The sequence below is a fragment of the Leptinotarsa decemlineata genome, unplaced genomic scaffold (assembly GCF_025532065.1).
Source record: "Leptinotarsa decemlineata unplaced genomic scaffold, Ldec_3_MD MMD2_tig00000505_RagTag_RagTag, whole genome shotgun sequence".
Classification (NCBI taxonomy): Eukaryota; Metazoa; Arthropoda; class Insecta; order Coleoptera; family Chrysomelidae; genus Leptinotarsa; species Leptinotarsa decemlineata.
Window position 1 is genome coordinate 5360618 of NW_027412549.1, and position 258572 is coordinate 5619189.

Consider the following 258572-nt stretch of genomic DNA (forward strand, 5'->3'; position numbering starts at 1 on the left):
TTATGGTTTGAACCACTTGGAATTGGCCGCGGTGGTAGTGCGCTCGACTCACGATCGGAAGACCGTGGGTTCGATTCCTGCCTCGACCAGGTATTTTTCTCGAGGATTTATCTGGTTGAAGCTGGGATGATTCTGCAACCGTGTTAGGAATCACACGTTAAAAGGTAAGACCTCGTTAGTCCTTAGCTCGCACAAGTTTCTCAACTTTTGAGAGTTGTCGTTTGTATGGGGGCGACAGCTGATTAACGGAAAAACAGATTTTAAACAGAACAGATCAGATGGCCTACTAGAATAGCAACTAACTCTCTTTCAACTATCGATCAAATATTCACAAATATATCAGATCCATGTATACCCTGTATCGTGGATAATACCCCAACGAATTACAATGTACGTCATTTGGAACGGTCATTCAACAGAAGTGCTCTTAAAATTTTTTGTCAAAATCTAACTAACGACAACTGGTCGGCTATTCCGAATTTTTCAGATTTTAATTCTGCCTTCTGTCATTTTTGGGAAATATTCTTATATTATTTCGATAAACATTTTGCAAAAAAAGTACGTGTAATATCGCAGTAAGAGAAATGAATGGTTTACAAATGAATTGAGGAAGTCTAGTCAAAACCTCAAAGATTTACATAAATTAGCACTGAATAATAGATCCCTGATGGGATTTTACAAAATATCAAAACGAAAACATGACGCACTTATAAACACAACAAAAAAACAGTTCTATCAAAATAAACTTAATAATTCAGAAAATACCACAAAAACAGCGTGGCAAATCGTGAACGCATTGAATAACAAAAATTCACTTTAATTGATGAAGATGTCCCTGTAGAAGATCAGAAAGAGGTTGTGAAATCATTCAATACATATTTTCAATCTACAGTGTGACCCATTTTTAATGGAAACACCCCCCTAAAATTTGAAGTTGTAAACCGATTTTAATATTTTTTTTTTTGAAATGTCAAGTACTAAAAGGTCTACCTTGGGACAAAATTTGAAACGTTTATTAAAGTTTCAGGGCATACTATGATATTTTTTCTTAGTCGAAAATCGGGATTTTTTATTAGCGATTTTTTATTGAAAGAATCACTACGCCACTGGATTCAGAGTGCCTCTAAACAGGTGTGACCAAAATTTCATGAAAAAATATTCATTATTAACAAAGTTGTTCAGCCAGTTCAGCCTTCTTTCACTATGTACGCAGTTATTAACAAAGTTGTTCAGCCAGTTCAGCCTTCTTTCACTATGTACGCAGATGATACGTCACTGATCATTTCAGATAAATCTGACAAACTTCTGTCAGATAAATGCAATGCGACTTTCTCGTATGAAAAGGATTGGTTCAGTGCAAACCTCCTTCACCTGAACATGGAAAAAACGAAATCCATTAGATTCCATAACCGTCAGAAAAGCTGTTCCGATGTGATAATATCAACAGAAACTTGCGTTAATGTAGAAATTGTTCAAAAAGTCAGGTTTTTAGGCCTTGAAGTGGATGAGTGTCTCACATGGAATAATCACTGTCGAACACTACAATCCAAATTTAACTCCTACATATCAATTCAGAAATCTCAATCTTGTCCTTAACAAGGAACAACTCCTAAAATTATTGGGAAAGAAAGTTTTTTTTTCTCCACATGGAAGAAAGCCAAAAACTTTCTTTCCCAAAAATTAATCACTCCTAAAAAATATAACCGCTTCAATTCAAATCCTAAAATTATATTATGCTCAAATTGATTCCAGGCTAAGATACGGGGTGCGCTTCTGGGGTCTATCCACCTCATCATCAGATGTTTTCATTGCACAGAAGCGCATTATTCGTACTATAGTTGGAGTTTCAAAACGCTCATCCTGTAGAGATCACTTCAAGAATCTAAAAATCCTTAAGCTTCCATCAATCACTGTTAATTTTTGAATTCTGCATATACGTAAAAAAATCGTAGTAACTTCACACCGAACAACTCCAGATACGAATAGAAAACACGCCAACAACACCATTTTTATATTCCTTTCAGTTGTACAAAAATTCATTACAATTCTACTAGAGCAATGGCTCCCCGGATTTACAATTCATTACCCGACGAAATAAAAAAGAGTGAAACACTTTTATTGTTTCAAAAACAAATTGAAAGACTTCCTAGTGACGAAGTGTTTCTATTCGTTGAAGAAATATTTACAAACTTAACATGTTATCTTCTCATTCCTTTCTTCTTTTTTTCTGATGTAATTTTTTTAGCCTTAAATTATTTCTGTGTTCAATTTTATTTCATTTCAATCTATTTTATATTTATTTCATTTTGTATTGACGAATCCAATACAATCTTCGCATCTTCCGCTATAGACTTAGCCTTTTGCACGCCAACGATTTCTACATCACTGTCTTGGTATCGTATACATCACAAGTATACGATAGTATACTTGTGATGATACTTGATTGAAAGCAATAACTCATTTCAGACACCAATATATCTTCCCACATGGAAACTCAAGAATGTATAGCATGACAAATGGGCTCACTATGAGAACCTCATTGACTCCAAGTTATCAGATATTTCTTCTACAAATTTCGATTATGACGTGAATACGCTGGCGGAGAAATTCACCAAAATTATAATCGAATCGGCATCCACTGCCATAGGTAAAAATTCACAATTAACACATCACTATCCAGTAACATGGTGGAAAGACAAATGTCAGGCAGCAACAATTGAGTGCAAACGTTCTTTCAACAGATTGAAACGACATTTCTCCCTTGAGAACAAAGTTGAATTTAATCGGCTCAGAGCTCGCCAATGATTTTTTCTAATTGATGATGATATCGTCGTATCAAATAGTAGCGAGATTGCTAAAATTCTAGCTATTAAATTACAGCAACAGTCTAGTGACGTCAACTACGATATTAACTTTTTGGAAAGAAGGGAAGTCATAGACTCCAATCCTTCTGTAATTGAAGACGATGATGAAAATTTACTAAACATCGATATAACCATGGATGAACTCGAAAAGGCATTGTCTAAAGTGAAAGGCCATAAACCGGGGCCAGATGACATCCCTTATATATTTATCACGAAACTGCCACAATCCGGCAAACTCCAACTTCACACTTAATGGACAGCAGTTAGAATTCGTTGAAGAAACAAAGTTTCTTGGGATCAGATTTGACTATAAACTGAATTAGAACGCTCATATTCGCAATGTTAAGATATCTTGTCAAAATGGTTTGAATCTAATGAAGGTCTTGTCAAATCACACCTGGGGAGCGGACTGCAATACTTTGTTAACCATCTATCGGGCGTTTATAAGATCTAAAATAGACTATGGATGTACTGCCTAATCTACTGCAAATAAGTCAGCACTTAAACAGCTGGATGTCATTCAACATGCCGCCATTAGGATAGCCTTAGGAGCATATCGTAGTAGTCCAGTGGAAAGTTTACTTATCGAAGAAGGAGAACAGCCTCTCGATCTTCGCCGTGAATACATGACCGTGACGTATGCTGCAAGAATTATAAATAAATAATAAATAACTCATCACCCGAAGACAATTGTGGATACTAACAATCGAAACGTCGTGACATAACTTGGTTTGGAATCTTTCAATTTTTATTTTTTATTTTTGTTAATATTTTTTAATTATCAGCTTTTATTGATATTTCAATTTTTCATTTTCTGGTTGTAGCTTGTATGTTATTTCCTTGTAATTTCAGTTTCTTTGTTTTAATATAATTTTTATTTTCGGTTAAAATCTTTTATTTTTTTCAGGGATTTCAAATCAATTTATATTATAATAGACAATGGAACTCCGAACTGATGAAATACACCACGAAACATTGTCAACCACCTTCAAACAAACACATAATTGACAGTTGTTATACTTAACTTCATAGAAAATATTTACTATTCACTAAAATGAAATTATCATTTATATTCATATTCTGACAGTAGTTCATTTAACAGACTATACAATGTTTTCTATTATTCAACTGAAACAACAACAAAATATGAAACACAAATGTGTTTATTTCAAAGTAATTGCTCGAATAACGACTATCCTACAGAATACAAAGATCCACTCTCTCTAAAACATTCAATTAACATTTAATAACATTTGAGGCGTCACTCTTCGAAAAGCAGCTCTTATTATCTCCTTTGTATTTTTCAGTGTGGTTGGAGGAGTGTAGTAAACCTCAAGTCAAATCTGGCGATCTCGCTGATCAATTTTGTGGTCTTCCCCTACCAATTCATTTATTCGGAAAGCACACATTCAAAAACTGTCAGACACTGAATTTGAAATGTGCCGGAGATCCATCCAAGTGTAAACACATCCGTTGTCTGATATTCAGCGACACATTTTCCAGAAGTTCAGGCAGATCATCTCGTGAAAATTGTAAAAAAAATTAACCATTCAAGTTTCCATTAAAAAAGTATGGTCCTACAACTTGTGTACTTATAATTCCTCCCCACACGTTAACAGGTCATCTATTCTGGTGATTCAGAGTGGTGGTGATTCACTATAATAATGGTAATTGTTTCTGTTCACTAAGCCATTGATTTGAAAAGTAGATTCATCGGAAAATGGAATCCAAAAAATGTTCATCCTCACTTAACTTGTCCAGAACCCATAGACAAAACTCGATTTCATATAATTCCTGGTGCATCTGAATACGGTACGGGTTAAATTTGTATTTTTTATTACCCTAGAAATGCTCCGTCTGCTTATGCCTGTATCTTTCCCGATCTTACGTTGACTCATATGAAGGGTTTCTATGATTTCCAATGATATGTTTTGGTCCACTTGCATTTTCATAAGCTACACTTCCAATCCTACGAAATTCATGTAGCAATCGTTTGAAAACCAACTTGATTGGATGATTTCGGTTAAGATATTTTTGGGCATACACCCTCGACGCCAAAAGACAATTCTCTAAACACTCTCAAATCGTCTAAATCATATCTATTCGCTCTTGAATAGGATTAGTTTTCATTTTCAACGGTGATAATTTAGTGAAAGTCTTGAATAACGTAAAACATAATAACTGTTAATAAGAATTTTTTCAACAAGTTGAATTAATGTCGATTCAAAGCTATCATGATTCAAAGAATGCATTGAAATAAGAACTACTATTTGAAGAAGCCAATGTCTGAAAAATTATTTGGGAACCCCGAAATGAAATATAATTAAATTTTATATTGTTCAGACCAAAAAAATACAGAGTGTTCTGTTTGAAATAACAAAGTTATCTTTGTCTGAAACTATAAAAAAGTGACAATGATTTTTGAAAACTCTGTATGATATTGAGAAACGGGTTTCATCGAAATCAATAGCACAAAACCTCTTTTATGCTTGGTCAGAATTCGAAGGGATGCTTTTTATATATTTCGATGTTATTTAGTTTCCACAACTTCGATATGTCACACTTTTTTGAGCCACCCTGTAGACTCCAAAATAATTTCCTTTAGCAGCCTTAATCAATATACATATAATGAAATGGAGAAATTCCCGCAAAAACAAATGGTATATGTATGCTTCAAGTTCAGGTGAAAACACCTCTCATGTAGACATACAACTTTGTAGGTACGTGTGGCAGATATCCAACGGAAAAATAACAACTAACACAGTTAATGCCGCGCAGAGAGTTGAAGTAAAACCATCAGACACCTGTGCAACGTCTTCGATTTGGAAGATTCGGCGCAAGTTATTTCTCACTATGAAAAGCAGAAATTGATTTCATTTGGTCGATACGACCAACCGATAGACCGATTTCGGGGTACTTGTCCCTTCATCAGTACCGGGTATGGTCTTTTCAGAAGGTGTGCACCGTCTGAGTATTACGACCAAGTAAATATAAATCCAGCTAGTCAGTCATGAACTCTTTCTGCAGTTGATTCAGTGGGATGTCCACTGCGCTACCTAGAGACAAAGGTAGGAAACAACTCCACAAACACATACTCCGGGGTGGGAGTCGGAATAATAATAACTCTTTCGGAGAGGTGCATATAACATGCTCCAGTTTCAGGTGAAAAACATCTTACCCCTTGCCTGTCATGTAGACCTACGACTTTGTAGGTACGTGTGGCAGATACCCGACGGAAATACAACAACTAACCATTGGGATTAAGAAGCAATAAAAAAAATTAATTAGTTGGTGACATAAATTACCAAAGTTGTCTAAACGTCAAGTTCTTGCATTACTTTTTATTAGCATTCGCGAAGTTCAATTGACTGTTAGTGAATGCGCAAATCTTGTCATTCGAGAGTGCATTATATATTGAGGGAAAACCAGAATCCCTACCAGAGATGTACTCAGCCGTGTAAGAAAAAGTCGTGGATTTTCATCATGCTTGGAGGGTATTGCAAAAATATTCAAAAAAAATTCAAGATGTTCACAAGCGCCGTGAGGAGAAGTTTCAAAACAATTTAGAAAATTCATTCAACACGCTGATGGTTTGGAATGGATGAAAATTGAAGAAGATAACTTTCATATCTATAGAGAAAAAGGAAAGTTTATCGTCATTGTCTACTACTCAACATTTTATACAAGCGCAAGAAGATGACTTTCAAAGTACCAGATCTGATGAAAGGCTCGAGGAACCCTTGCCATCTACCTCTCAAACAGTAAGTCCTGGAACTACTATAAAAAGAGGGAGGAAAGACCTTACTACACATAAATTAGTTGTAGCTTTATATATATGTCAAATGAGTATAAGGGATTCTGTTTATATACTTTAGACCTTAGCTGTGATGATTTTCTGATAAAGAAATCTTCCATTCAACGCATTCGCATACAGATTAGAAAAGACCGAGCGGAAACTATAAAATCAGATTTTTCAGAATCATTTGTCTGTAATGGTGACCTGGAATGGCAAATTATTACCTCAACTGTATTTGGAAAAAAGGAAAAATTTGCTGTACCCAAACTGGAGAGCTCTTCCGGGCAAGATCCAAGCTGAAGCTGTGTTAGACGCACTTTATGATTGGAACCTCGATGGCAAAGTACAAATAATGTGATGTAAAACCACAGTCTAATACAGGTCGATTAAACATTATTTGTGTACTTTCAAAACAGAAACTTGACATGAAATTAGTACATTTTGCTTGCCGCCATCACGTTTATGAACTGGTTTTGAAATGTGTGTTTGAAACAAAAATCCCACATATCACAAATAGCCCTGATATCCCAATGTTCCAGTAAAACATACACTGATATCGTCACACAACATTTCTGTAATACAGCAAAAAAAGATTGTTGACTTTTTATAATAAAGAACTGCAGAAAACCATTATACGCGACGATTACCGGGGACTGATTGAACTGTCTTTTATTTTCTTAGGAGGAGATAATTAAAGAAAAAGATTAAAATCAAACCTCGTGGAGCGATGAATCAAGTAAAGTAGATGGCTAGAACTATTTACTCATCAAAAATGTGTTTGTTGCAATCCCAGTTCAAAATTAGCGCTAAAGATTAACGAGCACTTCAAGAAGTTTATTCATTCATTGTGGTTATGTATGTGAAACCATGGCTTCATGTAGTCTGGTGGTGAAGGCACCAAACCAAAATGTATGGTTCTTGAAGAGACTTAAGGAGTATGAAACTGTTGAGTGATCCGGCCAAGAAGCCCTGAGTAAGTTTAATCATCATCGTTGGTACTTCTCAGAAGTATCACTCTTTGATGAAAAACGCGGACACGTGTTTCTGGCTATGGGCCTTGTCAGCTAGGTGTAGCAAAGTGCAACACTTGTTTATCGAAAACTATACATATGCACGGAGTCACCAACAGGAGCCAACCGCACAGGTTGATTGTTGCCTATATATGATAGAACCACAAATGTGCAGTTGGCTCCTGTTGGTGACTCCATACATATGCGTGTTCGGCAAAGAAGTGTTGCTCATCCTTACACTTGGCTACACCGCGTTGTCGAGGCCAATAGCCAGAAACACGTGTACTTGGTATTGTTTTATTTTCAACAGATACATTCGTTAATATCTTTCTGTGTATTTGTAATATTTATAATTCAGACCCGGATGTCACGCAGGTGATATAAATGACTACGTTGGTTGTTGCCCATACATGAGAGGTCTCCTAACGGGATCCACAATAATTGTGCAGTCGGCTCCTGTTAGTGACTCCGTGCATATGTGTAGTTTTCGGCAAGCAAGTGTTACCCATCCTTGCACTTGACTGCGCTGACGAGGCCAATAGCCTAGTAAAAGCGGTTTTGCCCCATTTTTGAGTGTTTGGTCCGCTAATTCACCTCTTTTTTTATTTATATCAGATACACTCGTTAATATCTTTTTGTGTATTTATATGGTGCAAACCCATTTCCTTGCAATTTGAGGATTTGTAGAACCATTTTTAATTCAACTTCAGTACCCAGAGACCCCTCTGGTCATAGATGCAGCTTGTTCGTTTTCCTGTCAGTAACTGTCGTTTGAGCATATTTTTCGGTATGCCATGAAGGTCAGCCGCCAGCTTTTCATTATTTACAACTGCTTTCTTAACTCTAGTTAGAACGTTAAATATTGTCTTTATTTTTGTGAACGGTAGGCATTTTGTATCTAAAAAATACCATGAAATTATTAGGTTAGGTTAGGTATTCATTCATTCATTAGGTATTCATAGTAGAGAGATTAGCCCATTTTCTTCAAAATGAAGCGTTTGCCCGTTTCATCTCGAAATCATAGAAAGCAGTCCATCTCTCTATTCCGTAGAGGTGACATGGACCAGTTTATTATAGCTGTTCATTTATCAAAAGCATGCTCATGGCAAAGGAGAGTCCATATTCAATCGAACTACCGCAATCCTAGGTTCCTAGGAAGACAAAATACCAGAAGTAAAAAAACGAATAACTCCGTTTTCACTAACGAAAATTGAATAATACTAAACGTCTACAAACTTGTTTGTCCGCCATTACATACGAGACAGCTGATTCTTTGTAAACAACTGACTGGTTCATCTACTCTCGGCTAGAGGGGTGGTGGTCCTTCAAAATCGTGCACAATCTCTCCTCGATTTGCATTGAATTTCAGAGGCTGCAGTCCTAAAGTTTCGCAAAGCAGGAAACTAACAGAGAAAGCAATTAAATATTGGTTGAGGAGAGCAAAGGGATACATTTCTTCTTAAAAATATTATATAGGAAAAAACCGATAATAGTGCATATTTTTTCACCTTAAACTTTATTTCATCGCCAAAAACGATTCCATTTGAGCAGATCCCGAGAAAAAGTGAATATTAGATTTCAAGTCTACAGAAGTTCTTTCTGCTCGCAGAGCAAACTTTAAGTTGATAAGAACCTGAAATTCACTTGACCAGATCGATCCTACTATTAATTCACAGTGATTTTAATTGCGAAATGCAGCCTTTGGTACTTCTATATTCTTTAAATTCCAATTTTTCTTAGAATATCATTACTTATTCGTACAAAAAATATGCAAAGCTAATTCTCAAAGTGAATCAATTTTTCCATAACGTCTCTAATATTTTTAATTAACACTGATGTGTATGACAATTTTTAGAAGCATTTCATCAGTTTGGACTTCCATTGTCTAATATGATATAAATTGATTTGAAATCCCTGAAAGAATCTGTAAAATATTTAAAAGATTAGCTGAAAATTATCAATTATATCAAGCAAAAAAACTGAAATTACAATGGAATAAAATACAAGCAACAACCATAAAATGAAAAAATTGAACTATTAACACGAGATGAAAATAAAAAAATTATTAACAAGTAACGTGGCTTGGAATCTTTTAATTTTTATTTCTTGTTAATAATTTTTCAAATTTTCATCTCGTATTAATAGTCCAATTTTTTTATTTTTTTTTGGTTGTTGCTTGTATTTTATTTCATTGTAATTTCATATTCAACGTTCCCAGTCTTTTTCAGAGAACTTCAAAATGAATAAAAGCAATTGAAATTGAAAAATGCAAGGGCCTTGATGTATACATTATGGACATTTTCTATGGATATATTAAAGATGACCTTGATGTATATCTCATGGACGTTCAGGTAAGTATTGCCCGGACGTCTATTAGATTTTCTTTGGCTGTAAACTTCTCCAATTTTTTTGGGTAATAATATTTATAAATGTTTTGAATTGACGTTATTACTGGAAATGGGGAATAATCATTAATAATATTCAGCTTATTTGAAAATATTAACAAAAAATACAGTAATATCTGTTAGAATCTGAAGTATAACATTCAGAAAGAAAATACATTTACGTCAAAATAGTAAAAGCAAATTATAAAAATAATATGATTGGTTTAATAAACTCTTTTTCACAACATTTATTAAAACACTTTTTCTTGCTAATACTTTCTACATTTTATATAAATCATTTACAATTTTATAATAATAGTTAATATTGGAACGTAATAATATTTATATTTTAAACATTCAAATTATGCTGAAACAGTTTCAACCATAGACTTCTTGATAATTTCTCCGAAATTTTCATCACACTCGCCCATGGGATTTTCAGCATTTTCGGAACTTTTTTCTGTTTTTTCGTTACTCGCCGAAGTTTGACCAGTGCTCACAGAGTTAAAATTGGCGCTCTCTTCAGCCCCCGAATAAGAGTTATACTTTCCTGTCAATAGGTCAGTGAATGATTCAATTTTGTTATTGGCCCCTACGGAATTTAAACTTGTGTATTGGTTTTCTTTGGAATTCACGTTACCAGCTGAAAAATTATCACTAGAAAAGTGTTCATATGTCTGCGGGAAAGACCCTTCTATCGGTTTTGTTGCGAAATCGGGCGGATAGATGCCCCCGTAGGGGTTGAATACCGGTGAGAAGTCGCCGAAACTGCTCGGATACGGCTGAGTGTATTGATTAGACGGAGAGGGGTAAGGAGAACCACTAGCTGGGAAGCCGACATCGGAGAATCTGGGATCGGGGAAGTGAAACCCCTGCGCGACTGGAAACGCCTGTTTCCTTTCAACCGCGGAATTTTCCACTTCGGCGTAACAGTTCTCGCGAAAAGTATACAAATCCAGAGAGTCGGCTCGATCCGGTAGGTTAGAGAACCCCGGGGGATTGTGTCCCGGCCCCTCCCCGGGGCGCCATAATGTAGATTGGTATAGCTGCCGATGTGCACGCAGTTCTCAACTTCGACGTTGGCGCCCAAAGTGACGTCCCTCAACAAGTTGCTATTGAATTTATTTACACTTGATTTACTTGCCACTTCTTTTTCGCTCGAGTTTAGCCGATCGTTATCAATCGCATCCGTTTCCTTATTATCAGACTTCATGTCCTCCTTCTCTTTCTCGAGCTCGAGACGCATTAAAGTGTGTATGAAATGGGTACGGACCCGTACGGGATTGAACTCTATTCGTCCGCTGGAGTTGCCGCAATTGTCTCGCGAACAGCCGCACGGAAAATTCAATCTGTCCACTTGGCATTTGATACCAGCCTGGCTGCACGAACACGTATCCGGATCACAGTAACCTTTGCATCCGCAGCCGCAAAACTCTCGAGACGATCGTATGTCTCGGCATTCGTCTTTCTCTAAAGCGTCGATTTTCCTTACCCCTGCGGAGCGCAGTAGGGCCCTTCTCTGCCTCGTAGGGACCGGCTGCAAGAAGTAATAGTTGTCGAGATCCATCTCCGATTCCGAGGCGTCGCTAGGTTCATCTTCACTGTCACTTTCTTCGCTTGACGACACAACAGTGCCTACCGTCGCGTTCCTTTCCGATCGGAGTTGTTGCAGCAGTTGGCGATGTATCCTTCGCTGCTCCAAGGCATGTTCGGATAATGAAAACTTTTTAACGTGGCTATGTTGCGCTCCCATACCAAGTGTCGATCCTCCCTGTGAAGGAACGCAGGTAAACCCCTGCGCCCGTGGAAAATAAAAGACCGTGACGCTGTCAAACGTAATCCCACGTCGTTTCTTAGCCTCCGGTTGTTCATGGTCATCTGTGGGTAATTTTCTCTTCAGAGAACTCTTCGATGGCTTGGGGGATTTTGATTGTGTACCACTCAGAATGTCACCTATGTCACTTTCAATTTGCGAATCTTCCTCACACCTTGGAAGTGCTACTTGACTAGCGAATTCCTCAAACTGGGTATTAGTTATAGTTCCTTCGTTCAATCTATACAAGAAGGATGTTTCGCTGTCGCTCTCGATGATTGCGGCGTTCTCTTGCGGCCGTTCTTCAGATAGTTCCGAACCTAGGCCGGAATCAGATCCATCTGACCTATCGTGAGGTTCTTCTGCCAACTCCTCGGTAGTAGGCGGGAGGCTTTCTGTGGCGGAATCTTCGCCGGTTTCTTCTTCCATTTCTGTCCTTTCATCACTAATGTCTATTGCTTCTTCGTTTGATTTTGGCTCTGGTTTAGAAATATCACGCAGTTCGTTCAAGTCTTTGTAGTTTGTACTTGAAAGATTTTCAACAATAACATCAACAGAATCAACAATTTTGGATTGCAATGGCAGGGAAGCCGACGGCTTCTCATCTGACATCGCTGCGGCTAGTTCCATGGTGGATGACTCGTTAGAACCCATTGGAGATGTTTCTAGTAGTTTGGTTATTGTGGACTGAGAATGGAACCATTTTCACCTGAAAAAGAAAATTATATTGAAATATTTCAATTTGTTGTAGTTTTGAATAATATAAGATTCCCAGGGGCATTCGAAGTATTTTACAAAATTCTCTGCCATTTATAATTTATGACAAAAATATTTTATTTTTTATCAAAAATAAATCGAAATTTATTGAGAACTTCGCTGTCAAAGTTTGAATAATAAAATAAAGGCGAGAATAAAAAACTTACGTTTTATGAATCATAAAGAAAAATTGATGACATTATGTAATTTCGTTCTTTTATAACTGGATGACAAGTGACATGTATTTAATGGTTTAATAACATCATATAAAATATTCTCGATTCAATTTATGATAATGGTAGGAATATTTAAAATACTGCTTCAATTTCTTGGAAAAGGCACAGACGAAAACTTGGCATACACCGTTTCTTTAATTTGACACTAGAGATGACATAGTGACATTTTCCAAGATTCATAACATGTATTTGTGAATTCGTTCCTCAAATAACACTCGATATATGGCTTAGTTAATATATGACGACAGTAGTTCATCAGACTGCCAGTAGCTCATCCAATATTATAATTGAATTTATATGTTGCATGGATTTCTATAGTACAGTCAAAATAGTTGGAAAATATTGAAATGATTCAGAATCAATATAGATTCGAAATAACGAGAATAAGTTCATTTGTATATTAATTTAATTGCATCAAGCTTTGTTTCATATTTTGGAATCACATAATGCTCATTCATTTTATTCAGGAGTGTTTGAAAATTTGTGTTGTTTTTTAATGTTTTATCAAAGAAATCGAGAAGGCCTTGGGGTATTATTTATATACATTTCTGTTCTATGCTGATTTTCAAAAATTATCAGTATCTTTAGATTTATCGTACTCTTGAGAATGTCTCATAAAGTCCAGTAATGACATTTTTCGCGTATAAATTTGCCAAACATCACTGATATTCAATTCTTTTTAACTTATTCACGAGAGAAAGTGAATTTTTCAACCAATTAACCCACGTTTTCGAACGGTTTTCACGAATTACTTAAAAATTGAGAAATTCATTGAAAAAATAGTTCTTAGTAAAAACATGTAGCTTATAAAGAAATAAGAGGATTTAAGGTGTCTGTAGACCCAGTATAAAGGGGGTACTAGTTTGTTGAAGGTTGATTCTTATCAGGCAATTGCCAAAAATGAATGATTCAATGTGAAGTAATGAAAAACACAATTTATTTCGCTGGGGAATCTCACAGTGCTTGAAAATTTTCAATTTTAATTTTTATGAAAGTCCCTAGCAACAAAACTAAGTGAACTATGACGTAAATAATTACCCCCCAATTACCATCCCAACGGAAAAATAATCGGTATTATTTTTAATTTACTTCATTTGTGTGCTCTAGAAGTTTACTCGGTTTAAAGAGCTTAGTTATGAAATAAATTGAGCTTGAAGTGAAAGGAGCATTTTTGTAATTTTGCAAAAAAATTGCCTTTTCTACGGAATAACTCAGATACTATTGCAAAATATTGCTATAATATGTATTCAATCAATTTTGCGATTGAACGTTTTTGAGCAATTTTGGCAAAATTACGAAAACATGAACGAAGGTACATGAATAAAGTGAACTGTGAAATTGAAAAAATTATTTTTCTTTAAAATAAGTCAAAAACTATTAATGATACTCAAAATATTGCCATAGTGTGTATGCAATAATTCTGAAATAGAAAGTTTTCAAGTATTTTGGACGGCAACTTAGGCAAAATTACAAAAATACTCTTTTCACTTCAAACTCTTTTTTTTCACAAAACCAAGCACATCAAACCAGTCAAACTTATGAAGCATACTACAGGTACAGGTATGGTAATTACTACGCGATTTTAATTTTTTTTTGTTGCCGGAAAAGTCAACATTGTTAACGTTATAACTTATAAGTTTTATAAAAATTAGGAATTGAAAAAAGGTTTTCAATATGTGTTTTTGGTACCTTCATATTCAAACTTTCACCTTTGGCAATTGACGAATAAGAACCCACCTTCAACAAGCTATTACTCCGTTTGCACAAGTTGGTTGGAATTAGTCAATATATCCATTCTCCGATGTATTTCCTGTAAAAAAATTTCACCCCCGAAAAGGGATGGTATCTACCCCAAAGGCAAAAGCAACGCCTGGTACAAGGTCAACTTTGAAGTAGAACCTAAATCCAAATTGTGGTGCAAACAGGTGCTGTATGACAAAATTATACAGTACCGCCAATGATTAGACTGACAGAGAAATCAGACAAGAATTGAAGGGAGGGAAAACATCTAGAACATTGTTGATATTAAAAAATTAGAGATTTTGACAGTTGATCTCTACCTGGAAAAAATTACTTCACTTTATGCCTCTTTTATGACCAGGGGGGAATAAAGTCGGACTTTTCTTTGCAAAATATTTGATGGAATCAGCCGATACTTAATGAAAAACCATAAAGCATTCAAGAAATACGCGTTTCGCCATAAAATGGCGTCCACAGGTATGTCTTTACTCTAAAGAAACGCGTGAAGAAGCCATTCTATGGCGAAACACGTGTTGCCTTTTTGTAAAACTGTTTAGAGAAAATCTCACAAAAGCTATAACTACAATATTTCTATAGAGTGAAACATCATTAAAAACGTTTTCTATCGTTACCTTGCTTTAGTTGAATGAAAGAGCGGACTCTGATTGGGTTACTTCACAAGTGGCTGTATTTGATAATGAATTCTGCCGTATGTTAGGTTGTTGGGCGAGTAAATTGTGCTTGTTTGTTTTTCTGTTGTACGTACTTATTCACTTACCCGTAACAATATAATCTATTATTATTATTAGTTAATTTTTTACCCACGGGAAACCAAGAACTCCTCGTGAGAGTCTCACCAAATTTCTTAATTTTAGGCATAATCTTTCGATGAATTATAATTACATCTAATTATGTTATGTTTTGGAGTTTTTTCACTTGTCTCAAATCGAAGAATACAACAATTTATTATAAGAAATATACAGAACTATAAATAATTAGAACTCTCAGCATAGCAAAGCCTGGGGTACGCTTTGCTGTGCTGTTGAAAATCTCAAAAGAACTGTATATGACCTTCCTTCAACAAGCACGTTAAATAACAAAATAAGAAAATCGTTGACTGGAAGTTTTTATTTAGGATTCAAGAATTGTACTACGTACTTCATTACTTTATGGTATACTGTTATGGTCACGAAAAACAACTACATTAAATGGAGCGTACTTTTGAAAGAGACATCGTTATTATAAAATAAAACTGTACAGGGTCATCTTAATGTCTAATTTAATTTGACAAATTGTGAGAACCAACTTTCTTTTTAGGAAATACCAACAAGTTAAAGCAGATAACATATCTTCGTTATATTTACGAATGTATTATTACTCTAATTATGTGAATAAAACTAATGAGTGACTACTTTCAGAATATTCGGGGTGCGATTTCTTGTCATATTTCATGAAAAAAATTTCATATATTCGTATGCGTTGTTTTCGAAAATTACAGCGTCATAGATTTGACAAGAAATCGGAATTTTATTAATTACTCGGAAATAATTCCGCCAATTATGATGAAACTTAGTAAGTTTGGTATGTTTGCATTCACAAAGGACTTGTTTTCATTAAATTGGATTTGAAGAATCATTCCAGTGGCGCAGTAGAGTGAGAGGGAGAAAAAAGTGATTTCTCAAATACCCACAAAGCATAGTAAGTTTTGTCAAGTTCCTCTTGATTCATCTATGTCTCTTCAATTCAATATAAAAAGCATCTGGTTTTTTCCTTGTCGGATATTTGAATAATTAAAAATTATTCCATTGTAACTAGTGTTAGCAACTTTGTTCATTAAAATTATACGTTATTTATATCTTTTTCTCATGCATTCCCAAACCAACCCTTTGTTAAACTGCCAATTTTAAAGATTTCTGTCTATTATCTCAAAAGTCTTGTATGTGTTCTAGATTCTTGATCAAATGAATATTTTGTGAACATATCACACACAGACAGACATTCATTTCAAATTGAGGCAATTCTTTTGGCAGCTGTTTGGAGACAATTGTAATAAAATGTAAACTAATTCGTGCATATCAATTATGTTTATTTAAATCTTCCTTGTTTTCGAATGTTTATATCAAAAGGTGCATAATATTCAAGGCACCTCGAATCGGACTGTACAGTTTAATGACTATTTGAACTGATACCACTTGAGGAGTTATTTCCTACTGAATTGGATCTAATATGTAGATGATGTTTGCTATTGTCGACACAAAGAAAAGCATGGAAGAAGAATTCGTGTTGACAATGAGTCCACAAATTTTGAATCTGTATATGATATTAGGAATCGCACGTTAAAAGGTAAGACCTCGTTAGTCCTTCCGAGGGTTGTCGTTCCTAGGGGTGCGACAGCTGGTTAACAGAAAAACCGATTTCAAACATTTTTTTAAATGAAAATAGAAAAGCTGCTATTTTTAGATATTTCAGTCATTTCTCATTTAGCGGTCGATGTAAAAGCTTGGTAAACTTATCCAATTCATCCAAAGTATTATTATAATCACTTTGATGAGATGAATAAAACACTTTTGTCTAATTACCACTAGTTAATTTTATTTATACGGCCGGTTTCGGGTGTAACCACATTATCAAGTATATACTTTTATACTTGATAATGTGGTTATATCAAATGGCATCGTACCATACTGAAGTGAATGATTTTTTTGTTCAATGTCTATCTTTCAGCTGACGAAACTTGTATAGTATACATTGCAATTTTTCTACAATAGGAACTTAATATGAAAGTCCCATCTAATAAGGATCTATGAGAACCCCTAGCTGGGGACTTGTTGAAGGAGATTTGGATAGTTATTTGATTGAATTGAGGAAGTGTAGATTTGTTATTACAAAATGGCAAAATGGCTGTAGTTTAATGAAAGGTGTTTATGGTCGAACTAATCTTTGATTTTATCTAGATATTTTTCTGCCATGTCTTTGAACTCAGACCAAGATTGCTCAGAGTGAAGAACCACAATATTGAATATTCAGCATGTTAAAATTCACAACAGGTTCCCTTCATCTATTAGGATATTGAAGCTCTGCTGAACAGAATATATTTTGACAAAATCTGAATTTTAAAATGATTTGTCGTATTTCGTAAGAACATCATGGATAACGAAATTTGGATATATCCGACTGTACGATTATATAGGCAGTCATTCAAATATTCAAATATTGAACCCGATTATTCTTGGAAGTATTTTGATTACATTCAAGCATTTTTTGGTTAGTTTCGGTATTCAGTAGCTTCCTTTCAATTTTTCATCTTTCAGTAAAACGTTGAATGAATGCTTGTATGTATGTTTGCTTGTAACTCCCAAACTCGGGATCTGTATTTGACAGAATTATTTCTTGATCTATTCACGGGCAGATGGCGCTGTACGTAACCTCCTTGATAGGTTTCAAAAGAAAATAAAAATGGATCTTAAGAATTATGAGTGTTAACGAAATTTTGTACTACATAAAATATTTACATATTTAAATATTTTCAATTACCCGTGATTTAATACAGAAAAAAGTTTTGAAAAACGAAAGATACATTTTAAAATCTAATTCGATTATTTGAAAGCAAACCAGAATATGGATTTCAACAATGAAAACGTTATCGTAAAATGTACACCTCAAAAATTCAGTGACTTAAATATTTCAAATAATCGAAAAATCAGAATTAAGGTGCTTGACATTACATATCGAATCAAAAGATTGATTTGAAAAATAAATATAGTTTGAAAAACTAAAAAACACGCTTTTATAGCATATGAAACTAAAAAGTAAAAAATTTATATAGTTCAAAAAACTAAACACGCTTTTAAAGGACATCGAACTAAAAAGTTAAAAATAAATGAAGTTTAAAAAAACTAAAAAACACGCTTTGATAAAGAACATCGACCTAAAAAGTTAAAAATATTTTTTTTTAAATAAGCTTCAAACAATAACGAACGAAAAATACTAGTGTTGTTGTGAAAAAAATATGCGCTTACAAAAAATATGGCACAAAATACCCACGCTTTTTTCACAATAATACTAGTATTTTTCGTTCGTTATTGTTTTAAGCTTATTTTAAATAAATTATTTTTAGCTATGTAGTTCGATGTTCTTTATTAAAGCGTGTTTTTTAGTTTTTTAAACTATATTTATTTCTATAATCTAAGATGCCTAAATTGTTCAATTAGATACCTGAAAATGTAAAAAATGGGTTGAAACTTCAAATAAAAACTTGCGACGTATTTAACTTTCAAAATAGTATGTTTCCTATTATTGAAAATTTATGTAGAATACATAAAGAGTAAAATATTCTTTCAACCAGGTTTGAAGTTACGAGAAAAATATCATTTTTAATTTTGCAGACAAAAAGTTTCTCACTATGATTACATGTTTTGAACATTCTGCACTCTATCGCTTTATTAATAAACAAATTGACCTCAACAAAGTTAGTAAGCCCACATGCAGTGAAATTGAAGAAATATAAATTCTCAATGACGAATCGTTGTCAAAAATTTGTCTTGAATGCCAAATAATAATTGAGCCCCCTTTTTTATAAGGTTATTAGAAAGTATGTTAACTTGATTCCAAGTTAGCATAGCTACCCTAGTAAAATTCTTGATAAAACTCAAATGCTAAAACTTCTGTTAACAATATTTGTCGTAAAATCATCATATCTCTGTCGATATCAAAAAATCCGTATGACGCATTTCTCTGGAAATTATTTCCTGTCATACCTTGTGTTGTATATTTTCTAGCATGTGGCAACGATAACGAATATTATATTCTTTATCACTTTTTTCAAAATATCATGAAAGAAGTCGGAATTGATTTGTAGTGTATCTCATTGAAAATATCGATATCAAGAAAGAGCAATTATAAATTTCTCCTAGTTTGCGAAGTCCTGTAAATGTTTTTTTGCTATATATAACGTTGCTTATATGACTATTTCCTCACAACCACCACAGATTCGGATCCTTTTCTTATCAATATTCATCGAGTAATTAATTGTCGATATTCAATAATTTAACCTTTTTTTTTGGAAATTATCATGGGAACTATCTTCTATTGTGCTACGTTCTAAATATTTTATTATTTAATGTGCATATCTTTAATGTACACCTTTTATTTTTTGAACGGGTCACCTCACAAAATTGAAATTTGGGATAATGAAATTAATGCAAGAATACTTTATTTTGAAGTGAAATTAACAGATGAAACTTTCAAGATGGCGACTGGAGGCCATCTGGGAAAACAATTAAATAGAAAAGGAGGTCTCGTGACACATCTTTTTGAAGCTCCTGACAAATGTTTTACAACCCTAGAATATAATGTCAATGTCTTCAACTACTACATAATGCCGGAACTTTTAATGATTGCCTGAATACATTGACATTCAACTACATTATATGAGGTACCTAATGAGCTTGAGGTCAGTTCAGAAGATGCTCAAAATGGTTGCCTTGAACTTCTTGACATCTGAATAGCCTATCCGATATTTCACGCCGAACATTTTCGAACACAGTAACGTCAATATCTCTACAAATATATACTATTCTCTGTCGTATATTCAAAGTTTCGTACACATTTTGCTTCAAATAGCTCCATAAAAAAAGTCCAAAGGTTTCAAATCTGGCGAGCGGACTGGCCATTCTGTAGGATCTCGACGGCCAATCCAACGACCGGGAAAAGTAGTATCCAAATAGTTTCTTACTTGTCTGGAGTAATGTGGTGGTGCTCCATCTTGTTGGAATACAATGTCCATATCGAATTCATTAGGATTCGCTTCGACGATTTCAGTGATGAGAGGGTCAACAGTAGTTTCCAGCATATTCAAATACAGTTCCCCTGTTGAATTTTGATCAATAAATAGAGGTTCTACAATATGGTTTCCCAATATTCCTGACCAAACGTTAATTTTTTTCTGGATATTGGGTATGTGTTTCCGGAAAACGCGAGGGTTGGTGTACATTCGTCGCTAAAACAAATATTGTGGAGATAGGTTTCCGTCATGATGGTTTCCGTCATGCTTTCGCAGAATTTTGTTCTTCGATCAGGGTCATCTTCAGTTGATTGGTGTACATTTTAATTTTGTATGAATGATATCTATTCCTCTTCAAAAGTCTCCACACAGTAGAAGGAGACACTTCACAAACATTCGCGACGGAATTAGTAGACTGTTCAGGATTTACTACCATCTCACCAATTATTTGCACTTATTGTTTTTCCGGCATGGACGGATGACCTGGGGGCTTTTTTTATGTACACTATCAGTAGTTGTGAATTTAGATACAAATTCCCTCAAATATTTTCTACAGATAGGACGATTCGGAAAACGTTCATTGAAAATCCTTTCGGTCTCGTGAAAGTTACGCGTCGCACCGTTAATAAAAATCGCCTCAATTTTTTTTTTCAATGGACGAGAATTGACCATTTTAGAGATTGTTGACGTGGTACCTTTCTACTACCGAAAACTAAATGAGAACATTCTAACTGAACAATGTAACAGATGGCGCCCAGTCGTCATCTTGAAAGTTTCATCTGTCAATTTCACTTCAAAATAAAGTATTCATGCATTATTTTCATTATCCCCAATTTCGATTTTTGGAGTTGACCCGTTCAAAAAATAAAAGGGGGGGACATTAAAGAAATGCACTATATAATAGGCACAAACAAACCAATTTTGGCTTCTTTCGATAACGACCTTCTAAAAAATGCGATAAAAAAGACAAATAAACGTATTGCGGTGTTGCCACATGGTACAAATCATTTCTTCTACACCAGGTGTGACTAGAACAACTCAATAATTTCCACAGAAATGCGTTTTACTGAATATTGGAAATGAAAGTTTCAACATTTGAGTTTTATTGGGAATTTCATCAGGGTGGTTGTGATAACTATCAAGTTAGCAGAACTACCCCTTAAATAGTAGCGTGACAAACAATTTTCTTTAGCAACAAATTCTTGACAATTATATATTTATTAATTTTACTACAAGTGGCCTTGATAACTTTATGGAGGAAACAATGTATCAGGCTTGAAAGAATGAGATAATAGAGAAAGTTCGAGCACCGATGTACCAGATGATACAATTCGATATTCTAATAAAATAAAATATAGAGCATGCACCAGTAAGAGTATAGATACTTTCATATCTAAACTTTCTCCCCATTAGGTTACATTTATCAACATTGAATGTAGCTCATAATATGATTGAAATTATAGATAAAAAACATGTACTTAAATCTTCTCCAATGTATCAGTCTTTTTATTATATAAATTTTTGGAATGTTTGGAATATAAACTAAGTAGAGAAAAGTGTTTTTTGTATAATTCAGTGTTCATATAAAAGTAATTATTTTGGAAGAATTTTTCTTTTGTGTAATTCAATGTTTATATGAAAGTAGTAGTTTCAGGACGGCTTTTTCTTCCAGTTTGTGTCTCTGAAATTTACTTCTTTGCATGATCTACACATTTAGTATAGATTTACTTCAGTTGAAATTGATTGCTTCCTTCCTTTCTTTGGAAGATTCCCACATTTTTTTGTATCAAGATGTCATCGATGACATGAATAGATCAAATTCATTCAGTGACATAAGGTCGTAATTTATGAATGAATTGTGTGTTTTCTATTATGCTATCTAGATTGTACTGAAGAGCCCTAAGGCAAGTGTCTTTCAGCGAAACATCGATGTCTACCAGTGAGGATGACAGTGTTCCATGTAAGTGAAATTTTAATCATTCATTTGGCATATTGTGTAAGAATCCTGTGAATTATATCTGATTCAATTCCATAATGAATGTTTAGAATACAGATTGAGTAGAGAAAAGTGGTTTTTATATAATTCAGTGTTCATATAAAATTATTTGTTTCTTTCGTGTTATATGTGTTTATATGAAAGTAGCTGTTTCACGAGGGCTTTTTCTTCCAGTTTGTGTCTAAAAGTTACTTCTTGGCATGATCTACACATCTATGTATAGAGTTACTTCTTTTGAAATTGATTGCTTTCTTTGGAAGATTCTCACATTTTTTTTCAAGATTGAGTAGTAGAAAGCCAAAAACTTTCTTTCCCAAAAATATGATTTTCTTCTGATCTACAGATACATTTTTTTGGGAAATAATTATTTTTTGGGAAAAATCCTCGGAAAAAGCAGTATTGAAGTTATTACCAATTTGGGGCCAGAGTATTCACAGTGTAATTCCAATTAGCTTTCACGGAATCAATGTACATACACATTCACAGACTTTTGTACACTATCACGACCTATAAAATTTGAATTAGAATTTTCAAAAACTTGCATAAAAACACAGATAAAACATAAATTAGTTTGGCATACGATTGTGAAATCACAAGAACATTGTGCTTGATTGGTGTGAGGTTTTTTCTAGTTATTCCCGATTCTTCTCATCAAAATACATTTACTCATAAAATAAGTTCAATTGAGAAATAATTTCGAAGAACATCTTCGTATCAGTATTGCTTTAGAAGTGGGCGTATCAGATGAAAATCTTAATTAATTTTCAGTCGTCATACATAGCGGAAATAGCTACTAACCCAACCCCTTTCAAATCGGCTCTCTATTGTTCATAGTAGAGCGAAGTGAATAAAGACACATAAACATCGAAGAAAAACAACTAATCTACACCAGGGTTGTAATACATGACCTATTGAAAGGTAAGTGGAACGATGGTTCGAGCCCGACGGATGCACGATTGATTGTCCCTGCGTTTCGTCAACTCGTGTTGGGAATAATCCTTTGCTAGCACACGTTTCGATTTTTTCGAAAACAGGAAGCAGAGAAGAAAGATGGATAGAATAAACCGAGAGACAAAGAGTAAAACAAAGAATTGAAACCAAAACAATGAAGAAAAATAAATTATTCATTTCAATCAATTGGTTGACTTTTATAAATAGTGAATTTGATTGAAACTAGTTATAACAGACAGAGAATAGAGTAAAAAGAAAGCAATAACACTAATAACTTAAAGAAAAAAACACAGAAGAAGACAGTATAAAACCATATCTTGCGAAAAGTCAATCACCCTGTCTCTGAAATGAACTGTTTGATGAAGACTGAAATTACTATGAAACTCTCAGATTAGGAAAGTATTTTTATGAATGTCATGTCGATGATCTCAAACGAAGTCGTTAAAAGTTCGAAAGCAGCTGATTTTATTCATTTTTAGTGTATTGCTAATGAATAAAAATAAGATGATTATTTTCAATACCTCTATTTTAAAAATATATATTTATATTCACAATATATAATTTCTATTCTTAGTACGGAATATAGGTGTAAATATTGATTTCAGGTTGAATATGTATGGTTTTCTGTTCATGAACAGCAGCTTAGTATCCATGAAATACAATTTTACAACCTCAGGTATTACTAACCAAAATGGCGTCATCAGAAAATGAACTATACAAATTCATTAACTCTAACTTTGTTTACTTATACTACAGTGCATTTCTTCATTGTCCCCCCTCCTGTTATTTTTTGAACGGGTCAACTCAAAAAATTGAAATTTGGGATAATTAATGCAAGAATACTTTATTTTGAAGTGAAATTAACAGATGAAACTTTCAAGATGGCGACTGGGGGCCATCTGGGAAAAAAATTAAATACAAAGGGAGGTCTTGTGACTCATCATTTTGAAGCTCCTGACGAACACTTCACAACCCTACAATATGAAGTCAATATCTTCACCTACTACAAAATGGCGGAACATTTAATAATTTCCTGAAGACAAACACATTAATATCGATATTTCTAGAAATATTCCTTTTTATCTGCCATATGGCAATTCCAACAATCCGATAAGGTTATTATTCGTTTATAAAAACGATAAAAAATGTCAGTACGACAATGAACATCATTGTTCAGTTAGAATATTCTCATTTAGTTTTCAGTTTTACTAGTAGAAAGGTACCACGTCAACAATCTCTAAAATGGTCAATTCTTCTCCATTGGAAGAAAAAATTGAAGCGATTTTTATTTACGGTGCGAAGTGTAACTTTCACGAGACCGAAAAGATTTTCAATTAACGTTTTCCGAATCGTCCTATCTGTAGAAAATATTTGAGGGAACTTTTATTCAAATTCACAACTACCGATAGTGTACATAACAAAAAGCCTCCAGGTCATCCGTCCATTCCGGAAGAACAGCAAGTGCAAATAATTGGTGAGATAGTAGTAAATCCTGAACAGTCCACTTATTCCGGATGTTTGTGAGGTGTCTCCTTCTACTGTGCGGAGACTTTTGAAGAGGAATAGGTATCATTCATACAAAATTAAAATGGTACACCAAATAGCATTCGTGAATCTGTTTAAAAAAAATCTGTTTTTCCGTTAATCAGCTGTCGCCCCCATACGAACGACAACTCTCAGAAGTTGGGAAACTTGTGCGAGCTAAGGACTAACGAGGTCTTACCTTTTTTTAATGTGTGATTCCTAACACGGAAGCCAGCATTTCTTTAAATTATCAGTGTTTTCTACTATATTGTGCATATTATATCCATATAAACCTTTCTCTTGAATCACTTTATCTATTAAAAACCCGCATAAAAATTCGATAGGTAGTTTTAAAGATCTAAGCATACATAGGGAGAGACAGCGGCAAGAGACTTTGTTTCATGGTAAGTAGGAAAAAGTGACTTATCTTTGTCTATCTGTTGATTCGTGGAAACTAATGTCAAAAATGGCTACACCGATTTTGGTATGGTTTTCAAAGTTTTTGGTTTTGGTGTTTTCTTAAGCTTTATTCAACAATTAGTGATTGATTTATTCTAATCGTAAGCACTTTAAATATTTGTTTGAATGTGGTTGACAATGTTTCTTGGTGAATGTTACACGTTCGGACTTGGTGTTGACAAATTTAAAATCTTGGAAGAAAAAATGAAATTAAAATAAATGCAATATTAAAACTGTAGGTACTAAGAATAAGTAGACGGGAATATCAGGTGAATAGTTAAAACTGAAATAATGTCCAAAATGAGGTGAAAAAAACAAGAATTAAAAAAGTACAAATACGCTAATTTGTGATGAAAACAAATTATTGTGATCTAAAATTGAACTGAATCAATAAATTGATTAAACAATAAGATAAAAATAAAAAAAATAAGGAAATGAAATAAAAAATGACGATAAACGATAAAGAATTAAAATCATAAAAAAAATAAACCAAATTACTTAGTATCCAGTATCCATAATCCGAGAAGTTTATTTTCTTATTTCAACTGTGAAACTTCAAAATTCACTTTAATTTTTGTAAAGGGGAAGGTAGGGTAAAACCGGATATATAACGGTTAATGAATGGCTTTTGGAAACTTTAATTTGTGGCTGAAAGAACTAAAGCCTTTGATTATGGGCGCATCCTTATATAAAATTAAAATGTCATGAGTGTTGAAATTTTTCTTTAAATAATTTTTAAAGAAAAAAACTCAATCACCTCTACCCTACCGGTAGGGCAAAACCGGGTACATATATATGTAAATACTATGGGGAAGTGAAAATTATTAAACTTTTCTGAAAAACAAATATTTTACTTTAGTAACACTGACTATTAAATGTTCTGTGATAGAAATATAAAACAATATTAGGTCCATTAAGTCCATTGTATGTGTGGAGTGGCCATCAAGAATCAGAAGCACTGGGTTTTCCGCACTTGGACGGGAAAATTCAATCAACTTTTGGAACCAGTATATACAAATTTCGACGTTCATCCAACCACTCAGGTGATTCTTGGCAAAACTTTCTGGGGTTGTGTCATCGAGAAGAGGATTGTTTGTCTCTTGCTCGGGGAAAAATAAACATTTTTGGCATAAAATTATCCTAGGTGATCATACAAATCTCCGCATTTAAAAGTATCCCTCGCTCAGCAGATGATAATGCACCAACCTGCTTCTTTGCTCGACAGGCAAGCACTTTTGAGGGTTTGTTAAGCACTGTTGTAATGCCCGTTTCATCGACATTTATGACTTACTAAAAGTGTAACTGATCGCTTATTATTGGGCATCTTTATTAACGTAATTGAACCCAAAATAATGATTTTCAGTGTCGAATTGTAAAAATTACAATTCAATATTTTTCCGAACGTCCAGGATTATATTTGGTACGAAATTTTCCCAGTTCAGCTTCCTTTCTCAGGAGTGGTAGCCATGACCGATATTTATTGAACATGATGCCATTTGCGACTCTAGGGGAGTGGGAAAACCATAGATTCCAGGAATAACATGTGTAGATTCCAGCCGAAATAACCTGGGATATCACAATTTTTTGCTGAGCTAGAAGATTTTTGAAACAAAAAAACATGTGTTGAAAAACAGTGTCAACACGGTCCGGTTTCCATCTCCTACGTATCACCTTCCAAAATTAGTTTAAACTCGAATTACTTACACCGAAAATAACTTGAAATAAGGGGACGCCCGAGACATCATTCGATGTAGAACCGTTTGAACAGGATCGGATCAATAGAGAAACCGCGAACGGCGCGAATATCGATCAGTTTGCCTTGTGTAACGTCACCGGCGGGCTTGGATAAATTATTATTAATTTCCACTCAGCTAAAGCATTCGCCTACGAGTTGGAATATTAGTCACGTTCTATAGGACAGAGAGATGGCCTTGTCCCATACAAAAATAATGCTTCTATAATTTTGCTGAATAAATTGGAATACACTGCGAATAAAAAGTTAGGATCCAAAGTTTGTGACCTAGTAAGAAGACGGACTTACCAAAAATTCTACAACTTGAATAAAGAAAGTATGAACATTACTGGAGTTTTTTCTCAACACCAAACCGTTATTTTAACACCTCGACACGTGTTTCGATCACCAAGTGATCATCTTAATGTGGAAGATCAAGGAAGTTTGATCTTCCTCTTGAAGATCATCATTCGATCAAAACTAAAGATGAATCACTGAGTGATACAGTTTGAAACGAGATTAAAAATAAATAATAATGATTGAATTGAATAATGAACACATGATTCGCCGGCGAATCATCAAGATGAATGAATCTCTGAAGAAGCCAGCCACTCGTACTGGCGAAACGTTAGGATGCAGTTCCAAACTATGACGGCCTTCAAACCCGAATGAAGATAGTAATACTGAAAATCTCGGCCGCGAAAGCCCTAAAAATTTATCTTTTCTGGGTAGTTTATAACTTTCACAATCTGAAGACAATTTCAATTTGCTTTGAGAAAACCAACATACTTGTAATGCACTGTTTGCAACCTTTGGTGTAGTAATGACTATTACTGGAGTTTTTTCCCAACACCAAATCGTTATTTTTAACATCTCGGCACGTGTTTCGATCACCAAGTGATCATCTTCAAGAGGAAGATTGAACTGGAAAAACTTGCAAGGTAAACCCTATTTATCTATACAGGTGTACCATACAGGTATACCCTACAGGTATACCAAACCTTTGGAGTCTTATATTAATTTTACAATTTGCCTTATGTAATAGTTAGTTGAATCTAATATTTAAAAGTTATAGCTATATATATATATATATAAAACCATTCTCAAGCTATATAAAACTTAATTTCACAATATTGCCTATCTACTTGTCCTTAATTTATTTTTATAATGTGTCCTGTAATAGTCAGTAAATCTAATAATATTAATTTAACAAGCTATATAGTATGCTATTTGGTATTGGTCCGTCATCGTTATTCATAATATTATTGTTTACTTATTTCTACACTCTCATAGGCATTTCTACACTCTCATAAGCATATATTTATATATATATAGCTATAACTTTTTAATATTAGACTCAACTAACTATTACATAAGAACATATTGTAAAATTAATTTAAGACACCAAAGGTGTGGTATACCTGTAGTGTGTGCCTGTATGGTACACCTGTATAGATAAATAGGGTTAGCTTAGCAAGTTTTTCCAGTTTAATCTATCTCTTGAAGATGATCACTTGATGATCGAAGCACGTGTCGACGTGTTAAAAATAACGATTTGGTGTTGGAAAAAAACTCCAGTAGTATTCAAAACCAATATAACAAATCCGAAATGCCGAATTACCAAATAATGGCGACTTTTTTAAAACCCAAAATTCAAATTTGAGCGCAATATTATCAAATTTTATTTTATAAGTGATCTATTTATCTCAAAAAGCACTTTAATTTTCAATCGTTAATTCTCATATGCAAATGTCTGTTTTTTTAAAATCGGTGTACTTCTTGTTCGTTGAAATTCCTACTCTGACGGTGTAAAGAAAATACATTAATGTTGCAAATTTTCTTAGATAATGCAAAAAAAATAAAAATTCAAATCATCATTACGTAAAATTTTGAGCTATTTATTAAAATGTTCACTTCAACTCTAAAAAATTTGGAATGGTAGAAAGGATTCTTAATCTAACAAGGTAGTTATTTCATTCAGTAGGTGTAAGAAACTCATACATTTTTGGAGCTGTGATTATATTGCTGCAGAATCTGTTCAATAAAATCTTTCTCTAACTATAAACAATGAATGGTGGAAAAATATTTTAGCAGTTGACAGTATTTGAGCCCTTTATGTTGGAAATTAATTATTCCATGGCAATTCCTTAGTAGAAAAAATGAAAGAAATACATCTATATAAATTCTGCAATATTGTCTATTATTGGTCTTGTTCTTTCAAATGTGACATTATTATATTGTATTTCTACTTTTACTTCCTTGGCTTATGGATTTATATCACACTTAAAGTTTTATTCGCTAATTTGTTAATTGGCTCTCTTATAAAACATGTCGCACCTATTTCAACCGAAATTTATTATGTCGCTATCTCAATTGGCGTGATTGAGCGTTATCTGATGAGATGCGATTATTCGCTACCTAATTTTATTTCATAGTACTTCAATTGTGACTTCAGTAGTGAAAGCTTATGTTCTTATATTATTTCGTTTTTCACTTTCAGAAGAAAATGATGGTATATAAACCTATATGTGTTTTATCGAATATTTTATTAATGACGAAAGTGTGCCGATTCGTCGTTCCGAGTTTACAAAACTAATGTTCTCTTCAGTTTTTGAAAGCATATTTTATGATGTCGAGAGGCAACGTTCTTGATAAAAATGTATTGAATTTATGCAAAATGAGGGAACAGAGTTACAAAAAAGTAATCTTAATTAAAAATTATTTAAAACACTGGATCTCATAGAAACGGTATGGAAAGTGAAATCGGATCTTTTGAATGAAAACAAAGAAGTTTCACTAACCAACTTGGCGTCTTTAGAAGATGAAGAAAAATCAACTTCATCTCCTGACACATGGGTGGCAAGTTTTTCTCCATGTTGGTATTAATACGAAGCCTTGTGTGTACATCTGAAAATTACACATTATCATGTCTAAAGAAAGATCGAGTATGGCAGTATTGAAGATTCTAAGACAATTCAACTTATTGAATAATTATACTACATGGGCTGAAGTGTCGGGCCTACACATAGATAGCGCCAATATTATTGCATTCACCGCTTTTTCAGTTAGTACCAACCTTCAAAAGAAAGCTGTTTCATGATATTCTACTCATATGTTTGTGAGTAGGTAATTGTGCCAAGAGCGACACCACTTTTATTATTTTCAAAACAATGGATCAAAAACAATTTCGTGTTTCTTCTTGATGGAAAAAAATAACGTTCAAGAGAAGCATTGGTTTGAAAAGTGTTATAAGGACTCCGATTTATCAGAAACAACAACTAAACGTTGGTTTGCTGACTTCAAACGTGGTCGTAGAGACACCGATGATGCAGAACGCAGTGGACGTCCAAATGAGGTAGTAACACCAGAAAACATGAGAAAAATACAAAATCTTTTGAATGATCGAAAAATGAAGTTGCGTGAGTAAGCTGACATTGTAAGGATATCAAAGGAACGTGTTAGCTTTATATTGCTTGAGTATTTGACTATGAGAAAGCTCTGTTCAAAGTGGGTGCCCCGCGAGCTACAAGTATGTCTTGATGATTCTGACCATCAGTGTTTGACCATGTTTAAACATAACAAACAGGAATTTTTGCATCGATATGTGACAATGAATGGAACATGGATCCATCACTTCACTCCGGAATCAAAACGATCGTCATCTGAGTGGACAGCAACAATCTGGAGAGCAACTGGTGAACCTCGTCCAAAGCGCCCGAAAACACAACAATCGGCTGAAAAGGTTATGACCTCGGCATTTTGGGATATGCGTGGTGTAATATTCATCGACTATCTTGAGAAGGGAAATACCATCAACAGTGAATATTATATAGCGCTATTGAAGCGTTTGAAAGCCGAAATTGCGGAAAAACGACCCCATTTAAAGAAAAAGAAAGTACTGCTTCATCAAGACAATGCACTATGTCACAAATCAATAAAAACGATGGCAAAATTGCATGAAATGAGCTTCGAATTGCTCCCGTATATACCATACTAGTACTATGTTGCTGTAGCGCTGCTGTTCCAATGTTTTGACAGAATCAGAATCAATGAAGTTAGGCGTTCGCAGCGCTATAGAACAGTACTTTCAAAAATTGTTTTACAGCGCCATCTAGCGGCGGGTTACAGAAAAATTGATAGCCTAAAAACCTTCTCCATGAAAAATTACTTATACCTACATGTCAAGTTTCATCACGATCGGTTGAGCGATGTAGAAGTGTATCACTTACCAACCAACCAACAAACATCCATTTTTATATATTAGATTCGCCAGATTTGGCTCTCAGCGAGTACTGGCTGTTCGCAGACCTCAAAAAATGCTCACCGGTAAGAAATTTTGCTCGAATGAAAAGGTTATTGCTGAAACTGAGGCCTTTTTTGAGGTAAAAAATGAATCGTTTCACAAAAGTGGTATTGATATGTTAGAGCGGCGTTGAAATTATTGTGTGGCTCTTGCTGGAGATTACATTGATGAATAGAGGCAAATAAAAAATATATGCGTTTTCTTTCTTAGGCCCAGGTCACACTATACTTATATACAGTAGTCGCACTTAGCGTCGGTCCCTTTGATGTTGGTGTCCAGGAGTTTCAGTTTTTACAATGCTGACGTATTTGACAGTGACATTTCTCCCTACTACAATCTCAACCAAAGCGTCTAAACACTGCTCAACATAACAACTATTCATATAAACTGCTCAGTCGAGGAAAACCATGTTGGGAATCTGAGAAAATTGTACAAATGATAATTTTGCATTCGTGTAATATTAAAGTAACCCAGATCATTTGGACAATGATGAACTATGTTTCAAGTAGATTTTAAAAATTCATGGGATTGGCAGATGTTCATATTCAGATGTGACAAAATATATTTTCATATCAACAAGAAAAAAGACAAGATGAAGAATGAGTTTTGTTATTCATGAACCATGGTACGAATCCATGCGAAATTTCTTTGTAGTGATTTTTGGGGCCAAATATAGTATATGAATTTATTGCTTTGAGAATGCAAGATGGCGGATGAGTTTGCCGTTTCGATTATATTAAGGGCCAATTATTAAAAATATTCCTAATCGAATTCATCACTCAAGATTTAAGAATCTGTAGAGCCTATTCTTTTTAAATTATGTGGTACTATTTAGGACTTGAAGAAGTAAAAAAGTAATTGTGTAGTGTTCAACAAACACATTTTTCAGTAGGTTGGGTGAAACCCATGAAATTCGACAACTATGGAAGGGTTGCGTGCCTATTTTGAACCCGTCGTTTGCGGAGACCTGAGACTTCAACTCCTGGGTCTGCGTGTAGAAAATTCAAACCAAAAATCACCCGAAGTGGGATTACTGTATATAGTATACTGTGCCCAGGTGTTATTGACAAATAATGAATTGTCAATAGCTTGACATTTCGTTAAAAACTTATAAACAACATCAGTTTGAGAAAAAAAATTACTAAATTGATATCATGTCTCTGTCAGGTCCGTAGAATTTTTACCTTGCACTGCGAAAGTTTTTGATCACCTTTATACCTATTCGAAAGCAATCAATCATTGATATATCAAAAAATCTGAAGTAATTTTGCAATGGAACCAATATATTAAAAACGAGATAACCTTGTCAGATAAATTCAAATTGGCCTATTATTAAATTTTGCAACTGTTTGGATATTATTTTACATATCAATAAATTTCTGCATGATACACAGCTGATACATGAGTGATATGTTAAGAAATACCTTCATCTATATTGCTTCCAACTATAGGTGATCTATAAAATTTTCAATGTTTCTCGTTACAAACGACGATGATATAATCATATTAGTTATTGTTTTGGTATTGTGACACGAATTATAGCTGAACAAAATTCAGTTTATAATAAAGCTGGTTTATAATATTTACATTCAGTTAATTCGACCTCCATGAATAAGAGTTTTCTTCTTCGAGCGAAATTTATTTGGAAAAATATTGTTCATTTCTTCATACTTGGTACTCGTTGACCCGGAAATTTTAGGAGGCCTGGATACAACTATTCAAAACAATGAAGATGATGACAAACATATTTTTAAACGCCCCGAAGATGACAATGATGGAGAAATAGAAAAATTTCAATTCACTTCAATTAAAATAGTCAGAATTATACAGCTGCTGAATAAAGATGAAAAGAAAACGTATCAAGTATTCGTTTTATTTTTACTTGAAATCAAGTTTCAATAAATCAATATGATATTGAAATCTATGTATTTTATTTAAGAGTTTTCAATTGTACAAAGTAGACAAGTATTATTAAATAAATATTAGATATATGTAAAATGTTATTGAATACAACTTTTTAACAAATAAATAATATAGATTATTCATTGTTAGTGATTTAATAGTTTTATACATGGGATTATTCACCGATATTTACAGTTCACTTGACATTACAGAGTGTTGTGTGCTCTTCTATCTTTATCTCAAAAATGGTTGATTGTAAAGAGGAATTTTGGAGCTATAGAAACCTAAGTAATCACGAAAAATCGATTTTTGTAGACTTTGACCTCGAATAACTTACGAAACAGGCTCGAGATTATATGGGACTTGAGACGAACGGCAAAATAAAGGTGTACATGAGTTTCCAACTTATTATCTCTTATTTCGACGAGAAACCTCTAATATGACTAGACTACTAAGGTATTGACATTGAGGGAACTAATAAGAAGGAAACTTATGAGCAGAGAAGTCCTCAACACCTCTGTTTGATGTAAGCGGTAGAAAGTTGTGATCGATGCAAAAAATTGTCACTCTGAACTCGTTATTGATAACTAGTTGTTGCCCGCGGCTTCGCCCGCGCAGAATTTGGTTTGTCACATCAAGTTTCGTGACAGACCATTTCAAACAAATAGTTACAATATTTTTTTATTAACCCAAAACTTCAGTTTTACAACTTCAAAATTGACGAAATTTAATACAATCTTTAAAACCCATTTTCCTCCTTGGCGTTGAATATTCCTGATTTTCTTTCTTGGTGCTTATTTACGCTATACAAAGGACCAACCTGCATATTTCAAGATTTTAGGTTCGGTAGCTTCGGCTGTACGTTAATATAGGAGTATCAGTCAATCAATAGGTACCCACTTATACAATATATGGTAGGTTTCCAGGGTAACGCGGGTGAAACAGCGGAAATAGCTAGTATTGTATAAGTGAGTACCTATTGATTAAATGAAACTCTTATATTAACGTACAGCCAAAGCTACTAAACCTTGAATTTTGAAATATGTTTAAAAAAATCAGTTTAAACTCTGTTTTTCCGTTGAACAGCTGTCGTCCCCATACGAACGACAACTCTAAGATGTTGAAAAACTTGTGCGAGCTAAGGACTAACGAGAAAAATATCTGGCCGAGGCCTTCCGATCGTGAGTCGGGCGCAGTACAACCGCGGCCAATACCAATTGGATAGGTTCTTTGTATAGAGTAAATAAGCATCAAGATGTATATCGTAAATAAGCATCAAGAAAGAGAATCAGGAATTTCCACCCCCAAGGGGGAAAATAGCTTCGAGAATTGAATTATGAAGCCTATAAAGAAATTTCTCAAAACTAACACAACCGTCTAAGACGTCTGCCTTCACGCGTCTGCCCGCGTTCTCGGCGATGGCGCTTTATTGCTTAAACCGCCTCACTACCCCCGCGCATCGTCCCCCGTCGTCTTACAGTAGACCCGACGCGTAATGGCTTACTGTGTTACGTCAAGTTAATCTTATCTTGATAACTTTTGAACGATTCGTCCAAATTACTTGGTGTAACAGACAAAGTTTATCTATATTAAATACTTGAAACGACAATCGTATCAATTTCAATAAGAATTTGACAGATATTCTAAAATGTGCATTGCAAAAAAAGTTTCCAATTTAATTGTACTTATGGCTCAGTTCTTTGCATATAGTGACTACTACATAAGAGATAGATATATGCCATCGCGGACTTTTATTTAGAACTATTAAAGATAGACAATCTTACGGTACATTATCTTCATGTAACAACAACGGTATAAACAACGAACGCCACGATATCTCTCAGGGAACAAGAATTTTTTCGATTTATCCAATACTTATTGTTATTTTATGACCAGAATTACACAAAACCTTTGTAATTTGACAATCATTATATATATATATGTCATTTTGATGATGATTTATGTCAAATTTCATCTAAATCCGTTCAGTCGTTTAGGCGTGAAAGAGTCACAAACATACATACATGCATACATTTATCCATCCTCACAAACTTTCACATTTATAATATCAATATAAAAAACAAGTAAACAACTTTAGTTCTTTATAATTTTTTGAGAAAGTCAATACTTTTCTGCTTATTCGCGAGTGAAAGTGTCAATTTTTCAGACAAGTTATGACAAATAACTCAAAATCTATTTCTTCTGAATGAAAATGTGGTTTTTAAAAAACAAAAAGATTATTGGGATACAACACAAACGGATTAATAATAGCTTGTTGGAACTTTCAAATTGTCGAACGCTGTTACAAATAATTGAGTCTCACCGAAATTACTACAAGTTACGGCATGAACATAGTTTAAGTATTTGTACAACGATGTTGATCTTTATTCTAAAATAGTTTAACTTGCCTCGTATAATTTGTGAACCAGATAACTATCTGCCGTGAAACTAACCTCATAAAAACCATCAGGATTTTATTGAAATGCAATAAACGTTAAATTAATGGTTAGATAAGGATATGTACCCAACAAACCACAGCTAATAAATAGATATATAATAATCTATGATTGCACGAGTGATTAAACTGGATATTGTTAAAAACTGTATATACAGCGCGGATCTGAACATAATGGAAACATTCATGTATGATTTCAATATAAACATTTGTTGTAAGTATACAACAACAGAGCAGGTACAGCTGTCGGAGTCATGGCCGGTGACAAGCCCCTCCCTCGAAATGTGCAGTAGATGTGTAGAAATCTGTTATTAGTCTGTTAGATTTTGAGCCGCACTACGTAAAATTGAAAACAAAAATTTCTATTATTTTTATCCTAATACTTCCTTTGTCATACACCGACCCTAACTTTACGCAGATACGATTTTTCCCACCGGCCATGACTCAGTCTGGTAGCTGTACAATATCGTGATGCAAAAGCCATGAATTGTTTTTTCACAATATCGGACGTTTTCTTCTTATTGTTTCTTGCAAGCGCTGCACAACTTCACTTTCTCAGCATTTTCATCGAGTGTGTTGATGTGCTGGGGTGTCCAGGGCCAGCGTCATCATTCCCATCTTTTCTATCTTCTGTGAAAACCTTGTACCACTTGTAAACATTTTTCCGACTCAGAATACAATTACCGTATGCCACTGTCAACATTTCAAGTGTTTTCGAGCACTTACTTCCATATTTTACATATCTGTGCCACAGTTGGCACAGATATGGCACAAAAATTAAATTTACACTTGAAATAGAAAAAGACAATAAATTAAACTTTTTAGATCTTACTATAACAAAAACTAACAACAAACTAGATTTTTCCATTTACAGAAAGCCAACCCAGACTGATCATGTCATTCCTTTCAATTCATTTCATCCTATGCAACATAAAATGGCTTCTTTCAATTGTTATGTTAACAGATTGTTGAACATTTCCTTATCTCCCTCCAATTTCAATTAAGAATTGAATACTTTAAAACAGATTGCTGTCAACAATGGTTATCAACCATCCATTATTCACAAATTAATTAGTAAATTTAAACTCAGATCAGATAGAAGATTGGCCTTCAACTCTACCACCTTGGTTAATTCACCTTCTGTGAGATATTTTTCCTTACCTTATTTTGATCAAAATATGTGTTCTGTTATTTCCAAATTTATAGAAAATACCATACCTGGTACAAACATTTCTTTCAAATCTCAAAACAACTTAAGTAACTTTTTAGTCAATTCTAAAGACAAAATAAACAAATTACACAGAAGTGGAGTTTATAAGCTTGACTGTTCTGATTGTTCGGCATCTTACATTGGTAGAACCTGTAGACCTCTTTTCACTCGTATTAATGAACATTTAAAAAAACCTGACAAATCTGCTTTTGGCCACCACATAAAATTTCACAATCACAACTTTAGTCCCAATAGAAATTCCAAAATATTACATAAAATGGATAATAAAAATTTCCTTAGACTTGACTTGTTTGAAGAGTTGGAGATTTCTAAAGAACTTTCCAACAATGATCATTGTTTGAATACTCAAGTAAACTCAAACAGAGATTTTCTTCCCCTTCATAAGGGGATTATGAATTATTAATTAATCACAGTTTATTAATATAATTTATTCAATATTTTTCCTCTACATATTCAATCAAATCCATAATGGATCACTCCTCAAGTTGGTACCATTATTTTAACATGACACCTTGACACATTCTGTCTCAAGTTGTCCTTCTTCATATGATACTTTGACTAAACCACATGGCCTCAATCAAAAAATGTATTTTCTTGGCTATGCCTATTTTGTTTTATATAAGTCAAATATTACAAATGTGCAATTTCCTTAATTTGATACTTCCTGTTGCCTGACTAGTAAGTAATCTCAAACAATTTTTTCCAAATTTCTTAACCTTAAAAAATTTCACAACTTCAATTATCACTAAATTCCCTTTTCAACTAGATCACTTACTTTCAGGTGAGCACTGATGATGACTAAAGTCGAAAGCGCTTTGCAAGAATTTTAAAAAATTATACACTTTAATACAAAAACCTCTTCGATTCATTAATTCAAATAAGTGTATTCAGCTTTTCCAAATCTTTTATTACTACACTATTCGAGCCACAAAACATTTTTCCTCAGAGAAGATTTTTTTGGTGTTTTTTTTTGTATTACGAACTCCTTGAATTAATATTTATAGAAACCTTAGTGAATTTACCAAATTCTAGTTGTTAGTCGCCGATTTTTTTCTTGAATCACTCAAAAAGCATTTGAATATAATAATGAAGTTGAAATGACGACTATACACATGTATAATAAGTAATAACACACGAAGTATTACTGGGTTAATTATTCTTATCAATCATTTTACTGATATTTACATTCAAAAACAGATCACAACTTCGACCTCAAACTGATTAACAATATTACATTTTATCATTGAACTGATACTGGGTTATAACCTATACCGCGAAAAGTTTGGTACTACAGATCCACTTAATGGGAATACCTTCAAGATCATTTCGAAACTGCGACAGGAGTTTAACTATACAATAGTTTCTTCAGAGTGTTCAGTCATATTTTATTTCAAATTTTCTTGGTGAAGCTATTCATTTCAATATGCACGTATATGAAGTCACTAAGCCTATAATATCGGACATGGTGCATATATTCCTTTTCAATGAAAGTTGCAAACTGTAATTTTTAAACTTCTCGTCTACCAACAGTAGCGCCAAAAAAGTATCATTGCAGTCCAAATATGTATTCTTATACATTGATATTTGCTCAGGTACAAATGCATTCATGATGTGCTTTGATCGAAATTACGTTCTAATGTTATACTTAAATTCCATTCTTCTTATCCTCTCCAACAAGCCTTCGGCACAAGAAGGGAATAGCACGGGTTGTAGTGGTTTCTCTTTCACACCAGGCTCTTGTCGTCTGCCGACTAATATCTGCTCTACCAGTTTTTGGAGTAATCTTCTGTTGAAGAAATTTCCTGATGTGGCCCAATTCCTTGTAGAAATTTCTCTTCGTCTGCAGAAAGGCCTTTCCAAATTCCATAATTCTCATATAATATGTTGGTTTGCGATAATCAGTTCTCGAAATGCTAGTTCTGGATGAAGCATCTTAGGAATTCCATGATTACTCTTGTTAACCTCGTTCTGATTTCAAGATCCTCGTCTTTGGATAGCTTTACCTGGATAACCCGAACTCCTTTCTCGATACGAACTGGTGTACAGACTTTCTGTGTCTAAACTGATTAGTCGATCTAGTTGTGCGACTTTAGTTTCTACTTTTCATTCCGTCTCAATTAAAGGAAACCTCGGAATGAAGTGATGGGGAACACGGAATTAAAGATTGTCAAAAATATAATTCTTGAAGCTAATTTCAATTCAAACACGAGGTTGTAATAAGGTCAATAATATTATCCGTAAGGACTTTTATCACACTTTTGAGTAATTAAACAGTAGAGAAATCAGTCTTATGAATAAAACAAATTATAGGGTTGTATGAATAATTGATTGAATACCAATATTTTTGTTTCGATCACTTAGGAACTTTTTCAGTTGAGAATAAAAGAAAGTGATATTCTCATCTTCAAAAAAAGGTGTATCATATTTTGTAGGTCATGAATTAGTTACATAGTTAGATAATAATAATAATGAATATTGACATGTTTTGTGCCATTCTGATACTCTTTCTTGTACTCTAAGAAACTATTTTTATTGCAATTATGGAAAAGTGATCATTTTCTATTGATTACAGGTTGTCTCATATTTCATAGAACCTAAGTTGCCTGCCGAAATAATGACAATAATGTCCATAATAATGTTCTGATACTACTATTACGTTTTCAAAAAAGTTTCTGATGAATAATGATATCTTCCTTTCGAATATCGTTTGTACCTTATTTGCATTTCTGGCATTCTGTTTACTTTTATAGTGTAAATGATGAATAATCATCCTCTTTTTCGATAACATGTTGTCCCATATTTTATAGGTAATAAATTACCTGGTTCAATAATATTGTACCAGGTAATTTATGAAAACTTAATTCTACGATGAAAACTGTTCTTATTTAAAATACAGGTTGTCTCATACCTATTTTTGTGCTAATTGTTTTTTCGTTTTTGGTGTTCTTTCTGGGCCTTTAAAAGCGCAATATTGTTTTTCGCATATTTCATTATCGAAAATGGTACAATCTTACTGGTCTTAGTTACAATACCTTGTTTGAAGTGAAGTTAATCCCACAACTTCATCGACCGGACTATCCGTCAAAGCTCAAAGCACTTCTGTTTTCACACCAGTGGAATCTTTACACTTTGTTGTTGAGTTCGGGTTAATCCGCCTCTGTAATTTTGTGTTCGACGTTTCGGCTCAGATTTTGTAGCCTTTTTCAAAAAATTGATGTGACTTGACGCCAGAGTCTCAAATTCGAAAGAATTTTTTTCCTTTCGTGTAATTCAATGTTTATATGAAAGTAGCTGTTTCAGGAGGACTTTCTTTCAGTTTGTATCTGAAAGTTACTTCTTTGCATGATCTACACATCCATGTATAGAGTTACTTATTTTCAAATTGATTACTTCTTTCCTTTCTTTGGAAGATTCCTTATCCTTTTTTGTATCAAGATGGAGTAGTAGAAAGCCAAAAACTTTCTTTCCCAATAAAATAGTAAAAACAATAGATACGTATCTAATATTTTGCCCGATCTTGATATATCGTCCTATTTCAGAGTAAGTAGGGGGGTACTGTTTACGTCCCACAGTCATAGATAAGTAATAGTTATTACATTTAGTTAAAACAGTGAACAAAATACTCAATCTAAATATACTTAATCTACCTAAAACCTAAAAGTAGATTCCATTGAATCATGTAGATATATTCAAGTACTGCCAGCTAATAGCGTATGACTATGTTCTTAATAAGAAGGAGATAAACATGCATTTTTGAATTAGACCTTGAGAAGACCAGTATTCTAAATTTACATAGAGAGTAGTTTCCTATGCCAAGTGAATGATTTACCTACTTTCAAATTTGCACTACAATCGAATAAGAAACACTTTTTGCAAAAAAGTGGCCAAGTTACTTTTACATCTGGTTCAGCGTAAGTAGGTATACAAAAATCTAAGTTGACGTGTCTACTCCAGATTTAGGGGAGGCTTTGATTAAAATATTCACCTGCACAAAACGGTTGGAACACCTTGTTGCATCTTGACCAATGACCGATCGCACTCGAACGTTCAAATATTCGGTTGCTCGTTTGTAAAACTTACAGTATGTCACCCAATATCAGACCACTCGAGATCACAGTATTTATTTACTCTAGGAATTGTCATTTACAAAAGCAAACAATTTAAAAATAGTCCCGGAACAACACTGCAGATTTCAACTTTGAAATGAAGCCAATTTTTTGAACTAACCGCTTCGGAACTAGTAACGAGTAACTGTTCCAGATTTTCCACAGTACGTTCGATTGTATTGTTGAAAAATAAGTTCATTGTACGAATTAAACAACTTCAAGCGGCACATTTGACTTGCCTACTGCCAACAGTTAGTATGCAGCGAGAAACCAATCTTACAACGCATGCGCGTACAGTGATATGGGAGTTCAGTTGGATGACGTCTAGGTAGTTCGACGAGAATTTCAACATAGAGATGGGAGCGAACGATCAGATTCACGTTGGGTTAGTAATGTAGAGGTGGGTGTTCGACATTTACAGGGTGTTCAAGTGTGTGGGCGCGCTGATTTCGAGGGGTTCGTTTTCAACACATTTAAATACTGGTACCATCTGAAGGCTATTTTGGCAATGTTATCGTTTTCTCGCAAACAGTCACTGAAAATAATAATACCTATTATTAGTTGCAAATGTTCAGAAACTTTCATAATAGGTACTTATCTTCCCAGTTAATAATAATTGTATAAAATAGCATCTTCGTTATATCAATAACTGAAGGTTGATATGATAAAAAATCAATATTACTGGAGTTTTTTTCCCATCTTCGTCTTGAAGATGATCACTTGGTGATCGAAACACGTGTCGAGGTGTTGAAATAGCGATTTGGTGTTGGGAAAAAACACCAGTAATATTCATTACTACACCAAAGGTTTCAAATAGTGCATCACAAGTTAATAGTATATGTTACTTAGAATACTAGTATCTTCAGAAATATTCCTGGCGGTTTCAACCATTGTCCGCCACAAAAAGTCATGGGACTTCACTCACGTGTTTATCGACTCGTATTTATTATTAAAATAGATAATACATAAAATTAAAATGAACAGTTCAAAAATAACTTTACAAAACGCTCAAAGATGCGAACTCGTTCCCTCCTTTTCATAAAAGAGGATGTATGCATCTCCACTCACAAATGATTTTGGACTTTGCAATTGGTGACACTTGTGAATCATTGTATTCGTGTCACGTGCCATTATAAAGATGTCTGCAGAATGCTGTATAATGTCCGCTGTAGGTAGACCCACTGTGATTCGAAAGTGCATATAGATTATAGCGACAACGAGTCACATTATCTGCTGCATAATTGTTCATTATGCAGCAGATAATGGAAATTCGATGGCAACATTTAACTTGCCTCTAAATCTTTCTGTTAGAGAAAATCTTTTAAAATGAATAACTGAAATATGGGGAAACTTATGGATTGATAGAGACTTGTGCATTTTCTTCTTTCTTTGCAATTTGAACACGTCGGTTTTTCATGTCCATCCAAAGTTTCTTCTCTTGTGAAGAAATTCAAGCACTGTGATAAACTCAATTGGTTAGTTATTTCTGGTATGGGGAGTGACAAATCCCAGAAAGAATCGAAGGTTACAGATGAGTGTCCACAATGTGTGTACTTCATCGTGGATTTTAATTGACCAACGAAATTATCTACAATCTTAGAGTTATATGTACTCAAATAAATCAGCCATGACTTTTGTGCTTTTTCGCTGTCGCTCAATTTTTCGTTAGTCTCCGTTAAGGTCGGTTTAGGTTTCTCAATAATTCTATTAACGTCATCATGTAAAGCTTCTAAAAGATAACGAAGGAACACCTGGGCGTCTTGATGCGCATGACCCATGAATCGAGGGGCAAAACTCTGAATCTGACTTTTTAAGGAGACTGTGTTCACTGCTCTATCAGATGAATTTTCTGACCACAATTTCTTGATAACTTCTGCAAAAGCTTTGATTAAAGCGCCCTCCGAACTAGAAATATTAATATTGATATATTTCATGTACTCATCTTTTTTCAAATATTCCAGTAACCATCTCGTATTAGATAAACATTGGATTGCACTGTTCATGAAACAGGTGTTGCCAATATTTTTCACTGAGGAATGTATCACTGATCTAATTGTGTTGTAGCTGTTGGTGATACGTTCGCCACCGCTGTTTTCTTTCCAGTAATCACGGATGCAATGATTCTTCCCATCATTGGACCAACGGAATGATGAATTTGAAGTTGAATTTCTTGAAACTGAATCAGATATATTCATGGTGGTTTTTCCGAATTTGGGAGAGAAAGATAATTCCAGAACTTGTTTATTTTCCTCTGCATCTTCTGAGACAATTGGGAAGTGATCAATCTGCTTACTCTATTTTGCGATGTTCATAGGAAATTTTGATTTGATTTGTGGGTTCAGGAATATTTCATCTAATTTTTGAGTAGACGGAAGAGTACCCAATATCGATGTGGCATTACCCCTTTGGATTGCGATACTGATTCTTTGAATTAAAAATGAATAGGCTCGGTTGTCACTGGTAGAATTCATCATTCTTCTACCAATTTCTTTCAACAATTCAGAAGCATGAGATTCAAAAACACCAAAGGTTTCAATAGCAACAGGAAAGAAACAGCAAAAACTCAGCAAAGTCGAGTATTTCCGAAATTTTAATTTTTCTGCAATCATAGCAGCTGCACCAGTGGAATTAGACGTAGCGGCAAGGTGTGAAGCTGCAACTGTATCCACGCAGGTGAAGTCCCAAACTAGAGGCTTTCCAGATTTTCTGGACATAACAGCTTTGAGTCTAGCCATTTGAATTTCGGAACGTTCAGCTGACTCAAGAAGTTGATTATGAACCAAATTGATCATTGGATAATCCCAGGCTATCTGAAACTTTTTATTTTCGGGAAGGGTATTTTTCGTTTGAGATAACCATTTATTTTCACCATTCAAGTAATACGCATCAGATATTTCAGACAAAGATTTGGAAAGAATGGAGTTTATCAAATGACGAGAACTTTTATAAGAGGAAAGAAATGCTGGCAGTGAGAGGGATGAGGCTAATCGAATACCTAAACCACCAGAGTTAACTGGGAGAGTAGCTTGACTCCAAGTGATATCTTCGAATTTATTATTGGTAATTTTTTGTAAACATTGGCGTAAGGTGGAATCGAATTCTTGTATCTCCTTTTGACATATCCAAGTTGGACTGCATGTCAACAATACAATAATTTCGGAATTGTCAAACAGTATTTCAATAGAAAATATGCCATATGGGAAGGAAGACTATTGAGACGAAATGACAGTAGAATTAGAGACCCTGTTTTCTGTGTGAGACAACGTGATAAAGACTCTACAGAGAGAGGAGCTCACAGTAAAGACCAGTGTGTTTTGGGGACAATTTTAATTTGTGGAGAAATTATTGTGAAAGGATTAGTAAGCATCTGAAAAGGGGCAAACATTTCACATTTTTCGAGATTCAAGTCCAACATCATTAGAGAGATGAATTAATTTTTGAAATTCTTAGAGAACAGAATCTATATTACCACCAATTGAACCATCGTCTAGGTACCAGCAGTTAAAATTGGTGTTGATAGACTTTGCCAGTACATTCAAAGTGAGGCAGAAAAGAGCAGGACCTAAAGGATCGCCTTGTTGAACCCCTCTCTGAGATAAGATAGTATTTTTTCAAGTTCAAAAATGTTGAATTTCGATAACATTGGTTGATAAAAGGAAAAAGGTGAGGAATAATTTCGTGGGTTTTCCGTAAAATGATATTTCTGTGAATCATGTTGAAGGCGTTTTTATAATCTAGTTTAACTCAAATTTGAGAAGATGGATTGGGATGCTCATTTTAAAAGAGACGTGCAGCATGTGTAACTGCTTCGCACCCCCTGGAGTTCCGAAACCAAATTGAACATGACGAAATAAATTTCCTAAAAAACCAGAAACATCAATACAAGATAATTTCGCTACAAGGCGACGAAAAATGGTACCAATAGCAATGGGCCGAATGCCACCATCTTTTTTTTAATGATATCAAAGAGGCACCATACAAAATAGGACAAATATCGGGATTCAGTCGACCGCTCAGCAAAAAGTTACATAAGGAAGTCGAAGAAGACAGAAGCTTTTCACCTTTGCAACCAGAATTTTTTGATGTCAAGTCTTGTAAATGGGAAGGTCTGAGGGAGTCTATTCCTCCTGCTGAACCAGTGCGAAATGATCTGATTGCTTTTAAGACTTGTTTTTCATCAACTTGGAGTGGAGTACAGTTTGTGTCAGGTATAGGTTCTTGACAGACGTCAGCGGTATGTTTAGCTTGAAGACGTAATATCATCAAAATCTGCAAAACAGTCCGTTGAAGTCAAAATACGGATTGCCGAAGTGAGATCGCCATCCGAAACTTTATTCATTACAGATTTTCAGAAATTTGTTTTCTTTTTAGATCGACTCACGAATTTGTTAATGGAAATTTCAGGACAGGCATTGTCTTCTTGATGAGTGAAATGAGAGACTTTTTACGATTTTCTTTATGTGGTGGAGGACAAAATCATCTGTATGCAAAACAAAGCAAATATTCCCAGTGATCTAACGAATTGTTTTGAATGCCTTCATCAATTGCTTTGCTCAAAGCGTCTGCGGCACACATTCTTGCTCCTTTAGGAATTCTCTTCAATATGTGAGAATGGAGTTTGTAAAGAGAAAGTCTATCATTGATAGCTTTGGTAGAACTTGCACCAGATTTCGATTAAACATTCGGACTTATTGCACAGGTTTGGATGGAAGAGGAAAACGTTGTTGATTCAGATTTATGACTTTTTGAAATTGCTATTGCAATAAGACAAAACGTATATTTTGTATTTGCATCGTGTTAAGTTGTAGAAGATAGTTCCTCTGTGGAAGGTTCTTTCGTTTAATGTGATTTCTTGATCTGTACATCATGACTGCTAGCTAAAGTATACTTTTCATCTCTGAGAATTCTATCCTGAAAATTATTCTCTACAGCAGGCCTTGTAGTTTCAGGTGTAGTACATTGCATTTTCATTACTCCTCCGTCTTCTATCCAATGTTCAACACATTTCTTCGATGGTATTGACAGCATCAGTGAATCTCTCACAAAAGATGTGTGCTGTTTGGTGAAGGGAATTTGTATTTTCGACTATCAATAGAAAAATGGAGAAACAGGGACTCAGGAATCGGAGAAGAATTGGTTTTTAACGGATTGCATGAAACTTGACATGTCACTTTGACATGTCAAAGTTATGGTCCGAGGATAAAACACACTGGAAATAAAAGAAACGCGTCTAGCACACCTAAAACAATTACAAACTCCCTACGTGTCATCTACCTCGTAATGTTTAGAAAAGGTGACGAGTTTAATATTATTACTATTCTGTACGAATCAAGGTACACTTATGAATTGGATCCAAATTGCAAATAAACTAAACATAAAAGTATCTTTCAAAAAATGAACATGAGAGTATATTTCAATTCTGCTCAATCACTTCAGTAATATGTCCATATGTGATTTCGTAGCCCGAAAAGCCTTGAGTAACATTGTTCGAAATTGTTGGCACTGAAACATGATATCATACTTTGCTATGCTTTTTTAAGACTGTAAATAGCGACCGATAATTTAGTGAAGTGAAGAAATTGGTCCAACTCCTAGAAGTCGGTAATTGATAGAAGATTTCCGTTTTTCAGTGCAAAAAAAACGGCTGTCTTTTTTTCTTCTGTATTATATCAATATAGAACTTCCCAAAGTTTCATGATTTTTACGTATACGTTTAATATGAACGAAATTCAAAATGATTTATTGCTCAAGCCATTTTTAATACAATTGATTTATATCAAATTTATATCGAACATTGAAACCATTTTTTGTTGCTGAAGACGGGTATGTTACGATTCTCAGTTTGAATTAGCGCCGAGAAATTCAATTATTTGGATATTTTTTCACAAAGAGTTTTAAATGTGCTAATATTAATATAGATGGAGTGCCTGTTCTTTGGGATGGTTCTCTTCAGGAATGCCGAAGGATGTCATTGTTACCTCTGAAGTCATTAAACGAAATTACCCCTATAGGTATGTGAAAAACGTGTTTCAAAAATATTAAATGCGTAATGAATTATTCCGTCAAAGAAAGATCTCCATGAATTCGTTGACCTTAATATCTTTCATCACACACTTCATATTTTATGGATTTCATGTGATGCTGACACATAAACAAACTCTGATGTGGAATATGTTCTCATTTACTGAAATCAAAAGAGAGAGTATGGCGTCCTATGAGATGAATCGTAGTTTTCCAGAAATGTCGGTACAGTGTGAATCTCTATTAATCTAATAAGTTTCTGAAATATTTCAGAATATTCTAAAAAGTTTTTCTTATACCCAGATTATTTATTTGTTGAACGTACCTAGTCATTTTAGAATTTTCTAACTATCTAATTCCACAAGTGGAATGTTTATAAATTTTTGTAGTGTAAAAACCCACGGAAAAACAAAACGTGTGCGTCTCGGAACGCCCGGCAGAAGTGATAAACTAATCTAAGTCGAACTATTTAATATTGCAATTGTTCAACTTGAGAAAAGCTCAGGTTATTACTTAAATTTTATGTATATCAATATGATAATGTAAGGAAAGGTTATTTATTGATGAAATATTTTATTGATCATTTTGTGTATGTTATAGATTATTTAGAGTCAATAAATTATTTATATTCAGGTCAATATGGCTTTCGCAGATCGAGTGATACTGAATCTGTAGTAACGAATATTATTTCCATTATTCAACAACAATTAGATAGAGCTATGAAATGTGATCTATTATCTCTCGATTTGCGAAAAGCATTAGACACTGTTAATCATAATATTTTATTGAAAAAATTGAATAGAATTGGTATTTCAGAGATTATTCATAGATGGTTTGAAAATTGTTTATCTAACAGAAAACAGTTTGTGTGTCTAGAAAAAAATGCCAATACATTGGAAACTATCCCTTGTGGTGTTCCACAAGGGTCTATTTTGGGTCCAGTTTTATTTTTGATTTACATAAATTCTATTTCAAAATTATTGTTGAAAATAAATTGAGTTGGTTATACGTGGATGAGACAACATTACTTTATTCTATATCTATATCTATCTATCTATATCTATCTATATCTATATCTATATCTAGTGATACTAAAGAAGTTTACAATAACATGATTAATGACATTATATTGTTAACCTCTTGGTTAAATTATCATAACTTTGAATTATGAAAAGTCTTTAAAGTCTTTAAAGTTTTTAAAGTTGATAACTGAGAACAAAATCACAAAGAGAATTTGGCTTTTAACAAAAAAATTATTAAATATTGGCAAAATACACATATTTTAGGAATATGCATTGATGAAAGTCTCTGACGCATGACGGAATACCGCGAAAGAGCGGGAAGGATGCGGATGAGTCCCGAAATCCGCAGAGGGATCCGGAACGTTCGTTGACAATATAAAAACGTCGCTCTCCGTCCCGAAGGGTAGTCTGTACCAAGAAAGCGAATCGAGCGGTTAACAAACGGTGAAGATAAATTAAGCGTTAGTTACTGAGTGGTGTAAATAAATTAGTTGTGATAGTGAAGTATTGTTAAAATAAATTTGTTTAAGACAGTTAATTCTTTAATTCGTTACAATTGGTGATCAGAAGTGGATTTTTAAAATAAATTTGTGAGCGCTTGGTGGACAATTTTTGTATTACGGTGAAATTGACTATAAAACTTTCGCACTTTCGCGCAGATAGACTGGTGATTCATTGTGTTTCGCGAAGCGGACAGTACCGGACGACGGAAATATAAACTGATAGACCTTTCTCGCGAAAAATAGACTTGTGAAAAGTGTTTCGGACTCTATTAAATAAATGGACATATTCAGTTTTGAGTAAAATAGACAGTAAGAGATAAAATGTGTTCAAGGAAAGTGCGCCTAGTGGACTTGAAAGTTGCCGAATTGAAGCAAGAATTGGAGGAGAGAGAACTAGATTCTTCCGGAAAAAAATCAGTACTCCAGAAGAGACTATGGGACAACTTGATTGAATCAGGAGAAGATCCCAAAACATATTCATTCGAAGTTTCTGGGGGTGATTGGAGTTCAATAATGAGCAAACTCGATGGACTTCAACAAAATTCGGTAAGTCTGGAGGAGAAGCTTCTGGAAAATTCGATGAGTTTAAAAGATGAATTTCAACAAAATTCGAAGTGCCTGGAGGAGAAGCTTCTGGAAAATTCTAAAAGTTTGGAAGATAAATTTCTAGAGAATTCGAATAGCTTGAAGGAAGAACTTCTTGAGAATGCAGAAGGCTTGAAGAAAGAGCTTTGTAGTGTGGCGAGCCTACTCGAAGAAAGAATAGGAACCATTGAGACAGAGATAGATGAAATCAGGAAGGAAATGAACACAGAAGTAGAAGAAATCAAAGGCGGAGTTCAGGCAGAAATCAGCGAGATAAAGAAAACAATTAGCAGGTTGCAAAACAAAATTGTTAATTCTGCCCACCCCACAGAAACGGTTACTGAAAACTCAATTCCGGAACTGAAAGATGTCAAACTCAGTTCCGAACCAGGAAAGCTCTCCATGAAGCCGCCCCAGTTCGACGGAAAAACTCCTTGGGCAAATTACCGCCGACAATTTGAAGCTGCGGCCAGAGCGAATGGATGGAATGCAGGAGAAAAGGCGGTAGCATTAACATTGGCGTTGCGTGGAGAAGCAACGAATATCCTGCAAACCCTCACGGCCCAGGAACAGGAAGACTATAACCAACTTGTAAAGCATCTTGAACAGCGGTATGGACAGGCCCACCTAGAGCACTTTGGAAAACGGAGTTGTGAAGCGGGTGTTGGAGTCTGAAGACGGTGCAGAAGAAAGGCACCAGACAGTGGTACCCAGGAGCAGACGACGGGAGGTGCTCAAAGAAATCCATGATGGAGTCACTGGAGGACATCTGGGAGTAACGAAGACCCTCCAGAAAGTAAGACAACGGTTTTACTGGGTTAATTGTCAAGCCGACGTCAAGGACTGGTGCAGAAAGTGTGCTGTATGCGCTGCCAGTAACGGACCTAGGATACGACCGAAAGCTCCAATGCGCCAGTATAACGTGGGTAGTCCTTTCGAGAGAATCGCCATCGATATTGCCGGCCCGTTCCCAGAGTCCCACCATGGGAACAAATACATCCTGGTAGCCATGGACTACTTCAGCAAGTGGGCAGAAGCCTATGCCCTGCCCAACCAGGAAGCCTTTACCGTCGCTGACGTCCTGGTAAAGGAATGGATATGTCGATTCGGTGTCCCATTGGAGCTGCATTCGGACCAGGGCAGAAATTTTGAGTCCAACCTGTTCCAGACTGGGACCAATACCTCCACCTGTTCCTGCTGGCTTATCGTTCGGCAGTGCACGAGTCAACCGGCCAAACCCCTGCCAGTATTATAATGGGACGAGAGCTGCGGCTTCCTTGCGACCTAAAATTTGGGATGCCTCCAGAACAAGACACTGCGGGGGAAGACTATGTCAGCAAGCTTCGGCAGAGAATGGACGACATTCATGAACGAGTCCGTCTGAACATCCGGAGTGCCAGCGATAGGATGAAGGAGGCCTATGACATCAAGGCGAATGCTGGAGGATTCGAAATCGGCGACCTAGTTTGGCTGTACAATCCTAAGCGCCGCCGTGGTTTATCACCGAAGTTGCGGAACTCGTGGGAAGGTCCGTACACAATTATGAAAAAGATTAATGACCTCGTCTACCGAATCCATAAGCCACCTCGAGGAAAGCCTAGGGTCGTCCATTTTAATAGACTGGCTCCTTATGCTGGAAATCACGACCAAGTTCGCGCCCTCAGACCACCAGAGGATGAAATGACGTTCCAGCAATTCATGTCTTTATACTCGAACGGACAGAAGGTCGTACATGGGGTAACTCGAGAAGAGCCACGAGACCTTTTCAAGGTTCCAGTTGATTACGCCCTAGCGCACTGCGTGGCAGAGGATCTCCAAATGTCCAAGGGCATCGCTGTGGTATTCAACAAGAAATTCGGTCAGCTTCAAACGTTACGAGAACAGAATCCAGAAGTCGGAGGAGTGCTACAGTTGAAGAAGGGTCAGAGAAACATCTTCTACTTGGTGACCAAAAAGCATTCTCGAGACAAACCATCCTATGAAGATGTCTGGAGGAGTCTTACTAGACTGAAGGAGACGATGCTCGACCAAAATCTCGTGGAGTTGGCGATCCCGAAATTAGCCTCTGGGCTCGACAGGCTGGACTGGAGAATTGTGAGAAGCATGTTGGAAACGATCTTCAGATCCAGCGGCATCCAGATTCTGGTGTGTGGTAACCATCTTCCACGACCGAGCATAAAGACTGTGGAGTGTTACTTCCATCGAACTTCACAGTGCAAATATGGAGAGTTCTGCAGGTATCGACACACGCCAAGGATGACATTTCGGGACGAAACGTCTTTAAGAAGGGGGCAATGTAATGAATCTGAAGCCGGCCCTGACCGACGCATGACGCATGACGGAATACCGCGAAAGAGCGGGAAGGATGCGGATGAGTCCCGAAATCCGCAGAGGGATCCGGAACGTTCGTTGACAATATAAAAACGTCGCTCTCCGTCCCGAAGGGTAGTCTGTACCAAGAAAGCGAATCGAGCGGTTAACAAACGGTGAAGATAAATTAAGCGTTAGTTACTGAGTGGTGTAAATAAATTAGTTGTGATAGTGAAGTTTTGTTAAAATACATTTGTTTAAGACAGTTAATTCTTTAATTCGTTACACTATTTATCATATGCGAGAGCTTTCGACAGCTGGTCGTATATGTATACACATATGTATATGTGTATATATGTGTTGTGTTTATGTATTTATGTGCTGTATATTCTAATCGATATGTCAGTATTGAAATAATTTATTTGATTATTACTTTAAATTTTATCTCTGTTATAAACATTCTTGTTTGTTGGGACTAATAAATATTATTATTATTATTATTATATTTATTTCACGCCAGAGGTTTCCAACATACCTATCAAATTTGGGAAAGAAAGCATGTATTATGTCAATTGGTTACTGTATTAGTTATTTTTTCCACCTCCACATCAATCATCAGTTTCATTATGAACAACCATTTTTCAAAAGCAAGCAGTATCTATAAATCAAGATTTTGACTGAAGAAATAGAAACAGCGAAAAATATGAGGTGAATTCTACTTTTATTCAATCCCTTGTTATATTCACCTAGTAACTGTTTTTACACCTAAAGCTTGTCGCCCACTTGTCCGGCACAGCACAGCACGGCCCGTCCCGTCAAAATACGGGTAGTATTGGAACCATGAGAATGAATGGACAACCGCCCACTATAGCCCGGCACGGCACAGCCGAGAGCGTCCGCCGCCGGAAAGGATTCCAGCTCTCCGATACAAACGGTACGTGCTGTGACGGGAAATTTCTGTCTCTCTGTTTCGCTATTCCATTAGTTGACAGCAGTGTCAGACGGTACCAATGAAAATGGACGAGGAAAAATTGAGTTGCTTGTTAAGGCGGGCTCTAGAATATCTAGAAGTTCTAAAAATTTGCCTGGAGTCATTCGGAAATCCTGGAAATATTTCTCCTAGTCTTCTTTCAGGTCGTTGAAAAGATGATGGAACTCTCCCAGATTTGCCCCCTTTTGATTAATGGGATGGACCCACAATATTCTTTTTTGTGACTATTTTCTTCTACATTCAATAATGCGACCACTATAATGACAACTTCTTCGTCAGAACTGCTAGTGATAGACATGTTTCCAAATTTTATTTTTAATCATATTTGAAACAATATTTCTGATTTTCAGCTTCGTGGGAATTTAGTTAGCTTGGAATGTCTAAATTGGCCGGACTATGAATGTTTGATTGCAAATTAAAATTGCATAGAAAGTATTTGTTTTAGTGACGAATTCGATTTTCAATTATCGGAAATCATCGACTTTATGTTGATGATAGACACTACCTTGCACTGACGAGTGACCAAACAGCCCGAAACCGGTCTGCAAATGTGTTCCAATAATTGAAAATCTATTGCGGCAGTTGTATGGCCAACATGATATGCAGCAATAACTTCAGTGAAGAATCCTGCACTGACACCTGTCGGATATAATCCAACGCCCTTCTTTGTGGTATCAGCCAGGGGAGTAGTTGTTTTATGATAGGGTTGCGAGTTGCGGAGTTACAAAATTCCTAGTCCCAAAATCAAAGATCATTACTCCGCAACCGGTTATTCAAATGTAAAGAAATGAAGATCATTGTATAGATAATTTAAATACTTTTCATACGAAATGCCACAAGACCCCCCTTTTCCATTTGAAAAAAAAGTTGATGGTGCCCTTTTGGCAGTAAGTGATGTCACACCATTGGTTTATTAAAAAGTACAAAAATGGTTCCTTTTCACGGAAATTCTGTCCGAATCTGGCAGCTTGTACGTTGGAATGTTGAATGAAAGAGGGACTATTTACGTCCACACTTTATACTATACAGGGTGTTTCAAATTCGATCCTCACCATTGGGATCTCGGAAACTATGAGCAATAAAAGATGGTTGAATTGGGGCAAAGTTGCGCATTTTCCTGAATAACAATATGCCGTTAAGAAAGTTCTGAAATTCCGACTATATCTGGAGATATCCGGAAAAAACAAAAATAGCGGAAAATGGTTTTCATTTTTTTCTAGATTTTTTTTTCGAAGGATTCGAAAATAAATTGCACTTCCACATGGCCACTTTTCCCTTGCTACATAATAGTGTTTTCAGATTTGCTATCCGACATTTCCTCTTCCGACCACCATCATCCACTTAATTTTTTCTTACAGGAGCTACATTGGAATTCTTTCTGTTTTGAATAGAACCAGATTTTACCTTTTGAATGATGTATCATAAGTTATCATTCTTTTTCGAAAAATTGGAGATATTGAAAAAAATTAGTTCTTATCATAGTAGGCTTTGACTTTGATGTTTCTAAATTTGACTTTCAATTTGTTACACTCATTGACATTTTATTATTGTACAAGTCATTGAATTTTTGGCGAAAAATGGCTTTCACGAATGAAAAAAAAAATGGTACCCATTTATTACAAATACGCTAAAAACAGGGTTAGGACATCGGATTTTTATTTTAAACTTGTATCTCGAAAGACGACCACCACCACAAATGAACCACATTTGCTTCATTTGAAAAGCCGAGGAGAAAATACGGAGACAGAATGGACCAGGAAACTAAAAGAAAATTTGATAAATGTGGTAAGTTAGACATTGTGTTCTTTTCAATAAAAATTAATAATATGCAGATAAACACGTCCAATTTCCTCCAAAATGAATATTTGTCATACAAGTGACCTGATTTTCCTGTTTTCTTAGAAAATGTAATTCGGACAGATGAAAGCACTTTTACGAATTATGGAACATAAACAACCTCAGGCAGTTCCGAGAAATTCGACCTTTAAGTGCGATTTAGTAATAACGTGTGGGCAGGAATTTAAAAAGATAGAATTTAGGGTCCTCATTTATTTGACAGAATTCTGAATGAAGAGACCTATCACCTATTTGGATGATCTACCTTTGGCTAACTGTAACAACATCCGATTTCAACATGATGGTGCTCCATCGCACACTACCAGACGATTATCTAATTACCTGACTGAGAGGTTTGGTGATAAATGGATAGGGAATAAAGGGCCGGAGAGGTGGCCAGCAAGGTCTCCATACTTAAGTGTTATGGATACATCCTCATGGAGTACACTGAAAAATAGAGTTTATGCTCAGAGGGAATATCAAAATATTGAGGACCTTCAACCCAGTATTGTGGATCCTCCACTGCAACCCGCGAAGGTTTATTATGACTCACATCTACTCAAACTGAACCAAATGAATCTAGCTTCTCAACGAAATCAATTACTTATCTGTTGAGTAATATTTCAGGTCAGCTGGCAAAAGTGAAACTCTGCTAAACGCTAAAAATCTGATCCGATCTACGGCGGCGTAAGCACGGAATAGGTATGTGCTCTTTTGCCGGGACCTGAAATGTCCTTGTGAAGAATAGTGCACTTTAGGATTGACAGACCATAGTATAATTTCCTCAATCTAGTGGTCAGTCTGTGATCGGTGGTCAGTCTGTAACTAATTTCGTCAGGTAGGTGTGTGTACTTGGAAGTAGGTCTCCTGTTGCGCATTTAAAGGAGGATGTAGAGTACTTACTGCACACTATCTAGGAGAGGCTTTTCTGATCCTTTGAGTCTCTACGATAACCTGTAGATCTACACAACACACTGAACAGGGATGATCCCAGATCCCGACAGAGGGACAAACACAGGAGGCCAACGCAGCAGAACCAGAGACTACCCCTGAGAGTCGCTGTCAGACGGCTCCGGTAAGTATAAAACTTTCTTAACCAGCATTTTAATTCATGTCATTTTCAGACTCACTGAGAAACAAAAATGCTCGCGACAAAGGACACTCGTCTCCGGTTAGTTTTTGGGGACCCCATGCAAAAATTCAGTTAGGAAAGTTAAGACAAAAGCAAATAACAGATTAGAAATCGAAAGCACCTTAAGGCTGACTTAAGACTAATAGAGGTCATATGTCAATCTTGCTGAAGTGTCCATCAGTAAGTTGAGGACCGCTCCGGAGGAGCGTTGGTGGATGAAGTAGATGGGATGTTCTGCACATAATAACCGTGTGGAGAAGTTTCCAACTCTGGGCACTCAACCCGGGAGGAAGCATGGGGGGATAACCTGTATCCAGGCCAGAATAGGAAATCGTACTTCCGGACCATCTACAGGAATAACCTCTACGGCAGAACCCTTGGACTAACCTCAAACATTGGATGTACTCCATATACATCTGAATCATTTAAAAATAATGTTTTTCAACAAGTTGAATGTCTTATGAATTCAGTATTCTGAAAGATCTAAAATATCACGTCTCAATGGGACCCTCACTACAAACCGATCCAAAATGAGTTCGAATTCTCATCTGAATAGTCTATTGTATGTTTTTGCCTTCCTGGCTTTTTGGTAATCAGAAGACATTCCTTAGATTTATTCAAACAAACATTGACATATAATGGCTTACTATCTTTTTGATAAGTTCGAACATCATTTCTTTAATGGATTTCTAGCGGCTTTGAAGTTTTTTTTAATATGATTGACAATGTTTCTGAGTGAATGTTAAGAAATTTGGACCTTCGGTGCTTGAAGAAATGATTTGAATCACCTAAAAATATTTTGTCATTGATAATAATCGAATGACATGTCTTTTCAAAACAATGAATTTTTTTCCCAACATCAAACCGTCATTTTAACACCTCGACACGTGTTTCGATCGACAAGTGATCATCTTCAAGAGGATGATCACTTGTCGATGATCACTTGGTGATGGAAACAGGTTTCGAGGTGTTGAAATAACGGTTTGGTGTTGGGAAAAAACTCCAGTAATATTTGAATGGTTTCAACAAAAACTCAAATGATAATATCAATTGACAAAATGTATAGAAGGATATTTTCTATTGACTCCATTGAAGTGCCTATTTATTATTACAATCAATGGGCAAATTGCTGTTTTACCAAGATTCGCAAATAATGGTTGTGATGTGTTTTTTATGTGTTTTTAGGTGAACTAATTTGAATTTGAATTTCGATTTTTTTCATTTAATTAACTATAGATTTGTCAACTTTTTGTTGAATTATATGACTGTGCTGATATGCAAATATTTTTTGCAGTATACCGAGTAAACCTCAGATACTGATACCCGTTCTGGACATTCCTGATAATGACCAGGCTAGAATAAAAAATAACTGAGTTGTCTTTGATATTCTTAGAAATCGTTGAATAAAATAAAATCGAAGAAGCCAAGAATACCTCAAATGACATAAAATCTCGAAGAACCGATAGTATCAATGTAAAAATGGGAAAAACAGAAATCGTACCTTTAACTATTGATAATACACTAACACACTAGAATAATTATTCAGTTTGACATGACTTCATTGATTTTGTTCTGAAGAAACACAGAACGGGAAACATTCAAGATGATCAAAAGATTCATGTGAGTTTTGTATAATAATCTATATTTTTTCCGATCAGACTCTCTTTCCGAAAGTTCAACGCATGTATACAGAAGGTGATCATTGGGTGCGATAGTTATGGGTCCTGAGATGATGATAATTATTATTTGTTGTTAATAAAGGGTCATTGGAACGCCTAGCGTGAGAATGCTTATTTTCGTGAATTTCCTCTTCAAAAACGATTCATGAATGTTCCGTTCAATTAACTGAAATACTCACCAAATGTTTTGTTCCCATCTTGCTGATTATGTGCACAACTGTTGCTGTGCTCTGAAAATAAAAAGTCAATCAATATTATACCAAAGCTCATTTCGTTTTAATTCTACGAAGCAACGTATATTTATGGGGTGGCATTGGCTAGAATACTCAAATTTGATATGTTGAACCTCTAGGGGATTTGTATGAACCCCTCAAAAGCGCAAGATGATCTCCAAGAATCGAAGAATTGAAATTTATGGATTGAAGGCTATCACAGATTGGGGTGAGTGCCGAAGGTGGGAACTTTTTGATGATCATAAGGGACATCTAAAGAAGAGACCGGAATCACAGAAATTCAACCTCTCACCGCAGGGGAGAACAGGGGGCGTCTGTAAAAGACAAAAATATGATGTAATGTAAGTACTAGATACAGTACACGATTTAATGGCTCGAAGTGGTTACGGGTGGTTTTTTGGGGTGTCTCAAGGTTGAGGGGGCAAATCTACCCAATTTTCATCCCTTTGAGTTGACTGCACGAGTTTAAGGATTCTTCGTAGACGAGAAACTAGCAATAACCAAGGCTCAACCTTACTCCAACTATTACATTTCTTGACGTCATGCCCCATTGACAATGGAGTGTTCAAAATTTTTCTTTGAGCTTTCGCAGGCTTCACACCATCCTCGTTGTACATATTAAATTTGATTATGCCACTCTGAATATACGTGTGGTGATTTTGTGTGTTACTACATGTGTTGCTTCCATTTTGCACGGAAATATCTTTTTTTGGAATTGAAAGGGGTCATATGACATCGAACTACAGTCTCAACACGAATTTCATTGGAAAACTCTCAAACAGTAAACAGTAGATGCTGTCGAAAACCTGCTTGGGAAGTAGGAATTTAAGGCGAAGCAGAAAAATTACATTACTGCCTACAGCTTGGTCAATACACATACGACTTTCAGGCGGAAATGCGTATTATATTGCAAAAGTTTTTTTTTTATTTGTAGGTCATCATTTTTACAGTTTTTGCAGTTATATTTACAGTTAATATTTCCCTCAGTGTGAGGATGGATGCACCTAAGTAACTAAAGTACTTGTGTTGTGCTTTCCATCTACCACTCAGGGTATTCAATTATATACAATTGACTGTCTTATACCTATATCTATATACACACGCTTCAATATAGTTAATTGATTGATTTACAGAATTGATGAACATTAGGAATGATGAAGAGCTTGCTGAACATTGTTTATATTTAGCCGAATAAATCGAGAAGTTCGGTATTGGACATAATGAACGTTTTGATGGATTTTTTGAATGTATTGAGATTGGAATTGTTTCTTATGTTAGCTGGCAGAAGATTGAATAATTTTGGGCCGTGATAGAAAATACATCTCTGTGTGTGACTTTTATTAAATGTTGGTATGTTTATGGAAGAGCTAGTAACGAATCTTGTTTGTTTTTCTTTGTTTGTTGATTGAAGTGTGAGTTTGTTTGTGTACACCCAAACTAAACATTGGTGGATATAAAGTTCTCTTGTTTTCAGTAACTGCGTTTCCTTATATAAACATTTGGTAGAGTATATTTTAGGTTTCTTGAATAGTATTTTCAAGATTGTATTTTGAGATATTTGGAGGGTATTGATGGAATTGTTAAATGTACCACCCCAGGCAGCAATACAGTATCTTATTACAGATTCTGCTAAAGACTGGTATATGGTGATCAAATTTTTGTATTCCAGAATATTTCTCAATTCATAGAAATTTTTTGTTAAAAGTCTGAGCCGTTTAACAACATAGTTTATGTGGTCATCCCACCTCATATGCCGATCCACTATAACTCCCAGATACTTAATCATTTTCGTTCTTTCTATAACAGCACAATTGCAATTTGTTGTATTAGTACACTCTCTGTCATGTATATGGATTATGTTATTTCCAGGTTGATCATTCTGTAATAGGGTGAATGTGATAAATTTAGTTTTTTTCACATTCAGACTCAGAAGGTTGTGATTAAGCCATATCTGGATATCTTTCAGTCCTTTTTCTGATTTTTCAAATGCCTCCTTCCAATTACTACCTGTGAATATGAGTGCTGTATCGTCCGCATATGATATGAGATGACCCCCAAAATTGTTGATGAAACAGATACTATTAATGTAAACAAGAAAGAGTATGGGACCTAAAACTGTTCCCTGTGGTACTCCTGTTTTCACTTTCATTGCTTCACTCAGACTATTATCAACTTTGACCTTTTGTGTCCTATGTGATAGATAGTCTTCCAAAATATTATATGTTGGGCCACGTATACCATACCCATGTAATTTTTTTAATAACATGTCGTGATCAACAGTGTCAAATGCCTTAGCTAGGTCTAGAAATATAGCTAAACATTTTTCTGATCTATCCAATGCTCCAATTATTTTTTGTACGAAATCTAGTACTGCTTTTTCGGTATTGGAGTTGCTAATGAAACCGAACTGTCTGTCTGTTAGTATTTTTTTTGCATTGAGGTAATTTGTAAGTCTACTTTTCAAGGATTGTTCAAATATTTTAGCAAAATTATTGATAACCGATATTGGTCTATAGTTTCCAATGTCATCACGCTTACCTGATTTATATATGGGGGTAACGATTGACTCTTTGAATTGGTGTGGTAGTTTACCATTTTTATAGATCAAATTCATTATGTGAGTTAATGGAGATATAACGAATAAATGAATATTCTTTATGAGTTTCGAGGAAATGCCATCAGGACCAGATGAACAGTTGGTTTTTAGTTTGAATATAATTTCAATCAGCTCATTTTGTGTTACTGGTTTCAGAAACATGGATTCTTGTTGCATGGTGTTTTTGAGGAAATGATCAGGTAAGTTTCCTGTTTTTTAAATGTTTTTTGCCATTTCAGTTCCTATGTTAGTGAAGTAATTGTTAAAATTAGTAGGATTATCTTTTTTATCAAAGATTGGTTTTCCGTTTTGATTTTTGAACGTTATATTACCGACTTTTGTTTTTATTGATGAGTTTTTTCCAGTAATTTCATTAACAAGTTCCCACGTTTTTTTACAATTTCCATTTATTGTACTTAATCTATTTTTATGATATTGATTTTTTGTTAACTTTATAATATTATTCAATCGATTTCTGTATGATTTATATTCATTTTCCCTTTCTGAGGTATATTTAACTAATAATTTCTTTTTCAGGTGATCCCGTTGCCGTATTGCGCTAATCAGGTCAGTAGTGATCCATGGTTTAATTTTTTTATATTTTTTATTTTGAGTATTGTATGAATATGATGCTGCTCTCAAATGAAATTCAAGTTTTTCAATAAATTTGTCATAACAAACCTGTATTTCATTAATCCTCATCACTTCTTCCCATTTTTCCCCTTTTAATGATTTGTGTAATTTATTGAAATTTATATTTTTTGCAAATGTATTTGATTCATTTTCATTTTCAGAAGGTGACTTTATTGTTCCTGATATTTCCAAGTATACTGGGTAGTGGTCGGTGATATCGATTTTGAATAATGCCGGGCTCAATAGTATGTTATGGTTCGCATTATTTTTACGAACGAAAATATTATCTATTATGCTTTGTGTATGAGACGTAACCCTGGTTGGCTTATTGATATAGGAGAAGTAACCATTTTCAGCAAGGATGTTGAGGTATTCATTAACAGAACCGGAATTTTCATCCATCAAATTAATGTTTATGTCACTTATAAATATGTCAATATTATTTTTTTTCAAATCATAGATGTAGTTTTTTATGTCGTTCAGATAAATTTGTGTATCAATGGAGGGTAATTTATAAGATGCTATTATTCCAATCTCAATACCATCAATAGTCGATGAAATTTGTATTAATTTGGTTTCAGTTAGTGACATTATTTCGACATCAGCAATAATATAATCCTTGATGTATACCAATAGACCATCATTCTGATTTACCTTTGAATTGTTGTAATATGCTGAATAACCTGGTATTGAATAATCACTTACCGACTCGACATTCCATGTTTCCGATATAATTATTATGTCCATATGCTTATTCACCTCTTCTAGATAAATAAGGAGTTCATCAAAATTTTTGTTAATGCTTCTGATATTAAAATGAATAACGGCCAACGCACTCTTCATATTCCCTTTTCCATCAAAAAACACCCGAAAATCATGATATTCTTGTGTTTCAATTTCCTTCTGATTATCTAAAATATCTAAAAATTCTATCATTCTGTATTGAATACTCAAAATGAAACTGAAATATAGTATTCGAGTAGAGACGTGTGTGTATATAGTAATAATTGAATAATCTAATATTATTCGAAATGAAGATAAAAAATAACCTAAAAATAATGTACATAAAACAAAATATAGTTTCTTGGTAGGCTAATGAAAATAACATTGTTCGAAATCTCCTAAGTTCCTGTTGATAAAGTGTGATTACTTATCTTATTACTTTCTATAAAGAAATTTAGGCTACTGATTATTGAATAACATTTTGGTTATTCTAAAGAAATCACAGGAAGTGTATTATTTAATTTCATTTTCTTCTGCACCAAATAATTTATCAAAATCCTCATAAGACTTTAAAATACATATTTTATTATTATAATTGACAAAAATTTGTCCTTCGTAGGTCCACACGTTTTGCAATGACGTTTTTTCAATAGCTTTATTAAAAATGTTCAACCTAATATTTGTTAAATCTTCCCTTACAACGATTCCGGTTCCTTTCAAAAACTTTTTCTTGTCATAAATTATTTGCTTCATCCCATGGGTTCCAAGTCTCATAAAAACTCCTCTTGTTTTTCCTCGGGTTTCTGATTTTTTTCCAACTCTATAACATAATTCTATATCCGAATTACTTATCTCAATTGCCATTTTCGTATTGAAAAGTTTGATTATGCCTTCTCTCAAATTTTCTCCATCAGTTTCCTGGTAATTGAAGATTCGTAGGCTGTTTTTCTTCATGCTTTGTTCCCTATTGTCAAGTTTTTTATGTATCACTGAATTTTCATTAATTATTTTTCTTGTAGTATCTTCAAGATTTTTTATTTGGTTTTCAAAGTGTTGTTTTACCTCTTTCATTTCGGTTTTTAGTTCGCTGACTTTTTCTTCTAACATTGAGAGTTTTTTATCAAAGGATAACGTGACCGCCTGGGCTACACTATCAGTAATTGTTTTTATAAAAAATGTCTGGTCTCTCAGGAACTTCGACATGGCATTATTTACTACCGATTTTATTTCATCAACAACATCTCGCGTTAGAACGATTTTCTTAGATTGCACTTTTCACCAGGGTGTGATACTACTTCCTTTCTACAAGTACACAACTTTTCAGATTTTTTTATCTTGATTTACACACAATTTGTAATGATATTGTAGGAGCAATCGAACACACGACTATTCACAACATACCATGTTGCCAACTGAATATTATGGAATGAGGTATGGCATGGAATATTAGTTTGAGGCCTCGATGACATGTGTGGATTATTAGTTTTATAGTCAGCTGAGCTGCACTCGGGGCATTGACAAACCCAAGAGTAACATCCAGACTGGTCTGGGAATGACATGAAGAAGTAAAGAAATTAGCGGGCAGGAATAGATAAATTCTATACTGAATGGTAATTCTGCTGTAAAAATATTATTTCGTGAATATTATAAATGATTCAGTGTGATTAAAGAATAAGTGCTACGCTTTCAATTAATCCCAGAACTTAATGAAGTGAGTCATCAAAACTCTCAACACCTGCCTCCTTGCTCACAATGTATGCCGCAGGAATCATATACTCGTTAAATGCCCTTATTAGTTTTTTATTCTCAGTCTCACACTTTATAAATAGGATTATACATGATCTGACATCTTTAAATCTGAAGATAAACTAATTTGACGGTAAAGCAGCATACACATTCGCAAGTTGAGTAGGTACATCGCCATTAGGATCAACTATTTTTGAAAAAATGATATGAAAACTCATTTCCACGTGAACTCATAGCCATTTTTGGATTTTTTCATACCTTAGAACAATATTGTCTTCAACCTATTGGGAGCCCTGTTCATCAGACATGTTCAGCTTTGTCATAACTTTGCCCTCGGCAATTTTGAATGGTAATACGTGATACGTTGATCTTATAAGAGGTTCGCTAAGATCTCAGATTTATGCTCTTTGGAGCATAAAAGTCCACCATGAAAGATGGTGGACTGTTCCTTCATGCATATCCATGATATGGATATCAAATGAAAGGGTTCGGAGGGAAGTCATTAAAATATCGACCATAACTTTAAATATTCATAGCTCGACAAAGATTAGAGATAGATTGGTGGTGTTCAAGCAAATGTTTCAGGGACCGACTCTCCAACGAAGACATATTAAGTGAAATAAACCATCTGAGGAACATATCCAGCGATAACTAGAAAATGAAAAAAAAATGAAATTAAAAAACCATTTTCATAAATAATCTTTTCATCGACATGCTCTTGAAAAGAAAACATAAAAACATAAACATAAACATAAAGCTTTTCGCAAGATTCACCTATGTAGATAAACAAGAATACAATATGTAACTAGATCTTGACATAAGTATTGTCAAGAAAAAATTAATACGAGTGTGTCTAGCGACGAGATTTCATACTATATCATCGAACTGGTCGGATGTAACTACTATTATTGGAAACAAACGTACCTTGGAAGACCTAAATATGAATATTCAAATGAATACCGAAAAAACAAAATTTCAAAAATATCATTTGAAAAATATTGATTATATGTTTTCTTCATTTTTGAGTAAACGATATATTAACATTGCATATAGAACAAGTAATACATTTTTGAAGTGTGGAACGTGTCCTGAGGTATACATTGGTCAAACTGGCAAAACATTTAGGAATGGAATCCAGGAACATCATATGAGCTATGTAAATAAGAAAACAAATTCAACATATTCAAATCACCTTTTAAAAGAAAGTCATATCTTCAACGAAGAGTTCGAAATTTTACACATAGAAAATAAAGGTTTGAAACTGAATAATTTGGAAGCAATAGAAATTATTAAACCTAAAAATTCAAACATTCTAATGAATGACCAGATCAGCAATATTGAACTTGTTTTCTTGAAAAAAAAACAAGGAAATATTACTATTGATGTAGAAGTGAGGTAATATGCTTCAGGTTATCATAATTGAAGAGGTACCTAGGAATAATTGTAGAGGTTCAGGTAATATGATGGAGGTAGTTACCTGTGTTATATAAATATTAGCGTGAGAAGCAACTTGTAATATTCAAATCAATGTTGAAGAAGCTACTATGTTAGCGAAACATGTCGTGATATATTTCTCAAATAAAGTTTGTGGAGATCAAATCGTAAGGTGTAGTTTATGAAATGACTATGGATCTTCATTAAGTAACGGCCGAATCAACTAGAAAAAAAGTTTAACAGATACATTGATGGTATTCCCACTATCGCTTCCTTAAAAAAGTATAAGACCTAAATATTTGTAAACATTGGTTTTTCAAATAATTGTTTCAACATATTCAAATATATCATACTTTAAAAACAGTTCGCAATTGTTGGTGTGATACATATTTCTATCAACATTATAGAGTAAAAAATAAACGGAATTTACCTTACAAACAATTAACACATATTTTTTTCGCCCATAAAGAGCACATGGGATTTTAACACAGAGCACAATTGATGTTTGTTTTTCTGTCTTGTTTAGCAGGACATAATGAACATCGTTTGCGTTCGGACCTCGAAACAACTTCTAAGGGTTCAAAAATATTTGAAGCCATTTCAAGTAATTTGTGGCTTACTTTTGGATTGGATACTCTAAGTTGGATAAGTGGTTGACATAATAAAAACCCAAGTTCTTTGATGTATTCAGATTTCTCAATTTTTTTTCCATGTGGAGAAAATTGATAAAGAACTTTGCCATTGACAGCTGAAACATTGAGAATCATGGTTGCCATAGGCCATCTATGGGTTCGCCTGGATGTGGAGTAATTCGCACATTTTTTATCGAGCGCATCGACACCTCTTTTTGTGCTGTCATAAAAAAAATTATCTCAGGTTTCTTAGTATCCCCATCAACTACTTTATCATTGTACATACTGGAAAGCAATACTATGGATTTATTTCGCTTTGGTACGTAAGAAACCAACGTCAATTCTGACTGAAAACCAAAAACGGATTCCTGCTCTTCTCTTGTCTTTTGAGATGAAAATTCAGGTGGAATAAATCTTTTTCTCTTATTTACAGTACCAACAAGAGTTAACTTTTGCAATAATAGTTCATTTGCAAGTTCAACAGAAGTGTACCAGTTGTCTGTTGTGACATTTTCTACCACTTATTAGTTGTACTAATCTAAGTAAAACTTTGGATGCATCACCTAATTCAGTTTTCTTTTTTTTTGTTCCACCAACTGCTGCACCTGTATATGGTTCTGCGTTTATCATGTAATGAATATTTGAATCTGCCATAATTTGTATTTTCAAATCATATTTAGTAAGTTTATTAGGTATATATATATCTTAAAACCGCATCGCCCTCTAAATGGTATTAACATTTCATCTATAGTAACATTTACCCCGGGGTTAAAATTATTCTTGCAATTTTTCTCAAATTTGTTGAAGAGCTCAGAGATTGGTACAATTTTGTTAACCATTTTCCTCTCTCCTCTTGTTTGATCATCAACAAAACGTAAGCAGCTCAACAAAAATAAGAATTTCGCTAGAGACATCGTGCAGCGATGTCCATCCGTATCATCCGTTGCCCAAATTCCAAGTTCTTCGTGACCTGATTTGAACTGCGACTAAGCCGAATGAACGGGCAAACAAGAAACGAAGACTACCGGAAGACTTTCCTCCTCTTCCTCCTTCTTCAGAACCAGCCTCTCAGGCAGTAAGAAATACCGGCGCTGAGCCAAAAAAGATTGTTAAAAAAGTGACAAAACTACGTGATGAAGCTCGGAATTTCTCAGAATCCAAACTTTCAACTACTGAATCATCTGTCAAAGTTGAGCCCCAACACCAGAAGACACTAGTAGGGCAGGATTATCGCATGAGATCATGCACGGGTTGGAAAGCCTTCAAGGCTCACCAAGTGGAGACACGCACAGATCGTGAGGCGCTTCAAACTCGCAACGGTCTCGACGCGGCTGTGGCGGATTTCGAATTGTCTGTGAACAACGCTTTTCACGCAGCCACAACCAGGACAGAGTGTCCTCTGCGAAGCTACAATGAGTTTTCCCACAGGATAAAGAACCTTATCGGGAAGAAAAATGGACTCAGACAAGTTTATCAGCTGACTCTCTACCCTCTACCCTGGAGACAAGGCTGCGGCTAGCAGGATGGCTAATCAGGTCAAACAGGCCATCACGGACTACAGAAACGAGAGGTGGAGCGAGTGTTTGGCATCGCTCGACCTCGAACCTGGGGATAATGAGCTCTGGCGAGTCATTCGCAGGCTCGAGAAGAGGAAAACCGCTTCCTCCCCTCTTCACGGACAGCGCGGCATCTGCTACTCCACCGCCGAGAAGGCGTTGGCCTTTGCAGAGACAATGGAGAGTCAGTTTCGACTTAACGTTGATCCGGATGATGATATTGACCGTGATATCCGGCTGGAACACCGAGTTCGGCGCATCCTTAGGGAAAATGATGACGACATGATCCGTCCAGCTTCGGAGGAAGAACTGAGGGGATACATTAGAGCCTCCAAACCTTAGAAGGCTCCGGGAATTGATTCAATCAACAATAGGTTGTTGAAGCAGCTCCCGGAGAACTTCATCAGGTACCTGCTGGATATAATCAACAGCTCAATCGCCCTCAGATACTTTCTCCGGAAATGGAAACATGCCGTAGTCGTCATGATTCCAAACAGGGCAAGAACCCGTTGTTTCCCCAGAACCATCGTCCGATTAGTCTGCTTTGCTCAACGGCTAAGTTGGCTGAACGTGTTGTGCTGCAAAGGCTAATAGAAGAAGTTGAAGACCGAAATGTTCTGCCTGATGAACAATTCAGCTTCAGGATGGCACACTCCACCGAGTTGCAGGCCCTGAGACTGATCGAAAATTCCATCTCAGAGCTTAACAACAGGAAGACAGTTCATCTAGTCCTCCTGGACATTTCGAAAACCTTCGACCGAGTGTGGCATGAAGGCCTGCTACACAAAATGCTCGATTTCGACGACCTGCCTCGGGGCCTGATCCGATGGATTAGGTCCTTCCTGAAAGGCAGAACATTTCAGGTCCGAGTTGAAGAAACCCTGTCTTCCGTCAGGGAAATCCAGGCTGAACTGCCTCAAGCAGCAGTGCTGTCTCCACTATTGTACAGCTTTTACGTGAACGACCTTCCGAGGTTTATTCATGTGAAGGTTTCCCTTCACGCCAATGATACGGCTCTCCTCGCTCCTTCCATGGGACGAGCTTTGGCGGTCGTCTACATGCAACGCACATTGGATGACCTCGAACGCTGGTACCTTGACTGGAAGATTCGAGTAAATCCAGATAAAACCCAGGCGATATACTTGGGGAGACGCAATGTTTCTACAGACACAAGGGTCACGATTTCAGACAGGGAGATCGAATGGCAAATACGAGTTAAGTACCTAGGTCTGTAGGTAGATCGCCGACTCACCTGGGCAAATCACATTGATTATATCAAGAGCAAAGTGCAGTCGAAGATGGCATAACTCTATCCTCTGATTAACAGAAACTCAAAGCTCAATCTTAAAAATAAGATTCTACTATACAATACGATGTTCAAGCCTGTCATCAGTCAGGAAGGGGTACACTAGGCCAGGACGGCATAGAGGTCATTGATCTTTATGTCGTCACCACAAAACACCTTCAGTTATAAACCACTCGTCCTCCTGATGAAAGACAGTTGAAAGGGTAAGGGAAAAAAATTCCAACCTGGGCACCCAAAAAACGGCAACAGTCAGCACAAACGCACCTCGACAGCACAAACGCAAGTACACTAAAGAATAGCTAGTAGCGTGAGAGGCGAGGACCGGGCGAACACCTCATTCTATATAAATTTACAAATCGATGGGTCCCGAGGACCCGTGAAAGTAGTTACGGGTTAAATGAACCTTATATCGTCCATCAGAAACTAGTGTCGACTTATGTCTCAATGATTTTTGTGAAATGTTGAAAAAAAATTCAACATAAGGGGTCATACTTGAAGACTGGCTGTAATCAAATTTCATGTTGATGATGGACACTACCTTGCACTGACGAGAGGCAAAATAGCCCGAAACCAGTCTTCAAGTGTGTCTGCTCCAATAATTGAAAATCTATTTCGGCAGTTGTATCGCCAACAGAAAATGCAGGAATTGCTTCAGTGAAGAATCCTTCACTGACACCTGTCGGATATAATCCAATGTCCTTCGTGGTATTAGCCAGGAGAGTAGTTGTTTTTTGATAGGTGTCAGTCCATTAACCTACAAAGTAGGTGAGTTGAGACTAGCCTGAATGAATTGTTCTTTTAGATAGTTGTTGTAGAGTGAAACACCTGTTGCGGTTGTTTGCGGCTTGGTGAACTGTCAAATGTAAATCTCAAAACGAACTGTTACTTGAATACATTATGAATTTTCATCGAGAATTGACCAGTTCCATCACAGAACAAAGTTACTATGGAATGACAGTTGTAGTTTCAGTGTGTGATATTAATAATAATTTCGTGAATGTACGCTCTAACAATGGGTTTGGAAGTATTTCTAACAGCTATCCTACAAGATCGGCTCAACGGTCTGTTATGCTCATCCTTTCAGGAAACTTTTCCATTTTTGACTTTCTTTTAGTGTTCTCCTAGTACGACGTATATGTATATTACTATCCATGATAATTATTATGAAATTTTCACTAATAGTTATTTGTGAAAATTGCGAGTCAGTATATTCATAAATACATTTATGTGTTGTTGACTTTCAATTACATCTGTCATGTCAATCCACTGCATCACCAATTCCTACGTGGATTTGGAAAATACACTTTTACTTTCCAATAATCGTGACCTTCGAATAAATCCAAATAAAACAGCAGACCTATGCTCAGGATCCAACCTATAAAATATGGAGTAGTAACAAATTTCGTCTTCATTTTGATAATTAACCGAGTGATAGCGTGGATTCTTGAAAAAATAGTTGGTGGACATATCTCTCTCTCTCTTTTTCAAAGAACACTTGACACACATTTACAAAAATGCATCTTCATACTGAAATCCTTATACAACTTCCAGTTTTCTCAAGCAACAAAATTAAAATCAGTTCAAATAATTGATTTATCCTCATTAAGTATTACTGCTCAGTGTATTACAACTCCTTACCAGACTAGAACAAACAACGTATGAAAAGCTTGAATAACATTTGTGTACTGTATAAGTTACCGTGAATATGTAACTCCATACTTATTGAGATTCAGATCAGCTGAATATTGAGTTTAGAAGTTGTTGTCTCTTGTGTATTCTTATAAAAACTATTTGGAAGTAAAACTCATATTATTCATACACATTGATAAGAAAAGATACATTTACTTTTCACATCACCACTAGATTTGAGGGATATTTTTCCTACTTTGGTCCGAATTATCTGAATATTATATTGCCGTATTCAAAAAAACTTTGAAAAATCATTCCTAAGAAACGTTTGTATTTTTTCGTTATTTTTCTTTATTACCATTTTCTTATTGTTTCTCTGACTATTGTAACTGTTATGTATAGTCTTACTGTTTTGGACGATTAACCCATTTCCCTTTGTGTAAAAAAACTTGATTCTGTAGAAGAAATGTCTTTATTATTATTAATATTTTTTTCACCGTAGTGTGCACTGGTCAGGCCCTATCCTCCGATGCCCCGATACATTCGGGAGGGCGCGCCAGCATTATCAACCAATGACCACTCCCCACACCGTGGGGTAAGTGATCACTGGGTCCGAGAATTATGTGCCCTGAGTAAACGCAGTGAGCCAAGAATAACAGCCTTCTGCATCTGCTCGGCTAATATTTCTGCCTTAGTGCAGCAGGCCGGTACGATTTTGAAATTTGAGAGTAGAGAGGGTATCAGTTCACCAAGGACTCCAATATTCAGAACAATCATCTTGACAGAGTGGTCTTGATAGAGTCTGTGGAGTTCGAAGAGAAAATCTCCGTTTCTCCTCCTTTTTTCGGACGATATTTGTCTCGCCAGGAGCTAAATCAGGCGTATTAGCTTGTATGAGCCTGAGGGTGGGGAACGAATAGTTCCAATTAATTCGGCACTTCTCGTTCCCCACAACGGATTCAATATCCCCGGAGCATAGGGCAACACCGGTGTCTCGTCAATACCGTAAGAGTGCCGTAGATGGCACTCTAAGGGCCACGTTATGTCGATGGATATAGGCCGAGACCGCATATGCTGGACATGCTGATAGCAAGTGCATTAGGGTCTCGGGCGCCTCGCGGCAGGCCTTGCACCTTGTGTCAGGAACCTCTATCCTTATAGAGGTTGAAGACACCAACCTGGCAAGCCATGATGAACCCCTCAGTTTTCGACTTCAGCCCACTCGACCTGAGGAAAGCAGAAGTCTGGCGCTTTGATAAGCCAAGGTCTCAATGTTATTGAAGAAGACCCCATGCATTGGCTTATCATTGTGTTTCCGCAGAAGTAAGGTCATCTCTGCGGCTTTTATATGAGCTTTTTGCTGAAGGAGTTTCAACTCCGTGACAGAGTTGTGGTCACCTCGTTCACTGTCGAAAGCTATACCAAGTTCATCAGCTGCTCGGGCAGCTACCCTGAAGAAAAATGCTCCAATTCCTGCTCTTTCATGGTGACGGACCATGCAGAGAAGGGGATCCGAACTCCTGACGACTTTACATGCTGTATCCAGTACCATTCTGTTATGTAGACACTCCAAACTCAAAAAATCCACGGCCTCTCTTTTGTCGGGGGAAGCACAACCGTGGAAAGAACTATTTAGGATGCACACTCTTATGGAGATGCATCATTTTTCGGGTCTTTACGTGGAGTTGATACAACTCTTCCCGAGTCTACTTCACTACTCCAAACGAGTAGAGTAGGATTGGTACGGCAAGCAAATTTGTTGCAGCAACTCTGTTCATCCCCGACAGTTCCGATGACCAGATCTGTCGTAGTTTGTGCTGATATTTGTCGCGGAGAGAGTTCTTCACTGCTGTTACCTCTTGTGAGTGGCGTTGTTCCACCCCGAGGTAAGTATACGTCTCTCTCCGGCATCCAAATGGTGTAGGATGCTTCCATCTACGAGCTTAACATCCTCTACGTAGTCCCCGCATCGTCCTTTTTTGAGATGGACCATTGCACATTTTTCTATCCCGAATTTCATATCGATAGCATGCGTATACTCTTCCATCACCCTCAAGGACTAATGGAGATCCTTCTCTCCAGAGGCATAAAGTTTAAGATCATCCATATAAAACAAATGGGTGACCTTGTGCCTCCGGTTTCCGAGGGTGCCACAGTTATACCCTCGAGTATTTCTGAGCGCAATGGAAAATGGCAATAGTGAGATGCAGAAGAGAAGGGGACTGAGGAAATCACCCTAAAATACACCCTTCTAAAAGTGACCCACTCTGTTTGGACTCTTGCTTGACCAGATGTTATCAGTTGTTCAATGCATCTCACTATTTTGTCGGGTACCGCAACGCATCTGAGCAAATGCAAGATGAGCTCATGCGATATTGTATCAAATGCCTTACGGTAATTATTATTATTATTATCATTATTATAATTATAACTATTGTATGAATACAATGTTTACCTGCGTGCAGATTAATAACAGGAAGAACTCCTAACAAAGATCAAAGTTCTTTATGAGGAGAGATATATGATAATCAATGGCGGCGCTGCATATCCAGCGTTCGTTATTCTGTTTTAGTGGAGAGCTTTGCGCTGCAGCGAACTTTGTAACTTATACCGCCGTATTTTCTCATTTTGTTCTGTTTCTGTCTACTCCCAATTATATCCCCACCTCTGGAAACCGTAGAGTGGGAGTTCACTCACACCAAAATCTCCATTTCAAAAGGGTTTGGGGATAATATATGGGGAGATCAATATTTTCAAGCTCGGATTTGGACGGAAAATGCCGATTGCTATTTGAAAGAAGTGAATGAAGGATTGATTATTTACGCTTAAAAAATGTTCAGATGTAAATTATTATCAACTGAATGACTTGATATAATTACGATTCCTAACATCAAGAAGGTAAAGTGCTCTCACTATAACGTGTTGTCAAGCTAATTGGTATAATGCAACACGATGAGCAGTTATCATATTCTGAAGTTATCAACTTTATTCACTTACCGTAGATCTGAAATTTGTAGTGTTAATTCAAGAAAGTATAATTTTCATTAGGGACACGTTTCAATTCACGTAACCTCATTATACTCATAATTTTAATGACCCACGTGATCCTTCGACGTACAGATAAAATTGTGGCATTACAAATGTTCATGATTTGGAATAATTACTAAGGATTACGTTAAATTTCAAGTTAGTTTTATAGATTACCGGATTACAGTGCATATAGCTTGTTCAGTAGATATGATTGAAACAAATTCAACGGAACACCTCGTATAAACCAAAAGTGGTGTTTCTCAATGAGATCAAAAGAGTCACAATTGAACGCCTTGCAGAGGATGAACGTGTACGAACCCCTATCAAGTCCCTTGAATTGTTTTTATTAACAGTTTCCATGAATTTTTGAAAATCCTGAACAAAATCCGAAGTGCACGTAACAAAGGGTGTTTTGAGAAACTAGTAGATCAGGTGCAGACAGACGTCCTCATAATTTGCAGGGCATCTGTACCAGGTTGCAATATCATTCCAGAAATACTGTTTGAAATAATTTTTTTGACAAATTGAGTGGACATACTCAGAGACTGACTGTAAATCAAATTATCTGAAAGAACAATTCGTTCAAGACAGTCTCAAATTACCTACACTGTAAGTTAATGGACTGACACCTAACAGAAAACAACTACTCCCCTGACTAATACCACGAAGGGTGTTGAATAATATCCGACAGGTATCAGTACAGGATTCCTCACTGAAGTTATTCCTGCATATGCTGTTGGCGATACAACTGCCGCAATCGATTTTCAATTATTGGAACACTCTCGCAGACCGGTTTCGGAGTGTTTGACCACTCGTCAGTGCAAGGTAGTGTCTATCATCGACTTTATATTCTACCTATATTGAAGGATCCATCAAAAGCTCGTCATTGGCAACTAGCCAAATCGAGGCCAAGTTTACCTAGCTCTTGTAAAATTGTGTGAGTCAAGTTTTCACCACTGAGAGCCACCACATCCACTTCTACTTCTTCAATCTTGTATTCCTTGGTGTTAAAATAACTTATGCAAATTGTAAGTTGTTCTTTAACAGACGATTTTGTGGTGTCATATGCCATATGAAAAACTTAGACTCCTTTATTTTATTTACAATTCTGTCAGTGATAACTTCGCCACAGCATTCTGTTATTTCATTCTACGCGGTTTTGCTGATGTAACTGGCATTTCTTTCTCAATTTTGGTTTCCGTGGTTTCAAGGGTTTGTTTTGGGCACCACATAAAGTGACCGTTTCATTAATTGGAATAAGCTTCACACGGTTTTGTTCAATTGTCTTGTTTTCTGCTGCATTTATGCTGGCTACTACTCTATTTTACCCTCATGAGTCATACGAAAGTTGTGATAAAGCACCGTATATTTTATGATATTCTGTATTGGAATGGTTTTTCAAAATTTCTAGAGCTTTCTTATAAGTTACCGTTGGATTGACTGCTAATTTTTCTAGTTCCACATCGTTAGTTGCACCTTCACAGAGACCCCTTTGTAATTCTTTGGAGTACGTCAATCATTCATATGTGCTGAAAATAAACGAACCGTTATTTTCAGCACATATGAAGCTCCTTCCGGAGCCATAAGAAATTTGAAGTTTTCTGGGGGCACCCAAGATTTTTTCAGCCATTGATATATTTCGTCATCTGAAAGGGATACCAGGTCATCTCGCTTTTTCAAAAGTTGGCCAAAGTTGGCCAAAATCACGATCTTGTAAAAGGTGACCGGAAGTTCCATCGTCAGTGTTAACTTCCGATAAGTCTAATGTAGTGTGATTTGTGTTTGATTCTTTATCTAAAAAAAAATTGTCTTGCATAACTTCATTTTCAAGTACTATCTGCTTCTTTTGTTCAGAATCCGACGACGAGGCTACCTAAAAAATAAACAATGATATGAAAAACCAAGCTGAAAATTTATTATATTTTTTAACATTTCAAAAAGTACATTTTTCATTTCAATTAAACTTTTCAGTTATATACACACAGTTATACACAATGTCAACCTTTGTTGACATTGTGTTTAGATTTTATCGATGGTATTTCAACCACTTCTTTCTATTTAAACTATTTAAACTCAACCGTAGTACTTGTTTCAAGGGGGACAAAACAATTTTCGTACATTGTAATAAAAATAATAAACACCTCAAAGAGAAATCAGTGAAAAGGAAGAAAATATTAAGTAAGTACGTACGCGAATATGTTGTCAAGCCTACCTTTGGTTTCGAAAAAAAATCCCTTTTGTTTCCTCCTCTGCACTCATCTCGTATCAGCACAAACCACAAGATTCGACACTTTTTACTTTTTCACAATAAACAGAACAGAATGCTTGTGCGATAAAAGCAACAGTATACAACTATGATGAAACCTCTCGATCTCATTGCTGCTCCTGAAGAAAATATTACACATCTACAGTACAGCAAGCGCCAAACGCGATGGAGAGCGCGCACCTGTGCGCATAAATACATTTTCAATGTAATCCCACTACAGCTCTTGCAAGACATACAAATGCTCTGTACAGAGGCGTATCATTACTTGTCCTCCAATTATGTTGACGTCTGGCATTGTCTGAATAATTTGTGTTGTTTTTGAAAAAATGTCGTCGCCTAAAAAAAGTCACGTGAAATAATTTTAAAAGTGTTCAATTATATTGAAAGTGTTAAATGTGAGTCGGATACGTCATCAAATGTGAAAAATAAAAACATCTCTCGTTACAGGTAAATAAAAAAATTTTAAAAATAACTATTTCAATACAAATCTTTATTTTGTATTGGGTATTTCAATAAGAGCCATTGAAAGAGTGGTTAAAGAATGTAAGCAATTAATTTCTGCAAATAACGGAGAAGTAAAATTTTCCACCCTAAGAAAGAAGCAGCCTAGAAGAGCACCAGTAACTGACATTCCTGAGGATGTGTATTCCAATATTTGCGACTTTCATAAGACAGAAAAGTGTCGTATTACGGCAAAAAAGTTCCAACACAAATTTAATGATATTTTGGGCTTCCGAAACATCTCTTCGTAGAATTTTAGATAAAACAGTTTTCAAATGTCGAAGGACTGATAATAATAGAAAAATTTTAATAGAGAAAATGGACATTAGACCATTGAGGATAAAGTATTTACAGAAAATCAATTATTTTCGTAGCCAACAGTGACCAATTCTGTTTCTTGATGAAACATACCTTCATAGTAGATATGGAACTAATTCTTGCTTAGAACAACTCAAAATACTTTTATTAAAAATGTTGGTTTTTTAATAATCAATTTCACAACCTGACTTTCCTTATTTTGACAACCTTATGCTACTTTGTTTTTTACAATAAAATATAGGAACACACATACAGAATGAGCCAGAATGGTCACCACAGTACTCCCCCTCCAGTGAAGATGGCTACTCGAAATGAACAACTTTTTTGGTGCTTCTCTGTAACTTTTGTGTTTCGCATGTTCTTTCTCAAGTTCTTTTTCTCTCGTATTCTTCAACAAAAGCTGGTTTCAAACGGTCAATACTGATATTTTTATGTTTTCCATTGACTAATAGAGTGAAATATTTCTCGTTTCTGTTAATCAGCCTGAATGGTCCATTCTAAGGTGTTTGAAGGGTTTTTTTAACAGTGTCAACTCTAATGAACACATGGGAACAAGTTTTGCAAGAATATTTTTCTTTTATTGGGATTAGTTCAAGGCGTTGCTCTCATTTTTATCATGTTTTCTCTAAGATTCTGAAGAAACTGTTGATAAGTAGTGAAAGGAAAAGTCCTTTCTATTATAAGTTCTCCTGGGATCCTGAGGGTTGTTCCATACACCAATTCAGCACTTGAACACTGCAATTGTGCCTTTACTGAAACCCTGATACCCAGTAAAATTTTAGGAACAAGGTGTTACTTCGTTGAATCACTAACTGAAGTGTTTTGTATAAAGTGACTCATAAAGTTTTCATACATTTCCAGCTTTTTATTATTGTTATCTAGTTTTTCTATTAGCTTTGAACATAATATTTCTAAACCGTTCACTTTATTAATTATTTCGTCAGTGGTAATGCAGTTATTAGCTTTTTCAAGAGCACTTATTGAGTTTGCATCACCGTTAAGTTCCATGTTAATTTTTTTCTGTTCAATTTCTTTAAGGATATCAATGAAATTAAAACTGTGAGCATTTACATTTTCTGGGAAAGCTTGATGGATGTGGGCTTCTAGTTTAAGTTTCAGGTCAGCTAATGTTCCTCCCGTTTCTTGATTAAAGTGCCGTAAAATTTCGGTCAGCTGCTGTTTATTCAAATTCTGCAAGAACATCTTAACCATTTTGAAAATAAAAACCGGGGTCACCAATTATGGAATCAATTCTTGCTTAGAACAACTCAAAATACTTTTATTAAAAATGTTGGTTTTTAAATAATCAATTTTACAACCTGACTTTTCTTATTATGACAACCTTATGTTACTTTGTTTTTTATAATAAAATATATCGACAGGTATAGGAACCACTACCGTGGTGACCTTCACGAAACTGGGCAAAAAAAATCAAACCTGAGCACGATATTCAGTAGGAATACAATGGGTCAATAAAATTGCAGTCACTTTGGAAGGAAACTATTCAACGAAAAACCAACGTTTATCAAAGAAATTGGGTCTTTGTTATGTATGTTTGAAAATAAAGTAGAATTATGCATTTCAGATAATAAACCAGATATTTTTCATAGAATTTTATTTGGTGACTATATTTCCTAGATTTATGATCATCTTTCGACAGTAATTATATCTCTGAAATTTAAGGAGAACCTAATTTTCACTTTACATGTGAATCAAAATATTCGAAAACTTATCACGCTAGCTCTTATTCTGCAAAAAAATATGAATAATAGGATTATATTCTCTTTATATCGAGTATGATTATTGATCTTCTATATTTTTTATGTATATCAAATCATCATTTCAAATTAGAATTTTATAATAATTTTTATCTATGAATCATACATACACACGTGTACTGCGTGTATTAACTAATATCAGTTTAAATGCATCCCTTATACTACGCACAAGCTGGTCAATACTAAAATATATGTGGTTCCCCTATTTATTTTTATTGTAAAAAAAGGAAAACGAATTGACATTTTTATTATTGACTGATTTTATGTTCATAATACATGATTTATTTCAACACTGAAGAATTCAACACGGAATATCTTGTATTCCGAAATATTTTCCACAAATACCATGTACTTGTGATGCACTTTGAAACCTTTGGTGTAGTAATGAATATTACTGGATTTTTTCCCAACACCAAACCGTTATTTCAACACCTCGACACGTGTTTCGATCACCAAGTGTTCATCTTCAAGAGGAAGATCAAACTGATCATACTTACGAAGCTATCTTTATTTATAACATAGACATCTGTTCTCGGTACCTGCATATTGAGTGTCTTAAATTAATTTCACAATATTGCCTTGTCGATTAGTCTTTAATTCTTTTTCATTTAAATACTCTGTATATTAAGAGAGATATAGCAAGCGCCAAACGTGATGGCGAGCGATCGCGCAGGTAGAGTCTGCCAACTAAATTCCTGTTGGATTACGATAAGCCCCATGCTGGCCAGTGTCGTACCTATAATTAGTTTTAATTAGGGTTGCAAAGGGATTTTGTAATTTTTTTCCATATTTTATTGAGTATTATAGGTAATAGTACATTTAATTATAATGATACACTATTGATGACTGGTTTTTTGTTAGGCGATGATATTATCTGAAACAACACACATTATTCAGACAATGCCAAACGCCAACAGCATTGGATGACAAGTAGTGATTCGCCTCTATACAGAGCATTTGTATGTCTTTCAAGAGCTGTAGTAGGGGTTATATTGAAAATGAGTTTGTGCGCATGGGGGCGGGCTCGCCATCACGTTTGTCGCTTGCTGTACTACTAGTAAATTACGCACCCAGGGAGAAAAGTACGGCACTCTCGCCCGCGGGAAGGATGCCGTACTTTTCACTCGTGGTGCGTATACGATTTTGTCTCACTATGGAATGAAAAGTTCGATCCTTTATTTGATTTAGCGTTCTCAAATCACAAATTAAAAATTTAACTGTATGTCGTCACCTATTTTAAGTTGTCATAGACAGTTTGATAGAAAATTCTTCGCAAGGTTACCGACAGGAAAAGTAAGTTATGAGCATGCGCCTTAGTGTTAAAACAACCGGGAGAGAACGAGGCACTTTCGTCCCGCATAATGGAGACGAAAAGCGAACTTTTCATCCCGCAGTGAGAAAAATATATGGAACGCCGTTTTACTTTTTACTGTCACAAATATTCATTCCTCAATTTATTCAACTAACAATTTATTTGTTTGAATTTAATTGATTCTTCTACTTATTTATTTAAAATGTTACATGAATTAATTTGTTTGATGAAAAGTTGCGAACAGTTATAATATAAATTCATTATTTGAAATTTTTGGAAGTAAATGTTTGTCATATATACTTTTTTTGTAACTATCGAATAACTTACTACAATTTCTGTGAAACATAAATAAAATAGAACTAAATAAAATAAAAATAAATAAAATAGAAGAAAAACCGGCTTTTTCAGTTCAATCACTTGACGAATTTTAAACAAGTTTTTCTCATCTAACAACCAAGCAAAGAAAACAGTAAGTTAAATTATATTGGAATGAAAGTATCGACCGAAAACGATATTGAAAATATCAATGTCGATGTGGAGCATTTAGATGAATCGAGTCCCGAAAAGGAATCTCCAACTTCAGTAAAAGAAAATCCTTCTCCTAAACACAAATTCCTTCGTTTGCCGTTAGCCAGAGTAAAGGCTATGATGAAAATGGATCCAGATTATACTGTGATATCACAGGATTCAGTGTTCCTGGTGACAAAAGCTACTGAGATGTTCATTGAATAGCTGGCCAGTTATAACTGGTAAGCGTACGACGATGATGAAAAAAGATGTTAATTCTGCCATCGGGGCAATTCCTCATTTGTGTTTTTTAGAAGGAGCAATCGAATAACTAGTTAAATTTGAAACTAAAAGTTTATGTGTCCATTGTTTAATTTGATATGTCATCTATGTCTGTTACCAACTCAAAGATTTAAATAAAATTGTTTGTTGATAATTATAGTTACATGAATTAAAACGATTGTTGATAATTTTAATTCGGCGCTAGCGTCGAGCGGATACTTGCAGAAGCTGAATTTTTAAATTTGGCAACATGATAGTCTAGTGATAGTAACACAATATTCCGTCCGACCACAGCGCCGAATAAAAATTATCAACAATCAATTTAATTCATGTATCACCTAAAATCAACAATCAAAACAATTCATTTTTACAAAATACCAATAGAAAGTGAAACGGGGTGCCACGCCTTTTTATTAATATTCCTTTGAAATGAGCTGGATTATTTTGTTTGTTGAATTTCAGTGATGCATGAATTAAATTGATTGTTGATAATTTTTATTCGGCGCTGACGTCGGACGTATTTTTGTGGAACTACTCGACTGCATATATGTATGGCGTTGGTCATAGTACGGTAATAATCCGTTCGACCGCAGTGACGAATAAAAATTATCAACAATCAATTTAATTCATGTATCACCTAAATGCAACAATCAAAACAATTCATTTTTACAAAATACCAATTATTAATATTCCTTTGAAATGAGCTGAATTAATTTGTTTGTTGAATTTCAGTGATACATGAGTTAAATTGATTGTTGATTATTTTTATTTGGCGCCACGGTTGAACGGCGTTTTGTCGTACTATAAATGAACTAGCATGTTGCCATATGGAACACTTGAAGTTCTTGATAAATCCGCTCGATACCAGCGCCGAATTAAAATTATCAACAATCGTTTTAAATGTATCTTTCAAATACAACAAATTTTTTAAATCATCAAAAAATTTAATTCTTTGCCAGAAATTAGCTTTTTAAAAAGATTGATGAAATTAAATGATACTTGCTTGTTGTATGTGTATGTATGTTTTGCACAAAAGTTGTAACCAAATTTTAAATTGAATGCATTGAAGTGAATGTTGTAAATATTCAACACTTTCAATAAAATTGAAATATAACAATATTTATTGTTCATAGAAACATATCTAGTATGGAAAGTTAATTTGCTACATTTTCAGAAACAAAAGTTTTTTTATATTACCAACAATGTTTCATGGGAAAACTTTGACAGTCATTCAAATATATCTATTCATTGAAATTTTATTCCCAAATTTACTTTTAAAAAGTGAATTTAAAGTTTCATTATAATTCAACAGTCATATAAATAACTAACATTTTATTCAAAGGTCAAAATAATATGCGGAATTGAAACGTTTGTTGAATTTATTCGAATAATACATTCCATTGACTGTTGAGTAAATATGTTTGTTCATTGCTGAGTTGAACTATATGTATATAGATTATTTTTCAGTATAATATATAGTAAATTGGTGTTCCATTTTCCAATACTCTGAAACAATTTTTTTTTTCGGAATCAATAAAAGCTTCAAGTTATTTCATTAGTCTTTTTTATTCAGATAAAAATTTAATTCATGTAACATTTTAAATCAAGTGTTATTTAAAATAGAACAAATTTTGGGAACAATCGTTTTTAATGTGTCCAACAAATGCATGAATCAATTAAATTCAAACAAATAAATTGTTAGGTGAATAAATTGAGGAATAAATATTTGTGACAATAAAAAGTAAAAAGGCATTCCATAAAATTACTTTTTTTACAAGTATCTTTACTCATTTTATTTTCATAATACTGAATACAAGTTTCAAAAAAATCAAAATGAGAGCTACATACATATAATGAATAATTTGGAATGGAATTAGAAATATCCACCTCTCTCAATGTTTCTACACAGTAAGATCTATTGGTTGATTCATTTCAGTAAGGTCCTGTTTTTGAACAAACGAGAAGCATCTACAAAAATTTTCTCTTCTATAATTCAATATTAGTTTGGGAAGTAGTTGTTTTACGGCAGGTATTTGCAGGTCCTGTCATGCAGGGGCGTTGGGAGATCTGAAAACTTCGAATTTTTGTTCGAAATATTTATTTTTTCAACCAATATAATCAATTTCTGATTGCATTTTCATTGACCTTATAAATATTTTAGTTCCATTCCACGACTTGACAACAAAGTGTAATTTTTCAAATTGAAAGAGGTGTAGTTTTGGGAATGGGAGATTTTGGATAAAAGAGAATTGAAACTTTCTATGCAGTAACTAATGTTACTGCAGTTTCGTCCAATGACATTTTCAAACTTATACATTACTGTATACAATAATGTATAAAAGTTACAAATAAAAGTATTAATGTATAAGTTTGAAAAAGTCTTTATAGGACGAAACTACAGTAACGTTAGTTACAAATAAAAGTGGTAAAAAACATAGAAATTTTCAATTTTCTTTTCTTCATTATGATTTCCTACCACGTAGTAACGGCTACAACAATCAATTCATTGAAAGGTTTTGGTTCTCTACTTTTCCATACAAAAAAATGTGGAAATATTCCCAAGAAACACAGAAAGCTATCAATTTCAGAATAAACTCTCCTAACAAATATGTGTAGATCATGCAAAGGAGTAACTTTCTGACACAAACTGAAAGAAAAAGCCCTCTTGAAATAACTACTTTCGTATAAATATCGAATTAAACGAAAGAAAAAAATACTTCCGAAACAACTACCTACTTTTATATGAACATTGAGTTATACAAAAAAAATTTTTGGATGTTTCCCACATTTTTGTATGAAGATGGAGATGTGGAAATATAATTTTTAATCATCACTCTACCAGAAGCAAACAATTAGTGCATTATGCTACTTAGAAATTGTCTTTCAGGAGTGGCAATTCTAGATCAAAGATTTTTGTTACGTGAATCCATGTATTAGCAAAAATTACCGTGATGCTTTCACGTAGCTGGGACTGATGGAAAAAATTAAGAATGGTAAGGAAATGTTCATCTTAGAAACAACACAAAAAATGGTGAATGAAACACAGTAATGAATGAATGACGTATATTTACAAAAAAACTGTTTTTCTATAGACAAGAATCCAAACAAAACTGTCTTATAAATGAGTGCACAACAATTAAATAACACAAGTGCATGTATTTATGTAATATAGAGAAATGACCAAAATTATAAATAACGGGATGATTCAGTTTCTAATTTACAAATACAATAAGGTTAGATACACATAGGCAGATTATATTTTCTTCTTCATGTGTTTTGCAGATGATACACGTTTTTGGTAGGTAATACAAGAACATAAACCCTTATGAAGTTGACAATTATGAAATATAATGCACATACAATTTATATTTTTTAATGTAATAATTGAGTTCAGTGGGACATATTATGAAAAATAATTCAGATTTTCATTTCAACAGAACTGAACTGAAAAAATGAATAACAACCAATGAAAGGGTTTGACAACAATTATGGAACAACGATGAGAGAAAAGCCAGCTAGATAAATATATAAATATATATTGCGACATGAAAATTATTATTAGCAATAAGAGACTGAACCACGCCAACATTTTTGAGTATGTAACTCAGTTATTCATTAATCAATATGGTTATTGATTTCCACTGAGTTCCTTCTGATGTTTCTAAAATATGATGATCATAACATAAAATGAATTAATTGAAAGAGTTTTCAGTGATGGGAAATAATATTTTCTTCATTTTGCTATATGCTGGTCTCAGTGTGCTGAGTATCTAAATTTTACATTTCCTTCAAACAATCCAGTCTGAGAAAACAATAATTTTAGAATTTCTCAAAGAAATAACAAACAACAACCAGAATCATTAAGGCATCACTTGAGTTTGTTACAATATAATTAGAGAATAAAGACGTGTAACTTGTATGACTGTATATCCGAATCAAATCTTTTCTTCAGAGTTTGGATATAATATATCGTGATTTCATCAACTGCAGATATTGTTACAGATGCGATAACCTTTGTCAGCAAGGTGTAACCAAGCATAAAGTACGAACAACACATGGGTACAACAATCGCAAATACGCGGAAGTCATCAACAGGCTATAAACTGCGGTTATTGATATCCCAACCCTGTATTTCCAATGAGGTTTTCCCAAGTCTTATTACTTCCATAAGTTTGGAAAAAAAATCGAAATTTCACCTCCATTTCCACTCTCGTGGTGTTCAATGCCCAATAGAGACCATGACTAATTCAACATATGAATTGGGGTTTTAAAAACACGTTTGTGTTTGTGTGTGATATGGAGTTTCTGAGAAAGAAGTTATAAAGATGTTAATATCAAAGTAATATTTAATTTCGATATAAGATATATTAGAGAAATAAAAGTAGGCATCCACTTTCATTCTTTTATGAATACACAAGTGATGGATGAGTCATTTGTATTTTCATGAATAAGATTTAATTTAATTTAATTTTTTCTGTGTGTCTTTCTTCTTACATTTTTCCTAACTGGGTGTAATGAAATACTTTTTATATTGATCTCTTTCTAAGAACTTCGTAAAAACTTTATACTGGAAAAGATGAATCAATCTACATCTCATCTACAGCTCATTTTCTCCAACACCGATTTTCATTTTTTATATTTTTCGATAGTCTTAGGATGTATTTTTTCTTGATTCAATAATGCGAAAGTTTATAATTTAAGCTCAAATTTTTCTTGACATTGTACCACATCGGCAAACCTCACCGCAAATACAGAACTGGCATATCAATACATTTACTCTTTATTAAAATAATGGAGTGACAAATAATGTTTTGACAATCATCCGTGGCGTATTATGATATTGTTGTAGTGCTACCATTCATGTGATTACCAGGAACAAAAACAATAATTTTTTTTTAGATCGAGCAATGTCTCGATAAGAAGTGAAGAAATTATTATCGATATGGATTTACTTCGGATTCAATTAATTTCTTGGAGAAATTGTAAAATAAGTTAAAAGAACTGAACAAGTATCTATTACATCTACCCCGCGATAAAATGTGATAAGTTATATATAACACTTAATAATTAAAATACAATTAACAACATATATTTATCTATTTCCTTATTTTCTTTGTATTTTTAGGTCCCGCTTTGCAGTATCATTAGTAAATTACTGTTATTTACCCGCTTCATACGTTGTGATGCGCGAGAAAATATTGGAAAATGCAAACCTATAATGAAAACGGACCTAATTTATGTTTCATTCATTCAATTTTTATCCATTATAATCGCAAACAATGCCATCGATATTGCTTATATCATATCTAGGGTTATTGGCCGAGTAATCGATATGATTAATAATAAAATATTTTATCATGTTTGATAATACATTACATGAAAATCTATTATAATTTATGCTTATCTTTTTCAAATAAGGATTGTCTTCTTTGAGGGATTTGTAATCGAAACTTCCCGTGTATCCCGTATAGGTGTTGTCAAAATTAATTATTTGAAGATTTGGTTTAAGACCCCATGTGTTTACAAAAGTCTCCCTTTGAAACAATCGAGTATTATCTGAAAGGTCGAGCACGTGCAAACTCTTCAAACCTCCGAACACATCGACATTCAAATTGTACAAATTATTTCCATTCAACCGTAGTTCTCGAAGATTACTCAAATTTCTGAACGATCCGTATCCAATTATTTGAATTATATTATTCTGCAAATGCAATGTTTCCAAACCTTCAAGTCCTTGAAAAGTCAAGTTACTTAGACTTCCTATTCTGTTATTATTCAAAAACAATGCCTTCAATTCGGGGTACCGGCCATTGATACTCAAAGAATCGAGACGATTATTACTCAGACGTAAAGTTTTCAAACTTTCTGTTTGATTCAAAATATAAGACATGTTAATGTAACTGATTGAGTTGTTGGACAAATCCAGAAGGGTCAACGATTTCAACTGATCAAATATGTTACCATTCACTGAGCTCAAACTGATGTTGGTGAGGTATAATTCGTTTAACTTTTTGAGTCCAGTGAAAGCTCCTTCCTGGATTTCAGATAGATTTGTGTTCGATATCCGCAGGCTTTTCAACCTAGACATTTCACTGAACAATCCTGCCTCTAAAACTGTAGTACTACTAAGTAGATTTGAAGCGTCGAATTGCTTCACATGGAACAACCCATTTAGAGCGCCTAATTCAAAGGAATTTATCAAGGAATTATTGAGATATAATTCTTCTAGCTCGAACAGACCCATGAAGCAATTATTCATTAGTTCTATTGATGAATTGACAATAAATAGTCTCTGAAGATTGATGTAAGAAATAGCTCGTGGACTGAGAATTCCGTTGAGAGTCAAATGCAATTCTTTGACTTCTGAATTATCATTCATAGCTGAAATATTCGATATATTATTCCTATCCAGAAAAATTGTAGTGGCAGTTGTATTGGAAAACACATCTTCTCGTATCTCAGATATATTATTGTTCCTCAAATCTATCGTTCTAACTGATACTCCAGAAAATGAAAATGGTTCAAGCAAATTTATGTGAAGACTAGAGAGATTCAGTACTGAGTAATGAAAACTTAAGTTCTCAAATGCTCGTGTTTTTATGATTTTTATTTTATTGCCATCTAAGTACAATTTGGATAACGATAAACCATAAAATGTGTTACTTTCGATAGTTGTTAGGTCATTATACCTCAAGTCGATCGTCTCTAATCTCGGTAAATTAAAAAAGGAATTGGGTTCCACGAATGCAAGGCCGGTATTTGAGAAATTTAAAGTTACCAGGTTATGTAAATTATTGAATGCCTTATTTTGTATATACTTTATGGTGGTGTTTGTAAAAATTAGATCAGTCACACTCAGATTGTGGAAGACGTTAGTCTCCAAGACACCCAAAGTATTACTGGCCAAATCAATTGTTTGAATTTCATATAGATTTATAAACGCGTCCTCTTTGATATTCATGATATTATTATTGCTCAAATCAAGGTAATATAATGAATTCAAATCAGCAAATGAACCTGGGTAAATATAAGTGATTCCAGAATGGGAAATATTCAGAAACCGAAGTCTACTGCAATTCACAAAAGATTCTCCTCCAATTCTATCAATTTTGTTGTACGAAAGATCGATCGTGACAAATTGTACATGGTTGCAAATATTTTCCACCGTTTTCAAAAAGTTTCCTGTTAAATTGACAGTTTCGCAGTATTCCAAACCTTGGAATGTATTATTAGGGAGATTCGATAGCTTTGAAAATGACAGGTCCAAGTAACTAATACGAGAATCTTCAAATATAGTTTCGTTGAATTTGTTCAAGTTATTATGACTCAAATTCAACGCAGCAAAATGAACACCTTCTAGATAAAAAGCAGAAATATTTGAGATCTCAGCATTAGATAAATCGATGATGGGCCTTCTAAAACCTTGCAGCAGACTCATATTAAAAACATAACTATTCAGTGACCCTATGCTCGTGTTGGCTAAACTGAACACTTTGGTAACGAAAAATTTTTCAGGAAGATCGGTGGGTATATATGTTAAATACAGTTCATCACAGGTGAATGACTGATTAGCGTAAGGACCTAATGAAGTTATGTTATTCCCTTTTAAATTCACAAGTTTTTTAGTAAAGGTCTGATACTCAACGTATTCATCCAGAATGGTTATAACTTCTAATTCATTATGGCTAAGGTCTATAGACGAAAAGAAGCAATTCAGATATGACTCATTGAAAACGTTGATGCGGTTGAAGCTCAGATCAATGGTAGTGAAAGTGGCGAATTCTTTGAGAGGCAGGATTTCTCTTATTTGATTGCCTTTCAGAATTATCTTATTTGCGTTCTTTATAGGTACTAGGATATTCAAGTCCAAAATCTCAATTTTGTTGTTTTCTAAATTCAAACCAGTTAAATTCAAATTTTCGATGAATGAAATATTTTTAATGAAGTTTCCTGTGAAGTCCAATTCTAATCCACGGAATCCTTGAAAAGCACCTTTGTCAATTTCGTGAATGGAACAGTTTCTGAATGTTAATTTACGTAAATCGTAACTGAATGCTTGAGGCACAGAAAACGATTTGATATAGGAAAAATTTGAATTCACAAATTCAATGTTGGACACGTGATCAAAGTCATCTTCGTTTTTATAAAGCTGGTAAAGAAAATCTTCCTGTTGAATCCCTTCACAAATCATCGTATCTCTTGAAAATCGGCAATAGTTTCCTTGATATGTGCTTAGTGGCCATATTATCATTAATATGGGGTGCAACAGATTCATTTTTCTAAAACGGAAATAAAAGGTTGTTTTAGATAATACTTTATGAAATGAAATGATGGAAAATTATTTGTCTAAACTAAATTCAACCTCGACATTGCAAGGCATTTCGAATATTTTGAAATTTGCATTTATTACTTGACCATTCAAACGAGTTTGTGATCATTCTTTCCTAATAGTTGAATTTGAAATTAGTTTATACCTAAACTCAGTAAAATCATCAATCATTAGCTAAGTAGAACCGTCATAAAATTCAAATTGGTAATTTATATAAAGCACTAACTAGATAGGACTTAGTAAATATGAACACGCCTGAGAAAGAAGCTATTGTGTGTAAACTGTTCAATAAAAATTTCACAATAAGTGTTACTTGAATACGAATAATATTTTCAGCTGATGTAGACACTAAAATGAAGAATCTCCAATGCATCCATAGATGGCAGTCGATAATAATGAAGATGAAAGTTATCTACAATGATGTCAAAATTTATTGAATTCAAAAATTGATTTATTCATGAAATAATTATTGTATTGAATATTCATTGTCAAAAAATAGGGTGAATTTACATTTTTCTCAAAAAATATTTATTTATTCATCAATTTTTATTTTATCCCCTTCAAAGTATTCCAGCTCAAAAAAAACACTTGAGATTGCGTTTTTTCCAATCCAAGCAGTTCTGGTATGCACTTTTTATTGTGTTTTTGAGCCCTCTCAACGATTTGTTATTCATCTCCTGAATCGTCGCAAAACGCCGTCCTTTCATGGGTCTCTTCAATCTTGGGAACAGAAAAAGTGTTGGTTTTGACCAAAAATTACGAAGAAGCATAGACGAGTGAGCAGGTGCATGAATTGTTATATCATTATACCGGACGTTATCTTCGTATTGATTTTCGCAGGTGGCGCAAAACTTCAACATAATACTCCTTATTGTGGCAAGAACTCCTGATGCACTACGCTATGGTAATCGAAGAAAACAGTGAGCAAAAACTTGACCTTGGATCGAATTTGGCGTGTTTTTTTGGTATTGGCTCTCCTGGGCTCTTTCATTGGCAAGATTGGACTTTGGTTCCGATGTTACAACCATTATGCAACAATTCAGCAATTTTGGAACGAACTTCTCTGTCGAGTACTCCATGCCCAAAATTATCAAAAAATTGCAAGGCATGAGTCAACCGATATGCCAACATCCTCAGCAACTTATCTAATATTGACTCGACGATTCTCCCTGGGCATCCAGAGCGAGCGTCGTCATTTATATCTTCTCGACCTCCTGTGAAAACTTGTACCTCTTGTAAACATTTTTCGGAATCAGAGTACAATCACCGTATGCCTAAAGAAAAATGGCCCAATTATTTGGACGTTAAGTATCCCACACCATACATTAGTTTAAAATGGATACTGATCACCACATTCAACTGTGAAATTGGGATTTTCTTGGGCCCACCATCGGCAATTTTGAGAACTTACCGTTCCATTTGAAGAGAACGTTGCCTCATCTGTCCATAAAATTTTATACGGAAACTTTACATTTTCTTCTCTCTCTCCTTGAAACCAGAATGAAAACCGCAAACGGACATCAAAATCTCGTTCTTTTAATGTGTTAATAAATTTTGGCTTGTAAAGCCAAAATTTATTATTTAATAAAATTTTTCTAACACTTTCTCTCTTGTAATCGGTATTTTTTATAATATCGGTTATGCTCGTTTGCCCGTGTTCAATAACTTTTAAACAAATGTTAAGATGGGCCTCCTCATCATATTTACTTGAAGTGTGCTTTTTCTTAAATTGATTTGCTACGGATCCTGTTTCTCTGAATTTCGACATTATCCTTGACACAGTAGTATGTTTAACATTTTTTCCTGGATGCCGTTCAATAAAAATGTTAGCTACTTGCCGGTATGGTGTATTCTCACCACATATTAAAACTATTTCTATTCTTTCCTGAAGAGACAACATTATTGCAACAATAACTGTTGAAAATTTGACAAGTAAATCAACAACTTGACACTACCATAGCATGCATTTTGTTTGTCAAGACCTACTTAAAAATTTTATTCAACGTGATTAAGCATCCTTACCGCCCTAGTTAGTGTTTATAAATAATTTGTAAATACTGAATATTGAAATTTTAATGTAATTTCAACTCTAGTAATTTTATTAATACTTATTGCAGTTTTTGAGTTGTGTCTGCTTTTTCAAAATTGAAGGTACTGACGTTTGTTTAAAAAAATAGCCAAGTGATTGAAACTTTGCACCACTCATGTTAAAATTTTTATAGCAAATTTTTCATTTCTCTCTAAAAATGTCCGTATAAGTGAAAATGTATCAGAAAAGTTAAACTCCATGATCAGTTTGTTATGTATACATGAATTGATGACAATTAACCGAACTTGAAGGGTCAAAAATAAGCAAAACGTTAACTCTATCCTAGTTGCATAAAATTTGGCATATGGATATAAAATTGCCGTAGACACAACTTTTTCAAGTAACTTTTTGTTAAATTCGATCTAGAAATGCACTTTTTCTTTTTTTTTCAAAAAAAAAGTTGAATTTGACAAACACTGAACGTCACTGGGTCGCAGTTGGCCGCATCATTTTAAGTTAAATTTAAAGCACAAACAAGTGCTTGGCAAGTTGACTTGGGTGTCACACCAATAGGTGGTTTAAAATCTGTTTTAAAATCTGTTTTAAAATCTGTTTTAAAATCTGTTTTTCCGTTAACCAGCTGTCGCACCCCTACGAACGACAACCCTCAGAAGTCGAAACTTGTGCGAGCTAAGGATTAACGAGGTCTTACCTTTTAACGTAACATAAGTGGAACCTAACACGGTTCCACTTATGTTTCGCTTGCGTTTACGCAGCTATTTTTATCAAGTATTTTCTTGGTTTTTCGCATTTTGTCTTCAATCCAGGACCGCCTGCCCGGTACTGACGATGCCCAATAGACTGAAACAGGTGTCTACCGGTGGCTCTTAAATTGAAATCGATATGGGAATGATCAAAAAGTACTTATCTATTTATTTATTTATATATATATATATATATATATATATATATATATATATATATATATATATATATATATATATATATATATATATATACAAATATAAAAGTTATTGAGTGTCTTGATATAGAAACAGAAGTTAATATCGGACATAGCACTCATGAAAGTGGCAAACCATAGACACCCATCCTTACACTTGGCTGCACCATACTGATGATGGGCCAAAAGCCCGAAACACGTGTCCATGGTTTGCCACTTTCATGAGTGCTATGTCCGATATTAACTTCTGTTTTATACATATATATATATATCGAATTTATCAAAAAGTTACTTGAAAAAGTTGTGTCTACTGCAATTTTATATCCATATGCCAAATTTTATGCCACTAGGATAAAGTTAACGTTTTGCTTATTTTTGACAGATATCCCCTTTATTTTAAAAAACAAGTTCGGTTAATTGTCATCAATTCATGTATACATAACAAACTGATCATGGAGTTTAACTTTTCTGATACATTTTCACTTATACGGACATTTTTAGAGAGAAATGAAAAATTTGCTATAAAAATTTTAACATGACTGGTGCAAAGTTTCAATCACTTGGCTATTTTTTTAAACAAACGTCAGTACCTTCAATTTTGAAAAAGCAGACACAACTCAAAAACTGCAATAAGTATTAATAAAATTACTAGAGTTGAAATTACATTAAAATTTCAATATTCAGTATTTACAAATTATTTATAAACACTAACTAGGGCGGTAAGGATGCTTAATCACGTTGAATAAAATTTTTAAGTAGGTCTTGACAAACAAAATGCATGCTATGGTAGTGTCAAGTTGTTGATTTACTTGTCAAATTTTTAACAGTTATTGTTGTAATAATGTTGTCTCTTCAGGAAAGAATAGAAATAGTTTTAATATGTGGTGAGAATACACCATACGGGCAAGTAGCTAACATTTTTATTGAACGGCATCCAGGAAAAAATGTTCAACATACTACTGTGTCAAGGATGATGTCGAAATTCAGAGAAACAGGATCCGTAGCAAATCAATTTAAGAAAGAGCACACTTCAAGTAAATATGATGAGGAGGCCCATCTTAACATTTGTTTAAAAGTTATTGAACACGGGCAAACGAGCATAACCGATATTATAAAAAATACCGATTACAAGTGAGAAAGTGTTAGAAAAATTTTATTAAAGAATAAATTTTGGCCGTACAAGCCAAAATTTATTAACACATTAAAAGAACGAGATTTTGATGTCCGTTTGCGGTTTTCATTCTGGTTTCAAGCAGAGAGAGGAGAAAATGTAAAGTTTCAGTATAAAATTTTATGGACAGATGAGGCAATGTTCTCTTCAAATGGAACGGTAAGTTCCATTTGGGCCCAAGAAAATCCCAATTTCACAGTTGAATGTGGCGATCAGTATTCCTTTAAAACTAATGTATGGTGTGGGATACTTAACGACCAAATAATTTGGCCATTTTTCTTCAGGGAAAATTTATCATCTGTCGGTTATCTCAACTTTTTAAATAATGAGGTTAGTGAAGTTTTAGATAATATGCCTTTAAATATTAAATACGACCTGTGGTATCAGCTTGATGGCGCACCAATACATCACACGGTTGCTGTAAAACAGTCCCTCCAACAAATGTTTAGAGGCAAAGTTATTGGACGTAACTGGGAAAAATAGAGTGTCTCCAGAGGCTCCAATAAATTCAATGCATCGCCAGAACACTTCGTGACACGACTATCGTCAAACTTAAATCAGTCCGTTTCGTCTTTGACCAAGGCGTAATAATGACTAAATTCAACGCCAGAACCACAGTGAACAATGACTGCATGAATATTATAATAGTGGTCTGCTAGGTTGAAATGTTCATCTATTTCGAACCTTCCAAAGAGTTTCTTGCTTCCGTTAGAGGTTGAGTCTTGTTTGAAAATCATCAGTATTATTATTAGATTGACTGGTGCCTTAGATATACTTGTTTCCTTATAACAGTCAGTTAGTTTGGCGCATGTTTGACAATACAGTCGATCATCACCTGTTGAAAATTCGATTTTCAGATGATTTAACAATAAGCTTTGCACGGATTGGTTATTAGTCATATTAAGAAAAGCTAGATGAAGTTCCAGAAATTCACATAAGTTTTCCATACTTCTTGTACATTTACCACAAAGTAAACAAGTGAGGATTTTTCCAGCAAAAGATTTACAAACACAAGACGAGATGGGCTGTACGGAATCATTCAGTCCAGAGCGGTCAGGAATATTGATTTTGCTATTCTAGAAAGGTTAATGCAGTCAAGCTGCTGGAAAATAATTCCATGAATATCAAAAAATAAATAGATAAGTACTTTTTGATCATTCCCATATTGATTTCAATTTAGGAGCCACTGGTAGACAGCTGTTTCAGCCTATTGGGCATCGTCAGTACCGGGCAGGCGGTCCTCGATTGAAGACAAACTGAGAAAAAATCAAGAAAGTACTTGATAAAAAAAGCTGCGTAAATGCAAGCGAAACATAAGTGGAACCACCTATTGGTGTGACACCCAAGTCAACTTGCCAAGTTTATATGTCAGTGTTGGTGGTTTGACCAATCAACCGACAATTGCGGTAGCAGAAATTTGGGAAGCTAACCTGAAATGCCATCGAAAAACGAATCCACATGTTTTACAATTCTTTTGTTTAGGTTTGGTTTATAGGCCAAAATTTCGGTTTTTGCAAAATTGGGGTTTTGGTCGTCTTGTATGATATGTTTGTTTAACGCGATACTTGATTTTGTCATATATTTGTGTCCCTTTATTCGTTTCCCCAGAAGTTGTGATGTCATACCTATATATTGTTTGTTGCAGTCATTGCATGTAATCCTATATATCAGCCTGGATTTTTTAAATGGCGGATCTCTACTTTTGAGAGGGGTGTAATATTGTTTTAGAGTGTTGTATGCTTTGAAGCTGACATCAAGATTGTGTTTGTTAACAATGTTTTTTTATGTTGTCGGATAATCCTTCAATGTGAGGAAGTGAGATGTATTGTTTGTTTGTGTTTGGGGTATTGTGTTGTGTTTCGTTGTAGAATTTGTGAACTCTTTTTTTAATTGTGGCATTAATTAATTGGAGGGGGTAGTTGTTTTTTTGTAGGATATTTTTAACTTCGTTCAAACATATATCTCTTCGGGTTGGGCTGCTGAGATATATTGCTCTATCAGCTATTTCTATTATTACATTTTTTTTTTTGTTTAAGGGGGTAATTTGAATTATAATTAAGATATTTACCTGACCATGTTTGTTTCGTGTACCATTCGGTAAGAATTTTATTATTAGTTCTGATAAGTGTTGTGTCTAGAAAGTTAATTGTTTTGTTTTTTTTTTATTTCTACGGTGAACTGTAATTTTGGGTGGAAGGAATTGAAAGCTCTTGTTATTTCATTGAGTTTGTCGTTAGGGAATACTGTTAGGCAGTCGTCAACATATCTTTTGAAGAAAGGAAGTTTGAACTTTAGATTTTGTATGACATTTTCTTCTAAGGTTTCTATGACAAGCTCTGCGACTGTGCTTGAGATGGGGGAGCCCATTGCACAACCATCTAACTATTCATAAAATTCGTCGTTATACTGAAAATAATTTGTGGATAAGGTAAGGTTTAATGCATTTATGAATTCGTCTTCAGGCAGGAGGGTGTGTTTTTTCAACGCTTGCCATTTTCTATTAATGATGTTTTCTACTAGTCCGTTTGGTATGTTATATACGAACATGTTATATACGAAATACACGAAACAAACATGGTCAGATAGATATCTTAATTATAATTTAAATCACCCCCTTAAACAAAAAAAAATGTAATAATAAGAATAGCTGATAGAGCAATATATCTTAGCAGCCCAACCCGAAGAGATGAATGTTTGAACAAAGTTAGAAATATCCTACAAAAAAACAATTACCCCCTCCAATTATAATATTATATAATTAATACCACAATTAAAAAAAGACTTCACAAATTCTACAACAAAATACAACACAATCCCCCAAACACAAACAAACAATACATCTCACTTCCTTACATGAAGGATTATCCGACAACATAAAAACATTCTTAACAAACACAATCTTGATGTCAGATTCAAAGCATACAACACTCTAAAACAATATTACACCCCTCTCAAAAGTAGAAATCCGCAATTTAAAAAATTCTATTTGATATATAGCATTCCATGCAATGACTGCAACAAACAATATATAGGTATGACATCACAACTTCTGGGGAACAGAATAAATGGACACAAATATATGAAAAAATCAAGTACCGCGTTAAACAAACATATCATACAAGACAACCACAACCCCAATTTTGCAAAAACCAAAATTTTACCCTATGAACCAAACCTAAACAAAAGAATTGTAAAAGAAATGATATACATTCAAATAAACCAAAACACAATGAACGACAGACGGGACATAAACAACTTTAGTCAAATTTACCATACAATCTTATAACCACCCACATATACACAATAACACTCATCTCCCCTAAACAAAGCCCAATGCACAGTAGAAAGACAATTAAATACACATGCGCGCACAAACTAATGTTTGAACAAATCAAATCCCAACACATGAACACGTCATTTCTGTTCTCATTTCCTTTAATCACCGAAACGACGAACAGAATATCCCTCCACCTGCCGTTTTTAAGACAACGACGCTCAGTCCGATTCTTAAAAAATAAACATCAAAAACATAGGAAAAAATTACCAGAACCTTTACTAGCAATCACTATCAAATAAAAAGAACAACATCACTTCAATATTATTTACATTTTGAAAAGTTTAAGCAAGGTACGTACAAAACAAAAAATTATAAACATTCAACAAATGAATCAATTTAAAAGAAAAACAACAGTAATACAAAAATTGTATTCTATTTCAGGAAACCAGTCAAATATCCAATGTGTTTTAAAAAAATTTTTCAAATAAACAATTGAAAAAGCCTCTAGCCAGGGGCGAAACTTCTTGACACTTAATTAAAAAAACTTTTTTTCCATTTTCCAAGAGAATCCAAAACCCAAGAACAACGAAACAACTATATCAACATATATATATATATATATATATATATATATATATATATATATATATATATATATATTTATATATATATATATATATATATATATATATATATATTTATATATATATATATATATATATATATAAAAATATATATATATATATATATATATATATATATATATAAAATATATATATATAAATATATAAATATATATATATATATATATATATATATATATATATATATATATATATATATATATATATATATATTTATATTATATATATATATATATATATATATATATATATATATATATATATATATATATATATATCCAGCGGTCCACCCTTTCGTAACTGTGTCATGAGTGTCATACCAAGTTTCGTCCAAATAGAAAATTTGCCATTGTTCTTGTCTATATTTAGTTATTTGTTTTAAGTATTTGTTACGCGATTTCACTATTTATTTGCTTTCCATAAATGTTTATGTTTGTTTATTATTTTGAATCTAAATCCTAGTTTGTTTATCCAATTCTGAAGAGTTTTGTCACAGCAGGTCACGTTATGGCCGGAAGTTTTCAATTTCTTCCTTATGATTTCAGTTGTAGGAATCTTATTGCTTTTGTAACAGTCGTATATTGTATTTTCAATGATTTTATCAGATGAACATTTAAAGGTTTTGGTAGACCTGTATCACATAGCGTCTTGCGTTCATAAGGTTTGTTTTTGACTATTTTACGTACTGTTGAGAAAAGAATTTCGGTCAAATCTGATGTTTCTTATAATAGTTTTTTTTCCGCGAAACCAACCTTGAGATGTAGATTCTTATATACACTGAAATATACTCTATATATATATATATATATATATATATATATATATATATATATATATATATATATATATATATATATATATAAATATATATTCCCTTCATCTGTCATCTTCTATGCACCCTTCAAACTCAGGGTGAAGGGTGCCTAGAAGATGACAGTACTACCAACTGTCGAAAGCGCTCGCAGATAATTTATAGAAGATATAAAGCTTCAAATACTTTTTGTAGAATTTAATATTGAAATACATATATAATAAATATTTCGTTTATATAGGTGAGTCGGAAAGTAGGAATTCAAATAACTTCTGAAAACTCCTTGCTCAGATAATACCTCTTCCATATTATTTGTTTCACTACCATTGTTTCATTTAAATCAATAATGAAATAATTTCCACCATTGATATGGAAGTGTCCAATCTCCATATAGTTTTTTTCAACTAAAAATACTTTTTTAATCCTTTTCTGCCAATCTTCTGCGATAATATTAGATACTTCTTTTTCAATTAGCTCTATTACCTTCTTATCAAATTTTGGAAAATTATTTTCACGCCTGATTCTTTCTTTCAATTTTTCCCGAATCAACTCGATGGGATTGAAAACACAAAAAAGAGGGGAAGTCTCAATATGATATGCCATTACTTTTCAGCAATACTCTCAAGGACATACACTTTTTCAAATGTAGTTGGTTTTTGGTATGGTAATTTTCAAAATACAAATTGTTATCCATTAAAAAACTTTATATTTCATCTTTCCTCGCATTTTTATTCGGTACTCTGATGAGCAATCGCGAATGATAGGAAGCGTTGTCAAGAACTATTACACTATTCGCATCCAAATTTGGGATCAATGTGTTTTCTAACCATTCCTTGATAATTTTAACTTCCATGTTCTTATGATAGTCAACATTGCAGTTCTCAAGTTTTTTTCCACATAATTTCAAAGAATTCGGAACCCATCATTTACTTCCGCCGCATTGCACAATGATTAGTCGCGATCCTTCATTTGCAGGCATGTTAGGCGTACACATACTCGAACCAGCGGTCCACCCTTTCGTAACTGTGTCATGAGTGTCATACCAAGTTTCGTCCAAATAGAAAATTTGCCATTGTTCTTGTCTATATTTAGTTATTTGTTTTAAGTATTTGTTACGCGATTTCACTATTTATTTGCTTTCCATAAATGTTTATGTTTGTTTATTATTTTGAATCTAAATCCTAGTTTGTTTATCCAATTCTGAAGAGTTTTGTCACAGCAGGTCACGTTATGGCCGGAAGTTTTCAATTTCTTCCTTATGATTTCAGTTGTAGGAATCTTATTGCTTTTGTAACAGTCGTATATTGTATTTTCAATGATTTTATCAGATGAACATTTAAAGGTTTTGGTAGACCTGTATCACATAGCGTCTTGCGTTCATAAGGTTTGTTTTTGACTATTTTACGTACTGTTGAGAAAAGAATTTCGGTCAAATCTGATGTTTCTTATAATAGTTTTTTTTTCCGCGAAACCAACCTTGAGATGTAGATTCTTATATACACTGAAATATACTCTCTGTGTTTCAATATTCAAATGCATCCGAATCTCATTCATTGGTATATCTTTTTTGCATTGTTCACCATTGCTATTGGAATCACTACACTGGAAAAAGTTGTCACACTCGTTATTACTATTAGTACTTGTCCAAGGACGCCACGTTTTAAACAGAAAACAAAAATTTCAAGTAATTATAACCGCACCAATATCGAACTTCAACACTAAAATCGCGATCATTTCCTGAACTGAACACGACAGCGACAACCATCCCAGCATTCCCCGATTTCAATTCGTCACCCTAAGATAATTTCAAATTTGATTTTATCATGAAATCAATCATGAAACTCGGTTGATAAAAATTTTCCAATACGAACTGCCAGGTCTACAGTCCACGTGGACTAGTTCGCTGCCGGTTCATTTCTATGTATTGATTTTTTTGGCCTTTGAGGGTGCCGCCACCTTTGAATGTGCACAATACCGTTTACTTCGACTATACCAATATAAATATATGAAAAATTGCTAATTGAATGTAATTAGCTTGCGAAATTTGAACATTCACCTTTTTGAATAGTCCACGTAGGTATTGGAAATTGAAATTTCAAATAATGATCTTTTAAAATTTTTAGAGTTAATATTTTGTACAAAATTTTGCCGGATACCAATTTCAACTGGTCAATTTCACAAAAATTCCTGAAAAATGTCTTTATTTTTTGTTTATGGAGACTTTGTTATTTGAAATCTATACTTATAGATGCGAAAGTCACTCACTTAACACTCACTCATTCATCTCTGTTTCTCCGTACTGGTAAATCATAAAAGCCTAAAATTAGGTGTTTCTTAGGTCTTAGATGCGAACTGAGGAAGGATTTGTTTTGTCGCAATTGACGAAAATATCAAAAATAATCTAAATTCTAACGAGGAGAAGGACATAAACTTAGTCTTTGTGTACATCAAGCTGGAGTTTTTTCCCAACACCAAACCGTTGTTTTAACACCTCGACACTTGTTTCGATCACCATTTTTAAGAGAAAGATCAGTTTGACCTTCTTCTTGAAGATGATCACTTGGTGATCGAAACACGTGTCGGTTGGGAAAAAAACTCCAGTAATATTCATTACTACACCAAAGGTTCCAAACAGTGCATCACAAGTACTCAAACTAGAAAATAAAACTCCACTAGAATTATCATTTAAATAAAGCAACGGTTTTTAAACCACACCTTAATGAATCTCTTGCATTCGAATCGTCACTTGGAAAAACTTTAATGACGTTATTATAAGTATTTAAGATCCATCTCAAAAATATAGGTGCGTTTGAAAAGCATTTCGAAGAGGGGTATCATGAAGAAAACATATTTGGGATATGAAAACATGTTACAAATACATTTAAAATCACATAACCATAATTTTGTCTTATACTCATCAAATGAAAAGCATTTTCATTTTATAGAAAATCGAGTTCACCATAATATGTCTTCTGAAAGAGTTTCAAAAACATTTCATTTGGGGAATTTTGATATAACAACTAACGAACCAACCGACATTGCACGGTAGATGAAAATACATGGCTGTATATTTTTCCTGTCATAGTCACATCAACTTGTAGCTGACTTAAGATAACTTTCACTCGAAAAGAGGGATGTTCACAACTAATTTTGAAACGAGTCTATCTGAAAACAACCCAAAGCAAAAATCAGTTCGATAGTTTATGGGTTTATCGCATTCATGCAGAGACGCAACAGGGGGTACTTTGTTTTATAATATGTAGTGATTTAAAAACCCACAATATTTGTCATTGTGGAATAGCTTCTTCAGGCGTGTCTAATGCTATAAATGTGTCAGTGACAAAACCATCAAAAACATGAAAGAATTGTTTTATTGTGAATACTAATGTTCAAAAAAGAATCGAAAAATGAAATGTGAATGAATAATGAAATGTAATATATACCTGTAAGTGACTAGTCTCACTGGCACTTCGTCAGAGATATAAGATGTATGAAAACGGATATATTGAGATATCACAAGAAATTGCAAGCGATCTATGTTTGAACGAATTTATAGTTGATACAGTTATCTAATCAGTTATTTACTCAGTCCCAATTACATTGATATTTTTGCTCTTATTTCATTGGTTGATGGAATTTATCCAGTTTACCGAACAAGTAAAGGATGTACTGGTTCTTCCCCGGTGAATCTTGACGTATTCCTTATAGATATTTCAGCACGCGTGCCAGACTTGGCACGCCTGGCAGTTCAAAATGGCACGCATAACTGTGAAAAAGCAATAGAATAAAGATTTAATTTCAAGGCAGTGGCGTAGCGTAGTGGGGGCGGGGGCGGCCTGCCCCGGGCGGCACTTTTTAGGGGGCGGCAAAATTTCACAGTAAATAGTAAAATATATTTTGTAAATATTTCAACCATTTCATATTTTAACGCAACAATAAATTCGTACCGATTGAAAATAGCACGGAATTTTTCATTACTTATCCTCTTTCTCTGAATGATATTTTGTAGCGAATGATAACACCGTCTATCCTGAGTTGCGGGGATTTCCCGTATTTTATTTTTTGCTTGGATTGTTTTTGACTTATAATCAGCGAGAATAACTTCTATTACATATACATATATTAAGTTCAATATTCTTCATTACGTCCCTTTAAGAAAGTAGGTGATGCCATGACAATTCAGACAACACTAAATGTAATCTAGACGACGCATCTGTTGAAATTGACGAGCAGGATTTCAAGCTGGAACAACTTCGACTGCGAACTTTCGTTTCTGCTACAGGTAACGAAAATAAATTAATTAATGCAGACTCACTTGAATTCTCAAAGTTTATTGTAAAATATAAGCTGGAAGACACTTTGCCCAATATTTTAATCATGCTGCGAATAATTTCAACAGTTGCCATAAGCAATGCCAGCTGTGAGGTGGTTCCACTTATGTTTCGCTTGCGTTCACGCAGCTATTTTTATCAAGTACTTTCTTGGTTTTTCTCATTTTGTCTTCAATCGAGGACCGCCTGCCCGGTACTGACGATGCCCAATAGGATGAAACAGCTGTCTACCGGTGGCTCTTTAATTGAAATCAATATGGCACGCTACGCCACTGTTTTAAGGATACTTGCCGGTTGACAATCGTTGCGCGGTACTTTGACAATAACCGTGTGTATGATAAGTATGTCTGCTTCCATTGGAAGGAACCATAAGAGGCGAAGATATCTTGTCAGAATTCGTTAAGAGGAATCCATGCCCACTTGAAACGTATTTTACTTATAGTTTCTCAACCAGTTATCCGATTTTCATGCAACTTGCACCGATCGCTTCAAAAAAATATTCCTCAAGTGCCTGACTATTGTTTTTCGAATTTTTGAAAAGAAAAAAAATTATCCCAACTAAATTGTTTTGAAATCATGGAAAATGAGAGTTAGCCTCTAGTGAATATAGTTTTTTTGAAATTAAGTACATTTTCAAATCATCACATTTTAAATGAAAACTTTGAGAAGTAAAATAGAAAATGTATTTACGGCAACCAGTTCGTGGCGCCCTCTGATCACCCGACAATCTTCTCCCTGATCGCAAATGCAACGGCAAACGGCGTGCGGATTTTTATTTATGGGCTGCAATTCGTTCATTGTGAATTTCTCCTTCATGGTTTTTGAATTCGGAACTTGCTTTTTGGTGTGATTTTGGGAAAGGAAGGCTAGACGCTGCGAAAAGAAAACGATAGTACACAAGTGAGAAAATACGTAGGCGTAGAAACATCGGTAAGAAATCAATAACTATTCAATTAGTTTAATCGCACTATTTTATAAATTTGAGCGATATCATTATGACTCAAGGTTAGTTACATACTGAAAACGATGTTTAGAGCAAATTAATTGGAATCCAACTTCGCATTCAATTTTATTTTTGTATGACAAAAGGAATATTCATGTCCGATTTTATAGTCGTATCTTTGATATAGTGAATTATAATAAAATGATGGATTGTTAATAATAATTACGTTTATCCATAATTCAATGCAATGGTAATAAAATGATTGTTTACCTATTTTTTCTTTCAATTGTAATTGCTATCTTTTGTTAATACATTTTCGGAAATCAATTTATTACTTGTCAGGTATTCCCACAGTATTATTTTGAGACCATTATAGATGGTCAGGTAGGTATTACTAGTTAGGTAGGTAACGCCTTAGGTAGGTATTACTTATGTATTTTCGACAAATATAAGCCCTAGTTACTTAGAGGTATTGTTTATGTGTGACGTCTCATCGAGCATGTGGCATTCGAAACCCATCGATTCGTAGATGGCCATTGGAAGGTCATGGAGGAAGCAGGTCAAGAAGAGGCTCGAATAGCTCAAGAACTAGGAGAGGTCGATGAAAGCGGTATTCCAATGATTACCGTTGTAGCTGACGGGGTTTGGAGTAAAAGATCATACTCCGTAAATTATAATGCATCTTCAGGCGTAGTAGGTAGTCAGTTGCTGAGTGCAACGAATATATCATTATTATATTCTTATTTTACAGGCCTGTATAATTGGTGCTAGAACGAAAAAAAAATTATTCCTGGGCGTTAGAAATAAGTTTTGTGCCGTGTGCTCGCGTTCCGCAGTACATGAGAATATTCCTTTACCTGAACACAAATGCTACAAAAATTGGAGTGAATCATCAACCAGTATGGAATCCGATATCATAGTTGAGGGTTTCAAACGGAGCATGGAAATGCATGGTTTAAAATTCCACAAATTGATTGGAGATGGTGATAGAAGTGTTCATCAAAAACTACTGGAAGCTCGACCTTATGGAACATCAATCATTTGATGAGGAATTTTTCGAAGAAGATCCGAGAAATTTGTGGTATTTATTTATTTATTCATTCTGACAATAAAATTAAGATAATAATCATAATTCAATTTACAGATAGGAAGCGAAGTAATTCAAAAAATTTGCTAGTACCTCGAGGCCTAAGGAAACTAGTTGAAAGCAATGCCCGTAGACTACGCACTTCAATAAAATCTGCTACGATGTTCAGGATTAAAGAAAAAACTTCATTGGTTTCATTGGTCCAAAAAGTTGAGAACCTATGCAAAGATTTCAAGAATGTCCCATCACATGTATTTGGACAGCATGAAAGATGTCAGGAGATATCATATTTCAAGTGTTCTTCTAGATTAGATGGAGTTGATCATATACCCAGTATGAGAGCATGTGGTCTATTGGACGATATTGAAGTTTGTATTAACCGCTTAGTTTTCAATGCGGCCAGCTTAATAGCGGACCTGGATACCAATATCGCTGAACAATACAACAGCATCATTTGCAAGTTTGTTGGAGGTAAAAGAATAAAATATTCTCGTAAAAAAATCGTATGCGACACGTTGTAAAGATGCTGCTATTTCATTCAACTCTGATGGGGACTATTATAATGTTGTTGAAAAACACAAAGTTCCATTTTATACCAAAAGATATGTAGAAAAGATGAAAAGGAGACGCCAACTTCAGAAAATCACGAGACGCACAAATAAAGACCTTCCACCAAAATTTAAGAAGAAATATGCTTTGCCAGATAAGGATTACGGCCCAGACGCTATCCCTGATCCTGATTTATCTACCGATCAATTCGAGCGAAAAAAATACGATTTTCTCAATTCATTAAAAAAAAAACTGCCGAAGAGATAAAACTCATTGAACTCAATACAAGAGGTCAATCTGGCAATCCTTTATGGCAACAGGAGAGAAGTATTCGCTTAACAGCTTCACATTTTGGTGATATTTGCAAGATGCGAAAAACAAGATCTTGTGTCGATAAGGTGAAAAACTTACTTTATGCCACCTTCAGAGGAAACGAAAACACCAAGTATGGAAGAGAACATGAGCCATTCGCAATTAGACAACTAGAGAATGATTTTGATGTCAAAGTAATACTTTCTTTAATGATACACAAGAGTAAATATTAATTTTTTTTTGTCACAGGTTGAACCTTCTGGAATGTTCATTGATGAATACGACTATATTTTTGGAGCCAGTCCTGATGGGTTGATAGAAGATGACGCCATTGTTGAGGTGAAGTGCCCCAAAACTGCGTCAAAAATGCACCCCAAAGAAGCAATCGAGCAAAAAATAATAAATTTCTGTACTCTACACTTACAGCTGAAACAAAATCATAATTATCACTATCAAGTACAAGGACAGCTACACATTACTCAGCGTTCCCTGTGTTATTTTGTAATTTGGACTCCGTTGAGAATTTTAGTTGAAAAGGTGAGTTTTAGTAACATAACAATCTGTGATATCAAAACGATAAATTGGTTCTCAACCATGTTTTAACTGCCTTCAACAACTCACCCCAATCATTCAAAAATATTTCTGATTATAAATATTAAAATTATAGGCTGAGCACTTTATGTATTAATTCTATTTTATATTCCATGCCCTTATAAAATTGATAGGAATTTTTTTTAGATTATCAAGGACGATTCATTCTGGACGAATAAAATGAATCCAAAATTGGAAAATTTTTACAACAGTTGCCTCCTGCCCGAATTGATAGATCCTAGATACCCGAGGAAATTGGAAATTCGCAATCCACCACGCCAGTAAACATACCGTTGAAAAGGCTAGTTCACAAATGCTTTTTAGGTCAAAACTTTTTGCCGGCTCCTAAAAGTATGGTGGAAGATAATATAGGTGCATTTTCGAAACTAGAAGGAATTTTATTACGACCAATGTAGGACAACCTTTGTTGAAGATGAAATGATTCTGGCAATAGCTTCATGATAATAATAGAATAATAAAACATCGTTCACCATTGAAAATATTTAAACGATTAATTAATCTCCAAACGTAAAACAATTACGCTTGGAGATTACGCAATGGACTTTGCCGTGCCTCCTCTGTAGTGTGTGTATTCGAGTCGCAACAACATTAACTTGTCGATTTGCGTAATGAATATATCCATCAAGATAGAAGGAGGCGTCCCTTGTTCAGTATGTCTGTGATTGTAAAAATAGGACCGCCTACCATATTCTCAGACATTTACCGTTAGATGCAGTTCGAGGGTCCAGTTGCAGGTATGGAGCGCTCTTAAACATTTTCAGAAACGGGGTCTAGACTTAACTAAGATTTTTAGCGTAACTACAGATGGGGCACCCGCTATGATCGGGACACAGAAGGGATTTGCATCTCTTCTTGCTGCTCTCGTTGGTCGACCACTTTTTAAATCTCTTTGCATCATTCACCAAGAAAATTTATGCTAGCAGATCTCAAGCGGAAGCTTGAAATCCGTGATGGATATCGTTGTTAAAGTTGTCAACTACATTGCTGTAATTTTTACAAGAAATGGAAAGTGCATATTCAGATATTCCATTGCACAGTAATAAACGCTCGCTCAGCCGTCGTAGAGTGGTTTCTAGATTTGTGGAATGTTTAGGAGAAATTAGGTAATTATTGATGCAAAAAAGCTCTAGTCTAGATAATAAAGAATGGATTTGTAAGTTATTGTTCCTAATTGATAGTACAAATCATCTCGGCGAACTAAACCTTAAGTTGCAAGGATCGGGTCAAACTGTTCTAGATTTGTATGATTCCTGGAAGTCTTTTGAAATGAAAATAGATGTATTTATTCGCGATTTCCCATACATATAAATACTTTGCAAATCTAAAAACATACTTAGCCATTCTTAATAATTGTGATAATGGTGCATTTAATGATGAAATGTTAAACTACATGACTTCACTGAGAGAAGAATTTGCTGAAAGAGGTCAAGATTTTGATAAACATGATTAAAACCAGACTCAATGGATTTTACTAGCATTCCTTTCAATTATTCTCTCATAGTTCAAGATTTTGAGCTTCAGCATATTGCATTTAGGAACTCCAAGTGATGGAAGACAAAAGATGATCCTCCGGATAAATCAAACGAAATACTGAAGTGTTGGGCTAGTTTGCTAGACGAATATATTTGCCTCAAAAAAGTGGCATATGCAATGCTTTCAGCATGCGGATGTTCCTATATGTGTGAGTAACTATTTTCCCATTTGAAAATCATTTTGAATCCATATCGAAGCCGGTTAACAACAGAAAATTCAGAGACTTGTGTAATATTGAAAGTAACTAGATATCAACCAGAAATACAAAAGCTATAATATCGCGAGAAACACAAGGACAAGGATCACACTGAAAAATTCATGTGCTATGTTTCCTTTTTGATCAAAATTTTTAGAAATACTGTTGATCCTTTTTTTGTTTCATTAATTACCTTCCTCATTACTTTAAACAATTTTTGTATGAAAATTATACAGTTTTTTATAGTGGCACTTTGGCTTTGTTCAAAATTGCACATGGGCACCTCTTTGTTAAAAGGTTGTCGACCCCTGACCTGGAGCATAACAAATTTCGACGAACAAGGTTTTCAAGACACTCTTATCCTCTAGTTGAATTAAGTGCTTCTATATTTCAAGTGAATGTTAGGTATATTTTCCCACTTTCAGATATCAACGGAATTCCATTTTTGATGTTACAGAATGGACCTTATCTAAGATGAACCTACCATTTCCAAATATCCATCTCATTAGGATAAAATTTAGGTTATATAAGGCGGAGATGCTGTATGAACCGAATGAATTCCAGAGCTCAACTTCCTTTCCCTAGCTACTGGTGAGACCCATTGTGAGCCATGTATTAGCTAAAAAATCTAAACATGAGTCTATAGAGGAAATGGACGTCGACTAAACGACCCCAATTATCTCTCCAGTAACAACGAATCAAGAGCCGGAGCCTCTCAGTTCTCCCACTCTTGAATGAATGAAGGAGACCAGGTGGTGCAGCCAGGAAACGACATCGCCTCCTTAAGAGCAGGATATCTTATGAATCTGTCTTGCGCCAAAATACTTAGGAACAGTGAAAAAAATCTGACTCTGAACAGGGCTGCGAACGCTAATATTCGAACGATGAATAATCCAAACCAGAGGTGAAAAAGCCCTGCATGGCTGAATCTAATGTATCGTCAAGAATAGCTGACGCACAGATGCCTTCATATAGCGAGGTGGCCGCGGGCATCAAGGTGAGAATCTTGCACCTTGAACATCCGACAACCTCAATGAGGTACGATTTCAGAGTTGTACCTTTCGACCTAGATGACTACAAGCTTACTGGGAGGATCAAGAGAGTATTTCCTGGTTGGTGGTACCCTATAGCCATGGGAGAGCGTCTTCATGAAATAAGTCACAAGAAACTCTCTTCCAAGCGACACATTTGTGTTGCCTACCTATCTGACGAAGGTATTCCCAGACTTATCGCCAATCAGATTAAGGAACATATAGTATGGTCTGACAATCTTGAAGGACAACCTTCTGGGAAATGTTTGCCCCAGTAATAGCAAGTAGTATGAACCTGTCCCGCTACGGATCGAATCAGATTTTCAACGTTTGGTAGAGACCCACACATTTCATCTGATCTGAAAGATCACTTACCAAATAAAGTTATTCGGCTTCGTTAGGAAGCTGGATTTATTTTTGAGGAATATATTGTTGAATTATCGTATCTTTTGGACAATTTATCATTATGTACTATTAGGAAATGTCAGTTTCAGTTTAAGACTTGGCGGGTAACTTCCAGAAATGCCCAATCTACTAAAAGCGTCAAAAATATTATTATGGATAATATGAAAGGTTTAATGAATATTAAACGGATATATTTTCATTGTAATTTCAAACACTATACAACTGATTGTTTGGGCTATAGTTGTTCAAAAGTTAAGACGTCGGGCTCCATGACGGAAGACTGCATAGGCTCTTCCTCATCTGAGGAAGCCTCTTATAGATTCTATATTTTCAGTTTGGTTCAATCTGGACAATCTGGACACAAATTTCGACCAGATAATCCATTCGGATTCACCAGTACTTCAGCCTTTCCTGCGTTCGAAGGATACCGGCTTGAAGAGCTTTTCTGGTGTTAACGTTCTTCAACCTTGATTATGTTGGGTCCCATTTAAGTGTGCGGTAGTTTGAAGAGTCTAGTAGTTCTTCAATTTTGCTGATATATTCTTCCGTTTTCAGAAGCACCGTGGCATTTTCCTTGTCCGCTGGAAGAATCGTGATGCACTCATCAGAGTTGAAGCTTTTTAAGGCTGCACTCTTTTCGGGATATTGCATTTTGGAGGTCGTGCCGTGCTCAAAATATTTGCAGTCACAATCCTGATTTCTTTCGCTTTCTCATCCGGTAGATTCCTGATTCCGGTTCGTATTGGCGATCATTTCCTCGCCTGGTACTTGACGCGGAATGATCGCGAAATTAACGCCTCGTGCTAACACTGACATTCCGTCTTCAGTGAGAACCCAGTCTGTTTGGTTTATGACCACTCTGGGCATGTCTTAGCGTGGGGCTGATGAACCTCCACTTCAGTCTTATGTAGATTTTCCCATTCTGAAAAGTTCTGGAAGAACAAACATCATGACGGCAGTTTGAAAATAGTTAACTGTTATCGACTATTTATCTAATCCAGTACACCAAACTATTCGAATCATCATAAATATTCTTCACGCAATCACAATACCCAGTAATCGAAGATAAACTCAAGATGTATGAACCTCCGAAGAAGCTAGCCATTCGTACCAGCGAAACGTCAGGAAGAAATTTCAAAAATCGACAGCCTTCAAACACGAATAAAAACAGTGACACTGAAATATCAAAACGTTTGACAGACGTGGTTTCTCATTCGGTAGATCTGATATTTTTGACCGCCGAACAATAGGGCCTTCGATTACACCTGTAACCGTCAAAGCTTGAATTGAGACTAACTTCGTTTCCTAACGGCTCATAGGAATGAATAGTTTACCAATATTTACCTCAAAAAATGAAGAAAATGACAATTTCACTTTTTTGCAAGTTTTATGAAAAGTCGAAATTTTAGAGGGTATATAAGTCCATTCTGATAAGATGCATATTTAAGGCTACAAGCGAAAAAATGTAAAACGAAGAAAATCTTGTTAGGTTTTCGTCAATTCTTGAAAAGCAACAGGAAATATAGTTGGAAAACTTCAAATTGGGATTCAGAACCGACTTTTCTAGATTCAAGGATAAATAAAGTTACAAAGTCGAGGTTTTTGCAATAGGCAGCGGCCTCAGATCATACACCAGCCAATACACTCCGTCTCACTTCACTCCTCTTACAGAAGCCATTCGAGCGTTACTTCAGAGAAAAGGTTACATTCAGTGCTCTCAACACTGCGGTGGATCATAAGATACTTTTCTCTTTCTAGTGATTGCTGGCCTGACTCAACAAGATACCTCTACTCCAGTCATTTAAGCTTAAATTGGGTAAGAATCTCATAATTCGAGATACCCAGCTGTAAGTCTGTAAATACTTATATATTGACACCCTAAAAGTTGTCTTGAAACCTACATATGGTAGGGTGTACGCAACTATTAAATTTCAAGGTCAAAGGTCACAAAAATCGTTTTTTGCGCTTTTTTTGTAAATACCTCATTTCTTATGGGTTTTTTGCTATTTGTATTCATGATCAATATTGTAGAATACAAAATTCTCTACAAATGTTGTTTGAAAAAATTTTTCATACGGTGAACCGTTTTCGAGATAGAGGGCGGAGAGCGCGCGGTCATAGGATCACTTTAGGTCAACCGGTGCCTCCGGTCGAAAATGCGCCATATATAGTTGATGAACAAAGTCTCATGAAAACCATGAAAACCGAAGGAGGAGTATCTCGTAGTCGAAGTATGAAAGAAAGTGTTTTGTGTAAATGGGTATAAGCTATGTACGCCACAAATACTATTTGTGAGGAAATGGAGAAGTTCTGTAATATCTCCTTGGAGTCGACCGAGCAACACGTAGATTCCAGAGACTCAAGAGTGAAAAAAGACAATGCTGATGTAAATATACTATTTGATAAACTCCATGATCCTTTTCCAAATACTACGCAGTTAATATCGATAGCTTCTGGAATTGTTGGAAATGAGCAAATTAACTGCCCCAGAGCTTACGAAATTGGATTAGAGTCTATGAAGAAGATCACCGGCTTATCATTTAATGAAATAAAGTTGAAACGTTCCAAAAAAGTAATACCGCTTTCCAGTGTTAACAAATGTGTAAAAATAAATGATTGTAAAGTTTCAGTGGACCCATTATTTCTCTTCCAAAGAATTACTGTCAGCAAACAATTTGAAAGTAATCTTGAAGAATATTTTCAATATGAATTGAGTCCGTATCCAACAGCTCTATTTGATAATGATGGCATGAGAAAAACAACAAAACCGTCATTGTATGTCAACATGAGCCCAATTGATTTTGTTGTCAATGAAAATAATGTGACGTTCATTATTGATGGCGGATTTCTGCTTCATCATGTTGTATGGAGCAGAGAAGATACTTTTTCTATTACTTTTGATAAATACATGAATTATTCACAAAGGCATTACATTTCCAAAATAATTGTTATATTTGACGGATATTCAGACTACAGTAAGAACGTAAAAGCTATGGAGCAGCAGAGATGAACTGCTGCACTTTCAAAAACATATGAAGTCTGTTTCGTTGAAACAATGGTTGTACCAGTTACTCAAGAAAAATTCTTATCGAATAGAAATAACAAAGATATGCTCGTCAATATGTTAATTGAAAAATTACAAGCTACAAATATTACTACTAAACAAGCCAGAGATGATGCGGATGTTCTTATTGTTGAAACTGCAATAGAAGAATCAAAGTCTGAAAAAACTGCAGTTATAATAGGGCAATATGGGGTTGGAGCCTATCAATTTTATCACCTGCTCCAGAAGATTTGCTAAATACAATTTTCTGCAACTGCAAGAGTGGTTGTAATTCGCAATGCGGATGCAGGAAAGCAGGCTTGCAATGCTCTTTAGCTTTTGGCCAATGTAATGGGCAAGCTTGTCTCAATGCTCTACCATATCAGAGCGACATTAACGAAGATGGGACCTTTGACCCCAAAATCATGGAAGAACTTGAGACAAATGTCGTTGAAGACGATAATGAAGACCAGTTTAAAATTACCAGCAGCCGGAAGACGACGATGAAGAGGAAGAAGATCATTAAAATTATAAATTGTAGTTTTTGTACCCTCTATTCCATTTTTTACTTTTAATAAAAATAAATGTATTGATTCATGATTTATTTAATTTTTTTTATCATGTAAGGAGTTATTAATTAGGTCAAAATTCAAATATAATTCCTATATTTTCATTAACAATTCTGCAATTACATACATGGGCAGGTGAGTGTTGTTAAATACATTAATACTGTATGGCGTGTTTTCGACCGGAGGCACCGTTGAACTGAAGTGATCCTGTGACCGCGCGCTCTCCGCCCTCTATCTCGAAAACGGTTCACCGTATGAAAACTTTTTTTAAAATTTGTAGAGAATTTTGTATTCTACAATATTGATAATAATTACAAATAGCAAAAAACCCATAGGAAGTGAGATATTTACAAAAAAAAGCGCAAAAAAACGAGTTTTGTGACCATTGACCTTCAAATTTGATAGTTGCGTACACCCTACCATATGTAGGTTTTGAGACAACTTTTAGGGTGTCAATATACAAGTATTTACAGACTTACAGCTGGGTATCTCGAATTCCGAGGTGAACTTACTATAATGACTGGACTACTCGTCATACTTACTTCAGTGAAATATCTATCTAGAACTGAGACAAACACATCTCAGTGTTCTGTCTAACTCGGAAATGAGAAAAATATATTTGATACGGCTCTTATTATAGCAGTTGCACTGATTTGTGTTCACTTTTTTTTTTCGATTCAGGAGATACTTCCAAAAGCATTCAAGGCCTGTCAGAGCTTGCGTAGAGTAAGAGTCAACTTCTTCGTAGGGTTATTCTGACCAAACTCGTGTATTCCATATGATTCTATAACCCACCGTACATACGTATAGTTTAAGTAAACGATATAGTGTAAACTACCTTCCAATAGCTCCCCTTTAATAATATAGTTAGGAAGCTAACTAATTTCGTTATTCAGTGATCATTTCACAATAAATATTTCGTTTATATAGGTGAGTGGGAAAGTAGGAATTCTAATAACAGGGTGATGATTGAAAATACTTCTGAATACTACTTATTCACATATATATATACAATCGATCACTTCAAAAACACTTCACTAACTTTCTTCGAAAGTTTCTAATAATTCTTCTGCCATATTCTCTGTTTTATTATCACTGTCGTCATTTATATCAATAATGAATTTATTTCCACCAGTCAGTGGTCAGTGGTCAGTCGGTAGCCAAGCGGTTCGGCGTGGGTGCTTTGTTCACTCACTCGAATTGACTGCCGTGTTGGTCGGTGGTTCAAGCCCTAGTCTGAACGATCGATCTTCACTTGCTACCGTCCAACCCGTGTTAGGAATCACACGTTAAGAGGTAAGACCTCGGTAATCCTTAGCTCGCACAAGTTTCGACTTCTGAGGGTTGTCGTTCGTAGGGGTGCGACAGCTGGTTAACGGAAAATTAGATTTCTTTAGATTAGATATGGAAGTGTCCAATCTCCATGTAGTATTTTTCAACTAAAATTACTTTTTTAATCCTTTTCTGCCAGTCTTTTTCGGCAATATTAGATACTTCTTCTTAAATTAGCTCTATTACTATCTTATCAAATTTTGGAAAAATTATTTTCACGCCTGACGCTTTGTTTCAATTTTCTCCAAATCAACTCGATGGGATTGAAAACACAAAAATAGGGGGAAAGTCTCAGTATGATGTGCCCATACTTTTCAGCAATATTCTCAAGGGCATACACTTTTTCAAATGTTTTTGTCTGTAAAACTTTAAGTTGTTAGTTTTTGGTATAGTAATCTTCAAAATACAAATTGTTATCCATTAAAAAAGTTTGTATTTCATCTTTCCTCTAATTTTAATTTGATACTTTGATGAGCTGTCGCGAATGATAGGAAGCGTTGTCAAGAACTATTACACTATTCGCATCCAAATTTGGGATCACCGTGCTTTCAAACCACTCCTCGAAAATATTAGCTTCCATGTTCTTATGATAGTCAACATTACAGTCCTCAAGTTTTTTTCCAAATAATTTCGAAGAATTCAGAACCCATCCTTTACTTCCTTCGTAATGGATAATGATTAGTCGCGATCCTTTGTTTGCAGGAATGTTAGGCGTACACATTCTCGAACCATCAGTTTACCTTTTCGTAACTGTGTCGTGTCGTGACTGTTATACTAAGTTTCGTCCAAATAGAAAATTTGCCGTTGTTCTTGTCTATGTTTAGTTATTTGTTCTGAGTATTTGTTATGCAATTCCACTATTCTTCTGCTTTCCATAACTGCTTGACGTTCGTTTATTATTTGAAATTTAAATCCTAGTTTCTTTATCCAATTCTGAAGAGTTTTGTCACAGCAGCTCACGTTATTTGGCGGAAGTATTCAATTTTTTTCTTATGATTTCAGTTGTATGAATCTCAATTCTTTTCTAACAGTTGTATTATGTTTTTTCAATGATTTTATTAGATGAACATCTAAAGGTTTTGGTAATACTGTATAACACCGCGGCTTGCGTTCATGAGGTTTGTTTTTGATTATTTTACGTACAGTTGAGAAAGAAATTTCGGTCAAATCTGATGTTGCTTGTAATAGTTTGTTTCCATTGAAACCAAATTTGAGATGTAGATTCTTATATGTATACATTGAAACATACTCTCTGTGTTTCAATATTCAAATGCACCTGAATCTTATTCACTAGTATCTTTTTTCGCATTGTTCACCATCGCTATTGGAATCACTACACTGGAAAAAGTCTGCGTTGTAATCACATTCGTTATTACTATTAGTACTTGTCCAAGGATGCCACATTTTAAACAGAAAATAAAAATTTTAAGTAATTATAACTGCATCAATATCGAATTTAAATACTCAAAAATCGCGATCAGTTCCTGAACTGAACACGACGGCGATAACCATCCCCGCATTTCCCGATTTCTATTCGTCACCGTAACATGACTTCAAATTAAATTTTATGACTCTCCAGCCAATCATAAAACTCGGTTAGTAAAAATCATCCAATACAAACCGCCAATTGAACAGTCCACGTGGACTAGTTCGTAGCCGGTTTATTTCTATGTATTGGTTTTTTGGACTTAGAGAGTGCCGCTAACTTTAAATGTGCTCAATATCGTTTACTTCGACTTAAACTGTCTCGTCTGACTGGACAGTGTTGGCAAGAAATTGCCGGCAATAAACCTGAACAAGAGGTTTCAGTTAACGATAGCTCACTGCCGGCTAAAGGCAGTATAGACATGCCAGTAATGGTCCAAAAAGTCTTTAGCAAATGTTAAATTGGAAATCGGAAATGGTTAATTTTAATAATATTTTTCATTCAGCTGACAATTAATTTACAAGTTACTTCATGGACGAACTGTGTTAAGGCCGTTAATAGATTACTGACAATAAATGTAAAGTTACTACAAGGAAATATATGCCCTCACATTTGAACTCTAGATATACTAACGATAGGCAAGTTTAAAACTGTCAGAAAAATATTCCAGTTCCATTGTTGAGCACTGTAAATTTTCTGTCCTAAGATTTTGTACTACATCTAAAACTGAATATAGAGTATGATTATAGTACCTACACCGACATCATCTGGATCCATAATATTTTCTGAAATATTAATCTCCTCTCAATAATAGATCCACGTTTACCTAACAGCAATACCATACATGCATTTCGTCTATACGTGAAATCAATGGGACGAGCTGCTTGCTGTTGCCAAGAACCAAACTAGGGATGTCGCCATGACAACGTCGGCAGTGCACAGACGTTATTTGGTGTTCATTGCGCCGCCATAATCAACTGTAGATTCTCGGCTCACGTCGAGATGGTTCGAGACTTCGTCAATTATTTTGGAGTGTTTTAGTTGGACGCTACTGTCTTTTGTGCATTTGTTGTTCTTATATCATTTGTTATAATCCGTTCAGAAATGAGAGAGACTACAGCAGTATATCTATATATATTGTTGTGATAGGTTTTTGTTAAAAGTTTTGATTTTTCTTAGTTCAATATTGGAAGTTTTGGGGAAGGCAAAGTTTCATTCTTCGATGTTCATTATTATTAAAAGGCCAGATACTTTACCTTGATTCAAGTTCCTTTTTTTATAATCCAAGTTATTACAGTAGATGAACAAGGCGGATTCTGGACCACTTGGGAGTGGGGGAAAACGTCATCAAAATCGACGCAGGATGGAACGAGTATAGTAGCGATATAAGCGTGGAACTCCGCCCCTCGGCCCCCTTGGTACTCCACCTAACCTATCGGCCCCCTTGGTACTCCACCTAACCTATCAGCTCCCTCAGCCCCCTTGTCACGTTCCAGTCACGTGGTTTTGATTAAAAAAAGTTTATAGTTATGAGATTCGAACCCACGACGTCCGCGCGGTAGACATTGTCCTTGGCCTCTACACCATCGTAAGATATTGAAGTTAACTGCGAATGTTGGGTATTTATAGCGTTAGTTTTGTCGGTACCGAAATTGACTCATTCATTATAATTGACAGCATTTTTTTTTATTTTCGTAGATTGTAATCGTCATTATCATATTGAAGATAGGAAAATATACTTAGATTTGGGAAATAATTAATATTTCATGTAAAGATGTGCATGTGTGTGTGTAAGAGCGAGAGGCGCGTGTGACGTAATCGATGCACAAATTTACGTGGCTTTGCGTATATTGAGAGATTCATTTTAATAATTTATCGTACATAATTGTTTCATGTCCTGTTATCAGTAACCGCACAAAAATAGGCGCTCGATTCATCGATACAAAAGTATATGGAAACAACAAAAGTTATGGAACACACAGAGTCATCTATGAGTCACTAGCTGAACTATCTATTGGTTGAAGAAGGACACTGTAAACACTAGACTCATAAGACTGCATCTGTCAAATGTCAATACATGCCAGCATGGCAGGTTCGGCATTGCCAGTTGTACAATAAATCATTGTTTATGGGGCAATGTAGAGTTGCCGTTTTTGAATTATTCGTGAACTACTCGACGAAAATTTGAAGCGCGAAAGTGATATATTAATAATGATGAATCAGATTTAACAAAAAACATTACAGATTAATGAGGCTGTATCGTTTCAAAGTGTGATCCCTCAATGTTACAAGGTATTTCAAAATACATCATTGAAAACAAACATGGCGTCGAAGTGTACAGGGTGCGTCAAAATACATCATTTAAGAAAAAACATAACAGTTCCACGAGGCTGTAAGTTTTCAACGTGCGATCCCTCAATGTGTACAAGGTATCTCAAAATACATCATTGAAAAACAAATATGACGTCGAAGTGTACAGGGTGCGTCAAAATATATCATTTAAGGAAAAAAACATGTCGGTTTAAAATATGATATTAATGTGTATACAGGGCGTTTCAAAATACATCATTTAAGAAAAAAACATGTCGATTCAACAGAAGTCTAGCGTTCTAACATGTCGGAAGCCTCGTATCTTTATTAACCAAGTTAGCATCATCAGGAGAAAGAGGAGATCCAAAGGTGTCGAGAGGTTGAGCGTTGTGGATTCAACGTGAGGGCAATGGGGGAGCGAAGTATTCGACAATGACATTTCAAAATACGTTGTTTTCCATGCGTTTTCGATCGTTTTTCGTGCGTTTACGATCGTTTTTTGTGCGTTTTCGACCGTTTTCCGTGCGTTAATTCGTTATCGTTTCATCGTTATTGTCGTAACGGTTTTTCGTGTTTCAATATGACAGTTATTTATCATTTAACGCGTTTCGCCAACCAAGTTAGCATCATCAGGAAATGACTAACGTCCATGCTTTGTCATATGAAGATTCATTTTGCGAATTTTCAGACTCTTGAACGGAACCTTGTGGAACACCCAACCTAACTTCTGTTACAGAGTAGTGTCGGTCAGCCAATCAGAATGGAGAAATCAAATTTCGCTCGATTGATTGTGCTAGATGAAATTGAACTGGAGAATGAGGGTCGAATAATAATTAAAAGCTTGAAAGTGACGTAGTCAGCGTGGCGTGTGTGAGGATTTGTGGAAATGAATGAGTTATTACAAAAAACAATAGCGCAACTGTCAGAAGGGCACTGAGTTGTATATTCACTAATAATGATCGGATCGTCGCATACAGCACGTCAAATGAAAGGATAAGAAATGCAGAATTCATCGACAGAGAAAAAACAAATATGACGTAATGAATATAATATCCAACGCTTAATGTGAAATAACATAGGAAGAATTGCAAATTCAACAAACTTGTAATTGAAAAATGTTGGGTTATGAACAACTATAAGTTTATTCCAATTGCAGAAGCTTGATCCAAACGCAGAATTTATTGACAAAGAAAATGAAAAAATCCTTGTATACTGAAACATATGATATATTTGGATTCCTTAGGGTGAGAAGGATTCAAATCCATCAAAATACGACCACTTCCGGTTTTCACTTCCGGTCCTCCGATTTCGATGATTTCAACATCAATGGATTCGTTTAGATGTCATGAAACATAATTAATCATTTGTCGAAGCCAAAAGGGCCTTATAACCTATTTTCATTATACTAGCAGCAACAGACCGATGTGGGTACTCATTTCAAATGATTTCATTTGTAGATTATGAAAAGTATAATATACAGCGCCCAATGTGAAATAGCATAGAAAGAATTGCACATTTAAAGAAAATCATTGAACATATTTGAAATTAAAAGTTGTTGGCTTATGAACAACTACGAGTGTAATGTAATTGCAAAAGTTTCATTCAAAACACATAATTTGTTGATAAAAAAATGGAAAAATCATCGTATACTGAAACATATGGTATTTTTGGATTCCTTAGGATGAGAAGGTTTCGAATCCGTCAAAAACAGGTCACTTCCGGTTTTTACTTCCGGTCGTCCGATTCCGATGATTTTGACATCAATGAATTCGTTTAGATGTCAAAAAACATAGTTAATCATTTTACGAAGCCAAAAGGACCTCGTAATCTATTTTCGCTATACTAGTCGCAACAGGCCGGTGTGGGTACTCATTTCAAATGATTCAATTTGTAGACTATAAAAAATATAATATCGAGCGCCTAATGTGAAACAGCATAGGAAGAATTGCAAAGAGAATCATTGAAAAAACTTCGGATCGTTACGTACATCATGTCAAATGAAAGAAGAAGAATTGCAGAATTCATCTATAAAGAAAAAACAAATAAGGTGCAACATGTCAGAAGGGCACTAACCCACATCTTCATTGATGATTGTTGAATCTCAACGTGCAGCACATCAAATGAAAGGGAAACGAATGTAGAATTCATCGACAGAGAAAAAACAAATCTGAAGCAACATGTCAGATGAAAGGAAAAGAAATGCAAAATTCATCGACAGAGAAAAAACAAAGATGGCGCAGTATGTCAGAATGACACTAAGCAACATCTTTGTTAATGATAGTTGGATCTCATCGTGCAGCACATCAAATGAAAGAGAAACGAATGCAGAATTCATCGACAGAGAAAAAAAACGGAGACGATGCCAAGAGGGCACAAAGTTGTATCTTCACTAATAATAGTCGCATCATCACATGTAGTACTTCAAATAAAATGGAAAAAAAGCAGAATTCATGTGTTTGTTGCGCTATTCAAATCCAAAGTGACATGGATCAATGTCAACGCTGAATAGGTATCTAACAAAGACTCTTTGATTTTCTTTTGTTTCATTTCAGAATATGTCATCACTAATTTTTATATTCAAACCCAAGGTGACATTGATCACTGCCAATGCCGAATCTGCATCCGAAGATATGCAGTTCTAAAAGCGACGAAACAAAGTCTCTTTGTTTCATTTTGAAATATGTCATCACTTATTTAACTATAAATACGTTATGCATGCAGTGACAAGTGCACCGATTTCTATTTGAAAGTAAGTGTTTTAAGTTTGACTTTTTTCTCAGATGAATTTATTCAAATGTAATTTAATTGAAAGTTGTTGAGAATTGTTGAATTCTTTGATTTCCAAAATTTTTCTCGATATATATATGTTGGATGATTTCAGTCGAATGTTTTACATGTCGTGGTTTGTTTGAGATAGTATTCGCATATATTGTGAATCAAAACATAAAGCTTTAATTTTTTATTTTTCGCAGGTGGATTTACAAAAGTTGAATGCAAGTTCGATCGTGAAGAGAAAGCCAAGTATCAAAGTAGCAGATTTGCCTGTGGAGATGCCGCAGAGGATATTCACTGCCAAAATCGTGAAAGGAAAATTTGGTGAGGCGGTCTTGTTGGATTTGGGAGATAAAGTATCATTTCTACCCCACCGAGTGACGGAGGCGTATAGTCCTCACTTAGAATAATTTTCATCAGGAAAATATGCTATTGTGTTCAAAGGATTAATGGACATTGGGAAACCCAATCTTGTCGTTTCATTTGAGATTGTACAAAATTAAGGTTAGTATTGTTTTCAATTTTTCCTTTGTTCAATAGGCAAAGAGTTTTTGGGTGTATACAATATTTTTCATTCGGGTCAAAAATTCTCATTCACAGATATGATCCGCATAAAGTAGTGTTTCCATACAATATATTTCCTTCACTTAGTACGTGCAGAATATGTGCATAATTCATAGCAATATATATATATATATATATATATATATATATATATATATATATATATATATATATATATATATATATGAGTGATTGTTCACTGGATGAATTAGTTTCATTAGGATTGATGACAACTGGAATAATTTTTTCTGATAATGAGTCTATCCGATCATCCAGATCCCACATCTCTGCTTCGATTCTGATTGTTTTGTGGATACATTTTTCCCAAGCTCTTTGGTCGACTGTTTTCAGAGCACTGTATAGGTATTTCTTTACTTCACACAGCTTGAAGGTCTTATTATTCTTTGCAATGAATCCTTTAACTTGAGTCCAAACCAACTCTATTGGATTCAATTCACAGTGATAAGGCGGAAACCGAAGAATCGACATTCCTTTAGTCTTCGCCATCTCATCGGTGACATACCTGACGAATTTTGACTTATGACGTTTAGCCAAGTTGAGGAGCTCCGCTTTTAATATGGTCGATTTAAAAGAAATAGATTTCGTTTGTAACCACTCAGTAATTCCTGCTTTCTTCCAACACGACGTCGGCAGCTTCTCGACTCGTCTACTGTGGTAACTTGCGTTCTTCAGTTCACTTCGAGAGCGCGTTGAATAAACAGCTATACAACATGGAAGCTAGTTGCTCTGGAATCGTGAAGCGTCCGACATTTTCACTATTAAATATAAATGAAAAAACAATTGTTATAAATGTATATAATTCTTTAAGAATACAATATCCGCCCGAAATAAAAAGTAAGGAAGAAGTAGTGGGAAAATGCGCGAGTATGACCGGTGTCAAAAGATCGACAATTTTTAAAATTCTCAACGAAAACAACAACTTTTTCGAGCCGAAAGCATCCACTGGTAGAAAATGTTTGGTTATCGATGAAGAAGTGAAGAATTCTATTAGGAGAACAGTACACTCTCTTGAAATAAAAAACGAAATACCTACATTAAATAAAGTTTTGTTAGTTATTCGTGAAGACAGTTTTTTTCCTGATATAAGAAGAACTCGATTATGAAAGATATTACATGAGCTGAATTTCACTTTTGGAAAGCAAGATAGAAAGAGTATGTTGATAGAAAAATCAGAGATTGTACAATGAAGAAGAAACTATTGAGAGAAATAAAGAACGCTAGAGCACTAGGTAAATCTATTTTTTATTTGGATGAAACATGGGTCGATGAGAGTAATACCGTCTCGAAGGTTTGGCAAGATCAGAACATCAAAAGTGGAAGACAAGCCTTTATGGAAGGTTGGTCTACTGGTTTGAAAATTCCAGTTGGAAAAGGTCATCGTCTAATTATCACTCACATAGGCAGCAGTGAAGGATTCGTGGAAGATGGATTAATGGTGTTTGAATCGAAGAAAAATGGGGATTTTCATCAAGAAATGAATGCCACAGTATTCGAAGAATGGTTTAAAAACATACTTGTAAAACTTCCGCAGGGATCCGTAATACACACATCGGAAAAGTCTAGGGATATTTTTAAAAATGGCAATAATTTTTTTTTAGATCGCTTTAGGGAAAAAAAGTTGACGGGTGATTATTAAACGAATGTAACTTACAACAAAATTTATTAAATGGTCAAAAATACTGAGTGCACATATAAGCAAAACTAAAAAAAACTATGGCTCTTCTTTGGCACCCCGAAAAAAAATCATAATACAAAAAAAATTGGAATCAGTACAAAGTATGGCCTCCACGCTGGTTTATTATGGCCCTACATCTATCGTGCATCGACAAAATGAGATTGTCAATGTCTTGTTGAGGTACATTTGCCCATTCAGCGATTAAAAGCTCTCTCAATTGAAACGTTGTGTGAATGTTCCCCATATGCGAAGTGATTCTTCGTTGAAGCATGTCCCACACATGCTCGATGGGATTCAGGTCCGGTGATTGTGCTGGCCATGGCAATACATCAACTCCTTCGTTGGTGAGCCAGTCAGTCACTAGACGCGCAACATGTGGACGAGCATTATCGTGCATTAGGTGGAAGTTTTCACCAACAGCACCAGCAAATGGACGGACGATAGGTAGAAGAATGGTGTCGAGGTACTGTCGAGTTGTGAGAGAGCGATTTGGAAAAACGAGATCGGTTATGCCGCCGATCATGATTCCGCCCATAGCATTACTGTACCACCTCTGTATGTGTGGACTTCCTGGACGTGTCTCAATCGTTCATTATTTCCAGGTCGTCTCCACAGTCTCACTCGACGAGAATCTGGATGAAATCCAAATCTGGATTCGTCTGTAAACAAAACTGTGGCCCAATCATTTGCATCCCAGTTTTGATGTTCTTGACACCACTCTAATCTTCTACCGCGATTGCCTCTCGACAAAGGTGGACATCTAAGTGGCCTTCTGTTGTGGAAATCTGCTTCATGCAGTCGATTTCTGACAGTATCACGACCAATGGTTACCTGGTGCGTCTGCTGCAACACGTTAACCAACTCAGGTGCTGTGATTGTCGGTTGTCTTCTTGCGGTTAAGACCAAAAATCGGTCTTGAACTGCAGTTGTAGCGCGTCCTCGCCCTGGATGTTGTTCGGCTGGACTGCCAGTTTCACGGAAACGCCGCCACAATCGACTGATAACACTTTGGGAGCCCCCAAACGAAGAGCTACATCATTTTGTCGCATGCCACCTTGAAGAAGCCCTACAGCTCTATTCATCTCAGCCAATGGTAAGTGATGGCGTTCCATGTTAAAGCACAATATTTCCAGTTTAATTGCTGAGCAAGAACTGCATAGAATGTACAAACTCGACACTTTCAGATTATTCATTTTAGCCGAAAACCTACAGTTTGTAAAAAACTTGATGAAAGATTAGTTACCGTTTTTGCAGGCTTTGTTCAACACAAAGAAATCTACAGGGTGGTCGAGTGTACCAATTTAATCGAAATTAAACGACCTCATGCATTTATTTCTATGATATTTAGTATGTTATAAAAATATCCCTAGACTTTTCCGATGTCTGTAGTAATGGATAACGCAAGTTACCACAGTAGACGAGTCGAGAAGCTGCCGACGTCGTGTTGGAAGAAAGCAGGAATTACTGAGTGGTTACAAATGAAATCTATTCCTTTTAAATCGACCATGTTAAAAGCGGAGCTCCTCAACTTGGCTAAACGTCATAAGTCAAAATTCGTCAGGTATGTCACCGATGAGATGGCGAAGACTAAAGGAATGTCGATTCTTCGGTTTCCGCCTTATCACTGTGAATTGAATCCAATAGAGTTGGTTTGGACTCAAGTTAAAGGATTCATTGCAAAGAATAATAAGACCTTCAAGCTGTGTGAAGTAAAGAAATACCTATACAGTGCTCTGAAAACAGTCGACCAAAGAGCTTGGGAAAAATGTATCCACAAAACAATCAGAATCGAAGCGTGTGATTCCTAACGTGTTAGGAATCACACGTTAAAAGGTAAGACCTCGTTAATCCTTAGCTCGCACAAGTTTCTACTTCTGAGGGTTGTCGTTCGTAGGGGTGCGACAGCTGGTTAACGGAAAAACAGAAACAGAAACAGAAACAGAAACAGAAACAGAAACAGAAACAGAGATGTGGGATCTGGATGATCGGATAGACTCATTATCAGAAAAAATTATTCCAGTAGTCATCAATCCTAATGAAACTAATTCATCCAGTGAACAATCACTCAACGAATCCCTGTAGAGTTCAGATTGAAATTATCGCAATGTCTTATTCGAAGTAAGTATTCCTATGAAATCTATAAAATTGTTTCTGAATCAATTATAAAATCCAATAAGGAATATGAATCTTCATTTCCGAACCAACAAGGATATATAAAGTGTATCTCTCAGTGCAGCCACACTTTTTTACTTCCTGAAAATGTCAAAGTCGAAGCCGAAACGTCGAACAACGCAAAATTTTGAACGCGGTTCAACTCGCAATCAGATATTCAAATTTCTAACCATGGCAATCTATTCTATTTGTATACTTATCTATTGATGTTTACAATACTTTATCCATCTTCATTATCATACCGACGATCAATTTGATATTATCAGTGTCAATGATAATAATAATATGAAATTTATTTACATCAAGAGACGAATTATAACTACAAATTATAATGTTTTGATTTAAATAGGTAAGATAAAGAAAATGGATTGAGTCTTTAAAACGTCACCAGATGATACATATTTCTTTTAATATCCCTATTTTGATGGCTCGTTAGCGGCGCCCTCAAGGGATATAGAGGGTAGACATATCTCAATGATGTCGTGGGTGAATTGCAGTGACATTTGCTTGAGATGACTATGTTGCTTTCTTTGATGTAGCGACATGTTTGCATTCTTGAAATTCTTTTACTCTCAGATAATACTGAACGAACTATAGGCTCATCCGTAAGAACAATAAGTATTTCTTGATAATATGCTGATACTTGGGGAGATTATTTTTAGGCCTGTTTCGAGATAAAAAAATTTAATATGAACATGTCCTGAAGGTCTTATCTGTTGGAAACATATTTTGTATGATGAGTTTGGTGTGACTAGATAATTTTGTGTAATATATGACTTATGTTCTATAGGCTGCTTGAAAGTAGAAGAATTGAGTTATGAAATTGGACCTTCTTATAGTTATTTGCTTACATATCGACCTTGTAACGGTTGATATGTAGCAAATAACGGATGAGGTTGAATATTGTATCAACCGAATCCGTTATTTGCGTATCGGCCGTGTGTCGTTCAAGACTATTCGTGATCTCGCCGAAAGATTACATTTTGATTTCGAGGAAAGAACAAACCACATACCTCGTAATTCTACAGAAAAATCCAAAAATTGTGTTGTCATGGAACAGCTTGACAATATCACAACAATATTATAAACAACGAGTTGGCGAGTTCGCTTTAACAACGACCATGGATGAAATTGAAGAAATTGATGAAACAAAATAAAATTTCTTTAAAAATATTGGGGGAATCATGTGCAGCTAGTGTTTATTTACTGACGAAAATAACTCAAGAGCGATATCAAAATGAATATGAAAATTTTGAAAAGTGGCGTAATATATTAGACGTCGAACTGGAGGTCTTAATATAAATTTTCCATTGATATATTCTGTATGATGAGAAGATAATTAAAATATGGTGAAAACTAATTTTGTTTAATTATTTTATTTTGGGAAGGACAATTTATATTTGAAATAGTTTTTTATTATTTAGAATTGTTACCTTCTACAGATCTATGAAATAATCAGAATATTGAATTTAAAAATAAATACAAATGTAGAAAGGGCCAGAAGTTACTGCATTTGATAAATTAGCTTTTGGAAAAAAATCAAATTTGTCATTAACATGAATTTAATTTTTTTTGCATATTTAAAGAAATATGTATCATCTGGTGACGTTTTAAAGACTCTATCCATTTTCTTAATCCAACCTATTTAAATCAAAACATTATAATTTGTAGTTATGATTCATCTTTTGATGTAAATAAATTTGATATTATTATTATCATTGACACTGATAATATCAAATTGATCGTCGGTATGATAATGAAGATGGATAAAGTATTGTAAACATCAATAGATAAGTATACAAATAGAATAGATTTCCGCAGTTTCTGATAATGAGTTTATGCGATCATCCAGATACCACATCTCTGTTTCGATTCTGATTGTTTTCCCAAGCTTTCTTGTCGACTGTTTTCAGAGCACTGTTTAGGTATTTCTTCACTTCACACAGCTCGAAGGTCTTATTATTCCTTTAACTTGAGCCCAAAACAACTTTATTGGATTCAATTCACAGTGATAAGGCGGCAACCGAAGAACCGACATTCCTTTAGTCTTCGCCATCTCATCGGTGACATACCTGACGAATTTTGACTTATGACGTTTAGCCAAGTTGAGGAGTTCCGCTTTTAACATGGTCGATTCAAAAGGAATAGATTTCATTTGTAACCACTCAGTAATATCTGCTTTCTTCCAACACGACGTCGGCAGCTTCTCGACTCGTCTACTGTGGTAACTTGCGTTATCCATTACTATTACGGATCCCTGCGGAAGTTTTGTCTTCCACTTTTGATGTTCTGATCTTGCCAAACCTTCGAGATGGTATGACCCTCATTGACCCATGTTTCATCCAAATAAAAATTGGATTTACCTAGTGATCTAGCTTTCTTTATTTCTCTTAAATAGTTTCTTCTCCATTGTACAATCTCTGATTTTTCTATTAACATGCTCTTTCTATGCAGTTTTCCAAAAGTGAAATTCAGCTCATGTAATATCTTCCATAATCGAGTTCTTCTTATATCAGGAAAAAAACTGTCTTCACGAATAACTGACAAAACTTTATTTAATGTAGGTATTTCGTTTTTTATGTTAAAAGAGTGTACTGTTCTCCTAATAGAATTCTTCACTTCTTCATCGATAAACAAACACTTTCTACCAGTGAATACTTTCGGCTCGAAAAAGTTGTTGTTTTCCTTGAGTTTCTTGAGAATTCTAAAAATTCAATATATTTGCTTTCGAGGGCGATATAGCGGTAATACCATGTTTCGACACCAAAATAGGATACAGTTTCGATGACTACTTCTTCATCCAGCGAACAATCTCTTGAGATCTGAGAACAGGAAAAAGTCGTTGGATGCCAGATCTGGAGAATACGGTGGACGTGGAAGCAATTCGAAGCCCGATTCATGGAATTTTGCCATCGTTTTCATTGACTTGTGGCACGGTGCATTGTTTTGATGAAATAGCACTTTCTTTTTCTTCAAACGAGGACGTTTTTCGCGATTTCGTCCTTCAAACGCTCTAATAATGTTATGTAATGGTCGCTATTGATGGTTTTTCCTTTTTCAAAATAGTCGATGAATTTACCATGCTCATTTCAAAATACTGATACCGTAACCTTGCCAGCCAACTGTTGCGTCTTTATACAAACTTTGAAGTCGATTTATTACATTCAGTCCACTCAAATGACGATCGTTTTGATTTCGATCGCCGTATCAGTGTGCGATGCCTTCCCTTTATGGAGTTACAGATCACCTCGTCAAGATTCCATCATTCGCTTTTGAACATTTTTCGTCGGAGTGTACATATCCCTGGACAGCCTGTGATGAAGATTTTTGGAAATTATGTTCAATTTTTATGAAAAAAATAATTACACAAGGTCGCTAGATCCTTATGCCACAATTGATTTATACATTAACCTGAAAAGTGAATTAATTATGTTATTTGAATAAATTTTAGACTGAAAATTATGCATTGATATTATTCAGTACCTTTTTGAAAAAGTAAATGCTTTCCGCACGAGTAGGAAAAAGTCGAATTTGGCCAAAATATTAGTTTCTCATCATAGTAAATCAATCTGATCAGTAATATCCTCACTTAATTATCAAAACTTATCTAAAATTCAGTTTTTCACTACAACTGAAGAAATTCCTAGTAGAAATTTACAAACATTTTGAAAGAATACTCTACACATTCATATCTTAAACGTCATGTAGAAACACAGTTTGCAATGGCAACCAAATAATACTGTCGGTATGTTCTTCGAAGAGATACAATGTTCATTTATTAGGTATTTTGGGTTTTCTCTCCTCGTTTCGAAAAATCGTAGAGATCTAATGACGCAAAAAAACTAACTGGAGCAGAATGGTTTCCGAAGGTTCAATAAAAAAATGAGTAGGCTTCGAGTATTCAATAAAATCTGTTTCTGTCATATTTCTTCGTGAAAAAACATAGCACTATGAGAAGATTGGAGCACTGTCGAAGTGATTTGAAAAAAGGGTCAAAATTTCGAGATAAAAGTCGAAATTATGAGAAAAAAGTCGAAATTATGAGATAAAAGTCGAAATTACGAGATAAAAGTCGAAATTACGAGATAAAAGTCGAAATTACAAGATAAAAGTCGAAATTACGAGATAAAAGTCGAAATAACGAGATAAAAGTCGAAATTTCGACTTTTAAGTCGAAATTATTGTGGATCAAATGAACAAATAATCTGTGGCCCTTCTACGCTTCCGTAGACCCTATTATGATTTGGACGAATTTTATAATGATAACTTCCTCTAACACTTACTCTGAAATACATCGTTCCCTAAGTTAATGTTAGTGTCAAACAGCATCTGCAATAACTCGCACCATTTTATGTTTTGTGTAATTTTCCTATTGATTTTCATATTTCTATGTCTTATCACCACATTTTACACATGTGGGCATTTTCATTATTGCGGTAAACATCTGTTTTTAGCATATCTTCATATGTATATGCATGTGTATATGTAGGTATAAATATTTTTATAGGTTTTAAATTATATAGACTTATATATGGTTGTAGCTTTTACATTGCCATCTATTGGCATCCGTTAAAACTAAGGTTCAATACCAAACGTCGTTTGACTATCTTCTAGCCAAAATCTGTTCCACCATCACTTTGGAGAAACTATTCTGTTGAAAATCTTTTTTTGATGATGCCTAGTTCGTTCTCGAGACCTTCCTTCGTATTACAGAGCCCAAAAGCACGATTCACTAGAGTCTTGATGATTCCTCTTTTGGTAGTTTGATGGTGGTTGGATTCGTGATTCAGCTAGTGTTCCGTGTGAGTGGATATTTCCCACTTAGTATCCGTTTTCTTCACCAATACGTCTAAGAATGACAATTCATTGTGGGCTTCTTTCTCCATTGTAAAGGTGATGGAAGGTTTTACGCTGTTGATGTGCTTCAGAAAGGAGTCCAGTTCTGTATTACCATGATTCCATACCATGGAGGTGTTGTCAACGTATCTTAACCAGACTAGGGGTTCTTTAATGGCCAGAGTTTCAAATCACATGACAGACAAATCACAGACATTCAAATCGAATGGCTATAACTGATGAAAGTGACGATCCCATTAGCAGATCCTCAACTTGTGTAAAGAATTCGTCCTCCATTTGGAAATAGCAGAATATACAGCTCCCTAGTAATTCCATGATTACTTCTGTAGGTTAGTTCGTTCAGGTTCTTCCAGGTCCTCGTCTTCAGATAGCTTCCTCTGTGGTCACCGGAACGTTTGTGTAAAGGCTTTCCACGTCGAAACTGATTAATTGCTCTTGCTCCGTGACTTCGATTGCCTATAATTCTAATTCGACAAAATATCTTGAATTCTTCACAAGAGATGAAAATTTTCCTGGTAGTGGTTGTATAATTGAAAGTAAAAATCTGAACAAGTTTCGAGTGGCCGAATCTCTGGAACTAATGAGGCAGAGGGGGCATATTGATAAATCAACCAGGTATATATTTACCCCTATGACAACTCTTCCATATCCAGATATACCCCTAGACCCTTCTATGAATTGCAAGTATACCACTTATATTTCTATCAACATTAATGTAACAATTAGAAAATCTACCGAGTCAAAAGTCTGTTGCATTATAACTCTACCAGTTTGAAACTTCCACGTGAAAATTATACCATAAGAATCACTACCATTTACAACTAATTCTACCAGAATCGAGATCAACTACAAAAATGACAATAAAGCTCATTTTTTTTCCACCGTAGTGTGCCCTGGTCAGGCCCTATCTCCCGAAGCACCGATATATTCGGGAGGGCGAGCCAGCGTTATCAACCAATGACCACTCCCCACACCGTGGGGTAAGTGATCATTGGGTCCGAGAATCATGTGCCCTGAGCAAGCGCAGTGAGCCAAGAATGACAGCCTTCTGCATCTGTGCGGCTAAGATTTCTGCCTTAGGGCGGCAAGCCTGTATGATTTTAAGATTCGAGAGTAGAGAGGACATCATTCCACCAAGGACTCCAATAATCAGAACAACCATTTCGACAGAATGATCTGGATAGAGTCTGCGGAGTTCGAAGAGAAAATCTCTATATTTTATCCGTTTTTCCTCCTCTTTTCTGACGATATTCGTCTCGCCAGTTCTGAAAACTCCACGACAAATATCTTTTTGCTCTGGTGATCGAGAAGGACTACATCAGGCTTATTAGCTTGTATGAGCCTGTATTATTATTATTACCATCAATAAGCTAGTCAAAAATAAAAGAAGTCAGGTATCTGAATCCTTCAGCTTAAAACAATCACCCATTTTATAACTTTGATATGATTTTTAACATTTTTTTTATTTGAAAATTCTAAATTTAATATATGGCCCTCTGCAAAATTGAGTTCGACACCTCTGTTCTAATGCGTACTCTGTCAGGAAACACGCTGGTTGTGAAAATTCTCAGATCTCTCCCTAGAATCATCCCACTCTTAGAGGTAGTACCGTATAGAAGTACAGTGATCACTTCTATACGGTGGAAGTAGTCTCTTCACCTGGCCATGCTGGATACGATACTGTTTAATTTTGTAGCCTAGATTAAGTTGATTTTCAACAATGAAATTTTCTGAAAGTAAATTGAAATTATGAGAGAAAATAGTTAAAAAAAATGTCTGTAATCTGCCAAAGGTTGATATTTTTTAACTTGGCCAGGTACACACCTCTTATAATTATAACCAATACAAATGAAAGATACGCAAGATTGCTCTAACTTCTTAACTTAATTGAATTGAAGTGTATTTTCTATAATGTTATCCAGATTGGTACTGAAGATCCCTAAGGCAAGTGTCTTACGGCGAAACATCGATGTCTACCAGTGAGGATGACATCAGTGTTCCATATAACTGCAATTTGTTACCAATCATTTAATGTAGAACTCCTGTGAATGATATCTGATTCTATTCCATAACGAATGTTTGGAATACAAACTGAGTGGAGAAAAGTGTCTTTTGTATAATTCAGTGTTGATATGAAAATATTTGTTTCGAAAGATTTTTTTCTTTCATGTAATTCTATGTTTATATGAAAGTAGCTGTTTCAGGAGGGCTTTTTCTTCCAGTTTCTGTCTGAAAGTTACTTTTTTGCATGATCTACACATCCATGTATAGAATACTTATTTTAAAATTGATCATTTCTTTCCTTTCTTTGGAAGATTCATACATTATTTTGTATCAAATGGAGTAGTAGAAAGCCAAAAACTTTCTTTCCCAAAAATTCTTAACTTTAGTTTATAAAAGTCGCCTTTGTCGAGTATAGGCCGCCTGGAAAACCACGGCGTTAGCTCGTCAGAGCCATGTGATTATTCGTTTTTACAATTTGTTTATATTGTACAGTTTCTAGGCGGTTCGCTCCTTGTAGTATTATCTTGGTAGATATAATTTGGAGAGTGAAATTAGTCCAAACATTGATATCTTTACTTCACGTTATCTGCGATATGTCGACTATTTTCATCGAATATGTATTCCAACTGAACTCTGAAGTGGCAATAATAAAATATATTATTCAGTGTTCAGATAAATGTATAGAAGCGATTTTACGTCATGGTGTGTTTCGATCAAAGCGGCGCCGACTCTGTGGCTGATTCGGCATAAACCGCCTCGTGTGTCCAGGCTGTGTATCTTTTGCATGTGCAACGCCTAATAACATAAATACTGATCGAAACAATCTCATACTTCTACCTTGTAATGAGGCTGTATCTGAACTTAGCATGTCAAACCTTGGCAATGGTTGCAATCAAATTATACCGTTCCAGTATAAAAGATAAAAGAATATATTTGACTAAATAGAATATATATGTAATGTAAAAGTTCATGTAACATCTGTTCACTCTCTCGCAGCATAATTCTGACATGGTGTTATTTTGAAAGTAAATATTACATTTGGAAAAATAGTTTGAGGAATGGCAGCCAAAAAAAACATGATGGGAAAAAACACCAAGTTCCTTATAAGTCCGGTCAAATTAGACCAGAAAAAAGTATAAAGCTACCTAAATTCCCACCATGCTGAAAATGAGTAAGATTGTTTAAAATATGAATGAAAATAAAATTTGAAAGTTCCCTATCTTTCCCTTGTATGTAAAAGTTGGTTCTCAACGCATGATCCTTTTCCAGAGGTTAGCAAAATTGTTTCTATTGCGATTGGTGCGATTAATTGTTATGAAGCTCGTAAAGTTGGGCTTGCTTCTATGGCAAAGATGACAGGACTGACATTCAATAATATTAAAATAAAATGCACTGATAAAGTTGTTTCATTTTTAGCTATGACTAGTACCATAAAAGTTCATGAAAAAAAATACCTGTTGACCCTGCATTGTTGTTTCAATGCAAGAGTATCACTGCACCATTTCAAAATGAAATAGAAAACTAGTTTTAATATGAATTATCTCCCTCCCCTTTATCGTTGTTTGATGACATCGGTATGCGTAAAAGACAGAAGTCTGCCATTTATGATGGTTTCGAAAAGATAGATTTTGATATTAACAACACAAATGCGACATACATCATTTTCGGGGAATACTCAATACATCGCGCTGTGTGGGATAGCGAAGAAACATTTAACGTTATAATAATAATAATAATAATAATAATAATAATAATAATAATAATAATAATAACACCTTAGTCTACCGCAGTCGCGTGATGGGTATAGAGGTTCCTGACACAAGATGCAGGGCCTGCCGCGAGGCGCCCGAGACCCTAATGCACTTGCTATCAGCATGTCCAGCATATGCGGTCTCGGCCTATATCCATCGACATAACGCGGCCCTAAGAGTGCTATATTACCATCTACGGCACTCTTACGGTATTGACGAGACACCGGTGTTGCCCTACGCTCCGGGGGATATTGAATCCGTTGTGGGGAACGAGAAGTGTCGAATCTATTGGAACTATTCGTTCCCCACCCTCAGGCTCATACAAGCTAATAAGCCTGATGTAGTCCTTCTCGACCACCAGACCAAAACGATATTTGTCGTGGAGATTTCAGCTCCTGGCGAGACGAATATCGTCAGAAAAGAGGAGGAAAAACGGATAAAATATCGAGATTTTCTCTTCGAACTCTGCAGACTCTATCCAGATCACTCTGTCAAGATGGTCGTTCTGATTATTGGAGTCCTTGGTGGAATGATGTCTTCTCTACTCTCGAATCTCAAAATCATACCGGCTTGCCGCACTAAGGCAGAAATCTTAGCCGCACAGATGCAGAATGTGTGATGGATTACAGGGCAGCCAACAGGCCTTTCACGCCCGCAGTGCGGCGAATAGCCGCCAATCTACGACGTATCCATCACACTTTGAGCCAAGGCGTGCTGCTGACCACCAAATAGCACTGCCTTGATAGGATACGAATGCTAGTGGCTGCTAAGAAGTCACTAGTGAGGCGAGCGAGAAGTATCGCGGAAAACCTTAGGTTCCGCGAGAAACCTTCTCGCTTATTCCAAGAGCCTCCACGTGTTGTGGATAATCCGCCGACCGCTGATCAGGTGGAATCCTTCTGGAAGGATATCTATGAACACCCGCAGCCACTCAACTTAGACACTCCAGCCCTAGCGCAGTTCGAAGCTTTCAACAGAGAGCTTCGACAGCCTGAGCCCAATGAACTGCGCAACCCGATAACCCCGGATGACGTTCGAAGGGCCCTCGTTGGTTCTAAGAACTTTGCTGCTCCAGGCCCAGATGGGTTGAACACTTATTGGTGGAAAAAACTACCAAGTACCCACCACCATCTGGCCAGAGTTTTCAACTCATGGCTCGATGGAGAGCAGCCGATTCCGGATTGGTTTGTCGAGGGGCGGACCGTTCTTATCCCCAAAAGCGGAGATTTGTCGATTCCTAAGAATTACAGACCGATAACATGCTTGAATTCGTGTTATAAGTTGTTTACAAGCATCTTATACACACGAATACTCACCGCAGTTGACCGAGTGTTAGAACGGATATATGAGCAGAGAGGGTCGAAGAGAGGAGTCGCTGGATGTAAAGAGAACCTGCTCATCGATAGATGTGTAACGCAGGACTCGATACAATATAAGCGTAACCTCTCTATGGCCTGGATCGATTACCGTAAGGCATTTGATACAATTTCGCATGAGCTCATCTTGCATTTGCTCAGATGCCTTGCGGTACCCGACAACATAGTGAGATGCATTGAACAACTGACACCACTTTGGCGAACTCGCTTCACCATAACATCTGGTCAAGCAAGAGTTCAAACAGGGTGGGTCACTTTCAGAAGGGTGTATTTCAGGGTGATTCCCTCAGCCCCCTTCTATTCTGCATCTCACTATTGCCATTATCCGTTGCGCTCAGAAAGACTCGAGGATATAACTGTGGCACCCCCGGAAACCGGAGGCACAAGGTCACCCATCTGTTTTATATGGATGATCTTAAACTTTATGCCTCTGGAGAGAAGGATCTCTATCAGTCCTTGAGGGTGGTGGAAGAGTACACGCATGCTATCGGTATGAAATTCGGGATAGACAAATGTGCAATGGTTCATCTCAAAAGAGGACGATGCGGGGACTACGGAGAGGATGTGCAGCTCGTAGATGGAAGCATCCTACACCATCTGGATGCCGGAGAGACGTATACTTACCTCGGGGTGGAACAACGCCACTCACAAGAGGTAACTGCAGTGAAAAACTCTCTCCGCGGCAAGTATCAGCACAAACTTCGACAGATCTGGTCATCGGAACTGTCGGGGAAGAACAAAGTAGCTGCAACAAATATGCTTGCCGTTCCAATCTTACTCTACTCCTTTGGAGTAGTGAAGTGGACTCGGGAGGAGCTGTATCAACTCGACGTAAGGACCCGAAAAATGATGCATCTCTATAGGAGTTTGCATCCCAAATCGTCCGTTCCACGGTTGTACTTCTCCCGACAACAGGGAGGTCGTGGTCTTTTGAGTTTGGAGTATCTACATGACAGAATGGTACTGGATACAGCCTGTAAAGTCGTCAGGAGTTCGGATCCCCTTCTCTGCATGGTCCGTGACCATGAGAGAGCAGGAATTGGAGCATTTCTCCTTAGGGCAGCTGCTCGAGCAGCTGATGAACTCGGTATAGTTCTCGACTCTGAACGAGGTGACTACAACTCTGTCACCGAGTTGGAACCCGTTCAGCAAAAAGCTCAGATAAAAGCCGCAGAGATCACCTTACTTCTGCGGAGACACAGGGATAAGCCGATGCATGGGGTCTTCTTCAATAACATTGAAGACCTTGGCTTATCGAAGCGCCTGACGTTCGCTTTTCTCAGGTCGAGTGGGCTGAAGTCGGAAACTGAGGGTTTCATCATGGCTTGCCAGGATGGTGTCTTCAACACCTTAGTCTACCGCAGTCGCGTGATGGGTATAGAGGTTCCTGACACAAGGTGCAGGGCCTGCCGCGAGGCGCCCGAGACCCTAATGCACTTGCTATCAGCATGTCCAGCATATGCGGTCTCGGCCTATATCCATCGACATAACGCGGCCCTAAGAGTGCTATATTACCATCTACGGCACTCTTACGGTATTGACGACACACCGGTGTTGCCCTACGCTCCGGGGGATATTGAATCCGTTGTGGGGAACGAGAAGTGCCGAATTTATTGGAACTATTCGTTCCCCACCCTCAGGCTCATACAAGCTAATAAGCCTGATGTAGTCCTTCTCGACCACCAGACCAAAACGATATTTGTCGTGGAGTTTTCAGCTCCGGGCGACACGAATATCGTCAGAAAAGAGGAGGAAAAACGGATAAAATATCGAGATTTTCTCTTCGAACTCCGCAGACTCTATCCAGATCACTCTGTCAAGATGGTCGTTCTGATTATTGGAGTCCTTGGTGGAATGATGTCTTCTCTACTCTCGAATCTCAAAATCATACCGGCTTGCCGCACTAAGGCAGAAATCTTAGCCGCACAGATGCAGAAGGCTGTCATTCTTGGCTCACTGCGTTTGCTCAGGGCACATGATTCTCGGACCCAATGATCACTTACCCCACGGTGTGGGGAGTGGTCATTGGTTGATTATGCTGGCGCGCCCTCCCGAATGTATCGGGGCTTCGGGGGATAGGGCCTGACCAGCGCACACTACGGTGAAAAAAAAAAATAATAATAATAATAATAATAATAGCCTTTATTGTCCAACAGTTTCCCATTTACAGGACAATATTAAAGAATAACAAAACATAAAATGGTGTGTATGAGTAAATTAATAATAATAATATTTAGTAGACTAAACAATAATTAAAATTACATATCAAAAATTAACGAAATATCGATATAACAATGCTGTTTAATTTTTCATCACCGAGATGAGTTCCTTGATGGAACACGAATGAATGTCAATTCGATTGCTAATTTTATTGAATTCACTACACATTATATAAAGTGGAGATTTCAATTGCATATTTGTTCTTATTCTTGGAAGTTTGAAAGTTGCATGATTTCGAGAAAAATATGAAGGAACATTGATATTAATCAGGCTGAGCAGACTGGGAGAGTCAATAAGGCCATTCAAGATTTTATACAAAAATATAACAAATGTACAATTTCTTCTGCACTCTAAGCTGTCAATATTGACCCTCATGCATAATTCCTCATTGTTTGTTCCCCTTTCAGGATATGTACCATCTATTTTGGAGATGAGAAATTTCAAAAATCTTTTTTGAACGCCCTCAATGGCTGCTTTATGACACTCGTAAAAAGGGGACCAGACAATACTAGCATATTCAAGTTTTGATCGTACATTAGAAAAATACAGTAGTTTCAATGCTTTGATGTTGGTGAAATTTCTACAATTATACTAGATACAATTATAGATACTAGATACAATTATATTAGATAAATACGTACAGTATGTACGTCGACATTTTGGTTCCAGAGTTACTGTCGTATTTGATGGCTATAATGATTGCACGAGAAATACCAAAGCTGCAGAACAACGTCGTCGAACTTCAGCAACATCAACATCAATTGATCTTTTATTTGATGAAAATATGATTGTTCCAACCAATGAACAAAAATTTTTTACAAATACTCACAAGTCTCGATTCATTTTAATGTTGAAAGAAAAATTTACTGCTGAAAATGTATTGGTAAAAGAAGCTAATAATGATGCTGATGTATTGATAATTGAAACAGCAATAGAGCAATTGAATTTGTCAAATACAATTATTGTTGTTGGTGAAGATGTAGACTTACTCGTATTACTCACTGCTCGAACTGCAACTGAAAAAACTATTTTCTTTTTAAAACCAGGAAAAGCTCAACATCAATCCGAAATATATTCATCAAAAAGTTTATCTACTTTTGCAAAGTGTCAAAATCATGTACTATTTTTACACGCAATAACTGACTGTGATACGACATCTGCATTTTACAGGAAGGATAAAATAACAATTTTCAAAATGTTTCAAAAACAAAATTTAGTTCAATGTGCTGAAGTTTTTAAAAATAGTATTTCAACACGACAAGAAATTATCACTAACGGCATTCGCTTTCTTCTTTCTATGCACGGAGCTCCTAAAAAACTACCTGCCTAAATAAATATAGATATGCATGTTTCGTTAAAAATACCAAAATTAAAAAACAAGTAAAATTACCTTTTGGGGTGTAGATGGAGAATTCCACAAGAAGTACGAGAAATACAGATTATATCCAGAAATTTTTTCTGAGTATACCAGGGTGAGTATTGAAACCTTCGATTATATTCTTATGAATATTCAACCAGAATTGGAGAAAAAACTTAATGCAAATAGAATTTTAAGTGCCGCTGAAAAATTGTTTTTGACATTAAGATATGTACTTACCTATCTATACATATCCATCAATCCATCTATATTAATCTACATCACGTATTCATCTCTATACCTATGTATAGAGGTAATAATTAGCTGATCATATTTTGGAGAATTACCAATAGTATCCATCAGTATGAACAACTTTTCCCAAGGAAGTAATGGTCGCAAACGTATTTTTTGATAACTAAATTTATTTGGAACTATCTTTGCCCAAAATATTATCAGCTAATTAAATGATACCCTCTATATTAATATTTCATGAAATAAAAAGACTTTCAGATAATTATGTTATTTATTGCAAAAATCTAAATTAAATGACAGTAATTTTTCGTACAACTGAAACAAAAAACAACTTCTAACTTGTAATTGACGGTAGAATGAATAATGAATTTCTAACTTTTTAATCAGTCTTCCAAATAGATGGTCTAGCTAGTATTTCAGCAATAAAAGTCTCGGTGTTCATTTTTCGCGGCGAAAGCAACTAAACTCGTTTGATCACCGCACTATTCTCCGTAACTACCGCTCTACTCTGTGGCTCGCGCTGTACTGATTCATGTATTTGTTTTACTCGCCCGTCGCGCCGCAAGTCGCCCATGCGGTTCGCTTGGTACATTTCGCCGGTCGCCGTTGCGCGTGGCTTCATAAGTACATTGCTATGCGTTTGTTTCAGTCGCTAGACGCTTCGCCATTTGCACCGCGCGAATATTCGCATCGGCCGAGTGTCCCGTGGCCAGGCTGTGAAATTCGAATCTTTTTTCGGATTTAGAAGAACTTTATTTTGAATTGTAGAACTCAAAAAACTGTACTTTGGGACCAATTATCATTTTCTTTCTACAAAAACCAAGGTCTGCTGCGAATATTTTTATAGGTTGAAATATAAGAAATTGTTTTAGCGATTTTTTCAAGAAAAATTTCAAATCACCATTGGACTGGACACCCTCTCAAATGGTGGTACATAAAATTTCATAAAAAAATATTCAATATTATTGATTCTGGTGTCGAATCAACATTCACATTGTATCACGATAGAATGTTAACTGCACACCTCTTAAATGATTTTTAAAGCTTGGTGAGTTGGCTGTGAAACACCGCGCGGATACGCAAAATCGCTCTCTTTTCATTTGGTACTGGAAACAAAAGACTATTGTTGCTCACTATTGCTGCTGTCAAAAACTGTATTGAAACAGTAACGGCAGATTATGCCAGATTAGCAAAAAACATATTTTCTATTAGTGATTTATCATGTGAGAACTCAGTGTGCGAGATAAAATAGAACTTGTGCGCCTTGTCGGAGATAATGCTTATTCCGCAGTAGAAGCTGCCAGATAACTTCATAACAGACATCCTAATAAACTTCCAGTGAGCAGCAGTACGGTAAACTGTATAAATTCTGTTTTTAACGAAACAGGTTGTGTATCGAGACATATGCTCAAAAACTAATACAATCCACATCGTGAGAATAGAAATGGTGTGCGAATATTGCAATATTTTCATAATGATACTCATTTATGCTTGCAAACGGCTAGTTTGACCTAAATATCCCTAGAAAAAATATCAGGAGATGCCTTGTAAGAAATAAAATCAAACCATTCAAGCCAAAAATTGAACACACTCTGATACCGGGAAATGAAGGAAAAAGGTTAGAATTTTGTTTGTGAGCTCGAGGAGAATATTTGAATGATTGTATAAACTTCCTCAAAATAATTTCGATGAGTAATGGAGCTACGTTGCATTTTCTAGATTTCTCTGTTTGTTCATGAATGAATATTAACTAATGACGTGAAAAAATTATACCTAGCGTCAGTTACTGCCGTCATTGTTTGAACATTGTTTGAACAATTAAATAATTTTCTATTTTGAAAAATTATAATGAGCAAAATATTTTGTATTAACTTTCATGATATTTTCAAATGAAAAATGGGCTCTCAAAAGTGAACATTTTTTAAGCCTATTATTGAAAATTTCATGTCGAAATTTGAAAAATTGAGGTCAAAAAAATTTGTCAGTTAACAATTATGTTACTTTGAAAATCAAGATAAATTTGATTCGTGTTGTTTAGTGTTCAGCTAACAACGCAATTCATTTGAATTTTTATATTGACATTAATTACTATAAAAATAATTTCTTTCAGCATAGTTTCCTCTTCTTTCAGAATATTTCATTTTTATTTTTGAAATACGATTGCAAACTTTTGTGTGAAATACACTGAAATACATTTCCTACATCTCATTCTGAATCCAATGAGCCATCGCTCATATTTTTGGGAGCTTTATGTCTGATCACAAATTTTAACTATTGCACTAGGTTACGAGTAAATGTATTGCCTGACCCCCAATCCAATTTCCGATTCAATAGTTGGATGCACATCGCTTATGATGCGAAAGATTGCCAAAATAAAAAATGAGGGGTCTAAGCGATGATTTTTCTAAAATCTTGTGTTCCACAACTTGTTTAGTCAGACCAACGTACTTTTTACCGCAGTCCTTTCATCTTTCTCATAAATCCCAAACAACTCAGTATCCACCATCTTATTTTTGAAGTTATCCCATTCTCATTGGACGTATGAATCGGGATACACCAGTGGGTCGAACTGAATTTTCGAAAAAAAATTGTTTACCTTCACTATTTGTTCACTGTAACACGAATAATGTAACCTAGAAGATGAGAGATGGAAACTGGGAAGGCTATAATTTATGAAATGACATGTGAAGACTTCAATAGAAAATATGTTGGTCAGAATAAACAAACTATCCAAGCACGTTTGAAAGAACACGCCACGCATATTCGAATTCGAAAACCGGAGAAAGCTAGAAATTTGGATGTTTTCGAAAGTATTGATCAACAGAAGGCGCGAGAGGCATGAGAATCATAAACACTGACAGAGGTCCTATTCTAATTAGCCCATTGTTCACCATTTTATGAACCACCGCTGAGGATTGGAGATAATAAAGATGACAATATGCTTGAAAGATTCTCCTCTCAAATTCGAAATAGACCGATCTCAGCATTTTTTAACGCCATATATGAGAAATCAACCTTGTTTCGTAGCCATTGATCCACCAATGAATCAACAATATGGAAAAACTTGAAAAAACACTCACCTTATCTTCGCACACTCTGCCTCGTCGCGTTACTGAATACCGTGGTTTTATCAGCGATCCAGGCTTCGGGGGCGGCAAAACAAGTGACTGAAGCCATCGGTGGCATGCTGCATATCTGATAGCGATTTACCGATCCTAAGGGTTCGCGCACAAGCACTGGATACCTGCTTTCTTGTTGACTGCATTTCACCAGGACACAGGACGAATTCGAATCGAAATCGCACAAAGAACTACTATGGTGTCGGCGAATAGTCAGGGCGGTGGGGGTGGAGTGTTGGGGCAATCGGATTGCCTATCGAAGTAATACATGAATGTCATGAAAGTGTTGATGGATATTCATTATTACACAGGGTATACCAAAAGTGAGAGTGGGAATGAAAGGAGGTGATAGAGAAGGTCATTTTCAATCAGATGCGATTTTTTAAAAGTTATTGTAGTTGTGGAACTTTCTATACAAAACACTCCATATATTTTTTAAAAACATTCATCGCAAGAATGTCTTAGTTGAAATAGTATTCGTAGGTGCTGTTGCGCAGTGCTGCTGAGCTGAACCACGTATGAATAGTTTGATTCAAGTGATCTTGAAGGACAAGTCTGAGTAAGAAGGGACGATAACATATTTTCATATGAATATTAATGATGATGGATGCTATCAAAGAACGTCCGTTGCAAAGTCAATCTTAGCCGTGGATCGCCATACGAAAATTACATTCATCTGCAGTTTTCAATGCAAGACGAGAAGTTTAAACCAAAGCCCGAAACAAAGATGATCACGAAAGATCACGATTTTTTGGGCTATGGCTTCCACTGGTAGCCTTGCAGTGCATGCTGCAAAGAAAGACAAGAGGACGATTAACGTTCGGTGGGAGCCTGTTTTACTTATGATATTCAAGAAGTCCTCCGCCGATTCTACCGTCTTCGTAAAGGTAGATGTTTTCGCCTTTTTCTATAAGGAAACATGAAACCAACATATATGCATATATTCCTTTTTCAATAAAACGACCTACTAACGGCAAACTTGGGTTCAACAAAAATTGTGAGCAAGGTGTCGCCTCCAAAAATCTCGCCTACCAGCAGTTGCGCATAAATCCCAGTGCCGAAAATCGAACTAGGTTTGTTAATGCTCGCAACAGCTGCAAACTTATGATAAATGAAAGAACTTCACAATTAGAGAATTAGGTTCAAACTGTTTGCCTTGCAGCCTAGATCCTTCTGGTCGGTAGTTGAAGCTGTCAATCATGACTACAAAATTCACAATTCCACCATTTATACAAGCGGATAGTTCAATTGCAACAACAGCCATAGATAATGCGAATCTACTAGCTGAACAATTTGCGTCCCACTCTACAGTCGATTTTCTGGGAAAGGCACCACCCACTATTCCCACACTATCCCACACCCACTATTCCCACACGGTATCCACAATACCGGAAATTACTTTTCGAGAGCGTCTAGTTAGGCGAATTTTGAAACAGCTCAATATCAACAAGGCGTTTGGCCCTGATGAAGTGCCCGTTATCGTACTCAAAAAGTGCGCAAAACTCGCACCAGTATTTTGCAGACTTTTCAACCTGTCTTACAAGAAATGGGTTTTTCCTAATTGTTGGAAGATGGCTCGTGTTCTGCATATTCTCAAAAAGAACAAGAAAAATCTTCCAAAGTCGTTTTGCTATCAGTGATATCAAAAATCATGGAGAGAGTGGTAAGCCACCATATCCTCAAATATTTGGAGGGCTTCAACATATGGCTTTCGGAAATAAGGAACAGGCGACCTTCTATCGTATGTCACCCATATTTGGAATAACGCATGGAGAAACATGGAGAATCAAGATCTGTGGAGATTGATATTTCTAAGGTCTTCGACCGTGTGTGGCATGAGGGTTTGCTGGCCAAATTTCGATGCTATGGCATGTCCGATCATTTTTGTGTATGGCTCTTCAGCTTTCTGAAAAAACGTTCCCTGCAAGTGGCCGTCGATGGATATTTCTCGAGTACTTTCACCATCAACGCTGGTGTTCCCCAGAGATCCATATTGTCTCCAACTCTCTTTTTATGTGCCTTCTTCACCGGCACATCTTTACCGGCAGCAGGAGGTTGTGTATCTCAATAAGGATCTAGAAGTGATTTCGAATTGTGTTGAAAATAACCAGGTTCAATTCAATGCTACAAAAACTCAGGCAACGGTTTTCTCCAAAATAATAAATGTCTCCGAATCGGATATAATAATGTCAAGTCAGATAATTTCGCTTTCTAGTTCAATAAGTTTGTTGGGGGTTAAAATGGACATCAATCTGTCACAATCATGTAGGGGAAGGGTGGGTATAGTGCGGGCAAAGTTGCCACTTGTAGTTTTCTTCCCTGTATAGTGCTGCAGCCTCGCGGCAATAGTCACAACTACTCGCCCGGCAGCCGTTGTTATTGTGTTAGATATCGCAAATTTTCCACTTTTTCGACCCTCTGATGTTAGGTGAGTGCATCACATGTTTCGTACATCAATCGTGCAAAACAACATGTTTCTAGCTTTGAATTCATATGTCTCAACAGTAGATACTACAACGGGTTGTACGTGAAATATTGTATTTAGAAACTGGCGTGCTAGAGGGCAAAGTGGCCACAGCCGTGGCCACTTTCCCCGCGAATGTGTCCACTGTGTCTACTTTGCCCGCAATGTATGTTGCATAAAACTTGATTTTTGAAACTGCATTTATCACAAAAAAACTAAGTAGGCCTATAATATCAAGAGTAAGATTACGGCAAACTTCAGTTATTCTAATTCCGTGTTTTTTTTACAGAAGAAGAATAGTATGGTGTCCAAGTATTAAAGGAAAACCGCTCATCAGTCCTGGAACTCTGAAGCTATGCAAAAGGCCATTGATGCAGTGAAGAAGGACGGGTTGCCTTGGCAAACCGCAGCTAAAAGGTTACAGGTACCTCGAAATACTTTAAAACGGCGTGCACTCGACAAAAATGTTCAAGCAGTAAACACAAAAAAGGTTCTTGGTCACTTTTGGCCCATATTTACTGAGGGGCAGGAAAAAGAAATAGTTAACCATCTTTTGGACATGGAAGTCCGTTTTTTGGTGTAACAGTTGCATACCTCATAACTTTAGTCATGAAAAAAAAACTGCTGGGAAAGATTGGGTACAGGGATTTAGAAAACCCAACCTATGATTGCATTACGGAAGCCTGAGGCGACTTCAGCTGCACGAGCTCAAGCGTTTAACAAAACTAATGTATCATTTTTTTTTGACATTTTGGAAGGCATTCAGAAAGATCACGTATTCCCACCTCATAGGGTGTACAATGTTGATGAGACTGGACTCTAAACAGTCCAGTCCAAGTCGTCCAAGGTCTTTGCTCTAAAAGGTCGGCGACAAGTCGGCTCTTTAACTTCTGCTGAACGAGGCGTTCTTTCGAATTTTGTAGTCTGTGTTTCGGCTGGGGGGACATTTATACCACCCTTTGTGATTTTACCAAGTCGTAGAATGAAAGTTGAACTGCAAGATGGTGCACCTCCTGGATCAGCTTCTGCATGTCATTCTACTGGTTGGATGCAAATGGAAATATTCACCTTATGGTTTGACCACTTCTTAAAATTTTCAAAGCCAACAAAAGACGACCCGATTCTTCTGGTACTAGACGGTCATGCAACTCACAGGAACAACTGAGACTTCATTGAAAAAGCCAGAGATAATCATGTCACTGTTTTGTGCATTCCCCCCCACTGCAGTCATAAAATACAGCCACTCGATGTTGCGTTTATGGCACCATTCAATACGTATTTTGTACAAAGCATTGAAAAGTTCTTGAGAAATAATCCAGGACGGGCAGTGACTCAATTCCAGGTTTCCCGGCTACTTGGTGAAGCGTTTTTGAAGGCAGTTACACCAGTTATCGCCATGAAAGGCTTTAGAAAATGTGGAATCAGCCCAATCGACAGAAATGTGTTTACAGAACTGGATTATGCAGCTGCTGAAACAACAGAAATAACTCTACAAGAAGACCCTGCGCCAGTAGAAGAGAACACCATCATACAAGTTTGTGCATCTTCATCTCAGACTGTCAACAACAGTAGCTCAACAGAACTCATTGGTGGTTCTGAAAACCCCAATACCGCCTTCATAATGGTATCCCTACCTTCTGTTGATCAATCTGTTGATCAATCAGGTCTAGCAGTGGGCTTCCTTCTGCCATATTTGATCCGTCTATTTCCAGCACTTCATCAGCTGGTTCCCTAGAAACAACTTCAAATTTGAACAGTCCACCAAACAAGATGTTCACTTCATTTGCTGTAATTCCACGTGAAATTGTTCCTGTACCCAAGGTCAATAGGATTATCAAAAGAGAAACTAAGCGGAAGAAAGTAACAGCAACAGTTCTAACATCCAGTCCATATAAGGCCACTCTTATGGCAATTAGGAAAGAAAAAAAAGATAAAGGGAATGCGAAACAACGTAGACTAGAAGCAAAAAAAAAGGGAAATCTAAAAGAAACAGCAGGCTCCTAAGAAAAGGGTGGCTAAAATTGAAAATAAAGGAAAACGCGCATTGTTTAAGAAAAAGAATGACGATCTCTATAATGATGAAGGCAACGTCGGCGACGTCGATTGTTTATTCTGTGGTGATTGTTACTCGAAATCCAAGGACAACGAAGGCTGGATTAGATGTTCTGGGTGCCTCAAATATGCTCACGAAGCCTGCACAAGAGCCGAAGAGGAGGACGCTGAGTTTGTTTGTGATTTATGTAAATACCAGTGATTTCATAGTTTCACATACTTTCAGTAATGCCTATTTTTGTTTAAAACCCGTTTTGAGTTCTGAAACTGAATGCCTTTTATTTTTCCATACTACCTAAATCCATTTAGGCAGTGGCACTTCGCCCTACCTAGTGGCCTAAAGTGGCCACTTTGACAACTTTTGGTATAGTCAAAATTTTGTACAAATAATTTTGTATAAATAATAATAAAAAATCAAGTCGTTTTTATTTTTGGATCAGGCCTAAGTAACCATACTAAATGTTGAAGGGATTTATAAAATGGTTCAAAAAAGTTTAGGGGTGGAAAAAACTAGATGTTCCTTAGGGTGGCCACTATGCCTACCCCTCATCTAGCTGGAATTGCAACGGCGGCTTCTCAGAAGCTTTGAAACACTTGTTTCCAACCAGAAAACTGTACACACCTCAGCAACTTTTGATGCTTTATGAAGCTCAGATCAGACCTTCTTTGGAGTATTGTTTTCATGTATGGAACTTTGTCTCTAAGCATGCCCTGAAGTTGTTGGATTCCATCCAGAAAAGAACCATCCGCCTGATTGGAGACGCGAACATCACTTGCAACCTTGATAATCTGGAACATCAAAGAAAGGTTGGAGATTTGTCGGTTGGAGATTTGTCTCTCTTCTACAGATACTTTCAAGAGAAGTGTTTGAGTTACTTGCTACATTTGATTCCACCAAGAGCGGTACATATCAGAAAGACGTGACGGACTATGGCTACTCATCGTTTTGAGGTTCAACTTAGTACACCTCGAACTTCACTGTTTAAGAACTCTTTCATTTGGAGAGTTGTGTTTAGGTGAAATAAACTTCCTGAGAACGTTTTACCAAATGGATTTAATCTCCAGCGATTCAAATCCAATGTGAATCGCTAAATTCGCACAGTTACTGTTCTGAGAGCGCTTTAAGGATTTTCCTGTAGTGCTTGTGTTTTGTCCTCAAAAAAAATAATGCATTCGTGGTTCAGCAAAAGATAAAAGACGAATCTCGTTCAGCGGTCCATATTGAAGATTTGTTTCGATTTGTATCGTATTTGAGAACCTTTTTCATCAAGAATACAGACGGATTGAGTCTTCTGTCGATTCCACAGCAGGCATCTTCATGTTATCGTCTTTTGTTTGTTCAATAAGGGTATATAAAACGAAGACAAAACTTTCATTCTAAACTTATCTTGAAATTAGCGAAACTTTTTCGAGAGAATTTCAAACCGATTTGTGCGTATGATTGAAAATGAAAGTGACCCTCTTATGTATAGATAGGTAAAGGAACGGTATTCATGTAAACCTGTTACAACACCTGCATTGAGGAAAAAAAACAGGTAGCTGGATTGGTTGGCGGGACGGTAACCAAATGCGGTGGCATGAGTGGTTTTTTCCACTCATTCAATCGATCACTACTGTGTGAACTGGTGGTTCACGGTTCACACAACGCTCGTACAAGTTTGGACTTCTCAAGGAAAACAACAGCTTTTTGGAGCCAAAAGTATCCGCTGGCAGAAAGTGTTTAGTTATTGACAAAGAAGTCGAGAATTCTATTAGGAGAACAGTATACTCTTTTTACATAAAAAACGAAATACCAACATTGAATAAAGTTTTGTCGGTTAAGGTAGATTTAGACGTATCCAGTAGCTGGCAACAGTCTCACTGTCACGCCAGCTATGACACGGCTAGCGCTGAACCAGGTCGTTTACATGAGTCCAGTGTTTCGTGAATGTTTGCCTGTGAACAGGTGCGTTACGAAAATGAATGTTGGGCCAAGTCGACGGTTTAAAAGAAAATGTGTAAGAAAATGTCCACCCTATTATTACAGGAGCTTACTGATATGTTGGAGGAAGAAATTAAAGAAAAAAAGAATATGGTTAAGAAACTGGATCTGCCATATAACTATAACGGGAGGTTCGACTTTGCTATAACAACTAAGAGTAGAAGATCCCTCTGAGTACAGGTTGGCGTTACGACTTACGTCAGAAAATTTCGACGAGTTGCTATCACTGATAGAAAGCTCGATTCAACATCAAGATACTGTAATGAGAGAGGCATTACCAGCAAAAATAAAACTAGAAGTAACGTTGTCATACCTAGCTACTGGTATGTCTTACCGAAGCCTGAGTCATATGTACCGTGTTTCCAAACCCTCTATGTCACAATTTATACCCGAAGTTTGTCGAGCAATTTATACAGCATTAAAACGATTTATTAAGGTGAGTTTTTATTTCATTTCAAGTTGCAGTATTGAAAGCAAGTTGTATTATATTAACAGATGTTGTGTGGTCATCGGAGCTACCTTCAGGAGACTGTGCAAACTGACTGTTCTCGTCGTGGTGGAAACTGAAAGTAGACGAAGTTGAAGTGTTAGGTGGACTAACTTCTGGCGGTGGACAAGTTAGAGTTGGCTGGAAGCTTGATTGGTAATATTGGTCAGTTGTATTAGATTGTGTTGGAATCCATTGGGAGAACTGAGTATTTTGTAATTGATGCATCGATAGGGAACGTTGAGGATTTTGGGTAGCTGCTGTATTGAACGTATTGGCTCTCAGATGAGCAAGTCTGCATTGCGTTAATATGCTCTGTATCTATTCCTGGACGATAATGGCCTGTTCCTCTGACAGCTTTTTCAGTTGTGATGAAACACTCTTTCCAAAGACATCGTATTCAGTTTCTTCGGTTATCGGTATATTGTCATCGTTTATATGTTTTAAATCATTAATCATTGAAGCCATTTGAGATAATTTGCTGCGCTTAGATCTCATAGGCGGTGTCAGTTTTTCTGCAGGTGACCCATATGCTGAGCGCGTCGTACATTGCGGAGCAACCGGAGACTCATTTTCCGTACATGGTGTATGGTGTACCTGGCTGAGCAACCTGAGACTCGTTTTCTGGGCGCGGTGCATCTGGCAAACGAACCTGATTGTTGGAAAAGTCACTATCATTATTATTCTTCTGTATATTGTCCTGAAACAGAAGAAAAAAAATGACAGAAAAGTAATGTAATTACTAATTACGACATTTTTTTTTTTCAGATTCCCTCTACAGAAGAGGAAGGGAAAATTATGGAATGTGGGTTTAGAACAAAATGGAATGTTTCCACATGTTATGGAGCGATAGATGGAAAACATGTGTTGATCAAAGCTCCTCCGAATGCTGGCAGTCAATTTTTCAATTATGAAAAAACAAACAGTATTGTGTTGTTAGCTGTTGCAGATCACCATTACTGCTTTTCAGACATCAATGTTGGTGCAAGTGGCAGTGCATCTGATGGAGGCATTTTCAAGAACTGTTCACTTTACCAATCATTGGAAAATGGCTTATTGCCCGAAAACGGAGTTATTGTCGAAGATGCGGCATTTCCACTTAAGCCATATTTAATGAAGCCATATCCAGGAACTAATCTCGATTTAGAACAAAAAGTTTTCAACTACAGGTTATCACGTTCCAGACGTATAATAGAGAATGATTTTGGGATCTTAGTTAGTAGATTCCGAAAATTTGAAAAGCCAATACCTACAAAGGTTGACACAGTAGATTCAATCGTGTGTGCAGCTTGTGTACTACACAATTGGCTACGGAAAAAGTCAACATCTTATATCACTACAACTTGTGTAGATAGGGAAGATGAACAAAGACATGTTCTGCCAGGTTCATGGAGGAACGAAATTCAGTCCTTGCATAGTATTGCAAACCAAGGCAGCAATCATTCAGCACTTATTGCCAGAGCGCAGAGAGAAGAGTACAAGACTTTTTTCGTCACCACCGGAAATGTTCCTTGGCAACTGACAAGCATAAGTTGATCTTCAATACCACAATACTATTAATGTTGGTATAAATATATTCATTTTCTTGAATGTGATACATTATTGCAAAACAACAGCTTACATTCAATTGGAATTAAAAATGATGCTGGTAGAAGATTTTTTCTTATAGAGATAATTCATATAACTCACCGCATAATTCCTCAAAACAAATGAAAACATAGACAAACGAAACCAAATTCATAAAACAGCAAAAGAATAATGACTGAAATGAATGTTCATGTTATTATATTGTTAACATAGAGTAGCAGTTGTAGCAATTACCTTAAAATTACCTCTTTATTTCGGTTATGCATATTTTGTAGTTTTTTTGTGAGAATGGAGGTAATAAACCATATAATATCTTACTTACCATAGTCGTTCGTCGTACTGCTGCATTCTTGATAAATGCATCAAACCATTTCACCTTCGGCACATAAATGTTGCCTCCAGCACCAGACCTTGTTGATTTTTCAATTTTATTGATTTCTAATTAGTACGTACTCCGGATATTCTTGAATTCAGTTTTTACTTCTGCAATAGTAAGTCCTGCTATCTGCATATCTTCTTTAATTTGTTTTAGCGCTGATGTGCACTTTTCTTTGTTTTTATACGCATATCAACGCAGATAGTTGAACCAACTTTAAAGTTTCTATTTCACTTAGTTTCCGTGTCATTTTTCACCGCAGCCACTGTTCACTCTACAGAGGTGCGCCAACGACTGTCACCAAGTGTTTAGACGTTTCCGTAACACTGGCTCAGGTGTTCGGGGGGACGCGGGTGAGGGCTGCTGGCAGCAAAAATAGACGGGTTCTCTATTCGAGACAGCGCTGTCGGACATCGCTGGACTGGCACGAAAAAGTATTTACATGGAGCCAATTACTACGCCAGCGCTGGCGGCCAGTGAGACTGTCGCCAGCTACTGGATACGTCTAAATCTGCCTTTATTCGTGAAGACGATAGAGACTTATACTTGGCAACTGTATAAAGTCAGAAAACAAGACAATATAAGCACCGTATTTTTTGAATAGTTATTGCAAGGATCTGAGAAAAAACTGTGCGACAAAAACTGTTTTCAAGGCGATAAGGAAAATTGGGGATTGTTTAAATGAAGAAAATCTTTATCAATGTATAATCATATATTCTGCAATTCTGAAGTGTGTAAATTGTAACCACCAACAAATGGATAAATAAACAAGTAAAATAACATGAAAAAAATTTACTGGCTGGCATTTCAGCCAGTTTGATAATGAAAATAGAAATAACACTAGTAATATGTATAAAGTAATTGAAAATCTGTGAAATGTCTTTCAGAAAGCGAAACAGATCACGAAGTCACAGATCAATTTCACTTATCACACTTGAAGTTTCCACTACAGTACAAGTCGACCAGTACAGGTCGACTATTTCTAGAATCCAATGTGGCCAGGAATAACTTTCTCAGTATATGACTCAGTCATACGACTTCACCAATTCGAAGTAATCTATGAGCCACAAGATATTATTGTAAATCATTCGATAGGAGTAAAAAAAGTATATAAAGGAAACATTATTGCCATACACACGACTTACGATAACCAATATGGCATCATCAGGAGATACATGAAAGTTTTAGGAGTTGACTAAATATTTGTCATCTTTTGAAGATGCTGACTTGTTTAGAGAAACACGTTTATGGAAAAATGTTTTCATCAGATTCAGAATCAGAGGTTCCAATTGTGCCAGTCATGTTAAGAAAAATATTTCGAAAATCTTTGAACTGTGCATATTGAATATAGATGCATTCGTGATCACAAAAATAGCATAATCAATACTCCTGACTGCTCTGAATTGAATTATTCCTTATAGTCTACCCCGTCTTTTGTTTGTGAATCTTTTGCTGGAAAATTCCCCTCTTGTTTACTTTGTACTAAATGTTCAAGAGGTGGCAAAAATGTATGTGAATTTCTGAAACTTCAACTAGCGTTTCCTAATATGACTATTAACCGGTCCGTGCAAAGCTTATTGTTAAACCGCCAATCTAACTGACTGTTATAAGAAAACAAGTATAGCTGAGGCACCAGGTAATCTAAATATAACTCTGATGATCTTCAAACATGACTTCAATTCTGACGGAACCCCTAAACTTTTACGAAGGTTCGAAATAGATGAATACTTCAATCTAGCAGACCACTATTATAATCTTCATGCAGTCATTTGTCACTGTGGTTCTGGCGTTGAATCTGGTCCTTATTACGCCTTGGTCAAAAACGAAACGGACTGATTTGAGTTTGACGATAGTGTCACCAAGTGTTCAGGCGATGTAATGAATTTAATAGAGCCTCTGGAAACACCCTACATTTTGTTTCATGAAAGAGAGGACATTGGCAGATCAAGATCTTCAGATGATGTGGTGCAGCAGGTTTTTCGAGGTTTTCCTGCAGCTGAAAAAGCAAATGCGCCACTGGAATCAATGAAGTCGCCCCGAAGCGCCAATAAATTTTTGTTGTTGTTTACTAATTTCATGATTTTGGAAGTTGTCATGAAAGCAAATAAAAATAGCTACATTCTATTATACAACTGAAAAATTGAAATAATTCACCCTTGGAATTTTGTGATTTGGTACATACTACATTAGATTGAACATTTTGTTTCAATATTGGAAATCATTTTATTAATTACGAACATCAAAATGAAATACTGAGTTGAATGACAGTGAATGTAAAACATGTTCCTTTGAGGGATTTTTCATGTATTAGAGTCGTGATAATATTGGTATATTGACGTTAAAATAAAATTAGAAGAATTGAATAGAACTGGTCGATACTTGATGAAAATCCATATTAAAAAACTAATCGATATATTTTATTGTATAATTTTCACTATAAAAGGGTTTTACAAAAACCGCGACACGTGTTTCGCTATACAATAGCTTCTTCAAGCATAGTTTATGCTTTAATAGTGAAAAATCATGCAATAAACTATATTGATTGGTTTTATAAAATTGGAAGGTATGATAGAACCTAAACACTGCTATACCAGAACTGCAATACTATCTTAGAAGCGCATTTCACTAACTGAGGTAGCGCTATGAGAAAAACTAGTTCAGTAACCAAGTTGGCATCATTATTTAAACTTATTCTACTTTGAAAGTACAAGGGAATCAGATATATAGGGTCTATCTAAGAAGTCCCTAACTAACTATAACAAATCCCAGAGGAAATCTAATAGACTCAAGGAGGAGACAATGCGAAGAGTTTCAACAAACGAATTTACGAGTATATGCTAGACTTTAAAAAGTACTCTCCAATAAGTAACCTTGAAAAAATACCAAGGAGTACACAAAACGAAGAGGAAATATTATGAGACACCTTCTTTAGAGGTTAAGTGGTGCAGCCAGGAAGCTATTAATCACCTCCCAATGAGCAGCATATCTCACACATACATATATAATTTTATAACTTCATTCACAATTTTATGAAACTCGCACCGACTATACTTCCTTATAGTATTCGTGTATTTAGGTAACACACTATTGTGCGTTTTCTATTTAACAGTTAGTAAAACCGAAACATGTATTTCACTTCACTGCACTTTTTTCAGGCATGTTCGGCCTTGAACTCTTTTTTTAGGACAAAACAAAAGCTATACAGGAACATCCTCAAGGCGCTCTAAGAGCTCTGAGTAGCGATTCACATTGGATTTGAATCGCTGTGGATTAAATCCATTTGAAAAAACGTTTTCAGGAAATTTATTCCACATAAACGCAGTTCTCCAAATGAAAGAGTTCTTGAACAGTGAAGTTCGAGGTGAACTGAGTTGAACCTCAAAACGATGAGCAGCCACAGTCCGTCACGTATTTCTGATATGTTCCACTCTTGGTTGGAATCAAATGTGCCAAGTCATTTGAACACTTCCCGTGAAAGTATCTATAGAAGAGAGATAAATCTCCAACCTTTCTTTGATGTTCCAGATTATCAAGGTTGCAAGTGATGTTCGCGTCTAGTTCGGAACAGTATTCCAAGCTTTTGGGAAGCAGCCTTTGCAATTCCAGCGACATGATTGTGCCAAGACATATTGGTGTCCATTCTAACTCCCAACAAACTTATCGAAGTAGAAAGCGGAATTGTCTGACCTGACATTATTATATCCGATTCGGAGACATTTATCATTTCGAAACCATTTCTAGATCCTCATTAAAATATGCAACTTCCTGCTGCCGGAGAAGATGTACCTCCGTAGCCGATGCACACTGGTGCCAAATATACCAATTGTTGGCAGGATACCAAAAAGGAAAACAAGCAATCGAAGTCAAATAACACACGATTGTAAAGTTGAATAGTGTCTGCATGCGGGACAATACGTATTGGAGCCCAGATCTAGCAGGCGTTCTGTTCAACTTGATTTGAGGTTAGCTATTTTTGCAGGTGTGTAAGTTGTCAAACCATTGCATCGTAAATTTGTGTTTTTCATCAGTTCGGACTTCCATTGTCTAATATAATATAAATTGATTTGAAATCCCTCACAAAAATAGAAAATTAACTGAAAATAACAATTTTATTAAAACAAAAACTGAAATTACAAGGAAATAACATACAATCTACAACCAGAAAATAAAAAATTTAAATATTAATAAAAGCTGAAAATTAAAAAATATTATTAACAAAAATGAAAAATGAAAATAAAAATGAAAATTAAAAGATTCCAAACCAAGTTACGTCACGACGTTTCGATTGTTAGTATCCACAATCGTCTTCGGGTGATAACTGGACTTATTCCTCCGAGATCTGACTATTTGTAGGTCATTTGGGTGCTTTCACCTTTCACCTATCCTCTCTTTCCGCTTCATTGGTTTTAGCGAGAGATGACCGTTTGGCGGGAGTTGGTCGTTTTTCGCTTGATAAGAGGTTTCCATATGTTACGGCTTCTTTGAATTTTCTCCTGAACAAGTGTTCTTCCTTGTGAATGATTTCAGCTTGAGCCCACTTTATGTTATGATGATGAGTCCAAACGTGGTTTGCTATTCCGGATTTGCTAGTTTCTCCTCGCTGTGAGCACAAGAAACACACACAGCGAGGAGAAACCAGCAAATCCAGAATAGCAGAGCATGTTTGGACTCATCAACATAATATCAAGTGGGCTCAAGCTGATATCATCCACAAAGAGGAAGACTGGTTTAGGAGAAAATTCAAGGAAGACGCGTATATGTTGTCCAACAACGCATTTAGTCAAGCTAGCGTGGAGATACGAAAACTGGCTGAATACTTCAATAAGTTTTCCGAATTTGATCATTTCATCTAAGAAAGCAGGTAGACCTCAAATTACTTTCAGCGCATCTTCAGAGAGAACGAAACGTCAAAAAACGGAGTCCCTAAGAAAAACCTTCTCACCGAAGAATTATCTTTCGCCTCTCATATGAGTTTGCGATGTTCTGGTCGAGTTGCAACAGCAAGTGTGGTGAAGGATGTCACTCAAAGAACTTCGACTCGAGGGAAGAAGTATAAAACTGCTTTCAAGTCTTATAGTGTACCCAAAAAGCGACAACTCAAGGAGCAGAGGCTCTGGCTATGTATGTCGAGGCCCAACTGACAAGACACCAATATAATATAATAAGAGAGCAAGATAAGGAGAGATTTCCATCCTATAAGAAGATTCAAGCTGCGAAAAAGGAATGTTATCCCAATAAGGACAGCATTATAGTAACAGAGACTTCTGCCGAAGTACAACTGCAAGCTCTTCTCAATCATACCGCATCACGCCTCCTGGATGCTCAGCACGCAGTTTTGAGTAGCAAGACACCCAAGACCTTTCAGAAATCGATTTTAATTTGTAAGTGGGGTTTTGATGGATCAGGATAAGCAGAATATAAACAAAATTTCGTCAGTGATCTAAATGCCAAAGATGCAAATATTTTCATTTCCTCTCTTGTACCTATAAGACTGATATCGGAAAAAACCTCAGAACAACAGGAAATTATTGTTTGGCAGAACACAAGTTCCTCTACACGATATTGTAGACCAATAAGATTTCAGTTCCAACATGAAACCCAAGAATTATCCAGACGGGAAAGAGAATATATAGATGCACAAATACAGCAATCGCGGCCACTGACACATTAATTCAATAACACACATATTGAGGTAAATTTCAAATTGCTACTCACAATTATGGAACGCCGTTTTACTTTTTATTGCCACAAATATTCATTCCTCAATTTATTCAACTAACAATGTATTTGTTTGAATTTGATTGATTCATCCATTTGTTCGACACATTAAAAACGATTGTTCCCAAAATTTGTTCTATTTTAAATGACATTTGATTTAAAATGTTACATGAATTAATTTGTTTGATGAAAAGTTGCGAACAGTTATAATATAGATTCATTGTTTGAAATTTTTGGAAGTAAATGTTTGTCATATATACTTTTTTTGTAACTATCGAATAATTTACTACAATTTCTGTGAAACATGAATAAAATGGTTTGTTGATAATTATAGTTACATGAATTAAAACGATTGTTGATAATTTCAATTCGGCGCTAGCGTCGAACGGATTCTTGCAGAATCTGAATTTTTATATCTGGCAACATGATAGTTTAGTGATAGTAACACAATATTCCATCCGACCGCAGCGCCGGATGGAATATTGTGTTACTACAACAATCAATTTAATTCATGTATCAGCTAAAAGCAACAATCAAAACAATTCATTTTTACAAAATACCAATAGAAAGTAAAACGGCATCACACCGTTTTACTTTTTTTAATATTCCTTTGAAATGATCTGAATTATTTTGTTTGTTGAATTTCAGTGATACATGAATTAAATTGTTTGTTGATAATTTTTATTCGGCGCTGCAGTTGAATGGATTATTACCGTACTATGACCAATGACATACATATTATATGCAGTTATGTAGTTCCGCAAAAATACGCCCGACGTCAGCGCATTGTATATGTTTCCTTCTTCCAAAAACCTATTTGCCTCTAGTATAGTTTGACGAATCCTACGTTTCACATTAAAACCACTCATGATAAATATAATATTGTAATGTTTTCACTATGAACAACCTGAACCATCAATTTCTGTTCAGTTGGGTAACCTATTTTTTGGTGTCAGTGTCAGTATTAGGCGTATTAGACTATAACTATAAGCTGTGTTTACGTTAACTATGACGCAAATGTTATGCGACTCAAAAGTCGCATAACATTTGCCATCTATACAATCAAACAAGATATACTAACCACAGAATAGTAACATTAACGAAAACTTGATGACATTTTACAGACACCAACCAAGAAAACTGTAAGAGGAACTAGTGTGACCAAAATCCGTTCGACCGCAGCGCCGAATAAAAATTATCAACAAACAATTTAATTCATGTATCACTGAAGTGCAACAAACAAATTAATTCAATTCTTTCCAAAGGAATAATAATAAAAAGTAAAACGGCGTGGCACGCCGTTTTGCTTTTTATTAATATTCATTTGAAATGAGCTGAATTATTTTGTTTGTCGAATTTCAGTGATACATGAATTGAATTGATTGTTGATAATTTTTATTCGGCGCTGTCGTCGGGCGTATTTGTATGGAACTACTCAAGTGTATATATGTATGGCGTTGGTTATAGTACGGTAATAATCCGTTAGACCGCAGCGACGAATAAAAATTATCAACAATCAATTTAATTCATGTATCACCTAAATGCAACAGTCAAAACAATTCATTTTCACAAAATACCAATAGAAAGTAAAACGGCGTGCCACGCCGTTTTACTTTTTATTAATATTCCTTTGAAATGATCTGAATTATTTTGTTTGTTGAATTTCAGTGATACATGAATTAAATTGATTGTTGATAATTTCTATTCGGCGCCACGGTTGAACGGCGTGTTGTCGTACTATAAATGAACTAGCATGTTGCCATATGTAACAATTGAAGTTCTTGATAAATCCGCTCGATACCAGCGCCGAATTAAAATTATCAACAATCGTTTTAAATGTATCTTTCAAATACAACAAACTTTTTAAATCATCAAAAAATTTAATTTTTTGTCAGAAATTAGCTTTTTAAAAAGACTGATGAAATAAAATGATACTTGCTTGAGAATGTTTTGCACAAAAGTTGTAACCAAATTTTAAATTGAATGCAATTTAAGTGAATGTTGCAAATATTGAACACTTTCAATAAAATTGAAATATAACAATCTTTATTATTCATAGAAAAATATTTAGTATGGAAAGTTAATTTGCTATATTTTCAGACAAACGAAAGCCTATTTTTATTACCAACAATGTTTCATGGAAAAACTTTGACAGTCATTCAAATATATTCATTGAAATTTCATTCCCAAACTTACTTTTAGAAAGTGAATTTAAAGTTCCATTGTAATTCAACAGTCATATAAATAACTAACATTTTATTAAAAGGTCAAAATTATATGCGGAATTGAAACGTTTGTTGAATTTACTCGAATAATACATTCCATTGATTGTTGAATTAAAATGTTGGTTTATTGCTGAGTTGAACTATATGTATATAGATTATTTTTCAGCATAATATATAATAAATTGGCGTTCCATTTTTCAATACTCTGAAACAATATTTTTCTTCGGAATCAATAAAAGCTTCAAGTTATTTCATTACTTTTTTATTCAAATAACAATTTTATTCATGTAACATTTTAAATCAAGTGTCATTTAATATAGAACAAATTTTGCGAACAATCGTTTTTAATGTGTCGAACAAATGCATGAGTCAATTAAATTCAAACAAATAAATTGTTAGTTGAATAAATTGAGGAATGAATATTTGTGACAATAAAAAGTAAAACGGCGTTCCATACACAATGGTTGACGAGAAGGTGTGTAATGCACTCACGGAAACTACATCAACACAAAGACGTAAAGTGAAACACGCCTCGCGGATTTCTGAACTGAAATCTCACAATAAATTGTTAATTAAATGCTTTGTCATGGATTTTCATTAGGTATCGGTCATCTCTCTCTCATATCTTATGGAATTCATCTTTAAGTGTTCAGTGAAAGTCTGATATTTTGGAAAATGGAACGACTGAAACCTTCAACCGTCATTACATACATCACAGATATTGTTAGTAATGTGTAAGTAAATGTATTTGAAGTTTCCCTTAATGGTCATATTAACATATCCTATATTAGATTTTAATTGAAATTGAAATAGAAAACAAATTAATTTTAGTCTAAGAAATCGTCATAAGTTGGAGTGAGGGACATTGACTTTATTTCATTGTCGATATTCACTTCATTCCATAAACCAAGTGGATTTTAATGAACAAAAACACCATAAATCATCAGTTAGTTTTTGACTTTATGCTTTTCGGTTAAAATCATTGCAGTTATAATATAAAATGGTTAGATAAATAGCAACACATTCATTAATATAGTATCAACATTTTTCGAATTTTTATCACAATCTCTCAATATAGATTCATACAGGGTATCATTTGATAGGGGAAAACCATTTTCGATATGATAAAAATATTTTCGTGTTGGGTAGATGGTGAATTGTAATATATTGAGTAAATTTCATTTCAACAAATTATTTTCCAAATGTATGAGTTACATCGTAACTCATCATTTACCCAGTTTATAATCCATATGCCGAAAACATCTGATAATTTTTTAATAATCCTACATTATCTTATCAGGAAAGTACTGATTCTACGATATTTTGCGAATCGATTGTTTTTTAATGAAGATAATTCCAATATTTATGGAAAACAGTTCTGAATGTATCATGAGAAAAAGGTTCAATGGTAACGATAATAATAATACTCATTTATTGTTCAAAGCTTTCAATAAGGCATAACGGAAAAATTATATTTCACATTCCTTATTATCTTAATTTGCAATTGATAAATCTGAATATATCAATCATATAGTTGACCTAGGGTCAGTAAATAGTAAATCGCGACATGTGCATATTAATGTGAATTTCAGCTGATCTATAGAATTATTCACAATCACGGAGTTATCAATTTTTAATATAGGTCCAATGATTTTTTGGTTTCAGCTGATGATCAAACTGGGCGAAATTTTGAATCTTGGATTTAAAGAATCGATTATAAGTAAATGTAGTAATATATATTTCACAGTATTGATATTATTCACGTTGTCATAGTGGGGTAGTATGCATAAGCTCTATAAATCAGAAGAGAAATACTAAGATAAATAATTTCGTGAAACAATTGACAATGATGCGAAGAATATTTTTGTACTCCTTTCAGTTCATAATTTATTAAACCGTAGCCTTATTTTATGATAAATATGTATTTATTGAGTTCAGTTCAATGAATCAAAAATGTCTAGTGATCAAATTATAAAGTCAAAATAATTGCGAAAGAAAAAGAAACAATCGACATACGTCAAAAGAATGAAATGTCCAAATATGTGCGATACTCTACATGAATACTTATACTGGGTGTTTTTTGAGGATTCAGTTGAGGTTCATATTTTCGTTTTCAACCTCTATTCTTATTAGTGGCAACCAGGTAAGATCCATTTTCACAAAGCTGTTTCCTTGGTGATGATTTTTTAGTTCCACTCCATCATATAGCGTGATCAATAGTCAATTTTGGAATATGCTCCGCCATCCCCGGATAGGGGGTGATTCACGTTATAAAACAAAATGTTAATTGAAAGGGGTTATATTTTTAAGAGAGATAATTTTTTGTATGAAGAAAGAGGAGCAGAAAACTGAATAGCGTTTTTAACCCAAACCAATGTAATTTCAACCTTTCTTAATTATGCATGCCACATCGGTTTGTGAGACCGCTTAAATTTATTTTTTCGCTCCATAATTTCAATTTTGCAGTAATTCCTAAGATATTAATTTGGATAGAATGGTGTAGGTAATTATTATGTGCATGAAATGCCTAAGGTAACTAATATATTTATCTGGTAATGATTCATTAGTATTGTATCTGCTTACATAGCTTTCCAATTACCACATTACATACTCTAACACATGTAGAGTAGAGTATAGTAAGCTGTAATATAGACATATGCCATTGATGCGGGCTTCTTTGTAGATCTCTAAATGAAGAGCAGTATGTAGTGAAATGTTTTCTTATAAGATGAAAGAAACCTTTATCAGATGAGCAGTGAGTTGAGATGTCCTAACAGATTTGGAAAACGAAAGGAAAGCAAGCACGCCGAGTCTGGAAGAGAGCAATTTAAATGTCATAAAATACCAAAAGATCAAGAAAGTAGCATACATCTTGTTATATATCCTATTTATGTGGTTACTACAAATTGTGTGAGATGAGTCAGGACTCACGAGATATAATTACGAAGTATTTGATACAACATAATATTCAAATGTAATAAGTTTAAATCATTACCTATATTATCTATCTTCATTCGTTCATGGTGTTTCATCAAAATATAAGAAGTACCCTCAAACATATCGATAACCTTTAAATTTTATGAAGTCAAATTGATTCCAGATTTGATTGATGTATATCAAGTGAAACATTTGAAATTTCCCATGTCACGCACCTTCAGTTAAGCAATTATGATTAACTCAATAAAATAATAATGTGTTGATAAATTGGAATGATGGTGTTATCATCTAACCCATTATTCGATTTATTCCTGTAAAACAACCCAAGCTGAAGTTGTTTTGAACAAAACCAGATTATACTCATCTCTTTGTTTCACACACCCCCTCAGTCAAAATTATCAGATTAAAAGTCATTATTTCCTGGGGGATATGTATTTAACCATTTCGCTACTAAAGGGTCTTATATGTTCCATGAGGTTTTAGTTCTTAAAAATACGGCACTATTTTTTTTTTCAATATTAATTATTTCCAATGAATCATCGATTAACGCTACTTTCTTGGCAAAATTTTACAAACTAAGAAATAGTAGCTGGTCATCTAGGCAAAATATGGATTGGGACAAATACCTAAGCATTTATGCATAGTGCTTTATTGTGAAATCAAATGCAATTTATGTATGGTAGGATGCAAAACATAACCTACATAAAGGAACATACTAGGAACAAATAGTTGTGCGTTTCTCTTTCTTTTTTTCGGAACAGCTGCGACACCGTTTTCTAGTTTTTGTAACGACAGGTAAGTGTTCACCAACATTTATGAGATTTTTCGATGCAATATTCGACCGACTTTATACGCGTTTTCTGATAACATTGGCATTTCTACGGCCTGTTGCAATTAGCGATTCGGCAAGATTTATGAGGAAACTAAGAAATGGAAGTTTTGGGTTATTACGCAGTTCTTTACAAATAATCCAAGCGTTCACAGCAGAGGTCAAAAGAAGCTTGTAAAAAACTTTTTTCCACCATTTTGTGGATTTTCTATCGACCGGTAAACTGGTATGACAAAGTCACTCCGCCCATGTTAGCGTTATAAAATTGTATTGCTTCGGGGAATTGTAAATTCATTTTAGAACCATCTTTTGACTTTCGGCTAATTACAACCCTTTTATCTGTATGGCAGTTGCTAAGGATCATAACTTCCTTTGTGTCCTGCCAAAGAAATCCTATTGTTCCATTACCATTTGCCATGCTTTCCATTTCCCCTCTCTTTTTTTTCTTCTTTTCAAATTTTGGCATATTTTTTCTTGAGAATATAGATGTTCCAACTACTGGAAATGGTAACGTATCAACCAGATTCACAGGAGTAAAAAATCGGTCAAAACAAAAGGACACTTCTGGACCTTTTACAGTTGAAGTAAGTTTCTTTACAACTCGTTCGCCTAGAGTTCCACCAGCTGGTTCATTTTATTTTCCACAATAAATGTTGAAATCGTAAACATAGCCTGATTTTGCATCACAAAGTTGCCAAATTTTTATACCACGTTTTATCGGTTTCAATGGTAGATATTGTTTCAAAGCTGATCTGCCTTTGAATTAGGTCATTGATTCGTCAATAGATTGGTGCGTAGATTCTGTTCTTGACTTGCGGAATGTACTTTTCAGACAATTAACCACATCTTCAATGTAATAAAGTTTGCTACAGTTTTCTGGTTTATTCGGAGAGGTAAAATATAGTTTGCTTACTAGAAGCTGAAATCTGTCTGGAAATAGCCTGTTTTATAGCTTCATTGCCTAAAGATTTATTCGTAGACCAATAATGATGTATTGAAGGAACTTTATTATACGCCATAATAAAAAGACAACCTATGACAATTTTTATTTGACGTGCATCGGTTGGTTTGTATTTTTTATGTAGGTTCTTACTAGCTTTATTCGCAATTTCTAAGCGCTCATTTGTGCACTGAGCAATGTAGTTGAATAAACTATTTGGAAACAATTTCATGAAAATATCCAACTCGGATGACCCACGGTTCCAATCTGCCAAGACAAAACATGATTTATCAATTGGAATTTTCATGCGCGGAACAAAACCTTCGCTAACTTCTTCCATCCAATGAGAACAGGATCTTTCTTGTGTGGAACGGGGGAAGAATTATCATCAGGTACATGTACGTCAGATATATCACTCTCATTACTCTCGGAAGAGCTGGAGTAATATAAATCATTCGGTTTTCCGGTATTAGTTTTCTCTAGAATTCGAAATTTTCTGGGTCTTTCAATATCTGACTCACTGTCTGAGTCAGGCTCAGACAGTGATCAATATACTCGGAACCGCTATCTTGGAATGGATCCTCAAGTGACTCCACATCTGATAAATGTTCAGCTATGAAATTTAGTTGTTTTTCATCCAAACGTTTTCTGAAACAAAAATGAACACTCTGTATAGATATTACTACTGGGACATAATACGCCCACAATAGAATACGAATGGGACATATGTATCCCATAAACCCGTAAACTAAAAATTCTGTAAAGAAAAGGACTAAAATCAAAAATATGTATGTTATATGCCTTAAATAAAAACTTCCTGTGCACCAAAACAAATAATGAGAATAACTGATGTTATAGGTTAGTAAAGTCGAATTTTACGCGCGCACATTGATTGTCGGTACTCTCAGAACGGTTGGGACAGTGTCAAATCTGGATTATGATGCGTTCAAAGGCTAACAGTATTCCACAAGCTTTTAATGGAACATATATAGCCCAATAGTAATTTTCAACCAATATTTTTTATTTATAGCCGTATTGAAAGGGTTAAATAACACGAAAGGGTTGAAGTGACGGTGCTGCGGGTAGAAAAAAAATCGATTACCCTGTCAATTTTTCCACTACTTACTTAAATAACTTTTTTCTGATTTCGGGTGATGACATATTTGTCTTGAATTGTATTATTCAACAATAATTTTTTTCTTCGGAGCTTTCCAATCAGTTCCGTTTCCGAAAGGTTCTCAGTTCTCCTAGCAACGCTGTCTGAGTTTCTGAGATCTGACTTTTTTCAAAGTGAATAATCATTAATTTTCAACAAGGAGACAGTTTATCTGAGTGAGTTCCAGTTCGTTTTTGATACATTATTTTCGTTGTTTGATACATCAGCTCGTCTCAGTGCTTGACTCGATTTTTCAAAATTGCTTGCTTTATTTTTTATCCTTTGGGTATTTAAGTGAAAGATAGAAACTGTCTTTCTATTGACTTTCCAAAATATATTTATCATCACAAACATTCCATGGTGTTCCTGAACAAACAATTGAACTTTACCGATTCTGACGTATTTTTATCATTTTCAGGATTCCCAAACGAGGACACCTTTGAAATGAGTTTTTAATTAACTCAACTCTGTTGAACGTCTCAAAAATCAATTTATGAATTGAGAGTCGTACTAGTTACGTTGAAACTGGAAGATTGACTTCGACTGACAATACTATGAACTGTTTTCCAGTCAATGTTTTGTTTTATGTACACACTTAATAATGAATAATACACTTTTCTGGGAGCTAATATTAATATACTCTCGATAAGAAAATAATATTTAAGAGTACACTTTATTTCTACAAATATTATAATAAATACATTGCTATACCAGTTTATGATTCTAATTGACTAGAGTATTATAGCAACAATTTCTGAGAAAACTGTTTATTGCCCAATTCATTATATTGCTTATTTTATTACAATAAAATTATGTTATTCTACATTAAACTTCTGACTAGATCATGGTCTTCTTATAGTTTTTCATCGACATAAACCAGTACCAGTTTATAAAAAAAGTGAAATTTATATTTCAACAGCTAGTACTATATTTTCCCAAAACCTTTCATCAAAGAATACTTTGTAACTAGTAACAGAAAAGTATGTCCATATTTAATAGTGTACTGAGCTATGTTAAAACTACTAGAAGACTAAAAATTGTTTTATGGAATTTTGTGTCATCATTTCAAGGCATAAATGTCATGCCCTAGTTAGATATACATCATAAAAAGAACAGTTAACATTACCCAGCAACTCACAATTTATATAATCAATAAAATGCACGAGTGTATTCACCATCAACACAATAAATATTTTGAAAACAGAATCAGTTAAGATTTCAGATCATTATTTCCCAGTCATGTTTCCTAATGGTATAAATGACAAATCGCATGTCTGCTTAGGCATCGCAAACTGAATAAAATAGATTCCAATTCGGATATGAGTTGCTTATTATGAATTCGCCTAACCAGTTGTGAATGAATTTAACATGAACAAATTTATTATAACATACGAGTAAATATCATACCTAACAAGACTGTGTCAAAGCTATTTTCCGGGCTATTTTGAGGTGTTCTGCAGGTTTTATGCTTTTCGTCTAGGACTACGGTGGATACTACAAAAGACGGACGAAGTGTTCTGGTTGTCCTTAAAGCAGATACTACAGAATTGGTTCGGATTCCCGAATGTATTCCATTGCTGGTGTTCATGACTCATTTCCTTTTGGTTGAATTGAATGACTTGATACGAGAGCAACTGATTGCAGGTAGCCAGAATTTATTGATGTTGTTTCGGGTAAAAATGTTTTTGTGCCTCTGAATTTCTATCGCCTTCCTATTGTTATTGAATAGTAACTCTGAGATTCGAGGACATGGGTCTCTTCAAACGCGATAACGCGGAACCTTCTCTAAGCGCTTCCGCTACTTTCCATTTCTTTTCGTGTTTCTGATGTAAACTGATCCAGAGCTACAAGGAATTCAGTAAACCACTGGTGTTGCTGAAGGCCCTATGGTGTTGTTAGTTGACGTTAGAATCTCTCCGATGATTTTAGTTGGCGTGAATACAGAGTTTACGTTGTGTTTCTCTAGAACTCCTTTGATTCAGTCGATAACATTCAGAAAGCTCTTTCATTGACAGGAGTGACTATTGGGAGAGGTGAAGGAATTTTTTTTTCTAAAGCTATCGCGCGATCGAAATCAGTTTCGCTATACCCACTTCTGCGTTTTTCGAAAAATTGAGTTGCTCGGGGACACTTCCGGTGGGCTGTCTCAAGGGAAGTTTTTGTTACTAGTCTTTTCGTTCGTAGTTGGTGGTTGGTTTCCTTAACCGTTCACGACCAAATGCCCTATTATCTTCACGTCTGTTTACTGGTACATCTGAAAAGGCGATGGTTGCTTGGGTTTCTATTGTGAATTGAATTTTCGAGTTGGTGGGGTTCAGATATGCAAGAAACTTATTTAGTTGCTTCTCACACTCCGATCCGGTGGGCTGTCTCAAGGAAAATTTTTGTTACCCTCCTTTTCGTTCGTGGTTGGTTTCCTTTACAGTTCACGACCTAAAGCCCTATTATCTTCAAGTCTGTTTACTGGTACATCTGAAAAGGCGATGGTTGCTTGGGCTTCTATTATGAATTGAATTTTCGAGTTGGTGGGGTTCCGATATGCAAGAAACTTATTCAGTTGCTACTCACCGTAGTGCCATACCACGAACCTGCCATTAATGTAACGCAGCCAACTATGGCACAATTTTTTTATGAAAAAGTTTGCCACCACTGAACCCATTGCGGACCCATCTGTTTGTTCATAGAAAACTATCCCAATTGAAATACTTCTATAATGCATGCTTTAAGAACAACAATACCCTAATCTCTTTTGATAATATCTATCGTAGTTGTAGAGGACACGTCACGTATAAAACCTGCAGACCACGACCAACAAACAGAATAACAGCTTTGGCAGTATCAAGTACATATCATCCAGTATTATCATTGTATGAAGTAAATGACATCAAAACCAAATAGATTTCGGTAGTGTTAGTGTTCTCGTATTTATCATATTACCAGTTATAGTTGTATTTTTGCTTAGTGAGGTATAATTATGTATCCTGTTGGGCAGGAATGAGTTCATTTCAATTTACTACCAATACAATGATTTTTTCTTAATGAATTATTTCACATAGAACCTGACCCACTTCCATTCCCGCCATTATTCCTAGATATTTCGGCCTGTAAGGTTTGTTGCTGCTGTAGGAACTTCGCAGCGGCAGGAAATCCTTGAAGGTCGAATCCAGGAGGTGCGACTATTGCTGCCCCTACTGCAGCACCTGCAGTTCCTTGGAGGTAAGCGATGAGCCTCTTCATTTCTTCCAAAGCATTGGCTTGCATGAGTATGTAATTTTTGGCTAGAAGAAGGGTTGCAATTTTGGACAGCTTACGCACAGACGGAGAATGGGCGTATGGGATGACGGACCTATGAAGTTATAATATTAATTCATATCAACGATATGTCTATATTCCATATTATTTCCATATTGTATGTTGGAGTTTGTATATACAGTGTGACACACTGAAGATAAAGACACCCCTGTATTTTAGTCATTTTTGAAAGCAGACACTTGATTTTTGGTAGAGGCATAAACCTTCATGGGCCGCACTTTTCGAAATACTTAGCATGAGTAACAGCCCTAAACCCTGCCTACTGCGATTTCGCGAAAAGAGCAATTTCTCGATATTTTGCTTAGCATGGGAGATACCGAAATTAATTGTCACGATTTCTCCTCCAATTGTTGTGAGAGGAGACCTCAGTATCATATTATTAAGCATTGTTCTGGCAAAGATAGAAGAGTTTGAAGTGTGCATTCTTTCTCCATTTTAGTACTACCTACTGCAGAAACAACATTCTATGGTATTGAATCATGATTGCAATGATTTTTGGCGTGACTTTGATACAAAACATACAACACAGACAATGTTGTTTCGACCCGTCATGATGGAACCACGAATGCATTGTTGGACTCAATTTTCTTTGAAAGGCAAGGACGGATGTCTCCTTTTACAGAGACGTTGTCTACACGATTGACCAATGACTTAATCCACGAATATCGTTTAAAAACAAAGCTACCAAAGGCGCGGTCAATGCAAAGCCAAGCTTTGATAACGGTCAACATATTACTATCAAGCAATGTTTAACATAACATTTTAGTCAACTGAGATAGTCTATTGTTTCTCTCATATTTTCCTTGTGAAAAAATATATTTTTTCAACGACTTTACCCGACGTCATTTCAATTGACATGGAGATACACCAAAGTAAAACCTAACAATAAACCTTGCTTTAATACAAGCTGTGTGACTGTTGAAAAGTAATTGCTTCAAAACCTTTCCCAACATGGTAGGCTGTGGAACCCTTGCTTGAAAATAAAAAACAAATAAGTAGAATCATGAAACAAGTGATCCCAAAGCGAAGGAATATCTTTTTTCCGGCCTTTGGCTGTCTACCAGTATTGTACCGCTTATTGGTTCACACTTTTTTTCTGTCTGACTGAAAGCTAGTGAAAGTTCGCTTCTCAAAAATTACTCCTAACAGTTTCTGCATGGTATACTTTATAACCCCTATTTGTCTGAATGTCCGTCATTGATAACAAAAACAAGCAAAGCAACAAAAATTTATGATTTTTGTGGAAACATTTGTTTCATTTGCGACCCTTTACGACACTTTACAACACAGCCGAAGGGAATTGAACATCTTTCCCTTTTTTATCAATAATTTCATTGCTTCTGATGCCTTTTGAAGTTTTCCCCAATCCTTGAATAAAGACACCAAGAACTCGGATGGTACATGTTGTTCGGATAGAACAATTCCCATAAAAATATCTTTTAAACAAGTGTATTTTTCATCATTGCCTCCCATTTTACGTGTGGTATAGTTTTTAAAGATAATATGGTAGATATTTATTATAACATACCTAAGTTCATCCAAAGCATCATTCAAATCGTGCATTCTTCTTCGTTCTCTTGCATTTATGTTCAGGCGAACAGTTTTTCCTTGGCGGTTTTTGCCTTTAGAAGATTGGGGATTTTGAGGATTTTGCAGCCGTAAATCTTGACTCCTTAAAAACGGAAAAAAAATTCAATCACAACAAAACATGTTTTGATCTTCCATTTAAACTATTAGAGTTCAGATAATTGTCTTATTTGCCTTCCTATAATCCGTGTAATTAGAGAAAGTATCTCAACTTCAACAGAAACATTTATTTTCTCAAATAGTTCCATTTTCCACCAAGGAATCCCAATCATTCAATGGATCATCGATGCAAATACTCTACAGACATACGTACCTAGATCCCTGTGTAGAACATCCTGGATCAGGATTGTTTTCATCTGAAGGTGGTCCATGACTAGCAATATTTGGTTGGCATCCCTGAAAGTAGAATCCGCCAAGTCCCACTGCTCCCAGAGGGGTTCTCCTACCAGGAATCTGACTATCTTCTGGTGTATTTGACGGAAATTGTGTGAAGCTGGATTGATCCAAAGCAGCTGCAGATTGAGATGAACCAGCTCCTGTTGCTGTGCTGGCCGTCTGGGTACAAAAAAAAAGTGGTTGAGAAGGAAATGGAGAAGTCGAATAATGCTTGTAGGTTAGAAAATTCCAACACAGTTCCAATGAAATTAGAATAGAAATTTACGATAATGAACAGTGAATTGGGTATTTTTGTTATCTACAATTCCAGTAATAAAATATTTAAAATAATGCATCACGTCAGGAGCAGATAACACCAATCGAAACATAAGTTTGTAAATAAAAAATGATTTCGTTCACGTGGTATTTAATTTTTGGGTATTCCCAGATTATCCAACATCAAAATGTTCTCATACTTACCATCTTTGATGAATGAGAACATCTATTTAAAAACTATAAATGTAGTCAAACAATTTTTCAGCCAAATGAAGCATACATTATTTTTATAATATTTCTTTCCAACAAATATTTGACGTGATTATTAAGACTACTACATAACTCTTTTATTTACATATCGATTGAAATGAATCAGACACTAAATGTTAAGTGAAGCTTACTAATATGATAGTGAAAACCTTTACCAAATCGATGAAGCCACACAAATGCAGTTTTTCTCAAATATCTTCCATGTTTAGACAATGATCAGTTACTCTTATATGTATTGATTTTGAGCCTTCCAATGATACAAAAAAAAATGAAGTCACATATTAAAATTGTTTGGATTTGATTGCTGAATTCAATCAACCAGATACTTTACTCATTTGAGCAGCTTTTTGGGAGTGGCAGAACCTCAGATTGAATATACCAAAAATAACTTTTTTCTACACCAAAACTTTGATATGCTTTCTACCGCAAGCATTAGAACAGAAAAGATGCATTAAAAAAGATGAGTGAAAGAAAGTATTTCACAGTTTCTGAGTTGAGGGTCAAATTACGAGAAAATACTTCATCTTGAAAATTCAATATATATATATATATATATATATATATATATATTTTTTTTTTTGAATGATGCAACTAATTTTCCTTTATTTTCAGTATTTCAATATTAAATTTTACAAAAAGGATTTGAAGCTTTATGTCTTCTAATAATTATCTGCGAGCGCTTTCGACAGTTGGTAGTAGTGTCATCTTCTAGGCACTCCTCAAACTATATTGAGGAGTATTCCTGAGACAATTTTAAGAAAAAAGTCTATATGAATTTGTGTCCGAAAATGCTTCGTTTCAGAGATACGGGGTGTTGAAATTGAATTTTTTGTTCGCTTATTGAAAGTAACTCTTGCAAAAAATGAGTTATTTGCAAGAAATTCGATAACCGGTTTTTTTTTGACGTGGGAAATCATAATTTCCTATTAATTTTCATGTAACATCTAAAGGGCACTGCGTACGCTGTCATTATTTATTTCGAATTGCCCTAACTTTTTTTACAGTAAACTTTTGGTACTTTTCATGAAAAAACCTAATTGTCACCTTTTCCAAGTATGAAAGGTACACCTCCTCAACAACGCTGGAGGCAGGGCTGTTGCCATGGGGAAAGCCTCCATCCCCTGCTTTTTCGACTTGGGAAAAAGTTGTTATGTTTTGGGCCATGAAGATAGAAAAAAATAATAGTAAAAAAATGAATAAAAATTAAAAAATAAAAATGAGAGAAAAGAAAAGGAGAAGTAATAAAAAAAAGGGAAATAACCAGGAGAAGGTTGGGATTTCCCAACATGCATAATTTGAAGAGAATTTTGAGTTGTTTGAAATCTTCAAAAAATTTTAATTGCTCCCAAGTAAGAAAACAGTCCTGAACAGTTCACAAATTTTGAAGTGACAATTTTACAAAATTCCCAAATTTTCGCTGTTTTTTCGACTTGGAAAAGTTGGGAAATTTTGGGCCGTGAAGATAGAAAAAATAATAGTAGAAAACAATAAGCACAATATTATTTGAGTGTTGTGTCCTTTCATTTGTATTGAATATTCCTATACATGGTGGGTATGGTGGAAGACCAAGGACCTTGGTCCAAAGTAGAATAATTCCCATTATTATTTTTATAATCACCAAAATTTATTTTTGTTTGTGCTTACCCTAACGGGCATAAGCATTCAAGCATTCAGCCAATCTTTGGATAGCTAAGTAAGATTAATATTAAGATTACTATTAGGATTAATAATTATATAAAATTAATATTAAGATTAATATATCACAGTAGTAATCAATCCCTCGGCTTTCATTTCTTCGAAAGTTGTGAAATTTTGCTGGTGTAGTTGGGAAAATTTGGATTTCCTCCCCCTGGTTTTTCTTTTCGCTACGGCCCTGGCTGGAGGTGATCGGTTTCGATATATTTACAATTTTCTATATCGATGCATATTACTTTATAGCCAAATTTGATTTCAATAATTTTTGTCACTCTTCGCTTGCAAATTAAGTTAATTAAATCGAGTAGGATATGAAAGTTTGTTTATAAAAATAGAAGTTCGCTGTCACATTTTTAACTATTAACTGACAAATTCACAGTTTGGAGTTTATAAAGTGATTTTTTGGTACCATGCCCGACTTTACGAATGCTGAAATTGCTGATATGGTTTTTGCATACGGCTTGGCTGACGGAAATTCAAGCGAGGCCAGACGCATCTATTAGGAAAGGTATCCCCAACGCGTGATGCGTGATATTCGAGGTGGAACGATTAAACTCTCAGGACTGATGGAAATGCTCAAAATGCACCTATCACCTGAATGGGGTTTGCCAAAGTCATATACACTGTCCGCCACTCGCGAAGGAACACCCCATTTTTATGGTAAAACATATTAGGGGGTAAAATAGGCTCAAAGTTCCTTCAGATTCGTGATCAGGACTACCAACTTACTACGAATACACTTTTTTCCTGAAAAAATGTCAGTCCTGAAAAATCCGAATTTGTCTCACTTCTTAAGGAAACACCCCGTATCTTCCGTAATATTCGAGGTGGAACGATGAAACTCTCAGGACTGATGAAAATGCTCAAAATGCACCTATCACCTGAATGGGGTTTGCCAAAGTCATATACACTGTCCGCCACTCCCGATGGAACACCCCATTTTTATGGTAAAACATATTAGGGGGCAAAATAGGCTCAAAATTCCTCCAGATTCGTGATCAGGACTACCAACTTACTACGAATACACTTTTTTCCTGACAAAAATTCGGTCCTGAAAAATCCGAATTTTGCTCACTTCTTATGGAAACACCCCCGTATCTTCCGTAATAATTGAAGTAGATTTTTTTTTTGTTTTGACATCAAAACATGAACGAAATTGTTCAAGAGAAACTCGACTTTTGTTTTCACATAAATAATTATTTTTTATTTTGTTGTCAGCAAAGTTATTCCTTCTCAATAAGAGAGAAAATGGTAATTTTGTAAGAGGAACGGAAACATGTAATCAGTGAGGTTTTTTATTTTCTCATTATTTAAAAAAAACAAGGATATTTTGTGGCGAAAAATGTTCTTCGAAGTACTACTTTCAAAATCACATTTTCAATTAAAAAACAAAACAATCAATTTCAAATGATTTAACAGTTCACAATTTTAAATTTTCGTGCCTTTTATTAAATTTCCCTCCAATCGAACACATTTTTCTATGCGCCTTCTATTATTTCCTCCAACTCTTCTCAGTTCTCTACGTGTGATTTCTCTACACGCTTGTATAATTCTTGCACGGAGATCTTCCTTATTTGTGGACCTATCCTTATAAACTTTATTTTTCAAGTTTCCCCATAAATAAAAATCCAGTGGAGTTAAATCTGGGGATCGTGGTGGGCGTACTACGAGAGGGCTAGATAGATTCCTAGATAGATAGGATAGATTCCTAGATAGATTCCTAGTCAACCAAACCCTTGTTATGCCACTATTGTGAACTGGTGAACCATCTAACTGAAAAATCATGATGTGTCTCACATCCAAAGGTAGTTCTTCCAACACATCGGAAAATGCATTTTCGAGAAAATTAACGAATAGTCGTCCGTTTAAATTTTGATCGAAAAAAAATGGCCCGATAATAGTTTTGTTCAGGGTACCACACCACACATTAACTTTCTGAGATATTTGGTCTCTACAATTCACCACCCAATTTGGATTTTGTTCAGCCCAAAACCTCATGTTCTGGGAAGATACAACATCATTCGTGGTGAAGATAGCCTCATCATTGTATAAGATATGCTTAAAAGAATTCCTGTCATTGAGATAATTTTCCTGCATCCATAAACAATACTCCATACGGCGGATTTCATCTCCTTCGTGCAAAGTATGTAAAAATTTGGGTTTGGAAGCATGCATTTTATGCCTCTTCAAACACCTCCATATTTTACTGCGGCTTATATTGAGTTGAAGCGATAAGTTTCTTAAACTAATTCCAGGATCAGCTTAATGAGCCGCCAATATCGTATTATCATCAATATGATGTTTTACAATTTTTCTGTCCTTTGTTACTTGGCCGGTGCTCACGAATAGATTATATATTTTATGTCCAGTTCCAGGGTATACAGCTACCTCTAGCGGGTGTCTTTTATTAAATTCAGCGGCCGCTTCACGATAAGACCTCACCCCTTCACCAACAATTAAAACAATTTCAATTTTTACTTGAAGTGACAGACGTGCCATGTTGAACTTTGTCAATCAAAATGAGCTGATATCAGTTAAAATGGGAACTTCAGAAATATTAAAATATGAACAGGTACTCACGAACAGAAAACAACTGGAACACAGGAACAATATCCAACACAAATACAGGAACAATAAACACAATGGGAACAAAAACACGGTAGAAACAACACGAACAACGGTGATTCAAAGAACAACAATACTAGAAACAACAAATGCAATGAAAACTGGTCTGGGGGTTAATACAACAAGATCTTTCAACAATATTGTCAGGTTGACAGTAAATATCAATGAGCAACTGTTTTTCATAGTGATTTTAGGGCACCGCATGATTCAATGAAAGTGATTTAATTCAATCCCTTCAAATGATTTCAGACAACAATTCAGCAAGTAGGTAAAATAATCTAAATTCTACCTGTTCACCGAGTGCGATTTTTTGTTTAAAATTAACAGTTGTTTCGGTGTTGCAATGAGTATGAAGATTAATTTTGTTTCGGATGGTAAAATGTTTCCTCAATATTTTGATAAAGGACCCCGCACATTTCTTATGAGAAATGGCTTGCCTTGAATTTTGCCGAAATTTTGATATGTTGTAGTTCTTGATGTGTTGATTGAAAGTGTCCACAGCCAAAGCTCAGAATTCTACAGTTTTCGAGATGTGAACCTTTGAATATAGATTTTTTCCATTTTTTGCAGTTTTTGCTCATCAATCGAGAGCTCTCACTTCTGGTTGGGATAGAATTTGGATGTTCAGCAACCAGAATTAGTTTTACGAATAATCTTCTTTAGTTATAATAGCTGCCGTCATCGATAATTTTTCATACACTGCTTCACACTATCTCGATAATCTGAGAATGTGGTGCTGTGACATTTTCCCCAGATAGGCTCAAAATGGATGATAGCATCTCATAGCATCTGTATCTTTCATACCTGTGAGTACTCTCCAGATAGAATGAAGGAGTTCAGGTATTGGAAGAGAACTATTTTGCGCCGTAATATGTTTTACCTAAAAATAGGGTGTTCCATCGCGAGTGGCGGACAGTGTATATCACTTTGGCCAACCCCATTCAGGTGGTAGGTGCATTTTGAGAATTTCCATCAGTCCTGAGAGTTTCATCGTTCCACCTCGAATATTACGGAAAATACGGGGGTGTTTCCATAAGAAGTGAGACAAATTCGGATTTCTCAGGATTGAAATTTTTTCAGGAAAAAAGTATAATCGTAGTAAGTTGGTAGTCCTGATCACGAATCTGAAAGAATTTGGAGCCTATTTTGCCCCCTAATATGTTTTACCGTAAAAATGGGGTGTTTCATCGCGAGTGGTGGACAGTGTATATCACTTTGGCCAACCCTATTCAGGTGGTAGGTGCATTTGGAGCATTTCCATCAGTCCTGAGAGTTTCATCGTTCCACCTCGAATATTACGAAAAATACAGGGGTGTTTCCATGAGAAGTGAGACACACTGTATAATAGCTCAAATCTGGCAAACGGCTTCAAGTATTTCTGACAATGGATATTTAGCACGCATTTTTACAACGAAAATAATTTTTTTGTACATAGATTTATTCTGATTTCAGACTTATTAAAAGTAATTAGTTACATCAAGCCATAGGACTTATTATCGATGTTGAACACAATGTTAAATTAGTTTGGAATTATTTTTTACTTTGCGTTGCTATTAAACCGTGGTTTTTTAGTTTTTTTAAAGTGTTATTTATTTTCCACTTTTTAGTTCAGCTTGCTATTTCAAGCCCCTTTGTTTTAATATAAAATATATACGCATGCGCAGACAGTGTGGTTGTCTCACTTACTCTCACACAGATACTGTGTGAGGAAATTATTTACTCCTGGCGATCCTGATCAGGATAATGAGATAAACTTATGGAATTATTGAATTTTCACCGATTCTTGATAAGTGTACAATGTTTAAAATAAATCTGTCTATTTAAAATTAGTCAAAATCGAGTCCAAAAGAGTCGATTTCAAACTAATATACAAGTGAGGTTAATAAAAGCGTGTTAATTAATAAAAACAAATATTTCGAAATATTTTGTATAGCTATTGATGTCAATTTCCATCGTTTGCTGAGACCAAAAAGTTCTCATGTATTTGGCAATATCGTTCCATAAATCATAAAAATAGTTTCAACAAATATTTGACGTAATTTCTCGAAATGATATAATATTTCTATATATGAATCGATTGTATTATTATTGATAATAACCTATGGTTGGTATCTGTTTTTGCTGAATGCTCAAAAGATAACCATGGCGACTTTCTCTAGCGTTTAGAGAAAGTTATTCAAATTCAAGGTTGATTTAAGTTCAAATTATAGACTTATTTCGGATTATCTCTGTATCTGTATAGTAGGGATGGTGAGTGTAAGCCCACAGCATTTAGGCCACATATGACCCATTGAACATCCTCCCGAGGAGTTGGCCTCCTAGGTCATCGTCCATCCTCTCCTTTCCAGGAAGGTGGACAAGTCACTGGGAGACATCTCCTTTATATCGGCACTCGCATATAGGACATGCCTGACAGTCTCATCTTCCTGTTCACACATCCTGCATAGAGGTGTGTCCACTAGCCCCATATTATGGAGGTGTTTCTTTAGTTGACAGTGGGCAGTCAAAAATCCTACTGTTAAGCGTAGTTTTTTCCTGGTCATCGCCAGATATTTCTTCGGCGCCAGCTTCCAGGGTCGCCCAAGGTGATCCTGGCAAGATTACATCCTTTAATTCCATCCCATCTCTTCAAAGACTGAGCATGGGTGTAACATTTGGCTAGTTCCGCAATTGTCGAAGTCATCAGGCCGTAGGTACAACTGGGTCCCTAAAATTCTTAGTCCAGCCGCTTCCTTGGCTAAAGAGTCGGCAATGCGATTACCTTTACCCCGGTCGTGTCCTTTAACCCACCTCAGGATGATGTTATTATCTACCAAGGCTATGACCAAGTCTTGGTGACACACTAGTACTAACCCTGAGGTTACACGTTATCTGTTCAATGCTAATAGGGCTTGTCTGCTGTCAGTGTAGATTGTTATGTTTTTACCAGAAATTCCTTTCCTGGTTATTTCTTTTGTGGTGATTGAGATACCAGCCAGTTTGTTTGGACCACGCTGGTATTTTTTCTCATTCCCCACTTAATCCTTTGGCTTAGTGATCTGGAGTACACTCCACATCGTGAACCTCCTCTTACCGGATTATATTTCAGTAAAGGTTACCGTTATATAAATGCTTCTTATTAAGAATTTTTTAGGCGGTTTTTTTTGTTCCTCGTGTATCTGTCCATTCATTTCAACTTAATGAACGTACCTTCATAATATACCTGAGTACTTGTTTGAATATATTTATTATCATTGAAAAAACAGAGTATGGTTTGGTATATTTATAATAATTTAATTTGAAGAAGATTCACAAAGTGAGTTTAGTAGATTAGGCACAAAGAAAATGTGAATTTCACTATTATTTTTTCACTAGGACACTATTCACGTATTTGAAATACTTTGATTTTCAGATGTGTTCACAAAATTGAACAAACCTGATAGAAAATGTTATCTAGCGAAACATATATTGCAATTTTGTAAACGATCAACTGAAATCTCCCAGTATTATATGAATACGTTAATTATTATGTATCAATATAATTTCCAGAATGTCTCAAAAAATGCTATTCGTTCTGTAGGCTCCTTTTCGCTATAATTGTTGTATACTTACAGCTCCCTGCCACCCCCAGCCAGGAGCTACGCCGCCTCTCAACCACTGAGGCGGTTCAACCGCTCCTCTAGAGATGGCGTGAAGAGTTGGTTCATCACCTTCAGATGAGGATTCGCAATCAAATGATTTCATTGTCAATTATCAACACTACAAACACTAATATTAGTAATCAATTCAACTGTCACATTTTTGAATGTCATTTCCTAAACCGATTTTCACAGACGTTTCAAACTGTTTACTAAACTCCATCAGGACGAAGGCAATTGTAAATTAAGATTATTACCAACATACACCACAAATTTTAGGTATTTTTGTTCATTTCATTCCTGTTTATTATATATCCAGACACACAAACCTCTTCATTTTTGGTTTTCACTAGCTTCTTTTTTCACTACTTATGATTATGTTATTCTTAATCATTGTCTTCAATTGAAAATAACAACTTCTTGTCCTTTCATGAGTCACTTTTGGACCTTTAAATTTTTAATCTCATACACAAACTAAACCACCACAACACTAGGAGAAACTAGACTTGAAAAATTGACAGATGCGACCCCATGGAGTATATTAGGGGTTAGGAAACATGAGCGTCCAGTTTAAGGGGTGTGATGTAACGCAAAAGAGAACGCAAAAACAGGTATACCGATAATGGAGTATGTGTGTGTGTGTATCTGCAAAAATAATAATTTGATATGACGAAATTATTCATACAATAAAAAAGAAATAGAAATTTCGACAGAATAAATATTTTTGAAAATTATCGCCTTGCACAATCTGAAAAAAAAATTAAATGGAGAACTTTATACAGGTATAGAGAGGGCAAACTTTCAATAAGTTACTGCGTAAATACAATGTTTTTTCCAGGGTGATCAGGGGGAACTAGAAGTTCACTGTTTCTACACCTGTATGAATTTCTCCATTTTACTTTTTTGTTTCAGACTATGAGAGGTGAGAATTTTCAGAAATATCTATAGAACTCTGATTTTTATATTTCGCTCTGGAATATTCTTGTCAACCAATCCAGATACAGTTAATTCAATACTCTTTATTTTCGAACATAAACCATATTTGCCCATAAAGGAAACTCGAAAACCAATATTTGGAATATTTCAGTTGAAGTTTCTTGAAATACATTTTGAACTCATATCTCAAATCTGTCACGAAGAAAAACTTGATGAATAATTGTAATAATACTCCAATACAATGTAATCCACACATTCATAGTAATAAATATTACGGAACTAGTTTGAATGTTTCTAACGTATTCAAAACCCTTCAGTGTGGGATTTTCACCAAACAATTATACAAAAACGCAACACGTTTTTCGCCATACAATGGAATGTAATGTAATCTATACAGATTCAGCTAGCAGATGGTGATCGGATCATGTAAATAGATATATTTATTTTAATAAACAGTAATTGAGGCGTTTTTTCAGAAATAGTCTTTTAGTTTTTCGGAACGGAACTTTCCCAAAAGTTACCTTTCCTAAAGAAAGCCAAGTATGTATAGTCCAACTTTCCGTTATTCATATAATATATAGGCGAAATATTTCTATACACTCGTAATTCTCGTATAACTCCAGCGGTTTACATTTCGCAGTGTCTTTTCAGTTACTGCTCTGTATTAGCAGATTATCTGTTGATTTAGCTTTGTTTATTTTTCACATTGTTAAAGATTGAAAACTCCTGGATGAAACATATTTTTCAGATAACTATTTTCTACATAATCCAAAGTTAACTTCTATATATAAAATGTTCCGAAACAATCTTGACTGAAGGTAATAAAAAAAAATATCTGAATGGAAAATAAATGTATATATTTGATGTTCATAACTCAAATATTAAGAGCAAGGAGAAAAAATTCAGTAAACCTTTCTCCGGAAAAAATATTTTAGACAGTTTTTTCTTTGTGAGAATACAGATTTGTGAAAAAATTAGAAATACTATTACAGACATAAACATGTTTTCTGCTTCGAGGGCTCCTCCACTAAAAGTCGAGAAAAATATTTTATTTTTATGATGATAAAACGAAAGTTGGTCAAGCCACTTGAGTTAACGTCGTAGGACATGTATCAAAATACTTTTATTTAAAACAAAAAATGCTTACAGTTATTATTTGTCACGAGGACAACTCAACTCTGGATCTGGAATGAGAATATTTATCAACCAAGAATCATGATGCATTTCGCAATGATTATTCATACCTAACAATTCAAACCGACGAATGTGATATACATTACGGAATAATTGATACGGCCAAAACTCGAAATGATTCTGGAACCGATTCCTGTCATCTCGCAACCAGCCAAACAATTCTATTCAAAACGCCAATTAGATCATTATACTTACCATCATTTGAAATAGATTCTTGCTTCCTAGTTTTTCAAAATTCCTGGAATGGAAAGTTAATAGACAAATCCTGAATTATATGTTCTAACTCGCAGTATTATGTGATTGCTAGTTTGGCTTTCCCCAAAAATCAAATTCAATGAATGTCATCTTTAAATTTTTGAAGAATATTGGTTATACTCAATTAATTCAACATTATCTTCTTAGAACATTTTGCATCTCATCCAGAACCTTTGATTCTCTTGATGACGCTTCAATGTTGACCAAATGACAATATTGTGGTATACGAGGGCAAGATATTAGTTGGGATTGAAGCAACACAGAAATTTGGTGCATTATCATTACTCAAAAATCGGTGTTGTGAGAGCAGGTGCACCACAAGATTGTATCCTAGGACCCTTACTTTTTTATTTCTGTTAAAAATATCCTTTCCAATTTCAAGACAGTCCCATTTACACTGCTTACAGATGCCACTGGTATAATAATTCAAGAATAAAAAGCGAATTATAGTACTTAGTATCTGCTGCATGAAGCATTGTGACTGATTCGCATCAAATAAACTACCATTCAACCTCTACCTCAACGCATTGAATGTAGAACTTGTCATTATTGAAAAACAAGTAAATGCGCACGTGACACAAAGTTCTTAGGTTTTGTCATTTAAATTATCGTGGCTGAAATTATCAATCAACTCAACTCCAAATTGCCAAGACATATTGGTGTCCATTTTAACATTGCTTGGTCTCAGATATAGAATATGTTGCAGATATTATTTCAGAGTATATAAGAAACTCACATCCACTAATATTCACATTCACAAAAAAACATTGTTTATACATAAGAACAAGAATGTCCTTTAAATTCACAGATCTAGACGTCAACATTCTATAAGAAATCATATAATAATTTCAGCAGAAATATATATAATTTCAGCAGTTATTGTATCAATTATTCATCAAGTTGGAAATGTGTATATGATAGTTTTATAGATTTATGGATGAGAAAGCAATGTTACATCATTCAATTTCTTGTACTACAAATTCATATTATTAATTCATGAAATAATTGACAAATTTATGGAAAACGGTGAAAAACGTTGGAATTATTTACGTGTTTCATTCAATAATTTTCAATTCAATGGAAAATAACCATTTAACCTCATAACTTATGATCTAAAATGTCAATGTTTTGTTGAAAATAGTCTTTTTCTACTGAGAGAAAATAGTTTGAGATTAAGGACTATGGTAATGACGATTACATTCAAGAAACGAGAATTGTAATGCAAAGAGAGTCTAGTATATAATGTTGGTAATAGCATTATTGCCAACAAGACAAAAAATTATTGTCTGTTGTCATTCATGTATGTTTTCATATAATGATTATATTTTGAATTTTCCTTAGATATAGTTTCTTTTGTTTCTACTTAGATAGTAGTACAGTTCAAATCCACCAGGAACTTGTTTGTTTTTTTGTTGAATTTGAAATGTTTCATTCATGAAATTATTATCGAATGTAAAATAGGAAATTCGATGACAATTGATGCTGCCATGAATAAATTCATACATTTTTTGTTCCGTAAATAATAGATGTACATATGTGACATATTCTAAAGTATTTTGATATCGAATGACCACAAAACTGAAGCCTTATAGGAATTTCATTTTACTGGAGTTACTAATTACAACTTCACCAAGCAATTAAGTTTTCAGATCCAGTAAGATCAATAAATGCGCTTCAAATTTTTTTTCGCATGATTCTTCAATCATGATTTTCAGTTACTGCCAATATGGTTTGTATATTAATGAATTTTTCTTTTTGATGCATTTAAATTAAAAGGAATGAATAATATTACTCTTATTATTCCTATTCATAGACTATTTTTGTTTTTTTAACTTTAGCAATGCCCTGTAATGTATTTGTGAACCACTATAGTTACGCCAATGTGGCCTATTCATCGGTTTTATTACGAAACACCCCTAACCAAAACACGAGTGCTGAGGAGAACAAAAGTGGAAGCTGTCGTTATGGCAACGAGGGGTGAAGTCGAGCAGTTGCGGAGTGCTGCCGTTTAGCGGAATTTAATTATACTAGCACTTTCTCCGGGAGTACGCACCAGAAATCTGGAACACGGCAAAGGGAAGTTGGAATTTGCAAGGATTTTGTAGAGCCTCAGGGCAATGACTTCAAATTAAAAATCTATGATCAAACCAAATCTATGAAAGTTATATTTAGAAATATGTATATAGAATAAACATGAGCTCAGGTTTGTCATTGTGAATCATACGAAAAGATAAATAAATTACCTTTTGATTGATCTTTTTGGAGGCGCTAAAATTCAACTTTGAAGGTTTATATTTCTCAAATTTTTACTCAAAAATTCGAAGTTATCTCGAAATTTCGAATTCATAATCGGAATTTTGACATTATTCTTGAAATATTACTGGAGTTTTTTCCAATACCATACCGTTATTTCAAAACTTCGACACGTGTTTCGATCATCAAGTGATCACCTTCAAGAGGAAGATCAAACTGGTCTTGACATGTGTAGAGGTGTTAAAATAACGGTTTGGTGTTGGGAAAAAACTACAGTAATTTCGATTTTGAACATGTAATTTCGGATTTGGAATAATGAAAAAAAAAAATTCAAATATGTTCCTATGTATGAAATACACTTTGGTTCCACGTCTTTCAGTAGCTATACAACAATGTTTGGAAGTCAAACCTTCTATTTTTCCCCTGTTCACTCAAGCGATATTTGAGAAATCATTTTATCTTTAAAAAATACTAACTCAGTAGGAATTGATTGCATCTCTACGAAAATCTTGAAAAGCATTTGTTTATATATTAGCGAACCAATAGTTTTTTAATTAATCACTCTATCGAACTCGGTGAATTTCCTGATAAACTAAAAATTGGTCTCCTCTCACCAATTTCAAAATATGGAGACCCCAGCATCATGGAAAACTACCGACCCATAACAGTACCCACGGTATTGTGTAAGGTGTTTGAGAAATGTGTGTATAATAAGATGTTTAATTTTCTGGACAAGTTCAACGTAATAACCAGGTTTCAACACGGTTTTTGACCAGGTAAGTCAACCGAAAGTGCTTTAAACGAGTTTTTTGGTTATGTCTATGATGCCCTTGATAAAAAAAAGTACGTGGGTGCTCTTTTTTTCGACCTATCCAAGGCATTTGATATCATCAATCATGATATAATCCTGAGTAAGTTATTCTCGCTAAGATTTAGAGGAAATGTACTTTCACGGCTGGAGTCATATTAGAGTCTCAGAAAGATGTGAGTGAAATATGATGACTGCCAATCACAATCATACAGTAATGAATATGGAGTCCCTCAGGGATCCATTTTGGGACCTCTGATGTTCCTACTTTTCATCAATGATATGCCAAAACATGTGAATACAAACCGAATAATTTTATATGCAGACGACACAACACTTGCTGCAGATGCTAAAGGCCCGGAGGAACTCCAAGTTGAACTCAATGAGCTGTCTGTCGCATTTACAGATTGGTGCCGCAAAAACTCCTTGGATGTAAAACCAGTAAGACTGTTTTAATGCAGTTCTCCTCTAGAACTGTCAGGAAAATTACCGATTTTCGAGTCAGAGTAAGTAGTCGTGATGTGATTTCGTCAGACAATACTAAATTCCTTGGTACCTATGTTGATAGTAACATGACTTGGGAGTCAGCTGTGAGTCAGGTCAGAAAGAAAGTGAACTGTGGTTATTATGAAGAAATGGTAACTTCATTAGGTTGGGAAAACATTCAACTAATTTATATGAGAACAGTTCATCCTATGTAGGAGCAAAACTTTTTAATAATCTTCCCAATTACATAAAAAGGGAAAATAAAGAAATGAATTTCAAACAAACCCTAAAAAAATGCCTAATCAACGGTTATTTTTACAATGTAGCTGAATATCTAAGTCGATGAGAGTGTATTGTATAAATATTTAATATACTTTATTTTCTCTTCTTTTTTTCCTTGAGTTTGTGTGACACTTTCATGTATTTATTTGTTGTATCTCGCGTTTTGTAAAGATTTTTATGTATGTATAATGTCGACGTATCCGATATCAACTTGTGATCATGAAGGATTTAATAAATTATTATTATTATTATCATTAACAATAGTATGGCTGGATTGGCTGGTTAGTTTAGACCCTTTTCTCAGGCGTGATACCTTACATTGTTATATTTCTATTTTTAATTATAGTTTATTTTTATCGTATTGTAAAGAATCAATACGCTAAATAAATAAATAACCTCATATTTTTACTAATTTCCATCAAGTTCATTATTCATTTTTCCTTCTCATTTAAGATTTCAAGTTGTGTGATTAACTTCACATTAGTAGTTTGTGTTGTAATAAGAACAAATCTGATTCAAATTGAAAGGGGTATTTTCCATCTTTGTACAAGAAAATATAGGAATCTTCTAAAAAAGGAAAGAAGCAGTCAATTTAAAAAAATTAACGCTATACAAACTGAAGAAAAGTCTTCTCGAAACATCTAATTTCATCTAGACATTGAATTACAGGAAAGAAAAATACTTTCGAAACAAATACTTTTATATGAAAACTTCATCTCTTCAGCACTAAATCTCGATAAGACTCAGTGTCTTATGCCGAAACATCGGATATGCACAAGTGAGGATGACAGTGTTCCATGTAAGTGAATTTTTACCTTTTTCATTCACTATATTGTGTAGCAATCCTGTGAATGATATCTGATTCAATTTCATTGGGAATGTTTGTTATACAAACTGAAAAGAGAGAAGTGTTCATATAAAAGTATTTGTTTGGAAAGTTTTTTCTTTCGTATAATTCAATGTTTATATGAAACTAGCTGTTTCGTGAGGACTTCTCTTCCAGATTGTGTCTGAAAGTTATTGCAATATTTTTTTGTATGAAGATGAAGAAGTGGAAATCCAAAGCCTTTCTTTCCCAAGAACAAATCGTAGATCAATCATTTGTAGTTAATGATGGTGAACAATACTGAAAACATGTCAAAAACAAAGAGCCCCAACTATTGACTGCAACCATAGTGATTGTTCCTGGAAATGGCCTTCAATTCCCAGTCGAATACTTGCTTGAACAAAAACAAATGACATTAAACACCTGACTGAGTTATATTCCTTATTCTTCTTGACGATATTAGCTTTTCTGATTCGACTCCATATTAAGTACAGTCCAGTCATTTAAGGTTTCATCTGAGGAAAAATTCCTACTGAGCTGAATTTCGGTATACACCTTCATTATGGCTTTTTAATAAAAATGTGCAAAATTGACAATGATAACGTGCCGGCTAAAATAGTTATAAGGGTCAAAAGGTCACGAGAATCAGTTTTGCAGGAATATCTCGCGACCTATGGCTCGGAGGCCAATAAAGTTTATAATAAAAATTATTTCTCATACGATTATCTACAAAACATGTTCCTTGCATTTTTCTGTAGAGTCAACCGTTTTCGAACTAGAGCGCTGAGAAAGTGACTACATTATGATGATGCACTCGTTTCCGCACCACCTTTCAGGTAGAATCCAAAGCGGGTTTTTTTACATGGTTTTCATCATAGGCATAATCCATGAACTGTAATGAAAGGTTTTTTTTATTTCATGCTCAATAATTTTTTATTTGTACATTGAAAAATAGGGAAAAATAATTTTGTATATAATTTTCTTTTATATTCATTCGTCGTCGATATCCCCAATTTCAACTTCATCAAAAGTTGCTGACACAACATCGAGTGGACTTATTGCTGTATTTAAATCATCTTCATCTTCATCATTTTTTTCACTACTGGACTCTGCATTTAAGCATGACTGACCTCGACAATGTCCACATTTGCCGCCACAACCTTTTGTACAATTACAAAAGATTGTGTTTAGTAGATCATCGGGTGCTGGTGGCAATAAAATCGTCATTGGTTGTAATATATTATTTTTCAACTCCCAACCTCACTGTTCTGGATCAATTTCTTTCCTAGCCAGGTTTGTATTTGATAATAGACTCGATAAATATGCTGTTGAGCTGCTGAAGAAGTGGGTGGTAATATTATTTAAAATTTCACAGCTGTCCTTTGTCTTGTTAGTTTAGGCAAAGCTGCAGTATCTAAAATTGTCAATTGAATTTTCTGATTTTGGAGCACCGTACATTGCTAGTAGAAAATGTATTCCAGCATTGAGAAGGGCATCTGGAGCGCAATTTTCTTGTTGGAATATTTCTGCAGAATTGTGTAAGTCGGGTCTTTTTTCAAACATCTTCATGAATTTAATTTTTCCGTTCCCAAAAAATGTTGAAGTTGTGTCACATCCGATCATAGCATGTAGAAACAGAATATTTTTCTTGCAGTGTGGATACTTGTTGAGGCTCTCAGTCGAGTACATTTTTGTTTCAACATTGTTTTTCCCTGGTTTCTTAATAAAAATGGATGTAGGTTGATCAAGCATTTGTGTGCGTGCTATGAGAAGTACCAATAGATCTATGTTTTCGCCAACGATAATTGTAGTATTATTTATTGATTTTTCAATTGCTGTGTCAACTATTAACTATTAACGAAACCTATATAATATAAGTCACAAAACGCCAGAGTAGAAGTTAGAAGTTTTAAGAAAAATCAAATACATCAATAAAAAACAATAGAGTTGACGCCTTATATGTATACGGTATAAATACCCTATGTGAGTGTATTCTACTCGCTTTCTCAGCGCTCTTGTCCGAAAACGATTGACTTTACAGAAAAATGCAAGAGACATTTTTTGTAGATAATCGTATGAGGAATAATTTTGTAGAATGAACATTATTGACCTCCGAGCTATAGGTCGCGAGATATTCGCGAAAAACTGATTTTCGTGATTTTTTTACCCTTATAACTTTTTTAGCCGGCACGATATCAATGTCGATTTTTCACATCTTCATTAAAACGCCATAATGAAAGTGTATACCAAAATTCAGCTCAGTAGGAATTTTTCCGCAGATTGAGGTTTAAAAAACCTAAAATGACTGGATTATAATCTGTCTTGTATTTCCTTTTTAGATTAATTTCAGCACAAAGGCTAGCCTTCTGAATAGAAGATGGTTTCATACATATATCATTTTCAAAGACTGATAGAGGTATTTTCACAAAGTGAATCCTATATTTTTTGAATCAAATTAACATCGAAAGGCACTCGAACACAAACACAAACAATTTTCTGAGTATTGAAAATTGAAATCCATGACATCTGTATATTTATTCCGATTTCACCTAGTAGGATTTCTCATATCATTAAATTATCTTTTTCGGGTTATGGTTGAAAAATATCGAGGCTTAACGAATCTATCGTTATCCCTGTTCCTTACAAATTATCCATTGTTACCTTTTCTATAGTGGGGGTCTTGAGTTGAAAGTTGTAGAACCAATAAGGAAATCAATTGTAATCATTCGAAAATATCGAACTCATTTGTTTCTACAAACGAATATACATTGAATTGTCAAATAGTAGTAGTAGTTCAATTTTCATTTCCTAAAGATTTAATTTGAGAAAAAATGATAACCATTATTTTCTACATATATATTTCCCAGTTTTTTTGTGTCAGGTATACGTAATTTAACTACCAGTAAAATTTAATATTTCCATTGTTTCAAAACTTTTGACCGTTTTAATGTCACGTGTTTTTGAAACTCCATTTCTCAATAAATATTTATTCTACTATATCGTGATATATACTGATGGAATGAGAATTTTGTACTCTACAGATTGATGCTGTTCATTTCTTTTCTAAATTTTAATTTTTGCATATTCTCAGCTCATTACTATATGATGTTGAGCGATTTTCCCAGCCCAAAAAATTAACCAGCTATTTGGCAATGATAGTGTGAGGTTGGTTTGTCTTTTAAGATGAACCCCGGAGTGGTTGACCTACAGTAATCCAGGACGGAGATATGAGGACACTGATAGAGACTGATTCATCACAAACGGAACGTGGGATACTGGAAGAACGGGGCGTCAGCTCCCATGCGGAGTTTGATGGTTTAAAACGTAGTGGAAATATCAAAAAGCTAGAAAAGTAGGTCCCCACGATTTGAACGATCGACAGAAATTTTTACGTCTCGAGGTCTGTTCTTCTTTGCTTTTGCGCAACCATAACGATCCTTTTTGGATTTGATCATCATGTATGATGAAAAGTGGATTATCCACGACAACAGCTCATCGAATTGTAAGGAAATCGAAGAAATGTACCGAAAATTGCACAGCAGTAGCCGGCACTGATCAACAGAAGAGGTCCGATCCTACTCCACAACAACGCCTGTCTGCATGTTGCACGAATCACCGTAAAAAAAATACACGAATTGAATATAGAATTTTTGCCTCACCCACCATACTCCCCAGACTTCTCGCCAATCGATTTCCATCTTTTCAAGCACTCCGATAACTTTCTCACCGGCAGAACCTTCGCCATACAAGAAAAATCTGGTTTCGTCGACTTCATCAAATTCCGAGTACAAAATTTTTATACTGAGAGAATTAATTGATTTGTGTTACGTTGGCAAAAGTGCCCTGATTTTAATGGCGCTTATTTTGATAAAATTGTATGAGTATTTTGAATGGGCTCTCATCACACTTTGTCAATTGTTTTCAAATGTAGACTTGACAGCTTGTCTAAGGTCCATATTTTAACTTAAAATGACAACTGTCTTTGTTCCAATAAGAAAGTATGTGATTGTTTTACCAGTGACCGTAGACTGTAGATAGACGTTTTTTATTGCATTACCTAGTATCATCAATTTGCCCAACTTAGCAACATTAGTAATAGATATTAACATCTAATATCTTCACGAGCACTCCTCTCACATATCTCTTTAATATTATTCTAAAAGTGTAATTACTTTCGTAACTTTTTTCCAAAGTGTGATGAACATGAATAAATTATTGTAAAAACTTGTGATGTAAACGTTTAATGAAATTACAATGGGGATATTAAAAATTCACGTTCGAACAAGGCAATGTAATATTCTTAACTTCGAATTGGAAATCGTTTGAAAATATTCTATAGTTCCTAGGTAATTTCAACAATAATAACCTACTAAAAAGTGAAAGTTTATTATTAGGTGAAATAGGCCTTGTAAGGTACTGAATAGAAAATGTTCAGAAGTGTCTATTTTTGAAATAATATAATTATTGCCTGTTTTGTCATTAGCAAGAATAATTCAAACATAACATAATTCTTCAATTGAATGAATCATCACTGAAATAATATTTCATAAAAAATGTCAAACATTCATCTTAGAATAATTTCAATGCTGGATAGTATCAGTTTTTATGAAATGAAAATATGCAGGCACACCTGGAAAAATTCAAAAGATTTTATTAGTCAAGTGTGAATGTTTTCTTTCTGAATTAGCCCGAATTAGAGTGGCTAACCATTTTTCAATTTTTTCATTTTCATTCAATCGGAATCAGATTCCGTTTCTCTTTCAGTTTTTTTTAGAAACTCAGACTCAAAATAATTTTGCATTTTCAGAATACATACTTGCTCGTCTATATCATTGTTTTTCTCTGCATTTATATAAGCTCTAGATGATGTATCTGCTAGATACATATTTTTTCCAGGAGTTTGAAAACTATCTACATCATTTTTTGGGGAAAAAGGCTTTTTAATTTCTACTCCTCCAACTTAGTGGAAAACTTCCAAAGGAAGGAAGATGGTAATTAAGTTCATAATGAACTCTTTACCAAAATATGTGAATCATGTTACGAAATAAAATTTCACTTATACGTGGAAAACTATCATGCCTAATGGCATTGTGTTAGATTCATTCTAAGCCAAAAGTTACTGTACTGTACTGTTTCTAGTACCGTAAGGTGGGGTTACTTTGGCCGTAGGGGTAACTTCGCCTTATTATCTCCTACCTTGGAAGATAAAATGGATACATGTGTTTGCTAACTTCTAGACCGATCAAATCACATGATTTCCAGTTGGCTGCATCCTAGGCTTCAATGGGATAGTATCGTATGTGCGACTTTTTTAAATAAGTAGAAATGTGCATTACTGAATATTTATATTGAGCAACTGTTAAGCACTTTGAATAATTCAAAAAAAATTAATGCTTCAAGAACTTAGTTTTCTTAAACTACATTTTTTCAATAGTTTGACTATAATCTATTAAAAAAAATCTGTTTAAAATCTGTTTTTCCGTTAAACAGAACAACAACCCTCAGAAGTCGAAATTTGTGCGAACTAAGGATTAACGAGGTCTTACCTTTTAACGTGTGATTCCTAACACGAGTTGGACGATAGCAAGTGAAAATCGATCGTTCAGCAGCCTGGGGCTTGAACCACCGACCAACACGGCGGTCAATTGGAGAGAGTGAACAAAGCACCCACGTCGAACCGTCCGGGTACCGACCGACAACTTAATTCTGTATAAAGTTTATCATAAGAAATCGCATTAAAAATATGATGGCGTAGCACTTTCTATAGCAATTGGGGGTAATTTTTTCGTGTTATTTTTGCAGCAATTGATGTGATTTTTTTATTTCAGATAATAATGGTTCGTAAACACAAGCGCCAATAAGGTTCTCGAAGGTGCAGATTAAACAGGAGAAAATTGCAACCCAGTTGCTCGTCCTGTTCAAGACAGGCTTGTTCGAGGAAGTTCGAACTCAGACTACAGAAGAGGCAATGGAAGATTATTTTGACAGACGAAAAGTGTTGAAGGCATTCCCCCTGAATATTTTCTCATTTGGTTAGGTATTGAAACTATACAGGGTTTTTGGTAGCTGGGTGCAAACCTTTAAGGGGGTGATACACTAGCCCATGTAGAACATATTCATACAAACATTTTTATTTTCTAGCGAGTTTTTTATTTTTAAGGGAACTTTTACGATTTTTAGTACAAAAACCCAAAATTGGTCAATTAAATGCTAATAACTTCGAATCCTAACAGAAATGTCCGGTTTTTTTAATTTATTTTAGTAGCCTTATGTGTCCCCAATCGTACTAAAGTAGTTTGAAGCACCATTATGTCCAAAAAAGTTATGTACAGAGCATTTAAACTTTACAAAAAAAGAAAGAAAATAAAAAATCTGACCTTTGATGCCAATTCAGACACCTTTAAAAACATGTTTAGTTATTGCTCTTTCGTTTGAGGTATCATTTACCTAGCTAAGTCTTAAACTTTTTTAATTAGGGTACCTGAACCAGTTTTAGGTCGTAAATATGGATATTTGAAAAATAAAAAAAAAAGTAATTTAAATGAAATTCAGCTCAAAAACCTTCAAACGAAAATCCTAAAGCAATATGCGATATTATTTTTAGACTTACATGGAATAATAAGAAACTTAGCCCAACTTGAAAGAAGAGAAAACTGAACAAAGGCCGGTGCCGGTGGCATTTTACAACAAAGAATTTGACCTGAAGCTAGTCATTAATTGGAATGCATTCTGTTGTTATGATTTAGACCTTATGCTAGGGCCATAAACTTGCTTTTGAGTTTATCAATTTTTAGGTACCTGAGTTGAGTAATCATCTTGGACCCCTCGCCGGGTCGGTTTGGTTGGCCAAACAAGTTCTCTAGTCACTGCTTTGCCCTTTCGAGTTGCGAGTAGACGTTGGTTTTGTGTTCCCCATTTTTGTAATTCACCGTGTTCAGTTGTAGCCTTTCGCCCCTGCAGGTGTTGTTTATTTTGGACTATCGAACTTTTTGTTGTGTGTGCTGCCATGGCTGAGTTTACGAGTCATGAACAAGCCGATATCATTTTTATGTATGGCAGAGCTGATGGTAACGCATCTCTGGCACGACGTTTGTAACAAGAACGTTAGCCGAACCGCAGGTAAATTAATTTCTAATTGTAGCGGTAGTTAAATTTTGCCATTTTCACCTTCAAAAGACGTTGAAAATGAGTTATTTTATTGCAGGGTGCCTAACGTCCGTGTGTTTTCCAACACATATCGTAGGCTGTCTGAATCTGGTATTCATCATGCCGAACCTGCAGTAAATCCAGGAAGACATAATGTCAATGTTGAGGAGCAAATTCTCGCAGCCTTCGAAGCGGATCCTACCACCAGCATCAGAGTTGTAGCGAGAGATTCAAACCTTTCGATATGGAAAGTGAGGAATACGATGCACATCGAAAAGAAATATCTATTTCACGGCACGGGTGTGCAAGGCTTGGAGGAAACGGATCCGGCGAGACGGATACGGTTCTGCCGTTTTTTGCTAAACGCAGATATTGACGACGTGTGGTTCTTAAAGTCCATCCTCTGGACTGACGAATCGAAGTTCTCCAGGGAAGGAATTACTAATTTCCACAACCTTCATGAATGGGCTGATAAGGACAGCAATCCAAATTGGAAAAAAACAGGTAAATAAATGATTTTTATTATTATTATTTTATTACCCATGTTCAACACGTGTTTAATTACCTAAATTGACTAATTTTGTTGCATTTTTGTTTCAGATTTCTTTCCAAAGACAATTTTCAATAAATGTGTGGGCTGGGGTCATCGGACGCACATTGGTTGGCCCACACATTTTGCCTGACAATTTGAATGGACAAAATTACCTCGAATTCATGTTAAACGACTTGCCAATGTTACTCTATGATGCCGAAGTCCAATATTGGACACGGACAGGCCGATCACATTTCAGCAAGATGGATGCCCAGCACATTGGGCTGTAAGCGTCCGCGAACACCTGAACCGCTGTTTTCCTGGCAACTGGATCGGGAGAGACGGACCCATCCCCTGGCCTGCCAGATCGCCCAACCTGACTCCGTTGGATTTTTTTGTGTGGGGTCGTGTGAAAGAACTCGTATACACAACAGAAATCACCACGAGAGAAGAATTACTTCAGCGAATAGAGACAGCGTTTGAAATTATGAAACAGGAAATGCAAATGAAAGTAACCACAACTGAAGTACGAAATCGTTGTAGACAGTGTATACGCAATGGTGAAGGACATTTTGAACACCAACAATAAATTTTTACAGTACAAAACATTTTTTTCTTTAATTCCACAAAAATCCATATTTACGACCTTTAACTGGTTCAGGTACCCTAATTAAAAAAGTTTAAGACTTAGCTAGGTAAATGATACCTCAAACGAAAGAGCAATAACTAAGCATGTTTTCAAAGGTGTCTGAACACCTGTATGTATTTTATTTATTTTTTTAATTGGCATCAAAGTTCAGATTTTTTATTTTCTTTCTCTTTTTGTAAAGTTTAAATGCTCTGTACATAACTTTTTTGGACACAATGGTACTTCAAACTACTTTAGTACGTTTGGGGACACATAAGACTACTAAAATAAATTTAAAAAACCGGACATTTCTGTTAAGATTCGAAGTTATTAGCATTTAATTGATCAATTTTGGGTTTTTGTACTGAAAATCATAAAAGTTCCCTTAAAAATCAAAAACGCGCTAGAAAATAAAAATGTTTGTATGAATATGTTCTACATGGGCTAGTGTATCACCCCCTTAAAGGTTTGCACCCAGCTACCAAACACCCTGTATACTTGACAAACCTAAAATTATTTTTAGAGGTACTTGCTCATTTGTTGTAGATTATGAATCTTCTGAACTGTGAATATAATGAAAAATATAATATCTAAAACTGTTGGGACTTTTGAGAAAATATATTTCTTATTTTTATACTGTTTATTAAAAAAAGGATTTTTATTGAGACTACCTCTTGTTTCAGCACGACAAACATTTTTAGGGCTTGAGATTATTGAAAAAAAATTTTTATTTTAAGTAAGTGATTTGTACTACTAGATAAATTTGAAAAAAAATTCTGTCAGAAGTGGGATTCGAACCCACGCCCACAGAGTGGACCAGAACGCTCAAACCTGCTATGCAGGCAAGGGAACCTTGAGTCTGGCGCCTTAGACCGCTCGGCCATCCTGACAGTTGAAAAATTATGAAATGAATAAGTGTCATGAATTAAAATATTGATTTCATATTACGTATCTCATAACCAGTTGAGTTTATTTTAGTTAGAGTATTTATGAATAGTAACTTGAACTCAAATAAAAAAAATATATTCAATATTTGTTAGGAATGATCTAATATGTAGTAACTTTTGAAAATTTCAAGTGTTGTGTTTTAGTTAGTGCAATCAATTAAAGAAAACACGTAGATTCGAAACACATCCATGCTTCGTATACAGATAAAGCCCTTTTTATCATTAATTCACCACAAATCGATTAGATTATTTTGGTAAATATGAAGTCGAAACCTGTAGTGTCATCTATACCAGCTCATTGAAACTCTAGACTTGGGCATACATCGAATAGATGTCAGCATTGGCTAACACATCAGCGAAGTTATTAGGTTTGTTCTAGCAAGAAATTTCGGATGGTTTGAAGCTAGTGTTATGGACTGGCCAACTGCGCATGTATGCCGTGAGACTGGTTGCAAATAGTTTGGGATTTATGTCCTGCTAGAACGCTTATTTGGGTTGATAAATGTCAATTGTCAAATTGTCATTTAAACTGACTTATTAGTTGGAAATTTGAAATTTATATTTTGTGCAGCGAAAATTGAAGGTGAAAACCGATAAAAATGAACATATTGAATTGGCTTGAATAGTCATCAACTTGGTCAAAATGGAAAAATTCAAAATAGAAGAAATGTTAAAATTGGAAAAAGAAAAGTTATAAATAAGAAAGAAGAGAAATGAATTATTAGAAACAAGAAATAATTTGCTCAGACAAATGAGCAAAACTAAGAATTCAGATGTTGATAAATATTCTGAATTCAATGTTAGTATGAGGTTTTTAGTTTGATATCTTATGTCATACATAGGATTCCTGTTATGTGATATTATGTAGAAAGAAGTTATTAGTTTATGTGTTAGGACGAGTACTTACCGACCTGATTAACAGCCCGTTAAAATAATCAGTGCTGGGGCTGTGCTGTCTCTCTAGCAAATGACAGGATGTGGTGTCATTCTCAGCACCGATTATTTTAATTGACTCTTAATCCGGTCGTAAAGTACCCACCCTTGAGCAAATTATATTTGTATACTGTTTTGAAAATCATTCTTATTTTACCTGAATGGATTTTTATTTAACTTATGCCAAACAATGAAATGAACATCAACAAACAGAAATATTACAATTTTATTGCTATCTTAAAACTTGTCAAGCTACAAAATTTCTGTGGTCTGCAGCATCTCTATTGATGTGATTATCTTCATCCTCTTCCTCATGGTGATGAAACAGCATTTCGATAAGTTCCTCATCATTGGATGATTCAGAATTATTTCCCCAATTTGATTCAGAGCTTGATGACTCTGATGACATTTCGGCTAATCCTACCTGTAATAATGGAGTTTAATAGTTGATGCTTACTTGAAAATCACCAAATGCTTGCTTGATTTTCATTCAAAAACAAAATCATTTTACTCACCTGAATTTCCAAACGCAAATATGAAAAAATTGACAGTTTTGAGGATTGCCGTTCTATAAAAAACAAGATTTTTAAACCAATTATCAGGCCACTAAATATTTCTATTTTGGTTTCTCATTTCTTTAGTACATAACATAACCAACAAATCCATATTCCAAAATCATAACAAACGTGATATCGGATCACTCGATCACTCCGAATATTTGCGCATGTCACAAACTGAAAATCCTTACGAATTCCTCTGGACTACTTCGACAGTTCTCATACGGTTTGCAAACTGGATTTCGTCTTCGCTAGAACATGCGACTATTAGTTCGAATCCTGGATTTGCTTTGCTAGAACGCCTATATTCGTATGCGCATGCTTCGTACGATTCCGTATCGTTTGAAATCGCTGCTAGAACAAACCTATTTTTGATCCAGTCAAAGAATACAAAGCCCATTCTTTGGTCCAGTAAAGTCGTACTGATATTGATATGTGCAGAAAACCAGTAAAATAAATACCTACTAATGAATATTCTATTTCCAAATCAATATTATGTATTATAGCATGAGTGCTTAAGTTTTGCCTTGCGATTCTTTATCTGCATTTCGCAATCTTCTATCCGCGAAATAAAAAATACATTATGTGTTTTTATTAACAAACAATATAATACCAATGAAAAATGCATAATTCTTCATAAAACAAAATATTACTAAAATTACGTTCGTAATAGCAAAACGTCAACGAAATGTTAACATTATGTTTTATATCAACGAATTGAAAAATAGATATTTTTTCAATCAATGAAAATCTATTTTTGTCGATAAATTGAAACTTTTGGAAATTGAATGTTTTTACATGATATTATCAACAGAAGGTGAACAAATATTTTATATGCGAAATTACTGATTTTTTGTCAAATTTGGAATGGCATCCGGCTATGAATGAAATAACTATAATTAGTCTGTTTTATCAAAGATCTGAAAGTTGTTTGATGAGATGGCTCAGAGAACATCAAAATATTATGTGCAGATCTGAGGAACATACAGGGTACCTTAAATGTTACTTGGATTTTAGTCAACTTCAACTAAAGTTTGTGCAATTTTTTCAAATGGATTATCCTGTGTATCAGTCTGTCTTCGCGTTTATCATGAAATTATCCGGGATACCAACATGTTGTATGTCATTCGTAGTCATCTTTTCATTATTTACGTTTTTCAAAAAAATGAAATAAGTACATTTTAAATTCAAAGCAATTATGTCTCTCATGAAATTTCGTATATGTACGTGGAATGGGATAATGTGAACTCGGATACTTGTGACTCTGAAGTACCAAAAGGCTCAGTCTCGAGACCATTACTGTTTTTGCTTTATAACAATGATTTGTCATAACATATCGGGACTACATCGATAGCTCTTTTTACTGATGTTACTTCTATTTCTGAATAACCTAACAGCCTTTGGAACTTCACTGAATGTGATAAAGTGAACTGAATGTAATTTCTCGACGTAGTGTCAAAGCAATTAACTGATAGAGTCAATGCGGAGAAACAGTTCAAGTTCAGTTCTTTCCAAGAAAATCCACGAAATATCCTATATACGTTTTTATGAATAATACGAAAATATATCATTCAGAAGACTCGAAGTATTAGAAGCTATAACCGACCACGCACTGAATTTGAATTTTTGAGTCGATTATGTAAGTAGAAGTATCACCAGTAGTTTATATGACTATAGTCCGTTCATAATTTGTTGATAGCTCACTGCAAGTTTGACCCTCATTAGAGAACTGAAATACAGAGAGGACAGCTAATATGATATAATAACAAAAACCAAACTAAAACTGGCAGTTTAAGATGTTTTCGACTAACCCACCTTGTATCTGAAGAAATACAATACAGCTATAAAACTTTTAATCCGATTATGTAGGTATTTTGAGTGGAAATGAGTGACCAGTGTCGTAGAGTATATGATTAAAACATTGGTTACTTTAAATAAATAAATATATTAATATTCTTAAACTGTAGGTACTGTAAACTGTATTTTTATTTTAAAAAAAATTCTTTATTCTATTCAAAAATAATAAGTTACTTGCAATTTGTAAAAGATATATTTATTTAATTAATACCTATTTTAAAAATGATATAAACTACGATTACTTACAAAACTATTCAAATTCAAAATAAACAGGATCATCTTCGGAATCCGAGTCGTCTTGCAGGTTAATAATTAGCGGTTGTGTCTCTACAGTCGCATCAATTATATTGTCAAGATCCCACATTTTTTGTTCTTCTTCTATTGCATGTCTTACTGCATCTCGCCAATTTTGTTCTGTAATATGTTGTAAAGACTCATATAACAATTCACGTACAGCTTGTATTTTATATGACGTATTTTTTCTAGCCACATAGCTTTTCATTTGTGCCCAAATGAGTTCAATTGGATTTAATTCGCAGTGGTAGGGTGGAAGTCTAAGGACTGTGATGTTTCGTCTTTCCGCCATTTTGTCAACTACGTATTTCTTGAACTTAGATTTGTGTTGCCGGGCAATTTTTAAAAGTTCTGCTTTAACCATTCCATCTTCGTAAGGCAGGGACTTATTCCGCAGCCAGTCAATGATATCCTGTTTCTTCCACGCAGTCGTTGGAAGTCGTGAATGATAAGGTGCATTATCTAATACTATAATTGAGTTTGGTGGTATATGTTCAATCATCTGCTCAAAATACTCTTCGAAAACATCAGCTGTCATCTCCTCGTGATAGTCTTTTGTACTTTTGGATTCAAATTCCAACAAACCATGCTTAGCAAATCCTTTTTCGCTGCCAATGTGAGAAACTATTAATCTACTGCCTTTACCAGAGGGTGGGGAAATACCAGTAGACCAACCTTCCATAAAGGCTTGCCTGGAGCTTGATATATTTTTATCTGTCCAAATTTTTGTGAGAGTATGACCTGCGTTTACCCACGTTTCGTTCTGATAGTAAATTGGCCTTCCTTCAGCCCGAAATTTTCGTATAGATCTTAGATACTTTCTTCTCCAACATATTATCTCTTCCCGGTCAATCAAAAGTGATTTTCGGTCTGATTTCTCCCACCGGAAATTTAATTCTTTTAAAACTTGCCACAATTTGGTTCGTCCGACATGAGGCAAATCCGGGTCGTCTCTAACTTCTTGTAAAATTTTGTTTAAGTTGGGTATTTCTTTTTTGTTAAAAAATTCGTGAATTTTCCTTCGAATACCATTTTTGGCAAATTCATCAATTTCAATAGGTTTTCTCCCCCTCTTTAAGTATTCGTTTGTATTTGGGTTAGCTATACCTTTTTTTTTCTTTCTGATAGGAACCTATATATTGTTGACTCCCCTACGCCCGTCATGTTGGCACAACTCTTGATTATGTTCTGAACAGTGTTTGTGGGATTCTGAGAAACCAGAGCATCGTGAACGTTCAAAACAATAGTCTTCTCTCTTGGTGAATAGACAGACTTACTGACTGTACGCAACAGTACCGGTGTAAAACTTGATGATGTTGATGATGATGACGAAGCCATCGCAAGCAATCAAACAAAACAAGCAGGAACGAAAGGTACGTATATGTTTGTAGGAATATGAAAAAAAGTTACTCACGCACTGCACAAAATTCGCAAAATAAATATTAGAGACGTTAATTACTGCCGTAGACGCCGAAACACCAACGAGCCGTAAATTAAATGCGATTAAAAAATGTACTAAACCAAAAATTATTTTCGTTCGTAACAACTTCACCCTTTCAAGGCAAGTTTCGAATATAAACTGGAGCTTTATATTTAATGAATAAACACCTCAGGAACCTCCGCCTATGATTTTACGAGTTTTACGACCGTTTTATGACTTGGGCCCTCATTTTGTGCTATCGACAAATTATGAACGGACTATAGATGCAACTTAGGAAGATCGTGAGTTTTCAAGTCACATTCCTGTTTCGACTTTTATGTATGTTCACGTTCACCTATAATTTGTTTGTAATTGTATTCGTGTACTCGTTTGTGTCATATTCATGTACGATTGTAATATGTACTGTGTTTAAATACATTTCATACATTTTATCATTATGAAATGACAATTTATCGCACTGAATACTAGCAATCACACGTTAAAACGTAAGACATCGTTAATCTTGGGGACAGTCTTTCATATGGGATAACGGCTGTTTAACGAAAAAATAACATACCCAAGGGGTCACCTGGTATATGGGATGCTTGGAAACAACATTTTATTTTTTTACCCTCATTATTACAAATGGCAAAAAGAGCTGAATGAAAGTAAATTAACCACCTCTTTCACGAAATTTTCATTCCGGGCACTCTTCCTCCAGAAATGCCCCGCATAATTTTCTCTGAGATCAATGGCATTGAGGACGAGTGCTCGTCTGAATAAACAGTCCTTAAGACCGGTCGTTTATTCGGCTGTTTCTGGGTCGGCGATTCGAGGGTGTTTAAGAATCAGGGCGTAGTCGTTTCGGTGCGCGTTTGATTGTTATATTGATCTCGTGTTGCTAGGAAACCCTCATACAGCATCCACTAGTAGCTGTGCAGGTACTTTGTGTGTACGTTTGCATGCATAGGGGAAAGTAATCATTAATCAATGAAATTCAGGACAATTATTTTAGAACACGCACGATGTAGGTATTTGGTCACATTTTTTGTACACAAAGAGTGCCTATAGGTATACAGTATGAACCCACTACGCAATAGGGTTTTTTGTATTTATGGATTTGGAAAAAAGTTATTCTATGCCCACACAAAACACATTTTTTTCTTCTATTCCAATAATGCTTACGTATATCTACCTACAGTGTCGAAAAAGTTGTTAATCGTCGAGTTGATTCTAAAATCATATTCAAAACATAGAATGATAGAGAAGTTTCAATAAAAGTATTCCCGGAATATCAGATTTAGCGTCTTGAATTAGTTTTTGTCCTAATATTAAGATAGCAAATTTAAATAAAATAAGTAAAAAAAAATGTTTCTGTTAAACGGTTTTATTGAAAAATTAAAAAAGATGATAATGTACTAAAAACTTAAAAATAATTCTGGAGGTCCTGAGTAGCAGGAATCACACCACTCTCATCAGCAATGTACTGTATTGATCGGATAAAATATAATAAAATCGTTGGACGTAGTATTTACATATTTACTCAACGCCCAACGATTTTATAATTTTTTTATCTGATCAATACCGTAGATTGCTGAGAAACGTGGTGTAATGACTGCTTCCTAGGACCCTCCGAATTATTTTTTTACTTTTTTGTACATCATCTACAATATGGAATATTAGACTGGGGCGGAGTGAGTAGGACCTACTTGACTAAACTTGAAGTTATTCAAAAATCTTTCTGAAAATAATCTATAATGAAAAATATTATTTTTCAAGTGAACGCCTTTTCAAAATTAGTAAAAAAATGGATATATATCAATTATTTTTTTATAATTCGTTGATTTATATGTATAAACATAAATCAATCGTTCAATATAACAATCATGAGTATGATACAAGAAATAAATTATCATATATTGTTTAAAAAATACAAGGAAGGAAACGATATCACAAAAAAATTACATGTATATAATTCCTTATACGTATATTTGATAATTGCATATTTTTTTCATATGAAAATAAAAATAAAGAATGGATAATAGGGACTTCACGAATTTTTTTTCCATGGTATAATGAATTTCAATAAATCATGATATACATTTCATCAACTACATTTCTGAATAATTTTATCTAATTCATATACTGTTATTAAGCACATACTTTGAATTTATGTATTCATTATATGTGAGGTGGTGCTGCAGGTTTTTCCGGGTTTTCCTGCAGCTGAAAAAGTAAATGCGCCACTGGAATCAATGAAGTCGCCCCGAAGCGCCAATTATTGATTTTTGTTGTTGTTTTATAATTTCATGATTTGTATTTTGAAAGTATTATCAGTATATATTGTATTAATTTGTTATTTTATTTTTTTCAGACAATATGTATTCATTTGTTATTTTATTTTTTTTTTCACATATGTTCGTATACTTTGTATAAGTATGAATATATGTGAGATTATATTTATAAAGATGTATCTGTTTTTATTACATTTCTTTGCACAAGTTTCACTTCTCAAGGTTATTATTAAATTATCGAGAAGTAGATACCTATGTTTATTATTTCCGATGTTTAGACCATGAAATGTCATGAATAAACTCGAATTATTATTATTATTATCATTATTATCTTTTTGTGTCAATGAAACTGTTTAACATGAAACATATTTTTATTTATTTTTATCTTAGATTAATTATGTGTGTATGCCAATGAAGGTGCTCATGAATATCGACTCCTAAAAATTTGGTAATTTTCTATTTTTATTTTATATCCCAGTATCCTTACCAATGATGGTGTTTCAATTTTTTATTTTTGTGTTCAGAAAAAGGAAATGTTGCAGATACAGATATGCAAACGTTATTTTTTCGCAATATTGACATCTTGAAAAAATTAGGTTGGTCGTGAAAGTAATTCAAAAGTAAAATAGTCGTTTTTTATCTGTTTAAAATCTGTTTTTCCGTTAACCAGCTGTCGCACCCCAACGAACGACAACCCTCAGAAGTCGAAACTGGTTTGTGCGAGCTAAGGATTAACGAGGTCTTACCTTTTAACATGTAACGGCTACCGAAACCAACCGGCTACCGTCCGTTTTGAATGACTAATTATTCTTTTTAATAAATTCACGAGGAATTATTATTTCCAATCACCATCTCAATATTTGGATCAAGTCATGGTTTGACTAATTGCTAACTTTGTTCTGGATAATTACTAGGTGAAACACCTAGAGACATAAAATGTACTTTATAAAATCAAAAAAGTATTTGTGGAAATTGCAAAAACTCATTGGAAATTTTCTGCTCTGTTACCCGTGCGAAGCCTAGGTGGCTCACTACTTCTAAGTAAAAAAATGAATTTGAATTATAACAGGGATATGTAAAAACGTTCATGTCAAACTAAAATACTAAACATATCAGATCCGGTATGGTCTAGTGGCTAGGATACCTGGCTTTCACCCAGGAGGCTCGGGTTCGATTCCCGGTACCGGAATTTTTTACAAAAATGTAAGTAAGTCTATGTAGGAATATATTCTTATATTTTTTATTTAAAAAAAAATTCAAGGAGACACCAAGACAGGTTTTCTGATACATCAATTGAATTTTCATACATAATACATGAAATTATCATGTTCTACGATCTACTTTTGAAAAGAGTCAAGATCCTCCCCTAATATCATTGCGGGTACTATAGCTGAGAACGGAAATGATTTGTAATTAGTTTTCATTTCAATTCCACAGACATCAAATGAAACTGAATATTTTCTATATAGTTGGGATTTTTCCACCAAAAAATAACAAAGCAAATTGGAGATTCATTATTCAAAAAAAATTTGTCGTCCTGCAGAACAGATTCATGTTCGATTTTCGACAATCAATCAACCTAAAGTCAGAATCATAAGATCTGCATATAACACAAACTTTTCTAAAAATAATGATGGCAAAAATATTTCCAGTCAAATGTGATAAAAAATTCATTTTCACAAACTGACTCCAAACTTCAAGATCCACCATCATGATATTGAAGGAAAGATCATACATAGTAGGAGAACAAAAAGCAGCATCAGAATTGACCATTAGTAATAAAATAGATGCATGAACGGTAGTACCTATATAGTTTGTCGTTCGTTTCGTATGTATTTCGAAGAACTCCGAGCGAATGACTATTTTATCGAGCTATCCATAGATAACTCTTGATCATTCAGATAGACATGGAGGCTATTCTATGTTGATATTTAAATTTTGGACTTTTGAACGTAATCCTTCTTTCGAAGGAGAGCTCTTGACTTAGTTCATTTTGATGCTGATGATCTTATGATCTTCTTTCAGAAGATATTTTGAAACGTCTTCCTGAAAAAAAAACGGTCATATTTTTTATATTGGCTGTGGGATCTGGATCTACTTTGCTTTTTCTTGTCATTTATAGATCTTCATCTTCTTGGACTTTTGAAATTTGATATTTCCAAGTGTTGAAGGTGGCCTACCAATAATGTACCACTTTCTTGATAGGGTTTCTTCGGAACATAGAGTCAATGTTAATTGTTAATATGGAACCTAGTAATTGTGATGCACTGTTTGGAACCTTTGCTGTAGTAAAGAATATTACTGGAGTTTTCTCCCAACACCAAACCGTTATTTTAATACCTTGACACGTGTTTCGATCACCAAGTGTTTATATTCAAGAGAAAGATCAAACCAGTTTGCTAGTGTATTGCTACAAAAGAACTTCTCTAAGTTTGGGTCTCAAACTCTTTGAAGCATGCTCGAGTGCTTCAACTTATCAATAACATATCTTTATCTTTCAATCCGTTGAGAAAGTCTTCATTTTGATGAATTACTTGGTTGTGAAAGCCACAGCTGATGAGTCGTTTTACATCTGCTTCGAATACTAACAGGGTTTCATTGGTTGGCGAAATTGGACTCTCAAGATAGGTTCGGTTGATTTGTTCCAGATATCTTTCTCTATATATGAATTTCAAAACTTATATTATCATCTTGTGATAGCTTTTCATGCTAACTGAAATGCTCAACGCTCCCCTATTGAGGTTTAAAATCAAGGTAGTGACCATCCAACCTTCCTCTCTATTAGCATATTTAGAAAGATCCTTGGTTCTTGGTTCAATTTACATTCCACCCTATGTGTTACCTTGAACAATTCATTTTTATGCTTAGGATTTTTTTCACTAATTCTGGGGATTCCATCACCAACTTTCTGTAATCTACAGTGGACTTTTGGGAAACTATCTTATACCTCCCTGACGTCCTTTCTAACTTGCCGGATTTCTCTTTTGACATTCTTGACGTCATCTTGAAACTACCTCGTTTGTTCTTGTTTGTATATTGTTTGTTGTTGAAATGATTGTTGAAAGAATAACTTCTCTTCGTTTTGTATTCTTCTTTCACCTTGCTCGCACTCATGGAAGAAGTTGCTCCTTTTGTTTATTTTTTTGTTTTGGTTTTTGATTCAACTTCAGTGTTTGAAATAGCGTCTAATACATCCATATCTCTGAAAATTCTCAATCCGAATCTTTCCCGGTATTTCCCCTCATCTGGAAAAAAAAAAACGTTCTCAGTGTTTTAACGTGTTTTCTAACATGAACAATTCTTTAAATTAATCACCAAATCCAAGAGTTACACAATGAATTTTATAGATAAATAGTGAGCTCTGCATTCATATCTGAACCTATTAGTATCCCGAGGGGACAGTATCCTCGAAAGGGATGTTTTCCCTTTGCGCTTCAATGGAGGAGAGTCCATTTTTAATTGGTTCAATCAGTGCACTTGGCTTCCTGGAAAATTTAACCAATTTGAATCTTCTGATGGATTCTGGACAGGAATTGTCTCAAATTATCTGGTCATGTGGTTGTTAGAACATTTTTGCTTTTTTAGTGAGGTTATATTTGAATGTGATTGAGCAATTATGAGAATGCAATTTTCAATATTCTGCTCATGAAATAGTTGGTAAAGATAAAACCTTTTTAGCCGGTAGATGATGGTTCTTTGACAAATCCAACGGAAAAGAATTAGATCAGAATTGGTTGTATGTAACGAAGTGGTTGTGTACATAATAGTCCGGTCAATTTAGACATTCGAAGCTACCAAAATTTCCACCAAGCTGTAAATCAGTAAGATTATTTAAATTATGATTGAAATAAAATTTAAAGTTTCCCATCTTTCCTCTGTATAGAAAAAAAATATTCAAGGTCAAAGGTCTAAAAAATGAGTTTTTCGCAATTTTCAGCAAAACAGTAAATTTTGTCATTAAAATACTTCAGACAAAAATTGTAGACCATAAAATTATTTAAAAAAATGTACTGATACTTTTTTCCTACGAGCCACCGTTTTTGAGATATCGTAATCGTCATAATATGCACACGTTTCCACGCCACCTATGAGAAAGTGTACTTAGCGCGTTTTTTCAACTTGGTTTCACAAGTAGGCCTATTCTACGGGTCAGTAGTGATTTTGTTTAATTTGAAACTATTGCAAAATAATGGATATTAGCAGAGATTGGAAAGATAAAAGCAATTTAAGTTAAGAAAAGTGAAATTCAATCGTCCGAGTCGTAACTTTCAAATTCTTCTTCTTGATCTTCTTGTTCTTGTCCGTCTTGTTCTTCTTCATCTCCATCCTGAGTACATGTAAACTGCGTTAATAGCGATGTATCGCCACTGTTGGTGATTCAATAAGATCACGACCGGCCTTGACAATGTGTACATGCCGGAGAACAAAACAGTCAGGCTTTTTTACAAGCACATTTAGCACTGCATCCCATTTTGCAGTTGCAAAAAACTGTTTTCAGCAGTTTTTCCGGCGCAGGTGGAAGTAAAGTTTGGACTGGTTCTAATGAATTGTTGACCAACTTCCAACCCCAGTCTGTAGGGTCTAGCTAATAACCAAGCCACACTTGAACTTGGTAATATACCCGAAAAATATGATGAGCAGCAACTGAGGTTGGAGAAAAACAAGGTAATCGTACTTGTTTTTTACTTTTGGAATTTTTAATGAAACATGCATATCTATACTTATGTAAGCAGGTAGCTTTTTTAGGAGCTCCGTACATAGAAAGAAGAAAGCGAATGCCGTTAGTGATGATTTCTTGTCGAGTTGAATTACTATTTTCAAAAACTTGAGCACATTGAACTAAATTTTGTTTATCAAACATTTTGAAAACTGTTATTTTACAACTCCTCAAGGTTACAGTGGCGTATAAATTAAGGGACTGGGTTTCATTTTACCTGATATTTTTATAGTTATGCCTTATGTATATTTTATATTATAAGTGTAAGTTACAATGACCGATAGAAAAATATTTTAACATATAGTACAACTACAAAGGTGTATATTCGTGGCGTACTTATGTATTATATGACGATTACATCTTTTACAACTTTTTGAATCGTTATATCTCAAAAACGTTGACTCGTAGGAAAAAAAAGTATTCATACATTTTTTGTAGATAATTTTATGAACTACAATTTTTGTCTGAAGTATTTTCATGATAAAACTTACCGTTTCGCTGAAAATCGTGAAAAACTAATTTTTTTGACCTTTGACCTCGAATACAATTTTTTCCATACAGGGGAAAGATGGGAAACTTTCAATTTTTTTTAATCACTCTTTAAATAATATTACTGATTTTCAGCTTGGTGGGAATTTAGGTAGCTTTACTCTTATTTTTTGGTCTAATTGAACCGGAATGAAATTCAGTAATTCAGTAATGAATTCCAGTAATATTAATTACTACACCAAAGGTTCCAAACAGTGCATTACCAACTCGAATGATGCTATTTCGGTATTTTAAATTATGATTTGATATATTCAAATTGATAACTTAATGTATTTGATCAAAGAATGCCGTTTTTATTTTTGTGAGTCTTTCTACCTGAAATACCTTTATATCTCAACATAGACTTGATCCGAAGAATAAAAGCAACCTCAAGTTATGCGTAAAGTAGCAAATCGTTTACACGTGAATCAAACTTCAGTTGAAATACTACTAATAGTCTTTATATAGAAGGTATTTGACTTTCTGTAGCTATTTCATAAGTAATGGATATGAAGTTAGAGAGTAGGTGATTAGTTGAAGCAAATATTTTGGATGAGTTTCATAAATAATATGTACAAAATCATTTTCGATATTCCTTTTTTTATTAAGCAGGTGATTGATGAGATGATGATGCACTTACTAACATCCAATAATTTTTCTATCTAGAACTGAAGAATCACTTTTAGAGTTTCCTACATTTACTGAAACTATAAAATAGAAAAGTTTGATCATAATGTGAGCACAGACTTCTGTACTTTCAACGTATTCCAGTAAATGGAAAATATTATTCGTTATTCTCACACCAGATATTTATATTTATACACTTTTTCTTTTAAGTTGCTTGGAGCCTTCACGACATCAAAAAGCCAAGTGAAGATGTATCAATCATTTCTGTTACGCGTCACTTTCTTTTGCGCGGAGCCACTCCATCAGGCTTCTCGATACAAACATTAGTGTGGGGTTCTTACGTTTTTGGAATTTGAATGAGTTGGAATAATCCAGTTGAAAGGGCTGAAAAGAAGTTTCTTTCGCAAAGCGATGAGTTTGCTAATAAGAATACTAATGCATATTCAACGGTTATCGTCAGTTCTAAAATTGTTTCTTACTTCATTGGCTAATTTGAAAATAGACACACACATACATTTTCAGAATTCTACCTTTATTGTCTTGTTGGTTTACGGTTATATTGAATTTTTTTATTTCATGTGGATCAAACTGATATGGTGACTCGACAAAATAAAACACCGATTTGTTTTGTGATTTCATCTATTTGAATGATTTTAAAAATTTATATATCTGTGAGCATACAACCTTACACCTTAATACTACATATATATATATATATATATATATATATATATATATATATATATTTTGATTGATGCAACTAATTTTCCTCTATTTTCAGTATTTCAATATTGAATTCTACAAAAAGGATTTGAAGCTTTATATCTTCTATTAATTATCTGCGAGCGCTTTTGACAGTTGGTAGTACTGTCATCTTCTAGCACTCCTCAAACTTTTTGAGTTTGAGGAGTGCCAGAAGATGTGTGTTGGCTTTCGATATACCGTGTGACCTAATGTTCCGTCTGGCTTTTTCATAATCAGTACATCGAGAAATGCGAGCTGTCGTCGAACAAACACAGGTAGTGGCAGCAACGCAGGTAAAGGGAAACATCCATCCCTATAAATTGAGACACAGAGTAATCAGTCTAGTTGAAAAAAACAGACATCACCAGAAGATGGCAAATGAGACTTTGCCGAAACGTTGTGAAAATAATCCTTATGGGGAGAAAATACACAGAACACGGAGCGAAACCCGAGAAAACAGCTCATCATATATATATATATATATATATATATATATATATATATATATATATATATTATGGAGCAATGTAGTGCAATATCATTTGCAAAGAAAAAATATTCACCAATCAATGTATTTCTTCAGATACATACATGCCAACATAATTAAAAAATGAAAATTTTCTCCAAATCATGATATTTGATCATTTGAAAAAATCATTGATAAACGTGAATCAGAATATCTGTTAATGAATTTGGTTAAAAGACACACACATATACAGGACGTCAATTCGAAAACTTCCTACCTTTAATATCTTCCTTCCATTAAATAATATGAGGAATCAAAAAAACAGGTCTATTTTATAGTCAAGGGGGACACTTTCATGGAATATTGGTAGCCTTCGTGGTTCAACACCCAAAGAGGGGTAGATGTTACCCTTAAGAATCTTAAATGGGAAGGGGTATTAAATGGCACATCGTTTTGATTGGCTTTCAGTTCTGCTTCCAATGATACCCTGACGCTTTATTTTTTGATGAGCAGTTTCCGGAAAATAGCGTTCTAAACTTACACATACTGAATATATATTCTTCAATATCAGATCGTTGTGTTTTATAAACAACTGATTCAAGATGCCCCCAAAGAAAGAAATCTAGGGGTGTTAAATATTAAACTGTTTTACTTCTGCCAATCCATCTATCCGGAAATCTCTCGTTTAACCACTATAGGCAGGGAAGAAAATAATGAGGTGAAACACCGTCTTGCTGGAAATGTAACAGATCCTCCTGCAAAAGTTCGTTACCTCCTGCATCCACTTGAGTTTCTAGCTCGTGAGTTTAGAGAGTCTTTTCAAGCATTTCAAGGTACAGATTGCCAGTCTAGAAATAATGGACCAATAATGATATTTCTAAGAATACCAGCCCAAACATTAAATTTTTGTGGGTGTTGTGTATGCCTTTCCCGAAAAAAATGTGGGTATTCGTCACTCCAATAGCGACAATTTGGTCTATTAATATTGCCATTCAGAAAAAGTGAACACTCATCGCTGAAACAGATGTTTAACAGACGATTAGGGATGGTACTGACTCGATGAGACATGATTTTACAAAATTCTATTCTTCTATCATAATCATCCTCGATAGCTCTTGAAGAATGTGCATTTTATAATGATGAAATTTATGCATTTTCAATGCTCTTCTTACAGTCTCGAGTGACATTCCCGTTTGTACTGATACTGATCGTAAGGAGCTCGTGGGCTCTGCAGCAAATGTTCTCAAAACATCTATTTGAACGGCTTCATGTAGTACTCTGGAGTTATTTCATTTTTTATTTGTCACTGAACTAGTTTCGTAAAACTAATTTACCAAATCATGCACATACCGGCGACTTACATTACAGTTTGGAAGATTCCCACATTTTTCTGTATCAAGACGGATTACTAGAAAGTCAAAAACTTTCTTTCCAAAAAAATTTGGATGTCTTTCGGTTAGAAGACATGCCGCCCTTCTTGCTCGCTTTCCAACTTCTCCATAAATTACAATCATTTCAATTCTGTCTTGACGAATGTAAACCATTTCTACACTTTCAAATACTTATTAAAGTAATCACTATACAGCCAAACAGGTACAATTGTATGTACAATTTTTTGCTCGAAAACAGAAACTTTTCACAGCAGAAGTAGCAATAAATATAGTTCGAAAAACTAAAAAACACGCTTTTGAAGAACATCGAACTGAAAAGTTAATTTTTTTTTGAATAAGCTTAAAACAATAACGAACGAAAAATACTAGTAATATTGTGAAAAAAGCGACGGTCGCTTGATATACAAAAAATATGGCACAAAGCGCCCACGCTTTTTTCACAATAATACTAGTATTTTAGGTTCGTTATTGTTTTAAGCTTATTTGTTTTTTTTTAAATTTTTAGTTCGATTTTCTTTAAAAGCGTGTTTTTTATTTTTTTAAACTATATTTATTTTTCATTATTTAGTTTCGTATGCTATAAAAGCGTGTTTTTATTCTTTTTAAACTATATTGATTGATATTTTCCGATCCCTGAGAGGAAGCCTGAAAATCAGCTACCAAGCCCAAGGCAGCAGGCGCGCAAAGCAGAGTTACAAGTAACGCAGCAGGCGCGCGTGTTAATAAAAAAAATGTAAAGTGAGTTCGAATTATATCAAGGAGGTTACGACAGCGCCATCTGCCCGCTAATAGATCAAGCAATAATGTCGATAATTCTGTCAAATACAGATCCCGAGTTTGAGACTAACAAACAAACATACATACATACATACAGGTGAAGCTGATAAAATCCTATTAATTAAAAAAAGACGGCTATCTGTACACTTTCTGCAATGAGAATTAATATTTCAGCATTAAATAAACACAACATTGTTACCATCCTCGTTTTGATGTAAATTAATTGGAGCTAATGGCTAATGTTACCCCTAATAAAGGGATGGAACGGTACCACCTAATATACTTACCAGTTCTGGTCAAACCATGTATCTCAGTATAGGCGCAATAATAATTACTTCTGTTAGTTTAGAATACTTTTTTTCGGAAAATGCTCATCAAAAAAAGTCAGGATACCATTGGATGCAGAATTGCACTACAATCAAAATGATGTGCTACTTGACCCCCCTTCTCACGAACCACGTAGCCACGAACCACGAGGGCTACGAATACTTCTTGAAAGTGTCTTCCTTGACAATGAAATTGACCTCTTTCTGTTTTTTCGATTCCACATATTGTATAATGAATGATGAAACTCGCAGTATTGATGAAAATGCTGAAAATAAACTTACCGGCTAAATGGTGGTTGGCCTAACTTAAGTGATGTACACTGCCCGCGCCAGTCGCGATGGAAGAACCCATTTTTACGGTAAATCATACTAGGGGGGAAACATCCAAATTCATCCAAATTTGTCTCACTTTTCTTGGAAGCACCCCCGTATCTTCCGTAATTGTTGACGTAGAATTGTGGAATTAGCAGAATTGAAGGATATACCAAAAATACTTTTCACCTGAACCAATCCTTCTGATGGAAAATAATAATATAATATGAGCGTCAGCTTATAGGGTTCTCAGTTCAGAAATTATGTGAAGAAATAAGGAAATAGATTGACAACGGAAATATCCACTGAAAATGTTTTGTTGGATAAAAATTATTGTATTTTATAACCTCTCAATATTTGTTCACTATTATATCATTGCCATCTTCTTTCGTGAATTCAAATTCTTGTATTCAATAAAAATCAAGGGATGTCCTGACGTTGCCGTGGAAAACAAATGAGGAGTGATATCAACCAACAATATTGGTGATAGAGCGTAATAAATTCAGTCTTGTTGTGACTGTTGTTTCTGTTGATTCTATTGATCCTGTTGTTTGTGTGTTCCTGTAAGTTTCTTTTCTGATATATATCTATTCATTTTTATATCGATTTGGTCTAAAACATTTCCCGACAAACTATACGAGAGAAAATTGAAATAATACTGATGATTGGAGCAGTTTAAAAAATTTTCAACCAATTCAGGAGAACCGGCCAAGTAATGAAGGTGATGAAATTCGAAAAAAATAATTTTGATGATAATACCATTTTGACAGCATATCGTGAATATCCCCATATAAGTTTGAGAACTTTGTTACTCCAACTCAATATAGGCCGAAGTAAAATTTGGAGATGCTTCAAATGACATGCCTTCAAGCCTGAATTTCTTCACAGTTTACACGGTGGAGACGAACAAAGAAGAATGACATACTGTTTGTGGGCACAAGGCAATTACCCGAAGTAGAGTAATTTCTTGAAAAATATATTATTCAGTGATGAGGCGACTTTCACCACTAACGGTGAAACGGTGTGGTACTTTCTCAGAATTTGAGATATTGGGCAGACCAAAATTCGCACAAGGTGGTGAATTGTTGAAATCAAATATCCCAAAAAGTGAATGTGTGATGTGGGATACTGAATGAAAGATTAGTAGAACCTTTTTTTATAGAACGAAATCTGAATGGAGAATTATCCGTTCATTTTCTGGAGAATGAATTCTCAGACTTCCTGGAAGAATTGCCTCTGATTATAAGGAATAAATTAATTTTGCAGTTGGGCGGTTCACCTGTTCACAATTATGGGACAAGCAGGAAATGGCTCAACAGGAACCTACCTAGGAAGTGGATTGGATCTAATAGCCCTCTCGTGATGTGACCCCACGTTCCCTTGGTCTCACCTCTCAGACTTTTACTTATGGGGAACGTTAAAAAATAAAGTGTATAGGAATAGGCCCACTACTCGTGAAGATCCTACACGAGAATAATCGATGCATGCCAGTAAGTTACACCTGGGGAACTAAGAAAAGTGGTTGTGAATAATAGAAAACGAATAGAAAAATGTATCATTTTCGTAAGAGGACTCATTGAAGGAACAGTTATTTGAATTTTGTGAATCCGAATCAATATAGAATTTTCCGTTTCTTCTATACTTACTTCGTGATTGTTGAAATTAGTGGTACTTATACATGTCTTCAACTATTTGCAGTTGGATATATTTCATTTTGAATTTTTCTCAACCCTGTAACTTCAGTATGTTGAATTGACTTTGATGGCGCAATAAAATTTTCTTAACTTTACAAAATTGTATTATTTCTGCAGTTATTTTTTAAAATCATTGGGTGACTTCCAAGAAAAAACATTACCATCAAATATTTTTCTGGACAATCAAGTAGACAAATTCTCAATAAAAATCAGATATTTCCGTTTCAAAAGTTAGTGATTGGGTGGAACCACCCAAATTTCTACTACCGTAGTTGTCGGTTGCTTGGTCAAACCACCAACACTGACATAAAAACTTGGCAAGTTGACTTGGTTATCACACCAGTAGGTGGTTCCACTTATGTCTCGCTTTCGTTTACGCAGTTATTTTCATTACGTACTTTTCTTGGTTATTCACATCTTGTCTTCAATCGAGGACCGCATGCTCGGTACTGACGATGCCCAATAGGCTGAAACAGCTGTCTACCGGTGGCTCTTACATTGGAATCAATATGAGAGTGATCAGAACAGTGCTTATCTATTTATATTTTGATTTTAATGGCAGCTCGACTGTAGTAACCATTTTTAGCACTCTAGAAAGTGGCAAACATGTGTTTCGGACTTTTGGCCCATCATCAGTATGGTGTAGCCAAGTGTAAGGACGGGCAACACTTGGTTACCAAAAGAAAGAAATACAAATGACAAGGGGACAAAATAGAAATATATTTTGAGAAAAATTAAAATTCATTGATAAAATCCTATTATTGAATATTACGAGTTTAGTTATTTACGTACTCTGTTCATATTTTCGAACAATGTGTTTTCATTCATTGTACTTTCAAACAAATGTTTGTTTGGAAATTTCTCGTTATCCAGGTAATAAAATGAATTTAATTTAAATATTGATATTTTGTTCTCATATCAATGCTATCAGCTGTGAATATTTTTCTATGGTTTCTATGGTTTTCTCATTGGGCAAGTTAACAAACACAATTGATGAAAATCCTTGATTTGTTTTGTTAGGTAGTAGATACATGGTATCTAGAAGAATCAACAGTTTGTTGTAGATTTCCTTAAAATCAAGAAAATTATCAAGTGAAGTCTTTTCAAATCTCTATTTGAAAAAATCATAGACTACAAAATCAATTATATTTGGGAATTGAATCCTTATGAAAACTACTAAAGCATTAAGGGCAATATTTGTCAGTACTGTTTCCTCACCAAAACAAAAGTACTAACCAAGTTAGCATCATCAGGAGATGGGTACTTCTTATCAGCAATGCTAATGTTTTCATATGCAATTCAACGAATCATGACCTTGCATAACAAGGGTCATTGAATGAATCAATAGTAATTTGTTGTCACTTAACTCTTCTTTTTATTCAAGATTCTAGGGATTGATATCATCTTCCTTACAGCGTTCATATAATTTAATGAAGAAAAAAAAAAGCTCAGAAAACAAAACATACGTTGTGAATAAGCTGAAGAATGTCAAAAAATGTCAACAATTTCAGAGATTTTACGCGAATATTTGGAAATGCGAATCTTTTTGAATGAGTAAACAGTTAAAATATTCATGATACTAATGAATATTGGTATACATCCGCCTCTCCTGACTCACTATTCTCATAATAAGTAAAATGTAAAAATTAATATTTTATTCTGTGTATAATAGGCGAAAGAGCTTTGCCGAAAATAAATTATAGATTGAACCGGACAAGCAGGACGATAGATTATCGACACGCCGAGTTGGAAAGAGACAGATGAATGAAATAAATTACAGGAAAGAGAGAGCTCGATCAGGAAGGAACAAGATGGATTGCAGCATCCCTAGATGGTTTCCATAGTTACGCTCCAGGACTATGACGTCGACTCACACAGAAGGTGCCAAGCAGCGGCGCAACTTCGTTTTTTCATTAAAAAAAGAGCAAATTATTCATCGAATGTTGGATTTCATTCTTAAGAAACAAAATATCATGTAATTATAATTATTTTCAATCATGATGTTCAAAGGAAATTACGAAAAACTTACACGTTATGGCTCTAAAGATGAAGCTACTGGGGTATACTTCTCTTTGGGAAGAAGTATTTCAAACATCTCAATATGCGTGTAGTGAAAAATTGCAATTTCGAAAACCCCATAACTTATTCGTTATGACTCTATAGGTGAAAGTGCTGGAGTAAACTTCTCTTTGTGAAGAGTTTGTGAAGAGTTTTATCTTCCTCTTGAAGATGATCACTTGGTGATCGAAACACGTGTCGAGGTGTAAAAATAACGATTTGGTGTTGGGGAAAAAAACTTTGGTAATATTCATTACTACACCAAAGGTTCCAAACAGTATATCACAAGTTGTGAAGAGGTATTCAAAAAAGTTAACAATATATATCTAACCACGATCAGATATTTTTCTCGAGGTAATTTATCTAGTTGGGATGATTCTGCAACGTTACATGGCTGATGAACTGCGAAAATCCATGATGGCTCGGGGAGTTATTAACAATACCTACACAGAACCACTGTAGACGATGCCGCCGACATACCAAAAAAACCATATGTTGATAAAATACGGGACTGGAGTAAAGTAGAGTAAAGTATAATGACGTTGATCAAAGCTCAGCTCAATTATCATTGAAATGATATAGCACATATTAAAGTAGAATATTGTCATTGAAAAAAAAACACGGCTAGCAAGCAGCTTCTGACAGAAAGGAAGATTTATTTGCTACTGCGACAGACATTCTCAGCGTTATCAGCGTTCAGGTCGAAAATGAAGGTAGTATCCCGAAGTCTCAGCATCGACTAATTATAATTTCATGATATTCTGTTCTCAGAAGACTCAAGTCTAGAAATGCTATATTGATTAATTGTCTTTTCAGGAATAAATTGGATATTTTTTATGATGCACTGTTTGGAACCGTTGGTGTAGTAATGAATATTACTGGAGTTTTTTCCCAACACCAAATCGTTATTTTTAACACCTCGACACGTGCTTCGATCACCAAGTGATCATCTTCAAAGAGGAAGATTAAAACTGTTTTTTTTAGTCTTTAACATCAAATCGTTATTTTTAACACCTCGACACGTGTTTCGATCACCAAGTGATCATCTTCAAAGAGGGAGATAAAAAAAAAGGTTGGAAAAAAAACTCCAGTAATATTTATTTTAATTGGGGCAACACATAAAATCAAATCATGTACATTTCTCTCAATGAAGGGGGTACTAAAAGGAAGTTTACTACTTCCCCCCAATCTGCCTTCAGACGACGCTTGTTGGTAGGCAGATTGAGACCGCGTCGTCGGGTCACAAAACCCTTGTAGCGTGTCACTAACTGCAGAGTAGGCAGATTGAGACCTCAGTGTAGTGATGACTTATTGAGAATGGCATCAAAATCGAAGCCGAAACGTTGAACTTTTAAAAAATACAAAACGCGGTTCAACCTTTACTTCACATTATCATATATACAGGGTGTATCAAATTCGATCCTCACCATTGAGATCTCATAAGCTATGAGAGATACGAAGATGGTTAAATAGGGGCAAATTGTGCATTTACATGACTAGCAATATGCCGTTGAGAAAGTTCTGAAATTCCGAATATATCCAGAGATATCGGAAAAAACAGAAATTTCGGAAAATGGTTTTAATTTTTTTCTGGCTTTATTTTTCGAAGGATTCTAAAATAAATTACACTACCACATTGTCACTTTTTCTCAGCTATATAATGATGTTTTCAGATTTGCTATCCGACGTTTTGTCTTCAGACCACCATAATCAGTTTTTTTTTCAAATGGGCGTTACATTGGATTCTTTCTGTTTTGAATAGAAACAGTGTTATCTTTTCAATGATTCATCATAAGTTATCATTCTTTTTCGAAAAATTAGAGATATTGAAAAAACTAAATTCTTATCATAATAGGCTTTGTCTTTGATGTTTCTAAATTTGACTTTCAATGTTTTACACTCAATGACATTTTTCAAATGGAACACCCTGTATTTTTTCATTTGTATGAAATGTTTCAACATTTCACTACATTTCTAATCAGAGGTATACTGTACGAAAAACAGATATTTTACAAAATATACCAAGTTTTAATAATTGTTGTAACAAAAAAATGTATTTTCTTACTTTCACTTACTCAAATTTGTTTTTCGAATATTCAAACTAATCGCTAGTAAATTACTATTTTTCATATCATCTAGTGATATTTATAAGCGGTTTCAACGGTAAAAAATACGTTAAAAACCTAAAGAATATTTATACTGCTTTTTTCTTCTATCCATGACTGACATCAAAAAATGAATTTCAGAATTTGTCGCGTGTAGATTGAATCAGTTTCATTATGAATTATGTATTGGAAGATAAGGTGCAAATGGTCTATGCTTTGAAGGAAAGTGACGGAAACTGCCTCCTTGCATCTAGGATGTACAAAGAGAAGTTCTCCGAAAGAAGACAACCAGATGGAAGGGCATTTCAGGTTCTAAAAACAAGATTTGAAAGAACTCTAGTGAAAATCACAAAATAAAGTGTTTTTAGAATACGTAAGTTCGAACGTGTCTGCCCTGTAAAAAATGAAGAGAATAAATTCCAAATTGTTCTTCACCTTGTTCAAAATCCCCATGTGAGTACCCGAGACCTGAGCAGAGAACTAGGATTTTCTCAAACCAGCGTGTCTCGAATGATACGAGCAAGCAAATTTCACCCTTACCACATGCAAAAACGTGTTCAATTTTGCCGATGGGGCTTAGAAAAGATCAATCAGGAAAATTATTTTTTCGATTTCGTGTTGTTTTCTGATGAAGCGACTTTTCATAAAAATGGAACTGTGGATCGGCATAACATGCATTATTATGCAAACGGAAAACCCCCGTTTTGTTCGTTTCCTGAACCATCAACAGCGTTGGTCACTGAATGTTTGGGGTGAAATTCTCGGAAAAAAAATATTTTCTGGTCGGCATCTCACCGAAAGAAAATATGTAAGATTTCTCGGCTTTAGTTTTCGAATTTATTGAACGGGATTCCATATGTAACAAGACTTAGAATGTGGCTAAAACAAAACGGTGCACCACCACATTTTAAAACTGAGGTACAGGAATACCTCAACGATCATTTCAATCAAAAATAGATAGGGCCTGAAGCGTGGCAACCCAGATCACCTCACCTGACCAAAATGGATTTTTTTATCGGAGTATATCAAATGGTCGCCACTTCGAACATCTTTTGGACTCCTCTATTAAAAAAAATGTAGGCGTTATTCATTGTTCATACTGAAAACATTTTGAGTAAGTGAACGTAAATAAATGAAATTTTTGTGGTTACAACAAATAATAAAACTGGGTTTGATTTGTAAACTATTTGTTTTTCGTATACATTTCATACAAATGAAAATGATTGAAACTTGACTGGTTTTACAGAGCACCCTATATATTGTTTTCGAAAGTTGAGAATCCCGAAATTATCAGGGTGATGTTGACTAACCATTCCTAAAAAAATCCACTTAATTGCTGTAGACATGCGGGTGGTGAATAAAAAAATATTGTCTGCAAAATAGGTTTTTCTGGAACAACTTGGCAATGCCACAATAGAAATTCGAATACAAAAATTCCTTAGAGAGCTACAAAAGTATGGAATCGAATTACGTATTTGAAAAAATATAACTTTGGTTGGCCACGCTCGGCTGAATTACGCAGTAAGCGAGAAAATAATGTTGAAAGATGATATTTATCGATATGACTGCGAAAAAAATTGAGAAATTCGTAAAATTGTTTTCCCTGATATGGGCCGAGAGAATCTTGTTGACTCACCCTGTATTTTTGAAACATAAATAGTAAGGGACCAAAATAATTGATCTCGATTCGAATCCTCATACGAGTATGATTACTTTTTGTTTCCTTTCTGTTATATAGGGCCGAATCTATTTTGTATATTTGTGATAAACTCATATTATTTAAGAATATGTTTTCTTTGAGATTGGGATAATCCAAGCTGTTGAATTCTTTACTGAAATAGGTGTAATTGTATTGCATCAATTATACCCCCTAATAATTTTATACTGAAAAATTTGGTGTAATGTTTTTTAGTTCGTTTCAATCATATAAACATGTGTTGTTGGTCTGTCATAACATTCTTGACTTTTGAATAATACATTTTCACAAAAACATATACATTTCGCTGAATTAATACATTCGCGAGAATCCCTGCGAAACAAAATACCAGAAAAATTATATCATGACATTTTTTGTTTTATACCTGCCTGTATATAGTTCTTCCATTAATTATTAATGGCAAAATTATTGCCTCCTATTGACACACGCGTCTAGACAGAGCGGTAAAAAGTGATTTTTATATGAAACTCATAATAATTCGAAACGAATGAAATTTTGAATTTGAAGGGGATGCGAGGGGCGTTGTCAGGGCAGCACGTTAGGGGTCGGAATGGCTAATTGGCAAAGTGAACTAGTCGGCGGCGCAAGCTACAAGCATGAGCAAACAAAATCGTTGATTGAACACGCTCAGAAAAAAGAATATTACTCCCTGATTTATGCTCGATATTGCAAACTCCATAAATTCGTTGTAGCATGAATTGGAAAAGTTATATATTTCCGGTGCTGGATGCTGGGGTTATTGATTTGCGGTTTTTACTTAGTCCGTTACGTACATTCAGCCTGCACTTTAGGTTATCTCTTACAGTTTGGACTTCGTGAGATGTGACGAATAAATCTTCTAATTTCATTCTGTCCCGTGAATCAACTTTCCTTCCACTCACTTGAATATTAAATTATCTGATAACGGAAAATGATGCCTAGCAACACTTTTTGTTTTTGAAAGCAATGACGTTTCATTCTTGATCAGTTCTCAATAAAAAATGATAATTGGAAATTTCACTAAAATCTGTACAAAATGTAGAAACTGTGTACGATTATTCTGCCATATTGATAAAAAATAATATTATAATAATAACCATATACAATCATTATGAAAGTAATTATCATAATTCATAATAATTTGTAATATCTTACAAATATATACTGTACGTCTTCGTACATCCAAACGTCCACTGCTATACATATACTCAACTACTCTTCAACTTTAACCCTAGTAAATGAAGAATGTCATGTAATTATAAAATATAAATATATAAAATAGACGCCAAATTACGTTTTGTATACTACTCAGTTTAACTAAAATTTGTAGCTTTTATTCTATATCTGAACCTATACCTATTGATGAAGTTTAGTCACTTTTACTTGTCAATTTAGTTGATGAAAAATATCGAAAAACTATGGAATGGACTCCTATTTATCATTTGTCAATATTTTGCTTCAAAAAAATTGGTAATTTTTATTTTATTGGACTTTATAAATATCTATTGATACATATTATTAATCTTGAGGTCTTTCACTTTCCAAAGAAAATTTGTAATTTAATTTATTCATAAAATATTATATAGGCAGAATGAAATGAAATATCATTCGATACATGTCCGTTAGGTGTTATTACAGTACCCCTGCGACTTGTGTAAGGAACCTCTAAACACATCACTCGACTGCGGTAGATCAAGGTGTTGAAAACACCATCCTAGCAGGCCATGATGAGCCCCTCAGTTTCCGACTTTAGCCCACTAGAGTGAGGAAAGCGAAAGTCAGGCGCTTTGATAAGCCAAGGTCTTCAATGTTGTTGAAGAAGACACCATGCATTGACTTATCCTTGTGTTATCGCAGGAGGTGATATCTGCGGCTTTTATGTGGACCCTTTGCTGAATGGGTTCGAACTCGGTGACAGAGTTGTGATTACGTCGTTCAGTGTCGAAAACTAATCTGAGTTTATCAGCCGCTCGGGCAGCTGCCCTAAAGTGAAATGCTCCAACTCCTGATCTCTCATGCCCACCGACCACACTGAAAAAATGATCTGAACTACTGATGACTTTACAGGATCCACGGCCTTCCTATTGTCGGGGGAAGTACCTCCGTGGAACGGAAAATTTGGGATGCAAACTCCTATGACGATGCAACATTGTTCTCCCCGGCAGTTCCGATGACCAGATCTTTCAGAGTTTGTGCTGATACTTGCCGCGAAAAAAGTTCTTCACTGCCGTGAGTGGCGTTGTTCCACCCCGAGGTGAGTAGGTATACGTCACTCCGGTATTCAAATGGTGCAAGATACTTCCACCTACGAACTGCACATCCACTCCGTAATCCCCGCATCGTCCTTTTTTAAAATAGACCGTTGCACATTTTTTATCTTTCCAGAATTTCATACCGATAGCATGGGTGTACTCTTTCATCACCCTCAAGGACTTATGCAGATCGTTCTCTCCAGAGGTATGAAGTTTGAGATGATCTACATGAAATAAATGAGTTACCTTATGCCAAAGGTTTTCGAGGGCGCCCCAGTTATATCCTCGAATACTTCTGAGTGCAACGAATAATGGCAATACTGAGATTCAAAAAAGAAGGGGGTTGAAGGAATTGCCCTGAAACACACCTCTCCTGAAAGTAGCCCACTCTGTTTGGACTCTAACCTGACCAGATATTATGGTGAAGCGAGTCCGTTGGAATAGTATCAGTTGTTCAAAGGATGTCATTATTTTGTCGGGTACAGCAATGCATCCGAGCAAATGCAAGATGAGCTCATGCTATGTCTTGCGGTAATCGATCCAGGCCATAAGAGGTTACGCGTTTACTATATCAAGTCCTACGTTACACATTCATCCAACGAGCAGGTTTTCTTTACATCTAGCGACTCTTCTCTTCGGTCCTCTCTGCTCATATATCTGTTCAAATTCTTGGTGAAATGCGGTATTAGTGTGTATGAAATGCTCATGAACAACTTATAACACGAATTTGAGCATGTTATCGATCTGTAATTCTTAAGAATCGACACATGCTTATTTTGGGATAAGAACGGTCTATCTCTCAATAAACCAATCTGGAATCGGCTGCTCTCCATCCACCTATGAATTGAAAACCCTGGCCCTGGTAGTTTTCTCCACCTGTGTTCAGCCCTTCTGAGCCTGGAGCAGTGACGTTTTCGGAACCTACAAGCGCTCTTCGAGCGTCATCCGGGGCTATTAGGTTGTGCAATTCATTGAGTTCAGGCAGTCAAAACTCTCTGCTAAAAGCTTCGAACGGCACTAGGGCTGGAGTGTCTAAATTGGGTGACTGCAGGTGTTTATAAATGTCCTTCCAGTATAATTCTACCTGTTCAGCGGTCGGCGGATTATTAACAACACGTGGAGGCAGTTGAAATTATAATTTTCATTATTATAATTTTTATCACCAAAGTTTGCGCTGGTCAGGCCCTATCCCTCGAAGCCCCGATACATTCGGAAAACCGCGCCAGTATTATCAATCAACGACCTCTCCTCACACCGTGGGGATCATTGGGTTCCAGAATCATGTGCCCTGAGTAGGCGCAGTGAACCAACAATTACAGCCTTCTGCATTTGTCCGGCTAAGATTTCTGCCTTAGTGAGGCAAGCTCGTATGATTTTGAGATTCGAGAGAAGAGAGGGCATCATTTCACTAATCAGAACAACCATCTTGACAGAAAGGTCTGGATAGAGTCTGCGGAGTTAAAAGAGGAAATCTCGATATTTTATCCGTTTTTTCTCGTCTTTTCCACGATAAATATCGTGTTGCTCTGGTGGTAGAGAAGGACTACATCAGGCTTATTAGCTTGTATGAGCCTGAGGGTGGGGGAACTAATAGTTCCAATAAATTCGGCACTTCTCGTTCCCCACAACGGAGCAATTAACCCATATCAAACTAATACCAAAATTGTACAATTTGCATTATTTGTATGTTAAGAATACTTGAAGATAGAGGACAAAAAACCTAATCATATAGGAGTAGGTTCGTATATTGAAAATGCATTTATATATTACAGTTGTAATATATAAGTCAAACACGTGGGAATAACGCAAAATAAAAGCTGAAGTTGTTATGAAGACAATTGTCAGGTGGTTTGAACATAACAAATTAACATTAAATGGGGACAAAACAAAATACTTGTCAGAGTCACCTCCTACACTAATAACCTTCCAAACATGGGTCCTTTAAAAATAAACGAAAAAACTTCAATACCGGAGGCCACTACAATCAAATACTTGGGAGTAATTCTATAATATGCAATGGGATTTACATATGTCACATTTAACCAGAAAATTACGTGGATTTCTATCATGTTTCAAATTATTGAAAGAAATTAGTACAACCTCAACTTAATTATGGAATTATAGCATGGGGAGGTGTGAACGATAAATACTCAAACAGCCTGAACGTATTGCAGAAACATATCTTGAAAATTATATACAGAGTGGTCCAACGAAAAGTATGCACCTTGCTTTTCTCCTTTTTTTGGTAAATTAACGCAAAAATGCTCGGACAGGCCAATTTTGCTTTTGAGGGGGACACATTTTAGATGTATTTTTCTACCTGTGCCTTCAACCCCTAGCGAGGGTGAGTAACAACCCTACAATTTTAAATGGAAAGTGGGGTCGAGTGATATATCATTTGAAAGGGCACAAAATTATCTTTCCAATGATACCTAATTTGTTGTATTTCACTCAAACATGTAGGTATTATGAAGAAAAATAACTACAACCCAGTACTTTGAAATGTGTAATTGATTTAGTAGAATCCTACTTCAGCAAGTACTGGAAATGTGACCCATTTGCTCCCATACAATAATACAGATTTTGTTCAAATCTATTCCTAACATTCTGTAGCATATCAGGTGTTATACTTCTGCACTCTGCTGTAATTCGTTGACGAAGATCTTCTATGGACTCGGGCTGTGTAGCAAAACATTTATTTTTCAAGTGTCCCCAAAGGAAAAAGTCTAAAGGCGATAAATCAGGTGACCTGGCAGGCCATTCGATGGGGCCTCTCCTTCCAATCCACCGTCCAGGAAACCGGTCATCTAAAAACTCTCTTACCGGAGCAACATAGTGAGGAGGTACTCCATCTTGCTGGAAATGAAGCCGATCATCATTATGATTTTGGTCATTTTCAATTATTTCTGTTATGAGAGGATCAATTGTATCTTCAAGCATGTTAAGGTAGACCTCTCCAGTTAAATTCCCAGGAATAGAAAGTGGCCCTACGATATGACTACCTAATATGCCACACCAGACATTGATTTTTAGAGGGTACTGGGTATGGACCTCTCGGAATAAGTGTGGGTTACTGTCATCCCAGTAACGGCAATTATGTCTATTCACAGCTACATTCAAAAAAATGTACTCTCATCGGAAAAGCACGTGTTGAATGATAGGTGCGGATCATCAATTAGTAGCTGGCTCAGTTGTTCACAAAATTGCAGTCTTCTATCAGGATCATCTTCATTGAGTTCCTGTACTGATTTAATTTTGTACGGATGAAATTTATAGGCTTTTAATATCCGTATTATGGATGAACGGGAGACACCTGAGGCTGCAGCAAGCTGACGGGTACTTTGAGTATGATCCAATTCAACATGTCCCAAAACAGCGACTTCCACTGCTTCATTTCTGATCGGTTTCCGTGGCTGGTGTTTCACATTACAGACAGATCCGGTATCGACACACTTTTGGACTAACTTGGCAACGTACGAATCATTCACATTTTTCCCGGGATGACTGTTATCAAAGAGGCGAGCTGTAAGTCTAGCACAACTATTATGTTGATAATAAAGTTTAACAATTTCAACTCGTTCAGGAATGGAATAAACCATTTTCACAGTAAAGTTGAAATCATTTCAAAAGCAACCGAATTAAATCAATGAACGTTCGCCTAAATTCTTTTTGTACACTTATCTGCTGTAGTTATTTGAACCAAAAAACGCACGAGAGAAATTTAGGAATGTAGTAGTGATAAAAATGCCGTTTTTTTCGCATTTTCATTAACACCAAAAATATCGAGTAAATGTTCTTTTTTTATAACTATTCAAGTAAACACAACAACTAAGGTATCATTGGAAAGAGAATTTTGTGCCCTTTCAAATGATATATCACTCGACCCCACTTTCCATTTAAAATTTTAGGGTTGTTACTCACCCTCGCTAGGGGGTTGAAGGCACAGGTAGAAAAATACATCTAAAATGTGTCCCGCTCAAAAGCAAAATTGACCTGTCCGAGCATTTTTGTGTTAAATTACAAAAAAAGGAGAAAAGCAAGGTGCATACTTTTCGTTGAACCACTCGATATAGTAAGAAAAGGACTTATTCCAGTATAAATTTGTTTATGGAGAGCAGGGTTTTTCACATCAAACAGTTATTTTACTTGAAAATCATTTCCAAAATTCATGAGGGCAAAATATTACTAAACAAATTTCAACACACATATAGTATTAGGAACAGATACGATAAAAAGCATAAGAAATGAAAATCAATTCAAAAAACAGATTGAAAACAGGTTGAGAAACTATTATGATGATATATTCCGTAAAACCATCAACTAGTGAAATTGAAACAACACAACACTTGCCTGTTAACTTGCCAATTATTTTCAAAATTGACAGATTGAATTTTTCCGCACAATGTTATTTGTATATTTTCTTTTTTTCTTTCTTCTGTTCAACTGTCTATCCACGTGTTGATTCAATATTGTACTTTGTTTTATGTTTACATCACCAAGAATGAATTGAGCTAATTTTATATATTCAGTTCCATTTTCAATAGGTTGGCTATAACACACACAAGAAACTCTTTTGAAATTTCTTCCGTGGTGCCTTATTTATTTTTTCTCAGTAATGTATAAGTAATAGGTTTCTTGAAATTGTATTATATGAATAAAATAAACTTTATAATAATTATTATATATTTGATGTACTATTGTGAAAACAGTCGAAGCAAGTTCGTGATTAACTCAATGTGTAGTAGAATGTGGAAATAACTAAGAATTCCTTATCTGGGAAGGAAATAGCATATCGAAACCCTTCTCAAATAAACAATTTTTTTTAAATAATCGAACGATGTTATAACGACTCCAAACTGTATAATACGCTTAACTACCAAGTAATTCAAAAATCCCGTGAATGGAAAGCGAAGCAAACACTGTAAATATTCCCTAACCATATCAATACACAAATCATTTTGTAAAAACCAATTTCAATATTCAGCACCTGCAAATCCTGCAGGTTGCAGTGGTCTTCAATAAATCGAATTACAGTTTCAGTCCCGCAGTCATGGAAATGATAAAATACGTTGCCACTCATCCGTCTTCAAAAGAAAGTTTGGATCCAGAGCCCGGAATAGGTTGCTAGGGCGACGAAAACGGATTGTATCCTCGTTCCTGCCTCGGGCGATCAAGGTTAGCGAGGTGGGGCGAGGTTCACCAGATAAAGGAATTTCATATCCTTTGAAACGCATTCGTTATGGAAGACACGCAATGCTGGATCCCTTTTTTCTTCTGACAGATCTGCAAATCAAAGAATTATCATTCTTTCCATGGAGGTAAATCTGTTCCCGTTTGGAAATAAAAAAAATGTTAAACTAATTAAAAAAGAAATGAAAAACTATTTCAGCAATCATTAATGTTGAAAACTTTCATTTATATCTTGCTTATATAAATTTTAATAAAACGATATGTACCCACTATTGATCAATCATATTTTAAATTAGACTAATTGCATTCATGTCATTGCATAGAAGGGGGTCTACTTACGAAAGTCCTGGCAGTTTTAAATTTTTCAATAAGTGGTTTACGTTTTTTGTTTAAATGTGAAATGAACAAGTCCTTCTAACCGTGCCCGCCGCCATCTGAAATCAAATAAAACAAATATGTTAAACGATTTCATTTAAGCTAGCAAAATTTCAGGAATATACATTGTTGCAACTTCCATTCTCTACAATATTAAGAATAGTTTTGTAGCTGCACTATACCAAGAATAAGATAAGCGAAAGTCTGAAGGAGGTGACAATTTTTTTTTCTGACTGTGGCGAGCAATGATCAGGGAGAATTGTACATTTCAAATAGTAACCATCCAAGACAACATATTGAAGATTTAGAACTTCCGATATTTTTGTAGGTATACCATTTAGTGGATTGAAATTTAGTATTTTGATAAAATTTGTACTAGGTATACAAAACATTTTCATTCGTGACAAATCAAAAGAGGACATAAAACGATATATATTTTTCGGTAACTTCAGCTATCAAAATAATGAAAATGGATCAATTGCGACCTTCTCTCGAAGATGTTCACGTAGTAGGGCTAGTTATACAAGCTTAGGTAATTAAGTTCGCTCCATTGACGAATTTGTTATCCATGGAGATATGAAATCACATAAATTGGTGGAACTTGTAGCATTTTTTATGTTATTATGGAGAACAAAAATCATATAAATTGGTGAAACTAGTTGCATTTTTTCACTCATCAAGATGTGACAAACAAAAAACAATTGATTATGTAATATTTATTTGTTCTAGAAAATGAAATTTGGAAGCGTATATACTTTTTTGGAAAGTTTAAATTGCATTATATTTTTTGTGAAGAAGTGAATGTTCTTTGATGTTTCTTGATATTTATCTTCCACAATCTGAATGGAAATGTTTATAGAAAGAAAACTGATTCTGATAGATATCTCCACTACATATCTAATCATCACGCCAATGTCAAAAACGGTATTGTGAGATGTTCGTTTGTAGAAAAATAGCTCAGAAAAGTAGGTGAAAGCAATAAACTACAAATACAGATTCCATAATCATCGCAAATCCAACAACAACGCCGGCTGTGGGTGTACCAAAGTATACGTTCGAAAAATAGGTGTATAAGAAACAGAGAAGGTACACACACGGTAAAACTTCCATAATAGAATCATCCGAGAGGAGAACTGAAGAACTGCTTCAACAAAGCAGCACCTGAACAAAATGGGGATGTACAGCGAAGATCTTCACTGCAGGCAATGCAAAAAAGGGACATAGACAGCTCGTCATATTGGATCACAGAAGGCTAACAATTTAAGGGCAACCCAAATTATGTCCAGAAGAATGTAACATGCATCCAGTGGAGGATCTCTACAAACTAGTACTGGAGACTTGGGAGAAACGGACAAGTCAGACAGCTCCATAGTTTTATTTTCATTATTATTATTGTTCAATAAATGTTACGCAGCATAGCCGTTTGAACATATCAAATTCAGAACAGAGAAAGGAAAATAGTAGAATGTACACAACCAAAAAAGGAAATTAAAAATCAGTTTTTACAATTCCAGGAATTATCCAGAGCTTTATTAAAGGTATTAATTGATGGAACAGAGGAAGGATGTTCAGGTAGGCCGTTCCAGTGGAAGAAAACACGACTTCACAGAAAATATTGGCGACAGAGGTTTAGTAATATTTCCCTGACTATTTCGAATATCCTCTGTTTTTCATTATTACTTCGCACAAAAAAGTTAAAATCTACTGAGTACTGTCTGTGGAGGATTTTGAATGTTTCAATAAGATCACCTCGTAATCGACGATCGGATATCGAAGTTAATTCAAGGCAACAATTAAATGATAGGTATTGTATTTGTGGGACAACTTGGTGATACGTTTTTGGGTTTGCTCAAACGCATATATGTTTTTGGCAAAGTGAGGATTCTAATTTTTTAAAGTTTGGATAACAGTTCAGGAGATATATTTCTGAAGGAAATACTTATCGAGTAAAATATACAGTTGAATTTTTTTATAGTTTTTCCAGTGTGTGTTTCCCATTTTAAATCATGGCTTATCATAACACCGAAGTCTTTTTGGTGCTTAACGGATTTCAGTGGAAGGTCCTTAATGAAATATTGCTCTTCTTGGTTATTACAACCAAGTTGCTCATTCAGATCCACGAGCCACTTGTAGAATCCCTTTTTTATTCGCTGAATATCATTGCCCATTGCCCATTCAGGTTCGGTATGGTTTGGAAAGTTGGTCATCTATTCGAACACAGCAATATCTATTTGATAGAAAATGTCGAGTCCATTGTAGTATGGGCTCAGTAACACAAAATATTGAAGTTTATATAGTAGCCTCTCCTGTGGGACTCTTGTCAAATACTTTTTAGAAGTCAAAGTAGATACCAGAACAACTCACGTCGACTTCAGAAGTCCAATGGTTGACACAGTGTAGTGAATTAGAAATGATGGATCAAACAAGGAGAAATCCATGTTGCTGGTTTATGAGTACTCCAGTCACAAAGAAAAAAATTAGTTAGTTCTTTGGTTATTATTCTCTCCATGCATTTGCAGGAAAGGGTTGTTAAGCTAATTTAATGGTAGTTCGAAGGATCCAACTTGTCTTTATTTTCAAGAAAATATATATCATTGTGGAGTTATTCCATGCTAGGGGCCATTTTCCTAAATTTTCTTTGATTCAAGGATGCACTCATCAATTTTGTAAAAAGGTGATGAACTTATGTTGATTGGCATTGCTTCATAAATGTAGGAGAAATGTTATCGGGATCAGCACTGCTATTCATTTTTATTATTTGTATTGAGATATACATCTTCTCTTCGGCAAATTTTATATCTCTAATGCTCTGTTCCCTTCTAGATTTTGAGGAAGAGAAGATTGACAACTAATTCAGATGAAAATGATTCCTCAAAATCTTGGGCAAAATCTGTTATAATATGTTTTTCCGTTAACCAGCTGTCTCCAACCTACGCACGACAACTCTCAAAAGTCGAAACTTGTACGAGCTAAGGACTAACGAGGTCTTATCTCTTAACGTGTGATTCCTGCTAGTAGGGTTAGACACCTCTTCATTGCTCTTATTTATAAAAAAAAAAGTTCTAGTCAAGAGTCCCTTTACTATATATAAAAAACTGTTTGTTGCTTTTTGCATCGACAAGTTTTTTATGGCGAGTTGATTTCAGAATTTCCTGTCGTCGTTATCAGTGTTGATGTCTCAATATTAATAATAATAATAATAGATTTTATTGCCTCAGACTACAAAATAGAATTATGAAATAGAATACAAACTTAAAATACAAACTTATATGGTAATCCGGCAAAAGGCAGAGTTCGGTCTTGACAGTAAGGTGAGTTATCGAAAAGACGCGGTCTTCCACTCAACTTGGAAACGAATGATTTTCCAAAGGTTTTCTCAGATCATACAGGGAAACTGAAAATTTTATGTATGATATACAATATATATTTAGTAAAAATTATAATTACTATAAAGAAAAATACAATATATCAGACCACACAAACTAATCTATAATCAATTTGTCAGTTGTAATAAGAGTGGTGACTGATTTTTTGAATGCAAATGGAGAAACATTTCTCATTACTATAGGTATACAATTATAAACGTTGAACATATTGTAGGAAAAAGATATCTTCAAAAGAGACGTTTTGAAACGAGGAATTGTAAGGAAAAAATGTGTTGGAGATGTCAAATGGTTTATAAAGACAACCTAAAGCAGTTTTTTTATTTTTAAAATCAAAGGTTATCCAAATTTGCTCTATTTCTACGTAGTTATAACTTATACACCTTGATTTCAGAGTGTTTTTAATATACAATGCCAAGACACCTCCTCTCTTTACAAGTCTGTCACGACGATATAACTTATACCCTAGTAATTCTATAGTTGAGTCCAGTATATCAGCCTGAAGCCACGTTTCTGAGACATCTATGACATCATATCTATTATATACTGAATTTTTGAAACCAGTAAAGTTGAACAAAATTGATCCAGCATCAATATGGCAAAATTTTATTGACATTCTGTATTATATTGTTAACCATAATATATAAAAAAAAGAAAATTAAACAGTTACGAGTAGATCAAACTTATTAACTAGAAAATTTATGTATTTCAAAGTGAAGGATGACAAAAATAAATAAATAAATCAGCCTACTATCAATTCTTTTTCTGACTGCGTGTAATTCTGCTTTCACCACTGGTAATTTTGTTCGGGCAAAAAGTAATCTTCCTCCGTTTTAGATTTCCTTCATCCTTTCCGTTTGAAGTTGCGTCACTAGGTACAGAAGAATTGCTAGTTTCTTCTTCTTTTTTTTCCTGCCTCCTGCACAACCAGGCTCAAGGTTCAAGTCTAGTGCCAAGTTCAACTGCGACAATGTACTTTCTATTAAGGAATCCTTTTCTATATCAAGATCAAAAACTGCAGTATTATTTTTTCTTAATTTCCTTTGCATCCAAAGGTTTTCAACTTTTCAACATCAGCAGTGGTAGCCTCAATTTTTAAGTTAATATCTGAGATACTTTTTGATATTTGACTTTCCAAATATTTAGTTTGAGCCTCACAAACTTTCTCTAACCTAGTTGTTTGCTCATTGTTAGCTTTTTGGCTGAGGACAAAGAGTTCATCGGCAGTCAAATTATTCATATCAAGAGAAATTCTTATGAGCACTCTTCACTAAGTCGAGACTCCTTTGGTGGTAGAGGAATATGCCAGATAAATACCAAACATAAAAAGAAATTCTGCGACAAGTAGGCTTTTTACGTTATTTGAAATGCAAAATGATTGCTAAAAATCAGTATAATCGATGCGATTTCCGCGCACTGAGGCAAATTTTGAAATTTTTGACAAAAATATTTAGATGCAAATACCTTTAGCCAGCTATGTAGAAAAATTCCGTTTCAAACTCACACTTGAAATCACTCAAATTCGTTATAATAATCGGAGCAGATACACATACCTGTATTCTGTTCTGTTATTTATACAGGGTCTTTCATGACGAGCGTTCGTTAGGAATATATGGAGAAAGATTCAAAATAAAAACTTAAAATTTTATGGTAGTGGGTTTCACAAAATGACCTTCTCAACTGCAATATTTTCAACTTCCGGTCTCTTTCCGTTATACCGGAAGTTGAAGGCAACTTCTTAATTTCAAATGGAATACCCTGTATTTTATTAAAGGAAGACCGAATATTATGTTTATATCTTCATAAAGAGAATTTGAATAGCGACAGATACTCGCATATAACTAGGAATGTGGTTGGTGAGTCCATAAGGCATGTTTCTGAACAATACTGTTTCAAATTATGGTATCAGATGGATGGAGCCCCTGCACTTAGTACCGATACTGTTGTTGGATTGTTGAATGTGATGTTCGAAGATCAGTGGGTTTGCTACAATGGGCCATTTAAATTTTCTTCTCGCTCTCCAGACCTGACGCCAATGGACTTTTTCATCTGGGGATATTAAAAAAAATGTTTATGCGGATCCTGCAATGTCTTTGAACATCTGTTGAAATGAACTACAATATTATTTGAATTCTAAGAAATTAAGTTAAATTCTAAAATTAAAGTAAAATCTAACCTTAACAAATATAAACAAAATAAAATTACTGTATTCGATATCAATAAACAAAGATAAAATTCATCTCTCTGATAGTATTTTATTTCAATCCATCCATTTTCATGTTGAGTTACTTTTTACCAACGACAGAGTTAATATTAGTTCAATTGTTTTCAAAGCTTTCTTAGTTTGGTCTGGCTTCGAATGATTTACATTTCAAATTTTTCCCAAAATCGGATATATTTTGCCAGGGGTTATTTTAGGTATATGACATTCTTCATGAAATTGATATCTTTTCTTTCACAGTACCCAAAAATAATAGAATAGTGTATGGTTTCCATTTGAAAAAATCGTGTTTCATCAGTTATGTTTTAGGTGGAAATTTCGACATTCCTGTAGAATATTTTCGAAAATTTGATGGACCTGTTCATGACTTGATTCTGTGAAATTTCACATTTTCAACTGTTACTGTCTATGAGTTATGATTTTTTCGGAGTGGTGCTGTAACTGTAAAATTTTTCAGAAAAAAATTAATATTTCGAAAACTAACAAATTTGGGTATAGGCATTGTTATATAAAGTGGGCCTAAAATGTGCTGAGAAATGAAAAAATGTAATAAAACACAGAGTGTTGTATTTTAGTTGAGAAGGTCATTTTGCAAAACCCACTACCTACCACAAAATTTCAAGTTTTTATTTTGAATCGTTCTTCATTTATTCCCAACGAACGTTCGTCGTGAAAGACCCTGTATTGATCCAAGGTTTCCCGTTATCAAAACGTTTTTTTTTTTAATAAACTGGTTCGAAAAATCAAGTTGGTCGCTTAGAAATTCCCATGAATCGTTTACGTCTTCATCAGATGATACGTTTGAACTGAGATGTTTATGTATATTCACACAAATAAGAAAAAACGAACTACTCGAAATAGTGAGAGATTTCAATACTGCGAAATCATATATTTGTGGAAATTCAGCTGCATTCGATTTTATCTGCTCTTGGGAGCCGTCCATTTTTTCCAAGATTCCAGAAAATACTGCAGCCTCAGGGGCATATTGCGTCTTTCCTCCTATCCATTTAAAAAATCTGGTTACCTGTATTGATTTGTACAGGTCCCTTGTTGGATGTTTTGTCATATTCCACTGGAAATACTGTAGGTTGCAATGCTTTGCTTCCCTCCTCTGATCCAGTGCATCAATTTTTTGTGAAATGTGACGAGCTGTTTTCCTTTGTTGAATTGTCTGTAGTTAAGATCACCGTTGTACAGCCCTGTTTCGTGACTGTAGTCCTACAATTCTTTTGACTTGATCTTGTTCTGTACCCAGCAGATAACTGAAATGTAAATTTTTCCCTGTGAAGTAAATTCCAGCTTCCGTCCCATGTTCAGTTTTCGACCCGCCCGAGTTAATGTCCGTGGCAATAAAAATCGTAATTCATGAATAAATTGTGTGTATTTTCTACAATGTTATCCAATTTGGTACTGAAGAGCTTTAAGGCAAGTGTCTTACGGCGAAACATCGATGTCTACCAATGAGGATGGCAGTGTTCCATGTAAGTGCAATTTGTTACCATTCATTTAAAGTAGAACTCCTGTGAATGATATCTGATTTTATTCCATAACGAATGTTTGGAATACAAGCTGAGTAGATAAAACTATCTTCTGTATAATTCAGTGTTCATATAAAAGTATTTGTTTCCAAAGATTTTTTTTCCTTCGTGTAATTCAATGTTTATATGAAAGTAGCTGTTTCAGGAGGTGTTTCTTCCAGTTTGTGTCAGAAAGTTACTTCTTTGCATGATCTACACATCCGTGTATAGAGTTACTTATTTTCAAATTGATAACTTCCTTTCTTTCCCACATTTTTTTGTGTAAAAAAATTAGTCACTCCTGAAAATATAACCCCTTCAATTTTGAAATTATTTTATGTGCTGCTGTGTAGGTGCTTTTGCCGTTGATACTTGCGAGGCATGAGGCTTTGCACCCTGATGTTATTGCAATCTCCAGGAAAATATCAATTCGATATAACTCTGAAAATACTTCACCCCCTGTATATAACTCAATAGTTCCATTTCAAATTCCCGCTTGCCGAATCCCTGGTACATGCGCGCGACATTAATCGATTAGTGCATATGTCGGTACGAAACCAAACCACCCCTCAGCTAAAAACTATCAGTTTTCCCTGTCGCCAACAAAGAAAAGTTACCTTCACTCTAGTCCCAAATAGTTTGTTCAAAATATTCGGCGACCTTCCCTGAATTTCAACAACTAGCACGCAAGTAGAAACGTTATTATATTGTATTATTAGGCGAAACTAGAAAAGGAAAATAAAAAAAGTTCTGACGAAGTGATTAAACAGACGAAAAAAATATATAGAAATTTTCTGGTTGTATATCTGGTAAAACAAATGCAATGACGAATCGCGGCCCGGGGTGCGTTTCGGAGAGGGGATGCACGAGGGGCGGAAAGGGGTGAATATCTGCGCATGGGGTGGAGTACGGACAGGGCGTCACGACGGCCGAGACGGCACAGATAGTGAGTAGACTGAGTGGCGTCGAGAGTGGCGTCTAGCGTAACAGTGATGGTATTGGTATTGGGATTGATAATGGTAAGTTCATTTTAGTGTGATTGTAGAAAAGCGACGGTGTGGTACCAGTTTGTTTGCTATAATTTTTGTGCGGTGGGGTTGCACTTGTGGCGTCGGTTAAATATGTGTTTTAATAAGGAAAGTGAGTTTTTGCTGTAGTCCGAAAACGTTCCTTTACAAAAATCATTAATTTGGTTTTGAGTTTAGGGTCACCACCAGGCAATTACCTCAATTGTTACAAGTTATTTTCAAGGACAATTGAGCTGGCACTTTTCCACAATTACCTCTCAAGTCGTTGTAGTACAATGTCGAATTAATTTTTCCTGTGAAATCCATGGACAGAAATTTGGACGAATTAAATATTTCTCTTTTTTGAATTCCAGAATCAGGAGTTGACTAATCATTCTCAGTAGATACAAATAAAGTAATAAAATCGAATTATTAAATGTATGATGTGTAAACAGTTCTAGAATCGATTTAAGTACTATTGATAAATGATGGTAAAATGAAATATTTCCTTATTGAGGCTTGGGATTTATATTGATATGGGAGAGTTGAAGTATTATTTGACGAATAATTTGTGATATAAAATAATTTATCTCATATGTCGTCTTCATCAATTAATTGCTGATTTTTTATTACAAAATAATTTATATTTCAATTGAAAGGGTATATTTCAATGAGAGAATAATTTTTGGGAAAAAAAGTTTTGGCCTTCTACCTCTCCATCTTGATACAAAAAATGTCGGAATCTTCCAAAGTGAAGAAGGAAGCAATCAACTTTAAAAACCCTATACAAAGATATCTAGATCATGCAAAGAAGTAACTTTCAGATACAAACTGGAAGAAAAAGTTCTTTCTAAACAGCTATTTCCATATTAACATTGAATTACACGAAAGAATAATACTTTCCAAATAAATTCTCTCATATGAACGCTGAATTATACGACCAACACTTTTTTCTATTCCGTTTGTATTCTAAACATTCGTAATGGGATCGAATCAGACATCATTCACAGGATTCCTACACAATATAATTGATGAAAGAAGTGAAATTTCACTTACATGGAACATTGTCATCTTCACTGCTAGACATCCGGTGTTTCGACTTATCGGCTCTTCAGTAGCAAACACGGATAACATTATAACAAAAAACATTATAAGAAAAAACATCCAATTCGTTCATGATTACGATTTTTTGACACGGAATGGGTTGAATCTACCGATGTCATCGATAACAGTACATAAATAGCATTCATTCGCTTATTGTATTAAATCTCAGCCATAGAAATCTTGTTTATATTTCGTTATCTCAAGAATGTTCACTCCAATGAATATTAGCTCTCAGACCAATTTAGCTACTGATCATAAAATGAAATAATATACCTGATAAATTTGAATATCTACCAAGTTATTCTAGTATGCCTACGGAAATATATAGGGGCGTAACTCACTTATAACGAGTAAATCAAAAATTATATTTTTAAAGTCAAGGAAAAAACAGATTAAGAATAAAAAAAATTGATATGAAAAATATTCAGGCAACACATATCTCAACATAACATATATATCAAAGTATGGACATACATTTCATATCGATTCTATGGAAATGGATGTTAGTGACGTTCATGTATATTTTTTGTTGTATTGTATCATGATTTTGTACTCATTTTCACCGAAATATAATTACTTTTGAATGTTGAATTATGATTTAAGAAAAAAATTATCAAAAGTTTTATGCTCTTTGTACTATATACACTCCAACTTTCTAAAGTTTCTATACAAAGTCATTATTAACTTCTATTTTTCATTTATTCAAGAATTCTGGGAACGTATAGATTTTTTAACTGAACGTTGAAGATATTTTTGACGCGTGAACCTGGATATAAACCATACACCATAAAATAGCTCAATATTCTTTCCATTATTAATATGATCAATTAGTGTTTTCAGAAATGATTAGATATGCTATCATCATTGACAGTTTACTAGATAACAGCTTACAGTATTATTCAATTTGTGTTTGAAGCCGCAGAAATGGAATGAGCTTCTTGAACCTTCCTAAATACAAATTTCGATTCGGATATGAATGAACATTTTTCATCTTCTTTATTATTGGAATGTAAATCTGGAACCTCTGGCGTAGAATAAATCCAAAACGAGCACTTTACCAGTCACAACAATGCAATACTCTTCTCGACACGTGTTTCTTAACCAAGTTAGAAATGAAGAAAACTAAACATTGAGTGATTAGAAAAATGCTTGTTTTGAGTACGTTGATAATTATAGAGATTTAATTTTTTGTATGTCTCTTTGACTCGAATAAACTAAAAAAACACTGAACTTAATTCAATACTTATTTCACCGTTATAAAGATAATTTACCCAGAACTAACTTGGGTAGGTAATTTTTTTATCTCGATATCCCTTCAGGATCGGGTTCTTCGCGGTTGAATTTGTTATACTCTATAGTTCACATGAATGAAGTCGGTGGCAAACATTATTGTAGATGGAGCAGTAATGATAAACCTCTAACAGTGGTAACTAAAACACCACTTTACCCATGTGAATTTGGGAAAGGTTTCGAATCATGAAATGAAAGCAAAACTGTGGTTGAGAATGATTCTATTGAAGATTTTTCTTTCGGTGTCAACGGCATCGATTGCTATGGTCATTAGTCTCGTGCTCTGAATAGGCGAAAAATAAGTCTTTTAACGTTCCAGAATTAACACGACTTCAACTACAAAAATTCCATGGAGGAAAATACCTGGTCGAAGTTGAGTTCCAACTCATGCACATATGAAACTTTTCCATATGTGCATCGTTTTCTGTCGAAATTATCGGTAAATGATATAGGTTAGAATCTAGAGCAATTTGAATAGTTTCCTTCCAATCACTAACTCAATCATTCCCTGTAAGTAATGAAGGTAATATTTTTTTAAATATTGAATAGATCGTGGAGTAGCTATCCTAACATAATCACATACATTTTCAGTTGAGGAAAATGAAATATAAGTAGAACGATTTTGGGATTACTGTATACATCTGCATATCCATTCACAATAATCATATGTTCCAAATTCAGTAGCATATTCTTACGAATGGCGTAATAATGATGATATTGATAGTGGTAAGTTCAGTTTAGTTTGACTGTGTGATACCAGGTTGTGGGATCGTTTTTATTGTGACATCGGCATCGGTTGCAATATGTGTTAGTGGGTCTTTGCTTTCGTTCGATTACGTTTCGGTACAAAAACCATTGAAATGCTTATAAGTTGGGGAGTACCATCAGGCAATTTCTCCTTGATTCCTAGAGACGATTGAGTTTGTACTTTTACATAGATACTTCTGAAATCATAGCAGTTTACAGCCGAAGTAATTTAAAATGGATTAATTTAATGAATGATGTGTGAACAGTTTCGATATAAGAGTTAAAAATTTAATAAGGTATAATTATCATTCGAATTATTACTTTACATAACGAAGTAATTCATATTTCTATATCCCTAGAATGATTACTTCAAAGAATATCACCCCTTGCACTATTTGAGTAACATAATTTCAAATTATCTTCGTCATTCAAGTTTGAACCACTCACTGAGTTTACTAGTCACTCAGTTGAACACCTGATATGAGAATTCGACAAAAATTTGTAAAAAATAAAAAAATAACCTCACCTAATTGGTATGTCCATAACTATTTATTTACGTATCACGTTACGATATTTTAATTAGCAGCAGGAATTCAAAAACAAATATTCTGCCAAAAAATACCAACCTATATGTTACATATTACTTGTAAATTGCATTTAGGTTAATGTCATCTGTAGAGGCGTAGTATTTGATATACCCATCCGAAGCATCTTTTAAAATATTTTCATAGTAATATCACAAAATTATTTATGGTAAACCTGAATCTCTGAATGTTTATGGTGTTATGCCGATATATTCAATTAAAAGGCGTAACTCAATTGGAAAAAAATGTTATGGGTGTTGAGACTGATAATGGTTATGATTGTTATTTTAAAAAAGCGATAGTATGATACCAATTTGTTGGCAGTAATCTTGGTGTGGTGAGATTACTAAGCCAGTTTTGCTGTAGTTTTTCAAAAGTTTCTTTACAGAAATCCTTCACAGAAATCCTTCACTTGGCCTTAGGTGGTTTTGAAAATACAAATATCTTTATCTTAATTTCAACAAGTTATTTTCAAGGACAATTTTAATATTTTTCAACTCGTAGGAATTTGAATGTGGAAGTAATTTTTTCTATAAAACCTATCGAAAAAGCTTGGACAAATTAAAATTTTCCTTTTTTTAGAAGTCATCCTTGACTAATATGAAACCGATTAATCAAATATATGATATGTAAACCGTTCTGGAATCAATTGAAATATTGATAATAAATGATCGACTGAAATTCACCCATTAATGTTCGGAAAGTTTCGGTTCTATGCATTGATATGAGAAAAATAAAATGTGATCTGAACATTGATGATTTTATTCTATTCTATACTTGTTTCGATTCACGATTCAGAAAATTTTAATATTTCAAAGAATGCCGGAATATTTCAGGTGTGCAGAATTTTATTGCAGGTTTTTATTATCAACATGTTATATATTTGTATATGTAGTGAGGACACTGTAGCAGAAGACACTGACTTCTTTTAAATCGAGAACAAAGCAGAATATGGTGAAATAAATATCACTACACTAATTCTGTAAAGGAGATTTTTAAAAATATTTGATATTTCATACTCCTACGGTCATAATGAATGTTATTGAAGTTCTATTTCAATTATTATATTCAAATATGAATTGGTTTAGAGTTCGTTTCAAATCATAAGCTGCACCAGATAGTACTTGAATTTCCATTATCTAGTCATTCAGAAATTTGTTTTTTTATTGACATTAAATTTCATTTTCCAGGAAAGTGTGACTTTTTATCTGAACAATGAAGGTTCAATATTCCTATTATCATTAATACATTACGGATCGATTTGTGTATTTTTGAATTATTAGATATGCTATCATCTTCAACAATTGAGCAGATAATAACTAACGTCTTATTTATTTAGTGTTTCGAGAAGAGGAAAATGAATCATCATTCAGAACCGCTTTGAATAGAAAATTTGATTCGGACACAAAAAAATGGTTTCATCTAGGTTTTGGCTCTCTGCTTCTCCATCTTCAAGAAAGAAAGAAAGCAATTAATGTCGAGATAAACTTTTTACAGAGATGTATAGATCATGCAAAGAATAAACTTTCAGACACAAAACTGGAAGAAGAAGCCCTCTCGAAACAACTACTTGCATATAAATATTGCATTACACAAAAACACAGATATTTTTGACACAACCACTTTCATATGAATTATCCAAAACACACTTTTTCATTTTCAGTTTGTCCTCCAAATATCCGTTATGGAATTGAATCTGATATCATTCACAGAGATTGTTTGATTTTTGTTAGAAAATTGGTAAATGGGATGTTTTTCCCCGCCTGGAGAATTGTCCAAGTGGCTGTTACTAGTTAACAATATTCATCTTAGTCGCAGGTTTCATACGTGTAGTAGAACTGCGATTGGATTAGATCTTCCCTGCACTGATGGGAGGTAATGCCTCGAAACCAGTCCTGATGCTGGATGAACGAAAAACATCTGCGAAACTAACTTTTGTGAGGTACTTTGAATAACTATCTGTCGAGTATAATTCAATATCCAGCGTGGTATTAGTCGAGGAAGTGGTTGTTTTCCGGCAGGCATTTACCAGAACCTACGGTGTAGGTAGTTGGGAGATTCGAGATTTTATTTCAAAATATCAATTTTGTCATTCACAGAATTGATACACAATACCAGCACATTAAAGAGGTAAAACTTCAATTACATGAAATACTGTTATCCTCTATGGCGGATACCGATGTTTCGGAAAAAGACACTTGCTTTATCGCCTTTTTAGCGCTAATCTATATTACAAAATGAAGTACTCTAGCCATCGAATGCCTGCTTCCACGTAGCCCTGCTGGATACTGGAATGACAGAATCACTTGTGGTTCTGTTATTCCCTAACTGAATGGCATGCCAACGATATCTTAATACTAAGGTGTGTGTGTATCCGTGCCGAGAGGATGAATGACACTTAGCCTATCAGCTGTCTCTACGGAACCTTCGAGATAACGGGTGCCCTCTCGTCGTAGCATCGCCTTGTCACGGTAATGAGTGGCTGTGCCGTGATTGACCTTCTTTCCCCAGCTACTCGTGGGACTTTTATGGACAGAGTAAACTTAAAAATTCTTTCTGACGCTGATTCTACAGAGGAGATGGATGTCGAGCTCACAACTCCAACCTGCCTCCCTGTAAATTTTGATCAGGAGAAAGTCTACAAAGGAGGTGGATGTCGAGCTAACGACGTTTGGTGGTGCAAGTGATGATTCACCAAAAACAGAGGCGGAAAAGCCCTGCACAGTTGAATCTAAGGCATCGCCAGGTAGAGCTGATGTGCAAAAACTCTCATATGGGAAGGTTGTCGCGGATATCAAGGTGGGAATCTTGCACCTTGACTATCCAACTACCTCATTAACGATGAAACTGCAGAGCATATACTTTGTGCCTACCCGCCGGGGACCGAATCAGGTTTTTAGAGTACGGCTTTGCCGAACTCTAAAAACCTGATTTGGTCAGATTACCATCTGACCTGAAAGACCACTCACCATACAATCTAATCGGCTTCGTAAAGAGGCTGGGTGTATTTGGTCGAGTGTGAATAAGTGTGAGCCAGAATAAACCATTGTGGGTTGCGGTGGAGGATCGAATAGACCCACTCACTTTGGACCTAACCTAACCTAACCTAACTCTACCCATGTCATCGATGACAGGAATCTTGTTTTTATTGAAAGGATTATATTTTTAGGAGAGATTAATTTTTGGGAAAGAAAGGTTTTGGACTTCTACTTCTCCATCTTTATACATCAAATGTGGGAATCTTGCAAAGAAAGGAAGAAAGCAATTAATTTCAAAATAAACTTTATAAAAGAAGGAAAAGCCCTTCTTCTTCATCATAATTCATAGTGGTATTATGAAACCAAAACTCCTGCTTTGTCATTTGGCTTTTTCAATGGTTGTCTTCGATATTCACAGTGCAAATGAGTTCATTGTTCGTTAAGGCAAAAATAGAATGGGAGCATAGTTTCATAGTTCATTGAAGGTAAACATACGATCAAACGATTGTTTTTGAAAGAACGTGAAATACGATTAATGTCTTTAGAAGTGTGAATGACTGGAACAATTCCATTATCGGTGGTGTGAACTGTCAACGATTCACAGAACCACATTAAATATCCCTTGAAAAATGTTTTCCTACCTGTTCATGCTTTTCCCTCACAGCTTACATCCAACATGGTGAATCAGCCAACAGACGAAATCAGATATCACGTGGTGTCCCGGTATCGCAAAGGTCTCTTTATCGATCGATTAACAGCATGTTGCGGTTCGCAGTGGCAAAGCTGAGAATATTTCACTTTTTATTAGATCGATTTTCGTGTGATAGGTACGGCGACGTGTTTAAATCACCTGCTTTATTTTCGAAACATTTGGGAAATGACGGTGGGGCTTGAAGTAACCGATTGTTTATAAACGCACTTTCAGTTTCTGTCGCATGAACCAGAAAAAGAAAAACTGCACTGAAGTTTTGTAAGATATATCCTTGAAAAATATAATCCAAAATTTCTCATGGCTCAATGTGTACAATGCATTCCAGTTAAAACGAGATACCTCGAGACAACGCTTTAACTTCTGTTTTCAGGGAGACATATTTCTGCATCTTTATTTTTTGTCACCCGCCCCATTTCCACAACAACACTTATGTAAAAAATTTCAAATGGAAGTAATGGTCAAATGATATTGTATTTTAAATATATTTCAATTCTGTATCCGACTCATTAACCCTTTTTCACTGATTGAAACATTGAAACTGAACACTACTGAGTATGGTATGAGTAAACAATAATGTCTTATCATCTAGATAAGTTGTTAATGTTCATATCAAAATTATTCTGAAATAGTGATTGTCAGTTTCATTGATAGAATTTTTTATTTATTTTCTGTAATAACTCGAGTCATTATTACTTCTGTTTTGGTTGGTTTCCGGGTTTTGCCGTTGTCCTCTTTGGTTATAATCTCCAAACATTTCAACTGCAACTGCGGCAGTCATCTACAGTGGCGTTGCCGAAGTACTCTTCTAGAAGTGTCAACTGAAACTGAAGCTCTCATTTCTGCCGTGTCATTTATAGTGCTGATTTTTCGCGCACTTTCTGTTATGGCGAGTTCAGGCGTACTTTCCGCGCGATTTTTGTGACTTGGCTTCGTCTTCGGGCTTTTCAATGCTGTGTGCCGGATCTTTGGTAGATATGGTCTCTCTTTCTTTCTGTTGAAGTTCTCTTGTTGAATAATGATTCGACGTTGTTAGCTTATCGGTTTCTTCGAACAGGATCTTGTGTTCCCCATTAGACAGTGCATGTTCGAGGACTGCAGATTTCTCGGTCTGTCCCAATCGGCCTCTCCGCTTGTGCTCCACTAGGGGGTTACCAATGCTTATTTTCGTCTGACCGATCTAGACTTCACAACACAGTTACATGGAATCCTTTTATTCGAAGACTGTGTTAATTTTTTCCTTCTTTAGAATTTTCCCGATTTGGTTGGTGACACCTTATATTTATGGTAGATAGACAGTGCCTTCCCCCATGAACGCGTAGCGCGGATTATGTCTATTCTGTTGTAGCCATTCGCTTGTAACATAGTTGTTAGTTGTTTTATTCCATCGTCGACGTACCTTTCTTCACCTATCCTCAATGCTATTTTCATTAACGTGTTGATAATGGTTCGTTTCTGTTTTGGATGATGGTTGGATCCATTATTCAGGTATCGATCTGTGTGTGTTTTCTACCTATACACCTTATGGCCTAGTTGATTACTTCCTTGGAGACTAAAATATCAAGGAATGGGATATGGAGGTTTTTTCCTAACTACATGGGGAACTGGATTTTTTGATGAAAACTATTCAGTTGATTTAGGAAGTTCTGAAATTCTTCTTTTCCATGGCTCCAAATAACGAACGTATCATATATCTTAACCAGTGCTTCGGTAGTTTTTCTGATGTTTGAATGACTCTTTCTTCAAATTCTTCCATGTAGGCATTCGCCACTACTGGGCTAAGTGGACTGCCCATGGCGACTCCATCAACTAGTTCATAAAAGGTTCTATTCCATTGAAAATAAGTTGTCGTAAGTGAATATCGAAATAAGTTGATATCTTGTGGAAAGATCTCCTCTATGTAGCTGAGGAATTCCTTTAATGGTACACTTGTGAATAAGGATACAATATCGAAGCTAACTGAAATGTCGTTTGGCTCCAAGGTAATGCCTTAAAATGTTTGATGAAGTTAGTGGAGTCTCGGACGTACGTCTTAGTCTTCCTAACATGTTTCTGCAGCATATCCAACAAATGCTTGTCGACATTGCAGGTTGGTGATCGTATGACACTTGATACCGGTCTAGTTGGTACATCCTCCTTGTGAATTTTTGGTAATCGATAGAACCTCGGTGGTAATGTTTCCGATCTGCAAAGTTTCTTCTTTGTCTCTGGTGGTAATGAAGATTATTTTATCAGTTGATTGGTCTTTTTCAAGATTTTCTCTGTTGCGTCTTTTTGTAATCTTCTGTATGTTTCTAGACTGAAATGGTTATTGAGTTTGCTTTTGTAGTTCGAAGCGTCCAATACCACGGTTGCGTTTCCTTTGTCCTCAGGCAGAATAATGATACTTTCGTCAGCACTGTGACTTCTTATGATTTCAGTTGACACGTCAAGAAGAGTAATACGATCAAGCCACTGAAAACGATTGCCGCAGTTGCAGTTGAAACGTTTGGAGAATATAACCAAAGATGATTACGGTAAAACCCAGAAACTAACCAAAATATTGACGCCATCCGTGAAAGCCTACATTCCTATATTATTACTTTCAGTATCTTTCATTTCATAAAAAGTGGTTTCTCCATTACAAAAGCAGACTGACATACTGGGTTTGTACTACGAATAAAGAATATCTGCAAATACTACTACTCACATTTTCCACGAGCATCATCCGGGCATAAATATATATATTGAAACTGTTAAATAAATTCAGGAATAGTTATTAATGTTGCAGTTTTAGACCACGTTGATATTGATGGAAAATACGCAAGCGTTTGACGAAATGGTCTGCAAATGTTTTCAGAATTCTTCATCGACACATATCACACCGTTACAAAATGCCACGCAAATTATGCCAGGTATTAACAGTGCCAGCCAGTTAAGTCCTCTATTGCGAAATGAGGAAGTTTTTTAACAAAATTGATCTTCTTCTCATTGTCGTCAGAAAGATAGTTACGTTTCTGGGTTTCTGTACAAAATTGAACCCACTGGACTTTTTATGGGTAGGAGACGCATCTATCTACGATAGATAATTTACGGATAGAATTGACCAGGATAACACTTGGTACACTTCAGAATGGCTATTTTGTACCATTGTATGCAGGTTAATGTTGTTAATGGGAGTGACCTACAAAGAGTTGATGCTCACATAGAAACATGCTTTACGATTTTTTTACAGTCCCAATATCAAATGACTTATGCAAAAGTGGTGATTATTCAAAAGAACAAACAATAGAAAATATTTTTCATTACTATGGTATTTGATATGATTAAGTAATTCATATGATTTATAATCCCGAATAATTTGAAGCTAACGGGACATCAGTTTTATTGATGAATCATTTCAATTATTGATTTTTATTCAGTTTTGATAAACTTATATATGAATTATATCATAATTTAATAATTGTGAAGTATATCTATTTCATTTCATCTTTATTCACAATATCATAACCAATAATTTGCCTAAAGCTTACTCAAAAAGTCACCGTGCACTGATGTGATGGTCATTCCATCATGAATTATTGTATTACTAAAACATTTTTTGCAGTGATTCATAGAGAACCCCTTGTTATTGTTTAAAAAGAGATTTGAAATTTGGAACTCAAGAAAAATATTGCACGTGTTCATTCCATAATATTTACAATTCATCGCATACTCCAATGAAATATATCAAAAATAAATTATCGAACATAATAATGAAAAACATATACACTAGTCCATGAATTGAATGTTTCTATGTTTTTTACCACTATTATTTGTAACTAACGTTACTGCAGTTTCGTTACTTAGAGTTTATTGTTCAAGTTTGAGAATGTCCATATAGGACGAAACTGCAGAAACGTTAGTAACAAATAAAAGTGGTAAAAAACATAGAAATTTTCATTCCTCTTTTCATCATGATCTCCTAACACGTAGTTACGGCTACATCCATTAATTAATTGAATGTTTACTTACTTTTTTATATATGATATTTTTATTGATATTTTTTATTCATTTACACTGATTAGAAATAAATTTCATTTTACGTGTTGGAAGCTAATACGAGGTTAAAATAAGAAACATATATTTCAGTTTCTACTAACATATGAACTTCAATATACATTTCATATATTCTGTACTAGTGGCTAGAATAAAGAGTTTGCTAACGACTTTCGGTACCAGTTTTTTCGATACTTAATTTCACCTATTTCCTTCAATTTATGTTAACGTTTATTCAGTCAAAAGAAATGATAAAATCATATTCATTCAGAACTTCATACAATAATTTGAACAATTGATAATAATATTAATATAATTAAATCAGTTGTTTTTTCCAGCTATAATGTACTTCCAGTACATTATATATAACGATACATTTCAAAACTATTGTTGCAAAATCTGGTGTGAATTAATACTTATAATTTTTAAAACATTTTTGGTTTTCATCAACTGCTTTAAAAGTTTCCAGTTACAAATTCCAAAATATTCAATATTCTTTACGTTATCTCATTACCACTATTTTCTACTAGACCTGGCGTTTCATGCATAAATTAGAGAATTATAGGCAGTATCTTTGTATATATACAAAGGTAGTACCTTCAAATGAAAAAGTTGTGTAGTACTGATTTTGTTTTTTTCGTTAAAGTATTATTTCTATAAATATCTGTTGTATTAGTCCAAAAACGTTAAGTGAATCGGTCAATGCAATAATTCCAAATTATAATTCCAACACCTGGTTCTCAATTATTGAAAAACTGAGTAACGAAACAATTTCAAACAACCATCATTATTTATACACCAATGAAGATTGTGAAATATTTCCCTCTTCCAAAAATATTCAGAAAACTCAAATGAAATTTAAAATGTTCAGAATGAATCCCTTTTACCGGCGCTTGTGATAGTATTGTGACGTCATAATAGCGTACAATCGCGACCATAATTACCTACCACCAAGTTAGTTCCTTGAACTAGTTTTGTCAATATCCGTTCAGAGTTCAGACTGCTTGATGTATGGGCCAACCTTGGGGCACTCGAATATCTTCTATTTTGGGATCTGCAAATAATAATTTCAGTAATATATAAGTGATGCAGATGCGGTATTTAGCTGGGTTTTGGTGCATGAAATCTTTTTTTAATATTTTTCTTTATTACTTGTTGGTATTCTTGACAGGTGACATCAAGTGACATATTCAAATTAGCCTTATGAGCAAAATTATGAATATTTACAAGTGTTCCACGAATATAAGGATATTCACGGAGTAATACTGAAGCATTCATCCATTGAAAACCAAATAATGATTTGCCTAACACTGTAACTGCTATAGTGCAGGGTGTTTCAAAAGTAATTCCCATAAAGAAACATATTTAGAAGTTCTACTTGACAAATTGAAATAATATGTCAGGGGAGTTGCATTTTCTGTAATCAAACCGCACTCATGGAGTTGATATCCAGCGGTTCAGATTTAAATAAAGATATTTGGTAATGCTAGACTGATCTGCAAAAAAACATAGTGTACATAATATTTTTCCCATCAAATGAAAAACTAAAAAAATTGAAAAAAAACTAATTGTATTGTTCTAATATATTATACTATATAGATTTAGTAATTTTTGGAAAAGGTTTTACACTAAGAACACTCGATTTAGTAAAGGAAAACAAAATGAAATCCTATGTTTACGTGAAACAATAAGAACACCTTTCATAATAAAACAAAATGGTGTTTCAGACACCAAACTCGTTTTATTTTTAAAAATGATGAAGGTATCTTTCAACTTTCCAGATGATCTAGAACGGGCAGATATATGCCTTTGGCATTACTATATTGATTGTGATCTTCCGGTAAATTTTCATGATTCGTAACTGTTAAACTGTCTATTTTTGATCTTTGTGTGATATTCATTCAACTTCTCAAACGTATATAAACTGATTTCAATCGCAATTGAATAGTAAAATTTGAATATACCATTGGAAACTTTTCTGTGGTTAGGTACTTTTTGAGATCAATAATTTGACAACTTTTGAGCTATTTTTATATAAATTGATATTTTTGAATCTATATCTTAGGAAACTAGATTTCATTGAACATCCTGTATTAAGTAAATATCTAATATTACTTTCCATAGGAAAATGGTATTGCTTGGAATCTATTCTCACGTTCCCGATGAGCTCAAGTAAATGTATTTCTCCAAATTTCGAATCGAATAGCCTTCGGGCTTAGTTGTTATAGAATTTGGCACGTGTCACACGGATCGAACTAGTTGAAGGGTGGTTATTACACACGACATGGGTGGAATAATAAATTGAACAAAAGGACGTCGATCGTCGCTCCCACGCGAGTTTTAAATCATGAGCGTTGGGAAAGTCACAGACTCGGGGTTCCTACCGAGTCCTGGTGAAAGCTGAATGGAGTCTGAGTGAACCTTTCTACAACAAATTGTACCCCTTCAATTTAACCAAATTGATTCGGAAGTTTTACTCACTTTCATGTAATCGTTGATAAGATTTCTCAGTTTTTCTTAGAAAAATAAGACACGTGCACAAGTCCAACATAAAACTACGTCTACAAAATCTTGATTTCGAATAGTTTCAGAAAGTTTTATAGTTTAATTCATCTGCCTACATGGTTGCAAGGAATATAGATAAAGGAAATATTTATTTGAAAAGTTTCAGAAAAGAGCAAAAATGGCAAAAATATCATATGATCTTCTCACACAAAATATAAAAACTTCATTTCCAAATATGTTTCTGTTAAGTTCCAGGAGTGTAATATCTAATTTCATCAAATTTTTATTTACAGCTATACTGATTTCATCGGAATCCAGGGCACTGAAAGCTTGTTAAATATTGTATATTTCGAAATGTAGTTTTTATATTTTGTGTGGAATTGTTTTCCATAGCGGCAAGGTCCCAATTAAAATAGGGTAGGATGTTAGTTAACATTTAGAAATATATTACTGAATCAGGAGAGTACGTAAAAAAGTTTTCAGAAAATGTGTTTTTGTGTTGGAAAGTTGCTGAGATCGACTATTTCAATACTTCATTTATTACAATAACGTGATTTGCAGTGTTGACACTGACAACCGAATAATTTAACACATCTCAAAAAACAAGTTCTTTTCAGAAAGACATTGATTGAAAATACTGTTGAAATGCAAAAGTCATTGTTGTACGTACGCCTATGGGCTAACTTACAATTCCGGTAGCCCTTTTAATCTATGAACGTGTGTCTGGCCACATTGATTTTGTCTGCTACAAAATGATAATGTGTCAGGGTGCTTTGCACTCACCCTCGAAGCGATATCTATTGTATACATTCAGGAACGAAATGTATTTAGAATCGTTAAAGCCGTGAGATTTCATTTCATGATATGGTGAGAAATATAATTGTAAATTTAGATCATCCTGTTTTGATGTTGCACGAATAGTGCAAAAAATATAGAAAAAATCAGAAAGAACCTTTTGGCTTACTACTTCTCCATTTTTATACAAATAATATGGAACCTAATCACCTGAATGAAGGAAAAAACCATTCAATTTCAAAGATCTGAAAATAATGCAGAGTATGTTACTTTCTGATTCAAACTAGAAGAAAATCACTTTCACATGCATGATCTACATATCTTTCTAAAAAGTTTATTTTGGATTCAATTTTATTTTCCTTTCTTTCAGATATTTCTCACATATTTTGAATGAATTTGGAGACGAAGAAAATCAGACAGCTTTTATCTTGAAAACGTATCTATACTGAAAAAAATATCTCTTTTTCAATATAAAAAATATAGGTAGCTAATCGTTAACTCCAAATTCATCTCCAAACAATATATGTTTTATATTAACAAACCTGCTCGATTGCCTCAACGAGAGACTAAAATAGTTTTTATGCTATCTTTAGGCAAACTAAGCAGATGCCAGTGTAAATAAACAAACAATAAAAATTTGTAATAACATAATTCAGGTACTCGAGAAAGTTTATCAGATCTAACAAAATTATTTTCTGATATAAAGTTTGTAGTTGGATATCCAATATTCATAAGTAGTTATAATATAATGTTAATGTTCATACCAGTATAGACTGACAATCGAGTTTCTATCGGTTCCATGACAACAATCTTTACCAACAACTAAATATCTTTTCAAACACTGGAGTTGAATCATCCTCGGTTGAATTGGTGAGATCGAACCGCTAGGTCGAAATGTCTTAGTTTGATTTACTTGGACATATAACCCAACGTATCAGTATCAAAAGGCTGTGTTTAGAATTTATCAATCCGTAATTGACTGAATTTTTATTCTAATGCAAATTACTGTTGAAGTAATGTTTAGTCTTTTTAATTGATACCAAACTCATTGAATTATCACAGATGTTTGATTAGTTCTCTTTGAGTTATAATTGTACAATAAATGATACTGTTTTTTTGTATAGTGCTAATCAAATTCCCTTGTATTGAAATTTCATTTCTGTATTTTGTAGCTATGCTTATATAATCTTGGTTGATGCAAACTCTCATGCAATTTGGAAACTGGTGCACCCGAACATTAATCGTATAAACTGAATTATTACTATGCAAACATTTCAATCACTCATATAGGTTCAACAATTATCACAAGATTGCTGATGAAAAACATAACAAAATATTTTCATGTATTACTGGTAAACATTAAATGGAACTAACCATCATTACCCAAAGCTTTATAATCACCAAAACTACAAAGAGCTTTTTCCTTACATACATACATACATAACCAACAACAGTGAAAACTGGTCTAATAAACAATTTGTCTTAAAAAATCAGAGAATATTTCCTAATAATTCACCAAACTCAAACAATTCATGCAGTTGCAGTTTCGAAAGAATGTACTTATAATCTTTCCCACCAACCAATTTCCTGGAGTCTTTGAAGTCCAGTAGATACTCGTTAGGACGACAAGAGGATTGCCACGAATTCTTGGGGATCTTGTTGAATACTGTTCGTGAGCTCTGGAGTTCTGGATTGAGTGATTCCGTACAGTCTATCTCGTCTTGTGTTTGGAAAAATCCTCACTTGTCTACTTTGTAGTAAATATTCAAGAGGTAGCAAAAACGTATGCGATTTTCTGGAACTTCAACTAGCGTTTCCTAATATGACTGATAACCAGTCCGTGTAAAGCTTATTGTTAAATCATCTGAAAATGGAACTTTTAACGGGTGATGATCAACTGTATGTATATAAGTATTGCTTAGGCACTAGTCAATCTAATAATGACACTGATGATCTTGAAACATGACTCAATCTCTGACAGAAGCGCCAAACTCTTACGAAGGTTCGAAATAGATGAACACTTCAATCTAGCAGACCACTATTATAATCTTCATGCAGTCATTGCTCACTGTGGTTCTGGCGTTGAATCTGGTGTTATTACGCCTTGGCCAAAGACGAAACGGACTAGTTTGACGATAGTCGTGTCACGAAGTGTTCTGGCGATGTTTTGAATTTATTGGAGCCTTTGGAGACATCCTACATTTTGTTTCATGAAAGAGAGGACAATGGCAGATCAAGATCTTGAGATGATGTGGTGCCGCACCTTTTTCCGGGTTTTCCTGCAGCTGAAAAAGCAAATGCGCCACTGGAATCTATGAAGTCGCCCCGAGCGCCAAAGTAATTTTTGTTGTTGTTTCATAATTTCATGATTTGTATTAATTTATTCTTCAATGAACAAAAAATCAGAGAATATAATACTCGATCAAACTCTCGACGATTATAATTTGTTCAATAAATGAAAGTTTTTATGTTTTAGCTGTCTGTCCGCCTTCTTTATTATTTATACAGATATCTTATCGTACTATAAAGCCGGGGCAGTATCATTGTAGAAGTATCAGATGTCAATGAAATCGACAGTTTATTCAATACAGGAAAAGAAATGCAATGAAAACAGTGCTGAAAAGAATAATGTGAGAGGTTACTAGTATCTTGTTCTAGTCTAGTCTTGAAATATGCAACTTACTTGCCATATTTTCAGACATTGCTTTTTGGATAAAATAACAATTATTGCCAAACCGAAAGTTCATTACTACTTTTTGAAATAATTCCAATATTATTATCGAGATAATGGATTCTCCTATTTTCAGCATTAAAACAATATTTGATGGAAAACTAGGAAATAATTGTTATTATATTACGATCAATTTCACTATGTTCACTTATCTTGAATTTTGCACTACTTCCATTTCTATTGTAACTACATGTTATTGCTAGCCCTGTTGGCTGATCTATTTATTTGAATAAATATTGTGATTTACCATTACCAAGGAGACGTCTCTGATCATTAAGTCTACTTCAACGATATCCCTTTATCGAATTTAATGCGGAAATGGAAATACAGAATCCTTACTAGCGTAACCGACTAGCGAGGACATTCAGCTTATCCAACAATTCAATCCAAGTAAATGCAAATTGATTTCCATTTGTACACAACGTGGAATTGATTAGATAATTTTATGAATACAATATATACAATGAATATTTCATTCAGTTAAATTTCTTTATCAAAAGCCATAATTTTTGTGAATATAAACTGAAGTTGATATTTTCGATTGTAATTGAAACTATATTTTAGATGTTCAATTTCTAAAACAATTAATACTGTCGTGTCGTAAGAATTATGTGTATATTTGAGATAATGCGGAGAAAGTGGATATTCTCAGAATAATGCAACTCAAGTATGTATCAGAGGATTCAAGTTTTCAGAGGAAAATCGGAAGTGATACCTACTCCCGACCATTTCTAAAATTAATTCTGAGATGAGCTCGAAGAGCTTACCGTAATTAATCACACAGTCAGAGAATTTTATTTGTTGTCTATGTGCAAAGTAATGTATTTTTTTCATATATATATAAAACGGTATACCAGATTTAATTCAATGAAATTATGCGTCTTGTTTTATCTGATGAATTATTATTACAGTGGAGAATGAAGCATAGATAACAGTTCAAATTTTTTTGCAACCCACAAAAATATTTTTTGTACAACTGTCAATAAAAGTGACATTTTTAATGGTTGCCAGAAGTATTAAAAGATGCAAAGTAGCGTGTTGGAAATATTTTCAACACTAGTGTTGAAAGTATTTTTAACACGATTTTTTTAGATCAAATAATAATAAACAAAACATAATTTTTCAGTTTTCCAAGGAAGTTTTATTAAGAACAATAGATATAGATACAATTGAATTCTGTTACAAATGTATTATATACATTAATTACATTATTATTATTTACAAAAATTAATATGAAAAGTACAACTAGAACATCTGCTGATATTAATACCTTGCGATGTTAAAGAGCCTTGTGATATATTCGAACTAGCTGAGTTGACAATTACATGGGCATTAACATATAACCACAAACATATAACCACTTTCAAACAAACATTCAATTCTTGAAGTGAAAAAGACGATGCTGCAACGCTGGAACTAGCTATTTGCTTCTGATTATACTAGCAAAGGAGCAGAATACCTTCTGAAACAGTGACCTGTATATTCATTTGGTTCCGGAAGGTTCAGAAACACAGCAATGATAGAGGGCATTTTCCCAAACGTGTTTATACCAACTGGGTTGACACTACATATATACCTTGAATATTTCAGAAAGAAACGTTGATGATTGATAACAGAAGGGCATAATGTAACGTATTATTTAAACAGAGATTTTAAACAGAGATTTTAAACAGATAAACAGAGATTAATCAAAATAGTCAATGTTTTTCCAACACTGCAAAAAGAACAACCTATTTTCGTTTTTTTATTCGGAATTTGAACAATCAATGATTTATCCTTCAATTTAATATCTTCTATTATTAAATGGCACAGCTCTGCACGCCGACAGGCTCCATATATTCCGATAATAGTAGCAACTTTTATTATCAAATATCTTGCGCCTCTGGACTTGTTCGAACGTAAGAGTTTTTGATTTTTTGGGCCTATAACTTACATTTTTTCGCTTTTAAGAATGCTATTACCTTGAAATATTTGCTTGTATTAATCTCAATTTTAACGAGCGCACTCCACTTTATCATTGAAAACTTGCTCCTCAAAGTTGACGAGTTCCATATTTTTGATTACTCTTCTAGATAGGCTAAGAAGACGGTTTCGCTGAAATTTACTTTGACGTTTTTAAGTCTAAGCTAAGAAAATTAGAATATATGATGTCCTACTGCCGAACCGATTTTTTTGGTAACAATTCAATTGTAGCTCTTTTTGCAGCCTCTTCAATAACGTCAGGAACACACAATTCTTCACTATTGTTCTTCATTATGCAAGACATTAAACACCAGCAAGTACTTTAAATGTGACTTTAAATAAAACGCGTGAGCGCTGTAAACAATACTGTTTGTTGGTAACCAGGTGATTCGGCGTCACCTGACACGGCCACTTCCCAGCAAATATGATAACATGAAAATAGTTAACTGACAAGAAATGTCAGAATGTGTTTTTATAGAAATATTAAATCCATCTATTTTATTATGAAAACAGGACAGTTGTACAAAAAACTTTGTATGATATTTGTGTTAAAAGTAAGTTTTATTGTGTTCGTGAAATTGCTCAACTTGCTACGCTCGTTTCGCAAACTTTTTCACTCACAAAATGAAACCTTACTTTCAACACTCATTTTATAAATAGCTATTCTGTACCATCTTCTTATAAAATAAATCCTTGACGACGCCAACGGGTAGAACTTAATTTACTTAAAAAGTAGGTATTTACCAAAATCTGTACTTTAGACCATCAGACCATTTGAAATCTGTTAAAAAATATGTTTAAAATATATTTTTCCATTAGTAAGCTGTCGCCCCCATACGAACGACAACTCTCAGAAGTTGAGAAACTTTTGCGAGCTACGGACTAACAAGGTCTTACCTTTTAACGTGTGATTCCTAACACGGTTGCTGAATCATCCCAGCTTCAACCAGGTAAATTCTATCGATAAAAATATCTGGTCGAGGCAGGAATCGAACCCACGACATTCCGATCGTGAGTGGTGCGCACTACCACCGCGGCCAATTCCATAACAAAATAAGAGATATAATTCATAATTCAGGAATTAAAATAATGAAGGTTCCAATAATCGTGAAGATATTCAAGATGCATCTCCCTCACTGATTTCCCTTATGTTTATTGAGTTGATAATCATCTTTTTGACAAAATAGACTGTGGGCCAAGATGGAAAAACTTGAAACCATGATAGGAATCGGTGAAATCAGGAGGAATTGTATATTCTAGAGCTTAATTGAATGTTTCAGAATTTTCTGAAACCTTTAGATATTTGAAATATTCACTCTCTCATTGCCCCTTTTCGAACTGGAGAAGATGTCATTTGCAGATTTTGAATCCGACATTAAGTTTTCGAGAAACCATCGATAATTTTAATTTTTCATATGGAAAGTATGGACTCTAAGGTTCACCTGATATAAGTTAGCCTTCTTGTCGACAACTTCACTGGTACATCACTACAATCATTCAATTACTACACTTGAAAACGTCATTGAAATAACCCCGGAAATGGGCAACATCTTATTAATTTCACCAACTTTGTATCCTTTACGGTTTTTGATTTTCTCGTGCTGACCTTTTATTTATTTTATCGTAATTTCTTCTTATCCTGAAGAGCTCTACTAGGATATGTGCAATGCAGTATGTAGTTGCTAAAAAGTGAAATCAAATACTGGCATTATTGGTCTAATATTGAACAGTGTATTCCTTTGAAAAATCGATTTCAGTATATTGACTTATAATTGAGTAATAATCGACTTGGCTGTTGAGTCAGTCTCAGTGGTGGACACTTATGACATTTGCCATGGTAACACCAACACACTAAACAAATTTATACTTTTTCAGAAAAAGTTTGTGAGAACCAGGTGTTCCAATTCTGTATCGCGAAATGATTCATTCTCGTATAACTCGCGATGTGCATGAATGCCAAAGTAAAAAACTTACCTTTCAAGATCTAGTTCGAACTTTTCAGATATTCATTTTGGAATTTATTAGATTATCGTTACTGGAATTTGAATATATCATTAGAAACTTTTTGGTGGTTACTTCTTGAAATCAATAATATGACAACTTGGAAGCTATTTTCACTGAAATTGGTATTTTCAAATCTATTAAAAATAATATTCCTCACGGTAGTGTCTTGGGACTTACCCTATTTTTTAATTCATGAAAGATTTGTGTATCTATATGTATCTATATTTATTCAAGTACTATTCAATTTGTTGTCGATACGAGATTTATCGTAGGTTCTCCTCATCTTGAGAGGCTCTACTAGGATGTGTGTGCCACGTAGTATGCATTTGCTAGAAAGTAAGATCAAATGCCTGCATCATTGGTCTGATATTAACAGTCTCGAGACGAATATCATCATGTTTTCCTTTGAGAAATTGATTTCAGTATATTAACTTTGCCAAACAGTGAATTATTAAATAATTAAGTGATAATCAACTTGGAATCATTATGTTGACTGATATATCGCGAATTGAATCTTTATCATATAACTCGCGATGTGCATGAATTCCAAACTAGGAATCTTACCTCTCAATATCTATTGAAATTTTCAGGTATTCATTTTGGAATTTATCAGATTATCGTTATCACTCAAATATGAATCCAAAGTTTGGATATTTTGAATTATTGATGGGTCCATATGATGGAATCGGCCGATACTTGATGAAAATCCATAACTAACGTATTCTAAAAACATTTTTTTGTGAGATTTTCACTAGACAATTTTACAAAAACGCAACACGTGTTTCGCCATACAATGGCGTGGCTTACTAACCTTTAGTAAGACACACCCGAGGAAGCCATTGTATGGCGAAACACGTGTTGCGTTTTTGTTAAACTGTCTAGTGAATATCTCACAATAGAAGGTTTTTAGAATACGTTATTTGTGAGTCCGATGCCAATGAGTTTGGAGTTAATGCATGAATGTATTTGAAGATTCTGGAGGTTATGTAAATCAATAATCAAAATACTTATCTATTAAATTTGAATTGGCGATATCATCAGAATGTACGGTATTTGAAATATTCAAAGTGGTTGTGAAGAGAAAAAGTTGTATATTCAGGTACTCATAGGTCACATCAGTGAGACAAGTTTGAGTGAGAAAGTAACGAATTCTATATTTTTGGCGTATAGGTTCAACTAGTTGCCTTGCAGTAAAAGCCCTAGTGGAAAACAGTAGACGAATCTTGTTCCGTGGTCAATGTCGAAGCTTGGCTTTGTGGATTGAATCTTCTGTCACTTCCACTGAAATCAGCTGTCTTTACTGCTGGTAATAAAAACCCAGAAATTTGATTTTCATGAAGGCATCTTTCAGAATTCCAGAAGTTTTTGCCTAATGATGTTACTTTTACATTTGCATGTTTTCCAAGTTTCAGTCTTAGCATATTTCTCAATGAGAAGATTTGCTTGGGAGCTAAAATTATTGTTTTCTAGTATCTAGTATCGTTTTCCAAATCAATATCGTCTCCAAAATAGAGTAGTTTTGGCCATCGTTAAAAGCTGTAGGCCGATAATCAGGTGCTTGTCAGTCAAGATAACCACCTACACATGAACTGAAAAACAGCTGTTTGGCATAGTGTGGCGTGCGGAGCATGACGTCATGCTAAGCGCCACGAAGACCCCGCCACGACGTTAAATGATTGTTTTGTGGTCGATATACAGTCCCTTGTTTGGAACAATCACACGGAAGTTTCCTTAGTAATGCTACCACTAAGAATCACAGTAGAAAAATTGTTTGATTACGTGAATAAATATGTTATGGGAAAAACGCTTACGTGTCTCGAGAAAATGAAGAACATTTGATTTATTTTCAATATACTGTATGTGAAAGGTAGAATTTTGTTCTTTTTTGACGTACCTTCTAGAATGCCAATAAGTCAGAAGGTAGATCTCAATAATTCTTGAACAGAAATTCAAGATAAGGCAACGCAGAACTGCTGAGGGTTACATGTCAAATATTTGTTGATATTTTATTAGAGCTTCATTCTTATAAAAAGTAACCAAGGATAGTTTCAAAAAAAATATCTTCAACCATTGCACAATTTGTATCTCATATTAAACATTACCTTATTGAGGGTTTCAAAATAGTAATATAATAGTTCAAATATTGAAGTAGTAGGTATTTTGAAACACACAGTCATTTCATGAAAAGATTATCGGTATCAGGTTTTTAGCAACCTGGATTTCTTTTTCATGGGAATGAAAATGGGAAAAATAAAAAGTTCAATAGGGAGAAATCTACTCCTTCATTCTACTTTCACTATTCAAAATAACAAGAAGGTTTTATTTAAAGATGTCCTAATTAGAGAAAATAGACAAAACGGTTTCGAATTTGATAAGTACACTCTTTCAAATATATTCCTTTGGCAGCAATCTCCATTGTCAACAATAAAATATATATATATATATATATATATATATATATATATATATATATATATATATACATATATATATATATATATATATATATATATATATATATATATATATATATATATTTAGCTGATACCACTATTGCTATCTCGAAAACGGTAGGTCGTACAAGGACGCTTAAATGGAAACCACATCATTTTTTATTAAAAGCTCGAATTTCCGAATGTTACTGAAACCCAAAGTTCTCCTGTCGATAATGTCGTTCATTTAGATTATGAATATTTGTATTTACTGAAATCCAACTGAATTTTTGTCAGGATCGTCTTGAAAAAGAGAGACCAATAATCTTTGTATCAATACCAAGCCATTCATAATTTCCAAATGTTTTTTTGAAAATGTGTAGCTAACCAAAAATTTCTGTTCAGAAAATGAGGGTATCAACAAGAATTAACTAATGAAAACACTGTATTGAAAAAGTCATAGATAATTTTCACGAGAAACATGATAAGCGATAATTTCTTTTTTTGAAGTAAGCCATGAAATACATGA

At 34.8% G+C, this 258572-nt stretch overlaps 5 protein-coding genes, 4 long non-coding RNA genes and 2 other non-coding genes across 11 annotated transcripts; 4 read left to right on the top strand and 7 right to left on the bottom strand.

Moving 5' to 3' along the window:
• Nucleotides 1–10256: 10256 nt before the first annotated feature.
• On the bottom strand, nucleotides 10257–140626 carry Axud1 (AXIN1 up-regulated 1). Its single transcript, XM_074173804.1, is given in 4 exon segments — nucleotides 10257–11078; nucleotides 11081–12576; nucleotides 57299–57349; nucleotides 140604–140626. Coding segments are annotated over 2 exon segments (2103 nt in total). The 5' UTR covers nucleotides 12522–12576; nucleotides 57299–57349; nucleotides 140604–140626; the 3' UTR covers nucleotides 10257–10416.
• Nucleotides 58283–61412, top strand: LOC141481733 (uncharacterized). The gene is made up of 2 exons (XR_012465133.1): nucleotides 58283–60148; nucleotides 60486–61412. It is a non-coding gene; the product is annotated as an uncharacterized lncRNA (long non-coding RNA).
• Nucleotides 74325–100396, bottom strand: LOC111513968 (uncharacterized). Its single transcript, XM_074174218.1, has 3 exons — nucleotides 100267–100396; nucleotides 84863–87880; nucleotides 74325–76962 (listed from the first exon to the last, which is right to left on the bottom strand). The coding sequence occupies exons 2-3, from the start codon at nucleotides 87874–87876 to the stop codon at nucleotides 76515–76517; spliced, it is 3462 nt and encodes a 1153-aa protein (XP_074030319.1). The 5' UTR covers nucleotides 87877–87880; nucleotides 100267–100396; the 3' UTR covers nucleotides 74325–76514.
• LOC141481732 (uncharacterized) lies at nucleotides 103132–105088 on the top strand. Its single transcript, XM_074173805.1, has 4 exons — nucleotides 103132–103178; nucleotides 103242–104239; nucleotides 104295–104582; nucleotides 104784–105088. The coding sequence occupies exons 2-4, from the start codon at nucleotides 104102–104104 to the stop codon at nucleotides 104919–104921; spliced, it is 564 nt and encodes a 187-aa protein (XP_074029906.1). The 5' UTR covers nucleotides 103132–103178; nucleotides 103242–104101; the 3' UTR covers nucleotides 104922–105088.
• Nucleotides 105478–147772, top strand: LOC141481734 (uncharacterized). The gene is made up of 4 exons (XR_012465134.1): nucleotides 105478–105760; nucleotides 119475–119778; nucleotides 146694–147575; nucleotides 147635–147772. It is a non-coding gene; the product is annotated as an uncharacterized lncRNA (long non-coding RNA).
• Nucleotides 147773–147947: 175 nt separating this feature from the next.
• Nucleotides 147948–149918, bottom strand: LOC111513228 (uncharacterized). The gene is made up of 2 exons (XM_023169395.2): nucleotides 149536–149918; nucleotides 147948–148326 (listed from the first exon to the last, which is right to left on the bottom strand). Exons 1-2 carry the CDS (start codon nucleotides 149574–149576, stop codon nucleotides 147948–147950), a joined length of 420 nt encoding a protein of 139 aa, XP_023025163.2. The 5' UTR covers nucleotides 149577–149918.
• A 14001-nt stretch (nucleotides 149919–163919) lies between these two features.
• Nucleotides 163920–177711, bottom strand: Oli (basic helix-loop-helix family member olig). Its single transcript, XM_074173806.1, has 4 exons — nucleotides 177126–177711; nucleotides 168607–168848; nucleotides 168235–168378; nucleotides 163920–166740 (listed from the first exon to the last, which is right to left on the bottom strand). Exons 1-4 carry the CDS (start codon nucleotides 177255–177257, stop codon nucleotides 166443–166445), a joined length of 816 nt encoding a protein of 271 aa, XP_074029907.1. The 5' UTR covers nucleotides 177258–177711; the 3' UTR covers nucleotides 163920–166442.
• A 15563-nt stretch (nucleotides 177712–193274) lies between these two features.
• On the bottom strand, nucleotides 193275–193387 carry TRNAL-CAA (transfer RNA leucine (anticodon CAA)). The gene is made up of 2 exons: nucleotides 193350–193387; nucleotides 193275–193319 (listed from the first exon to the last, which is right to left on the bottom strand). It is a non-coding gene; the product is annotated as a tRNA-Leu (tRNA).
• Nucleotides 193388–194585: 1198 nt separating this feature from the next.
• LOC111502750 (uncharacterized) lies at nucleotides 194586–195301 on the bottom strand. Its single transcript, XR_002721776.2, has 2 exons — nucleotides 194893–195301; nucleotides 194586–194801 (listed from the first exon to the last, which is right to left on the bottom strand). It is a non-coding gene; the product is annotated as an uncharacterized lncRNA (long non-coding RNA).
• Nucleotides 195302–201916: 6615 nt separating this feature from the next.
• On the top strand, nucleotides 201917–201988 carry TRNAE-UUC (transfer RNA glutamic acid (anticodon UUC)). Its single transcript has one exon. It is a non-coding gene; the product is annotated as a tRNA-Glu (tRNA).
• Nucleotides 201989–225157: 23169 nt separating this feature from the next.
• On the bottom strand, nucleotides 225158–242152 carry LOC111507036 (uncharacterized). Its single transcript, XR_012465135.1, has 3 exons — nucleotides 241530–242152; nucleotides 226022–226116; nucleotides 225158–225775 (listed from the first exon to the last, which is right to left on the bottom strand). It is a non-coding gene; the product is annotated as an uncharacterized lncRNA (long non-coding RNA).
• Between the last annotated feature and the right edge of the window lie 16420 nt (nucleotides 242153–258572).

Excerpts from the sequence above, each read along its gene's own strand:
- LOC141481732 (XM_074173805.1), top strand. The coding sequence starts at position 104,102 with ATGCGAAAAACAAGATCTTGTGTCGATAAGGTGAAAAACTTACTTTAT. Across the intron at positions 104,240-104,294 it reads AGAATGATTTTGATGTCAAA|GTTGAACCTTCTGGAATGTT; the intron begins GTAATACTTTCT and ends TTTTTGTCACAG. Across the intron at positions 104,583-104,783 it reads TGAGAATTTTAGTTGAAAAG|ATTATCAAGGACGATTCATT; the intron begins GTGAGTTTTAGT and ends AATTTTTTTTAG.
- LOC111513968 (XM_074174218.1), bottom strand. The coding sequence starts at position 87,876 with ATGAATCTGTTGCACCCCATATTAATGATAATATGGCCACTAAGCACA. Across the intron at positions 76,963-84,862 it reads ATTGTTTGCGATTATAATGG|ATTGGTGACCCCGGTTTTTA; the intron begins ATAAAAATTGAA and ends ATTGATTCCATA.
- LOC111513228 (XM_023169395.2), bottom strand. The coding sequence starts at position 149,576 with ATGCATTTATCAAGAATGCAGCAGTACGACGAACGACTATG. Across the intron at positions 148,327-149,535 it reads CAGTACGACGAACGACTATG|GACAATATACAGAAGAATAA; the intron begins GTAAGTAAGATA and ends CTTCTGTTTCAG.
- Oli (XM_074173806.1), bottom strand. The coding sequence starts at position 177,257 with ATGAAATCATTTGATTGCGAATCCTCATCTGAAGGTGATGAACCAACT. Across the intron at positions 168,849-177,125 it reads GCTGGGGGTGGCAGGGAGCT|ACGGCCAGCACAGCAACAGG; the intron begins GTAAGTATACAA and ends TTTTGTACCCAG. Across the intron at positions 168,379-168,606 it reads TGTTCTACACAGGGATCTAG|GAGTCAAGATTTACGGCTGC; the intron begins GTACGTATGTCT and ends TCCGTTTTTAAG.